Here is a 245,688-nt window from a genome sequence, read left to right as displayed (position 1 = left end):
AGGAGCAGCCGGGTCTCAAAACGGTGCCCAAATGGGATGCCAGCGCTTCAGGCCAGAGTGTTAACCAGCTGTGCCTCAGTGCCGGCCCCAGTGTTGATTATTTATTATAAGTTGTTAAAAAATAACACTTTGGCTAAGGATTGCAGAGTCTACAGCTTTGTTTTCTGGTAGGAAGCCACTAACCATGTAGGCTTATTGAGCACTTCTTGAAATACAACTATTGCAAATTGATATGTGCTATAAGTGTAAAATTCACAGTAGGAACAAAAGAATGTAAAATAGCTCAATAAATTATATATTTATTGTGAAAATGACAATAGTTGAATGTTATGCTACATAAAAATATTAGTACAATTAATTTCATTGGCTGGCTTTTATTTTATTTTTCAAATTTATTTTATTTTATTTTATTTTTTTGACAGGCAGAGTGGACAGTGAGAGAGAGAGACAGAGAGAAAGGTCTTCCTTTTCCATTGGTTCACCCCCCAATGGCCTCTACAGCCAGCGCGCTGTGGCTGGTGCACTGCGCTGATCCGAAGCCAGGAGCCAGGTGCTTCTCCTGGTCCCCCATGGGGTGCAGGGCACAAGCACTTGGGCCATCCTTCACTGCACTCCCAGGCCACAGCAGAGAGCTGTACTGGAAGAGGAGCAACCAGGACAGAATCTGGCGCCCCGACTGGGACTAGAACCCAGGGTGCCGGGGCCACAGGCGAAGGATTAGCCTAGTGAGTCACGGCGCTGGCCGGTTTTTATTTTTAAAATGAGAAAACTAGGGGCTGGCATTGTGGCATAGTGGGTAAAGCCGTTGCCTGTGACATCAGCGTCCCATATTGGCATGGGTTTGAGTCCTGGCTGCTCCACTTCCAATGCAGCTCTCTGCTATGGCCTGGGAAAGCAGTAGAAGATGGCCCAAGTGGTTGGACACCCATGCACTTACGTGGGAGATCCAGAAGAAACTGCAGGCTCCTGACTTTGGATCAGCTCAGCTCTGGCTGTTGTAGCCATTTGGGGAGTGAACCAGTGGACAAAAGACCTCTTTCTGTCTCTCTTTCTCTCTGTCTGTAACTCTGCCTCTTAAATGAATAAATAAACAAATCTTTAAAAAATGAGAAAACTTTAAATAGCATACATGGTTCACATCATGTTTCTGTTGACAGCACAGCTTTTGCAGGATTGTACACGGTAACACACGTGTAATTATTTGAAGGGCAGAGAGAGATAGAGAGAGAGACAGAGAGAGACAGAGAGAGAGAGAGAGAGAGAGAGAGAGAGGTTGGTATATTCTATCTGCTTGTTCACTCCCCAAATAGCTTCAATGACTGGGGCTGGGTCAGGCCATACCCCAGCACTTGGGCCATCTTCCACTACTATCCCAGGCACATTAGCAGGAGCATTGTAAGTAAGGATTGTAGGCGGAGCAGCTGGGACTCCAATCGGCAACACGGCAGTGGCTTAATCCACTGCGACACAGTGTCAAGACTGGCCAAGACTTTTTAAGGAATTAAATGTACTCAACATGAGACCTATAGGACAATGTTTATAAAGAAAGTCGTAGGGAAACTGCCTTGGCTTCTGTTTACCAGCTGTAGCATTAGGTTTAATTACAAAGTGGGCAAAGTTCACCTTCAAGTCCCCTCCCCTAATTTTCCTTGTGGCACCCTTCCCTTGCAGGTCTCCCCCTGTTGGAAATCTCAGTGCTTTGCTTAGCCCTTTTTCTTACCTGTCTCTACACAAGGAAAGTAATCTGACAATGCAGGGTGGAGTGGAAGCGTGGACTGACAAGAACATGCAATTAGTGGAGATTTCCCAGGTGATTTGGTATTGTTGCACTCCAGGACTTGCCTGGAGTCTACAGATGACTGTGGCAAATATTCAGGAATATTTGCATTGTAAACCAGGGTCATAAGAGGGCACAGAGCCTAATGGAGGGTTAATCATGGAAATTCTAGGCATCATGTGCTGAGATTGGAATGGAGAGGAAGGAAGAGCCCTCATCCTTCCTTGCAGTGGCAGTGGGGTTATGAATGGGGCCAGCTCTAGGGGTACGGAGAAGACTATCCCAGAGCTTTAGCTGATTGTCTAGTGCCTGAAATACCACAGCTAATTTCTATTGGGCCTGGTCTGCTGATGCATACCTTTGGGCTGTTGTGTTATCTTTTTCAAGGAGTACAACTACATTCCTACATACTTGCTGAAGATCTGATGCCTTAATCCAGAGAATAAGTCTAGTGGGAGTTTCAACAGTGTTGTAGACTGACAGGAGTCATATTTTTGGCTTGATCATCCTTTGGGATGTACTTTGAGTTGTAACAAAATAGGTCATAGTGTTTGTCTAGGTAAGGACGGGTCTCCATTTACTAACTAGCTGCCCAGTGTGCCTTACTATGTGTGATAAAGGTTTTACTGCTTTTGGGAAATCATGATGCAGTGTAGTCAGGCTATATTAAAAATGTGGAAGGGGCAATGGAGGTGTGATTAGGGCTGTTCATACTAACTATATGCATTCCTAGAAGGGGCCATCAAAGAAGGAGGTACCTTTCTCTGAAGGGAGGAGAGACCCTCCAGTTTGCTTATGGCCCTGTCTAAACACTGACGGAGTTTGTGGACTCAAAAGGCTCCCATAGCCTTGGCAGCTCATGACAAGAGCCTCGGGTGATCACTGACGTCATAAATAAGAGTGACAATTGTTAAATCAACAACAGGAATCACTGTGTACTTATTCCCCATGTAGGATCTCTGTCCTTAATGAGTTATACTATGAGAATTAACAGTAAAACTAGTCTTCAAACAGTGCTTTATACTTTTGTCTGTGTGGGTGCAAACTGTTGAAATTATTACTTAATATAGAGTTGATCTTCCGTATATAAAGATAATTAAAAATGAATCTTAATAAAGAATGTGATGGGAGAGGGAGTAGGAGGTGGGATGGTTTGGGGGTGGGAAGGTGGGTATAGGAAGAATTGCTATATTTCAAAAGCTGTCCCTATGAAATTTATATTTATTAAATAAAAGCTTTCAAAAAAAAAAAGTGTAAGGAGAAGAAAAGCCTAAAAAATGAAACTAGATTTAGATTATTAAAAAAAAACTGCATGCATTCCTGATGCCTTCCAACTTCCTAAAACTCCTCTAACCTCAGGTTTAGATCCTACAAAAAAAAAAAAAAAAAAAAAAAAAAAAGCAAGAAAGAAAGAAAAAAAAAAAAGAAAAAGAAAGAAAGAGAAAAATAGAAGCAAAAAACCCAGATAACCCAAAAATGAATGATGAATAATGGTTATCCCCCACATAAAAAATTTGTGTCCTCATCCTCAGAACTTTTGAATATGATAGTTTCCATGGTAAAATGCATTAAGGTTGCAGAGTGAAATAAGGTTGCTGCAATTGGTGTTGTGGCACACGCCATTAAGCTGCTGCTTGCAACACCAGCATCCCATGGGAACACTGGTCTAAGTTTCAGCTGTTCCACTTCCAATTCAGCTCCCTGCTAATGTGCCTGGGAGATCAGTGGAAAATGGTCTGAATCCTTGGGCTCCTGTTAACCATGTAGGGAACCCAGATGGAGTTCCAGGCTCCCAGTTTTTGCCTGGTCCAGCACTTGCCATATGGCCTTTTGGGGAGTGAACCAGCAGATGGCTCACTATCTCCCTTTCTCTCTATAACTCTGCTTTTCAAATAATGCATAAATAAACAAATCTTTTTTTTTTAAGAAATAAGGCTGATAATTGTCTGATCTTACATGAGAGATATTAGCGTGGATTATCCAGGTGGGCCCAGTATTATTACAAAAGTCTTAAAAGTGGATAAGGGAGGGAAAGGAGAACGAGAGAAAGCGATACGATGCTCGAAGCAGGGTCAGAGAGGTGCTATGGTGCTGGCTTTGAAGCTGGATGGAGACATGAGCCAAGGAATGTGGGCAGCCTCTAGAAACTAGAAATGGCAAGCAAATGGGTCCTCCCACAGGGTCTCCAGAAAGGACCACAGCCCTGCAGAGACCTTGATTTCAGCTCAGGGAGATGTGTGTCAGACTTCTGAATTACTGAACTGTAGGACAATTTGTGCTGTGTCACACCACTCACTTTGTGGTCATTTGTTCTAGCAGCAGTAGAAATAATACATGTGAGGGCTGGATTTGTGATTCTTCATAATCACAGATAATTCTTCTAATCAAGTCTTTCTAAGATGAGCATTTTTATATGTTCCCACATAAGCTCTGTTTCTCAGAGTGTAAAGCATTCACAACTGAGCTTTGGATGGTCAGGTCCATATATACTACATCCAATCACATTGCTCCTGACAAACTACAATGGGATTGTTTTTAAATCCAGAAACCTAGTAGTTTTGTTTAAATATCAGTGTTAGACAATAGTGCTTTAAATGAAGGTTTGTGTCACTATTATTATTTTTTCTTTTTTTTTTGACAGGCAGAGTTAGACTGTGAGAGAGAGAGAGAGAGAGAGAGACAGAGAGAAAGGTCTTCCTTTTCCATTGCTTCACCCCCCAAATGGCCGCCACGGCTAGCACGATGCACTGATCCAAAGCCAGGAGCCAGGTGCTTCCTTCCCTCCAGTCTCCCATGTGGGTGCAGGGCCCAAGCAGATACTTTCATTGAGTGTGTGAATTGTTTAAGAATGATGTGCTCTATCTCGTGTGTGGCAGTGAGTCCTGAGATGGCTAAAGGTGTTGCATCAGCTCTGTGAGCAGAGAGCGGACTGGAACGGAGCAACCAGCTCAGAATCCAGCACCCCGATCGAGACTAGAACCTGGGATGCTGGCGCCGCAGGGTGAGGATTAGCCAAGTGAGCCGTGGCGCTGGCTGTCACTATTTTCTGTAAATCCACTTGCCATTGTATAAAAGCAAACCCTTTTATGAGAAGCAATGTCTCATTGATGCTTTAAAATTTTTTTTTCTATCTGGCCTAATGGTAACTCCCTGCTATCCTCCACTGTAAATCTCTTTTGAATGCTGTCTCCTTTCTGGCCCAAGCTTTCCTTGGGTTCAATTCTGTAGTGTTGGCGGACTGAATGAACACTATGTATTCTGGGGCCAGTGCTGTGGCATAGTGGGTAAAGCTACCACCTGCAGTGCCAGCATCCTATATGGGTGCCGGTTCGAGTCCAGGCTGCTTCACTTCTGATCCAGCTCTCTGCTGTGGCCTGGGAAAGCAGTAGAAGACGGCCCAAGTCCTTGGGCCCCTACACCCACATGGGAGACCCAGAAGAAGCTCCTACTCCTGGCTTCAGATTGGTGCAGCTCTGACTGTTGCTGCCAGCTGGGGAGTGAACCAGCAGATGGAAGAGCCCCCCCCCCCCCGCCCCCGCCTCTCCTCTCTCTGTGTAACTCTGACTTTCAAATAAATAAATAAATCTTAAAAAAAATATGTATTCTGGGTTTCACCACTGTCACTCATGACACACCATTGTCTAACAGGGTTCATGCTGAAACGGGCAAAACTGCTCACAGAGCTGATGCAACACCTTTAGCCATCTCAGGACTCACTGCCACACACGAGATAGAGCACATCATTCTTAAACAATTCACACACTCAATGAAAGTATCTGCTGGGTGCCTGCTGGGATAAGAACAGTGAAAAACTCATGCAAGAAGTCTGGCCCTCCTTCTGCTTTTCTTTTGAACTTTTCTTTTCTTTTTAAAAAAAAAAAAAACGATTTATTTATTTCAAAGATGGAGTTACAGAGAGAGAGAGAGAGAGAGAGAGAGGAGACATAGAAAGAGATCTTCCATCTACTGATTCACTTCCCAAATGGGCCCAATAGCCTGGGCTGCAGCAGGCCTAAGCCAGGAGCTAGGCTAGGCACTTCTTCTATGTCTTCCATATGTGTGGCAGGGGCCCAGGGACTTGGGACATCTTTCCCTGCTTTCCCAACTGCATTAGTATCGAACTGGATTGGAAATGGAGCAGCAGGGACTCCAACCAGTGCCCATATGGGATACAGGCACTGCAGATGGCAAGATGGCAGGTAACCCCACTGTGCCACAGTGTCAACCCCTTAAACTTTCCTGTGTTCTGTGTTTGGAGGTTTGAGAATTGAAGAGGGCAAAGAAAGAAAGATAGCAACCATCAAAGAGTTATAATTTTTTTCTAGATCTCTCTGGCCGGGCAAGATTTTTGTTGCTGTTAACAGTGATATAAAGTAGGGAAATTCCTGAGATGGTTTTAAAAAGGGGTCGGAAAGAACTCACAGCAGATTTAAATCAAATGTGTAAGATGGGTAGAAGCCTTGTGTCTATTCAATGGCAGCATCTCAGTGGATTACAGTAACTCAGGTCTAGTGATCATGGAGGGGACTTTAGCAGCATCGTCTGGGGAAACCTCCTGAAAGCCCAACGAATCGGGCTCAGCACCCACAGGCTCCCTGGCTGCAGATGACGGCATCTTTTACCATCTTACCATCTTTCCCACCTCCATGATAGTAGTTTGTGTGTCAGCATTACTTTTGCTTCCATTGATAAATACCCTATTGCAATCCATAGCGCACTTCACGTGTCTTCATCACTGAAAAAAGATTTTCTCTGGAACAAATCTGGAGTAACGAAATACACCATACCAGGGGAGACGGGCCCGCAGCAGGGATGGTGATACCAGAAGCCAAAGCAGAAAAGCGAAGAAGCCCGTTCTCCAGCTCCTGGAGGGGCCCGCACGCCGGCGATCGGCGTGGTGAGCGGCACAGCCCGCGCATCCCGCGGCGGCCGACCCAGCGCCGCCCCCGCGGGAGGTGCAGGCGGCAGACGTCCACCTGTTGCTGTCCCCCTCGCGGCCCTGCGACCCCGTCTCCTTCCAAAAGTTCAGGTTCGACAACGCGAAGCAACGGGATGCTCAGTCACAGGTTGGATTACTATGTGCGTCCCCCCCCCCCCCCCCCAGCTTCTGCTGCCCCTTAAACAGCGTCTCCAAATCTCAAAGCGGTGGAATTTAGCAAAGACCCAACAGGGAATGCCAGAAAAAAAAAAAAAAAAAAAAAAAGACCTGTGGCTCACTCAGAGTATCCGGGCCAGAGTTATCTGGGAAGGAGCGAAGTAGTTAATAACACCAATTTTGCTAACATAGCACAACATCGGGGCGGGACGTCAGCGTTTTAAAAACCGCCCAACCTTTACCCAAAAAGTTAGGGATACAGAACCGCAACCACTGTTCTCCGCAGAGGCTGACTGGGTACCGACAGCGGCCCATCACACACTCGGCCCCCGCGGCGACGTGCTTCTGCGGCTGCGCGCGCGCTCACCGGGCGGGGCGGAGGAGGGGCCTGCGCGTGCGCGCGGACGGGGCGGGGCCCCGGGGAGCCCAGCGGGCGGACGAGCGCGCGCAGGGCCATGCGGTCGGCAGGGGGCGCTGCGCACCCACGCCGCGCTCTGCCTGCCCCCGGGTGCTGTCCGCGGCGGTTCGATTGGAGCAGCCTCCGAAGAGCGCTTGGCGCCATTTTGAAGCGGAGAGGAGGAGGAACGGCCGGGCTGGCTGCGGAAGGGGAGGGGGGGGAGGAGGCGATTGGATGCGGCGGCGGCGGCGGATCCCGGAGAGCAGCGGAGTGAGAGGAGTAGCGAGTCGGGCACCCGGAGGTAGGCAACAATTCAGTTAACGGAAAGAAAAATGTCCCTCCTCTGTGCTCGCCGCGCTCCATTTTTCAGCGGCCGCCACCACGGCTGTGTGTGTGGGGTGGTGTGCGGCGGGGCTGGAGCGGCGCCCGCCCGCCTGCCAGCCGAGCCGAGCCTCCGGGGCGTCGGGGGCTGCAGCGGCCGGCTGCCTGGCGGCGGCCGGGGGTCTGGGGGGCGCGGGCCCGGCTGCGGGTGGGGGCGGGGAGGGCCGGCGGTCGGCGCGCGCTCCTGCACGCCGCGGGCTCTAGCCGCAGCCGCTGGAAATTAAACTTGCCGCCGTGGTCCGAGCCGGGGCGCCCGCGGTGGCGGCGGGCAGTGACCTTGCGCGCGGGGCGGGGGTCCCGGGGCAGCCCCCGCGGCGCGCCCGCCGCCCCTCCCCCCGCGCCCCGGCGGCCCGCGGCTGTTTCCCGGGCGGCAGGCGGGCGGCGCGGTGCTCCTGTTGAATCCTCCCGCGGGCGGGTTTTTCCCCCTTCCGGGCGGCGCGGGGCCCCGGGGGGCGCCCTCGGAGCTCTCGGCGGGTCCCCGCGCGCCGCCCGGCCTGGCCGCGGGGCCGGGGCGGCGGGCTCGGGAGAGTGACATTTTCGCACGGTGGGACCCGGCCGCCGCCGGCGGAGAAAGCGCGCTTCCCCGCGCCGCTCGGAGCTGGTGCTGGGCAGCCCGAGGACCCAATTGAGGAAGAGCGGAGCGCGGGCGTGAAGTGACTCCTCCCCGGCGGCGGCTTTGGCTTCGGCAGGACCGGCCGCCCAGTGGGTGTGCGGTCGTGAACAGCTACCCCCCCCCCCCCCCCCGTTTTTTTTTTTGCACTGTTATTTTGTCGACACTTGAAAAGTTTTGGGTCCGGAGAGAAAGCCGCTGCTGTGGGTTTCCAGGCTGCTCTCGGCGGCTCGACTGTTAACCCGCGGGAGCGAGTTTGCACGCCGAAGCGCGGCCCCTGCCCTGGTCCGCGGCCCCTCGGGCTGCCGCTGGCCGCGGGCGCTGTGGGCTCGGGCTCCGGGGGCCTCCGGCGCCCCACTCTGCCAGGACCGCTGGGCTCACGCCCTTCTTAGGAAGGGATGGATGGGCGCTAGTGTCCCCGTTGGTTGAACAGTTTTCGGAAACTTTTGCTTGTAGCCTGGGATTCGGGAGGTTGGTCTGGGGTCTTGAGAGAGGTGGGGAGTCCCGTACTGCCTTCCCAATAAGCACTAGAAACGCGTGTGTTTATGTGCAGGGGGCGAGCTGTTCAGTCAGTCCTAAGTATTTAAAACCTGAATGGCAGTGAAATCATTGTTCTGGGTTGCCCGTGGATAAGGCTTCAAGACAAAACAGTTTTCTCTGTTAACTGGTGGTGGTCAAGTGAAATAGGAACGCAAGTGTGGGCTTGAAAGAACACTTACCTATGCAGTGCGCATAATCAGCTGTTAGCATTTTTAGGGACAATGAATCGAGTTATTCCTGTGGTGTGTACAGTTCAGTTTGTGGAACAGTTAATCTTGCTTCTCATGTTGATAGCAAAAAACTCAATTAAAATTTATGGTGATGGCTGTGTGGGTGAAACTTACAGCGTGGGACCTCTTGTATTGATTGATCTGTTCTCAAAACCTTAACTATAAAAATACATCTTGAACCAGAACATTCTGCTTACAAATACATAGAAAAGATGCACTTCAGACAGAACGGAAATAGCTTTTTCCCCTTTTTCTGATGGTTTGAAAAATTTTTTCTCAGCTAGGGTGTTTTTTGAAGGTGTCTTTTAAATGGGACAGTAGTGCTTCTTCCCCCTCCTCGGTTTGTAAGAACTTTGTTATTTCTCTTTTGATTTAAGCTGATTCTTCCTGTGTTAAGTTTGCTTTTGCAGTGGTTTTTGTTACTCTTCCTGTCACCTTACTCTTCCTTGGTTCCTCTCCCCACTTCCTAGAGAATTCACGGAGTTAGGTGGTGATAGTCATTCTTGTCATAGGTAGTTTTGTGCTCAGGTTATTTGTACTAAGAGTCTACGGGTTGGCTGTCCTAATGTTTAAGTTAAAATTGTTCTGTAGTTCTGTTTAACAGTTACAGAGGGTAATATTTTGAGGACTAGTCTTTATCAGTAACTTGCTAAGCCTAAAATAAAGTGATGCCCTGTAAGAGGGCTGTCCTTGGGTAGCATATACCCAAAGCTTTGCGAGGAAGGGAATATTTTGGGTGGTCATGTTCTTTTTGCTTATTCCTCTTGGGAAACACAGAAGCTGTCCTTTGACTTCTGAGTGCTACTCCTTTGATCATGTTTGTTTAGAACAGACAGTTGAGCTTACTCTGATTTGGTTTGGGAACTCTTGGGTGACAAGTATTGTATACAGCTTATGTTAGAAAAGAGTGATTTTGTGTTCCTTTCATTAATGTTAGAGAGCTAATAGGAAACTCAGGATCTCCACTTAAGCTATTTTAGATGTGAGAAAATAGTTTCAGATTATAATTTGATTAACTTATCCAAGGTCACAGTCATATTCATGTAGTGGAATTGGGGTAGCCCGTAGGTCTCCCTGAAGCTTAGAAACTTCCCGTGGTCTGTATGTTTAATTTCAAGAATTAGCAGTATTATTTTCCATTTCCTTCTCACTTTTCTTCAACCAGAAACTAAAATTTCAGGGATAATGGTTTCAGATGCGGCTTTTAATCATTTCTATCCAGGAATCAGTCCACTTCTGTTGTCTCAAAAGATAACTGCTTGCATGTCTGTCTCCTGGTGCTGCTTGCTCTTTCAGGCTGTAACATTACTTGACATAGCATTTATTCCTTGTGAAACTTGTAAGCCAGAGTAATTTGGAAGTTAGTACTGAACTGTGTTATTAAGAGTGTGTGTGTGTGTGTGTGTGTGTGTGTGTGTGTGTGTATGGGGAGGGAGAGACTGACTGACTGTATGTGTTCTTTTTTTTCCCTAACTTTCAAAATCAGATTGTTACACAGGTCATTTGTTCCCTCCAGTTACAATAGGCATTTTATTTGGGTTGAGTATTCCTGTTTAGAAATGTTAAAAATTCTATAAATGTGTAGTTTAAAAGTGAGCTCAGTAATTTCTCTGAGAAGGTATTTACTTTTAAGCTTACTCAAGAAGGAACCAAATGGTTTGCAGTTCTGACTTCTTGGAGAGTAGAGTTCAGCTCTTTACGCACACTGTTGTGTACCACCTGATCATAATCATTTCTCCCAGTGCTTGAAAAAAGTTTTATGATCCTTTCTTACTAATTAGTTCAGAATTAAAAATAAGTTTGCGCATTGAGACTGTAATTGTTTTAGCAGCCACAAGTGATTATGTAATGAGAAGAAAATCATGATAAAACTCAAGTGAATAAAATTTAGTTGTTTAAATCGTAAAGCCATTAATCTGAGACATTAAAATATCCATAATTATTATACTCTAATGATGAAACATTAGTAGTAAGCAGTAATTAGAAATTTTTGGTTTGTTACTGTAAAACTTGGTAGTTAAAGGCTGTGGAGGAAAGACTGATTAAAGCAGGGAACTCTTCTGAGGCATCTTTGGGCTCTAGAAGGACTTCACTAGCCTGGTGCTCTCTTTGAAAGAGAATGCTCTGAATCGGTTCAGTTACAGTGGGACAAATATTGAGCTTCTGGACAAGCAGGAGATGAGGACTGAGGCATTCTGCCCTGTGGAAGGAGTCACTGGCCTCCACTCCCAGGTGAGGAGAGCTCAGACCAAGGGAGTGGTTCCCAGCTGATGCTTCATTCTGAAAGGAGCACGTGGTCCCTCTTCAGTGACCATGACAGTTGTGCTTCTGTGTGTGTAAGAGTGAGGTTAGCCAAGACTAGAAATACAGTTGATAGGGAGATGGAGGGGGTGTCTCTCCCTAGGAGAGAATGGTTAGGGACCTGAAAGGAATGAAAATCAATGGCTCCTTAGGCAGTGAAGGGATTTCCTTACTCTTTTTTCCTGTTGGAAGTGATCTTGGGGAAGGAAGAAACGATTTTGAAGGAAAATTCCATATCCCAAAATGTATCCCTTACTAACTGAAATACTACTGGGCAGTTTCAGTTAGCTTTCAGATGTGGGCTAATGTGGTTGTTGAGTGAATTGGTGGTAAGTCGTGTATTTTAAGTTGAAAAGTTGTATATGTTTTTTAAAAAAAGCCTAATGGTACAGGAACATAAAAAATTACTTTTTTCCTCTTCCTCCCAGAAGGTAAACCACTGTTTACAGTTCCAGAAAGTTTAATTCATAAAAATATTTGTATAAATAGCAGTGTGTTATACTATTATGTTGTACTGCTGTTTACTTTTTTTGAACTGTGGCTTTTTTCTCCTTGGTTAATGTCACAGAACTCTTAATATTGGCATGATCAATGTAACTAAAAATAATTAGGGCGCTTTATTATAAGTATATTCCATAATTTATTTTTTCTTACTCCTGTTGAATGACAGTAGGTTGTAGAAGTTTATGCTAACCAGCAACATATGAGTATGCCTGTTACATGCTCACCAGTATTGAACTTGCTGAAACTTTATGGCTTTTGCCAAATTGGTATGCAAAGTATGTTTTTGTTTTTTGAGTTTACATTTCTTTGATTATGAGTGAGGATGAACATTTATATCTTGTTTTGGGGGGAGGTTACTTGCAGCATATACTGTAGTTCAAGTACTTTAATTTACTTGATGCAACACCCTCCCACTCTTTCCAGCACCAGTCCTTTTCTGAGAGCTACAGTGTGCTGAGAGAGGTCATGGAGGAATAAGATTTTGGAACCTACAGCACTTTGGGAGGTAGTGGTGCTCTGAATGGAGTGGCTGTGGTGTTAGGCCTTGAGTAACTAGGTGTCAGTACCAGAGTATTGAAAGCCCTTGGCTTGTCATAGAAGAGAGACAGAAGCAACCTGAAGGGAGATTTTAGAGTCTGGATAAATAAGCTATATGTATAGTCAGCTCAGCCTTGGTGCTGTCTGCTTGTCACGTCTTGTCACTTCCCATCCCCTTCAATTGTCATTTCATGTTTAAATTTTATTTTTATGAGAGAGAGACCCTCATCCTCTGATTTCACTCCTCAAATGCCCACAATAGCTCAGGGCTGGGCCAGGCAAAGCCAGGTGCCTGGCACTCCAACTGGTGTGGGTTACTGGAACTTGAGTACTTGAACAATCACCTGCTGCCTCTCAGGTATGTATTAGCAGGAAGCTGGATCCAAAATGGAGTGGGGACTCAAACCAGGCACTTCAATATGGGATGTGGGCACTCCAGCATTGGCTTACCTGCTCTGCCAAATGCCTACCCGGTGTCATTTTATTTCTACTCATACTGTCATTTGATGTGTTCTTCTTCCCTGGAAGGGGTTGCAACCTGGATCTTGGGATTTCAGTTCCTCCAGAGATGAGGGCTTAGTTTTTCTTAGAAGGGAAACTGATTTTTCCCTTGAACCAGTCAAAGGAAGCAGTTTATTTCTAGAATCCTTTAGATCTATTTCCTCATCTTTAGTAGTGTCTCTCTGTAGCTGATATGCTGCTAGAGCAGATGTGGAGAACCTTTTTTCTGCCAAGAGCCATTGCTTATATATACCTTAATTTGTGGCCATTACATATTAACAACTGAAAAAGTAGCCTGCAATAGATTTACTGAGTTTCAAGTTCACTTGTGGTTGCCTTGAAGGGTCAGTCCAATGACTGACCACAGGCCCAGTGTTCATCTCCCCTGTGCTAGAGTGTCTGCGGTCTTACATACTGAACTGTACAGAAATCTTATGCTGGTAAGACTACATGAAGTTTGGTCCCATGTAATCCTTGTGTACTGTTCTCTCAATACATCCATCTTCACGTTTTTTATGCATTGAGGTTTTTCTTGGTAGGTTTGGGTGATTTGAAAGACTTACATGTCTTCAGTTATAATGTATACTTGTTAGTAAATGCCTGGCCCTTTGGTCATCTTTACTCCTAGTATAGCCATGGGTTCTTTTTTTTTTTTGGACAGGCAGAGTGGACAGTGAGAGAGAGAAAGAGAAAGGTCTTCCTTTACCGTTGGTTCACCCCCCAGTGGCCTCTGCGGCCGGCGCACCGCGCTGATCCAAATCTGAAGCCAGGAGCCAGGTGCTTCCTCCTGGTCTCCCATGCGGGTGCAGGGCCCAAGCACTTGGGCCATCCTCCACTGCCTTCCCAGGCCACAGCAGAGAGCTGGACTGGAAGAGGGGCAACCGAGACAGAATCCGGTGCCCCAATTGGGACTAGAACCCAGTGTGGCGGCGCCACAGGCGGAGGATTAGCCTATTTAGCTGTGGTGCCGGCGCCATGGGTTCTTAAACTGAGGTGATTTTTAATCCCTCCACCCTGTCCTACCCCTTCTTTTTTTTTTTTTTTTTTTTTTTTTTTTGACAGGCAGAGTGGACAGTGAGAGAGAGACAGAGAGAGAAAGGTCTTCCTTTGCCGTTGGTTCACCCTCCAATGGCCGCCGCTGCAGCCAGCGCACCGCGCTGATCCGATGGCAGGAGCCAGGATCCAGGTGCTTTTCCTGGTCTCCCATGGGGTGCAGGGCCCAAGCACCTGGGCCATCCTCCACTGCACTCCCTGGCCATAGCAGAGGGCTGGCCTGGAAGAGGGGCAACCGGGACAGAATCCGGCGCCCCGACCGGGACTAGAACCCGGTGTGCCGGCGCCGCAAGGTGGAGGATTAGCCTATTGAGCCATGGCGCCGGCCTCCTGTCCTACCCCTTCTATTGCTAGGAAATCTGGCAATGTCCAGACTTTTCAGTGGTCACAAACAGGGAAAGTGGGCTGCCACTGGCATCTAGCAGGTGGAGCTCAGGAATGGGGGCTGTTAAAACATCCTACACGTGTTTGAGGGTACCTCAGAAAGTTCATGGAGAACTGGGTTTGAAATTTAAGTTTATTTTGGTGCAAAAAATGTTAGAAAATGCATGCATAGCTTTTTCATAAATTTGATTTTCCATGAACTTTTTGAAGATTCCTGTATGGCACAGCCTTCCATAACAAAAAATTATCAGACACAGGAAGAACTGGTTCAAGAAGCCTCCATTTACCTCTATCTCAGCTGAATTAATCCTACCCACTGCCTTTGATTACAGCAATCAAGTAATAGTAATGTTTCATGTGGTCTTAAGGTATATCTCTTAAGCATTTCCCCCAACCTTCCACCCCCCATTGGTACCTTTCTTTTCTTTTTCTTTTTCTCTTTCTCTTTCTCTTTCTCTTTCTCTTTCTCTTTCTCTTTCTCTTTCTCTTTCTCTTTCTCTTTCTCTTTCTCTTTCTCTTTCTCTTTCTCTTTCTCTTTCTCTTTCTCTTTCTCCCTCCCTCCCTCCCTCTCTCTCTCTCTCTCTCTCTCCCTTTCTTTCTTTCTTTCTTTCTTTCTTTCTTTCTTTCTTTCTTTCTTTCTTTCTTTCTTTCTTTCTTTCTTTCTTTCTCTTTAATATTTATTTATTTGAAAGGTGGAGTTACAGAGGCAGAAGTGCAGAGAGAGAGAGAGGCGGTAGCACCTAGAGCTGGGCTGATCTGAAGCCAGGAGCCTGGAGCTTCTTCCAGGTCTCCCATGTGGGTGCAGAGGCCCAAGGACTTTGGCCATCTTCTACTGCTTTCCCAGGCCATAGCAGAGAGCTGGATTGGAAGTGGAGCAGCTGGGTCTTGAACCAGCACCCATAAGGGAAGTCAGCACTGCAGGTGGTGGCTTAACCCAATATGCCACAGCTCTGGCTCTTAGTACCTTTCTTTTCAGCCTTGACTTTCCTTCTCCTTTAGCATTATGATATAATTAGGGCAGATTTTTATAGTCTTAGTTGGAGTTTGGCATTTAAGACTTGAACATTGATGGAGCATATCTAGGCTTTTGATTTGATGCTTGATGAGTGGAATTCCTTTATCTAACTTTTTTCCCGTTTTAGAGCAGAAAGAGATTGATTGATTCCATCTGCTGGCTCATGTCCTCAGTGCACAAAATGGCCAAAACTGGGCCGGGCTGAAGCTGGGAGTTGGGAACTCGGTACAGGTCTCCCATGTGCCTGGCAGGGACCCAATACTTGAGGGGTCACCTGCTTCTTCCTGGGGGCTGCTTTTTGGTGGGAACCCAGGCATCTGATGTGGTGACACTAATTCCATCCTTCTTTTTAAAAAAATATTTATTTATTTGAAAGACAATCTTAGAAAGTGATTGTCCATCTGCTAGTTCACTCTCAAAATGGCTGCAATGGTCAAGGCTCCACCAGGCTGAGGCCAGGAGCCTGGAACTCCATCCGGGTCTCCCATTTAGGTGCAGGGTCCCAAGCATTTGAGTCATCTTTCACTGCTTTCCCAAGCACGTTAGCCAGGAGCTAGATTGGAATTGGAGCATCTAGGACTCGAACTGGCACCAGTGTGGGAATTTGGCATCTCAGGTAGCAGCTTTACTTGCTACACCATAATGTCACAATGCCAGCCCTCGTGAAATTCTTTTCTAAGGAAGGCAGAAGAACATGGCAGTTAAGTTTAGGGACTTGGAAGTAAGAGTTGAGACTGCTTTTTTTTTTTTAAAGATTTATATATTTATTTGAAAGAGTTACACAGAGAGGAGAGGCAGAGAGAGAGAGGTCTTCCATCCGATGGTTCACTCTCCAATTGGCCACAATGGTTGGAGCTGTGCCGATCTGAAGCCAAGACCCAGGAGCTTCTTCCTGGTCTCCCATGCCGGTGCAGGGGCCCAGGGACTTGGGTCATCATCCACTGCTTTCCCAGGCCACAGCAGAGAGCTGGATTGGAAGTGGAGCAGCTGGGTCTCGAACATGCCTCCGTATGGGATGCCAGTGCTTAAGGCCAGGGTGATAACCTGCTGCGCCACAGCGCCAGCCCCTGCTTGGGTTTTTATACGTCTCCGTCATCAGCTTGTTCTGTCATGATAAGCAAATTACCTAATCTTGGCAAGACTCAATTTCTTCATCTGTAAAATACAGACTTTTAAAAATAACTTTATTGACATAATTCACGTACCATATAGTTAATCTCTTGAAAATGTACAGTTGTTTTACAGCATATTAATAGATTTGTGTAACCATCACCACAGTCAGGTCTTGGAACATTTTTCTCGCCTATAGAAGAAACTCCAAATCCATTAGTGGTAACTTCTTAGTCACTTGTATCACATTAGTTTTTGGGGTAAGCTAGCCAGATGTTTAGCATGGTGCCAAATATGTAAGTTAAAATGATTGTAATCTTTTTCAGGGATACTCTCTGCAAAGGCCACTTATAACACTTTTTTTTTTTTTTAAGATTTTTATTTATTTATTTGTGAGGTAGAGTAACAGAGAGGGAGAGACAGAAAGATCTTCCATCCACTGGTTCATTCCCCAAATGGCTGCAATGGCTGGACCTGGGCAGATCTGAAGCCAGGAGCCAGGAGCCAGGAGCCAGGAGCTTCTCCTGGGTCTCCTATATGGGTGCAGGGGCTCAGGCATTTGGGCCAACTTCTGTTTTCCCAGACCATAAGCAGAGAGCTGGATCAGAAGTAGAACAGCCGGGACTCAAACCAGCCTCCATATTGGATGCCGGTGCTGCAGACAGAGGGTTAGCCTACTATGCCATAGTGCTGGCCCCACTTATATCACTTTAGAGAAGGCAAAAATAGGATAATTTTGGAATGGGTGTTTTGCATGCTATACTGTGTAAAGAAATTGTGCTCAGTACTTGCTAGAGATAACAAAGATGAAGGATATTCCTTCACTCAAGAGATGATTCAAGTAGAAAAAGGATGACATAATAATTATTAAATAAGGCAGTATATAATTAATGCTTTCAGGAAGGCATAAACAAAATATTTGAAATCAAATTTGATAAAAGATTAATTATGTTACTCAGAGTAGAGACCATGAAAAACTTTATTTTTTATTTTTATTTATTTATTTATTTATTTATTTATTTTTTGACAGGCAGAGTGGACAGTGAGAGAGAGACAGAGAGAAAGGTCTTCCTTTGCCGTTGGTTCACCCTCCATTGGCCGCCGGCGCATCGCGCTGATCCGAAGCCAGGAGCCAGGTGCCTCTCCTGGTCTCCCATACCGGTGCAGGGCCCAAGCACTTGGGCCATCCTCCACTGCCTTCCCAGGCCATAGCAGAGAGCTGGCCTGGAAGAGGAGCAACCGGGACAGAATCCGGCGCCCCGACCGGGACTAGAACCTGGGGTGCCGGCGCTGCAGGCGGAGGATTAGTCTGTTGAGCCGCAGCGCTGGCCTAAAAACTTTATTTTTTAAGACCAATTTATTTATTTGAAAGAGAGGTCTTCCATCTGCTGGTTCTCTCCCCAAATAGCTGCAGCAGCTACCGCTGGGCTGAACCGGAACCAGGAACTTATCTGAGTCTCCCGAGTGGGTGGCAGGTGCCCGAAGTAGTTGGACCATCCTCTTCTGCTTTCTCAGGAACATTAGCAGGGAGCAGGATTGGAAGTGAAAAAACCAGGACTTGAACTGTCACCCATGTGGGATTCCAGTACTGCAGGCTGTGGCTTAACCTGTTATGCCACAGTGCCAGTCCCTGAAAACTTGCTGAAGGAGGGACCGATTTGGCCAAATCTTAGATGATGGAAAGATGAGGCTTTGGCTCCAATGAAGAGTGCTTGAAGACTATTCTGTGGTCTTATATTTTTGTTTGTTTCCACATGCTGCTGCCACTTGATTTCTCTGGTAGCTACACCCACTTTTCTTTTTTATGTTTCTAATCTGTAGTGGACTTGGGGGAACTAAATGTACTAAATAAGCTTTTAGTGAGAGTTTGATGTCTGTAAGAAAAGGCTATTAAAATGTGGCCTTATGTGTCACTTTGAATTAGTTACCTTTTTATTTTATTCTCTGGGTCTTGGTTTTATTCCAGTTAATTGGCTTTGTAGACTAAGTAATTCCTACATAAATTTAGCTTATATACATGTCTCCATGTCTCCCCCCCCCCCCTTTAAGGTAGGATTCTTTTTCTTTTTTCTTTTTTTTTTTTTTTTTTTTTTACAGGCAGTGTTATAGACAGTGAGAGAGAGACAGAGAGAAAGGTCTTCCTTCCCTTGGTTCACTCCCCTAATGGCTGCTATGGCCGGCACGCTCTGTTGATCCAAAGCCAGGAGCCAGGTGCTTCCTCCTGGTCTCCCATGCGGGTGCAGGGCCCAAGCACTTGGGCCATCCTCCACTGCCTTCCCGGGCCACAGCAGTGAGCTGGACTGGAAGAGGAGCAACTGGGACAGAATCCAGCACCTCAACTGGCACTAGAACCCGGGATGCCGGTGCTGCAGGCACAGGTTTAGCCTAATGAGCCATGTCGCTGGCCTAGGATTCTTTTTTTTTTTAATATTTATTAATTTGAAAGGCAGAGTTACAGAGAGGCAGAGGCAGAGAGACAGAGAAGTCTTCCATTCGTCAGTTCATTCCCCAAACAGCCGCAATAGCTGGAACTGGGCCGATTCAAAGCCAGGAGCTTTGTCCGGGTCTGCCATGCAGGTGCAGGGGCCCAAGGACTTGAGCCATTTTCTAGTTTCCCCAGGCCATAGTAGAGCTGCATTGAGCAGCTGTGTCTCAAACTGGCACCTATATGGGATGCTGGCACTGCAGGTGGCAGCTTTACCCACTGTGCCCTCCTTTGGTTTTCTTTCCTACTGCTCTTAACAATGATATTCCTTGATTGCTTCCATTTCCTGTCGTCTTTTGTAGTGCACCATTGAACACAGCACCTCAAGTACATGTCCAGAATTCAATTGTTTTCTCCTACCCTTTAACATTTTTCCAACTTTGCCATGGTTAATAGCGCCAGTTCCTTCCTCTCTCCCTTCCCTCCTGGTTGTAAAGAATGGTAGATTTATCATTTTTTCAGAAACGTGGGAGTCTTCTTAACGCCTTTACCTCCTCAGCCTCTCATATGAAATGTTACCAAATCCTGTTGATTTCGATGCAGTTTTTGTACAATTTTTTTCTAGCTACACATCCATACTTTAAAAGTAAGAGTCCAAAATGAGAATAAAATGTGCAGTAGACTCTCATCCATACCCTTTCCTGTTTGCTTCTTTTCCAGACTTCTGCAGTAGTTTTTAAATTCCTAGAAGTATTGCTAGGCTAAAGAATGTAGCAGGTACAATTTTGAATAGATGTTAAATTGCTGTTTATGGAGTTTGTAACAGTAATGTATATGTGAGAATACTTGTTTCCCAATAGCCTTGCCAACACGGTGTATGATCAGACTTTCTTGAGTTTTGCCAATCTGATGGGTGAAAGTGTAGTTTTTAAAAATTTTTTTAAAGATTTTATTTATTCACTTGAGAGGTAGAGTTTGTGAGAGGGAGAGATAGAAAGGTATTCTGTCTGTTGGTTCACTCCCCAAATAGCCACAATGGCTGGAGCTCCGCCGATCCAAAGCCAGGAACCAGGTGCTTCCTCCCGGTCTCCCACATGGGTGCAGGGACCCAAGGACTTGGGCCATCTTCCACTGCTTCCCTAGGCCATAGCAGAGAGCTGGATTGAAAGAGGCGCAGCCGGTACTCGAACTGGTGCCCATATGGTATGCCGGTGCCGTAGGCAGAAGAGAACCTACTGCACCATGGCGCCGGCCCCAAATTTTTTGTTTTTCTAAGATTCATTTGTTTATTTGAAAGTGAGAGTTAGAGAATTTGCATCAACTGGTTAACTGCCCAAATGGACATGATGGTCAAGGCTTTGCTGGCTGAAACCAGATTTCATCCAGGTCTTCCATGTGGGTGGCAGGGGCCCAAACACTAGGGCCATCTGCTGCTGCTTTTCCCAGGCTGTTAGCAGGGAGTTGGATTGGAAGTGGAGCAGCTGGGACACAGACTGGTGCCCATATGGGATGGCAGCATAGCAGGCATTGGCTTTACCCAGCAAGCCATGATACTAGTCCCTCAGTGTAGGTTTTTTTTTTTTTTTTTTTGACAGGCAGAGTGGACAGTGAGAGAGAGAGAGACAGAGAGAAAGGTCTTCCTTTGCCGTTGGTTCACCCTCCAGTGGCCGCTGCGCCCGGCGCGCTGCAGCAAGCACACCGCGCTGATCCAATGGCAGGAGCCAGGTACTTCTCCTGGTCTCCCATGGGGTGCAGGGCCCAAGCACTTGGGTCATCCTCCACTGCACTCCCTGGCCACAGCAGAGAGCTGGCCTGGAAGAGGGGCAACTGGGACAGAATCCGGCGCCCCGACCGGGACTAGAACCTGGTGTGCCGGCGCCGCAGGCAGAGGATTAGCCTACTGAGCCGTGGTGCCGACCCCTCAGTGTAGTTTTAATTTGCATTTCTCTTGTGTGTGAAGCTGAGCATTACTTTGGTGTGTTTGAGTCATTTTTCTTTAACTGTCCTTAATCTTTTTTCCATTTTCCTCCTCCTTTTGGGGTATTCTTAAATTTCTCTTCAATCTCTGTGACATAAGTTGAGTTTGCTAAAAGTAAAATATTACTTGTGTTCCTGCAGTTGTATTCTTGTCTTTCTGTCTCCACTTTTTTTCTTTTCCAGTCTCTCCCACATTGGCAACAGATATTTCTTTCTTTCTTTTTTTTGACAGGCAGAGTGGACAGTGAGAGAGGGAGACAGAGAGAAAGGTCTTCCTTTGCTGTTGGTTTACCCTCCAGTGGCCACTGTTTATTGCCTCTCAGGAGCACATTGACAGGAAGATGTAATTAGAAATGGAGCTGGAATTTGAACCAAGGCACCAGTGTGGGATGTGGGCATCCCTGCCAGTGTCTTAACTCCTGCACCAAACACTTTCCCTAGAGATTTATATCTTAACTTCTATGTAGAGTGCTGTGATCTAGAATTTTTGTGCATGGTGTGAGGTAAGAGTTGACACTCATTTTACAAAACATACCAAGTTTCAGGAACATTGTTTTTGACAACGGCAAAAACATAAAGTACCTGTCCTGCCTTGAATTGCCTTTGTGCTTTTCTCCAGAAAAAAATTTTTTTTTTTTAATTTGACAGGTAGAGTTATAGACAGTGTAAGGGAAACAGAGAGAAAGATCTTCCTTTTGCTGGTTCACTCCCCTAATGGCCTCCACGGCCGGCTCTGCGCCAATCCGAAGCCAGGAGCCAGGTGCTTCCTCCCTGTTTCCCATGCGGGTGCAGGGCCCAAGGACCTGGGCCATCCTCCACTACCCTCACAGGCCACAGCAGAGAGCTGGCCTGGAAGAGGAGCAACTGGGACTAGTACCCGGCACCCCAACTGGGACTAGAACCCAGGGTGCTGGTGCCGCAGGCGGAGGATTAGCCAAGTGAGCCATGGCGCTGGCCTCCAGAGCTGTTTTAATCTTGTATCTGTAGATCTATTTCTGAACTCAGTATTGTTTCCTTGATCTACTTGTTTCTATGCAAGTGTCCATATGTTTCTATTGCTGTGGCAGTATATTGAGTCTTAAAATTAGAAAATGTGATTCCTGTAATATTTTTTGGTCAGTCTATTTTCTGTATACTTTTTCTTTTTAACCTATCAGTTTGTTTTCATATTCTTGAAAGACAGAAGAATATCTTTCATGTGCTGGTTCACTTCCTAAATGCCCCACAACAACCAGGAGCCCATAACTGTATACAGACTTCTCATGTGGGTGCCTGGGAACCAAGTGCTTGAGGTATCATATACTGCTCTCAAGGATGCATTAGTAGGAAGCTGGGTTGGAAGTAGTCAGAACTTGAACCAACACTCCATTGTGGGATGCAGGCACCCTAAGCAGTGGTTTAGTCTGCTGTGTCATCATGCCTGCCTCACTGTAGACATTTTTGTCAATTTAGTAATTTCTATCAAAAACCTTTTGGCATTGCATTGATCTATATAGCAGATTTAAGGAGAACTGACTACATAACAATGTTTAACCTCTAATGTGGTCCCCAGTGATTTAACATGGTTGCTCCTTGTATATCACCCTTTTGTGGTCACCTTGCACATTGTTTCAGGGTTGGTTGGTTTGGCAAAGTGATGGTATGCTGCATTTGAGAATAGGTTATAAAAAACACTGTGGCTTAAGTGTTGGTCTCTTTCTTTCTCTCATCCCTCCCTCTGGGGAAAACCAGATGCCATTTTGTGGTGAGACCTGCTTTCAAAGTGTTGAAGCATCTGAGATGTTACCTTGCTTGCAGACCAGCAAGCTGAACTGCTACAGTTAGATATGAGTGTATTTCAGAAAACTTGGAAAAAATTGAATTAAATGATAGGTTTCTTTTGGTACAGAGAAACTTTAAGATCCATTCACAGTATTTTCATAATATACACCTTCCATGAAATTTTTCATTACCTGTTTATGATCTTTTGTACCAAAATAAACTTTTAATTTGATTTTCTTTGAATTTTTGAAGTACCCTAGTAGAAGACATGGGTCACAGTAGAAGGACAGTTTATTGTCAAGCAGTAGTAGTAGCCTGATTATCAGCATTTTTGTGCCAATGCCTTATTTTCCAGTTCACACTGGATACTGTGCAGAGGCTCTCAGGACACCTCTGCATGCAGCAGGTTATGTTACAAGACAGGAACCCTGAACATAGAGAACCTGAATATTTTTAAGGGTCAGTAAGTACACTTTGCTGTGAAAGAGACTTTATCTTCCAGATCTGTTCCCTTTTTAGTCATCCTTGAAAAAGTACTCTAGAACAAAGGGCAGTTAGAGCCTCGCTTGTAAGAAGTGCAAAAGACTTGTGGAATGTTGCCTCTTAACATCCACACCGCAGAGCCCTCTGAACTTGGAAGCAGGTCCTCTAATCTTCAGTTGACTGCAGACCCAGCTACAGTTTGTAGCCTCACGAGAGACTCTTAGCCAGACCCACCAGCTAAGCTACTCCTAGATTCTTGAACCTGTAGAAACTGTGATACAATATATGCTGCTTTGGAGTTTATTATTGTACGTCAACAGATTACAAATACAGTTGTAAACTTCTTTTATTTAGACTTTAACAATGTGTAACATAAATATATATGGATATAAATATACTTGTAATGTATAATGTGATAATGTATTAAGATAGCAATGTAGATATATACATGTAGTATAAAACTTGTTTTCTTTGTAGAAATCCTGTTAAATTTGTTTAAGATTTTGCTTTTTCATTTAAATTATTTGAGAGATGGAAGATGAGGAGGAATTGGAGGAGGAGAAGGGAGAGAGAGGGAGGGAGAGGAGAGAGAAACATGGGCTGGTTCATTCACCAGATGCCTGCAGTTGAAGGGGCTAGGCCTGGGCTAAGGCCAAGAGCCAGGAAATCAATCCAGGTCTCCCACATGAGTGGCAGGGAACTAATTTCTTGAGCTAATGTTTCCTGTTGTCTTTTTTTTTTTTTTTAATTTTTTTTTATTTGACAGGTAGAGTTATAGACAGTGAGAGAGACAGAGAGAAAGGTCTTCCTTCCCTTGGTTTACTCCCCTAATGGCCGTTACGGCCGGCGTGCTGTGTTGATCCGAAGCCAGGAGCCAGGTGCTTCCTCCTGGTCTCCCATGCGGGTGCAGGGCCCAAGCAGTTGAGCCATCCTCCACTGCCTTCCCGGGCCACAGCAGAGAGCTGGACTGGAAGAGGAGCAACTGGGACTAGAACCCAGCACTGCAAGGCGGAGGATTAACCTAGTGAGCCATGGCATGGACCCCTCCTGTTGTGTTTTAGGATCTGCATTAGCAGAAAGGTGGAATTGGGAGCTAGAGCTAGCAAGTACACTAATGTGGAATGTGGGTATCTTTTTTTTTTTTTTTTAAAGATTTATTTATTTATTTGAAAGTCAGAGTTACACGGGCGTGGTGGGGGGCCCGGTAGGTCTTCCATCTGGTGGTTCACTCCCCAGATGGTCGCAACGGCAGGAGCTGTGCCAATCCGGAGCCAGGAGCCTCTTCCGGGTCTCCCTCATGGGTACAGGTGGTCCAAGGACTTGGGCCATCCTCTACTGCTTTCCCAGGCCATAGCAGAGAGCTGGACTGGAAGTGGAGCAGCCGGGACCCTAACTGGTGCCCATATGGGATGCTGGCACTGTGGTTGGCGGCTTAACCCATTATGCCACCGCACTGGACCCTTGAAGAACTTTTTTTTATTTTAAAGATTTTTATTTATTTATTTGACAGGTAGAGTTACAGACAGTGAGAGAGAGGGGGGGGGGGGTCTTCCTTCTGTTGGTTCACTCCCCAAATGGCCGCAACGGCTGGAGCTGTGCTGATCCGAAGCCAGGAGCCAGGAGTGGGTGCAGGGGTCCAAGCATTTGGCCATCTTCTACTGCTTTCCCATGCCACAGCAGAGAGCTGGACTGGAAGAGGAGCAGCCGGGATTAAAACCGGCGCCCATATGGGATGCTGGCACCGCAGGCGGAGGATTAACCTCGTGCGCTACAGCGCCGTCCCCTTGAAGAACTTTTAATGTTGTTTAATGCTTAGGTCTCTCCTGATGGTTTTTCAGCTTTAATATATTTGAATATGTCTGTCTTTTCAAGATATTTTTACTGGATACAGAATTCTGGATTGGCAGTCTTTTTTTTTGGGGGGGGGAATAATCTACTTATGAAATATTTAATTGAAAGGCAGAGAGAGATAAAGAAATACAAGGAAAGTAATAAATAAGATCAAAAGGGAGATATTGAGATCTCTCACCTGATGAGTCACTTCCCAAATGCCTGCAATAGCCAGGGCTGGTCCAGGCTGAAGGCAGAAATTTTTCCAGGTCTCCCACATTGGTGGCAGGGGCCCAAACACTTGGGACATTCTCCACTGCTTTACTTGTGCATTAACAGTGATTTAGATCAGAAGTGGAGCAGCTGTAACATGAACCTGTGCCTGTATGGGAGGCCAGCTTTGCAGATGGCTGTTTCACCTGCTATGCCACAGTGCCAGCTTTGAGAATATGAGGAATTTTAAATGCATTTTAAGAAAAACCTATGTGTGAACTTCAAATTTTTTTATACTAGAATGAACATTTTAATTCCATTTTCCCACAATTTTTGAAATCCCTTCTATATTTAAATTACTGGTTGATCATCTTGAATTTATGGAAACTTGGTCTCTCTTCAAGTTGGATCGACAGAAAGCCTGAGTCATTTCCTAAGCCTTTCGCACTTGACCGGATTCAAGCTCCATGCTTCTGTCTTCTCTGCAGTGGGCAGCAGCTGAAACTGCTGCTGAGTGCTTTCAGCTTTTCACTTGTTTTCTGTTGGCTCCTTGTAATCTTCCTTAGTCATATGAAGTTTAGTGATTAGTGAAGAATTTGGAGGGCTGTATGTTAGTTTTTGAGGTTTTCCTTGCTGTGGCCCTTCCTAAATTTCCCTCTGAATTTGCAGCCGCTTTGTAGCCGTGAGCTCTAATAAAATGGAGCTTTGTGCTTGAGTTGTAGCTGTCCTATGTTGCTGCACACTGGGAGTTTTTCCCTCTGAAAAACCTGTATACATTTGAATTTCCCCCACTGTACCTCTCTTCTTTAACTAGTCAAGTTTCCAATTTCTAGCTGCTCTTTATTGCTTTCATTTGCCTTCGGATTATTCTTAAAAATATTTTTCCCCAAAATTGTTATTTGTAGAGGGGTTAATGAGTTGGATGAATGCTGTTCCACTGTCACCAGAACTGTCATATATTTTCATTCATTTTAAAGTAGACACCTTAAACACAGTTGCTCACTTCACACATACTTTGTTTTACTTTACCTGTTTTTAGAATAGGATAGAAATTCACAGTTGCTTCATTTACATTTACCTGATATAAATAGGTAATTATTTAGTAGAAAGCTAGGGGCTGAAAAGTGTTTAATAAGGCTGGTGGAGAGTAAGTAGCAGCAGCCTGATAGACAGCAGTGGGACACATGTTATGATATGATTTTGGAACAAAACATCACTTTTCAACTGTCTGTTACTGCTTTGGCTAGTTTTATTCAGAGAAAAAAGTATACTGTAGAACTGTTTCTGTCTCAAAATAGATGAGGGCTGTTGGACATCTGTCTTTAAATGATTAGCTATGACCAGCTGAGTCTAGAGGACTGTGGGATCTTTTCAAAAATTTTTTTATGGCTTTGACTTTAGCAAAGTAGATTAAAAAATGTATATTCAAGAAGGAACTTAGATGCTAGGTTTATTGTTTTAGGCTACTAGCAGAAGTCCAAGGTTAAGATTAATATGTGCATTTATTAAGATTTGTTGATTTTTAATGGTTCCCTTGAATTTGGACAATGCTCACTTTATTCTTTTAATGTATATGTAACAAAGTAGACTTTAAAATTTGAACTTACTCTTTTAGGAAGTAATTGCATTTGAACTTCACTTTTTGTTGTTGTTGTTGTTGAGTCCTGAAATATCTTTGCTGATGGAAGGAAAGTGAGGTCCATGATGACGATAATATATGATATTTTACTTTTTCATTGGGGTTATATGAGCTAGAGAATAGACAGGTAGATGTATTTCAGTTCTTAGGTGGTAGAACCAACCCTAAATTATATTCCCATCTGTGTCAATTAGGATTTGATTAGAGAAGTGACTTTAATGAGTGTGTGAGGACTTTATTGTTGTGATTGATTTTTTTTTACCAAATGTAGGAATTGGGTATGTGCTTCTGAGTCTGGTCCTAGGCTTAAAGTTGTAGGGCTGGATGTCAGGAAGGGGAGATGGACGTAACAGTAGGAGAGAAAGTAATCAAATGGGAACCTGTGAAGATCTAAAGTTAAGATAAAGAGCTGACTTGTGTTCCCAAACTTGTACCTGCATTGCTCTCTCACTGCATCCCAAGGCCTGCAAGTTTGATGATGTGGGTAACCTACAGTGGACATGGCATACTTTACTGTGGAGCTGAAAACAAACCTGTCCCAGGATATTGTGAGCTAAAGAAGGAGAACTAACAGGAATGGGAGGAACTGTAGGCTCAGTTGCTGACCCATGATGCAGTGAAGGTGAGGAAAAGAGCTGTGAGAAGGTGTGAGAACTCTGACAATGTCTGACTTTATGTTGACTTTCTGTACATAACTGTGGCTGCTACTTCGCTTTTGTCTTCTGAATTTTGTGGAAATTACTTTTGAGGCCAACCCTAACCTACAACTATACAGGCACAAGAATTTGGAGAAGTATAATTGCAACACAGCTAAATTGATATATTTCAAGACCATCAGAGTCCACCTTTTGTCATAGGGCATCTTTACATCTTTTAATCATATTTAACTTATAAATATACTTTTGCTATGCATAATGTAACTGTCCTTTGTTCAAACATATATAAAACCTCTCTAAAATGGGGATACAGGGTCCAGCATTGTAGCCACCCACATGGGCACTGGTTCATGTCCTGGCTGCTCCACTTCTGATCCAGCTCCATACTAATGCACCTGGGAAAGCAGAGCGTACGTGGGCCCCTGCCACTTGTGTGAGAGACCTGGAAGACGCTCCTGGCTTCAGCAGGACCCTGTTGTGTCCACTTGGGGAGTAAACCAGTGGATGGAAGATTCTCTTTGTCTGTCTCTCTCTCTCTCTTTGTGTCTCTTTGTCTCTCCCTCTCTCTGTAACTGCCTTTCAAATAAATAAATCCTAAAAAAAAAAAAAAAGAAGCTTGCTAAGCTGCTTAAGAAGCTGAAAAGTTTAGTTTTGTAGTTTCAAAGCACAGATCAACATCCTGACTAGAAGCCATTAAAACATCATTCTCCTGTTTTGCTTATTCCTTTTTCATTTTTATTTGTTAGTACATATTTTTACTTGGCAGTAATTGTACATATTTATGGGATACAGAATGACATTTCAAAGCATGTATGTATTCAGTGTGTAATGATCACATCAGGGTAATTAGCATATCTATTGCCCAAAATGTGTGTCATTTCTTTGTTGGGAAGAACTGACTTTAACTAGTGCCAGGGTGACTAGAGACAGCGACAATTTCTTGTAATGGGAAGACAGCAGAGTATATTGGCAAAGATGTACGTGTGTTATAGGAAAATAAAAGTGAATTAAAAAGCAGTCATCAGTCAGGAATGTGAATAGTATAGTTTAACACAGATATATTCCATAATATTTGGTAAGTTAATAAGGATATTCAGTAGACAATATTTACTTAAAAGAAGTTAAATATATTTAGAAAATTGCTGGGTGGCTGTTAGCGACTGATTTATTTTTTTGGATTTATTTATTTTTTTAGAAGTAGAAGTACAGACAGAGAAAGGTCTTCTATCTGCTGGTTCACTCCCCAAATGGCCAGAGCTGGACCAGTCTGAAGCCAGGAGTCATGAGCTTCTTCCAGGTCTTCAACATGGATAGAAGGGCCCAAGGACTTAGGCCTTGTTTTGCTGCTTTCCCAGGTGGATTAGTAGGGAGCTGGATTGGAAGTGGAGCAGCAGGGTCTGGAACCCACACCCACATGCTGGCACTGTAGGTGGCGCCTTTACCCACTAGGCCATACCACCAGTCCCGAAAAGTTATAATTTCAGTCTGTGAGAATCTTGCTCTAGTTTTAGTATTAGCAGTTACAATGATGATCTCAGTATCCATTATTCCTAATTAAAATGAAATTTCAAATTGCCACACTTGACAGGAAAACAAACACAACTCTACTGGAAAAGTGACCATATAGCAACAAGCAGTAAGGCTGGTTATCAAGTACCAATGTCTGTGCCTTGGTCTTTCATACTATAAGGATTTCCACTTGCTGTAGAGATATAGATCTCTGAAACAGATGATTGCATTTTGTACTGAAGCCTCGCGCCACAGGCAGAGGCTTAGCCTACTATCTTAGCGCCAGTCCTGCAACTGAGTTAAATTCTAGATTTGATACCCATTTAAGAGTTTTTTTTTTGTTTGCCCAAAGGAGGAAACAATTATACTACATCCAGCTTCTAAAAAATAATTTTAAATAGTACAAAAGAATGAAGATAAACACTCAGTTTCCAAAAGGAAAATACTACAGCAACATTACAAGTCATGTCTATCTGAATTTGGACATTACATAAAGTAGTGATTGACACGGTGAGCTTGGAGTCAGACTGCCTTTACATCCTAGCTCTTTCATTGTGTGTTTAGTTAGTTATTGCCCTGAAAAACATTCTCCCAACAAGATTTCAGTGACTGAAAACAATGAGTGGTTCTAAAGTCTGAGCTAGATCTCATCTGAGCTTTTTTCACCTAGGACTGCTTGTATATGTGTGGTTACCTGGTAGGTTGGCTGGGAGCTGGCTGGTCTAGGGTAGACTTTTCACATTTATGGTAGTTGGCTGGCTCTATTCTGGAAGATGGAGAATGACTGAGTCACATGTACTCATATCTCATCCATCAGGCTAGCTTGGGTACATTTCACATGGTGGTGTCAGGATTCCAAGGAAGGGAATGGAAATGTGTGGTGTCACTTCTGCTTGGCCAGGGCTAGTCTTTGCACCAAACAGAATTCAGGCTGTGGAGAAAATGACTCTGCATGTAAAAGGAGGGACTGCATTGTCACATAGTAAGGGGTGAAAGTAAATAAAAGGAAAGGTATAGGCCGGCGCCGTGGCTCAATAGGCTAATCCTCCGCCTTGCGGCGCCAGCACACCAGGTTCTAGTCCCGGTCAGGGCGTCGGATTCTTTTTTTTTTTTTTTTTTTTTTTTTTTTTTTTTTTGACAGGCAGAGTGGACAGTGAGAGAGAGAGACAGGGAGAGAAAGGTCTTCCTTTGCCGTTGGTTCACCCTCCAATGGCCGCCGCTGCAGCCGGCGCACCGCGCTGATCCTGGCAGGAGCCAGGAGCCAGGTGCTTTTCCTGGTCTCCCATGGGGTGCAGGGCCCAAGCACCTGGGCCATCCTCCACTGCACTCCCTGGCCATAGCAGAGAGCTGGCCTGGAAGAGGGGCAACCGGGACAGAATCCGGCGCCCCAACCGGGACTAGAACCCGGTGTGCCGGCGCCGCAAGGTGGAGGATTAGCCTATTGAGCCACGGCGCCGGCTGAGGGCGTCGGATTCTGTCCCGGTTGCCCCTCTTCCAGGCCAGCTCTCTGCTATGGCCCGGGAGTGCAGTGGAGGATGGGCCAAGTCCTTGGGCCCTACACCTGCATGGGAGACCAGGAAAAGCACCTGGCTCCTGGCTTCGGATCAGTGTGATGTGCCGGCCGCAGGAGGGTGGCCATTGGAGGGTGAACCAACGGCAAAGGAAGACCTTTTTCTCTGTCTCTCTCTCTCACTGTCCACTCTGCCTGTCAAAAAGAAAAAAAAAAAAAAGGAAAGGTATAAAGTTGGGGCCATTTTTATGATCATTCCACCAGGCACAAATTTTTTCATCTCTCATAATCTTGTTTCCTAAGTGTTAAAAATGGTTGGGAGAATAATGAGACTTCTGAAGGGTGATTGTGAAAATTAGATAAAATAGCCTATGAAAAGTGCTGATGGGATACAGTAGTTTCCACATCTGTGGTTTTGCCTTCTGAGATTTCAGTTACCTGTGGTTAGCTGCCATCCAGATATATTAAGGGGAAGTCTCAGAAATAGCCAGTTCCTAAGTTTTATATTGTGTGCTATTCTGCGTAGTGATGAAATCTGGCACTATCCTGCTTCATCCTAACTGGGAGATGAACCATCCCTTTATACAGAGCATGTACACTGTGTACCTTACCTGCTCTTGAGTCACTGAGCAGACGTCTTGGTTGTCAGATCAACTATGTGTGTTCAGGTAACCCTTATTTCACTTAAGAATGGCCTCAAAGTACAATAGTGATCCTAGCAATTTGAATATACCAAAGAAAAGCTATAAGGTGTTTCTGTTAAGTGGAAAGGTGAAAGTTTTCAACTTAATCAGAAAGAAAAATGTGCATTTTGAGATTCTGAGATGTTACTCCCTTACTGTTTCTAATTTATAAATTAAACTATCACAGGTGTTATGTTTAGGAGGTAATGTGGTATGTATAGGGTTTGATAATGTCTGTGGTTTCATCCTCTGGTAGTCTTGGAATGTATTCCCTGTGGATAAGAGGGATAAATGTAAGGTGTTGATGTTGCCAGTAAGTGCTCAATAAATGTTAAATATGATTATTATTCAGTCATAATTACTCAGATGTTTTATGTTCCTGACTAAATCCCCATGCTAATCCTGTAGTGCTATCATTATCTCCCTATAGTTGAGGAGAGAGATAGAGTTGTCAAGGTTGGTAGTATACCCAACATTTGAATCAAGTTTTTTATATAATTTTTTCCTTTACAAATATAATTCTTTCCTTTGAAAGCCTATATGATATTTAATAAAAATGTGGACTATCGAATATTAATGTGTTTGAGTCCTGGCCCTAACCCTTATTATTATTTATAATTACTTAGCTTTGTGTTTCTCTCTAGAATTGATATTGCTTATCTCACAGAGTTGTTGAGAATGAAATGAATTAATACATAGTAAGTGTTTAGAACTGTGAGCATGGGCTAGGTGCTCATTACGTTATTTTTCTTTAAATTAGTATACCATGCTATCCTTTTTATTCCTCTCTTTTTTTAAATGATTTATTTCTTTATTTGAAAGGTATGTTTAGAGAGAGGGAGAAGCAGAGATCGTCATCTGTTTGTTCACCCCCCAAATTTTTGTAATGGCCAGAGCTGGGATGGACTGAAGCCAGGAGCCTCATCTGGGTTTCCCATGTGGGTGGCAAGGACCCAAGTACCTGGATGTCATCCACTGCTGTCCCAGGTATATTAGCAGAAAGCTCAATTGGGAATGGAATAGCCTGGACACGAACTGGTGTTCACGTTGGATGCTGTTGTCTCAGGTGACTACTTACCTCACTGTGCCACCACGCTGGCTCCTACCATGCTATCTTCAATCCAGACCTTTAAAAACCTTTCTTGGTGAAGTTAAATGAGCCTGAAATTAACATCCTTTTTTAGAACCAACTAATTTTTATCATTAAATCGTTTTGGGGGCTGACATTGAGGCATAGTGGGAAAAGCCACTGCCTGTAACAGTGATATCTCATATGTGCACTGGTTTGAGGAACAGCTGCTCCACTTCTAACCCAGCTCCCTGCTAATGTGCCTGGGAAAGCAGTGGAGGATGGTGCAAGTACTTGGGACCCTGCACACAAGCTGGAGACCTGGAAGATGCTTTTGGCTCCTGGCTTTGGCCTGGTCCAGCCTGGCTATTGTAGCCTTTTGGGAAGTATACCAGCAGATGGAAGACCTCGCTCGCTCTCTCTTTCTCTCAGTAACTTTGCCTTTCAAGTAAATAAATAAGTCTTTAAAAAATAGTGTTAGGCCGGTGATGCGGCTTACTAGGCTAATCCTCCGCCTTGCGGCACCGGCACACCGGGTTCTAGTCCCGGTCGGGGCGCCAGATTCTGTCCCGGTTGCCCCTCTTCCAGGCCAGCTCTCTGCTATGGCCCGGGAGTGCAGTGGAGGATGGCCCAAGTGCTTGGGCCCTGCACCCCATGGGAGACCAGGAGAAGCACCTGGCTCCTGCCTTCAGATCAGCACGGTGCGCCGGCCGCAGCGGCCATTGGAGGGTGAACCAACGGCAAAGGAAGACCTTTCTCTTTGTCTCTCTCTCTCACTGTTGTCCACACTGCCTGTCAAAAAAAAAAAAAAAAAAGTATTAAAGTTTATGGGTAAGCTAATACAATAATTGTGGATTTTACTAATGTGAGTTGATTAAATAGGGTCATTTCAATTTGGAGAAAAATTATTTCACAGTGCTTTGTCTATTCTCCCTTCCTTTCTATACTTTCACTGCATGATAGCCTCATTTTTCCTGGTTTCCATTCTCAGTTGGTTACTCTCAAATCCTTGTGTCAAGTTTGACCTCATTCTTGATTTTTATTCATTAATGGATTTATCTTCAATTAGTCATCACATTACTTTTTTTTTTTTTTTTAAGGATTTGTTTATTTATTTGAAAGGCAGAGTTACACAGAGAGAGGGAGAGACAGAGAGAAAGGTCTTCCATCTGCTTGTTACTCTACAGCTGGCCACAGCAGCCAGTGCTGGGTGGGTCAGGAGCCAGGAGCCAGGAGCTTCTTCCAGGTCTTTCATGTGGGTGCAGGGGCCCAAGGAGTTGGGCCATCTTCCACTGCTTTCCCAGGCCAAAGCAGAGAGTTGGATCGGAAATGGAGCAGCTGGGTCTTGAACTGGCACCCCTATGGGATACCGGCACTGCAGGTGACAGCTTTACCGACTACACCACAGTGCTTGCCTCCAAAGTACTTTTTCTGTTAACTCAAGCCCTTCTCTTGGTTCTTGCAAACTTTTGATCTAATCAGTGCCTTTAGATTCCCACCCCCCTCCTTAAATTAATTTAAAGCCTCCTGACTCCAATCTTATGTTCTTCTCCTTTCTCCAACAACTGTCAAAACAGTCAAAACCCCCCACCCCACTCTTTTTTTTTTTTTTTAAACGTCATATTGCCTTTAAGAAAAAATAACTTTCAAGGTCCTTGGCAATTTGTCTCTCCTCCCCTCTCAGAATTTTCAGTTCTCAATAAATTTCTCAATTGTGGCTATATGAAATTTTTGAAGACTGTTATATTCTCTTGCATTTCCTTATTTATTTATTTATTTATTTATTTTAAATTTATTTGAAAGATGGAGTTATAGATAGAGGTAGAGACAGAGCGAGGTCTTCCATCTACTAGTTGACTCCCCAGTTGGCCGCAATGGCCAGAGCTGTACTGATAGGAAGCCAGGAGCTTCTTCTGGATCTTCCACATGTGTGCAGGGGCCCAAGGATTTGGGCCATCTTTACTGCTTTCCCAGGCCATAGCAGAGAACTGGATCGGAAGAGGAGCAGCCGGGACTAGAACCGGCGCCCATGTGGGATGCTGGCACTTCAGGCCAGAGCTTTAACCAGCTGTTCCACAGCACCGGCACCCATTCTCTTGCATTTCTGTATATTTGCATATCCTTCAAATTTCATGTGAAATCACCTGCCTAGGTTTTGGTGGCACGTTTTCAGAGTGCATCTTTTTAAAGATTTCACTCCTATGATTTCCTTGGATGTTTTCCTTATCCCTTTCCTCCCCAGGGTGCACATTAGCAGGAAGCTGAATAAGAAGTGGAGCCAGGATTCTAACCCAGGGCCTCTGATATGGGATACAAGCGTCCCAAGTGGTGTCTTGATGGCTAGACCAAATGGCTCCCAGTCCTCCCCTCTCCAGTGCCCCTTTTCTTCTTTCTTGTCCATGTGTTGCCTTTTGCCAGGTTATGAAGCAGCAAGAAGGCCCTCATTAGATCCTGGCTCCTCATTCTTTGCCTTCCTAGCCTCTTTAGTAATTGTAAACCAAATATATTTCTGTTGATATGAAATTATCCAGCTTGTGGTATTCTGTTACAGCAGAACAAAGCAAAGATACAGCCTTACCCCCTACTTTCCCACTGCCAACCCCAAGCAACCATTAATCTACTTTCTGTCTATAGGTTTTGCTTATTCTGAAAATTTCCTATTAATGAGTCTTACAGCATTTGGCCTTAGTGTCTTTCATTTAGCATAATATTGCAGAAGTCATCCTTTATTTAGCATATATCCATACTTCATTTCATTTTATTACCAAATAACATTCTATTGAATTGATACTCCACATTTTGTTTATTATTTTTTTTTTATTTTTTATTATTTTTTGACAGAGTGGACAGTGAGAGAGACAGAGAGAAAGGTCTTCCTTTGCCGTTGGTTCGCCCTCCAATGGCCGCCGCGGCCGGCGCGCTGCAGCTGGCGCATCACGCTGATCCTAAGCCAGGAGCCAGGTGCTTCTCCTGGTATCCCATGGGGGTGCAGGGCCCAAGCACCTGGGCCATCCTCCACTGCACTCCCGGGCCACAGCAGAGAGCTGGCCTGGAAGAGGGGCAACCGGGACAGAATCCGGCGCCCCGACCGGGACTAGAACCCGGTGTGCCGGTGCCGCAAGGCGGAGGATTAGCCTAGTGAGCCACGGCACCGGCCCGATACTCCACATTTTGTTGAGCTGTACATCAGTTGGTGGGCATTTGAATTATTTCTACTTTTTAGTTTTTGTGAATGATGCTATTATGAATATTTGTGTAAAAGTTTATGTGTGAATATGCTTTATTTCTCTTGCATATGTACTTTGGAATGAAATTACTGAATCAAATGGCAACTTCATGGTTAACCATTTGAGGAAATGCCAGACTGATTTACAAGCCTCCTGTATCATCTTAAATTCCTGCCAGCAATACATGATTGTTTTGGTTTCTTCACGTCTGTATTAACTTTACTTTTTTTTTTTTTTTAAGGTTTATTTATTTATTTGAAAGGTAGAGTTACAGAGAGGCAGAGGGTGAGGGAGGGAGGGAGGGAGAGGGAGAGAGAGAAAGAAAGAGAGAGGAAGAGAGGTCCTTCATCTGCTGGTTCACTCCCCAGTTGGCCACATGGCAGGAGCTGTGCTGATGTGAAGCTAGGAGCCAGGAGCTTCTTCTGGGTCTCCCACACAGGTGGAGGGGCTCAAGGACTTGGGCCATTCTCTACTGCTTTCTCAGGCCATAGCAGAGAGCTGGATCAGAAGTGGAGCAGCCAAGAATTGAACCGGTGCCCATATGGGATGCTGGTGCTGCAGACTGGGGCTTTAACCTGCTGTGCCACAGTGCCAGCTCTGGAACCATACTTTATATAAGTCCCTTATCAGATAAATAATTTGCACAAATTTTCTCCTATTTTGTGGATTGTCTTTGTATTTTCTTGATGATAACCTTTGGAACACAAAAATTTTAAAATTTTAACCATGTCCATTTTATCTACTTTTGCCGTTTGTTTTTGGTGTCATATCTAAGAAAGCACTGCCTGATCCAAGGTCATAAAATTGAAATCTGTTTTTCTTCAAGAGTTTTATAGTTTTCGTTTTTATAATTGATCCATTTTGAATAAATATTTGTATATGATTTGAAGTAGGCATGCACATTCATTTTTTATTTTAAACAGATTTATTTGAAAGAGTGACAGAGAAGGAGAGCCAGAGGCAGAGAGAGAGAGAGAGAGAGAGAGAGAATGAGTCAATCTTCCATCCACTGGTTCACTCTCCAAATGGCTGCAAAGGCCGGGGCTGGGCTGATCTGAAGCCAGGAGCCAAGAGCTTTTTCCTGGTCTTCCACATGGGTGTAGGGGACCAAGGACTTGGGCCATCTTCTACTGCTTTCCCAGGTGCATTAGCAGGGAGCTGGATTCGAAATAGGGCAGCTGGGAACACATATGGGATGCTGGCATGGCAGGGAGAGGCTTAACCTGCTAATGTTGCAGTGCCAGCCCCACTGCTAGTACTTTTAAAAAACTGAGTTAATATTAATTAAATATTATAGGTTGTTTTCATTTATTCATCAGATAATCTTGAGTTAATTGTCAAATGATATTGTCCAAAGCAAGAATAAGCTTATCTGTGTGAATTAAAATTTTGGTAGAGTTAGGGAGATTCCAGGTTTACAAGGTGAAATGGATACCTTGAAAGTCTGTGTGTTCTATCAGTAGACAACCACTGTCAGGACTGATTGCACTTTATTTTTTATGCCCTTTCTATAAGTTTCAGTCTTTGAGACATGTTTTTGTGAGGTGTGATGAGAAAAATATATAATCACTGTAGTGATGAAGAGAGCATGGGCTTTGGAATTAACTCCTGCCTTTTCATTTTAAGTGTGTGACCCTGTAAGTTCTGGTTAGTTGCTTCTCCTAATCTATAAGCATGCATATATTATATTTTAAGGTTACTGGAAAGATGAATAATACTGAGTACATAAAATTAACTTAGGTAGTTCCTGAAAGTAGGTGTTCAGTGAATAATAGTTTTATTCCTTATTATGTGGTTATTGCAGTAATTTGTCAGTATAAAAGTATTTTGTTTTCAAAATATTATAAATTTTTTATAATGTACTTGCCTAAATCCCCCAAATTTTTTGATACTATGAACTGTAGTTGTATCTGGGTCCAGCATTGTGGCATAGTGAGTTAGACCATCCTCTGTGATGCTGGCATCCCCTGTCAGCTGCTCCACTTGTGATCCAGCTCCAAGCTGATTTGCTTGGGAAGGTGGGGGAAGATGGCCCAAATGCTTGGGCTCTTGCCACACATATGGAAGACCTGGATGAAGTTCCTGGTTTTTGTTTGGCTCAGCCTGGCTGATGTGGCCATTCAGGAGAATGAACCAGCAGATGGAAGATAGCTCTCCCCCTGTCTCTCCCTTTCTTTCTGTTACTTTGCCTTTCAAAAAAAAAATCTTTATATAGATGTGTATGTGTTTAATAGAAATATAGTTGTGACTTGAATTCTACAAATATGTCAAGATGCCAAGCTAGAAGCAGTAATTACTTTTTCCTTCTCTTTTAATTTGAAGATTTTTTTTTTTGTATACAAGCAACTATGTATGTGTGAGAGTTCATAGAGAGGCCTAGCTGTGGTGTAGTAGCTTTAGCATCTACCTAGGGCACAGGCATCCCATATGGGTGCCACTTCGAGTCCCAGTTCCTCTACTTCTGATCCAGCCTCCCTCCTGATTGTCTGGTAAAGCAGTAGAAGATGGCCCAAGTGCTTGGGCCATGCACCTGTGTGGGAGACCCAGAGGAGGCTCCTGGCTTCTGGCTTCAGATAGGCCCAGTTGCAGCTGTCGCAGCCATTTGGGCAGAGAACCAGTGGAAGGAAGACCTCTCTCTGTGTCTCTTCCTCTCTCTGTGACTCTGCCTCTTAAGTATAAAAATTCATCTTTTTTTTTTTTTTGGACAGTCAGAGTGGACAGTGAGAGAGAGAGACAGAGAGAAAGGTCTTCCTTTGCCGTTGGTTCACTCTCCAGTGGCCGCCGCGGCCAGCGCGCTGCGGCCGGCGCACCGTGCTGATCCAATGGCAGGAGCCAGGAGCCAGGTGCTTTTCCTGGTCTCCCATGGGGTGCAGGGCCCAAGCACCTGGGCCATCCTCCACTGCACTCCCGGGCCACAGCAGAGAGCTGGCCTGGAAGAGGGGCAACCGGGACAGAATCCGGCACCCTGACCGGGACTAGAACCCGGTGTGCCGGCGCCGCTAGGCGGAGGATTAGCCCAGTGAGCCGCGGCGCCGGCCAAAAATTCATCTTTAAAAAAAAAAAAAAAGTTCAGGGAAAGTAGAATCAAAAGGTGCTTATATTGGTGCAGAAATTTTTGGAATGCATGCATAGTTTGTTATAGGCATTTTATACGGACTTTTTGAAGACCCCTTTGTATGCATGTATTTCAGGGTTTTTTTGCACCAAAATAAACTTAACCTTTAGTTCCATTTTGATTGAACTTTTGTTGGTTCACTCCACAAATGGCCACAGCCTCCCAGGCTGGGCTGATCCAAAGCCAGGAGCTTCTTCTGGGTCTCCCACATGGATGCAGGGGTCCAAGCACTTGGGCTGTCTTCTGCTGCACATTGGCAGGGGCTGAATCTGGAGTGGAGTAGCCACTTCTAGAACTGGCATCCATATGGTATGCCAGCACCACAGGTGTCAGCTTTACCTATGCCTCAGTGCTAGCTCACGGCAGGTTCTCTTGAGTCCTTCATATGCAGCCTATATGCTGTTGAAAGTGGTTTTTCCCTGAAAAAGATGCAGCAGAGAAAGAGAACTACAGACCAATTTCCCTTATGAACATAGACACAAAAATCCTCAATAAAATTCTGGCCAATAGAATGAAACAACACATCAGAAAAATCATCCACCCAGACCAAGTGGGATTTATCCCTGTGCTGAAATATTTCCTTTCCAGAAGACAATCTTTGTATCTTAAACTTGGTTTCTGATTGGCACAGCTTTTAAAATTATAGATTGTTTCCTGTGGATTTTTAAGGGAAGAAAACCATTTTTTTAAAAGATTTGTGAGGGAGTTGAAATCTTCAATGTGGAAGATAGCAGTGCCATTTTCTGTGTTGCAGTTCTTTCTGTTGCTAGTTTGTATTCATGGAACGCTGTAGGTAAAAAATTAAAAATTCAATTGCAAAAGAGTAATTATACTAAATGAGTGATTGCATTAATTGATCTGTAAAGAACATATCATATTTAACTGATACTGTTAGATAGGTAAATGGTGAAAATTGTGGCTAACAGGAAGTACCAGATAAAGTAAGATAATAGAATTGTAGTTTTAGAGCTGGAAGGTGAGATGAGGATGGAAATTAGGACTGGGCATTTAACCGAGTTATTTGTGCCGTTTAGTATTTTAAAGTGGGAAATGGAGGGGGAAGGATAGAGGGAGAGAAAAAGAGGGAAGAGGGGGTACAATAAATAAGAGGGAGGGAGTAAAGACCATATTGTGTAATTGCGGTTTTGTAAAGGCAGAGGTGTTTTTAAGTTGCGAAAATTTGCACTTTTGTCTCTGGCTAGAGCATGTAACATAGAGCATACCTGTTGGCCTGTTCTCAGTTTAGTTCAGTTTCAATTTTTTTTAGGTTTATTTATTTAAAGGTAGAATTACTGAGAAGGACAGACAGATCTTCCATCCATTGGCTCACTTCCCAAATGGCCAAAATATCTAGGGTTGGGCCAGGTTGAAGCCAGGAGCCTCTTGAACGCCTCCCATGTGGATACAGGGGCCCGGGGTCTTGGGTCATTCTCCGCTGCTTTCCCAGGTGCATTAGCAGAGAGCTGGATTGGAAGTGGAGCAGCTGGAACTCAAACCATTGCAGATGGTGCTTAACCCACTTACAGCACCACCCCCTACAGTTCAGTTTTAAGAAAAAATGTTAGAGAAAAGTCTGGAAGTTTATTAGTTTTAGGGATGCTTTTTAAAAATACATTACTAGAAACACTTAGAATTGAAACATCTATAAGAAAACTATCATCTTAAGCTTGAGTCATGTCTTGTATTCTATTTTTACATATTTACAGTAATATAAATAATTGTATATTCTTTATTTCTCATGGAGTCTGTATATGTGTTTCCATCTCCTAGAGGTGCTTTGTGTTTTTTGGGTTTGTGTTACAGTGCTTGTTTTTACAAAAAAGTCACCATTCTATGTATAACCACATGTGTGTACACATACTCACTTGAACAGTAATGCTTTTCTCACTCTTAGTACATTAGTTTAGGTTGGTTGGTACTGATAAGACTTGTTCTTTAGAATGACTGTGTAATATTCTATACTAAAGATTTATCACTCTTCATGTAACTGTTCCTTGTTGATGTCCGATTTTTTTCGTGTCTTTTCAATATAAACTGCTGAGATAAATATTGTACATTTATATTGACAGTTTTATTTGAGAGAAAGTTGGAAGAGAATTACAGGGTTGAAGATGAAGTGTAGTAAAAGTTTATGGATATTATTAGCCTGCTTCTTTTCAGAAAAGCTATAATAATTCACATTGATTTCATCTGACAAGTCAATGATTTTCAAATTTTTCCATTGAGACTTTTCTTGACAAGAGGGGCGAAAGTATTGGAGTAGCCATCACTAAGTTCAGCCAGAGCAGTTCTCTTTTAATATGTTCAATATATTGGATATTGTTTTAACATTCCAGATAAAAGAGTACGTTTCATGTTTAAAATGAGTTTGAAGAATCACTGCTGTGTGTAGATTTTCCTTTTATGTCAAAGCAGACTTGTGATCTCTAGCTTTGTCAATGGCTTGTATTGGTTCTGCATTCCAATAGAATTGTTTTTACTAATCACACATAAGTACTTCATACTTTGGCTTGCATTGAGGGTAAAAAAGGGTAGTGAAAACTTTATGCTTATTCTAGGTTTGTTGCAAGGTTATTTTCCTTTTTTTTTTTTTTAACTTTTATTTAGCAAATATAAATTTCCAAAGTACAGCTTATGGATTACAATGGCTCCCCCCTCCATAACTTCCTTTGTATCACTTACTGATGCATGATGGTTCAATGAAGACTCAGTTATCAGAAAAAAACTTTATGCTCCCTGGCAACTCTTGTTTTTAATTTAGTTGATATTAATCTTATGGTATATTTTTGTTTATCTTACTCACTTTGTCTTTTGAAGACAATGATTTATTACTTATGTACTGTAATTCAGTGCTTTACTTTAAAAAAAAAAAATAAAACCAAGAAGTTGTGTGTTCTTTTATTGTATCCGCAGTCAAAAGCATTTGGGTATAATAGATGCTAAATAAATATTTGTCAATGAAAGAATGAATGGTGTGAATCTGTATTGTGGCAAGTTTGATTCTCTTTACTTTGGCAGAGCTTTATGTTTTAGAGATCAAATACATAGATAGAAAATTCAGCCCTCTTTTGTGAAGATTAAGGGCTTTTATCCAAGTTCTCAACTGGGTGTAACATAGGCTATGAGTAGTCCTGAGAGTTAAGCAAGGCTTGGAGAAAACAAAAACAAAAACGCTTTGGCTGCTCTAGAATATGAAATTGTATACCTGAAGTTGTGTTACTTACTTTTTTCTAAATTTGTTTGACTATGAGAATTGTCTGATACATTCCTTTGAAATTCAGAATCTGAAGAGCTTCCTCAAACCTAGTGAATCAAAATTTTTAGAGGAGAGACCAGTCCATCTTTATGAAAAGTATATAAACAAAAAAATTAGTTTTCATCAGATGATACTGGGACACTTGGATTTTCACAAGCAAAAATGAAATTGTATCCCTATCTCACACTGCAGATTAAAAATTAGCTCAGGGTAGATTAGGTGCCTGAATATAATAACTTTGTAAATTCTCAGAAGAAAATATTAGAACTTCATGACCTTGGATTTAGCGGTGGATTCCTAGATACGATACAAGCAGCATGAGCAATAAAAGAAAAAATAAAAAAAGACTTCATAAAAATTAAAAACTTGCGTTATCAATAGACATTATCAAAAAAAGAATCCAGCCTATCAGTGGGGGGGAGGGGAATTGTAAATTGTGTGTCTAATAAGGATTTAATATATAGAATAGAGAAAGCACTCCTATAACCCAATAACAAAAAGATAGCTAGAAAATGACCAAAGATTTTCAATAGACAGATGATCCATAAGCATATGATAAATGCTCAGTTCCATTAGTTGTTAGGAAAGTGCAAATGAAAACCGCAGTGAGATTATACTTAACATCTCCTGGGGTGGCTGTGATAAAGAAAACCCAGAAAGTAACAGTATCTGAAGATATATAGGAATATCTGAACTTTGATTTGCTGGTGTAGCCAACTGCTACTCTCGCAAAGAGTTTGGTAGTTCTTTAAAAAGCTGAACAAAAAATTTTCATGAGACTTAACAATTCTAATTATATATTGAACAAAATTGAACACAGACTTGAACAGGTATTTGTTCAACGGTGTTCATTGCAGCATTTTTCACAATAGCCAAAGTGCAAACAACACACATGTTCATCAACAGATAGATATAAACAAAATGAGGTATAACACATATGTAGTCATAAAAAGGCATGCAGTTCTGAAACATGTTATAACTTGGATGAACATTAAAACATTATGCTAAATAAAATTAATATATAAAATGACAAATCCTTTATGATTCTGCTTATATGAGGCAGTTAGATTAGGCAAATTCAGAGAGATTGAAAATAGATTAGAGATTTCTAGGCCTAGGAAGAAGAGGGATGGGAATATATTCCTTAATATTTAGCAAATGTCTTTCTGTTTTGGATGATGAAAACTTTTGGGAAATACATGGTGATGATGGTTGCATAACATTGTAAATATAATTAATGCTACTGAATTGTTTATTTAAAAATGATTAAAATGGAGCTGGCATTGTTGTATAACAGGGAATGCTGTCCCCTACAATGCCAGCATCCCATAGGGATGCTGTTTAGAGTCCCAGCTATTCCGCTTCCAGTCTGGTTTCCTGCTAATGGCCTGGGAAAAGCAGTGGAAAATGGACCAGTGCTTGGGCCCCTGCACTCATGTGGGAGACCCAGATGAAGCAACTGGTGGCATTAGCCTGTTTCAGCCCTGGCCATTGGGGCCATCTGGGTAGTGAACCAGTGGATGGGCAATCTCTTTTCTCTGTCTCTCTCTTAGTAACTTTAAATAAATAAATAAATAAGTCTTTAAAAATGATTAAAATGGCAAACTTTTGTTACATATTTGTATATTTTACATAATAAAAGTTGACAATGTGTTACACCAAAAGTTATTGAATTGTGCATTTTAAATAATTGTTTTGTATGTGAACTATAGCTCAGTGAAAGTGTGTAAGAAGCAAATAAACATATGGATTGTATGTTGGTACAGCACTTAGGGTACTCCTTGGATGCCTGCATCCAGTATTGGAATGCCTGGGTTGGAGCCTTGACTCCACTTCCATCCAATTCCAGCTTCCTGCTTATGTGCATCTGGGAGGCAGCAGGCAGTGGTTCAAATAGCTAGGTCCCTGCCATCCACATAGGAGAACTGGATTGAGTTCCAGGCTGTTGGTTTGGCGTGGCCCAGCCCTGGCTTTGCTGGACTTGTGGAAAGAGAACCTGGATTTATTCCGCCCTCCCTCCCTCCCACGCTTTCTCTTATTGTCTGTCTGTCTCTGCCAGCCTTTGAAAACAGCAATCCAAATAAATTCAGAAAACAGGTATCCATGTTTGGGTAACACTACCATAGAACAAAGTTGTTGATTTTAATCCGGAAGAATAAAAGATAAATGTAGGCAGTTACCTTTTATAATCATATATGGTTATATATGGACTGGTCAGTTTCCCAGTCAGGATGATATAGTTGTAAAATATCCCTAAGTTGGTGAAAAAAAAAAATCCCTAAATTCCTTAGGTTTGCAATTATTGGATGTAATCCAATTAAGAATAATGGGTGGAGGGTGTTGGGAATGTTTTGTGCGGTGGTAAAGTAGATTCTTAGGACATCTGAATCCCACATTGGAGTATCTGAGTTCAATTGTTGGTTCAACTTCTGATTTTAGCTTCCTGGGAATGTGCATTTTGGGAGGCAGCATATGATGGCTCAAATAGATGGACCCTACCAACCATCAGGGACGTCAGAATTGAGTTCCTGGTTCCTGGCTTTGACTTGGCGTAGCCTTAACTGTTGTAGGCGTTTGGAGAGCAGCAGATATGAGGTCTCTGTCTGTTTCTCTGCTTGACAAATAAAATGAAAAGTTAAAAAACTGAAAAAAGTAATATTAATGGGTCTTGGTTAAAATGTTTGTGTATTCCCTTAGAATTAAAATCTTCAGGAATATATTCAGATTTTTATATCTGTTATGATTTTGGTATATCTCTCCCATTATAGAGAAATTCATTGAGAAGTTTATCAAAATAAACTTTTTGGTGAACTTGACATCTAAAAGTTTTTTTTTTTTTTAACCTTCCCTGAATCTACGAAGTATACTTGTAAAACCTTTAAAGCAAATTAACTAATTAAATGTTTATCATTATGGCTACTCTGTTAATTTAAAGCATTGTTTCAGAGTGAGTGAGATTGAGAGCAAGCTCCTATTTCCTGATTGTCTCCCTAACTACCTCCACTGTCTGGGGCTAGCCCCACTTTGAAAACTGTTTTCATTCTGGATTCCCCAGGTGGCAGAAGAGTTAGGGAAAGTAATAGGGCACCTGAGCGTGTACTGGTTTTGGTCTGAGATGGATTGAGTGTCCGTTCTAGTAGTGTTAGCAAGACTGAACTCCTTTCTAGATTCTAGATCCTAGAGCATTAAATCAACTGGTCCAATTTCTTTTACATTCACTCTCACTGATTTGTGCATGTGTATACACACATACATGTACACAGAATCTAGCTAAATCACTCATTATTGCTATGGTGTGTATTTTTGTAATATCAGTTAACACTTGTGATTACTAAGTAGGGAATGAAATTTGTATTATGTATATTTGTATAATGCAAAAGTCTCACTGGTAATGAGTGTCCCCCAATACATTAACATTTGAGAGCATGCAGGGACACTCTTATTTTTTTTTTGACAGGCAGAGTGGATAGTGAGAGAGAGAGACAGAGAGAAAGGTCTTCCTTTTGCCGTTGGTTCACCCTCCAATGGCCGCCACGGCAGGCGCGCTGCGGCTGGCGCACCGCTCTGATCCGAAGGCAGGAGCCAGGTGCTTCTCCTGGTTTCCCATGCGGTGCAGGACCCAAGCACTTGGGCCGTCCTCCACTGCACTCCCGGGCCACAGCAGAGAGCTGGCCTGGAAGAGGGGCAACCGGGACAGAATCTGGGCGCCCCGACTGGGACTAGAACCCGGTGTGCTGGCTCCGCTAGGTGGAGGATTAGCCTATTGAGTCGCGGCGCCGGCCAACTCTGTCTTCTAAAGAACATTTCCACAGTGTATGATGATATACAGAAATAGCTGAAAATACTTTTGCTAAACTGCCTTTTTTTAGAGGCAGAGGGTTTAATAGTGTAAAAATAAAAATACCTAGTCTTTCTAAGTAAGTTGTTTGGTAAAGCTCCGTGTAGCCATGAAATAAATATCTGTGAGATAGTTTCCAGATATTTAACAAAAGAATTGGAGAACTCTGTTGCTAGATTTAGAAATTTTTTTTTAAGATTCATTTATTTGAAAGAGTTACAGAGAGAGGTAGAGACAGAGACAGAGGTCTTCCACCTGCTGGGTCACTCCCCAGACCTGCTGGTTCACTCCCAACAGCTGTAGCTAAGTTGATCTGAAGCTAGGAGCCTCTCCCAGGTCTTGGGTGCAGGGGCCCAAGGACTTGGCGCTGCTTTTCCAGGTAATTAGCAGAGCTGGATCAAAAATGGAGCAGCTGGAACCTGAACCGGTGCTCATATGGGATGCCTGTACTGCAGGTGGAGGCTTAACCTACTGTGCCACAGTGCTGGCTCCTCAAAATATCATGTGCTTTTATCTTTCTCCTTAAAGGAAGCTCCTTATGCCTTTTTGGGGGGTGTGGGTGGGTGTGGGTAAATGAATTGCCATTATCACTACTCTTGTACTTTGTGGCCATTGTTAAGTAAAATAGAGGTTACTTGAATGCAATGACTGCCATACCATGACAGTTGATCTGATAACTGAGATGATTGCTAAGGGACTAACAGACTGATAGTATACTACAGTATGGATACTCTGAAGGGAAGATGTACTTGTGGAATAGGGCAATGCAAGATTTCATCACACCATGTATTATGGTGTACAGCTGAAAGCTGATGGATTATTTCTGAAGTTTGTTTAATATTTTTGGATCTCAGGTCAATGAGACCATGTATAGTGAAACTATGTATAGTGAAACTATGTAATTATTTTGTGTCCATAGACAAAGGTTTTTGGATGTTTGGAAGGATTTAATCATATAATTTGTTGTCTTTAGTATTTTACTTAGGTAATGTTTTCAGGGCCCATTTATGATGTATCAGATATCATTTTTTTATCTTTTTAATTGCTGATTGGTATCCATTGTATGGACACACCATATTATACATTCATCAGCTAATAGAAATTTGGATTGTTTATACTTTTTGTATTAACAATACTGCTATGAACATTATTGTAGAAAGTCTCTGTGTGGATATAAGTTTTCATTTTTCTTGGGTAGATACCTAGAAGTGGAATTACTGGGTCATAAAGTAAGTTTATGTCTTAACTTTTTTTTTTTTTTTAAGATTTTATTTATTTGAAAGGCAGAGAGGATTTGTTTCTCTACAACTTCACTAGCACTTACTGTATAGTCCTTTTAGTTAGTCATCTTAATAGTCTAGTGGTATTTAAGAAGATATTTGTGTCTTGAGCCCATGGGTGATACATTTTTATTTCTGTTCAGTTTTCTCTGATTTTCCAATATTCTTTATTTTTTCTCACTTTTTAGTTATTTTCACTTTATTTGAAAGGCAGAGAGACAGACACACATACACACAGATGTTCCTTCTAGTTCACTGGAGAAATACCTGCAACAGCCAGGGCTGGACCAGGCCACAGCCAGGATCCCAGTACTCAGTCTGGGTCTCCCATGTGGTTGGCAGGGGCCCAAGTTGTTGAGGCCTACTCACTGCCACCGTGAGTGAAATTTATGGAAACTGGATCAGAAGTCGAGGAACTGGGACTCAAACCAGGCACTCCAATATCTGATGTGGTTGTCTCAGGTGGCATCTTAGTCACTGTGCCAAATGCTGGCCCCAGATTTTGCCCTGTTCTGATTCTTAATTTCTAATCCTTAAAGAGCTTGCAGTAGAAACCAGACAACTTGACCTCTTGTCCTGGCTGTGCCATGTGACCTATGACTGTAGGCAGGTTTGTAAACTCGCTGAACTTCATTTACTTTATCTGTAAAATATAGGGGTAATTCCTGCTTTTAGTTTATAGAATTGTGAGGAACATATTATGTGTATGAAAGAGCTTTGAAAATCACTGTGAAATATTTCTATTATAGCTGCTGTGCTTGCATATAAATAAGAAATGCTTACATGGATGATGGGCAGAATTGGCAGTATATCTTTATGTTATGGTGGTTTTACTCTATCTACTTGGCAAGTAAAATCCTCATGGAAGTTTTTCCAAAGCTGTTTGGGATCTGGGTCTTAGGAGATTCAAGTATGCTTCAGAGCTTGGAAACTCTTAGGTTAAGAGCATAGGCTTTGGAATTCAGATACAGATCAATTTCAGTTTAGTTGGTGAATAATTTTAACATAGTTGTTTAGGCTCTGTGAATCTCAGTTTCTTCATTTATACAATGGGCATAATTATATAATTCCTTAAGAAAATTTATGGAGTTCTTGCTTTTTAAATAGCACTGTTTTATACATTAGTCATGCAGTTGTGAACAAATCAGTATCACTATTCTTGTAGTTTAATGTTCAGAGAGAGGAGTAGGTATTAGAGAATTAATATATACAAAATTAATATATACATTATAAGTTCTTTGAAGGAAAAGTACAGGGTGGCATGAGAGCATGTATTAGACATTTCATTTAGATTGAGTAAATTTTGGACAGCTTCCCTGATTGACAGATGACACTTGAAAAATCAGTATTAGTTGAGTATGCAGACTATAGGGTGAGAAAAATTTTTGAAGCGTAAGAAATAACATGCTTGTGAGACAGGGATTTTGGTATGATGTTCTTAAGGAACAGAGATGCGATTGGAGTATAATGAGAAAGTGGTCAGATTGGTGTATTTAGAAGCTCACTTGGCTACTCCTCCGCCTGCGGTGCCGGCACACTGGGTTCTAGTCCCGGTGGGGGTGCCGGATTCTGTCCTGGTTGCTCCTCTTCCAGTCCAGCTCTCTGCTGTGGCCTGGGAGTGCAGTGGAGGATGGCCCAAGTGCTTGGGCCCTGCACCCGCATGGGAGACCAGGAGAAGCACTTGGCTCTTGGCTTCGGATCAGCGCAGTGCGCCGGCTGTAGCTGCCTTTTCCGGGGTGAACCAATGGAAAAGGAAGACCCTTCTCTCTATCTCTGCCTATCAAAAAAAAAAGGTTTTTCTTTCTTTCTTTCTTTTTTTTTTTTTTTTTTTTTTTTAATTCGACAGGTAGAGTTATAGACAGAGACACAGAGAAAGGTCTTCCTTCCATTGGTTCACCCCCAAATGGCTGCTTCAGCTGGCGTGCTGTTCCGATCTGGAGCCAGGTGCCTCCTCCTGGTCTCCCATGTGGGTGCAGGGCCCAAGCACCTGGGCCATCCTCCACTGATTCCCGGGCCACAGCAGAGAGCTGGACTGGAAGAGGAGCAACCGGGACAGAATCCAGTGCCCCAACTGGGACTAGAACCCGGGGTGCAAGCACTGCAGGCGGAGCATTACCAAGTGAGCCGCGGCGCAAGCCCAGAAGTTACTTTCATGGCTTTGGGAACCTATTTAGGAATATTAAGCAAGGCAGTGATAAGAAAAGATAAGCATGTGAAGATTCTGGCTGCTATTTGACAGATGAATTGGAGATAATTTAGATTGTAGTAGAGTGCTAACAAAAATACAAGTGGATTTCATTTAGATTTTACAGATAGCTTTTACAAGACTTGCTTGATTTTTTTTTTTAATGTTGAAAGGAAATTTCTGAGAATAATTCCTACGTTTGTGAGGAAGAAGTAGAAGCATGAAGGTATCACATACTAAAATAGAGTAGACTGAAGAATGAGAATTTTTTTCTTTTTGGAGGGGGAAGAAGTTGAGAGACTGTTATATAGCTTTGTTTGTCTTAAGTTCATGCTGTCTTTGAGAATATCAGAGTGGAAATGTTAAGCTGAAAGTTGTATGTGTGTCTTGGAGTTCAAAGGAGACATCAGGTGGGGTACGTATTTATTATTTTAAGGTCTTTGAAAGAAAATCTGGGGCAGAAAGCTTAGGAGAAAAATGTAGACCATCTCAGGGCCGGCGCTGTGGTGCAGTAGGTTAATCCTCCTCGTGCAGCACCGGCACCCCTTGTGGGCACTGGTTCTAGTCCCAGCTGCCTCTCTTCCAGTCCAGATCTCTGCTATGGCCTGGGAAAGCAGTGGAAGATGGCCCAGGTACTTGGGCTCCTGCATCCGCTTGGGAGACTGGGAGGAAGCTCCTGGCTCCTGGCTTCAGATTGGCGCTGCTCTGGCCATTGTGGCCATTTGGGGAGTGAACCAATGGAAGGAAGGCCTTTCTCTCTCCCTCTCACTGTCTGTAAATCTACCTTTCAAATAAATAAATAAATAAAATCTTTAATAAAAATGTAGACCATCTCAGATTCAAGGACTAGCAAACATGTACTTCTTTCTTTTTCAAAGAATGTCTCTGTGTATGTGTGTATTAGAGAGAGCACATGTAAGTGAGCAAGTGAGCAGGCATACACACAGGTGAGCACTGGAGCATTCCCATGTGCTGGTTTACTTCCAGATGCCCCCAGCTAAGCTGGGAACTCTATGCAGGTCTCTCATATGGGTGGCAGGGACCCAAATAACAGCCATCTGAATCCCACCGTGTGTATTAGCAGAAGGCTGGAACTGGGAGCCTGAGACAAGGATCAAACCTGTGTAAGGGCATCCTAACTGGAGTCTTAACAGCTAGGCCAAATGCCTGCCCTCACTTTCTTGTTCATGGTTGATGTAACATAGCCAAATTACAAAGGGGTATATAGGAAAGAAAGGTTTTATTGGTATTTTCTGTAGTCTGTCACAGTGACCATGACAAAAGCATTATTACTAATGATGATGGGGGAGGAGGGGTGAAAGTGAGGAATTGTTTCAAAGCCAGATTGTATTATAAAAGGTGAATGAAAATTGAAGATGAGAAATATAGATTATTTTTTGAGAAGCTTTATGGTGAAAGGTAATTTGAGAGAGAAGACATCAGATGGGGAAGGTATTTGTAGTCTAAGCAGATGTGTTGTATTTTCTTTCCCCTCCTGCCTGACTGCCTGCTTTCTGTCCAAGAACAGAATGTATTTGAATGCCCAGAGCAAGGAGTTAGTGGACATAGAGGATGTTGATGCAAACAAAATGAGCGATTACTAGTGGAGTGAAAATCTGAGAGACCCCTACAGGGTGGGATTTTGTGAGCCTGTTGGAGGGCTGTTTTTGATTTGAGAAGTACTTTTTCCTTTATTGTCATAGGAAGATCCTGTTTGACAGAACTTTGATTTTCTCAGTGAAGTAGAGTCGACGAGTATGGGAGAATGGGTACTTGATATTTGATTTAAATAGAGAAAGTACTTAATTTGATTTTTTTAAAAAAAATTTATTTATTTATTTGAAAGTCCAAGTTAGAGAGAGGAGGAGAGGCGGGGCGGGGGGGGCGCGGGTCTTCCATCCGATGGTTCACTCCCCAGTTGGCCACAACGGGCCAGAGCTGTGCCGATCTGAGGCCAAGAGCCAGGAGTTTCTTCCGGGTCTCCCACGTGGGTGCAGGGGCCCAAGAACTTGGGCTATCTTCCTCTGCTTTCCCAGGCCACAGCAGAGAGCTGGATTGGAAGTGGAACAGCCGAGTCTTGAACCGGCGCCCATATGGGATGTTGGCACTGCAGGCAGCGGCTTTACCCGCTACACCACAGCACCAGCCCCTTAATTTACTTTTTAAAAAATATTTATTTATTTGTTTGAAAGTCAGAGCTAAGGAGAGACACAGAAAGATCTTCCATCCTCTGGTTCACTCCCCAGAAGGCCATAACTGCTGGGGCTGAGCCAGAAGCCCCAGCCGTGTCTCCCACCTTGGTGGCAGGGGCCCAAATACTCGGGTCGTTGTCTCCTGTGTTTTCCAGGCATTAGCAGGTAGCTGGATTGGAGGTGGAGCAACTGGGACACAAACTGCTGCCTAATGGGATGCCAGTGTCATAAGCAGTGGCTTTACCAGCTGTACCACAATGCTGGCTCCTGAACGTACTTAATTTTATCCTCCACAAGGTGGGACATTGAAATAACTGACTATAGAAATACAAATCATTAGGGGGTCTGATGTTGTTGCCTACTGGGTAAAGCTCTCAACTGCAGGCTGGCATCCCATATGGACACCAGTTCCAGAGTTGGCTATTCTGCTCTGAACCAGCTCCCTGCTAATGGCCTGGGAAAAGCAGTGGAATGTGGCCTGAGTGATTGGGCCCCTGTTTGTACCTATGTGGGAGACCTGGAAGAAACTCCTGTTTTCTGGCTTTTTAGCCTGGCACAGCCCTGGCCCATTGCGGCCATCTGGGTGAGTGAACCAGTGGATGAAAGATCTCTGTCTTGCCCTCTCTGTAATCTGACTTTCAAATAAATAAAAAAATCTTAAAAAAGAATTCAAATCACTCAATGAATAGAGACAGTAAATTTTTTAAAAATTTATTTATTTATTTATGAAAGAGTAACACAGAGAGAGAAGAAGAGGCAGAGAGACAGAGAGAGGTCTTCCATCCCCTGGTTCACTCTCCAGTTGGCCTCAATGGCTGGAGCTGTGCCAATCTGAAGCCAGGAGCCAGGAGCTTTTTCTGGGTCTCTCATGTGGGTGGAGGGACCCAGTGACGGGGGCCATCTTCTACTTTCCCAGTCCATAGCAGAGAGCTGGATCAGAAGTGGAGCAGCTGGGATTTGAACTGGCGCCCACATAGGATGCTAGCACTGCAGGTGGTGGCTTTACCCGCTATGCCACAGCACCAGCCCTGATAGTATTACTATTAATATAAAAAATTTAAGTAGATTTAAAAAAACATTTTCAGTGCTGTTAGAACTGTGCTAGTTGAGATATTCCAGGACCCCAGACATTTTTTCCTGTTTGAACCAGTTAAACTTTTACTCTTAGGACATTGGTGGTCCTAAAAAAGGACATATGCAAGAGTGACCATGTTTGCTCTTTTGTAAAAACAGTAACAAAAATATGAACTCAGTAAATTCACTCTTGAAAAGAACTTCCTAAAGCATTTAAAATTATAGTTGTCCCTTGATTTTTGAAGGATATTTGTTCCAGGTATCCCCTCGGATATAAAAATCTCTGATGTTCAAGACTTTATATAAAATATCATAGAATTTACATATAACCTAAATTTAAATACTTTCTGGATTCTTATAATGCCCAGTACAATGTGAATGTTATGTCAATAATTGTTATGCTATATCCTTTAGGGAATAATGGAATGAAAAAAATCTGTATAGCTAATTTTTTGTGTGTGAATATTTTCCATCTGAGGTAGGTTGAATTTGCTAATGCAGAATCCATGTATACAGAGGGCGCACTGTACTACTTTATCAGAACACATGTAAGGAATAACTATTAGATACACTTATTTGAGTTAATAAAGATTAATTCAAACTGTGTGTTGGGTTAGGGTAACATTGTATATGGAATAAAACATCTTTGTTTAAATACTTAGAAGATATGTCAGTGCAGCCCTAAGGTATTCATTCAGGGGAAAATAATATAATTTATTTTATCTTTCATCTCTTGGGAAAATTTTTCATTAGATTTTTAGTTGTCCCTTGGCAAGAATAAGCCTCACTTCTTGCACTGCTTAATTACTATGTACTAGAAGGATTGTCTTTATAGAGGGCACCATCTGCTGGTTGTAAGAGGTACCAGTTGTGGGGAAGATTACCTTCTGCAGTTTATCAGACTCTTCACAAAATCTTAATGTTTTCCTTCTAATTCCATCTCAAACCTGGAATGAGTCTTAGGAGGAATAGCTTTTAATAAACAGTGAAGTTAGGGATGCTAGTAGTGGTTTGTTTTGATTTTTGTCACTATGAACTTAATGTCATATTGTTAATTTTCAAGAAAAATGATAATGAAAATGGCAGTTGCCAATCTATTTCTTCCTAAACCAATGAAAAATTTGCTTGCTATTGCTGTTATTGCACTTGTCCTTGCTCTTCAGTATAATCAGTGCTTTATTTTTCTTTTCTGCTCAGTGATGAGTTCATGCATGTTTTCTGCAGTCTTATTTAGTTTTATTTCTGAATAGTTATTTATATATGTTAATATCAGATTGAAGAACGAGGATTTCATTGAATTTTTTTCTTAGGACTGTTTAGTGTGATTTTAAAATAGTGATATTTCTTGTCACAACCATTTTATTTGAACTTATTTAGAGCTCATTAACATTAGAATATTTTCTTGTGTATTACTTTTTTCATACTGGATATTAAAATATTATTTTTGAATTTAACCATTTTCTGAAAATGTTTCAGTTTATTCTTTTAAAGTAGAGTAAATTTAAGTTATAATTTTACTATAAATTGGTAACTTAAAAGTTTGTAATCTTTAGGTGGAGAAAGAAATTAATAAATCAGCACCTTGTTTAGTAAAGATAGTATATAATATAGATTCTCATGCAAAGAAGTTTTATATAAAACTATTTTTTTTTTTTTTGACAGGCAGAGTGGACAGAGAGAGAGACAGAGAGAAAGGTCTTCCTTTGCCGTTGGTTCACCCTCCAATGGCCGCCGCGGCCGGCGCGCTACGGCCGGCGCACCGCGCTGATCTAATGGCAGGAGCCAGGTACTTCTCCTGGTCTCCCATGGGGTGCAGGGCCCAAGCACTTCGGCCATCCTCCACTGCACTCCTTGGCCACAGCAGAGAGCTGGCCTGGAAGAGGGGCAACCGGGATAGTATCCAGCGCCCCAACCGGGACTAGAACCCGGTGTGCCGGCACCGCAAGGCGGAGGATTAGCCTAGTGAGTCGCGGCGCTGGCCTATATAAAACTATTTTTAAGTGTAGGTACTATTTTTCATTTCTCCCCCAAGTCAAAAGGAGTTTTGTTGGGTCATTTCTTTGACATTCTGTTTCATCTCAGAGGAGCTGCTCTTTATCAATACATTTTCTACAAGTGAAGATTCTATTTATTTTTCTATCTCCTTTGTTTCTCAGCAATACTTCTTTTCTGCTTCCTTTTCCCCCTTACCTTGTAACTAAAAAACTAGTGTCTATTTGAGAGAGAAAGAGTGAGCGAGTGAGCATGCGGAGTGGGAGCAGGTGTTCCTGTCTACCTGTTCACTCCTCAAATGCTGGAAAGGGCTGAAGCTGGAAGCAGGGGATTCTGTCCAGGCTGCTCAGGCAGATGGTAGAGACCCAGCTACTTGAACCATCACTGCTACCTTTCCTTGGTTCACATTAGCAGAAAGCTGGAATCAGGAGTTGGGAATGGGCTGCAGTCCCAGTCACTGATATGGGATGCTGCTGTCCTGGCTGTGTCTCAACCACCAGGCAGAATACCTGCCTCCCTTACCTTGTAAAATTTTATGTTCATCCCCAATTTCATTCCCCTGTAAACTTTTCTTGAAGATCAGCCTACCAAGTTCAAGGTAATATTTGCTGAGGTCACTTTTAAATATTTTCACTGAAATAATTATCAGTCTATACTGCCCTTTCATTATCTCAGTTTTTCTTTAGCTTTTCTGACAACTATCCTTATTTCATACTTTTCTGAACTTAGTTCTATTTTTTTTTTTTTTTGGACAGGCAGAGTGGATAGTGAGAGAAAGGTCTTCCTTTGCCGTTGGTTCACCCTCCAATGGCCGCCATGGCTGGCGCACCGCGCTGATCCAAAGGCAGGAGCCAGGTGCTTCTCCTGGTCTCCCATGGGGTGCATCCCATCCTCCACTGCACTTCCTGGCCACAGCAGAGAGCTGGCCTGGAAGAGGGGCAACAGGACAGAATTCGGTGCCCCGACCGGGACTAGAACCCGGTGTGCTGGTGCTGCAGGCGGAGGATTAGCCTATTGAGCCGTGGCGCCAGCCTTTAGTTCTATTTTCCTTCCTACTCTCCTGTTGTCCATCAATTTTAGGTATTTCCTCAAGGTTCAGTCTTGCTATCTCAGCTCACCCTACACATTTTCTTTGTTGATCTTGTAAATCCACAAAGAATGAGCACTAGACAGTATTTGAGTATTTTCTTTGACTTTTCTCTAGAACTTTAGATCTGTAATCTATAGTTGCTTTCCCAAGATTTGAGCTTTCTCAGATTTTTTTCCCCTTCTTCTCTGTTGTTATGAGGGCAGAGATTGTGTATATTTGCTTATTGCATCTCTAGCACCTGGCATAGTGTAATATTCTCAATAAATATTTAAATATAAAAATTTCCAGGAACAAAGAATTTGACCTAAAATTTTTTTACTTTGATTGTTAATCATTGAATCAGCTTTCTGGTTTTGTAGTCATTGTCTGCTGTCAACTCCTTATCACTTTTTTATCTAGAATTTTCCAGCAGTTTTTTTTTTTTTTTCTAAGATTTATTTGAAAGAGTTACAGAGAGGAAGAGGCAGAGAGAGACCTTTCATCTGCTGGTTCACTCTCCAAATGACTGCAGTGGCTGGAGCTGAGCTGATCCGAACCCAGGAGCCATGAGCTTCTGGGTCTTTTACATGGGTGCAGGGGCCTAAGGATTTGGGCCATCTTCTACTGCTTTCCCAGGCCACAGCAGAGAGTTTGATAGGAAGTGGACTCTAACCAGCACCCATATGGGACGCCTGCACTGCAGGCACTGGCTTTACCCTCTGGCTTTACCTTTACCACAGTGTTGGCCCCCTGCAGTTTCTTAACTATTTTTGTTGTATTTGATTTCTAACCTGTGTGGTCTGTACTGCCTATTGAAACCATAATTTTCACCAAAATAATTGTTTAATTCTAGTATCCTCTTATTTATTGATTTTCATGATGCACAGCTTTTTTATTCTGCTGAGGCAAGCAGAGAGACATTGTTCCACATCAGGGTTTGTGGAAAAGTTGGAAGCCTGTTACATTTATCCACCTTTCTCTGTAATGATTTGTCCTAGATCTTTGCTGAATGTATTGTTTGGTTGAAAGAATACAGCTATGACCTTGGTTCTTGCTCAGTAGTGTGTGTGTTAATCTGAGTTCATGAAATTATTCCTCTATATCATTTTCAAAAAGCTGTTGCGGGGGCCAGCGCTATGGCGCAGCGGGTTGAAGCCCTGGCCTGAAGTGCCGGCATCCCATATGGGCTCCTGTTTGAGTCCCAGCTGCTCTTCTTCCGATCCAGCTCTCTGCTGTGGCCTGGGTTGGCAGTGGAGGATGCCCCAGGCCCTTGGGCCCCTGCACCAGCATGGGAGACTCCGAGGAGGCTCCTGGCTCCTGGCTTCGGATTAGCACAGCTCTGGCCGTTGCAGCATCTGGGGAGTGAACCATCGGATGGAAGACCTCTCTCTGTCTCTGCCTCTCTATGTAATTCTGACTTTCAAATAAATGAAAATAAATTTAAAAAAAGCTATTGATTTTTGACTATATTTTTTAAAATTATAACTCTTTAAAGATTTATTTATTTATTTGAAAGTCGGAGTTACAAAGAGAGAGAAGGAGAGGCAGAGAGAGAGAGAGAGAGGTCCTTTATCCACTGGTTCACAACCCAGATGGCCACAATGGCTGGAGCTGTGCCGATCTGAAGCCATGAGTCAGGAGCTTCCCCTGGGTCTCCCACATGGGTGCAGGGGCTCAAGGACCTGGGCCATCTTCTACTGCTTTCCCAGGCCATAGCAGAGAGCTGGATGGCAAGTGGAGCAGCCAGGACTCGAACGGGCGCCCATATGGGATGCCGGTGCTTCAGGCACCCACTGTGCCACAGCGCCAGCCCCTAGGTTATAACTCTTAACAAGGAACTCTTTTTGTTTATGGTGTGAGGCATGGGTACACTGTCAGTTTTACCCCATCCTTTCCTTACTGATCTCCTCTGCCACTGTTTTCCTTAAGTAAGTCTCTTGTTTATGTGGGTCTGTTATTTTTAGGCTGTCTTTGGTGTTTGAGCTTTTTGTGCACCAGTATCACACTGTCTGAATTTCATCAGTTTTATATTGTGTGTGTGTGTGTGTGTTTCTTTTTAAGATTTATTTATTTTGGAAGTCAGAGTTGGGAGAGAGAAAACTTCCGTTTGCTGGTTCACTCTCCAGATGGCTACAACAGCCAGCGTGCTAGTGCTTGGCCAGGCCCATGTCAGGAGCTAGGAGCTCCATCCAGATCTGAATTAGAAGTGGAGCAGCCTGGACTTGAACTGTTGCTCATATGGGATACTGGTCCCATGCCATGGCTTTACCTGCTATGCCACAATGCTGGTCTCTATATTGGGTTTTTAATATCTGATAGAATTAAGTTTATTCATTGTGTTTTTTTTTTCTTTAAGTGTCTTCCTTTTTTTGGGTCTTTTTTATTTACTTACAGATTTTTAAATTTGTCAGATTTCTTAAAAGATAAAGGTGTGATTGGGATTGTACAGAATCCAGAGACAATATGGTTTTCTTTGTAAAACTGCATCTTATTGTTAGATGAATTCCTAGGTTGATTATGTTTTTAACCTGAATTGGATTTTTAAACTGTGATGTTTATATGAACAAAATTGACTTTGATTTTAAAACTTTTTTCTTTTGAAATACAGATAGAAAATTGCAAAAAATAGTACAGAGTTTTTGAACCCTTCCCCAACTGATGACACCTTATGTGCTTGCAGTATAATACCAAAACCAAAAATTTGATATTGGTACATTACTGTTAACTGGATTACATGCTTTATTCAGTTTTCTTTAGTTTTTACATGACATTTTATGTGTGTGTGTCTCTGGGTGTATGTAGTTCTGTGTAGCTTGATGCCATATATAGGTAGGTATATCTATCATTACAGTCCAGCAGGAATTACGTCATCCTACTTCTCATTCCCATCTCTGTTCATTTGCAGCTGCTAATCTGTTTTCCAGTGCTAGGTGTTTTTAAAAAATCATTTAGAAATTCTTAAATGAAACCATATAGTTTATGACTTTTTGAAATTGGCTGTTTTCACCAAGCATAATGACTAGAAGTTATTACAGGGGCCGGCATTGTGGTTTACTGGGTTAAGCCACTGCCTGTGACTCCAGCATCCCATATAGATGATGGTTTGAGTCCCAGCAGCTCCACTTCTGATCCAGTTCCCTGTTCATGTGCCTTAGAAAGCAGTGGAAGATAGCCCAAGTTCTTGGGCCCCTGCACCCACATAAGAGACTTGGGTGAAGCTCCTGGCTTCAGCCTGGCCTAGCCCTGGCTCTTGCAGCATTTGGGGAGTGAACCAGCAGATGGGAGATCTGTCTGTCTGCCTCTTCTCTCTATAACTCTGACTTTCAAATAAATACATAAATAAAATTTTTAAAGTTATTACATACATCAGTAAATTATTTGATATCCAGGTAGTGTTCTGTTGTATGGATATATCACATTTTAACCATTCACTTGTTGAAAAACACTTGGATAGCTTTCTGTTTTTTGGTAATGTGAATAAAGCTATTGTAAACACTTGTGTCCAGATTTTTATATGAAAATGTTTTCATTCCTTTGGGATAAATACCTATGAATGTGGTTGCTGATCTGTATGGTAAATGCATATTTGTAAGAAACTACCAGTCTGTTTCACTAGGATATACCATTTTACATTTTTTTTTACCAGCAGTATTTGATAAATCCAGTTTCCTTATATTCTTTCCTGCATTTGATTATCAGTATTTTTTATTTCAGCCATTTAAATAGTATTTAATTGTATTTCTTTGTGTTTTAATAGCTAATGATGTTGAACATCTCTTGGTGCGCTTCTTTGCCACCTGTATATCCTCTTCAGTCAAATGTCTCTTGAAGTTTTGCACCCATCATTGGATTTTTAAAAGTGATGTCTTTTTCAGAGTTCTTTTTAGATTACAGGTGTAAGTCCTTTGTCAGATATATGTCTTTGTAGATTTTTTTTCTCAATTTTTAGTTTGTCTTGTCATCATCTTAACAGTTTCTCACAGAAAAGTTTTATTTTGAAATCCAGTTTATCGATTTTTCTTTTTATTGATCATACTTTTGGTTTCATTTCCAAAAATTTTTTCTATTCCTAATGTTCTAAAAGTTTGGTAGTTTTGCATTTTAGAATAAAGTATGAAGTGTTGAGTTCGGGTTTTATTTTCTCTTTGCCTATGGACGATCCAGTTGCTTTAGTACTATTTGTGGAAAAGACTTGCTGCTGTATTACATTGCTTTTGCACCGTTTAAAAAAATTGTTTTTGGTATATTTGAGGTCATTTTCTGTATTGACTGTTCTGTTTATCTATGTATGTATCCCTCTGCAAATATCCCATTATCTTATTGTGGCTACTATATATAGAAATTTGTAAAATATTTTCTTTATTCTTTTCCATAGTTGTTTCAGCTATCCTATTTCCTTTGCCTTTATGTTTACATTTAAAAATAAACATTTTTATTCACGAAATGTTTTGCTGGGTTTTGGTAGAATCCTGAAACTTAAAATCAATTTGGGGAGCATTGACATCTTCACTATATAGAGTCTTCCTGTTGATGAATGTGATATGTATCTTGATCATTGAGGACTGTCTGTGATTTCCTTCAGTGTTTTGTAATTTTCAACATGTGTGTCCTTTATGTATTTTTCTAGCTTTATAATAATTAGTAGAGATGGAGAAGAAATTTTAAGTAGTATTGTATTTTAAAGCTTAGGTTTCTGTTTGTTCTTTGCTAGTAGATAGAAACACAAAGAGAGGGAGATGGAGAAATAGATAGATAAATAGATATAGAGATATTAATTCCCCCCATCCACTGATTGATTCCCTATGTGCCTGTAATGGCCCAGGCAGAAGCCTGGAACGCAATCTAGGTCTCACATGGGGGTGGCAGAGATCTTGTCATTACCTGCTGCTTCCCAAGGTACACAGTAGCAAGAAACTGGAATCAGGAGCACAGAGCTGCGACTTAAAGCCAGGTACTTCAAAATAATGGGATGCTGGCATCGCCAGTAGTATCTTCACAACTGTGCCAAATGCCCTTGACCTTTTCAGAAAGAAATATTGCTGCATTTGGTTTTCTAATTTTGTGTTTAAGAGTTTTGCTTGTGTATTTTTTTAAGTTATCATTGGATTTTGGTGTCATAGTTATGCTACCTGTTGGATAAAGTTAGTTGACGAGTTTGACCTAGTGGTTAAGATACCACCTGGGGACACCTGCCATCTCCCGCAAAAGATAACTCACTGTCCTGGCTTTTAGCATCATAGAAAGGATCTCTGTTTTTAAACTCTTTATGAAAGTAATCACAAACACATTTTGATATAAATGTAGTCATATACTTAGTGTTTTCTGTTTGACTTCTTTAATCTTTTTGTAATATGAATCCATATTTGAGTTAAAAACTAAGTTTATTTTGGTGTAGAAAAATTTACAACCTGTGCAAGATTTGATCCCAGTAAATTTTCCATGAATTTTTTGTAGACCCATGTATACATATCAAAATTGTTGTGCACCCATATCAAAATTGTTGTGCACCCAATAATTGCTTTTGTTTCCAAACACATATTATTGTGTAAAACCATAGTTAATTCACTTGCATAGCTGTATTGCTTTTCATTATGTGAGTATGCTAGTTTATTCATTTTACTGTTGATGGGCATTTGTGTATTCTATTTTGACTACTATGAATAGCATTGCTGTGAATATTTTTTGTATGTTTTATCAAAGAACTCTGTACTAATGTATTTCTGTTAATAACAAGGAGTGGGTCCTAAGGTCATTTACTTTTACAAAACTTGGTATTTATTGTTAGTGTTTGCATGGTATATTTTCTTACATTTTTACTTCAAACACTTCCTACATTTTAAAATTATGTTTTTTAAGCTCTCTCTACTAAATTTTGAAATCTTAACACTTTTGACCTGTTCATGTATATGAGGTTACTTCTGAAAGTTCGTGAAAAAAAAAAAAAAATGCATTATTTGATGTTCTGACTTACATTGTTACTTTGAGAAGTCATCTCCTGTTAGTTTAAATTTTGTTCCTTTTATGGTAATATGTTTGCTTTAAGATTTTGTTTGATTTCTGGAATAACATTATTATTTTGAATTTGATCCTGTTTGACTTCTTGAATTCAAGGAATGATGTTCTACGATATTCTCTATAGGTATTTGGCCTCTGCCTCATTCTTCTTTATATTTCCACAAATCATAGGTTACAGTTAGACCTTTCTAAGCTTTTTTTTTTGTGTGTGTATTCATTCCAGCTTTATGATTCTGTCTGTTGCACTCTGGATAATTTCTTCTGACCTCTTTTTCCAGTTCACCAATTAAAATAGTTTTCACTATCTGCCAATGCACTAATCCGTTGAGTTTTAAATTTAAGTTACTGTATTTTTTTTCTATTTTTAGTTTTACAATTTTTCTAGCTTACTCTAACATTTTTTTACTTCCTTAAATTTCAGATTTTCTTTTTAATTTGTTTAAGGTTATATGTATGGTAGTTTTATGTTCTGTTTAATTCTTATGTCTGTTTTTGGTGTCTTGCATATTTGCAGGTTCTTGGTCATGTCTCAGTTCCTTAGGTGCATGATTATTTTTTCTTGACTTGATACTGCTCATTGTCCTAGAAACATCGGAGTAGGAATTCTGAGTGCTTTGGATAGAATTCGCCCTTCTCTGGGTAGGACTAGGATTTTATTACGTTAGGTGCTTGGGAAAACTTCCACTTAGGCATTCCACTGAGTACATGTTTTGAGATTCTTTCAACCACTTAGGTTATGTGAAACTCAGTAAATATATAGTCTCATATCCAAAATCTAATTTGCTTTTTGTGCCCTGAATCTGTTATTACCTTGCTCTGTTTTACACCAGAGCAGCCTTCTCTGCTGATCTGGTAAGGGTAGAAGTGAAGAAAAGGACACATGTTAATTTCTGGTGTACCCCTCTCCTTTGCAGGTGTATCTGTTTGGGTTGAGATACTGTTTTACGTTAATGGCAGGGAGTTTGTCTTTCTGGCTGGACAGATACAACTTTATCTCTGACTGTTTTGCCCTGCGAAATAATCAAAACTTAATCTTATATTGTTAATATTGAGAATTGCCCCTAGAGTATAAATAGATACAATGCATCCCTGTTTTTTCTGGATTTTGGTGTCAGTAATTTGTAGTGCTTTGAAAAACATGCTTATTTTGGAATTTTCCCCTAGTATTTATAGTTTTGTTGTTGTTGGAGTGTTAAATAGCATTTCTTGCCACTAATACAAATGAAAGTAAAAAGAAAAAGCTTCGTTTTTTGAGAAAACAATTTTGGAAAATATTCAACAGAGTGATTTTCATTAGTTAAAGTGATGAGTTACAATAAATTAGAAAGTAGTTATAAATTTTAGGGGGTGGGACAGGTTAAGTTTTAGGAATGTTATTTATACCTTTTTTGTTTTTTAAACATCTAATAGTTTTCTTGTTTTAGGGGTAAAAACATTTCCACCATGGCTCATTCAAAGACAAGGACTAATGATGGAAAAATCACTTATCCTCCTGGTGTCAAGGAAATCTCAGACAAAATATCTAAAGAGGAGATGGTGAGACGGTTAAAAGTGAGTATAATTGAGTATTTTTATAATATATCTGCTTAGAGTATGAGTCTCCTGTGGAAACCGCATAGGACTGTATCTTGTTAGGGCAAGTTGAAAAGCAAATCAAAGCAGAAAACAGCAGATAAAGGATTGAAGAGGCTAGAATGGATAAAGAACTGTAGGGATTCCTTGGCTCTTGCAGTTAGAAAGGTGAAGCTTGGATTTTTCTAGGGCCTTTTATACTTGGGTATAAAGAAAAGTCCACCATATATACTCTACATTCCTTTTTGTTTATACAGCGTTGGTCTCTTTTCTCCTATATCTTCTAAAAATAATAGTTTTAATCTGAGAAAGTAAGTTTTAGGTCTCATACTGAGTACTCAAGCTATATTTTACTTGTAAGTTTTTTGATAGTAGGTTAAAGAGCTTGACTGTTAGCTTCTCCTTTTGCTTCTGACAGCATGCAGCAATGAATGAGATTGATGGTGAACACCTGTAGATGGCAGCAGTCACTGTATGGCTTAAGTCTCTGTATTTGAATAATGTTTTACCTTTTCCTCAGGACAGTGATAGTCCATGTGATAGTTAAAATGATAGAAGAAGCATAGTGGCCAAGGAGAATGTTAAACTGATTTATCAGTAAGTTTAGATGGTCTTTAGTTTTGAACATTTTTTTCTCTTTCAGGTTGTATCTACTTAGACATTTATGTTATTTCGTATCATTACTTTCCTGCATGCTGGGGCTGAAGTATTTTCCTTAATTAATCACTGAAGGCACAGGATCCTTAAAATGAACTATTTTATATTGCTACATTGTCTATTTTTATAAGGAGAAAAGGATGTTAAATACCCTATAATTCCTCTTAAAGTGTTAATATTATACATTTGTACTTTATAAGGTATTAAAATGTTAGATATCAGATGTTTAGTCAAAGGATAAGACTTGATTAAATTTACCATTATGTGTGTGTGTTTTATCTGGTTAAGATAAAAAGGGTATGTGTATATATAGGGTATGTATATGCATATATATGTATTTTAAAGATTTATGTATTTTGAAAGTCAGAGTTGGAGGGAGGGAGAGAGATGTTTTCCATCCACTGCTTCACTCCCCAGATGGCCACAATGGCCAATGATGGGCCAGGCTGAAACCAGGAGCTCCTTCTGGGTCTCCTACAGGGGTGGCAGGAACCTAGGCACCCACGTCATCCTCCACTGCTTATCCTAGGCCATTAGCGTGGAGCTGGATTTGACATAGAACAGCTGGGACACAAACTTGCCTGATGACATGCTTCCTTTTCTGTGTATTTACATTTCTTTGGCCTATTGAAATGTTATTAGAGAAGCTAATACATTTATTTCCTTAGATTTATTTATATTGCAGGAATGACATGACATCTCTACTGTATGCTAGGAAATAGATCTTGAATGCAGAAACAATCTACACTTATAAGATGATTAACATTTTGTGTCTTTTAGAGATAGTAGTTTCTCAGACATCTTCAGAGGACTCCTAAGGATTATTAGTGAGTTTAAAATACCATTTGTGCTGCTGACAGTAATGGGGAATTCCAATTACCTGGACCCTGAGAAACTTTACTGTTAGTCTTGGTGGAACAGCATCTACTATACCCACATTTATTATTTGAAGTGTGCTGCATTATTTTGTAGACATTTACGCCTGGCAATAATCTGTAAATTTATATATTTTTTTCCTGATTTGTTTTCCTGATTTACACATCTGCTATTTTTTATGCACTCCTTCCCAGAGAAATATGAAAAAGATTTTATGGGATGATAGTAATTTTTGATATGTGCAAGTATCAGTGTAAAATTTAAAAACTAACAATTAAATGTATAAGATGTATAAGGTAACTTTATATAATTTTTATGTTTTTGTACCATTTTATTAGAGCTACATTTAATCTCCAACTCTTGTGAAGAGATTCTAGAGAAAGAAATAGTTTGTACAACTAGCTTTTTCCCCTTTGTAAAGTCTTTTCGTAAACATGTGAGCCATCAAAACATATATTTTATTATTTATTTTATTTATTTGAAAGGCAAAGAAAGACAAGATCTCCAATCTACTGGTTCATTCCTCAAATACTCAAAAATAGCTGGGGCTGGGTTAGGCTAAAGCTGGGCACAGAAAACTCAGTCCAGGATTCCCATGTGGGTGACAGGGAACAGGGAACTAAGTACTTGAACCATTCCCTGCTGCTTCATGGAATCCACTAGCAGGAGCCTGAAATTGCCAGCAGAGCTGGTATTCAAACTCAGGCACTTCAACATGGGATATAGGCATTCAAAGTGACATCTTACCTGCCAGGCCAGACAACCTGCTCCAAAACATAAATCTTTTTTTTTTTTTTTTTTTTTGACAGGCAGAGTGGACAGAGAGAGAGAGAGAGAGAAAGGTCTTCTTTTGCCGTTGGTTCACCCCCAATGGCCGCTGTTGCCAGCGCGCTGCTGTCAGCGCACCGCGCTGATTCGAAGCCAGGAGCCAGGTGCTTCTCCTGGTCTCCCATGCGGGTGCAGGGCCCAAGCAGTTGGGCCATCCTCCACTGCCTTCCCGGGCCACAGCAGAGAGCTGAACTGGAAGAGGGGCATCCAGGACAGAATCCAGCGCCCCGACCGGGACTAGAACCTGGGGGACCAGCGCCACTAGGCGGAGGATTAGCCTACTGAGCCGCGGCGCCGGCCAAAACATAAATCTTAATAAGTAATAATACTAAAGAATTAGCAGAATAGCTCTGGATATCATACCCAAATTTGGCACTAATGGCACTAATGGTAGTGCCAAATTGGAGGGATTAGCCTACTGTTGGTTCTGAGATCATCTTTGATATAATAAAACTTGAGGGTTGCTCTGTGAGGATGTTTTCCTCGGTTGTTACTATAATTTAGTACAAAATGGAATCATTCATTACTTAGAGATCTAACTCCACAGCAAGTGAAAATCCTTGCAATATGAGACCAAGGCATAGACATTGGTACTTGATAACCAGCCTTACTTGCTGCTTAGTATTTGCAGCACCACCTAGTGGTTGCTATATGGTCACTTTTCCAGTAGAGTTGTGTTTGTTTTCCTATAAAGTGAGGCAATTTTAAATCTCATTTTATGTAGGAATAGTGGATGCTGAGATCATCATTGTAACTACTAATACTAAAATTAGAGCAAGATCCTCACAGTTTGAAATTATACCTTTTCGGGGCCAGCTCTGTGGCCTAGTGGTTAAAGATGCTGCCTGCAGTGCTGGCATCCCATGTGGGTGCGGGTTCCAGTCCTGGCTGCTCCACTTCCAATTCAGCTCCCTGCTAATGTACACGGGAAAGCAGTAGAAGATGATCCAAGTCCCTGGGCCCCTGCACCCATGTGGAACACCTGGAAGAAGGTCCTGGCTCCTAGCTTAGAATTGGCTCAGCTTTGGCTGTTGTGGCCATTTAGGGAGTGAGCCAGTGGATGGAAGATCTCCCTCTATGCCTCTGCTCCTGCCTCTTATAACTCTGCCTTTTAAAGTAAATAAAATAAATCTTTTTAAAAAAATTTTTTAATTTAACAAGTAGAATTATAGACAGTGAGAGGGAGAGACAGAGAGAAAGGTACATCTTTCTTGGATCTGTGTATATATTCTCTATTAGCTAAATATGCAAAATCTCCTAATAAAAAGATTAGGAATTTATTAAAAAGCTGATGCTTTTTTTAAAGAAGGATGTACTCCTTTTATTTCAGTTGTACAACCGAGACCAGAAGTTTCAACAAAATACTTCTTAGAATTCTTCCATTAATGAACACTGTGTAAGGCTAATTTTAAACTTATGGTTAGCACATACAAGTAAATGAAAAACATTTTAGTCTTTTTTAAAGTTTTTAAATTTATTTATAGGAGAGGTAGAGTTATAGACAGTGAGAGAGAGAGAAACAGAGAGAAAGGTCTTCCTTCTCTTGGTTCACTCCCCAAATGGCCACAACAGCTGGAGCTAGCCAGTCCAAAGCCAGGAGCTTCTTCCTGGTCTCCCATGTGGGTGCAGGGGCCCAAGGACTTTGGCCATCTTCCACTGCTTTCCCAAGCTATAGCAGAGAGCTGGATTGGAAGAGGAGCAGCCGGGACTAGAACCTGGGCCCATATGGGATGCTGGTGCCCCAGATGGAGGATTAACCTACTATGCCAAGGCACTGGCCCCATATGTTTTAGTCTTTTATAGAAAAGTTTATATGGTGGTTTTAGCAGGATCTTGTGTGGAAAAAATGAAAATATATTTATTTGAAGTTAACCTTTGCAATTAATATGGCCTGTATTTGGGGCTGGTGCTGTGACATAGCACTGCCTGCTGTGCTGGTGTCCCATATGGGTGCAGTTTGAATCCTGGCTGCTCCAATTCTCTCTATTGGCATGGGAAAGCAGTTGAAGATGGCCAGAGTCCTTAGGTCCCTGCACCCACATGGGAGACTCAGAAGAAGCTCCTGGTTCTTGGCTTTGGGTCGGCTCAGCTCCTGCCATTGTGGCCATCTAGGGAGTGAACCAGTGGATGGAAGACCTTTCTGTCTCTCTCTGCCTCTGCCTCTCTGTAGGTCTGCCTTTCAAATAAATAAATAAATCTTTAAAAAAAATATGGCCTATATTTCAAATGCCTGTACTTGAAATTTTTAAAAAATCTATATGAGAAGAGAAGAAGATCGTGAGTCCCATCTCATCTATTGATTCATTCCCCAAATGCCCATGATGTGCAGGCCTGGGAGAGGGTTGTTGCTAAAAGCTGGGAATGCAATTCATGTCTCCCATGAGGGAACCTGTTACTTGAGCCATCACCTCTGCTCCCAGAATCTGCATTAGTAGGAAGCTAGAGTCATGAGCTGGCCTGGGAATTCAGCCCAGGAACTCCAGTGTGGAATGTGGGCCTTTTAATTGCTAGGCTAAACATCTTCTCTAAGTGACTGTGTCTTTATGTGAAAAATTTCACTATTTAATTATTTTATTTTATTTTTTGTATAGATGGTTGTGAAAACTTTCATGGATATGGACCAGGACTCTGAAGAAGAAAAGGAGCTTTATCTAAACCTAGCTTTACATCTTGCTTCAGATTTTTTCCTCAAGCACCCTGATAAAGATGTTCGTTTACTGGTAGCCTGCTGCCTTGCAGATATTTTCAGAATTTATGCTCCAGAAGCTCCTTACACATCCCCTGATAAACTAAAGGCAAGTATTGACTTAAAGAACTGCCAAGGTTGACTGAAGTTGATTTATGTGTCTATCTAAAATGAGAGTTAACTTATTTAGATAATTTCTTTGGATTCTTTGTTAGCTTTAGCAATCTTTTGTGAATCAGTTTTTTTTAGAAGTTTTGAGAACAATTTCTGATTTTTAGGATAATAACTTAATATAGCATATACTATTTATATTATGTCATCATTAACTGTTTTTTTTTTTTTAATTTTTTAAAAGTTTTTAAAAATTTTTTTGACAGGCAGAGTGTACAGTGAGAGAGAGAAAGGTCTTCCTTTTGCCGTTGGTTCACCCTCCAATGGCCGCCGCGGCTGGCGCGCTGTGGCCGGAGCACCGCGCTGATCTGATGGCAGGAGCCAGGTGCTTTTCCTGGTCTCCCATGGGGTGCAGGGCCCAAGTGCTTGGGTCATCCTCCACTGCACTCCCTGGCCACAGCAGAGAGCTGGCCTGGAAGAGGGGCAACTGGGACAGAATCCGGCGCCCCGACCAGTACTAGAACCCGGTGTGCCGGCACCGCAAGGCGGAGGATTAGCCTAGTGAGCTGCGGTGCCAGCTAACTCTGTTTCTTTTAATGTCATTTGGGAGCAATTCTTCCTCTTCCCACGTTTTAGATTTATTTTTTATTTGAAAGGCAGAGTGACAGGGAGATAGATAAAGAGATCTAGTATCCACTGGCTCACTCCCCAAATGGCTACACCTGGGTTTCCACCAGGCTGAAGCCATGGGCCTGGAACTTATGTACCTAGGCCATTGTCCAGTGTCCTTCCCAAGTGCATTAGCAGAAAGCTGGATGGGAAGAGGAGCAGCTGGGAATCAAACTGGCTTTCTAATATGGAATCCTGGTGTCACAAGTGGCAGCTTAACCTGCTGCACCACACTGCCCCCGTTCCTTTTCCCTTTGAAAAATCCATACTGAACACCATGGTCATTATTACCATTTTTGCAAAGGTTTATTTATTTGACAGGCAGAGAGAGAGAGAGAGAGAATCAATCGTTCTTCCATATTGGATCAGCCACCCAAATGACTGCAACAGCTGGGTGTGTCTGGGCCAGACTGATTCCAGGATGTAGGAACTGCACCGCAGTCTCACTCTTGGGTGGCAGGGACTGAAGTGAAGTACTTAGGCCATCTTGCTGTTTGCCCAGGCACATTAGGAGGATGCTAGATCAGAAGTGGAGTAGCTGGGACTTGATACAGCACTCCTGTATGCGATGCTGGTGTAACCCTAACCCTAACCCTAACTGTGCCTCTTGGGCCCCATGAAAGCATCGTCTCTAGAAGATTGGAAATAAAAGGGAATAGCATGATTAATCTGTTTAGAAAATTGCTAGTAGAAGGCATGAACTCTTCAAATGTTTTGGAATGATGGTAAGGCAAGTCAGTCAGAAATTAAAAAAACTGTAAAAGATAGTTGTAGAAACTGGATTATTTTGTGTGTGTGTAGAAAGAAGGTTACTCAACAGTGAAAAAATGGCAATTTATTTCATTCAACAAATATTGATATTAATTGTGTATCAGTGGGATTACAGTAGTAGGGGAAAAGTTGCTTCTTGATAATTGGGGTGAGGAAATCAGTATAGTTGATTAAGTCTGTCAAAATTGAAGTACAGAGTGTCTGAACTGGTTTAGGTATGCTTGTGTTTTATATTTTGATTGAAGAAGGAATATTTTTCATTAAAAGTGGGATTGAATTGTAAGATTAGAGATTTAAAGTAGATAATGTGAGCTGATCCAGGTAGTTTTGTTTCCAGGTGTATAGTTTGATTTCTAATTGTAGGCCTCTGATTTTGAGATACTTAATTGGTTTAAGGGATGGTAAAAATAGACTGACAAATAGTAAACGAAAAGCAGGTGATACAATGATTAATTAGAGTGCTTGACTAGGTGACTTCTAATTACGTTCTAAATTTCTCAGCTTCTTTGTGTGTGGAATCTATTTTCTTGTCATTTGGCAATTTTAGTTTGGAAATTGAAGCTTCCTAAACTGTATTCTTGCTATCTGATTTTTACATATTATGCCTTTCTAACAAACCTGATCATCTTTCAGTATTACAGTATTTTTAATTCTAATAATGGCATTAATAATAGTTAACTAAATTTTCATGGTCTATTTGTCTTACTTCCTGTGAGTTGAAGTTTTTCTTTCTCTACATTGAGATCATGGTGAATGATACACTATTTCTCTATAAAGGATAATAAAAAATTAAAAAATTTCAGCCAACTACAATATTTCTTGGTTATTTATAATTTATCATGCTGTGTGTGTGTGTTTGTGTGTAGGCACACAAAAGATCTGAACTAGTTTTATTTTAGTGGATATTTTCTTGTAGCATTCATAATCTAAACCATACTTTTTTGTTTTTTTAAAGGATATATTCATGTTTATAACAAGGCAGTTGAAGGGGCTAGAGGATACAAAGAGCCCACAGTTCAATAGGTATTTTTATTTACTTGAGGTAAGCAGTATATCTTAAAGTGACATTTTAAAATTGTGTGTTCTTGTATATTTTTGTCAATTGAAGCATTTACTTTTCACCTTTTTTTATTTCCTATTTTAGAACATTGCTTGGGTCAAGTCATATAACATATGCTTTGAATTAGAAGATAGCAATGAGATTTTCACCCAGCTATATAGAACGTTATTTTCAGTGATAAAGTAAGTTTATTTTACCATGTACATAATGTTTTTGAACTGTAAAAGTAAAGAATTTCTGAGAGGTGAATCTGCATGAACTATGTTATGAAGAATATTAGAGGGCTAAGAGTTGTAATGTAAGAGTTCATTTAAGTTTACTTTTATAGATGTTTTTAAAATAAATCAAGTGTAAGCAGTTTTACACTGTAAAGACTAGAATTAACTTAAAAGCAAATTGACTTTCTGAATCCAAGGCAAAACTGAAACTGTTTGATTTAATCATTTTGATTGCAAGGCTGGTCAAGATTGGGGGAAGAAATCTAAGAAATGTAATTTAAAAATATATTTTGGATAATGTAGAATTTGAGAGAGGGAAGGTTTAAATGAATAGTGTTTTATTTAATATTTTAGTATCATTTTTATAAAATGTGTTGGTATCATAATTATATTATGATTAAAATCTGTACATATATCTGTTTTATGCTTTATACATCTGTTTGAATTTCAGCAATGGCCATAATCAAAAAGTTCATATGCACATGGTAGATCTCATGAGCTCTATAATTTGTGAAGGTGATACAGTATCTCAGGAGCTTTTGGATACAGTTTTAGTAAATTTGGTACCTGCCCATAAGGTAAGAGCAATATATAACGCTTTTGAAGCCCATTAATATCAAAGTCCAGAATTAATGCTTAAGTTCTAAATATAATTTACCCTGTTTTAACTTTAATTTTGGAGAATACTGATTTTTTTTTATTTCACTGAATAGAAAGTTTAATAAGTAAAAAAGCATAAAGACCCTAGTTTAGTGGGAATACAGAAAACAGCTATAAATAATAATTGAATAAATGATCTCTTCATTCATATACAGTGAATTTTAAAGTAATCACAGATAATTAAAAGTATAGTAGTACAACATTTTTAACCATTGGTTTGACAAAATTATAAAAGTGTTACAAAACTACATTTGCAGTATTGTTGATTCACACAGACATTTCTTTTTTTTAAAGTTCAGCTCCCACATATAAAAGAGAACATGCAGTATTCGTCTAAGTCTGGCTTATTTTACTCAACATAATGTCCTCCAGTTGTGTCCATTTTGCTACAAATGGTAGACTTTCATTATTTTTTTTTAATAGTTGAATAATATTCCATTGGGTATATAGGCCACATTTCTTTATCCATTCATCTGATGACGGATACCTTGATTGATTCCAAATTTTGGCTATTGAGAACAGTGCTGTTATAAACATGGTTCAGGTATATCGTTTATACATTGTGTTCTAGTGTTTTGGTTATATACCCAGTAGTGGGATTGCTGGATCATATGGCAAGTCTATTTCTAGTTTTGTTTTTTTAACTTTTATTTAATAAATAAAAAATTTCCAAAGTACAGCTTATGGATTACAATGGCTTTTTTCCCCCCATAACTTCCCTCCCACCCACAACCCTTCCCTCTCCCACTGTGCCACAGTGCTGGTCCCTTGGTTATTCCATCTAGTTAAGATTCTTGTTGCCCTTTTATTAAACTGTAAAAACTGGCCTGGGGCCCAGCTAAAAGCTTCTTTAGGACCAGTTAGCAAGGGTACCTGGCCTATGTGCTCAGTGGGGTCAGGAAATAAACCACAAAGTATTCTAGGGAGGAAGGATGAGATTCCAAGAGGAAGTCCTATGCCCCTGAAGAGGCTGTACCTGACTTGTATCCTGGCTTAGCTCTCACTGTGAGACAAGCTCTCCTGGACGCACATATTCTAAAAAAGATACTCAGCTTGTCTGTGCACTCAGCAGTTAACTACCAGAGATGTAAACTGCCAATAACTAACTACAGGCCTGACTTGTCCAGTCTCTTGTAAAGAAAAAAAGGCTTTGTTGGGGAAAATAAATAAGTGCTTCCTGGATGTACATTTTCTCCTTGGTCATGCTATAGCAGAGCAGAGGGTCTATAAGCACTCTGAACACTAGAATCCTAGGATCTTAATTCCTTGTCTTAGTTACAGGAGTGGGAATCTTCTACCAGCTACTTATACTTTGTTTCTGAGCTTATTCTATTTAGCTTAGCCTGGAAATTTCCCAAGGCTGTTTTTTTTATTTTGCATAATTTTAGCTCTGTGTGGCTTTGTGAATCTTTATGGTAGTGAATAACACATTCTAAGTTAAAGAAATGATTAAAACTTTAATAGGATTAATGATAAAATATGCTTACAGGGATTAAGTTTGTAAAAATTAGAGTTAAAAACAATAGTTTCACATAAGAAAGAAGATGGGGGCCATTGTGTGCAATGGCTTAAACTACTTATGATACTAGTTAGCATCCCATAGTGAGGTGGTGAGTCCCCCCCCCCCCCCCCCCCCAGTCTACTTCTGATCTAGCCTCCTGCTAGTGTGCCTGGGAAAGCAGCAGATGTGAACCCAAGTTCTTGGGCCCCTGCCACCCATGTGGAAGATCCTAAATGGCCTCCTGGCTTTCAGGTTGGCTGTGTCTAGGCTGTTGCAGCAATTTGGGGAGTAAACCACCAGATGGAAGATCTTATTCTCTGTCTTCCTCTCTCTGTTGTTCTGCTTTCAAATAAGTAAGTAAATAAATCTTTAAGAAATGTTATGGAAAAACTTGCTGGAAGTGAGAAAAGATCATTGAAATGTAAATATGTATTTCTTAAAGAGTTATTTATTTGAAAGTCAGAATTTGAGAGAGAGAGAGGAGAAGCTGAGAGAAAGAAGTCTTAAATCCCTTAGTTAGCTCCCCAGGTGGATGCAGCTGTCAGTGCTGAGCCTGGCTGAAGCCAGGAGCCTCATCTGGATCTCCCACATGGGTGGCAAGAGTCCAAGAACTTGGGCCATGTCCACTGCTTTTCCCAAGCCATTAGCAGGGAACTGGTTGAAAGAGGAGCAGCTCATAGCTGGGACTTGAACTGGCACCCTTAAGGGATGGTGGTTTTTCAGGTCGTAGCTTTACCCGCTGTGCCATGACACTGGCCCTGAAATTTAAACCTTGGTTGAATTATATATAAGAATTATTTGGCGCGTTAGGAGATAGATCTGAGGAATAATTGTCTGTCAATGGTTGTATATCCATTTTGAGTTAAATGAAGTTGTTACATATTTACACATTAATAAGTTGTTCCTGAAAGAATTACTGTGTGGGTACATTAGGCTGAACAAAATTAAATTTGGAAGAGGTGAGATACAGGAATTATGGTGAGCAAAACATGCTCTATAAATAAAGACTGAGATATGAAACAAAAACAGCAATAACAGATTAATTTAAAAAGTATTAAAATTTATCCTATTCAAGAAATACTGTGTAAGATTGAGTAGTGTAATGGATTTAAAAATGAGTGATAGGATTCTGGTGATGATCATGATTGATTATGTAGATCTGTTGATCAACTCTGAACTTTAACTGACTTATTCATGTTAAAATTTTAAGAATTTTTAAGGAAAGGGAGAATTACAATAAATATAAATAGCCTAACTTTACCAGAATAGATGTGTTGTCAGATTGATCCAGCAGTGATCCAGCAGGTTCTCACTAATAAGAAATAGAACTAAAATATGACCTCAAGATGATTGAATGTAAAAGGATGAAAAAATCTTTCTAGTCAAATATAAACCAGAAGAAAACTGAGGTAGTTTATATTATCAGACATATTAGTTTTTACTGAATAAAGGAGGCCTTTACAAATTAATAAAAAGTTAACTTCTCAGGAAGGTATTTAAACTTGTATGCAGATAAACTCAAAATAAATAATGTATAAAGCTAAATTGAAAAAAATTATGAAGGAGAGGAAACAAATTACCAATTATTGGGGAAAGTTAACATGTTTTCCAGAGATTTTTAAGCTAAGAGTTAGGAATATTGAGGACTTAGAATAGAAAACTATAAGCCAAAGAGTAAATCATCAAATGATAAAGCAGTAAATCATAATGGCAATTATTTAATAATAGTTAAAATGATACATATTAAAATTTCTGAGTTTAAATTATGTTTCTAAATATAATTGCCTGATTCAAGAATGTTTTTATACAGTATATATGTTTTATACAGTATTAGTATAAACAAAATATAAAAAAATTGAAGATCAGAATTAATGAACTATAATATATAGTGACATTCCCTCAAAACCCAAAGTTGATCATTTGAAAAGTGTATTTAAGAAGTAAACGGTTGGCATATTGAATCAAAAAAGGGAGTTGGAGTGGCTCTTGACTTTGGCTTGGCTCTGCACTGGCTGTTTGAGATCATCTTGGGGAATGAACTAGCGGATAGAAGATACTTCTCTCTGTGGCTCTGAAACTTCAAATAAATAAATCTTTTTTTTATTTTTTATTTTTTTATTTTTATTTTTTGACAGGCAGAGTGGACAGTGAGAGAGACAGACAGAGAGAAAGGTCTTCCTTTGCCGTTGGTTCACCCTCCAATGGCCGCCGCGGCCGGCGCACCGTGCTGATCCGATGGCAGGAGCCAGGTACTTCTCCTGGTCTCCCATGGGGTGCAGGGCCCAAGCACTTGGGCCATCCTCCATTGCACTCCCTGGCCACAGCAGAGGGCTGGCCTGGAAGAGGGGCAACTGGGACAGAATCCGGTGCCCCAACCGGGACTAGAACCCGGTGTGCTGGTGCCGCAAGGCAGAGGATTAGCCTAGTGAGCCGCAGCGCCGGCCATTAAATAAATAAATCTTAAAAAAGGGGGAGGGAGGAGTTGGTTTCAGTAAGCTTAGAATGAAAGAGGAACAACAGACATGAAAAAAATAAAGACAATTCCATGAACAATATTTTCTGTTCACATATTTGAAATTAGGTGAAATAGCTTGCCAGATTTGTCTCAAAAGTGAAAAATTAAAATATTCTGTGGCTAGTAAAGTTCATTGGGTTTTATGACTCTGCATAGAAAGTAGAACCCAGGGCCAGCGCTGTGGCGTAGCAGGTAAAGCCACTGCCTTGCAGTGCCGGCATCCCATATGGGTGCTGGTTCAAGTCCTGGATACTCTACTTCTGATCCAACTTTCTGCTGTGGCCTGGGAAAGCAGTGGAAGATGGCACAAGTTCTTGGGCCCCTGTGCCCACGTGAGAGACCTGGAAGAGGCTCCTGGCTCCAGGCTTTGGATCAGCCCAGCTCCATTAGTTGTGGCCATTTGGGGAGTGAACCAGCAGATGGAAGACCTCTCTCTCTCTCTCTCTCTGCCTCTGCCTCTGCCTCTCTGTAACTCTGCCTTTCAAATAAATAAATTAATTAAAAAAGAAAAGAAAACAGAACGTGACACCAGCATCAGAAATCAGCACAACAACGAAAAAAGATCTAAAGACATCAAAAGTGGGCTTTTTTTTTTTTTTTTTTAAATTACTGAAGTGGCAGATAGTCCTAATCTTCAGCAGGCTTTCAGATTTTAGAAGGAGAGGTACTCTACAATTCATTTTATGAACAGATTATGGTATTTTTTAAAAAGATTTATTTATTTATTTGAAAGGCCGAGTTATAGGGACAGAGAGAGAGATCGATCGATCAATCGATCTTTCTCTGCTGGTTCACTCCCCATTTGGCCATAATGGCAAAAGTTGTGCCAATCTGGAGCCAGGAGCTTCTTCCTGGTCTCCCATGTGGGTGCAGGGGCCCCAGGACTTGGGCCATCTTCTGCTGTTTTCCTGTGCCATAGCAGAGAGCTGGATCAGAAATGGGGCAGCTGGGGTATTAATCGATGCCCATATAGGATGCAGGCAATGCAGGCAGCAGCTTTACCCAGTAGGCCACAGTGCCGGCTCCCAATTATTATATTTCTAGAAAAAACATGAACTAAGTAAGAAAAGAGAGTCTAGGTTAATTTAATTTATGAATATAGTTAAATAATACCAATAAGAAATAATCATTGACTACTTCCAGAATGGTATAAAAGTAATTTTGATAATGACTAAATTGGTTTTGTTTTAGGAATATAAAGGATGGATTAATATTATAAAATGTCATTGATAGGATAAGACATTTGATGAACAGGGCACAAAATCTTTTAACAGAAATACTTAGATTACATTTTAGCATAAGTCATGATGGGAAGCTGTTAGCAAATTGTTTGATTCTTCCTCAATTTTTTCTTTTATTTATTGAAAGGCAGAGAGAGGAGGAGACAGACAGCCAGACAAGTTCAGAGATCTCCCATCCATTGCTTCACTTCGCAAGTGCCTGACACATTTGGGGCTTTGTGCTGGGCCAGGCCAAAGCCAGGAGCCAGGGGAAGATCTGTTCTCTTCTTGTAATTAGAGACCTAATTACAAATGACATCATTTGTTGCAACTGAGGGTGACATGAAGTAGTAGGAGGCTGGAATCAGGATGGGAGCTAGGAGTTGAACCCAGGTACTCTGTATATAGGATGCAGTCGTCCTAAGCAACATCTTTACCAGTGTGCCAAATGCCTGCCTCATTAAGTTTGAAAGGGAAAGAAACTTAAACCAGGATAATGTATGATATAACACTTAGTGATGTAATGTTGAAGCATTCCTTTGCAGTTAGGTAAATTGTAATATTGTTGCTTCTACTCAGGAAAAAGACAAGTTCAGTATTTCTAGTTAGCAGTATACTAAAGATGTTAGTAGAATAAAACAAGACAAAAAATATAAAAGGATTAGAAGGAGGAAACAAAGCTAAAATTGTAGATATACAGAGAATACAAAACAAAGTAAATTTGTTAGCACAATTTCAAATAATTTTCATTATTATCTTTACTAGAGATATAAAATATTTAGAAATTTAACTGAAGTGTGGGTGACCATTATGTGAAAAATCATTGTTGTCTGAAAAGCATAATAGAAGACTTAATATGTTGAGAGAATTGTTTATGAAATGAGAGACTTGGTATCATAATGGTGTCAATTTTCTGCACTTTAATTGATAATCTTATCAGAATGTAGCAAATTGTGTAGTAAACTGTCACATGGAGGATTAAATGGCTAATAATAGCAAGCAGTTTCGAAGAATAAGTGGGGAACTGGTGCTAAAAATTTATTTTCATCTGTTTCTTTATATGTCTGTAATCAGCACTAATGTAGAAAGGGACATGGGGAAGTAATGGAGAATTTATAAATGTTGCATGGTTATATAGCAGGTGAGAGTGTGGGTCATTAGAGGGGATAATGGATTGTTTGGGGGCAGTAGACTACCCATATGCAAAATAAGTTCTTATTTCATAACATATAAAAGCAAATTACAGGTGAAATAAAGATCTAAGTATGAAAGGCAAATCTGTAACATTTTATTTGAAAATAGAAAAAAATCCTTACAGCCTCAGTATTGAAATGATTTTCTTAAGAAAGATAGAGTATAGTATAGCCATAATAGAAAAGATTAGTATATTTGACTACATTTAAATTGAGACTTTTGTATGCTTTAAGATACCGTAAACATTGTGAAAAGATAAATATAGACTAAGATGTGTTACATGTGTAACTGACAGAGGTTAAGTCCATAGAATTTATACAGAAATTCTACAAATAAGAGCAAGACAAAATAACTCCTTGAAAAATGACCGAGATATATGGCTAGCATTGCGGCATAGCCGATTACACTGCTGCCTGCAGTGTCAGCATCCTGTTTCCCATCCAGCTTCCTGCTAAAGTGCATGGGAAGGCAGCAAATCATGGCACAAGTACTTGGACCCCTGCCACCCGTGTAGCAGACCTAGATGGAGTTCCAGGCTCCTGGCCAAGTCCAATTTGTTGCAGCCTTTTGGGAGTTAATCAGTGGATGGGTGATCTCTTTCTATCTCTTGTCTCTCCCTCTCTGTAACTCTGCCTTTCAAGCAAATAAATAAATAATTAAACCTTGAAAAAGAATGGCAGAGTAGAATTTACAAACAAATTATTCCTCATGTGTAATTTGGAGTTTTTTTTTGTTTTGTTTTGTTTTGTTTGTTTTAGAGATTTATTTTGGGGGCTGGTGCCATGGCTCACTTGGCTAATCCTCCGCCTGTGGTGCCGGCATCCCATATGGGCGCCAGGTTCTAGTCCCGGTTGCTCCTCTTCCAGTCCAGCTCTCTGCTGTGGCCTGGGAGGGCAGTGGAGGATTGCTCAAGTGCTTGGGCCCCTGCACCCACATGAGAGACCAGGAAGAAGCACCTGGCTCCTGACTTCGGATTGGCGCAGCGCCAGCCGTAGCAGCCATTTGGGGAGTGAACCAACGGAGGGAAGACCTTTCTCTCTGTCTCTCTCTCTCACTGTCTATAACTCTACCTGTGGGGGGGGGGGAGAGAAGATTTATTTTAAAAGCAGTGTTCCAGAAGTTCCAGAGAGAGAGAGAGATTGGTAATCCATTTCCCAAATGGCTGCAACTGCCAGGACTGGGGCAGGCCAAAGCCAAGAGCCAGTACCTCCATTTGGGTCTCCTGTGTAGAAAGCATGGCCACAAGCACTTGTACCAACTTCCCCTGGTTTCCCAGGTGAATTAGCAGAGAGCTGGATCAGAAGTGGAGCAGCTGGGACTCTACCTGGTGCTCATATGGGATGCAGGCATTGCAGGCATTGGCTTAACCTATTGTGCCACAATTCTTGCCTCCCCCCAACCCCAAGGGTCTTGTTCAAGAAATATATAATTTAATGTCTATTAAGAGGAGAATGAGTAAAGTAATTGTAGCATTTTGTATAGTAAAGTGTCAAACAGCAGTTACAAATGAGTGAAATAATACATAAGCTTCAAGGCTAGTGAATCTAAAAATATTAAGAATGTGAGTTTAAGGATATGTATATACCTCTTTTTTTTTTTTTTTTTTTTGACAGGCAGAGCTAGACAGAGAGAGAGAGAGAGAGAAAGGTCTTCCTTTTATGTTGGTTCACCCCCCAAATGGCCGCTACGGCTGTTGGGCTGCGCCTATCCGAAGCCAGGAGCCACGTGCGTCCTCCTGGTCTCCCATGCCGGGTGCAGGGCCCAAGCACTTGGGCCATCCTCTACTGCCTTCCCGGGCCACAGCAGAGAGCTGGACTGGAAAAGGATCAACTGGGACTAGAACTCGGGGTGCCGGCGCCACAGGTGGACGATTAGCCAAGTGTGCTGCGGTGCCGGCCAGGATATGTATATAACTCTTAAAAATAAAAGAATATATAGTTTTCTTGTTCCCTGGAATATGGTTAAACCAGAGTAGTGATTCCATTTTAGATTTCGGGTTCCATCCATGATCATCAGAGTCACTTAGAAATATACTTTCTTAAGATTTTGGGGGGGGGGGCAGCATTGTGGCATAGTGGATAAAGCCCCCACTGCAATGGTGGCATCCTATATGGGCACTGGATCAGTCCCAGGTGCTCCCCTTACAATCTAGCTCTCTTCTAATGTGCCTGGGAAAGCAGCGGAAGATGTCCCAACTACTTGGGTCTCTATACTCATGTGGGAGACCTGGAAGAAGCTCCTGGCTCCTGGCTTCAGTCTGGCCCATCCCTGACTGTTGCGGCCATTTAGGGAGTGAACCAGCAGATGGAAGATCTCTCTCTGTAACTCTGCCTTTCAGATAAACAAAATAAATCTTTAAAAAAAAAAAAAAAAAGACACCTTTTTCTTGTGTCTCTTTTTGTTCTTTGACCTAAGCCATTGTTCTGAGATGTCCTTGAGTAAATCTGCTTTCCCATAGGCGTCCTCAAATTCTTTGTCTTTCTTGGGGGGGTCTCCAAGGGTCTCCTGTTGCTAACCACACTGGAATCCAGTTCATCTTCCTATGATGATTTGATATTTCTGGACATGAAATAGAATAGCTTGTATTTCTACTCAGCTGAACTGATTTGACTTTTTAATGAGATTTAGAATGACTTAAGTAGCTCCCCCCCTTTTTTCTTAAATGGGGATATCATTACAAACAACATCCACATTCTTGTTTGTTTATTTAATAAATATAAATTTTCAAAGTACAGATTATGGATTACAATGGTTTTATTCCCCCCATAAACTCCCTCCCACCTGCAACCCTCCCATCTCCCACTCCCTCTCCCATTCCATTCGCATCAAGATTCATTTTCAATTATCTTTATATACAGAAGATCAATTTAGTATAAATTAAGTAAAGATTTCAACAGTTTGCACCCACACCGAAACACAAAGTGTAAAATACTGTTTGAGTACTAGTTATAGCATTAATTTACATTGTACAACAATACATTAAGGACAGAGATCCTACATGAGGAGTAAGTGCACAGTGACTCCTGTTGTTGAATTAACAAATTGACATTCTTGTTTATGGTGTCAGTAATCCCCCTAGGCTCTTGTCATGAGTTGCCAAGGCTATGGAAGCATTTTGAGTTCGCTGACTCTGATCTTATTTAAACGAGGTCATAGTCAAAGTGGAAGTTCTTTCCTCCCTTCAGAGAAAGGTACCTCCTCCTTTGATGGCCCGTTCTTTCCACTGGGATCTCACTCGCAGAGATCTTTCACTTAGGTGGTGTTTTTTTTTTTTTCCAGAGTGTCTTGGCTTTCCATGCCTAAAATACTCTCATGGGCTCTTCAGCCAGATCCGAATGCCTTAAGGGCTAATTCGGAGGCCAGAGTGCTGTTTAGGACATCTGCCATTCTATGAGTCTGCTGTGTATCTGGCTTCCCGTGTTGGATCGTTCTCTCCTTCTTAATTCTATCAGATAGTATTAGCAGACACTAATTTGTTCATGTGATCTCTTTGACTCTTAGACCTATCAGTGTGATTGTGAACTGAAATTGATCACTTTGACCAGTGAGATGGCATAGGTACATGCCACCTTGATGGGATTGAATTGGAATCCCCTGGTGCATTTCTAACTCTACCGTTTGGGGCAAGTCAGATTGAGCATGTCCCAAAGATTTTATTTATTTGTTTGAGAGGTAGAGTTACAGACAGAGAGGAAGCGACAGAGAGAAAGGTCTTCCTTCCAATGGTTCCCTCCCCAATGGCTGCAATGGTCAGAGCTGCGCCGATCCTAAGCCAGGAGCAAGGTGCTTCTTCCTGGTCTCCCATGTGGGTGTAGGGGCCCAAGGACTTGAGCCATCTTCCACTGCTTTCCCAGGCCACAGTAGAGAGCTGGATTGGAAGAGGAGCAACTGGGAGTAGAACCAGCACCCATATGAGATGCCGGCATTGCAGGTGGAAGATTAACCTACTGTACCATGGCACCAGCTCCTCCTCCTTTTATCTAATAAACATTAACCATTTCCATGTGATTTATGTAATGTTATGAATGAGACATGAAGAGAGTTAATTATCTTTGCTTTGAAGGGGAAGGGGTCACATGTTCCTTTTAGTCATAAGGAAAGAGAAGTCTCGTTCATTTACTTAACTGAAGCCTTTTGATTACAGATAATGCTTTACTTTTCATAGTTAAGATATATGTAATATAAATATATTGTTTGTTTTTTCAGAATTTAAACAAGCAAGCGTATGATTTGGCAAAGGCTTTACTGAAGAGAACTGCTCAAGCTATTGAACCCTATATTACCAATGTAAGTCTTTCCTGTGGTTGGTTAGCAGAAGGTTTAAGCCAACATTTTAATGACTACTAAGTAGGAACATTTTGGCAAGTTTTATATACTTTTTTATTTTGTCTTGTTTTATCGAGTAAATAATTTTCTTTCTCTTTCTGACTTAAAATTGTTCTTGGTCAGTATTTTCTGTACAGTTAGTTCTCATCTGTTTCTTCATCCATTTGCTTCTTTCAAATGGTCTAGGAACAAAAACACCTTTTGTTTCGATTAGCAAGTTAGACGTTTTGCTTGTAATGTCAGAAAAAAAATTAGGTAAAACACGGAACTTCCCATTATCAGAGAATTTGTGTACAGTTTACAGCTTTTTGGAGATTAAATTGATTTGTTTGAGAGGATATGAACTAATATCAAAAGCTAAAAGTTGGGGGAAAGTGTGACCAACACTAGTTACTTGGTGAAGGTTGCTTATCAATTGCCATACCCTGAATAGATTTCCCTATAAATCTTCCTTTTCTAAGAAGAATTGAACCCTTTCAGTGTCACGCAAGATCTACTAATTTATTTACAGAGGTCTTTTTCACCTGTCAGGTTCACTAATGGAAGCTTATAGTAAGTTGTATTTTCTCTCCACATTTCCATTGAATTGTCACCACTCTGGCTGGCTCCATTCATTTACTATGTGAATAGTGCCCCCTAGAATGCAGATCTAGAGTACAGTGTTATTGGTAGCTCTTGGAATTGTGTAACAGTTCTGTCTCCACCTGTTTTTCTCTTTGATCCAGTTCCAAAAAGATATATAAATTTTTGGAAAAAATGAGGAAAAAAGCCTTTTATAATTACTTATGTATTTAACTTTTCCTAAAGTTTTCAAAAAGGTATTTAAGACTTATTTATTTGAAAGGCAGAATTACAGAGAGAGAGAGAGAGAGAGAGAGATAGGTCTCCTATCTGCTGGTTCACTCCCCAGATGGCCACAAGGGCTGGAGCTGAGCCGATCTGAAGCCAGGAGCTTCTTCCAGGTTTCCCACATGGGTGCAGGGGCCCAATACTTGGGACCATCTTCCACTGTTTTCCCAGGTCACAACCACAACAGAGTGCTGGATCAGAAGTGGAGCATCCGGGACTTGAACTGGTGACCACATGGAATGCTAGCACTTCAGGAAGCAGCTTTACCTGCTATGCCACAACGCCCCCCCCCCCCAATTTTTTTTTTAAAGATTTATTTTATTTTTTTGAAAGTTAGAGAGGTAGAGACACACAGAGAGAGGTCTTCCATCCGCTGGTTCACTCCCCAGATGGCTGCAATGGCTGGAACTGTGCTGATCTGAAGCCAGGAGCCTCTTCCGGGTCTCCCACGTGGTGCAGGGGCCTAAGGACTTGGGCCATCCTCCATTGCTTTCCTGGGCCATAGCAGAGAGCTGGACAGGACGTGGAGCAGCAGGGACCAGAACTGGCACCCATATGGAATGCCGGCACTTCAGGCCAGGGCCTTAACCTACTGCGCCCCCCACAAATATTTTTATATACATCAAAATTAGAAGTCAGTCTGTGAAATAGGTCATGAAAAGATGTATACTTTGAGGAGTTAGGTATGTCATAAAACAGTCTCTTGGTAGATCCCAGCTTTTGTTGCTAGCTTATGACCTTAAAGAATCCTAAGCATATGATGATTTGGAAAAATAAATTTTATTTGTAAGGAAATTGTTTTGAAGGCTGAACTTTCAGAAGCTGTAGAATACAGCTTATTTTAATAGCTCCAAGATTGGCAAGAAACTCCAAGTACTAGTTTCCACAGTTTTGTGAGTCTTGTGTATTAGATGAGATAAATTGATAGGTTTTTAAAATCTCCTCCAATACCCAAGAGTCACAAAACTGTAGACACTAGTATTTGGATTTTCTTGTGATTTTGTGATTAATTACACTTTCCCTTTCCCTTGCTTCAAATGCCTCTGAATGATTTTTCATGGCACACAGGTGAGCTCCTCCTGGTGGTCATTTATTTAAACAGATATCGCCAACCCAGGTATTTTTTAGGGGCATACTTACCTTATTTTGATGCCTTTTTCGGCATAACACCAAGAAAACACCTTTTTCGGCATAACATGTTGCTATTTCTTCTGATACTAAGGAAAATGAATGTTTGGGGGCAATTAAAGGGAAAAATTTCCATAGAATGATATTTGTTAGAGCTTGGTCATTAGGTTTATTATTTCTATTCTGTCAACTTTTGTGTGTGTTTTCAAAGTATTTGTATTAAAAGTTCAAGAAAAAAATTATAATTCTCTTAATTCTTTTTCTCATTAAACCTGTGTAGTTACATGTAAAAGTCACTTTCTGGGTAAGATTAGTGTTATTAAAAATATTCTCAGCCGTTTTGGACTTGTAGATGAAATAGCCTTTGCTCATTTATCTTCCCAGTAGACAATTAGCAAACAAGGAGTAAAATACCTGATAATAATAACCCCACCACCTTTTCTTTTTTCCTTGTTTCTTTTTCAGTCCTATATATACACACATATTCAGGTTTGTCTTTATAGGTAGTGATTCTTTTATATGTGAAAACTCAAATGCAGAAACTCAGAATCACTGTGTTGTTGTAGATTGTTTTTAAAATAGAATTCGTTGTAAGTTGGCAACCCAGGAGACTAAAAAGTACATGTGCTTTTTAAGAAAAGTAAAGCAGTATCAAAACTGAAAAGTACATAGTGACAGTTCAAAAGGTTTCCTTAGTGATACTATATTTTGCTAAGTCTTTTGAATCACAAGTTTTGACATTATGGCACAAAATTATTTTGTTGGACTGAAACAGTGTTATTAAACCCTTGTTCAAATAGGTAAATTGGGATTCTTAATAGTTGGGGTGGTAGTAGAGAGTGTTATTTTTGTGAATGCACTTTTGTATAAATCTAAAGTAACATTATTGAATTGAGACTTTTATTAGAGACGATGTTATAAAAATAGTTTGTAGTGAATGCATTTGTTATCTGCTTATAAATTGAAGTAGTGATTTTTGAAAGAAAATGTTTTAATCAAATGTAAATGTTGCTACTAAATTTTAAGACCTTTTGAACAAGGCCTTAGATTATATTATTCATGTTAAATGTAATTTCTATTGTATATTATTCACTCATTTACCAAATATGTATTTGTTGCCTACTCTGTGTCAGAAGCCGTGCTAGGTCTTGTTTTATACAGTGCAGAAGACCAACTTGGTTGTTGCGTTTTTGGAGATTATAAGTGTACAGTATATTTTGTTTTTTAAAATTTTTTGAAAAGCAGAGAGAGAGAGAGAGAGACGGAGATTTCCCATATGCTGATTCACTTTCCAGGGGCTTGAAGCCAGTAGCTGGGAACTCAGACCATGTCTCCAATGTGGGTGGCTGGGACCCAGATACGTGAGTCATCTCCCACTGCCTCCAAGGGTGTGCATTAACAGAAAACTGGAATGTGGCAAAGAGCCATTGGAGCTGGGACTCTAATCCAGGCACTTCTGTATAGAATATGGATGTCTTAAGCAGTGTCTGAACCACTGGATCAAATGCCCACCCCCAGTAAATGTTTTAATGGAATTTGTAAGAAGTTAAATTGGAATGATTTAAAAATTATTTATTATCATTTTATTTGAAAGATATATTCTGTCATCTGGTTCACTTCCCCAAAGCCCTACAACAGCCATGGCTGGGCCATGCTGAAGCTAGCAGCCCAGCACTCAGTGCATGTCTTTCATGTGGGTGGCAGGAGCCCAAGTACTTGAGCCCATCATCTGCTGCCTCCCAGGGTATGCATTAGCAAGAAATTGGAATAGAGTGGAGGAGCCAGAAATGGAACCAGGCACCCTGTCCACTGTGGGGTGTGTGCTGCTCTCCTAAGCTGTATGGTAACCACAGCACCAAACGCTTGCCTTTCCTTTTACTTTTTTCCCTTTAAAATTTTCAAGTAAGTTTTTCTCCAACTGATGATGGTAGTTTAACCACCATGGTGGCCAGATTGAAAAGGTTTATTGTTCTTTATTATGAAAAGGTAAATTGGGGGTATTTTACTTTACTGATTTTTAGATAGGAGAGAATTTGTGAATAGAAACAAATACGTCACTTTATTTTCAACCAGAATAGCGATTTAACTTTTGATGTCATGAAATTCTTTTCTCAAAAAATGGGTAAATAAAAAGAAATAGCAGGCCGGCACTGTGGCTCACTAGGCTGATCATCTGCCTGCGGCGCTGGCAGCCCAGGTTCTAGTCCCTGTCAGGGTGTCGGTTCTGTCCTGGTTGTTCCTCTTCCAGTCCAGCCCTCTGCTGTGCCCCGGGAGTGCAGTGGAGGATGGCCCAGGTGCTTGGGCCCTGCACCCACATGGGAGACCAGGAGAAGCACCTGGCTCCTGGCTTCGGATGGGCGGGCGCAGTGCGCCAGCTGCTACACGCTACTACGGCCACTTGGGGGGTGAACCAACGGAAAAAGGAAGACCTCTCTCTGTCTCTCTCTCTCTCACTGTCTAACTCTACCTGTCTTAAAAAAGAATAGCAAGTTATTTTTACAACTAATAGAGAAAGAAAAGCAAAATAGAATTTGTTCTTTGCTCTCCTTTGTGGCTAGATTGTTTATACTAGTGTACAGACCTAGAACACTTCACTTAAATAACACAGGAACTAAAATTATGCAGAAAAGATGTAGCTTACTGTCATAAACCTTATAGATGTTTACATATTGTTATAATGTTAAAAACAATAAAATTTGCATTAAAATTTAAAGCTATGTATTTAAAAAAACAGGATGGGTTCCCACTATTAAGTGTAAGTAGGCTTTGTTTTATTTGGTGTTATCTTCCATATATGCTAAGGTGTACAAGGTGTGGTCCCTTGCCCTTAAGGATTTTATTGAGTGAGGAGATTAAGGTGCTGTATTAGTCATAGTCGACATTGAGGGTGGCGGTCCACATTGAGGGTAGGTCTTCCCCGCTCAGTCTGTTGAGTAAATCTCCTTCAGAAGCTCTTTTGAAGACACACCTGGAAATAATGGCTTTAGCAGGTCTATAGATATCCCTTCATTCAGTAAATTTGACATTAAAATTAACTATCACAGACATACACAGATAATATAATACAGGATAAAATATAGGAAATAACATTAATGGGGAGCAAAGTGTATTTGGAAGTTGTTTATTGATACGTTAATTGATGAATCAGTGAAAGTTACCTCTTTTATTGTGTATATTATGTGTGCCTCCTTTTATCTTTTTTTAATGGAATGTAGTGGTTTCCTACCTGCTGTTGGAAATTTTTTGCTATGCCATGTTTGACTTAAGATTTTTGGAAATGCATTTTATACATGATATTTCTACTAACCGTACATTTCTTTTCTTGTCAAAAGTTTTTTAATCAGGTTCTCATGCTTGGGAAGACATCTATCAGCGATTTGTCAGAGCATGTGTTTGACTTAATTTTGGAGCTCTACAATATTGATAGTCATTTGCTGCTATCTGTTTTACCCCAACTTGAATTTAAATTAAAGGTAACTATTGTAAAGATAACATGATTTTGTCAACTGGGTTAGCAAGGAGCTGGCTTTTAAATTCTTACAGTAATTTTACCTGAATGTAACAGATGAGGGATTGTGTTACCATTAGTTATGTTCATGTTTGTGCCTTACCTGTTTCTGTTTCTCCAGTGCCTAGCATGGTGCCTTGTTCAGATAGTACCTGCATAATAAGTGTTGGGAAGATGGTATTTCCCAGATAAATTCTAGTATTTAATTAAGTTTTGAGGTCCTAGAGATACATCAAATTTATGTTTTCAGGGTACAGTTCAGAGCAGTTTCCTTGACCTTTTGACTGGGCCATAAAAGGGTTCATCATTTGCATAGTATAAAATGCTTTTTTTTAAGTTATCTGTGTTGAAAGTTTGCTTTTGCGTAGTTCTGTGGAGTCTGTTGGTAACATGTCCCTTGTTTCCTTGACATTAAATTATGCTGTAAAATTGAGCTTCATCTACAACATGGGGTAATAATACATTTTCTCTTTCATAGCATTACAGGAAGATTAAGTAAAGCTGGTTTACAATTACTAATCTTGGGCAGATCTCAGAATATCACCTGCAGAAAAATTTTTATGATTTTCATCCAGTATTTATTATTGCTAAAAAGTTTGATTTATCTCTTTCAAAAACAAAGCAAATCACACTTGCAATGTGAATATCCCAAATAACCAGTAGATAATTATTTTATCCTGGAGTATATTTTTGGTGTCTCTCAAGTGAATCATTCATTTAACTGGCCTCCCTGTCCCCTTTTAAATGTGGTTAGTGATTTTGATGAGGCAGGAAGTAGTTACACCTCTAATTATTTGTTGACTTATTTGCTTTTCTCTAGTAAAAATGTTGAATAAATGCTATGTGCATTTTCCTATATACTCTGAGAAATATAAAAATAAGGAAATTATCATCCCTGCTTTCAGCAAACTTAACATCTAGTATGAGAGGAAGAGGAAAAAAAAATCCAGATCTAATAAGAGGCCAGATATTATAATTGTCATAAGAGATACAAACAGCATACACTTGAAGCAAAGGAAACAGCATGCAGAAGCATATGGAGGTAGGAAGGTGCTGGGTGAATTTGTTGAACACAAAGAATTAGGAGGTAGTAGTAAGTAAGTTTATATCACTCCTGGCTGCATATTAGAATCTTTGTAGAGCCTTTATTAACAAGTAGATGTCTAGACAGTAAACTAGACCACATGAATCAGAATTTCTGAAAGCAGAGTGTAGGAGTCTTGTTTCATTTTTTTGTTTTTTTCTGAGTTTTAGGAATGAATCTATGTACAGTGTGGCCTGAGAAGGATCTTTTAGAGGAATAAAGAAAGGAATAATAGAGATGAATTAAATTATATTGTAGGGGCTTTTCAATGGTAGGTCGAGGCATTGGCTTAAAATTTAAAAAAAAGTTTTGTATAGTGCTTTAAATAGCACCTTGAATATTAGTGCTGTTTGATAGACTTGATTGCCATTACTTCAGTTTAGTTTTGTGGCTGGCTCATTCAGTTAACCATTATGTCATTTACTAGTAGTACCAGAAACAACAGTGTAATTGAGTTTTCATCCCCAGGGTGCCCGCAATATAGTATATAAAATAAATTTAGTTTTCGCAGAGTGAAGAAGGCTTCATTCATTGTTAGGTTGTTAAACTTCCTTTAGGAATGTGGTGTGTATAGATGAACTAACCTTTCTATTGGGAAACTTTAACTTTTATGTATTTCTAAAAAGAGCTAAAAAAAAAAAAAAAAAGAATTCCCTGTTTACTGTTGTCTTAACCTCTATCAGTGTCTCATCTTAAAAACCAGTTTTTTAAAGTTCCTGAATAAGTTTTATAAGAATTTGTTACTGAATTTGATACTGAATGGAAATAAACCTTAATTGTAGAAGAGAATTCTAACATTTAATCAAACTTTGAGATATATATTTTCACTTAGGGGGTACTACTTAATGTAATTTGAGATGATGAGAGCATTTATGGTGATACTTAATTTTTTGAACAGTATATTGAGCATTTTTAGGTAATTTTTTGTCTGAAGTTCATGAAATGTTTTCTGTGGAAGTGGAGGATAAAAGAAATCATAGGAAAAATATGTAATCATACTGTGAATATCTACGTCATTTAAAACTATGGTTATGTTTTGTTTTAGAGTAATGATAATGAGGAACGCCTACAAGTTGTTAAACTACTGGCAAAAATGTTTGGGGCAAAGGATTCAGAATTGGCTTCTCAAAACAAACCCCTTTGGCAGTGCTACTTGGGCAGGTACATGATTTTGCTTTACTGTTTGAAACTATTATATGTTTATATCTACCTATGTTGCTTTTTAAAACACTATCCATATTTAAGCTATGACCTCTGAAATAATAAAAATGAAGGATTTTATATATTGAAAATTTTCTGTTCTGATGATTATCAGCTATATTTATGATTTTTTTTCCCCATCTTATTTTGTCCTCAGTAATTTTTATTTTTTGTTTCTTTGAAGATTTAATTATTTGAGAGAGTTACAGGGGGATGGAGTGAGAGAGAGAGAGAGAAAGAAATCTTCTGTCTGTTGGTCATCTCCAAGTGATCACATTGGACAGGGCTGAGCCAGTCCAAAGCCAAGGAGCCAGAAGCTTCATCTGGGTCTCCCATATGGGTGGTAGAGGCCCAAAGACTTTGACCATCTTCTGCTGCTTTCTCCAGGCCATTATCTGGGAGCTGGATCAGAATTGGAGCAGCCAGACATGAACTGCTGGTGCCTGTATGGGGTACTAGATTCACAGGCTGTGGCTTTACGTGCTTTGCCACAACACTGGCCCTTGTCAGTAATTTTTTTTTTAAAGATTTATTTCTTCATTTGAAAGGCGGAGTTGGGGCTGGCGTTGTGGCTCACTTGGTTAATCCTCACCTGTGGCGCCAGCATCCCATATGGTTGCCGGTTCTAGTCCCGGTTGCTCTTCTTCTAGCCCAGCTCTCTGTTGTGGCCCGGGAAGGCAGTGGAGGATAGCCCAAGTGCTTGGGCCCCTGCACCCACGTGGGAGACCCAGAAGAAGCACCTGGCTCCTGGCTTTGGATTGGCACGGTTCCGGCGGTAGCGGCCATTTGGGGGGTGAACCAATGAAAGGAAGACCTTTCTCACTGTCTCTCTCTCACTGTCTAACTCTGTCTGTCAAATGAATGAATGAATGAATGAATGAATGAAAGGCGGAGTTACAGAGAGGCAGAGAGAGAGAGAGAGAGAGAGAGAGAGAAGGAGGTCCTCCATTCACTGGTTCACTCCCCACATGGCAGCAATGGCCAAAGCTAGGCAGATATGAAGCCAGGAGCCTGGAGCTTCCTCCGGGTCTACCACATGGGCACAGGAGCCTAAGGACTTGGGCCATATTCCACTGCTTTCCCAGGCCACCAGTAGGGAGTTGGATTGGAAGTGGATCAACTGGGACTTGAACTGGTAATCATTTGTGATGCTGCACCACAGGCAGCAGCTTCACCTGCTATGCCACAGCACCAGCTCCCTTATCAGTTATTTTTTAAAGGTGATACTTTGTAAATGCTATCTCACATGTTTTTATAACTGTGAAATTAAAATTTAAAATTTCAAAACAGTGATTAATTCCAATTGAAAATATCCTTTTGGGAGATAAAGTTCCTGTACAAAAAAGTTGTATTTAAATTATTTAGAGATACTGAAAGGAAAGGTTATTTACAGAATGTATGAATAAAAGACTTTTTCTATATTTTTCAGTTAAAAGAAATGATATCCTGGGTTCCATATATACTTTTAAATAATACACAAAAGTTCTGAATATGATTGCAGAACTTTTAGTGTGGTTGTTTATATATTACTTTTATGTGAGAAGAGTTTATTTTATTACCTTTTCTACAAAGATCCCTGATTTTGAAAATATTTAAAGCACTGTAGGTGCTTTGTCTGAAACCTACTCTGAGACAGGGAGGATTTTTCCCCCTTCAAATTATCCTCATAAAAAAATAATGTAGTTGAACCATAAATAATTAGCATTTAAAAACTTTCCTTTTTTTTTTTTTAAAGATTTATTTATTTATTTGAAAGGCACAGTTACAGAGACGCAGAGGCAGAGAGAGAGAGAGAGAGAGAGAGATGTCTTCCATCAAGTGGCCCACTCCCCAACTGGCTGCAACGGCCGGAGCTGTGCTGATTCGAAGCCAGGAGCTTCTTCTGGGTCTCCCATGTGGGACTTGGGTCATCTTATACTGCTTTCCCAGGCCATAGCAGAGAGCTGGATCAGAAGCGGAACAGCTGGGTCTGGCACCACCGCCCACATGGGATGCTGGTGCCCCAGGCCAGGGCGTCAACCCACTGCGCCACTGCGCCACAGCGTTGGCCCCTCTATTTCCGTTCCTTTTGAAATTTATTTCTTAGAAAGTCAGAGTTAGAGGTAGGGGCAGAAACATCTTCTTCCGTCCTCTGGTTCATGCCTCACATAGCCACAACAGCTAGTGCTGGGTCATGCTAAAGCCACAAGGCAGGAACCAGGAGCTTCATCCAGGTTTCCTACGTGGGTGGCAGGGGCCCAAGAACTTAGGGCATATTCTGTTTTGGCCTTTAGTAGGGAGCTGGATCAGAAGTGGAGCAGCCAGGAAGCTACCTGGTGCCCATATGGTATGCTGGGCATTGTAGGCAGTAGCTTTACCCCCTGTGCTGCAACACTGGCTCCATTCCCTTTTTTTCTTTTAAAGATTTTATTTATTTATTTGAAAGATAGAGTTATAGACAGAGAGAGGGAGAGACAGAGAGAAAGGTCTTCCATCCTCTGATTTGCTCCCCAAATGGCCGCAGCTACCAGAACTTGGCTGATCTGAAGCCAGTTGTCAGGAGCTTCCTCCAGGTCTCACATGCAGGTGCAAGTATTTGGGCCATTTTCTACTTCCTTCCCAGACCATAGCAGAGAGCTGGATTGGCAGAGGAGCAGCTGGGACATGAACCAGCACCCATATGGGATGCTAGTGCCAGACGGAGGCTTGGTCTACTATGCCACAGTGTCAGGCCCCCCAACCCCTTTTTAATAGCATCTTTTGTCCACTGGATGTAAGTTTTATTTTATTATTTACTTACTTCTTTGAAAGGCAAAACGGGGGTGTGGGGTGTGGAGAGAATCTTCTCTGTCCTCTGGTTCACGCTCTGAATGGCTGCAACAGGCAGTGCTGGACCAGGTAGAAGCAAGGAGTCAGGAGCTATGTCCTGGTCTCCTACATGGAGGGCAGGGTCTGAAGTATATGGGCCATCTTCTGTGGCCTTCCCAGGTTCATTGGCAAAAAGCTGTATTGGAAGCAGAGCAACCAGTACTTGAACCAGCACACTGATAAGGGATGCCATCCTGGAAGTGACACCTTAACCCATTGTGCCATAAACTGGGCTTGTGATTGTGTTTTCTTTGTGTTGAAATATTCATTTCAGTTTCACTACTTTTCTTCCCATTTTTTATAATAAAATTGCCAGAGATTAATAAATTTTTGAGTTTTCTGGCTTGTTTTTCTAATCTGTTAAGTGAGGGTCTAATCCTTTGTTAAATGCTTGTTAAATATAAGCTAGATTCTTAGTATTTTTTTAGTTCTTATTTAGCTTAGCAATAATGTTTTTTATAGAAAGCTTTTATTTAATATAAATTTCATAAGTACAACTTTTGGATTATAGTGGTTCTTCCCTCTATATCTGCCCTCCCACCCCCAAACTGTCCCACCACCTACTCCCTCTCCCATCTCATTCTTCATTAAGATTCATTTTTAATTATCTATATACAGAAGATCAACTCTATACTAAGTAAAGATTTCAGCAGCTTGCACCCACGCAGACACATAAAGTATAAAGTGCTGTTTGAAGACTAGTTTTACCATTAACTCTCATAGTACAATTCATTAAGGACAGAGGTCCTGCATGGGGAGCAAGTGCACAGTGACTCCTGTTGTTGATTTAACAACTGACACTCTTATTTATGATGTCAGTGATCACCCGAGGCTCTTGTGATGAGCTGCCAAGGCTGTGGAAGCCTTTTAAGTCCACAAACTCCATCAGTGTTTAGACAGGGCCATAATCAAAGTGGAAGTTCTCTCCTCTCTTCAGAGAAAGATACCTCTTTGTTTGATGGCCCTTTCTTTCCACTTGGATCTCACTCACAGAGATCTTTCATTTAGGTCATTTTTTCCCACAGTGTCTTGGCTTTCCATGCCTGAAATTCAGCAATAATATTTAATGAGGCAAGTTAATATTAGTCCATTGTCATTTTGAGTTTGATTTCTAGATATTTTCCTTTAAATACAATGGAAAATTCCTGGGTAGTAGAACAAAATATTCTATCAGTTTAAATCAATTGTTCACTCTAATTTTAAGTCTATTTTTTTTTACTTAATGTTTTGAAAGAAAAATACATATTTAACTTATTTTCATGTATTGCTTAACAATGGGCTTATGTTCTGAGAAATATAATTTTTTTTACGTTTTTATTTAGTTTTTTTATTTGACAGGTAAAGATGTAGACAGTGAGAGAGAGAGAGAGACAGAGAGAAAGGTCTTCCTTCCATTGGTTCACCCCCCAAATGGCTGCTGTGGCCGGAACTGCGCCAATCCAAAGCCAGGAGCCAGGTGCTTCTTCCTGGTCTCCCACGTGGGTGCAGGGGCCCAAGCACTTGGGCCATCCTCCACTGCCTTCCCGGGCCACAACAGAGAGCTGGACTGGAAGAGGAGTAACTGGGACTAGAACCTGGTGCCCACATGGGATGCTGGTGCCGCAGGCAGAGGATTAACCAAGTGAGCCACAGCACCGCCCCATTAGATAACTGTTTTTTTATGTGATCATCATTGAGTATATTAATACAAACTAAAACAGTTATGACATCACTAGATGATAGGAATTTTTCAGCCTATATTATAATCTCTGGGCCCACTATTGGGTGGTCCTACATTGACCAAAATGTTATGTGGCACATGACTGTACAGATAGACATTAATATATATAAAAATTACATCTTGGTTTAAACAGAATTTTATAGTTTTTTTTTTTTTTTTAGGAGGAAAAAGGAATCCTAATTTCAACATTGAAAAATTTCCATTGTACTTTTTCCTTTTAATATTAATGATAAACTCATGTGGTATTAATGTCTCCAGTTCTAAGAACTACATATTTTATAACATATTACTATATCTGTTTATGATTATACTTCTTTAGTTGAGAAATGGTGAGTGCAGAAGATTCAGTGCCTGGATTCAAAACACTCTGGAAACTTCATATAGGAACATTGGCCAGGTTTTATAGCTCTCAGTGTGGGAGGGTGTTCTAATCATAGAATATTTATTCTAAGAATCTTTTTTAGTAATTTGGTACTGATTTTGAGCTTTTTTTCTCCTTTATAATTAGCTCAATTTTGTTTTTTTCTGAGTTGAGTAATATGAGATTTGGGAGCCTTTTTGAATTCATAGAATTAAGATATGGAAATATTAGATGGAAAATCTTGGCTTAATATTGTTGATACTTAAAGATAATAATCCTACTCTGTTGTATTACTTGATAAACTCATGTATGTAGACTTTGAACATCAGTGTTTGAGAGACAACTGGATATCATGTGCTTTCTTTTGCTGATATAAACTTATTATTTTATTTTATTTATTTGAAAGGCAGGGAAAGAGGCGAAGAGATAAAGAGTTGTTTTAGCTATTGGTATATTTCCCAAATGTCTGCAAATACTGGAATAGGCCGCCTAACCCATAGCACTACAATGCAGGACTCTATCATTGTTTCCTGATGAAGGAATATAATACCATCTACAAAATTGTCTTGCTAAAGAAAATTGAATCCCAAAATGATCACATCTCTAGATCTGTTTACCAATTTGTAGGATTCAGAAAAAGAGATGGAAGGCCGGCGCCGCGGCTCACTAGGCTAATCCTCTGCCTAGCGGCGCCGGCACACCGGGTTCTAGTCCTGGTCGGGGCGCCAGATTCTGTCCCGGTTGCCCCTCTTCCAGGCCAGCTCTCTGCTGTGGCCCGGGAGTGCAGTGGAGGATGGCTCAAGTGCTTGGGCCCTGCACCCCATGGGAGACCAGGAAAAGCACCTGGCTCCTGGCTCCTGCCTTCGGATCAGCGTGGTGCGCCGGCCGCAGCGCTGGTATAGAATTGATATATTATTTCTTGAGCTATATATGGACAGACTTACATAAATGAATATTATTTGAAGCATAATTCTACAGGAATTTTTTTGTTATTCTCACTCTTATATTTGAGCCTATTGTTTGTTTAAACAGACTCCTTAAAGTTACATAGTTCTCATAGGATATTGCCCTAGCTTAATATGGAGGTTCTGGATCATTTATAGAAATACATGGTATGTGATAAAGCTTTGTTAAAATGGACAACATTTTGGATTTTCCTATGTAAAGTTTATTTTTTTTAATTTGAGAAGTTATTATAAATTGTATGTTAAAAATTGTCTTTTTTTCTTATTTTAAAGATCACTCTGTGCCTTTGTATTTTGTCAGGTTTAATGATATCCATGTACCAATCCGCCTGGAATGTGTGAAATTTGCTAGCCATTGTCTCATGAATCATCCTGATTTAGCAAAGGATTTGACAGGTACTATATGCTTGTAACAGCAAATATTCCTGAAGATGCTCTTCAGTGGAGAAAATAAGTTAGTTTTATGGGGGAAATCTTTTTGTTGGTGAGATAGGTGAAGTTACTCTCTGATGTTAGAATTTTTACAGCCTGGTTCCTATTTAAGCTGAAAGCATCCATAAAATGCTGGTGTCTTCAGGAGTAGTTTCTTTGTTTAACAACAATTCTAAAAATATTTCGGTCATTTTGATTTTAAGGATCTTGACCCTGAATAGGTTATAAGACTAATGCTCTTTCGTATTTTAAGAAATTAAGTGAAAGTCATCGATTTGTTAATTAATGTAACCATGCTAAATGAAGGTAGCAAAAAATCTGTATAAGCATAAGAGAACAGAACTTTGCATTTTTGTAGTAAAAGAGTATCATGTATCATAGTATTCTGTTTAACTTTTAAAAGATTTTAAATAGTTCAGAAAATTTAGACTGAAAGCCACTTATGTGTTTGTCACAAGTGTTAGCATTTGCTGTTTTTAAAAGATTAAAAAAAGGTTCCCTCACAGACTACTATTTACTTCCTACTTTTACAGAGGGCAACCACTCTGAATGAAGTCTGAGTTAATCATACTTTAGCTTTTTGGGCAGAGCAATGAAGGACCCTTGATGGCTTTAACTTACTACTCTCCCATCTCACATCTCACATTTTTGTTTAATACTTAATCATTTACTTTTTTTTTTTTTTTTTTTTTTGACAGGCAGAGTTAGACAGTGAGAGAAAGAGAGAGACAGAGAGAAAGGTCTTTCTTCCGTTGGTTCACCCCCCAAATGGCCGCTGTGGCCGGTCGCCAATCCTAAGCCAGGAGCCAGGTGCTTCCTCCTGGTCTCCCATGCGGGTGCAGGACCCAAGCACTTGGGCCATCCTCCACTGCCTTCCTGGGCCACAGCAGAGAGCTGGACTGGAAGAGGAGTAACTGGGACAGAACCGATGCCCCAACCGGGACTAGAACCCGGAGTGCTGGTGCCGCAGGTGGAGGATTAGCCTAGTGAGCCACGGTGCTGGCCAATCATTTACTTTTTTTTTTGACAGGCAGAGTGGACAGTGAGAGAGAGAGACAGAGAGAAAGGTCTTCCTTTTGCCGTTGGTTCACCCTCCAATGGGTGCTGCGGCCGGTGCGCTGCGGCCGGCGCACCGCGCTGATCCGATGGCAGGAGCCAGGAGCCAGGTGCTTTTCCTGGTCTCCCATGGGGTGCAGGGCCCAAGCACCTGGGCCATCCTCCACTGCACTCCCTGGCCACAGCAGAGGGCTGGCCTGGAAGAGGGGCAACCGGGACAGAATCCGGCGCCCCGACCAGGACTAGAACCTGGTGTGCCGGCGCCGCTAGGCAGAGGATTAGCCTAGTGAGCCGCGGCGCCGGCCCTCATTTACTTTTTTTTAAACCTTCCCCATTTATAGTACCATTTTAGCTGCTTTTAACACGAAATCTACTCTTAAGCTTACCATTGCTTCTTAATCTTTATACTACTGAGTTAGTTCTGATAAAGTCACCTAAGTTAATTCTTTTGTAAAGTTTTTAATGGTAATTTGTCAAGTGATACTTTCAGGTATGTTGAGTTCCTATTAACTGATCTAAAACAGCAGGTACTTTCACTAGTTCAGAATTTTCGGGGGGAAACATCCCACTGGGAGCCCTCTGTTAACTTAAATCTGAACCACCCACACTGCTTATTCTGTAAGCTGCTTTTGTATAGTATTGGTGCTAGGCCCATCCATTCTTCTTCCTCTTTTGTCTCCCCTCTTTCCTTCCCAGTTTTCCATCTTCTCTATGTGTGGGTGTGTTTGTCCTGTTCCCTCCTTTCCTTTTCCTTTGTAGGTTTTTTTTTTTTTTCTGTAGCATCCTTTTCCTGTGTAAATAACATTTTCACTGAGACTGTTAACAGTTTTTTTTGTTTGTTTTTTGTGGTGAGGGAAGGAGGAGATTGTTTTCTCCACAAAATGTCCTTCTGTGATTTTTCTCACCTTTTCTTTGCTCTTGTGTCTATTTTCTGTGTTAGAAGCTTTCCACGAATGTGTGGCAGTCTATAGCTGTTTATGATTAACGTAGAGGACTAAACAAAAAGCTATTTAGAAAGCCCTGAGTATTTGGATGGATCTGTTGTTTCTGAACTGTATTTTAGAATGATCAGGGTGGGTTATTTGTGGGGAGGACCCTTAATTTTTATTTTTTTCAATTTATTTTTTAAACATTTATTTTTGGGGCTGGCGCTGTGGCACAGTGGATTAAAACTACAGCCTGCAGTGCTGAATCCCGTATGGGTGTCAGTTGGAGTCCCAGCTGCTCCGCTTCTAATCCAGCTCCCTGCTAATGCACCTGGGAATTCAGAAGAGGATGGATAGCCAAGTCCTGGGCCCCTTCACCCATGTGGGAGACTCGGAAGAAGCTCTTGGCTACTGGCTCTGGCCTTGCCCAGCCCAGTCATTGTGGCCATTTTGGGAGTGAATCAGCAGATGGAAGATCTGTGTCTCTCCTTTTCTCTCTGTAAATCTGCCTTTCAAATAAATAGATCTTTAAAAAATTTATTTTTTTATTTATTGAAAGAGTTAACAGAGAGAAAGGGAGAGACACCATGACAGAGAGGAGAGATTTTCATCTGCTGATTTACTCCCCAAATGCCTGTTACCGCCAGGACCGCACCCACATGGGTGACAGAGACCTTATTACTTGGGCCATCCTCTGCTGCTTTTTCTAGGCATGTTCTGGACTGGAAGTGGAGGAGCCAGGACACAAACAGGCACCCATATGGATGCTGGTGTCATAGGTAGCTGCTTTACCTGCTACACCACAATGCCAGCCCCTTATTTTTTTTTTTACACTTATTCTTCAACGAATAAAATTCCCCAGAGAAGAGTATTCTGTGTGGAAGTTAAAAGTTTTAGTTGCTGTGTCTGTGGGGAAAGGACAGTGGATTTCTACATTCACACTTCAGTTGTTACCATGGGATCCCCTTTCGGAGTATGACCCATACTGTCCACTGTGTGTTCCGTGTCCTTTAGTTTAAAGGTTCTCTGTTGTACATGTTTCATAGAGTTAACTTCCAGATTTCTTTCAGGGTAGAAGAGGGTAATCTAGATGGGTGGTTGTGTTTTTTCAGTCTTCACACAGTCATCTTTCATCTCCTTTGCCTTAAGATCAAGAAGGACTTGGTACCAATCCTGTGCATTTTGAAGAATATGTGGTATATGTTGGATTGGTTCTCCAATTTCTTTGCTGTTGGTTTTGGGATTTTTTTTTTACTTGGGATCTGGTCAGTTATACTTGTTGATCTGCTTTCCAGGGTCTGTCTGTCTTTCCCTCTCTGTTTCTCACTTGTGTGTATCATTCTTAGGTTTGTTCTTGAAGGTATTTAAGCGTGGTGTATCTGAAAGATATTTTTAGTCTAACTTGTCTCTGAGGAACTTAAAAAATTTGAAATTTTTTTATTTTTTAAAGATTTACTTACTTATTTGAACGTGTTACACAGAGGGAGAAGGAGAGAGAGGGATAGAGAGAGAGGTCTTCCACCTGCTGGTTCACTCCCCAAATGGCTGCAACTGCTGGAGCTGGGCTGATCCAAAGCCAGGAGCTTCTTTTGGGTCTCCCATGTGGGTGCAGGGGCCCAGGGACTTGGGCCATCTTCCACTGCTTTTCCAGGCCATAGTAGAGAGCTGGATCAGGAGTGGAGCAGCTGGGACTCAGACCTGCGCCCATATGGGATGCCGGCGCCTTGGGCCTGGTCTTTAACCCGCTGCGCCACAGCACCAGCCCCATTATTATATATTTTATATATATCTTTTTTTAAAACATGTAGTAGTTTGTAGCAAGTTAATTCCTATATGGTTTAAATAGAGCTCGCTCTTTGAACTGGCTTTCATGTTAGGTCACCGGTCATAAAGGATTTCCTGCTGGTGTATACCTTTCATTCTAGGCTCTTGTTGGCTTTTCTTTCCCCACTGTTCATAAACAGTCTCTTCTTATTCTTTAACTGCTCCCCTTGTTACTACAGATGAACTTTCCTGCTTATGTTATTCTGTAAAAAATTCTCTCTTCTTCTTGCTTGCCTGCCTGCCTGCCTGCTTTCTTTCATTTATGAAATGTCTATTTAAATCTTATACTTTTTTTTTAAAAAAAGATTTATTTATTTATTTCAAAGGCAGAGTTACATGGAGGGGTGGGGGAGAGGTCTTCCATCCACTGTTCACTCCCCAAATGGCCGCAAAAGCCAAGCTGTGCCAATCCAAAGCCAAGAACAACTTCTGGGTCTCCCACATGGGGACAGGGGCCCAAGGAGTTGGGCCATCTTCTACTTCTTTCCCAGGCCATAATAGAGAGCTGGATTGGAAGTGGAGAAGCCGGGCCTCCAATCGGCACCGATATGGGATGCTGACACTGTTGACCAGGGCTTGAACCCGCTGCACCACCGCGCTGGCCCCAATTATACCCATTTTTAATATTAGTCTTGTTTTTAAAAATTGATGTGTGGTAATTCAATATTATTCTAGATCTTTTCTCTTTCAAAGTATAAAAAATTTAAGTATTTTCCTCTTTAGTGAGGCGTTAATGTAGCATTTACTATTAATATTAAATAAAATGTAAATAATAGATCAGTGTTTTGATTTTTCTGATCATAGCCATCTGAAATTACTTTAGATGTGATTCTTTTACCAGTAACATGTTAATCTTTACTATTGCTTTGAATGTTTAACTTTACATAGTGATAGTATATGGTTTCATTTTTTTATGGAACACTTGCTGTGTTGTAAGATTTCCTCGTCTTCATTTTCAGCCTCTTTGTTATTGGCTAAGAGGTGGCTATGTAAAATCTACAGATCTTACTACTCCTTATGCAAATTTTTGGCCACTGCTGATGTCTCCAGCTGTAGACATCATCCCTTCTCCTGTTGTTTGGAAGTTCTAAACATTTTGAGAATTCTACTCTAAAACTGAACTTGTTTATTGCTTGCTTTCTTGTCTGGGTTTCATCCTTTTTCATTTTGTAGGGCATTTACCTGTCATCTTCCTTCCAAAATTATGGTAAATCTCTTCTGCTATGATTTCTTATTGTCTGTCCCTTACAAAAAATTCTTAAAGAGTACAGGAGTGATCAGAGATAAATATATGTTATATAAACAGATGTTATCTTGTGTCTTTAGTCCAGTTGTAAGAGACATAGCAGTATGGTGAAGAGTATTAGTAGATGCTTTGTCATGCTGTTGAGAATTTCTTTCTTTCCCTTTACCTTGTGCTCCTCACAGGCAGTATCTGAGTTAATAGTTCTTTTATATATATATATTTAATATAATATATGTATGTATTTATATACCTTTTAACATGAATGACTGGTTTTAGGGAAATTAGGATGCATCTTAAACTTGATGGTGTGTTACCGTTTTTTTATTTCATAGTGACACATAAAATAACATATTACTGCATTTGTAACAAGTAATTGTATAAAGCTGTATTTATCGTGGTGAAGAAATGAGCTTGAGAACATTCCATTTTTAATCATAATACTAAAAATGTTATTTATCAGCATAGGTTAAGATAATAGGTGCTTTTTAAAAAGAAATTGTTTTAGCAGTATGTAATCTTTCTGATTTTTAGAATGGTTCTTATTAGTAGAGAATGCTCAAAGTGGTGGGGCTTGCAGTTGTTTTATCAGTGTTCGCATTATAATTATTCATTAAACTGTTAGTTTATATTGAAGGAAATAAAAAAAATTTTTTTTTTTTTTTGACAGGCAGAGTGGACAGTGAGAGAGAGAGACAGAGAGAAAGGTCTTCCTTTGCCGTTGGTTCACCCTCCAATGGCCGCCTCAGAGGCGCGCTGCGGCCGGTGGCAGGAGCCAGGAGCCAGGTGCTTTTTTCCTGGTCTCCCATGGGGTGCAGGGCCCAAGCACCTGGGCCATCCTCCACTGCACTCCCTGGCCACAGCAAAGAGCTGGCCTGGAAGAGGGGCAACCGGGACAGAATCTGGTGCCCCGACCGGGACTAGAACCCGGTGTGCCGGCGCCGCTAGGCGGAGGATTAGGAAATAAAAAATTTTAATTATTGTTTGTTTACAGGCACAGATATTTTTAGTAATCCAGATCTAAACAACCAAATTTTATCTTAATGGGCTTGTAAAAAAGATGAATAATATTTTATTTGTTCAATTCTCTGTTTTCTTCTTTTAATTTAAGATGTATTAGTTGCTGCTGAAGTTTGTTAAAAATTGTTTTCCTTTAGCTTTCTCACTGCCAAGTGTGAACTCTATGTTTTTGACTTTAAGAAACTCTTCCAGTAAAAGTCCATTTCATTTCTTCCTTCTTTCCTTTGGCCTTTCTCAGTTAAGAGGGATTGCCTTATGATAGTCCTTGTCCTGTTTGTTGGCAGCTAATAGTTTATTCTTTCAGTAACTTTATTCAGGGCTTTCCTAGTTAAGGAACAGGAAATGGAGTACTCTAGGTTTTTCCCCCAAAGTGGTGCGTGACTTGAATATTTTATCCATGGAAATGAAAAACAAAGAATGAAATGTTTAATTTGATATATACTTAAATTAGTTCATTTATGTTTTTAACTGCTGAAGTTAAGAACTATTTAATCAACTTGCCTGCCTACCAAATGGGGAGGAGGATTTTACTAGTCAGCACTTAAATGTAACTATGGTATTTTGAATTTTTCCTCATTCATTTCATATCTCCTTTTCTTGGCTTTTAATTTTCTTGAAATGTTAAACCTTATACTTAGGTTTTGTTTTTGCTATTGTTTATTTAAAAAGATCTTATGCACTTTTTAAAAAACATTGTTAAGGTTTCAGTTTTGATTAAGGAAAATCTTATCTTTCAGAGTATCTTAAAGTTCGGTCGCATGACCCTGAGGAAGCTATTAGACATGATGTTATTGTGTCCATAGTTACAGCTGCGAAAAAGGACATTCTTCTGGTCAATGATCACTTACTTAATTTTGTGAGAGAGAGGACATTAGACAAACGGGTAAGTAAGACTAAATAATGAGTGGGTTTTCTTTTTTAACCCCTGATGTTTAATAATATTTCATTTAAAAATTCTGAAATTCCAAGTCCATTTCAGGGAAGACAGTTTAATATTTAAAGTTACATTTTGAGGAGGTTTTACTTTTTTTGTTGTATTAAATTTTGTTAGTTTTTCCTTTTGTTCTCATTCTAAACGTAACAGTTCTTCATAGTAATCACATGTCTAGCTTGTACAACTGTTTTTGCAAAGGCCTTAGTCACAGCTTCTCATATTGTTGGTTCTTTTCTCATTCAGGCTGGTGTTCTGTAGGTGTGATGTGGTAGTCCTTTAGCTAATTGTATTATATAATTGACATAGAATAGAAAGTGAAAGATGTTTTCAACTTGGTAAAGCTAAGCTGCAGCAGCCTGCTTCTGGTCTATGTTCTGTGAACTCCAAACCAACCGTGAATAAACACCCATTAGCAGCTCCACTCATTAATCAGTGAGCTGCTGAAGAGAGAACTGTGTCTTGTTATGCTTATGTTCCATGTTGTCTGGAATACATTAAGCACTCAGTAAATGCCTAAGTGAATATTCACCCCCCACCCCCACATTGTCCTTCCATCATGGCATTGGCCCTGTTGACTAAGATTTAACAGTACTTTTGGTGAAAGTATGGCATTCTTTGATGTATTTAGGGGTTAGCCAAGAAACTTGGAAGGGGTGCTGTTGGTAGCTGTGTGAATAGCTTTGATTAGTTAAACATTAAAACATTTTAACAATCTTTTAAAGTTGATTGTGCCATTCTATTTAATTTTTCTCTTTAATAATTTAAAATTTTTATTTTACTTATTTAGAAGGCACAATTAGAGAGAGGGACAGATGTGTGTCTATATATATAGAGAGAGACAGACGTGTGTATGTGTGTGCATGTATATGTTTGTATATATACACACACACATATATATATGTACACACATATATATATATATATATGTACACATACACACACACACACACACAGAAATCTCTTCCATCTGCTGGTTTATTTCCCAGGTGGTTACAATGGCTGGGTCTTGGCCTGGCCAAAGCCAGGAGCCAGGAGTTTCTTCCGGGTCTCCCATGGGGGTATAGGTGCCCAAGAACTTGGGCCATCCTCTGCTGCCTTCCCAGGTGCACAGGTGAGGAGCTGGATCAAAAGTGGAGTCGCCGGAACTCAAAAAACGACTTCGTATATTAGATGTTGGCTTTGCAGGCGGAGGCTTAACCTGCTATGTCATAACGCCAGCCCCTCTTTGATAATTCTGATTGTGGAAAGAGGATAACTGGACAGGAATTTCTTCCCCAAGTATAATACTGATTGTGGTTAGAAGATAATGGGACAGGAATTTCTTCCTTAAATCTGTATGATCCTGAAGAATTTATTTACTTTTTAAGAAGATTTGCTTATTTGAAGGTGGGCAGGGGCAGGCAGAGAGAGGAAAGAGTGAGAGGTAGTTTCCATCTGTTGGTTCAATCCTCATGTGCCCAGCCAGGGCTGGGTCAAGTTGAAGTCAGCAGCTCCATCCTTGTGCCCTTTATGGGGTAAAGTGACCCAAGTACATAGTGTATCTTCCACTGTCTTCCCAGGTACATTAGTAGAAAACTGGGTTATGTGTGGTGTAGGCAGGACTTGAACCAGTGTTCTGATGTGGGATGCAAGTTCCTTATTGAATATTTCATGGGAGTATTAATCAGTAAAAAGGTCCAAAATATACTTGAACTTGATTCCTAGAGATAAATTACAGTTTACTCAGTTATTGTTTTGTCTTTTTAAAATTTGATACCTTGCTTTTCCTTCTTATTTCTAAGTGATGATATGTAGGTTCTGATTTATTTTTGTTTTGGGGGTAGTTGATGGGTTGAAGATATTAAAGCTGTATATACATGTTTCTATATCTCTTATACTTTATGTAGTAGGTATATTAACATAATAGCTTTTTCCATAAGTAATTACAAATCAATTACCAGGATTTGAAACTTGAAGAAAATATGTTGCATTAAGTGAAAGAAAATGAAAACCTAGAAAACTAGACTTTGCTGAATTTATATAATGGAAACATTTTTATACTATAAAGAGAACTTTTTTTGTTCTAATTTTAAGTGGAGAGTACGCAAAGAAGCCATGATGGGACTTGCCCAAATTTATAAGAAATATGCTTTACAGTCAGCAGCAGGCAAAGATGCTGCAAAACAAATCTCATGGATCAAGGACAAATTGCTGCATATATATTATCAAAACAGTATTGATGACCGGTAAGTTAGGGACACTATATATTTGGTGATTTGGGGTAGTACATAACTTGTTGGTATTTTTGTAAACTATTTTCTTTATGACTTTAAGCTCCCTCCTCAGTTTTTCATAGTAAAGGTAGTAAATGACTAGTTTCCTTCCCACCAAAGCCACAAGTGAAACATACTGCACAAATAACTTCAGGGGTGGGTACAGCTTTTGCATTCATTTTCATTCACTAGTTTTGAACAGAGTAATATCTAAAAGTTTGAATGCATATAGTTATTTTAATTTTTCTTTATTTTTTAATAGAATTAAAAAGCCATTTGGATTTATCTTAGATATTTTAAATAAAAACAATTCCTATTTAAAGCTAAGACTAGTTTATACATTTACACAAAAACATATTGTCTGAATATCATCTTAACGTGTTTCCACTGCAGGCTAAGGTTAAATCTTGGGTGGATTTCAGCCACGTAAAAGTATTGTAAATCCTTTTTACAGTCTGAATTTATTGATGGATTATTAGGGGGGGTTCAGCTTAGGGTTCTTGAAGCAAAAAAAAAAAAAAATGAAAAGAGTAAGAAGCAATGGGTCATATTAACATTTTAAGAGGTATAGAACCTAGAAAACTGAGTGCCTTAAGTTACTATTATATAAAAAAATTGATAGTAATTTTTGTAAAATTGAAATGTTCAGATTTGAGTATGTAATATCAGCACACAAACATTGGTATTATAGTTAGGACTTCTTTTGGTGTGTGTTTTAACTAAGTGTTTTTCATGATGATCACTTCAAAAACTCAAAAGAATCTTAAAAATTAATTTGTAGCCTTTACTTAAGTTTAGAATTAAGCACTGTGGAGGACCTGGTATAGTTTCATATATCCTTTTTTTGACAGATAAATTAATGAAGTCCCTGATAGCTTACTTGCCCAAGGACATGAAGCAGAATTTATCTTAGCTGGGTATGGGGCTGTTTCTGGTACAACCAGCTAAAACCTTTTTTGGACCCTCTTTCTATAGAAAGAAAGCTTTGATGTGGAAATCTCATTTCCATTCATGAAAACAGGAACTTCTTTAATATGTGTTCCTTATGTGTTCTGGTATTTTATATGCAACTTCAGCACATTAAAAACTAAAATAGAGCTTTCTCTGTTCTTTTGTAGATTACTTGTCGAACGGATCTTTGCTCAATATATGGTTCCCCACAATTTGGAAACCACAGAACGGATGAAGTGCTTATATTACTTGTATGCCACACTGGATTTAAATGCTGTGAAGTACGTTTCAAATGTCAAGTTGTGTTGTTTACATCTTTTGCAGTATATTGGATTTTATGGAGAAGAACCAACAAAAATTGTATTTTGAAATGTAAACTACGTCATGTGTACGTTGTTTAACCGATGAAGACGTTATAAAATACTTGGCTATTTTTTCAGAAAGTACTACTTGTTAACATGAGATGAAGCAATTGTAAGCAGTTAAAACAATAGATAGAGTTGCTTGACCTGGAATCTTTTAGAATATGATATTTTTCTCTCCACTTTTCATATTGTTGGTGTCTCAAGAAATGTTGATGTACCTATTCTTTCTGTTTTTGTTTTCCTTAAGGTGTTAGAAAGGTCCATATTATGAAAATACTACCTTCTTATTCTCACCTGGTACTGATTTAAACTATGATGTAGGGCACAGATTTTTGTGTTGCATAGCCTGAATACAGTGTTATCATTTGGCATAAGGGTAAGCACAAATATATTTTTATTACCATGCTTCATTCAAAAAGTGCTTTTGGGTGTATGGGTTAGGGAATTGGCATTTTAGACATGGGAGAGATGTTACTAATTTAATGGAATCGTATTAAGGTTTAGGAAATTGAGGCCTAGAGATTTGCTGCAGATATTGGGGAAAATGTAGGCTCTTAGTTTACAACTATTGAAGATTAAATGTTCAGAAATTGGAGATCTAAGGAGTTGTGTATAATTTTTGTTAAACTGCTGCTTAATGGGACAGTTAGCTCCCTCCACTTAAATAATTAAATTTGCTGTTTATGTATTACTTAGAATTAATGAGGAAAAGGTAACAGAGGGGAGCAATGTATATTTCTTAATACCTTTATATTTCAGCTGCTAGAATAGCTGTTAATCATGGCTGCTTTTATGCTAAAAAGAAAATTAATTGCAAAAGATATCCAGTAGTCCACAAAACTTAAAATACTATCTGGCCTTTTACAGAAAAAGCTTGCCAACTTACTTAAATATCACTTTTGCTTGTGCACGTGATGAATCAGATCACATAGAGGTTAATTAACTTGCACAGAGCCACACAGGTAATAAGCGAGAACACTAGAATCTGAACCCAATTCTGCTTCGTTCAAAAGCTCATTGCTTTCCTTCTATGTAGAGTAAAATGTTTACTATCGTATTTAACATTATTACTTGTATTATACATTTTTCTCTGAATTGTATCCTGAAATTGTTGATTTGCCAGAGTTTGTTGATTTTTTTTTTCCCTCATGGTACTGTTGATGGCCTCTTGTATGAAATGATATATTATATACTTATACCCTATTTGAATTGAACTACTGCTACTGGAAAATCACAGATGACTCAGTTCAGTTGTCCTTCTGGAGTAAAAATGAAGTAAAATACTTTCAAGCAAAAATTCTGTTTGATAAAGTTACTAAAGGTGTTTTTTTGTTTTTTGAGAGAGAGGAAATTAAATCCCAAAAAAAAAAAAAAAGGAATAGGAATAAGAAGCAATAGAAATTCAGACTCTTTGGCAAAACTAAATAATCAAGGACTGTAAAAGTAACAAGAAAAATAAAGTTTTCATTGCAAGGGATAGGGAATGTGGATTAAAAAGTAGGTAGCATTTAGGCTGGTATTTGACCAGCATACTCACTACAATAGTAGTGAACTCCCTTGAGGACTTGTGGATCCCTTCCTCTACTGGTCCTCCACCACGTATCCCACCAGGCCTGGGTATATCAGGAGAGTTTCCGTGACCTTCTTCCACTGGCCACTATTCTGATTGGTTGGACCCTACTTTGTGATAAATATTAGGTTGATCCTATCAGATAGCATGTAAGATAACAGGGACGTAATGAATATTAATATATTATAAGGCTCTTATAAGAGAGAAGACATATTGATTAATTAGACTATGAGTCAGGTTTTTTTTTTTTTAACTTTTATTTAATGAATATAGATTTCCAAAGTACAGCTTATGGACTACATTGGCTCCTCCCAACCCCCCATGACTTCCCTCCCACCCGCAACCCTCCCCTTTCCCGCTCTCTCTCCCCTTCCATTCATATCAAGATTCATTTTCAATTTTCTATATATACAGAAGATCAGTTTAGTATACATTAAGTAAAGATTTCAACAGTTTGCACCCACATAGAAACACAAAGTGAAAAATACTGTTTGAGTACTCGTTATAGCATTAAATCTCAATGTACAGCACATTTTGCTCCTTCCAAAACCCAGGGGAGCAAAAAAAAAAAAAAAAAAAAAGAATTTAATGAAACTTGAAATCAGAACTTTGAGTCAGTGGAGAGAATGGACATTTGAATTGTTTCTGTTCACTATTTCAAATAGTGCTACTATGGGCATTTTCTATTTAGTTTACACATGGTGGAAAGATTTCTTGAGGCAGGATTATGAGTGGTTCTTGAATTTGACTACTTACCATAATCACCATGGGAGGCTTAAACAATGCCAACACCTAAGTCATTCCTTCAGATTCTTCTCATTTAATTTGTCTAGTGTGTAGTCTGAGCTTTGGGATTTTTAGAACATTTCAGGAGATTTTTTTTTTTGACAGGCAGAGTGGACAGTGAGAGAGAGAGAGACAGAGAGAAAGGTCTTCCTTTGCCGTTGGTTCACCCTCCAGTGGCCACTGCGGCTGGCACGCTGTGGCTGGCGCACCACACTGATCCGATGGCAGGAGCCAGGTACTTCTCCTGGTCTCCCATGGGGTGCAGGGCCCAAGCACTTGGGCCATCCTCCACTGCCTTCCCGGGCCACAGGCAGAGAGCTGGCCTGGAAGAGGAGCAACCGGGATAGAATCCGGCGCCCTGACCGGGACTAGAACCCGGGTGCCAGCGCCGCAGGTGGAGGATTAGCCTATTGAGCCATGCTGCCGGCCTGTATTTCAGGAGATTCTAATAGACAACAACCAAGGTTTGAAATCACTGGTATATAGGTGGGAGTGGAATCGCTGAACATGTGCCTTTTTTTTTTTTTTTTTTTTTTTTTGACAGGCAGAGTGGACAGTGAGAGAGAGAGACAGAAAGGTCTTCCTTTTGCCATTGGTTCACCCTCCAATGGCCGGCGCATTGCACTGGTCTGAAGCCAGGAGCCAGGTGCTTCTCCTGGTCTCCCATGCAGGTGCAGGGCCCAAGGACTTGGGCCATCCTCCACTGCACTCCCTGGCCACAGCAGAGAGCTGGCCTGGAAGAGGGGCAACCGGGACTAGAACCTGGTGTGCCGGCGCCGCAAGGTGGAAGATTAGCCTAGTGAGCTGTGGCGCCGGCCATGTGCATTTTTATTATTACAAACTACCTTCAAATTTTCTTTAACATAATTATACTAGTTTATATTCCTCCCAGTGGTTTATGAGTTGATTTAGCCTGTATATAAGGAGTCTTCAAAAGGTTTGTAGAAAATGTGTATTAGGGAAAAATTGAATGGGTTTCAAAAATATTTTGCTGTAAAATAAACTTGTACTAACTTGTTACGTCAGGATTGGACAGGATCCTATGTGAGGTATTAAAAAGGATAAGACTGTTTATTATAAAGGCCCCTATCAGAACACTATGAATTCTGATAAAATTAAAGCAAGATCGAATTTCAAGTTTATGGTGAAGCTTGTGTGGTAGAAAGGTGAAACCATGGAGGCTTCACAAAAGTTATATGAGGAAAATGTCCCCAAAGAAATTAGCAGTTTACAAATGGTTCATTTTAAAAAGGGCTGAGATAATATCTTGAAGACGAAACCCAGTGTCACACCATCAGCGTCAGTTTATGAGGAAAGAATTAATCTTGTTGATGCTCTAGTTGAAGAGGACTGATAATACAGAAATAATGGCATCATAGACATCTCATTTGGTTCAGCTGACAGGATTTTGACTGAAAAATAGAAGTTGAACCAACTTTCTACTGTCTGGGTGCCAAAACGTGTGTGGCCCGATCAGCTGCAGACAAAAGCCAAATGTTCAATGGAAGTTTTAACACAAGGGAGAGCAAGATCTTGAAGCGTTTTATCAGGCATCGTTACAGGTGATGAAACTTGGCTTTACCTGTATGATCCTAAAGACGAAACACAATTGCAGAATGGCTACCAAGAGGCGGAAGGGTTCAGTCAAAGCAAAAGCAGACCGTTTCAACATCACGCGTCATGAGAATAGTTTTTATTGTGATGCATTTCGATTATTGACTTTCTGTCGGGCCAAGGAATGATAATGTCTCTTATTAGACTGTTTTTTGAGAAATTAGCCAAGGCTTTAGCATAAAAATGCCCAGAAAAATTTTACCAGTGAGCCCTTCTCTACCATGACTGTGTTCTTACTCATTCTTCTCACCATGCAAGGGTTGTTTTCAGGGAGAATTTCGATGGAAAATCATGAGGCATTTACCTTAGAGCTGCTGACAAGGTTCCTTCTAAAATCTTTTTTATAAAAAAATTGTATATTTTCATGGCAGAGAGAGGGAGAGGTATCTGCCATCTGCTGGTTGTGACTTCTCAAATGCCCACAACAACCAGGGCTGGGCTAGGTCAAAGCCAGTGGGCCAGAACTCAGTCTGGATCTCTCATGTGGGTGGTAGGAACCCAAGTTTGAGTCATTAGAAGGAATCAAAACTAGTCCTCAAACCCTGGCACTTGGATGTGTAGTGTCCCAAGCATCATCTTAACTGCTTTGCCAAATGCCTGTCCCTGTAATGTGTTTTTGCTTTCTGATCCTAAAAAGATCTTTAAAGGTTACTTATTTTCTTCGGTTAATAATCCTGGCTTCTTTGGGATGGACTAAATGGCTGGCATCACTGCTTACAAAAGTGTCGTGCACGTGATGGTGCTTATGTTGAGAAACAGTTTATATTTTTGATTACTGAATTAAATCTTCATTTTATTTGAACGGCAGAGAGACAAGAGGGACAAAGACAGATGCTCTGTTATGTAGTTCACTTCCCAGAGTGCCCAAAAAAACTGACTATGCTAGGCTGAAGCCATGTGCTTGGAATTCAATCCAGTGCTCCTATAAGGCTGACAGTCCCAAATACCATCTGCATCTTCCTGTGGTGTGTATTAGCTGGAATCTGAAATTGAAAGTGGAGCCAGAACTCAAACCAGGCATTCTAATATGGGATGCAGGCATCCCAAGCAGCATCTTAACTATTTCAGCAGATCCCCTAATTTTCCCATGAACTTATTAAGATACACTCATTTTATCAGACATCTTAATTTTTGCTAATCCTTTGAGTATTACAATTTATCATTCATTTTCCTGAATACTGATGATACTGATATTTTCATAGCTTTATGACCTATTAATGTCCTTTCACTGTAGCCTTCACCACTCTTGTATTGTAACACCTGTCCTACTTTATTCATTTAAATTACCATTCTAGCGCATAAGTTGTTAGAATGTGTGACCTCTACTTAGTTTAAAAGGGGCCTGAGAACTGAAAAATAGCTGCTTGGTAGGAAGGTTCTTGGTGATAAGTTGTTTGGTGAGAATTCTTTCTTTTTGTTGACTGAGCCATTTCCCCTATTTTAAATGTTCTGATATGGACCAGTCTGTAGATGAGTTAACTAATTAAATGTCTTGGTTGTTGAAAAAAGAATAGGAGTAAGTCTGCGTCCTTGTGCTGCTGGTATCTATTTCCTTCAATTTCTCTAGAGTTCCTTTTTAGGTCGAGAGTAGAAGGTATGTCAGATGTCTTAGTTGTGCCTTTCTCTTTCTTTGAGCAAATTGTTATTTAGACAGTTCTGTACTTCAGAGGCTTATGGGTGATTTGCCCAACTGGGAGCAGATTGGAAGAGAGGTTCCTTCAGCATTTGGACAGGTCCCTGACTGAAACCCTGGTAGATGTCTTTCTCTTTGAGTTGGTGTGGTAACTTTCAGTGCTCTTGGAAAGAATTGGTTGTCTGCAAAATGTCAGCTAACAAATATTCAGTCTTTCAACCAGAGTTCTCACATTTATTGGTGACAGAACTGGAATTTAAACTAAATTATAGAAGTGGCTGTTTGTATTGCTCTGGTAATACTGCTTCTGCTGGTATAACTTTTTTAAGAAGGACTATTTAGAAAGGCAACGAATAAGGACAGATTATATCTTTTAAGAGGTTTATTTTATTTGAAAGTCAGAGTGATGGTGAGGGGTAAGATATCAGTCTGTCCGCTAGTTCACACCCCAAAAGGTTATAAAAGCCAGGACTGCACCAGGCTGAAGCCAGAAGCCGAGAACTCCATCCAGGTCTTCCACTGTGGATAGCCAGGCTCCAAGTACTTGGGACATCTAAGACAGATTATATTGTTGTTTAATACTAAAATATTAAAACATTTGAGGACAGTGCCCTTAAATATGTTATAATATACATTCTTAATAATGACCACTTTTTGGCTTAAGCTATAGCCATAATAGTTTATAATGGCCTTTAAAATTTCTTGAGATTTTATCTTTAAATAAGTAATACAGTAGGTAGAATAATTTCTGCTTTAAGTGAAGGCAAATTTCAAAGTCCAGGCCTTTCAGAAGTTTTAAGAATTAAATGTATAGGAGAGAAAATACATTGACTTTTTATATTGAAATGTGATTTCATGATTAATTCTTTCTTTGAAAATTAATTATGTAATTCATTTAAATTTTAGATTTTTTACAGCCTTCTAGAGAGGTCATTTTGCTTTCAGTGTTTACAGTCTTCAACTATGCCAGTGAAACTTCATGGCATTCAAGTAACTTGCAAGTAATAAAGTACAGCTATTTAAAATTCAGCTTCTATTTAATACTCTTGCTTTTCTGCTACCATTTTGGAGTGATTACTACAGAAGAACTGAAATTTCCAGATTTAAACTGTTTTACCTTTTTTAAACCCAAAGACATTTAAAAAACATATTAAATGGAAGAATTAAAATATTAGACAATTGTCTTGCTTGGCAAGGAAAAATGGGGTTTATATGTGCTTCTGTATTGTATTACTGTTTTCTGACAGTGCCACATAATGTATTTTAATAGAATCTAATATAAATTGTAGATAACTGAAATAAACTGATAGAGAATATTTGTTTTTGTAAAAAATCCTTTTAAAATTTTAAGCTGTAATTCTGATATTCTGTAACTTAATACTATTCTCTGATTTATAAATATTTTCTCGAGTACCTGTATACATGTTAAATATATAATTAGATTAAAATTTTTGCCTGAGAATAATAGTAGAAGTATATCAGCATTTTTGCCACATAAAAATAATATTCACTTATAGCGTGAATAATTCTAGACAGGTTAAAATTTAAGTATGATAAAATTTTTGTTTCAGTAAGAAGTGTCCCCATTCTCTTCTGGCTAACTCTTGTCTCTTTGTGTCATTGGTTCTATACTATGGGACCTGACTGATCAGATACTCTTTTATTCCTCAAGTTTATCATCTTTTCCAATTAATGATTAGATAGTCCCTGTTTTTATATAAAGCAAAACACAACTACCATTCATCTTTTCTTTTGCTCTTAGTGTCTCCTTAAATGGTAATATCTGTCATATTTAGTTCCTTTCTTTACTTTCATGTATCAATTACTTGGTTTTGTGAATTTGACCTTATGTCTGTCATTTTGTGAGTTTTATTTCTTTAAAATGTACATAGTTAATGTTCTGAGAGGATTTTCATTGTGTTTTGTTATTTAAGTTTGTCTGTGTTTTTCAGAGCATTGAATGAAATGTGGAAGTGTCAAAATCTGCTTCGACATCAAGTAAAGGATTTACTTGACTTAATTAAGCAACCTAAAGTAAGTTGAATTTTAAAGAAAATGTTTCCTTTGATGTTCAGATTCGTAAAGCACATGTGTCTTAGTTACTGTTTACCATTGCTATTGTGTGTTAACTTTTTATATATGGAAAATTTCTGACTATAAGACTATCTAGAAAAGTAATTTTTAAGAATGTTATTATATAGAAAGATTTTAAATATTTGCTGTTATCTGCTGATACCCAGTAGGAAAGAGAATGTACTTCACTGTAGTCAAAATTCAGGTTTTTTGTAGCTTTAAAATACATAAACCATAACTCAGCAATATTGAAGGCATAGAAAATACAAGAAAGCTGCAGTTTATCTTGCCACAGTAAGATGGTCTCAAGATGTATATTCTTGTGATTTCAGAAAGTTTTAATAATGGTATTATGTCTCTCTAATATATGTATGTTCATGGGACAGAAAACAATAGCAGTGTTTGTGTTTTTCTAGGGGAAAAAATTTCTAGTTTCCTGAGTGTAAATTGGCCAGTTGCCCTAAAATCAGTAAAGTAACACTAATTGCTTAAATAGTTTATAGTGACTTATCTTTTTTTAAGATTTATTTATTTGAAAGGCTGATTTAAAAAGAAAAGCTGTAGGGTTTTGGTGTGGGTTGAGGTGGGGGGGGTGAGGAATATCTTCCATCCACTGGTTTATTACCCAGTTGGCCACAACAGCCAGGACTGGGCTAGGCTGAAACCAGCAGCCTGGAAATCCATCCCAGTCTCCCATGTGGATGGAAGAGGCCCAAGCACTTGGACCATTTTTGCTGCCTTCTTGGGTGCATTAGCAGGGTGCTGGATCAGAAGCAAAACAGCTGAGACTTGAAGCGGCCCTCTGATATGGGATGCTGGTGTAAGTGGCTTAACCTGCTGTGCCATAGTGCCAGTCCTTGTGACTTCAAATTACATTTGAAGGTTAAGAAAAAAAAGTTATAACACTTGTTTGCCTAGTTGATGCTTATGTCTCTGAGTAGTAGTTTTGTTTTATAGGCTAACAGTAACCTCTCTATTTTATTGAACATAATTTCACCTTTTTCCCTAGAATTATTGAATATATTTATATTGAACCTGTTAGAATGTTTTCACTTTTTAAAAATGACTTGAAACTGATATAGAGATTCTATTGTTTCTGTTGTCAGTGTGTTTCAGTCAATAAATGTGTTTCAGTCATGTTAGAATGTAGTTAGTGTGTTTTATCAGTAATCTCTGGATAAAGTGCCTCTTTTTCCTACCTAAACCTATATTAATTGACATCAATCTAGCCAAGATCAAGTGTTAATTAAAAATGTGAGACTTTTTCCTATGTATTTTATAAGATTATTTTTATATTTTAGATCTTACTAATGTCAAAATAGCAGCCAGTATGTTAAATGTATAGATTATATGTTGAGCAAGCATGATTTGTGAACTTGTAATTGAATATAACTGGTTTTTACTCTCACTGTTGAGAATGAATTTATTTAGCAGAAGCTGCTTTCTCTTGCCTGTTGATAGAAACTTGAGAGAAGCTCATGACTGTCTCGTTCAGTCATTCATGGAATCACAAAATACACTCTCAATTTAGTTAGACTATCTAGTTTCCTTTTTCTTCATGGAATCTTCTTTTTGCTTGTTTAAGATAATTATTGAACTAACCACATTAAAGAGGAAAATCTAATCATGCGTGGTAAGGTGGAAGAGAAAGCAGAATGGAGGAAGATAGTATCCCAAATTGGAATTCTAGTGAGAAGATTTAATAGTTTCCCTGTGATTATTTACTGTTCACTTTATACAGAGAATTTTAATAGACATGATAAAGTAGAAAAAAATGAGAAGTCATAAAAAGTTCATATGAAATGTGTGTATTATGAAGCAAACTACTCATTGATTTCAGAATTTTTTGTACCATTTTTTTAAACCAAAATTGAGTTATTTGAAAAGCAAAGAGAGAGATATTTATATTGAATGATTGAGCTCTTTCATCTGCTGATCGTAAGTCTCCTGATTCAATAATAGCAATAGCCAGGTCTGGGCCAGTCCAAAGCCAGGAGCCAGAAACTGCATCCTGGTCTTGCATTTGAGTGGTAGGAGCCCAGGTGCTTGGGCCATCCTCTGGGTTGGAAGTAGAGCAGCTGAGACTCAAATACTCTGATGTGGGATGCCATCTTTCCAAGCAGCAACTTAGCCAACACTGTACCACAGTGCTGACCCTGAACTTAAGTGTTCTCTTATAAAGGATATTTATATTTCCTATTTTTTTTTTTTTACCAGAAAGACTTAGATACTTAATAATCAGTATTGTTTTACTGCCCCCCCCCCTTTTTTTTTGGACAGGCAGAGTGGATAGTTAGAGAGACAGAGAGAAAGGTCTTCCTTTTTTCCATTGGTTCACCCTCCAATGGCTGCCGCGGCTGGCGCACTGCACTGATCCGATGGCAGGAGCCAGGTACTTCTCCTGGTCTCCCATGGGGTGCAGGGCCCAAGCACTTGGGCCATCCTCCACTGCACTCCTGGGCCACAGCAGAGAGCTGGCTTGGAAGAGGGGCAACCAGGACAGAATCCGGCGCCCCGACCGGGACTAGAACCCGGTGTGCCGGCGCCGCAGGCAGAGGATTAGCCTAGTAAGCCGCGGCACCGGCCTTTACTGCTTTCTTCATTGTATAGTTTTTAATTTTTAACAATATAAGCCTTATTCTTTTATTAAACTAAATTGAATTGTGCAGTATCATTTAGAAGTGTTTTTGTAATTTGCTGTATTACTTTTGTTAGTGCTTTTTTTTTTTTAACGTGGATCAACTCTTGAAAGTTGACAGCAGTACGCCTGTCCTTCCAAATAAAACCACAACAGAAATATTACATGTTTCTAGACAGAGCTGTTTCATCCTTTAAATCTTAAATACTTAGGGATCATTTCATATGTATGAGCAAATGGTTTCTTACTCGAGATGGTATGTTTATCGTTTATATGTGATTTGTTGTTTCCCTATCAATGTTTATTTAGCTCAGTATTTTAAATAGTTGCTCAGTGACATTTATGTTTTTTTAAGTTAACACTATCCTGAAACAGCAAATAGTACTCTAAGAGACAATTTATTTTATTTTTTAAAAAATATTTATTTTTGTTTTTATTTGAAAGAGAGAGAGAGAGAGAGAGAGAAAGGTCTTCCTTCCACTGGTTCATTCCCCAAATGTGCAACAGCTGGAGCTGAGGCAGTCTGAAGCCAGGAACCAGGAACTTCTTCCTGGTCTCCCATGCGGGTGCAGGGCCCAAGCACTCGGGCCATCCTCAGTTTCTTTCCCAGGCGCATTAGCAGGGAACTGGATCAGAAGTTGAGCAGCCAGGACTCAAACTGGTTCCTATATGGGATACTTGGTGCTACAAGCTGGGGCTTTAACTCACTGTGCCACAGTGCCAGCCCTGAGACATTTTCTATACCTGTGACTTTTTGTGCAGTAGTATATGAATGTATTACATACAGTACAATGTGGTGAGCACATTTACTCACTGAAAAAACTGCTGATTTTTAGAATCATCTAAAAAAATTAACACTTTCAGAATCATCTTTTACATGTCAGGGGCATTTTTCTGGGTATTTTATTCCTTTCCTAAACTTAGTTACCTTGTTCTGTTAGTGCTCAAAACAACTGAAAATATCTAGTTGTCCCAAGATGTGGTGAAGCAGTTTTTTTTTGTTTGTTTTGGGGCTGATGAAAGTGAGGTAAGAATGGCAGTGAAGGATGAGTTCATTTCCACCTCTGTCCAGGTCATTTAGGTTTTCAAACTGGCTAAAGAACGATACAGTAGCAACAAAGACATCAGTCTGGAACATTTATAGGTTATACTTACCTGATTTTTTGGAGAGTGTAAGATTTTTGTCAGGGAATTTTAATTTTTCATTTTTTGTGTGATTCACAGACAGATGCCAGTGTCAAGGCCATATTTTCAAAAGTGATGGTTATTACAAGTAAGTAACTTTATATCTATGCAAATTTTGAGACTTAATTGAAACATCTCTTACAATTTACAGTGTTTAATGTAGTTTCATTTTAGATTATGGTAATATAGCAAAAGATTATAAAGTATTTTATTTTTCATCTGCTAGCTTTTCTTCCTCTATTTTCAGTTCATTTGCATACTATACAGAACTTTAAAAATTCTTTAATATCTTATATAAGCAAGATCTGGAAAAATAATTTATTACATGAATGTATTTTTTGTAATTCACTTAAATCATTATTATGTAAGCTTACCTGTGAAAGCTTAATCTATGCTTTGATGTTGCTTGTTGTGGTGTGAAATTTGTCTGAAACTAATTGCACTCCAAGCCAAAATTTAGTGAAAAAAATACCAATTAAGTACCTAATAGCTTCTTTGAAAAATATTAATTAGCTTTTTGCCTTAAATGATGTTCATATAAAAGGTTATTTACTTGCACTTAACAGTAAATACAAGAGGATTGTGTGGACATCTTTGTACAATGCAAGAATAAGAAACAGAAGCTGTTTTTTGCAGGTCTTTTTCTTTTCTAGGAATACCTGGAAAAAATTTACTGGACTTAAGGATAATGAGGTTTTTTTTTAAAGATTTATTTATTTGAATAAATAAACAGAGTTACACAGAAAGAGGGAGAGGGAGATCTTCCTTCCACTGGTTCACCTCTCAAGTGACCACAACAGCCAGGACTGGACCAGGCTGAAGCCAGGAACCAATAACTTTTTCTGCATGTCCCATATGGGCTTCTTCCACTGCTTTCCAAGGAGCATTAGAAGGGATCTGGAATGGAATTATTTTATTTTTATTTTTATTTTATTTATTTTTATTTTATTTTTTTGACAGGCAGAGTGGACAGTGAGAGAGAGAGACAGAGAGAAAGGTCTTCCTTTTGCCGTTGGTTCATCCTCCAATGGCCGCCGCGGCCGGCGCGCTGCGGCCAGCGCACCGCGCTGATCCGATGGCAGGAGCCAGGAGCCAGGTGCTTTTCCTGGTCTCCCATGGGGTGCAGGGCCCAAGCACCTGGGCCATCCTCCACTGCACTCCCTGGCCACAGCAGAGAGCTGGCCTGGAAGAGGGGCAACCGGGACAGAATCCGACGCCCCAACCGGGACTAGAACCTGGTGTGCCGGTGCCGCAAGGCAGAGGATTAGCCTAGTGAGCCGTGGCGCCGGCCTGGAATGGAATTAGAGTAGCCAGGACATGAACCAATGCCCATATGGAATGCCAGCATTGCAGGCTGTGGCTTTACCCACTACAGCACAATGCAGGCCCTAGTAATGAGATTTTTTTTTTTAAAGATGTATTTATTTGAAAGAGTTATACAGAGAAGGAGAGGCAGAGAGAGAGAGGTCTTCCATCTGCTAGTTCACTCCCCAAATGGCCGCAACAGCTGGAGCTGGGCCGATCAGGAGCCAGGAGTGGGTGCAGGGACCCAAGGACTTGGGCCATCTTCTACTGCTTTCCCAGGCCATAGCAGAGAGCTGGATCAGAAGTGGAGCAGCCAGACTGGAACTGGCGACCCTATGAGATGCCCGCATCGCAGGCAGCAGCTTTACCCGCTACACCACAGTACAAACCCCTCCCAGTAATGAGATATTAAGCTGACTCTGAGATGCTAAATAATCTAAGATGTTTGTAGAAGTAGTGCTTAGGCATGGAAGAGATCAGAAGCCTTGGTCTCTGGGTTTTTAATTAAGTCATAAGAGTTTTAGCCTTGGACAGAGTTTTAAGACCAGAATATATTTCAGTCCTGAGTGTTTCAGTGCAGTTGAATAACTTGCTGCAGGAAGTGGTTTTGTGTGTGTGTGTGTGTGTGTGTGTTTTAATAACCAGCTCCTTAGTATTTTGGTTGTGGATATGGGAGATCATCCCCTGTATTCCATTTTTTTCCTCCTCTATTAATTTTGTTTCAGTAATACAGTATATCTGTTTTCTTCTGAATGCTAGTATCTTACAAATACAAAATCTTACAAATACAAAAAGTATTATTAAAAAAAAAAGGGGGTTCCACATACATATATGTTTGTGGAAGCTGAATTAAAGGATTTTTCTTTCTTTTTTCTCCCAATCTCCCTTTGCTTTATTTTCTTAAATAATAGGCTTCATTGTAGCTTTTAATATTATGTCTGTTCATTATGAAAGGGCTATAAAATGACGTTTTCCCAATAAATTTGAAAAGAGTAGCTTTCCCTGAACACGACTAAACTGTAGTGAACTGCCAGTGATCTTTGGATTGTAATTGTCAAAAGTGCTGCACCAGCAGTTTTCCATCTTTTCCTCTGATGCTTACTGTGTAAATGTGTCTTGTAAAGGTTTAGTTTAACTGGTAATGTGTATCTTTTTTTGCATTTTTTTTTTATTGTAGAAACAGGAAAAGGTCATACAGAAAGTATTTAGGAAGGCCCATACATTCTTACTACATTCAGTGGTTTAATCATTCTCACTAGAACTTTCAGTGAAACTAGAGTTGTAAATGATCTTGAAGACTAATTTATGTATTTGTATTTACAGATTGAATTGATTTTCTACTACCGTTTTATAGATTCTAAAATTATTAGTTACACTCATCTGGTTCTCTGTAATAGTTGAATAGCCAGAAAAAAAAGATACTAGGATCTACCTTTTATTAGCTCCTATAAGTGGATGCAAAGACACATTAGGAGAGTAATATAAAAGTCATTTTTGATTCCATATAATCTTATCCAATAATGACATACCCAGCAATAACATCTGTAACAGGTTGATCACTATATGTCAGAGCCAGATAGCCTGTATGTACATGTGAATTATTTCTGGATTGTTTTAACAATAATTGAGAAAATAGAGGAAAATAATTTCCTAAAGGTAAAACTTACTGTTTGAGCTCTTACTTTAATTATAAACAAACAATATATGGCACAAGTTTTGCGGGGGCAAAATTGGTATTATTGAGATCAACATTTACTGCCTTTAAATACTGAGTTATTTAGAAGTACTTTAATTTTTTTCCCTTAGTAGATATCTCTTTATAGTGATTGTTTTATAGAAAACACATTTTATTTGTGAAAATTAATGACTGAAAGTGCTTCTAAACTTATTTTATTAAACTAAGGTAAATTTGTAGGCGATTATTAACCAAAGTAATAAAAGTAGTGAAAAATATTGATTTTTTTTTTTTAGAAAAGTTTCAAATTGTATTTTAATTAAATTTTAATTTATTTTAAGGAAATTTGCCAGATCCTGGTAAGGCTCAGGATTTCATGAAGAAATTCACACAGGTGTTAGAAGATGATGAGAAAATAAGAAAACAGTTAGAAGTACTTGTTAGTCCAACATGCTCCTGCAAGCAGGCTGAAGGTTGTGTGGTAAGGACAGAAATTAAAAGAGCTACTGTTTGAAAAAGACCCCATATCTTTTCTTGTCAATCTCCTTTTTATGAGTTTATATTCACTATGTAATATTTAGAAAATGTCACAGAAATAACAATGTAAACTATTATAATCCCTTTATAGAGACAATTGCTTGTACTATTGTGTTTGTCCTTCCAAAGGAGATCCATTTTTACCAGTTTTATTACCTAGTCATTTATAGTATTATATATTTTTTAAACTTTTATTTAATAAATATAAATTGCAAAAGTATAGCTTTTGGATTATAGCCGTTTTCCCCCCATAACCACCCTCCCACCCACAAACCATCCCATCTCCTACTCCCTCTCCCATCCCATTCTTCATTAAGATTCTATAGTATTATATTTAATAGCTATATAGCATAGCATTGACTGTGTAGCATAATTTATTGAATAATCCATGGATTTACATATTTAAATTTTTCTGTTTTTAATTAGTGTAAAAATGATATAATTAATGTCCTTATAACTAGATAGGTATTAGATAGTCTTGAAGTTTTAGGATGAATTTATAGAACTACTATTTTATTGCTTGAAGATTGGTTTTTTAAACCCTCTGATATGTAATGGCAAATTGTTCTCTAAAACTGAATGATTTTATACTGATACTGGTGATGGCAGTGACCATTTTCTCACACATAACACTGGCCTGTGTAAATGCTGGAAACCAAACCCAAATAGCAGGGGCAAGAATCATAGTTTTTGTGACAGGATTTGTATTTGTTAGCTGCTAGTTATCAGATCTTACATTTTTGGGTATATTAGCTATTCATATTTTTTTGTAAATTTTATATTTATAATCTTTGCCTATTTTTATATAATGCTATTTGTCTTTATATTATGATTTATTAGTTTGTATTATTGTGGTATTTGTTAAGTTGCAAGTAATTTTCTGTCAGTTGTAATTTACCCTTTCATCGTTTGTGATGTTCTTTATATATCATAGTGTCTGTTTTTAATCTAGATGAATCTATCATTATTCTAGTTCTTGTTTTTGCCTTTGGTTTCCTACTTTCAAAATCTTAATCTGTTATTAAGTCAGTCACAGTATTTACTAATGTCAGTATTTCTCATTTACCATCGGGATCTCCTGAGATGCTTTTTAGAGTTAGATGATTCTTGACTCCACCAGAGATAGACGAAATGAGAATCTTCATAGTGAGTTCCAGGAACCTGTAATTTGCTGTTGTCTTTATGTTCATCTATAACCTTATTCATAATACAAAAACAAAAATAACTTCAATGTTAAGCAATAATGTAATTCAGACTTGTAATACAGATAACAGATGTTTTAGTTTTAAATAGGACCTATCTTTATAGTTTGCTTCTTATCTGAATGAATAGAATCATCCAAAGCCCAAGGCAGAAAACCTGGGATTCATTCTTAGTTTCTCTTCTTACCTGTACTCTGGAATGTGTAGTTTTAACAAGTTCCTCTGAATTTTGTTTGCTATAGTTTGTGTATTCCCTGTTCCTTGTATTCTTTCTTTCTTTTTTTTTTTTTTTTAAGATTTTGTTTATTTAAGAGGTAGAGAATGAGAGAGGGGGAGAGAGAGAGAAAGAGCTTCCATCTGCTGGTTTACCCCCAAAATAGCCACAATAGCCAGAGCTGGGCTGATCCAAAGTCAGGAGCCAGGGGCTTTTTCCAGGTCTCCCACATGGGTGCAGGGGCGCAAGCACGTGCGCCATCCCCCAATGCTTTCCCAAGCACATTAGCAGGGAGCTGAATCTGGAGTGGGGCTACCAGGACTCGAACTGGTGCTCATATGGGATGCCAGTGCTGCAGGGCTGGGCTTAATCTGCTGCACTAGAGTGCTACTCCCCTCCCCCCCGCCCCCGTATTCTTATTTTGTGTTTTACCCTTCTGGAATATTTTTGGTATGAATTATGAAATAAGGACTTAAAATTTCAAATATGTGTCTAATTATTTCAACAGAATATATTGAATAATATACCTTTTCCTTATTTACTTGAAATACTACCTTTCTCTTATATCAAATTCTTCATCTACTCTTTGTCAACTTGGTCAATTCCTATTGTTTTGTTTATTCTATTACTAATACTACAGTTTCAATTATTGTAGGTTCTTAACATTTTAATGTAATGATTTGTTTAAATGTACTTTGTAATATTTTAAAACTCTGCATTGCAGCGTGAAATAACTAAGAAGTTGGGCAATCCCAAACAGCCTACAAATCCTTTCTTGGAAATGATAAAGTTTCTCTTGGAGAGGATAGCACCTGTACACATAGATACTGAATCTATCAGGTATTTGCATATAATATTAAATTCTTATTTCTGTTCATTTATTTATACATTCAGGAGGTCAGTACTCTCCTCAGTAATGAGTACCTTCTGTATACAAAGCACAAACTAGCTACTTGTCTGTATATTTGTATTTATAAATATATCCCATCTGTTTATATTTGTATAAATTTAATTTTTCTTGTTAATTACTTAAAATTTAAATGTTGGTTTAAATTGTGTGAGAAATTTTCAGTCTATGTTTTATAAATTAACAAAGTACCAGGAACTCCTTTTTTTTTTTTTTAGCCCCTTGTTGTTGTGCATAGGTTATGTAATATAAATGATTTTAGTGACATCTTCAGGAAAAGAAAGTGAAGCAAATCTGCTGCAAAGTAACATATGTATTGTCAGTTATTTCAGAACTGAAAATGTTGTTTTTTAAAAGAACCCTCATTTAAATTCAGTTTTGATATCACCTGAATGTGTCATCTTGGAAAAATATTTCCTTTTTTGTCTGCATTCCCTTGTGAAATATGGAAAGATCTTGCTTTAAAAAAAAAACAAAAAACAACTTTTTCCCTAAAATGTATTGAACAAGATGTAAGAGATAAAGTACTTACAAAATAAAAAATACATATAGCATACTGATTTACTAATCAGCAGTAATGTCCTTTATGGAGTATATTAGAATTTGAAATGAATAAACATAGTAATAATTTTTTCTGCATTTAGTGCAGCCTCTTTGGGGATTTTTGTTGGAGAAGGTATTGAATATAACTAAATTCTTGAGCCTCCAAAGATAGATCTTACTTTAGTTACCCATTAGTCACTTTGAACTCTTCATGCATCAGTTTTCATTTAAAGAATTAGTTCTGAGGTTTAAAAAACAAAAACTAGAATCCTATAATAAGAATCTGAATCAGATAGGCATTCCAAAATTCAATAAATAATCTTATTCCCTTTGTATTCAGAGTTAATGCTAGTCAGTTACTGGTGAAGCATACTCTGTACTGTTCATCTACCTCCTGCCTATAAGGAAATGAAAATTTTTACTCTGGAGATTTTATTATAGTTCTGTAAGATTGGTGCAAATAGACTTCAGAGAACTCAAAGAACTCTCTGATGGGTGATGTTTTACCCAAGAGAGAAGAATAGGTTGGATTTTGTCTCTACAGAGATAGGAGAAAGTATTCTGGGTACTGAGATTAATATTAGTCTAGGTAACTGGGTAGGAAATTGTGGGATATTCGGAAAATGATTACAATGTATTTAAACTATTAAGCGGTATGAAAGTGTTAGGTGATGACACTTAAAAAGTAGATTTGGATCAGATTGTGGAAGGCCTTTAAGATCAAGCTTTTTACTTTCTCTTTGATCATTGAGAACACAGATGTTTGAGATACAATGGATTGGAGGAGGAATGTGGAAGAAAATGCTTTGGTGTTACTGTAATTGAAGGTAGTAGGATGGGAGGGATATGGGGAAAAAGTCAGAAATATAAAGATTAAATGATGAAGATAATAGTAATACATTGAAAAAAAGGTATAGGGAAAATAAAGGTGAGAAAGAGTGAGAAATGTAAGTTTTTTTTTAAAGATTTATTTATTTACTTGAAAATCAGACTTACGGAGAGACCAAGGGACAGACAGAGATCTTCCATCTGCTCGTTCACTCCCCCAAATGGCTGCAATGGCTGGAGTGGGGCCAAGCTGAAACCAGGAACTAGGAGCTTCTTCCAGGTCTCTCATGTGGGTGCTGGGGCCCAAGCACTTGGGCCTTCCTTTGCTGCTTTCCCAGGTGCGTTAGCAAGGAGTTGGATCTGTTAGCTGGGACGTGAACTGGCTCTTACATGGGATGCTGGTGTCTCAGGTGGCAGCTTTACTGGCTATGCCACAATGCTGGCCCTCATGAAATACAAGGTTTTAAGCCCACATGATGAAAATAATAGTAATATCTTGAAAAGAATGAAGGGGGACTGTTTTTGAAGTGAGAAAGAAGGTGCTTGACTGAATATGAGAAATGATTGTTTCAAGTAAAGAAATACTGAGTTTAATGTGAGAATGGAGCCATCTATTAAGAATTTTTAGAAATAAGTAAAAAGATCATGGTCAGAACCTTATAAATTATTTTTGTTAGAGAAATTATAAAAATATAGCATAAGAATAGATTATTGCAATATTTTGGAAGTTAGGATGGAAATGATTTCAGAAGAAGGTATGTGTAGATAGACAAAGGGACTGAGAAGAAGCCAGGAGGTCATGGTGATCTAGAAGATATATCAAAGTATAAGAATAATGGGGAAAAAGAAATAATGGGTAGCAGTTCATGTTTATAATGTGTCTGGGATGACTCTAAAAGTGACTCATTGATTTCATCAGAAAGGTTGAGTATCCCTTATCTAAAATGCTTGGAATCAGATGTGTTTAGGTGTCAGAATTTTTTCAATTTTGAAATATTTACATATGCATAATGAGATATTAAGTGCCTGTTTTGATTGTTACCTGTCACATGATGCATGGAATTATTTTATTATGACACCATGTCAGTTCAGATTTTGAATTTTCAAATTAGATGCTCAGCTGTGTATCATTTTTCCCATTTCACAGAAAAGGAGCAGTGAGTTAAACAGATGTTAAATAACTCTCTTATTTAAGCACAGGAAGTCTGGCTCCAGAGCCCACTTGGTTAACCACCACACTTTTCAGTAAGCCTCCAGGAAGATTCCATTTTAAGTCTTCTTTAGTAATCATTGGTTGTCCATTACATCTTACTGTTCTGGAGAATGACTATCATTTTTTTCAGTTTCTGCCATTTGATAGGTTAATAAGTGATAGTACTGCTTAAGTATGATTTTTGTGTTATAAATAAAGTTGAATATTTATGAATAAGGTTGAAATTTAAAAAAAACTATTTCTTGGCTAATTGCATCTCTTGTTTAATTACATCTCTTTGGGGGAATACCTATTATTTTCCTGTGAAGGACTTAGAAAAATTGTCTTTTTCTTTCTTTTTTTTTTTTTTAAGATGTTATTTATTTGAGCAGTAGAGTTCCAGACAATGAGAGGGAGAGACAGAGAGAGAGGTCTTCCATCCGCTGGTTCGCTCCACAAATGGCTGCAACAGCCGAGGCTGGGTCGATCCAAAGCCAGGAGCCAGGAGCTTCTTCCTGTCTCCCATGTGGGTGCAGGGGCACAAGGACTTGGGCCATCTTCTACTGTTTCCCAGGCCACAGCAGAGAGCTGGATTGGAAGAGGAGCAGCTGGGACTCGAACTGGCGCCCATATGGGATGCTGGAGCCGCAGGCGAAGGAATAACCTCTTGTGCCACAGCACCCGCCCCTATCTTTTTCTTACTGATTCTAAGAATGTTTCATAATGTAAGGCTGTCAACCCAGTTTACTTGCCTTTTATGGCTGTACTTGACAAACAAATATTGTTACATAATTAAGTATGTCATTTATTTTCTTTATGGTTTCTTTCTGCCCTTTGGTATCATGTTAGGTAGTTGTCTTTTTACGTTAAAATCTGCAATTGGCCTGGAATTTTTTTTTATTGTAAAATAGACATAAAGATCCACCCTTTTATAAGTTGTACTATAACTAGTTGTATCAATTTATTGAAAAACTTGATTCCTTCCCATTTGGTTTGAACTGTTCCCCGATTATGGTATAGGTTCTTACATGATTTGACCCCTTACTGGGTTTCTTTCTGATTTCTTGGTTTTCTGATGTTTTTATGTAAATTTTTATCTCAAAACTGGTACTTTCATCCTTCCTCTCTTAAAATTTATTGGCTGTTCCCAAACAATTAATTCTTTCAGTTGAATCTCAGGATACATCTGTTAAAGCATATATACATGTATAACCACATAGGTTTGTTAAATGTCCTACACCAAATTATATACGAGTTTTTTGCTACTTTTTGTTATTTGTTATTTTCTATGTTCGTTGTGAATAGATTTCTCTATTCTTTTTCTTAGGTGGCTTTTGCTGATATGAAAATCACCATTGATCTTTTTACTATTTTGTTGGTGTTACTTACCTTCACTGAATTCTTAGTATTTAAAAAAAAAATTTATTAGAGAGATACCTCCCGTTCACTGATTACCCTCCTTAGATGTCTGCAGTGCAGGTCTGGGGCAGGTTTAAGCAGGAGGCCAGGAGTTCCATCCAGTTCTCCAACATGAATGGCAAGGACTTTTCTACTTGAGCCATCATTTGTTGTCTTCCAGGGTGCACATCAGCGTGAAGCTAGAATCAGGAACAGAGCTGAAACTTGAACCCAAGCATTCTGATATGGGATGTGGATGTCCCAGATTCTACTTACCTGCTAGGCCAAAGCCCACCTTAAGTTTTAGCTTTTTTTTTTTTTTTTTTTTTTGGACAGGCAGAGTAGACAGGGAGACAGAGAGAAAGGTCTTCCTTTCTGTTGGTTCACCCCCCAAAAAGGCCCCTACGTCCGGCATGCTGTGCTGATCCAAAGCCAGGAGCCAGGTGCTTCTCCTGGTCTTCCATGCAGGTGCAGGGCTCAACCACTAGGGCCATCCTCCACTGCCTTCCCGGGCCATAGCAGAGAGCTGGACTGGAAGAGGAGCAACTGGGACAGAATCAAGTTTTAGCATTTTTCATAATATTTCAGTTGAGTTTGTTTTTTCAGGTTGATTCTTTTTCCCCACAGTGGTGTTTTTTTTTTTTTTTTTTTTTTTTTTTAATAATGTGAATGACTCTTGTTCTTTGGTTATTACTCAATTCTACTTGTTCATAAATTCCTGTTTTAATTACCCTGGCTAAAGAACTTCACTTTTTGTCATGACCTGGTAGTTTTACTTTTTTTTTATTTTTGCCTTTTTAATGTATTTGTTAACTTGTTTCTGGCCTTTCTTTGGGAGACCAAGAGCTTCATACTGTGTCATGGAAGAAAATAATGAGTTTGCTTTTGAAATGTGGAATTTTTTATTCTTGTGGTATATTGAGCACATAATATTTTTGTAGAAACATATGAGACATTTTAAGGAGCATTGAATAATTGAACTTTCTTGATTTGGGTGCAAAACTTTTTCTGAAAGCATATACAATTTTTTCATAATACACATTTGACATGAACTCTTCAAAAATCATTTATAAGCAAGCAGTGATTTCAGTATTTTGGACAGCAAAATAAGCTTTTTGTTTAATTCCATTTTTCTATTTTCTGTGACTTTTTTTTTTTTTTTTAAAGATTTAGTTGAAAAGCAGTAACAGGGAGAGGAGGAGAAAGAGATAAAGATCTTCCATCTGCTGGTTCACTCCCAGATGGCCACAATGTCCGGGGTTGGGGCCAAGCTGAAGCCAGAAGCCAGGAGCTCATCCACTACTGCTTTTCCAGGCTCATAAGCAGGCAGCAGGATCAGAAGTGGAGCAGCTGGGACTGGAACCAGCACTCATATGGGATGCTGGTGTTGGAGGTGGTAGCTTAACATGCTGTACCACAATACCGGCTCCTACTATAAATTTTTGAAATACACTCAGACGTGTTAAATGGTTTTACAGCACTTAATATTGCCCATTATCCTTTATTTCAGAATATATTGTTGTACTTACTGGACTAATAACAATGACTTTCAGATAATTTATTATTCGCATCTTTAGACTTAGGCCTTTTGTGTAAAAGAGAATAATGAACATCTAGATGGCACTAACAAGCAAATCATGATCAAGGAAAAATAACTGTTTTTGAAAAGAAGCATCTCAAATTATTTTGTTATAGTTGTTTTGTATTAATGTTTGGGGAACAGCTATATAAAATTTGGATGTGGTTTGGATGTGATACATAATATATATGAAATATTTTGTATTACTGCTACCAAATGACAGTTGAACAAAATGACATGTTTACTTTCTGTCATACTTTAGTGCTCTTATTAAGCAAGTGAACAAATCAATAGATGGCACAGCTGATGATGAAGATGAGGGTGTTCCAACTGATCAAGCCATCAGAGCAGGTCTTGAACTGCTTAAGGTAAATCTCTATGAAATTAAGTGCCTGTTTGGACTGTTAAGCAGACAGTTTAGTTTGCTCCTGAGGTTTTTCCATTTTTATAATCTAAAGTTTTCTATATTGTTTTAGATCATTTGGGAATTGTCTGTTTATTCAGACATGTAAGCTGTCTTCAGGATTAAAGTCTGTAAGCTAGCTTAATATTAATTAAAAGTTTTGGAGTTTAACTTAAGGTGTCATTTGTGAAATGAAGGTACTAACCCTACACATAATAAGCCAAATTCTTAAATCTATTTTTTTTGTTAAGTAAAGTATACTACTGCCTTTTGCTGATTATAAAACTTACCAGTTCTGCATTAACAACCTAGTAAATAAAAAAATTATAAAGTAAGCATTTGTGAACTCATCGTATATAAACATAAAGTTTTATGTTTGTTTTTATTTCTTTCCAAAAAGTAGTTTTGTATAGTTGGGGTCAAACAGAATATACAATTTTGTACTCGTATTAATATAAAACATGTTCTCATCAGTATATATAATCTAACTTTTCATACATGCGAGAATCTGTTTATTGCTTTACTTACTCTGTTTCATGATTCTTGTAATTTTTATTGTGTACTAAGTGTTTCTCCACATCCTAGCTTATGTCTTGGCTAGTCTCTTCTAATGACCTTTCTTAGAAGAATAGAGATTTTTGTTAAATTCTCTTTTCATGTCCCTTTCTCCTACCCTTACCCCCTGACACCCCCAAAAAAGCCCAAACAGTAATCAAAACCCAAATTATTTTCATTAGAATTATGTTAAAATGGAAGTTAATTTTGAAATAGATTGATTCTGTATATCGTGATCTCCTACACAGTAACATATATGAGATATATTTGAATAGGTTTTATTTATAGTGCTTTCAGCTTTTTAGCATAATTATTTTTATGTTGACTGATTTTCCAATTTGTAATGTTTTCAGAGTTTGTATTATAATGATGAATAGGTTTTGCAGATCATTTTTTTGACTCATTTTGTAGGTACTCTCATTCACACATCCCATCTCATTTCATTCTGCTGAAACATTTGAATCACTCCTGGCTTGCCTGAAAATGGATGATGAGAAAGTAGCAGAAGCTGCACTTCAAATTTTCAAAAATACAGGAAGCAAAATTGAAGAAGATTTCCCACACATCAGATCGTGAGTTGAGTTTATCCTAACAAAAAAATATTTTTCTGTTTCTTGATTTATGTAATAGTTTGAATCTTTGAAGTTTTGTGGAAAAACTGCCTGTATTATCTTAAGTGTATCCTGTTCAATTTAGATTCATCTTTCCTAGGTGAAAGCACTGATCGGTATTTTAGAAGGTCAGTGAGAGCCGGCGCCGTGGCTCAATAGGCTAATCCTCCACCTTGCGGCGCCGGCACACCGGGTTCTAGTCCCGGTTGGGGCGCCGGATTCTGTCCCGGTTGCCCCTCTTCCAGGCCAGCTCTCTGCTATGGCCAGGGAGTGCAGTGGAGGATGGCCCAGGTGCTTGGGCCCTGCACCCCATGGGAGACCAGGAAAAGCACCTGGCTCCTGGCTCCTGCCAGGATCAGCGCGGTGCGCCGGCTGCAGCGGCGGCCATTGGAGGGTGAACCAGCGGCAAAAGGAAGACCTTTCTCTCTCTGTCTCTCTCTCTCACTGTCCACTCTGCCTGTAAAAAAAAAAAAAAAAAAAAAAAAAAAAAAAAGAAGGTCAGTGAAAATGGGAGATAAACATGGATCTGAAGCCAGGAGCCAGGTGCTTCCTCCTGGTTTCCCATGTAGTTGCAGGGGCCCAAGCACTTGGGCCATCTGCTTTCCCAGGCCACAGCAGAGAGCTAGATTGGAAGAGGAGCAGCCAGGGATAGAACTAGCGCCTATATGGGATGCCGGTGCCACAGGCAGGGGATTAACCCACTGTGCCACAGCGCTGGCCCCTCTTCATTTTTTAAGATTTCTTTTATTTATTTGAAAGGCAGAGAGAGAGAGAGAGAGAGGGCGCTCTCCATCCTTGGTTTACTTTCCAAATGGCTACAACTGCCTTGGTCCAGAGCTGGGTCAGGCTGAAGCCAAGAACCCAGAAACTGGTGCTCACTGAGAACTCCAGTGTTCTTAGCAGTGGTATAAGCACTAGGGCCATCTTTCATTGCTTTCCTAGGTGCATTAATAGGGAGCTGGCTGGGAAGTGGAGCTACCAGGACTCAACTGATGTTCCTATGGGATGCTGGCATTGCAGGAGGTGGCTTAACCCGTGTGCCACAATGCTGGCTCCTTAATTATAGTTATGAACAAGTTTTAGTATGACTTTTTCACTACAGGTTTATATTATTTTCATTATTAGATTGCCTTTTCTAGTATTCTTTAATACTTTAAAGAAGAATTGTTTGATACTTTTGTAGAACAAGGTTGAAAAGTGGATATTTTAGATTATATAAGGGCATTTTAACACATGCAATGCTTTAATATGGAAATGAAAACTTAAAATTATTTGCATTATGTTGAGTATGTTTCAGCTGTCTCTTGAGGGAGTTACCTTAATTGATACTGAATATCTGATTTGTGCATACACTCTCATTTTTTGAAGTTAAATTTTTTAGTTTGCTTTATCTTTATTTGAAAGGTAGACAGAGATAGGAAAAGAGACATCTTCCATCTGCTTGTTTCCTCCTCAAATGCCTGCAGTAAAGCCCTTCATAGCGAAGGGCTGGGAGCTTAATCCAAGTCTCCCACATGGGTGATGGAGACCCAAATACTGGCTGCAGTACTTGCTGCCTTCCAGGATACACATTAGCAGGAAGTTGGAATTGGGAGCAGAGCTGCAACTTGAACCCGGGCTCTCTGTTATGGGATGTAGGCATCCCAAGTGAAGTCTTAACCACCGTGCCAATTGTGCTGCCTCTTCCCTCCATGAATTAACTCGTTGTGTACGTCTTTCAGGAGATAAAATATGCATGTAGATTTTGTGCTATAAAATTACTAAATTGCATGAGTTAGTTTTAAAGCATAAATGATGACTCGTTTGAATTTTATTGAATTACCTTGCCTTGAATTCATCAGAATAAAAAGAGCCAATGAGATATGTATCTAAAAAGAAGCTACGACATACTGGATAGAATTGGCAGCAGATACACCATTTAGACTGAGTGAAATGGGAGAATGTCGACAGTTGAAACAACTCAGGTGTACAAGGCTATATATATTAAGTGTGCTGTCCTTTGCTAATTTAGAAGAAATGGAGGTATGAACAGATTTTGAGAGAAGGAAGGAAAACCTGATTTCATCTATAAGAGGACTAAACGAGAGGCTGACCTCATAGGAGTTTTCTTTAGGCCAGCCTATTTTCTTTACCAAGCAGAGCAATGCTTACAGGTGAGGTAGGGCTAAAGAGAATCATCAAAGAAAGACCTTACTAACTAAAAATGATGGTGAGTTAATGGAGTTCTGTTTTGACTCAGCCTCTTATAGCATATCACCTACCCATAGCTAGGTGGACCTGGGTCTTATCCTTGTAAGGATTTTTTACAAACTTGAGAGAGAAATTACACGGATATAAAGGACTCATTAACTTTAGTCCTATTGTCCTCCTTTATGCTACTTAGTCCAAATGACAAAGCAATTGTAGCCTGATTTTGGAGCTTCACTATTAATATTTAAAGATAAATGTTCAGTGTCTAGTCATCTAGTATACTACCCATACTTTGGCTTAAATGGCAGAGACAGTTTTTTGTATTCACAGATGAATTAATACAGATATGCAAAGTAACAACTAAACTATGTGAATATTTTAGTATTTACAAGGTAGCTGATAAGCATTATAGAAGAATTGAATTTTCTAGGAAACAAAAAAAGGAGGTCTTAGACAGTAGCTCTAAACTGCCACAAAAGTTAAATAGCAATTGACATCTGGACCAAAAAAATGAGGAGAGGAGATAAGAACCCAGGAATAAGGTCACTTATCAAAAGGAACTAAGGATAAAGAAGAGCAGAAATATATATGTATATACATTTTTGTTAGTAGTAAGGGGCAGAATAAACTATTGAAGAAGAAATCAGTATGCTAGAGATTGGGCTTGAAGAAATTGGATAGAATGGAGAGAATTGGCAAAAGTTGAAGGCACTTAAAGAGGATGAATTGCATATAGTTAACAACCACAGTTGGTTTCTTTGGAGAAGCCTAGAGAATAATGGTAATTGGGATGTATTCAAGAAAATGTTAAGTTTTTTAAGAATAAATGAAAAGCCGGCACTGTGGCTCACTAGGCTTATCCTCCGCCTTACGGCGCCGGCACAACGGGTTCTAGTCCTGGTCAGGGCGCCGGATTCTGTCCCAGTTGCCCCTCTTCCAGGCCAGCTCTCTGCTATGGCCCGGGAGTGCAGTGGAGGATGGCCCAAGTGCTTGGGCCCTGCACCCCATGGGAGACCAGGATAAGTACCTGGCTCCTGCCATCGGATCAGCGCGGTGCGCCGGCAGCAGCACGGCGGCCATTGGAGGGTGAACCAACGGCAAAGGAAGACCTTTCTCTCTGTCTGTCTCTCTCACTGTGCACTCTGCCTGTCAAAAATAAATAAATAAATAAATAAAATAAATGAAAACATGAATTTGGAGATGAAGAAGATTGATATTTTGGAACTATCCAGGTGTAATTTGCTGAAATTTTCAGAGATAATAGAAATAATTTCTTAAGTATCAAGAACAGTAGTTCATATATAATTGAAAATAATGAAGCTATAACTTTATTCTTTCAACCAAATAAGATTTCTAAAGTTAATGATTTTACAGCTGGAGAGTTTCGATGGAAAATAAAATTCCCAAGCCAGAAGAAGTTGTGTGTGTGTGTGTGTGTTTTAATATTTATTTTATTTATTTGAAAAAGTTAGAGAGCTAGAGACATAGAGAGATCTTCTATCTGGTGGTTCAATCCCCAAATGGCCACAACTGAGCCAATCCAAAGCTAGGAGCTTCTCCTGGGTCTCCCATGTAGGTGCAGGGGCCCAAATTGGGCCTTCCTCCGCTGCTTTCCCAGGCACATTAGCAGGGAACTGGATCAGAAGTGAAGCAGCTGAGACTTGAATGGGCGCCCATATGGGATGCTGGCACTATAGGCCAGGGCTTTAACCCGCTGCACCACAGCAGTGGCCACAAAGTTGTGTTTTAAGTAAGGGTAATTGAAGGGTATTCTTAAATATAAAAGGACTCAGGAACTGGATGATCCTTTTTATATTGTTAGGTTACTCTGTCTTCTCCATGGTAATCTTTCCCCTTTGATTTAGTCTTCCTTATGCCCCTAAATCTTTTTATTGTCTTCTTGATTGCATGTCCCTGATTTATCTTTATTATTTTACTCCTAGTATTTAACATTTATTAGATATAAAAATACCAAATATATTTGATTCCTGAATTTTTTCAAGCATGATGTAAATAAATACATCAATTTGGCTCAAGAAGAGGGGAAAAAAGAACTTAGTAGATTCTAATTCTAAAAGAAATTGTGAAAGTTACCCTCTATTAAAAAGCAGTAAAATTTATATCTTGAGGGAGATATTTCAGATCCTTGAGAAATCAGAAATTCTAGGCTTTTTTTTTAACTGTTCAAAATATGAGGTAGAAAACACAGATACTCTTTAATATCAGAGCACTAAAATATGAATACATTGGCCAGAGTTGTAGCATAGCAGGTTAAATTGCTATTTCCAATGCAGACATTCCATATCAGAGTGCCATTTCAAGTCTGGCTTCTCCATTTGCAATCTAGCTTCCTGCTAATGCACCTGAGAAGATGCCAAAGGATAACCCAAGTACTGGGCCCCTGCCATCCATGTTGGAAATCTAGATGGAGATCCTGGCCCATTAAGGCTGCTAAGGCCTTTTGGGTAGTGAATCAGCAGATAGAAGGGATATCCACCCCCTTTCCACCCCGCTGTTCTGCCTCTGAAATAAATATCCTAAATTTTACTAATACGTAGTTCTCATAAAATATTAACAAAAAGTTTAATTCAGTACAATAAAACTGTATCATGTCCGGCTATGGTTAATGCAAAGAATGTTAGTATGCACAATAACTCGTCTTTTTTAAAGATGTATGTATGTACTTATATTTGAGAGGCAGATAGAGAGAAAGGTATTCCATCCACTGGTTCACTTCCCAATTGGCTGCGATGGCTGGGGCTGGGCCAATCTGAAGCCAGGAGCCAGGAGCTCCTTCTGGGTCTTCCCTGTGGGTGGGTGCAGGGGCCTAAGCACTTGGGCCATCTTCCACCTCTTTCCCAGGCCATAAGCAGAGAGCTGGATCAGAAGAGGAGCAGCTGGGATGCAAACTGGCACCCATATGGAATGCTGGCACTGCAGGTGGAGGCTTAACCTACTATGCCACAGTGCTGACCACAATAACTCAAGTTTATAATTTATTATACAAGTCGCTGAAAGGGAACGGGCACACAGTAGATTATTTTGATAGATGCTATGAAAGGACTTCTGGTTTAAAAAAATCATTCTATTTCTAATTAAGTCCAATAAAATAGAAAAAAATGTACCCATAACGTAGTAACTATGTTTCCAATCAAAAGGCAATGTCATGTAATAAAAGACTAGAAGCATTTCTCATAAAATCAGGGACAAGATGAGAAAACACACATTTTCTACTATTATTTAACACTGTTTTGGAAGCATTAGCCAATGTAATTGCATATAAAGTGAAAGGTTCAAGTATATATTTTTCTGGGAAAATTCAGAAGCATCAACTGAAAAACTACTAGAAGCAGGGTAGGCAAAATAGGTATGCAAAAGTCCAACTTGTGTACCACTAACAACCACTTAGCAAATACTATGGGAAGAAAAATCAGAAGACCTAGAAGTAAGGTACACAAGAAATTTATAGTCTTGTAAGTAGAGTACAGTATATTAACAAGTTGTCAGGAAAAGCTAGGTTACCTGATAAATAAGTAGCAAGCTGTTTTGCAAAGAAAAAAGAAAATATACTGCTTACCTTGGTTTTATACATTGTTCAGGTGAATCAAAAGATAAATTCTTGATCTAAGATTTTAAATATGTATAAAAGATCAATAAAACTATTAATGGCCACTGTGTTTTCCCTCCTTTGTGGAGGGAAACAAATACCAATTCATAAGTGAAATAATGATGAATTGTATTATGTTTAAAAATCCTTTTGTTAGAAAAAAATTAAATCCCCATTGTGTATATGTGCTGTTGTAGAAAAAGTATGTTATAATGGTCAAGATAGGCTAACTTTCTCTCCTTATTTTAAAGTGGAAATGAACAACAGTTTAGACAAAAGCCCAAATCATGAAATAAATTGTAAACACAAATTATGTGCTAGGAAACTATTTTCAAAATATGACTTATGAAATATTAATATCCAAAATGTATAAAGACTTCATAAAGGAACAACGAACACAAGTGTTATGATAGCATGCTAGCATCACAAATGAACAGGAAATTCAGAAACTGGAAATCCTTTCAGCTACCCAGTCATGAAAAGATGTTTATGTAATCAAGGAACTACAAATAGACACATGTGCATTTATAAGTAGTGTTAGCATTTTTATGATGTTCTCTTTGGGGGAGTATGTCTTGATGCAGCCTTTCTGACTAGTGAATGTGGTAATACATACAAGCTTAAAGTTTGTATAGTCTTTAACTCTGCTGTTTTACTTTTTAGAATTTATCTGAGACAATTAGAAAATAGATCTAATTATGTAGATCAGGGTCCAGTCAGACAAACTATACTAGATTATTTTGAACTGAAGTAAATTAATGCAGATACTTAAAGAATGGAAAGCAGAAATGTCACATTGCCAACCGGCAGCTATCATCCCAGGTGCAGCAGCCGCCCACCCCAGAGCTAGTGGGACAGCTGGGAAGAAGTGGTGTTGAAAGTGGGAGTTCAGGATCACCAGACTGGCTGCTACAGTATAATGTGAACCGGTTGTGGCTGGAGGTCAGGGAAGCTGGGTTAGAATGCCTAAGGAAACTTCAGTGTCTCTAACTGGAGGAAACTGATCAGAAGCCAGCCCTCAACAAAGTCTGGGAAATACGATTTGCAGATTTACAGTTCAAGCATCTCAGAGCAGATTATAAAAGGATATGTTTAAAACTCAGAAGCAGAACAGATTAAACCATTGTTTATGACACCGGCATCCCATACTGAAGTGTCACCTTGAGTCCCAGCAGCTTCGCTTCTGATCCAGCTCCCTTCTAATGGGTCTGGGAAAGCAGTGGAGGATGGCCCACATGCTTGGGTCCCTGCATCCATGCAAATTCCTTAATAGTATCCAGTTGTTTTTCTAAAAAAATGAAGTAATCTTTTTTTAACTGTTTATTTCTTTGAGTCAGACTTGAAATTAAGATTTACGCATGGTGACCTAGTAGACTTCTCTCCAACCTAGACACTCTTTGCTTGCAGTGTGCTTAATAAAGAAACCATGTTGTTTCTCTTGACAAGTTTCCAGACTGATTTTTTGCTAATTGTATCCCTTAGGCATAATTTAATGGGTTCTTTGACTTTCTAGAAAGTGGTGTTTGAATTCAAAAGCCTGATTGCATTCTGGTTCAATGTTTTTGTTACAGACCCACATTAGGATTTGTGTGCTCTCCTGTCTGGTGGCTGTCTCATTTTTTATGATGTTTGGAGCTGCTGATACTGAGAAAGATAATAGTGATTTCTCTATTCGTTTTTCTCTTGTTAGTTGAATACTTCTATAAAGAGGGACTTGTCATCCATTTTTTGGTTCTCCAGTCTACTGCATTTCTTTAGGAAAGGGAGGATAAATGTTTGATGCTTTTATGTTGTTTAACAGTGTTTCAGGGCCGGCGCCGCGGCTCACTAGGCTAATCCTCCACCTTGCGGCGCCGGCACACCGGGTTCTAGTCCTGGTCGGGGCGCCAGATTCTGTCCCGGTTGCCCCTCTTCCAGGCCAGCTCTCTGCTGTGGCCAGGGAGTGCAGTGGAGGATGGCCCAAGTGCTTGGGCCCTGCACCCCATGGGAGACCAGGAGAAGCACCTGGCTCCTGCCTTCGGATCAGCGCGGTGCGCCAGCCGCGGCGGCCATTGGAGGGTGAACCAATGGCAAAGGAAGACCTTTCTCTCTGTCTCTCTCTCTCTCATTGTCCATTCTGCCTGTCAAAAAACAAACAAACAAAAAAAAAAAAAACAAAAAAAAAAACACCAAAAAAACCACAAAACAGTGTTTCAGATGAATAGTAGCTTTGCTCATTCCTCCAAAGGTGGTTTCTTAATAGTACTATTGTAAACTGATAGCTTTTTATGTATTGTGGTATAGCAGTTGCAGTGATCACACTTACTGATGGGCAGATAGACTCATTTATAGACCTTAGGAGACTGTTCAGGCATCTGCATCCTTTGAACACCCCTTTTGGGTTTCTACCTTTGTGATTTTTTTGCTGTATGATATGACAGTGTGTTCCAGGCCTATCTTGTTTGTGACCTGCCTCAAACCTGGAATTGGCTTTCTCCAAGGAACTCTGTTATTAGGCGTGTCATTAAGAAACTAGAAAGTGAAAGGAGTTTTTGGCCTAGACATTAAGACACCTACTTCTCACATTGGTGTCCCTGGCTCCAGCTCCTGGCTTTTACTTCCCACCAGTCTGGACTCCGAGAAGCAGCAGTGATGGCTCAAGTAACTGGGTTCCTGCTATTGACAGATTGTGATGTTCTGGCTTCTTGTTGCAGCCTCAGCTGTGAGGGGGCTTGGAAGAGTAAACCAGTGTATGGATCTCTGTTTCTTTCTGACTCTCAAAGTAATAAAGAAATTGGAATGTGAATTCTGTGCATTTTGATTGCTAATATGTGAGTTAGAATTCGAGAACAGTTCAGTAGACACAGGTAAAAAATTGTTTTTTGAAAGATAAAATGAGAAGATAGGCATTGTGGCGGAGTGGGTGAAGCTTCTGCTTTGAGGGCCAGTGTGTGTCCTGGCTGCTCTGCTTCCAATCCAGCTTTCTGCTAATGTATCTGGAAAAGTAGTGGAAGATGGCTCAAGTGCTAGGGCCTCTGTCACCCATGTAGGGGACTCGGATGGAGTTTTTGGCTCCTGGCTTTGGCCTAGCCTAGTTTTTTTCTGTTGTGGTGTGAACCATTAGATAGAAGAACATGCTCTCTCTCTATCTCTCTCTGTCTGCCTTTCAAGTGAATATCTTTAAAAAATGGAAATAAAATTTTATGTGTTTATACACTTTTTTTTGTTTGTTTTTTGGACAGGTAGAGTTATAGACAGTGAGAGAGAGACAGAGAGAAAGGTCTTCTTTCCACTGGTTCACCCCCCAAATGGCCGCTCTGGCCGGCGCTGCGCCAATCTGAAGCCAGGAGCCAGGTGCTTTTTCCTGGTCTCCCATGTGGGTACAGGGGCCATCTTCCACTGCCCTCCAGGGCCACAGCAGAGAGCTGGACCGGAAGAGGAGCAACAGGGACTAGAACCCGGGATGCTGGCGCCGCAGGCGGAGGATTAACCAAGTGAGCCATGGCGCCGACCCCTATACACATTTTTCTATTTCAGATTCTGGACTAGAGGATTCTGATTGTACTTCTTCAGTTCTACATTTGTATCACTCTTCTCTCTATGCTGAGATGACATAAATGGCAACACTTTAACTTTACAATAAGAACACATTTACTTTGTCCCAAATACATCCATAACAGTTTGAGAACAGCAAGAATACCACCAATGGGATTCCTAAAAACAGTGTTTGCTTGCTTTTTTTGGTATTTCTCTTTTGCTTTTAGAACTACAATCAAATTTCAGTGTTTGAAGTTACTTGAAATCTTAAATTTTTTGAATAGTTATGCTAACAAGTGAATACGTAGATTTGTTCACTTGCTTTATCTTTCAGGAAAATGTTCTTTTAAAATTTATCTTTTAAAATGCTTATGAAATATTCAGTGGTTATAGAAATAGCTAAAAGAAGCATGATGTATTCCAGAATTCTAACTTATAACCCTAAATCCTCTACCCTGTTTCCTTCTTCCCCACAGATAATTTTTTTTGCACATGTCTGTTTTCATGTGTCCACTTTGAAAAATTATAAAATGTACTACATATATTTTTCCCATCTTAATTCTACCAGCTGTTATTATATATTTATATTTATTCTACTGGCAGTTATTATATATTTATATTATATTTATTATATATTTAAGTATATAGAGATGTTTGTGCAATCATCATCATTACTCATTTTCTTATGTGTGGACATTTGAGTTGTTTCTGCTGTTACAAATAGTGCTGTATCCTTGGATATGCATCTTTTGAGGTTTCGACAGTTACTTTTAGAAGTGATTACTAGAAGACTAAATGCATATATGACTTTACTAGGTGTTAATACATTCCCATTTATAATGGTTGTAACATTTTACATTCCTTTCTTAAAAAAAATTTACTTACTTATTCTAAAGGCAGAGCAACCAAGTGAGAGTTAGAGAATCAAGATTGAGATAAAGATCTCATATCTGCTGGTCTATTCCCAGATGATCATACAGCCAGGGCTGGGCCAGGCTAAGCCAGGGCCTGAGAACTCCATGGTCTCCTACTAGGTGGCAGAGACCCAAGTACTTGGGCCATCCTCTGTTGTTTTCCTGGGTATATTAGCCAGAAGGTTATTAGAAGTGGAGCAGTCAGGACTTTAACAGGCATGCTGATATAGGAAGCTGGCATTGCAAGTGGTAGCTTAATCCACTATACCAGAAGGCTGGGCCCTCATTTTACATTCTCACTGGTGGTTTACAAGAGTGCCTGATTTTCCACAGCCTTGTTCACAGACCCTGTTGCTTTGAAATGTCTCTCTTTTTAACCTTGATAATCTTTATTCTGAGGTCGTCTTTTTCTGAGAATGGCATAGATTTGATTATTTTTAATCCAGGTAGATAAACTGTGTCTTGGAGGGTTTAACTTATTTATGCTTAAAGTAATTATTGATATGTTTGGACTTAAATTTACCATCTTGATATTTTCACCTTTTCTGTACTCCTCTTTCCCTCTATTTCTGCATCTCGGGATTAATTTGTACGATTTTATTTTATTATCTCCACTACTGGCTTATCTGCAATCAAATGAAATTATACTATTTAATTGTATTGTAAAATCCTTGTAACAGGATACTTCGTGTGTTCCTCCTCTAGGCTGTTATGCCTTTGCTATCATATACAGATGGCTTTGTGTATCATATCATCATTTTTGCATTCATGGATTCAGCCAATCTTGGATTGAAAATATTGAGAAAAATTTTATTTCACTAAACATGTGGACTTTTTTCTTAAAATTATTCCTCAGATTTTACAGTAAAATAGTCATTTACATAGTATTTATGTTGCATTAAGTATTTTAAGTAAGTAGATATTATGTAAAGTATAGGAGAGTGGAGTAGCATTTGTCATAAGGATTCTGAAGCTGCTTGGGATAATCAGATTCCATATCTGGGAAGTGTCTGGATTCACATTCTAGCTGTGCTTTGGGTTTCAGCTTCCTGCTAATGCATACCCTGCGAGTGAGGCAACAATTTACGACTCAAGTGATTGGGTCCTTGCTACCCATGTAGGAGACCCAGATTGAATTTGGCACTTTTGACTTCGGTCTGGTACAACCCTCCCTGGCTGTTGTATGCATTTGAGGAATGGACCAGTGTCTCTGTGTCTCTCTGCCTTTCAAATAAATAAGTGGGGGAAAAAAAAAGAATTGCGTAGCTTATATGCAGATGGTACAACATTTTATGTAAGGATTTGAACATCCTTGGATTTTGGTAACCATGGGGGTCCTGGAAGTAATTTCTCATAGGTACTGACTGAATTCAGGGACTATATTCTATTTGTGTTTATCTTGTAATCTGTACAATATGTTTTTGATTTTTTTCTAGACAGTATAGTGTAACAGATTAATAATGATAAATTTCTTCTACACATATAATTTCTGTTTCTGTCAGTCTTCATTTTTTGGATGTTTATATTTTCATCTGGTATCACTTTCTTCGTGAAGAACTATTTTTAGTATTTTCTGAAGTGTAGTTTGCTTACATGAAATTTCAGCTTTCTTTTGGTGTGAAAAAGTTTTAATTTTCCTCCTCATTCTTAAAAGGCATTAATGCGTGGAGTAGAATTCCAGGTTGACAGTTGTTTTCACTTAGTACCTAAAAGATGTCACTCTGTTATCTTCCATCTTGCAGTTTCAGATGAAAAGTATTTTGTCAAAACGTTGTTACTTTGCATGCAGTCTTTTAAAAAAAGATTTATTTATTTGAAAGTCAGAGTTACACAGAGAGAGGAGAGGCAGAGAGAGAGAGAGAGAGAACTCTTCATCTGCTGGTTCACTCCCCATATGGCCGCAACGGTTGGAGCTGTGCCGATCTGAAGCCAGGAGCCAGTAGCCTCTTCCAGGTCTCCCATGTGGGTGCAGGGGCCCAAGGACTTGGGCCATCTTCTACTACATTCCCAGGCCATAGCAGAGAGCTGGGTCAGAAGTGGAGCAGCTGGGACTTGAACCGGTGCCCATATGTGTTGCCACCACTGCAGATAGTAGGTTTACCTGCTACACCATAGGGCTGGCCCACATGTAATCTTTGATCCTCTGTTTTTAATATTTTCTATTTAGCACTGCCTTTTACCATGAGGATAATGATGTGCCATTGAATGATTTTCTGCCTGTTTTATTCAGCTTGAGATTTATTGGTATTTTTGATCTGTGAATTTAATACCATCAAATTTAGAAAATTTCCAGCTGTTAGTTATTTTTTATTTTTTAAATTTTATTTAAGGAATGCAAACTTCATGTATTTCATTACAAATTTAGAAACATAGTGATTCTTCCCACTCTCCTGTCCCTCCCAACCACATTACCACTCTTCTTCCTCCTTCTCCTATTCCCATTCTTATTTTTTCCAAGGATCTATTTTCAGTTAACTTTAAATTCATAAGATTAATCCTACACTAAGAGTTCAGCAAATAGTATGAAGATTAAAAAAAAGAAGAGCAAAACACTGTTCCTCAACAGTCAAGTCAAGGACTGTTGAAAATCATCGCATCTCAAAGTGTCAATTTCACTTCTATAGATTATCTTGTAGGTACCATAGATCAGTGATAATGTATGGTGTTCGTCTTTTGTTGACTAGCTTATTTCACTAAAGTATAATGGTTTCCTGTAGGGTCCATTTTGTTGCAATGACAAGACTTCATTATTTTTTACTACTGTGTAGTTTTCCATAGTGTACGTACACTATAGTTTCTTTTTCCAGTCTTTAGTTGACAGACATCTGGGTTGATTCCATAACTTAGCTATTCTGAATTGAGGTGCAGTACACATGGCTGTAGAAATCACTCTTTCATATGCTGATTTCTTTACCTTTGGGTAAATTCCCAGGAGTGGGATGGTTGGATTTCGGAAGTATTTCCATACTGTCCTCCATAGTGGCCGGACCAGTTTGCATTCACACTAACAATAGATTAGAGTACCTTTTTTCCCACATTCTTGCCAGCATTTAGTGTGTGTGTGTGTGTGTGTGTGTGTGTGTGTTTGTGTGTGTTTATTTCTTTATGTGAGTCATTCTAACTGCCGTAGCAGAGAGCTGGATCTGAAGAGATGCAGCTGAGACTTCAACCGGCACCCATGTGGGATGTTGGCACTGCAGGCAGCAGCTTTACCCACTGCGCCACAGCATCAGTCCCTGTATTGAACAGCAGTGGTGAGAGTGGGCATCCTTGTCTGGTTCCAGATCTTAGAATGCTTCCAGTTTTTCCCCTACTCAGTAAGATGCTGGTTGTATGTTTGTCATAAATTGCTTTGATTGTGTTGAGGAATGTTTCTTCTATACCCAATTTGCTTAAGGTTTTCATCATGATAGGATGTTGCTTTATCAAATGCTTTCTCTGCATCTATCAAAATAATCATATGGTTTTTGTTCTTCAGTTTGTTAATGTCATGTATCACATTTATTGATTTGTAAGTGTTGAAGCATCCCTGCATAGCAGAAGTAATTCCCATTTGTTCTGGGTGGATGATATTTGGATTCAATTAGCTAGTACTTTGTGGAGGATTTTTAGATCTATATTCATCAGGTATATTGTTCTATAGTTCTCTTTGTTGTATCTTTTTCAGGTTTAGGAATTAAGCTGATGCTAGCTTCATAGAAGGAGCTTGGGAGGATTCCCTCTTTTCAGTTGATTTGATTGACTTGAGAAGAATTGGAATTAGTTTTTTAAATGTCTAGTATAATATAGCAGTGAGGCTCTCCCATCCTGATTTTTCTTTGTTGGGAGGGTCTTTATTACTGATTCAATTTCCGTCTTGGTTATGGTTCTGATTTCTATGTCTTCATGACTCAGTGTTGGTAGATTATATGTGTCTAGGAATCTGTCCACAAGTTTCCCAATTTATTGGCATACAGCTGTTTGAAGTAATTTCTGATGATTCTTTTCATTTCTCTGTTATCTATTGTTACATTTCCTTTTTCATCTCAGATTTTACTGATGTAGGTCTTCTCCCTCTTTGTTTTGGGCCAATAGTGTGTCAGTTTTATTTTTTTTTAAAGCTCTTCTTTACTGATTTTTTTATTTCAATTTTGTTTATTGCCTAATTTTAATAATTTCTTTCCTCCTGCTAATTTTGTTTGGTTTGTTGGGTTTTTTTAGGTCCTTGAGAAGCATTGCTAGCTCATTTATTGGGTGCCTTTTCAATTTGTTGATATAGGCACCAATTGCTGTAAATTGTCCTCTTACTCTGCTTTTTCTGTATCCCATAAGTTTTAATGTGTTATATTGTCATCTTCATTCGTTTCCAGAAATGTTTTGATTTCTCTTTTGATTTCTTCTAAAGACCTACTGTTCATCCACGAGCGTGTTGTTCAGTCTCACATGTTGTAGAGATTCTTGAATTGTTGATTGCCAGCTTCATTCCACTATGCTCAGAGAAAACGCATGGTATGATTTTGATTTTTTTGTTTGTTTGTTTTGAATTTGCTGAGACTGCTTTATGGCCTAGCCTGTGGTCCAGTCTAGAGAAAGTTCCATGGCATTGATAGGAAGAATGTGTATTCTGTGGCTGTAGGAGGAAAAGTTTTGCAGATATCAGGTCCTTTTGATCCATAGTGTTGATTGGCTTTGTTGCTTTTTTGATGATTTTCTGTCTGGTTAATCAGTCCATTGCTGAAAGGGGAGTGTTGAAGTCCCCCATTACTATTGTATTGGAGTCTGTATCTCCCTTTAGATCTATTAGCATTTCTTTTAAATAATCATGCATCCTGTGATTAGGTATGTATACATTTACTATTGTCACATCTTCCCATTGAATTGATTCCTTAATCATGCCGATCTATGTCTTTTAATAGTTTTAAAAGACAGCTGCATTTAGTGAGAGGGCTGCTCTCCCTTCTTTCCTCTCTCCCTCTCTTCCTCCCTTCCTCCTCTCCTCCTCTCCTTCCCTTCCTTCCTTTTGAAAAAGTTGCAGAGAGAGAGAGAGAGAGAGAGAAAGAGAGGTGTCTTCCATCAGCTCATTCACTCCCCAGATGGCCACAGTGGCTGGTGCTGCGCTGATCTGGAGCCAGTAGCTTCTTCCGGGACTCCCACTTGGGTGCAGGGAGAGAGAGGCGGTAGCGACTTGAGCTGGGCTGATCTGAAGCCAGGAGCCAGGAGCTTCTTCCAGGTCTTCCATGTGGGTGCAGGGGCCCAAGTGTCTGGGTCATCTTCTACTGCTTTCCCAGGCCATAGCAGAGAGCTGGATCGGAAGTGGAGCAGCTGGGACTCAAACCAGCATCCACTTAAGATACAGGCACTGCAGGTGGTGGCCTTACCAGCTACGCCACAGCACTGTCCCCCCCCCCCCCCCTTTTTTTTTTTTAACAGTTTTTGTTGTAAAGTTATTTTGTCTGATACTAGGATGGTTACATTGACTCTTTTTCGCTTGGGTTATCTTTTTCCATCCTGGCACTTTCAGTCTGCATGTATCTATCCGAGTTGTGTTTGTTGTTGGCTAATATTTCTTTAGACATCTTTTTCTGTTCTCCCCCTCCTTGCCTCTTTGTTTTCAGGGTCTCTAGTTACCTGTAGTTTTGACTACTTGGTAATGTCTTTTTTTTTTTTAATATTTATTTATTTTATTTGAAAGTCAGAGTTACAGAGAGAGAGAAGCGGAGAGAGAGAGAGAGGTCTTCCATCCCATGGTTCACTCCCCAAATGGCCGCAGTGTCCGGAGCTGTGCCGATCTGAAGCCAGGAGCCAGGTGTTTCTTCCGGGTCTCCCACGTGGATGCAGGGGCCCAAGCGCTTGGGCCATCTTCCACTGCTTTCCCAAGCCATAGCAGAGAGCTGGACAGGAAGTGGAGCAGCCGGGTCTCAAACCAGTGCCCATATGGGATGCCAGTACTTCAGGCCAGGGTGTTAACCTGCTACGCCACAGCACTGGCCCCAGTAATGTCTTAAAGACTTTCTTTTCTCCTGTACTTTTGACTCTTTATATTTTTTTCATAAGTGAGATTTTTATTGGTGTTGAGAACCAGCACACATTTCAATTTGTACATAATTCTTAACATAAGTACTAAAAATTTTAAAAGTCATGTGTTGATTATTTTCAAAGTTATTCTATTGACTTTCCAACTTCAAATTTGGAGACATATTTTCCTTAAGAGGATATCAAGTACCAGCATCTTCAGATGTTGAAACTTGTTACATAAATCTAACTCACTCACAGTTTAGTATCATATTCACTAAATACTCCAATTTTCCATCTTTCACAGCATATTAACAAAATTATTAGGAAAACTGGGCAGCCACAACCAGAGATGTTACAAAGTGTACATAGCTGCTACAGGATAGAGATGTGGAGTCATTTCATTAGGAAGCAGTTCTACTAAACAGCAGTGAGGTCCAAGATATATTAAATGCACAAATGTGGCTCCAAATTGCCATATGAAATATGAAATGTTGAGCTTACCCTAAGACAGTTAAATCCTTCCATAATTTAATTACCCACTATTTTTTTCTGGTTGAACCCAAAAATAACCATTAGCAAATGATTTCACTTTCTTAAAAATCATTTGCATTTAAAAATTAGGATGAGATGGAATTCTTTCCTTAAATTTTTTTTCTGAAGCTACTGAAAAACTTGAATTTACAAAATGCTTGATAAAAATAATTCTCTGGATTATACAATTTAGGAGATAGGGACCACTAATAAGACGTGGTGCAGGATAGTAATTAGATTTGTCTGCTTTGCTGCCTCATTACAGTTGGGCTTTTTTTTTTTTTTTTTTTTTAACAGAGTGGACAGTGAGAGAGAGACAGAGAGAAAGGTCTTCCTTTTGTCTTTGGTTCACCCTCCAATGGCGCATCGTGCTGAACTGAAGCCAGGAGTCAGGTGCTTCTCCTGGTCTCCCATGGGGTGCAGGGCCCAAAGACTTGGGCCATCCTCCACTGCACTCCTGGGCCACAGCAGAGAGCTGGCCTGGAAGAGGGGCAACCGGGACAGAATCTGATGCCCCGACGAGGACTAGAACCCTGTGTGCTGGCGCCACAGGTGGAGGATTAGCCTAGTTAGCCGCGATGCTGGCCAGGGATTTCATTTTTAGTTCTCTGTTTCTTCCAGGAAAAGTCTTTAGTTTTTGGTTAACCACTTTGGCCTGTTTTCTCTTGATTTACCTTTCGTTTGCACTTAATTTTGGGTAATGACTTATTGTTCCCTGCTGCCTTTTTTGGCATGATTTTTACTTTTGCTGGAGCAGTTTTAGCTGACAGTCTTAGCTATCTCCTCTTGGGATCTTCCTTCACCTGTGGGGAAGGGAAGGCGCATGCTTAGTGCTTGAGGAGTACAAGGGGCCTTCAGCACATTGGGTAGCCTGGCTCTACTGTGCCCTGTCACTTTATTTTTATAGTTGTTATTGCTGTCTGCAATCACTGGTGTTCATTATAGATGTTTTCACCTTTAATAATTCCATGTAGGAATTTTTGTTTATATGTTTCATTTCTCTCTCCCGTGTTCATGTTTTCCTTTACACCTTCTCAGGCATGTGATTTTTTTTTCTTTGTAGAATATTTGTAACAACTGTTTTACTGTCTTTGCAAAGCTTATCACCTGTGCCATTTCTGAATCTGTTTTATTAGTTTTTCTCCTGGTTTTATTATAAGGTGTTTCTACTCTGTGTGTGATAGAAATATGAATTATTACTAGCCTGTGTCTTGGAATTTTCTGACTGCTTTCCAATGGCCTCTCCCTGGTTTGAGGTATTTTTTTCCCCCTTGGGAATGGCACAGATCATTTTCTTTTCTTGCTTTTTATATTTTTAACATTTATTTATTTATTAGAAATTCAGGAGTTGCATAGGCAGAGAGAGAGAGAGAGAGAGAGAGAGAGAGAGAGATTTTCCATCTGCTGGTTCACTCCCCAAATGGCTGCAGTGGCCAGAGCTGGGTGGATCTGAAGCCAGGAGTTTCCTCCTGGTCTCCCATGTAGGTGGGGACCCCATGACCTGGACTATCTTCTGCCACTTTCTCAGGCACACTATCAGGGAGCTTGATGGAAAGTGGAGCAGCTGGGACTCAAACCTGCAACCATTTGGGATGCTGGCACTGGAGGCAGTGATTTCACCTGCTATGCCACAGCACCAGCCTCACAGATCATTTTCTATCCAAATTTGGGTATAATCTCTTTATGGATCACCAGATTTGTGTTCTCTTCCTCTCTTTATAGCTCTACCCTCTTTTGTATTCTTCCCTAGAAATCAGAGTTGCCTTGGTGTTGGGCACTCCTATCCCTGTCTCCTTCAACTTGGGCTCAATTAGAGTGTACTTTTTGTATTACGTTTGGAAACTGCCTTTGTGCTGTAAGCCAGGGAAGTATATGTCTCACCGAATCTGTTCCTCATAGTTCAGGAGTCATAGTATTGTGCTGCCTGTTGCCTAGTATCTGAAACCTTTAGTGTCTTCATCTCATTTTCTGATTGATTAAATCCAGTTTGCAGTCGGAAGCAGACGTTGTCTTGTAGTTTTTGTTTATTCAGTGAGTAAACATTTTTTCACATATTTCAGGGCAGTTTGTCTTCTCGGTGCTTTCTGCCTTTTTGCATACAACCATTTTTTATTGTTCTTTTTATTCATTCAATTTTTAGAAGATTTGTTATATGTTAGAGATATTAACCTTTTGTCTACATTATGTAATGTAAAAGTTTCCCATCAGTTTGTCATTTGTCTTTATTATACTTTGCTGTTGGTATCTTCTGAGAGTCTATTTTTAAATACATACATAATCTTATTATGAATGTTTTAAAAAATGCAGAATTCTCATTGTGATGATGAGTTATTACGTCTCTAAATTCTTAGTACTGGAACACTGGATTGGAATTGAGTGATGAAAAAGACTGCTTTTGTTATGAGATGTTTGAATAATAGTTGAACTAACACCTGTTGCTTTATTCCATACTGATTTTCAGTTTTTGAGCAATGTAGTGATAAGCATGTCTGTTCTTCAGGCTGTCAGGACTCGCTCTCCAGCGCTCTCAGGGATCCGCTCATCTTACTTTATCAGAGAGGTTTTCAGTTTAAAATAGTACCACTCTACATATCCATTTCTACTTTCCAGCAGTTACTGCAACTTGATATCACAGATATTTTTGTTAATCAACTGTTATCATTTGTCTTGTCCTTAAAATGCTGATATGATAAAGAGCAGGGATTTAGGGCCTTTAATATAAGAATGCTTCATACGTATTAGTTAAGGATTTCCCTTAATGTAATTTATTTTGTCACTGAGTGAAAGATGAATAGCAAGAGGTAGAAACTTGAAAAATAAGAACTGTTTGGGTGCCCTCACAGGGGTCTATGTGTAAAGTGTCAGAAGCTTAACTGGAATGATAGCAGTGAGGCCTTATAGAAATGTTATTGAGGAGAGGTAGTGGGTCACCTGCTTTGATTGTGTTTGTAATTGAATAAAAAGTATGTTTGGATTGTATTTTTAATGCAGATATTAATGAAGCAAAATTAAAAACTTGAAAATCAGTAGATACTGATGACTTTTGGGTTTTCTAAAACATTACTTTAAAAATGGGGTCAACAAGTTATCTAGTAGAAATGTTGGTTTTTCTGGCTTATTAATTTTTAATTCTGTATTTTTTTAGAGCCTTGCTTCCTGTTTTGCATCATAAATCTAAAAAAGGACCCCCCCGTCAAGCCAAATATGCCATTCATTGTATCCATGCAATATTTTCTAGTAAGGAGACCCAGTTTGCACAGATATTTGAGGTAAAAAGAAAAAATAATTTGTTTCATATGTTATAGTTTAAAAACAAATACTGTTGATTTTACAGAATGTTCACATTTGGTGTTGCATCAATTTGTGTATTTTTAGAGTTTGGATCAGTAAATTTAACACTGATAAGTGGTTATAATATAAAAATATCTGATTATTAAGACATTTAATGTTAACTCAAATTCAGAAATTAAAACTTATTTTTTGACACAGCTTCATTTATGTATATTTGCATGTTTGGAGACTATTTTTAATTAATAGGTAATTACATATAAAAATCATAGTTTTTGATAGGTTCAAAAAATTTAAAACCTGACTGAAATACTGTTTGATTTTACTAAGTCAGTACTAGTAATTTAAACAAGTTTATGCTTTTTTATCTAAGATTTATATATTTATTTGAGAGGCAGAGTTGCAGAGAGAAGGAGAGACAGAGAGAGCTTCCATTTGCTGGTTCACTTCCCAAATGGCCCAACAGTCAGAGTGAGGCTGATCCAAAGCCAGGAGGCAGGAGCTTCTTCTGGGTCTCCCACGTGGGTGCAGGGGCCCAAGGATGTGGGCCATCTTCCACTGCCATTAGCAGAGAGTCTGATCAGAAGAGGAGCATCTGGGACATGAACTGGCACCCATATGGGATGTGATGCCGCAGGTAGAGGCTTAACCTACTGCCACAGCGCTGGCAGTAACTTTTTGTAACTGAACTAATTATGTGTCAGATATGAAGTGTGTCTTTTCGTTATAAATTTTATATTATTTTCTGTAGTCTTGGATATAACTTAACCAAGCACTAGAATTTTATTGCAACCTAATAAAATTAGGGACTATATCAAGCTTTATTACTGCACATAAAAATAAACAAAAAGTCTATAAAATCCTAATTTATAGTTTTAGTTCAGGAGCCTTAAAGCAAAACAATTTGGCAGTTATGCTGAAGCTACTTATCATTAATACTTTGACTTCTTATCACTATTTTAGAAGCTAAGGCTAATTTGTAATATACTTGATCTTGGCCAAAAGGCCAAGAAATGATAATTTTTTGTAATATTCTCATGTATTATGTTGAAGACCTAAAGAAGCAAGAAACATGTTTTTATCTTCCACACATTCTTTACTATAGGTAGCAAATAATTTATTTTAATTTTCAAGAATCTGTTTCTGTGTATGAGAATGGCTTCAATAAATTCATGTTTATAGGAAACTTATAGTTTTCTTCATAATATCCTTTTTTCCCCTTGAGAGGTGACAGTGATAAGAATAATACTGATATAACTTACATTTGTAATGCATTTTTATTTTCATTTTGATATTATGTCTGCTATTTTATTTCATCTTTACAAGAACCTAACCTATAGTCCTACTCCCATAACATACTTGTTTTATTGACTTTCTGAGAATGATTTCTCAGAAATATCCGGCCTTTCTGATTTTGTCACCAATCCAGGATCTTGCCACTAATTTTGATTTTTTCATAAATGATTTTATTATTGTGGAGAGTTACCAAACTAATAACAAACTGATTTTATTTTATTTATTTTAAAGATTTTTTTTTTTATTTGAAAGGCAGGGTTACACAGAGAGAGAGAGAGAGAGAGAGATATCTTTCATCTGCTGGTTCACTCCCCAGATGGCTGCAATGGCTGGAGCCGAGCTGATCCGGAGCCAGGAGCTTCTTCCTGGTCTCCCACACAGCGGGTTTAGGGGCCCAAGGACTTGGGCCATCTTCTACTGCTCTCCCAGGCTATAGTAGAGAGCTGGATCGGAAGTGGAGTAGCCAGGACTCCAACCTGCTCGCATATGGGATGCCGGCACTGCCGTTAGCAGCTTTACCTACTATGCCACAGTGCTGACCCCCAAACTGATTTTAAACAGTCTGCACTATTTGTTTAGTGTGAACAACAAGCTTACACTTAACTAGGTGCATAATGGAAGTATTAAGGGAAATTGTCAAGAGTATCACTATATAAACTTAAATATATTTGTGACTAAATGGAATTTCATATTGTCCTAATTTGTTAGAAAAGAATAATTTTGTATTGCTTTTCAAGCCTAGAAACCTTAATGTTTAATGTGGGAGAATGGAATACCAATTTTTCATTAAAATACAGAATTAACATTTCCGAAATACTCACTTCAAAATCATAAGATGCAATTTTGTGAGTGTATGAAATACTTCTTCATTCTTTTGTCATGACAGAGTGCATATTAACAATTGAATTTCCTATCAGAATAACAAAAATCACTGGGTATGATATTTAATATTCACTATAACAAAGACCTCAAAAATTCACGTGACAGACAGTACAAGCTTATTTCTTGCTCCAGAAAAGTCCACTTGGATGTTGGAATGACATCCTAATCAGTGGCTTTAGGCACAGACTTTTTCTGAGTGATGACAGCTCTGTTATTTGCACTGTATTCTTGGTGTTAATACGGCCAGTGAATAAACAGATCCTGTGGAGAAGCTCTACTGTCTCACACCTGCCTCAGTGCAGGCATGGTGTACCTAACTTTCAGTCCTACTACTTGACCAAAGCTGATTGACATATTCTCACCAAACTGCAAAGAAAGCTGCAAGTAGAAGAGAAGTGGTTATTGGTGAGCCCTAGCAGTCTCTAACATATTCACTTATAACTCATATGGTTGTAAAATGCATGCTACCTAAGCCATGCTGAAATATTTCATCTAGTTCTAAAATGTGATATGGGAAAAATTGAAAAATATTCAAACCTATTGTCTTCTAAACATTGATAACCTATACAGGTCTAAATGTAAACTTCAGTTACTATGTGGACCTTGTATACATACTATAACTTTTGTAGTTTTTGTCATTTATAATGATATATGTGAACCGTTTATTTGTAAGTGTATGGAGTTAAATATTTATAACCTATACAGGTCTAAATGTAAACTTCAGTTACTATGTGGACCTTGTATATGTATTATAACTTTTGTAGTTTTTGTAATTTATAATGATATATGTGAACTGTTTATTTGTAAGTGTATGGAGTTAAATATTTATTTTCACCTCATTTTCAGCCTCTGCATAAGAGCCTAGATCCAAGCAACCTAGAACATCTTATTACACCATTGGTTACTATTGGTCATATCGCCCTCCTTGCACCTGATCAGTTTGCTGCTCCTTTGAAGTCTTTGGTAGCTACTTTCATTGTGAAAGATCTTCTCATGAATGATCGGGTAATTTATGCTTTTTAGATATTTGAACTTCATAATGCTATCTTCTAAAATGTTGTATAACACAAGTTAAATGATGTTAATAACTCTTCCATTTGGCTATTTTATATTTTCCAATTTTTAGAAATGTGCTGTTCTCCATTTAAAGTAGAATAACTTTGAGACATCTCTTTAAACACTGACATGACCTTAAATACATCCGTTGTTAAATAAAAAATTTCATCTGATTCTATCATCTTTACAGGTACTTAATTTTTATAAGGACAGCTATTTTTTTAAAATATTTATTTTATTTATTTGAAAGAGTTACAGAGAGAGGTAGAGACAGAGAGGTTTTCATCCGCTGGTTCACTTCTCAGTTTGCTGCAACGGCCGGAGCTGTGCCGATCCAAAGCCAGGAACCAGCAGTCTCCTCCTAGTCTCCCACATGGATGCAGGGGCGCAAGCACTTGGGCCATTTTCAACTGCTTTCCCAGGCCACAGCAGAGAGCTGGATCGAAAGTGGAGCAGCTGGGACTCGAACTGGCGCCTATATGGGCTGCCAGCACTGTAGGCTGTGGCTTTACATGCTAAGCCACAGTGCTAGCCCCAAGGACAGCTATTTTTAAATATAGTTATGACTATAGTTGTTCCTTTCCCTACATACATTGGAGAATGCAAAGAGCCATGTGTGAAAACATTGAGGGGGAATGATTTTTGTTCTCCTGCTTGTGTGTAAGTGGAGCCAAGTGTGTTTGGGTCTGGAAGACTTGACCCACATACAGTCAATTTGGAGTTTTATGAATGTGCATATTTATGTACCTAAATATAGATCCATTTATAATAATCAGTTTTGTGTCTGTTGTGTCTTTGGCACTGTTCTAGGTTCTTTGGAGAATTTAAAGAACTATAATACAAAATTCTCTAACAACATAGTTAAAATTCTTAGGTTGTACAACTGTATTGACAAATGTGTCATCTCCATCATTCTTTCCATGCCATTAGTAAGGTTTAATACTTTAATACTTTTAAGCTATGAGATTATGGAAAATTAGCTGTGGCAATTTCATAGTCAAAATGATTGTATATAATTGGATCTCTAAAGATTTTTGTCTTTGGAGAACAGGGACCTATGTTAATTTCCATTGTTTGCCAGTTGTTTTATCTGTGCTCATCCATGTCTCAGTTTTTCTTCCCCTAACTGTAGTATTTTTCATATGTCCTTTAGGTTGTATTTCACTATTCATATATTTAAAATTTTCTATGTTTTTACTGTTTGTCTTTAATGAAAACATTTTATTGTGACAACATACCTGTAAAGTACATACCATTTAACAGTACAGCTCATTAAGTTATCACAATGTTAGCATTTTCAAGTAATCAGTCATTTAGGTAAAGAAATAGAATATTACCAGTATCTTCAAAGCTCCTATGTATCCTTACCCCTTGAAGATCCCATTATTTTGACCCTCACATGCCGTTTTGCCTGTTTTTTGAAATTTTGTAAATAGAATCATTCAGAGTAAGTTATTTATGTCTGACCTCTTCTACTCAATTTTATAGCAATGCTTGCATGTAGTGACTTATTTATTTTCATTGCTGTGTAGTACTACATTTTTTTAATATACCACAATATGTCTGTTCTAATTATAGGCATTTAGGTGTTATTTCTATTGTTAAATGAATACTGTTATAAATTTTTTACATATCCTCTTGTACACTTATACATGTATTTCTGTAATTACTATGTTATGGAGTGTAAATAGGTTCAGTTTTAGTGAACTTTGCCAAATTATTTTTCAAGTGATTGTACACAGCAACATTTCTATCCTTACTGAATGAGATTTCTAGTTGTAACATTTATGATGGCATGGTGTTAAGTTCTTTTTCATGTATTTTTTGACGTTTTGGATGCCTTCTTTGTGAAGTGCCTGCTCAAGTCTTTTTCCATATTTTTCTGTTGTCTGTCCGTCTCTTTCAAGAGAACTTCAAAAAGTTCATGGAAAGTGAAATGAAAAGCTTATTTTGGTCCAAAAGGTCTTTGAAATTCATGCACAGCTTTCATAATATGCATTTTCCATGAGCATTTCAGAAACTGTGCATGTTTTATAAATTTTTCCTACTTTGTAACTTGGCTTTTCACTTTCTTAATGATTTCTTTTGTTTAACAGAATTTCTTAGTAATCATTTTTTCATTATTGTATTTACCTGGTTCAAACTATTTTTGCTTACCCCAAAGTTGTGAACATATTCTTTATATTATTTTCTAGTCATGCTCTGATATAGTACTTAACAGTCATATGTGTCTATTTAAATTTAACTTGAATATTATCAAAGATCCAGTTCTGTAGTCAGACATTCCAAATGCCCAGTAACCACATAGAACTAGTTTTATTGTTTTAACTTTAAATTTAGCTCTGTAGTCTCCTTGGAGTTGATTTTCTATCATCCATTGATAAACATTTGGGTTGTGTCCCCCTTTGCAGTATATGAATAGTATGAATATTTAAGTCTTGAGTATTTGAGTACTCGTTCTTTTGGGTATGATCCTAGGAGTACATACACTGGATGAAATAATTCTCTGATTCACTTTCTGAAGAGTTGCTCAGCTATTTTTTAAAAAAGATTTCATTTATTTATTTGAGAGGTAGAGTTACAGACAGTGAGAGGGAGAGACGGAGAGAAAGGTCTTCCATCCGCTGTTCACTCCCCAGATGTCCACAACAACCAGAGTTGGGCCAATTGGAAGCCAGGAGCCAGGGGCTTCTTTGGGTCTCCCATGTGGGTGCAGGGCCCAACCTCTTGGGCCATCTTCCACTGCATCCCAGACCATTAGCAGAGAGCCAAGAGGAGCAGCCATGATATGAACTGGTACCCATATGAGATGCTGGTGACACAGGTGGAGGCTTATCCTATGCTGCAGTGCCAGCCCCCATCACTCGAGCTTTCTTTCGGGAACATCTTGTAACAGCACTAATTGAAGCACAACAACACAACATGCTGCCACTTCACCAAAATGTTTTTTTCCCTCTGCCCCTTCTTGATGGATCATTAGTAGATGCCCATGGAATGCTTTTAAAAAGGCAAGCCTGGCTGTTTTTTTTAAATAGGGACTTTTTTTTTTTTTTTTTAAACCTTCTAATCAACAGTTGTATGGGAGGGGCCAGTGCTCTGGCATATTCCAATTTGGCTCTCTGCTATGTCATGGGAAAGAAGCAGAAGATGGCCCACATGCTTGGGCCCCTGCACCCATGTGGGAGACCCAGAAAAGCTTCTGGCTCCTGGCTTTGGATGGGCCCAGCTCCTGCCCTTGCGGCCATTTGAGGAGTGAACCAGCAGATGGAAGACCTTTTCTCTGTCTCTCCCTCTTTGTAACTTTACCTATCAAATAAATAAATAAAATCTTTTAAAAAAGAAAAACCACAGTGTGTGGGAATTTGAGTTTCTCTACATCCTTGCCAACTTACTTTCCATTTATTATTTCTTGTTTTCCTCTCTCTCTCTTTGTTATAGCTATCTGAATGTAAGCTGTTTCCTTGCAGGTTTGTCTTACCTAATGATGTTGGACATCTTTTCATGTGCCTAATTAACCATTTTCGCAACTTCCTTGGAGCAAGTATTTATATTGTTCACCCATTTTAGAAATTAGCTTATTCGCCTTTTATCAGATATTTGCAGAATATTTCTCCCACCTGTTGGCTGTTTTCACTTTCTTGATAATGTCCTTTCATATAGTGTTCCAATTTACAATTTAATTTGTTGAAGTCTAGTTTATCTGATGGTTCTTTGTGGTTTGTGCTTTATTTTTTTTTTAAGTTTTTCTTTGTTTATTTGAAACCAGAGAGAGAGAAGGAGAGACAGAAAGAGGCCTTCCACCCACTGACTCTCCAAATGGCCGCAACAGCTCGGTCTAGGTTAGACTGAAGCTGGGAGCCTGCAAGTTCATCTGTGACTCCCGTGTGCAAGGGTGCAGTTACTCAGGCCATTTTCTGATGCTTCTCCAGGCACTTTGGCAGGGCACTGAATCAGAAGCACAGAGCTGTGGCTCAAACCAGCGCTCCTATTTGGGATGCTGGCATTGCAAGTAGCAGCCTAACCAGATGTACCACAACATCAACTCCTCCTTGTGCTTTTACTAACAGCTCCAGCCATGAAGATGTCCCACCTATTTTTACTGTTTTGTTATAAATCATGGTTTCTTATTTTTGATGAAATAATTTTGTTTCGTTTTTCTCTTTATGGCCTGTTTTATATTTCTCTATTATTTTAGTAGTTGCCTAGATAATAAAACATGCACTTTTGAGTTATTATAAAGGCCAGTGTCAATTAGTCTGTTTTGAACTCTTGAGTATAAGACAGGGAACCTTAGAATATTCTAATTTTCTTTTTTACCTGATATTTTTGGTACTTTTGTTCTCAGGCACCTTTCCTATTGTTACTTTTTTAAAAAAAGATTTATTTATTTATTTATTTGAAAGGCAGAGTTACAGAGAGGCTGAGTAAGAGAGAGAGAGGGAGAGGGAGAGGGAGAGGAGGTCTTCATCCACTGGTTCATTCCCCAGATGGCCACAGTGGCCAGAGCTGTGCTGATCTGAAGCCAGGAGCCAGGAGTTTGTTCCAGGCCTCCCACACAGGTGCAGGGGCCGAAGGACTTGGGCCATCTTCTACTGCTTTCCCAGGCCATAGCAGAGAACTGCATCAGAAGAGGAGCAGCTGGGACTAGAACCGGCGCACATCTATGATGCCAGCGCTTCAGGCCAGGGCATTAACCCACTGTGCCACAGAGCTGGCCCCAGGATATTTTTTGTGGGTTTAGAATTCTAGCTTGATATGTTTTTTCTCCATCTGTGTTTCCAAAATTGTTTTCAATTTTACTATCTTTTTTCTTGACATCTACTGACAGTCTTGTTCCCCTTTAAGCATTTGTGTCATTTTGCACTGAATGCTTTTGATCATTTCGGTTTTGTATTAATTTCTAGTTTTGCAGTGATGTTTCTGAGTGTGCTTTTCTTCATAGTTATAATTGATACTTACGGCTCTAAAATCTATGGTTTGGTATCTTTCATAAATTTTGAGTAACTTTTTTTTTTTTTAAAGATTTTTTGAGTTTGCCAACTCCGATCTTATTTAGATAAGGCCATAGTCAAAGTGGAAGTTCTGTCCTCCCTTCAGAAAAAGGTACCTCCTTTTATGGCCCGTTCTTTCTGCTGGGATCACACTCACAGAGATCTTTCATTTAAGCTTTTTTTTTTTTTTTTTTGGGCCAGAATGTCTTGGCTTTCCATTTTTGAAATACTCTCATGGGCTTTTTAGCTGGATCTGAATTCCTTAAGGGCTGATTCTGAAGCCAGAGTGCTGTTTAGGGCTTCTGCCATTCTATGAGCCTGCTGTGTATCCCGCTTCCCATGTTGGATCATTCTCTCCTTTTTAATTCTTTCAGTTAGTATTAGCAGACACTAGTCTTGTTTGTGTGATCCCTTTGACACTTAATCCTATCACTATGATTAATTATGAACTGAAACTGATCCACTTTGACCAGTGAGATGGCATAGGTACATGCCACCTTGATGGGATTGAATTGGAATCCCCTGGTGCGTTTCTAACTCTACCCTTGGGGTAGGTCCGAGTGAGCATTTGCTGAACTGTGCATCTCCCTCTCTTATTCTCACTCTTATATTTAACAGGGATCACTTTTCAGTTAAATCTAAACGCCTAAGAATAATTGTGTGTTAATTAAAGAGTTCAACCAATGGTATTAAGTAGAACAAAAAAATACTAAAGGAATAAAATAGTAAGTTGTTCCTCGACAGTCAGGACAAGGGCTGAGCAAGTCATTGTTTCTCATAGTGTCCATTTCACTTCAACAGGTTTCCTTTTAGATGCTCAGTTAGTTGTCACCAATCAGGGAGAACATATGATATTTACTGGCTTATTTCACTCAGCATGATGTTTTCCAGATTTCTCCATTTTGTTGCAAATATCCGGATTTTACTTTTTTTTTTTTTAAACTGCTGTATAGTCTTCTATAGAGTACATATCCCGTAATTTCTTTATCCTGTCTTCTGTTGATGGACATTTAGGTTGATTCTGTGTCTTAGCTATTGTGAATTGAGCTGCAATAAACATTGAGGTGCAGACAACTCTTTATTTGCCAATTTAATTTCCTTTGGGTAAATTCCAAGGAGTGGGATGGCTGGGTTGTATGGTAGGGCTATATTCTCCAAACTGACTTCCATAGTGGCTTTACCTGTTTGCATTCCCACCAACAGTGGATTAGTGTCCCTTTTTCCCCACATCCTCTCCAGCATCTGTTGTTGTTTGATTTCTATATGTAAGCCATTCTAACCGGGGTGAGGTAAAACCTCACTGTGGTTTTGATTTGCATTTCCCTGATGGCTAATGATCCTGAACATTTTTTCATGTGTCTTTTGGCCTTTTGGATTACCTCCTGTATGTTTTTCTTCTGGAAGGCAGTTGGGCGGTTATCAAAGTGCCTCTGTTCCAGTTGGAAGCTGGACTTCAATTTTTAACTATCTGGTTCTTTCTCTAGTCATCTTTATGCCTAGGGTGTATTTGTTGGGGATCTACCCCCAAACCTATGGTGTTACCAAGGCCTCTACTCCTTGCTGGGCCTAGAATTCCAAATGTTGTCTTCTTGCCTCTGTGATAGTTAGGAAAGTTTTGCTCAGATTCTTAGCCCTGCCTTTCACTTTAAGAACCAACAGTCTAAAATCTGTACGAGAAAACTAAGCTCAGTGCCAGATCCAAATGTCTCCATTTCCCTCCTCTTTTAAAACATTGCCCTGCAATTCTCACTGCTTTGATAGTGCTCTGTTGCCTTCTTACTGATATTAATAAAAATATTTGTCCAGCCTTTCCACTTGTTCCAATAGGAAGATTGATTCATAACAGCTTTTGTAGAAATAGAACTCTTTTTCACCACTTTGAACTGATTAATTTGTGTTTCTTGTGTTACATTTGATATATATAAAAGAACATATGCAATATTTGTATAACTTACGTAATATAGTCAACATCTTTGAACTAATAGCTCCTGACTTTATTACTCTTCAGTTTTATCTTTCTACATATTTCCTTCCTGCTCCTGGTATGCACTCTCCTAAATTTTGAGTTCAGTTTTCCCTAACTTAAAAACACACATTCACATTTTACCACATATATGTATCTCTAAACAACATACTTAGTTTTGCTTGTTTTTGAGGCTTACAAAATTACATTTCACTATCTGTAATCTTGAATGACTGGCTTTTATCACTTCACATTTGCTTCTAATATATCTTTTTTATTAAACCTAGTTGTGTTTCTTTCTTTCATTACTCTTTATTATTCCACTGTGGGAAATATACATGTATTTATTCATAGTGCATTTTGAAATATTTCCATTTCTTTCGGAACAGTTGTTATAGCGGCCTCCTGATGCAAATTAGCAAGAATTTCTTTCAGTTATATTCCTAGTGAAATTGGTGAATCACACTATATACACATATGTAACTTCTGAGTTTATTTGCAAACTATTTTTCAAAATGGTGGTTAAAAAACTTTTTTAGCGATTTGTTTATTTGAAAGGCAGTGATGGGGAAAGAAAGGGAAAGATGGATCAATTGATCAATCAATCCATCTTCCATCTAATAGTTCACTGCAGAAATGACACAACACCTAGGCCTGTGCTAGACTGAAGCCAGGAGCCTGGAACTCTATCTGGGTCTTCTATATGGGTGGCTAGGGCCGAAGCTTTTGGACCATCTTCCACTGTCTTCCCAGGCACATTAGTAGTAATGGAGCTGGATCAGAAATGGGAACTGTGGCCGGTGGTGCCGGCACCCTGGGTTCTAGTTCTGGTTGGGGCACCGGATTCTGTCCCGGTTGTTCCTCTTCCAGTCCAGCTCTCTGCTGTGGCTGGGAAGGCAGTGGAGGATGGCCCAAGGGCTTGGGCCCTGCACCCAGCTGTGGCTGCCATTTGGGGGGTGAACCAGCTGAAAAAGGAAGACCTTTCTCTCTCTCACTAATTCTGCCTGTCCAAAAAAAAAAAAGAAAGTGGGAACTGGTTCTCATAACGGGATGCCAGCATTGCAGGAAGTGGTTTAACCCGCTTTGCCACAACAGTGGCCCCTAAAACTTATTTTCTACTAGCATTGTTTATATTGCACACCTTATTGTCTTTTTCCTTAATTTTTACTCATATAATAGATATAATATCTCTTTATAATATTAATTTTCATTTCCTTGGTTACTAATTAATTTCATAGTGATAATTAGTGTACATCCTTTCTGAAATCACTTTTGATGTCTTTTACCCTATTTTTTTCTGTGTTGTTGGTCATTTTTCCTATAGTTAATCTTTATATATATTAATCCTCTACCCTACCGAAGTATCTTTATACTAAAACCTCACTTATGGTGTGTCTTTTCACTTCCTTTATAATGTGCTTTGAGCAAAAGTTGATAATTTTAATATAGCTGTATTTACCATTCCTTTGTAGTTAATGCTTTTCACGTCTTGTTTAAGAAATTTTTCCATACTCCAGTGTCATAAATAGTCTCTCATTTAATAACAGGAAACAAAGATTTAGGTTTTCCTTTTATAAATATGGAAATTTAATACATTAGGAATCAATTCCTTGAGTTTTTTTGTATGCTATGACATAAGGATTCTATTTCTTTTTATTTCCCAGCACAATTTGGTGAATTATCTTACCTTCTTCTAATCCTTTGCAGTGCTAACACTCAGATATCTTATTTTTTATGATTTTAAATGTTTATTTACTTGAAAGGCAAAGTGAGAGAGTGGGTATCTTCCACTATAACTCACTATGCCAGTGCCCATGATAACCAGGGCAGGGCCAGGCAAAAGTTGGCAGCCCAGAACTCAATCCTGGTCTCCTACATGGGTGGGAGGGGCCCAAATGTTTGAGCTTTCATCTGTTACCTTTCATGGGTGTGCATGAGCAGGAAGCTGGATTGGAGTCAGAGAAGCCAGGACTCAGATCAGCACTGCCATATGTGATGCAAATGTCCAAATGTACTGCACCATAGTGCTCATCCAGTTTTGGGCTTTCTCAGTTTATCTGACAGTCCCTATTGGTCTTTCTTAAAACTGTTTTCTTTTTACCTGGTTGTAATAATTTATACAAATTGAATTTTTCTTTTGAATTTGGTGTTTTAATGCAGTAAATGTTTGAGTGATTGTTTAAAATGAAATGTAATTTGAAAAGCTTTTGTTTTTATTGGCTGCTGAAGATTCAGAAGATTTTTTTTATCTTCAGGTTTATGATTGAGAAATCTGAAGTTGATGTGATTCTTGCTCTTTTTTTTTTTTTTTTTGTAGCTTCCCACTTGGGAAATTTTCACATCTTCTTAACATTCTTAGATCAGAAATTTCACCTGGATGTGCCTCTTCTGATTATTTTCTCATTATTTCCACTTCATACTTTGAAGGCATGTCTCAGTTGAAGAACTAAGTGTTAATTTGTGTGACTGTTTAGCCTATGAATTTGGGAACTTTGCCTTTCTATGCTGAGGCTACCTGTTGTGCTGCCAGAGGATTACCTGAGGTGTTTACTATTTCCCTGTTTCCTAACTTGGAGGTAAAAATAGGAACTTGGCTGTTCCTTCATTGGGTTCAGCTCTTTTGCCATCTTGCTGTCGTTGTATAAATTCACACCTCCCAGTGCCTGCAGTTTATCTCTGGATTGTCTTGTGGTTGTGCTAAAGGCACTCTTTTTTTTTTCCCCCAGAGTATTCCCTTCTGTGCATCTGTGGCAATGGAAGCCCTCTAGTTCTGTTAATTTTTTTACTGTGCTTTTTTTTCTTACGACTCTAGCCCTGCTAACTGGCTTATGCATATGTGTGTATATTTTGTGGTTTGGTGAATTTGGCTTGAAGATATTAATACATGTTTTCTGTTAATTATGTTGAACTGGAAACCTTTCTAGTATTTCACCTACTCAAGATTTTTAAAACTATCTTTCCTCTTATTTAAAAAGCTACTCTTCTTGGCTCCTTTGAGTTTTATCCTAGTCTATCTGACTGCCTTAAATAAGAAATTAAGAGGTTAAAGTTAGTTTTACAGCACACCTAGATAGAACCAATTAGTGGTGTCCCCCTTCTTTTATAAGATAGATTTGTGAGTACTGTGTTTTGGTGCTACTGAGGACAAATGGTTCATCCTTTGTTAATAAATAGAGTTAAATGGGGTATTTCTGTCATATGTAATGACATTCACTGTGGAAGGTAAAGATTTCATTCATTCATGTTTTATATTCTTAATTCTTGTTTAGCTTCCTGGAAAAAAGACAACTAAACTTTGGGTTCCAGATGAAGAAGTTTCTCCTGAGACAATGGTCAAAGTGAGTAATATTTATGGATCTATTGATTTTAATATATTTAATATTATGAAAAGCATAAAAGTTTCTATTTTTGTCACAAAGGTGGAATTATAAAAATCACACAACTATTATATTTATACTTATCTCATGTATTGTGGGACTATAGGGCAATAACGAGAAATGGGCTTTGGGCAGCTATATGTAATTTGAGTGATTAAAAAATTGTTTTTAAAATTTATTTATTTGAAAGGCAAAGGTACAGAGAGGGTGGTTGGGGAGAGAGAGATCTTCCATCCACTGGTTCACTCCCCAAATGGTTGCAACAGCTGGGGCTGGGGCCGGGGCTGGACCAGGCCGAAGCCAGGAGCCAGGAGCTTCTTCCTGGTGTCCCACATGGGTGCAGGGGCCCAAGTGCTTGGGTCGTTTGCTGCTGCTTTCTCAGGCACATTAGCAGGAAGCTGGATAGGAAGTAGAGAAGCTGGGACTTGAATTGGCACCCATATGGGTTGCTGGCACTGCAGGCGGGCACTATTCCTTTTATGCCACAGTACCACCCTGATAAAAAGATTTTAAAGCTGCTTCTTAGGTGTCAGCCTTTTATTGGCAAAGGCATTGCTACTTTTCTTATGGACCTTCAACTATTGAGTAAATTTGGTAATCAGATTTTAAGACTACTCATCTTTTGCATGACATTTAATATAGCTATTTAAAAATTTTTTTTAAAAAATTCAGGGGCAGGTATTTGGCCTAGAGGTTAAGATGTTGGGTAAGACACCTCTGTACAATATTGAAGTTCCTAATTTAAATGCTTACCTTTGAATTCTGACTCCAGCTTCCTGCTAATGCAGGTCCTGGGAGGCAGCAATGACGACTCAAATAATTGGTTCCTGCTACTCACATGGCAGACCTTGATTGATTTCCAGGTTTCTTGCTTCAGCGTGGGGCATTTGGGAAGTGAACCAGTGGATGGCAGCTCTGTCTGTCCCTCTGTCCTTTCTCTACCTCTCAAATAAATAAAAATAAAATTTAAAAATATAGACTGTAATTGCTTGAATTAGGAATTAAACAAAATTTTACTCATGGACAGTTTTGATTTTTTAAAGCCATCTACTGTCTGTAGTGTAGACTTCATCTCAGACAAATGTGAAGGCCGGGAACAAATATAAATATTGTAATCTTTTTCTAGTTGTAATTTCTCATAAGCCATTTTGGACTGTGTGCGTGTTTATTTTTCATAGTAAGAACTACTTTTTCATGTTATTCCAGCTTTAAATTCTAATACTGTTTTTGCAGATCTCAGGAGCAGCCCTTCCTTTAAACATCATTGAATGTTGCTTAATACTTTTGAGTCTTAGGGTAAATCTGCATTCTCAGTATTGATCTCAAATACTGATTTTGTGTAGCTGAGAGCAGCACTAGATGAGAAGGCAGGCCACCTGCCCTTATATTCATGCTTAACAAATACCAGTCCCCCAAAAAAGCATTTTTTTGAGTTTCTGCCACCCACCAGATACTAATCAAGACTCATTTAGCTCCTAAGCCTTATGTGGAAAAGATTTTTCATTCTAATTTTTTAAAAAATTATTTACTTATGAGGCAGAGAGAGAAGAGAGCATGCTCCCATCATCTGCTAGGAATTCAATCCAGGTCTCCTATGTGGGTGGCAGGAATCCAACTATTTGAGCCATCACTGCTGCCTCCTCTGGCCCACATTAGCATGAAGCTACAATCAGGAGCTGGAGCCAGGAATTGAACCCCAGGCATTTCAGTATGGGGTGCACGTCCTTACTAGCATTTTAATGGATAGGCCAAATGCTTACGTACATTATTTTTTAAAGAGGCACTCTATATCTTTTCAAAACAGGCTGTTGTAACATTAGGTATACAATGTAGAACAAATGTGGAATGTTTCTGGGTAGAATAAATTAAACATGGATTGCAGTTTGGAGTTATTTTGATAGGGAGGATAGCATAATTTTATTCTAGGTTCTAAAGGGTAGAATATTAAAAAAAAGCAACAAAAATAAATCTTTAGTCAAATAATTTGTCACTCCTTTGGGGGCTGAAACTGCTTTAATATAAAACATTCAACATTGTCTTCATATATAGAAGAGAATAATTATTTTTTCTTAAGGCATTTATTAAAATAATTTGTTTTTTTGATGTAGATGTGGAGATTGAGAACGTCTCAATGTTTTATTTGTTAACTTTTAAATAGATTCAGGCTATTAAAATGATGGTTCGATGGCTACTTGGAATGAAAAACAATCACAGTAAATCAGGAACTTCTACCTTGAGATTGTTAACAACAATATTGCATAGTGATGGAGACTTGACAGAACAAGGGAAAATTAGGTATGCAATTACTGTTTCAGAGTTCTTTGAATTGCACAATATTTCAACTCCTGGTGAAACTATTGAAAGGTAACTTTAAAGAAATTAACACAGCTTTGTGGGCATAACTATACATTATACATATTTTAGTATGTAGATGCTTACTTTTTGGGCTATCTATATGAAAGTGTTAATATACCATTAAGTAACAGGCATTCTACATTTACCTTAATGTCTGAAGGGAAAAGCCTAGACTGATGAGAGGGCATCTTAATGAATCTGTTTCCAGAAGTATGAGTAAACTGCAAATTTTAAAAAATGTACTTGATGTAAGTGATTTAAAATACACAGACTTTTTGTTTCAGTTTTGTTTTATTTGAAAGATGTATATAGTATAATGATTGAAAACTTGGACTCTGGAATCACAATTCAAATCTTGGCTCTACTGAGCAATTAAATGGCCTTCAGCAAGTTACTTCATTCTCTTTAGTTTCCTCACCTATGAAATAGAAATAATTATTTTACCTATGTTATTTATCTATTATTTTATAATGAAGTTAGCTCATCTAAGAAATTTTACTTTTATAAGCATGTTTTAATTTACTTGAAGGACTGAGTGACATAAAGAGAGGGAGAGACAAAGAAAAAGATGGTCCATCTGCTGGTTCACTCTCCAAATGTCTGGATGAGCTGAAGTTGGGCCAGGCTGAAGCCAGGAGCTAGGAACTCCACCTGGGTTTCCCATGTATGTGACAAGACCCAAGCATTTGGGCTATCATTTGCTGCCTTCCTGGCACATTAGGAGAGAACAGGATCAGAAGCTGAGGAGCTGGGACTTGAACCAGTACTCCAGTATGGGATACAGACATCTCAACAGCAGTGTAACTATCCTACTGCACCATACACCTGCCCCTGGTAAAGTATTTTAAACACTGATGGAGGGTAGTGATTATTATGTCAGTGTTGAAATTTAGAGGTTTTCCTTTATGGAAATACAGTGCTTTTTAGTGCCCATTCTACTGTAAAATAGGAAAGTAATTCTCTTCCCGTTAATATATCTCAAAGACTTTAATGAGGAAACATAAAAATGTGCCTCCCAGGTGCTTTCTACATTGCTGTCGTCGTTTCTGTTCTTCTTGTGTGTTTTATTCATGATGTACTCCTTGAATTAAATGTTAACAAAACTATACTTCTCAAAAAAAACTTAATATTTACTCTGTTTATATTACTCATTATGCTTTTTTGCAATCTAATTAGTTGTGTATACTTCTCCCATAATTTACATGAGAATACTTAAAAATCATGGAAAATAAAATTAAAAGATAATTTTTATATTGTGTATTCATTTTTGAAATTATATGAAGAGTCTTTAAAATTTTCATGGGATGGGGTTGGTGTTCTGGCACAGTAGGTTAAATTGCCACTTGCATCTGGCGTCCCATATCAGAGCAGCCATTCAAGTCTCAGCTGCTCTGCTTGTGATCCACCTTCCTGCCAATGTGCCTAGGAAGGCAGCAGAAGATGATGATAGTGCTTGGGCCCCTACCACCCACATAAGAGATCTGGAGATATTACTCCTAGGTTTGACCTGGTCCAGCCCTGACTGTTACACCCATCTGGGGAGTGAACCAATGGATGGCAAATCTCTCGCTGAGTATTTCAGATAAATGACTGAATGAATTATAGCATCTTGGGGAGTATCAGTGGATGAAAGATCTCTTCCATTCTGTGTTTCGAATAAATGAAACATACTATGTGTGCAAACATACAATAAATTCTCTTTAAAAAGTTCATGGAAAATGTATATTATGAAAAACTGTACATGAATTTTGGAGTTTTTGCACCAGCTAAACTTATTTAATTCCATTTTACATGAACTTTTGGAAGTACTCTGTGTGTGTCAGTGTTTAAGTATATTTTAATTTAAAATTTATATTGACTTTGAGATACTTTCACATGGGTTGGCTCAGCCTGGTAAAGGAAAAGTTTTCCCCAGGACTGATATGCTTTGTTTTCTAAATTAATTTTATATTAATAAGTATATTACTGTATACTACTTGTATTCCCAATTATAATTATACTCAGCTACATTAACTTCTTTTAGAGGGACATTACACATAGGTGATCAGGTTATATGAGGCATGGTGAAGGCAGACTCCACCCATTCAAGTTCAGGTTCCACCATTTATCAGCTGCCATTATTTATCAGTTTATTTGATTTATGCATGTCTCAGGTTTCTCTTTAAAATGAAGAATATAAGAGTATCTTAAGTGTTTATGTAAGGATTATATGTATTAAAGATGTATTTAAAAATAAAATGTGTCATAAGCTCAGTTCCAAGGAGCCCATATAACATTGGGTAACATCTTAGGGGCTGCCTGAAGTAGGAGAAAGAATTTCTGGTAGAAAACAAAGCATGTAGAGCTCTGGGTAAGGAATGGGAGGTTTTGTCTCTTGCTTTAATAGGAAACTTACTTTTTGGGTTTAAATATCCATATAAGATTTCATTTGAAGGGACATTTTCTCTGCTTATTAAAGCTAAAAAAGTAAAACCTTAAATAGAAAACACTGGTCTTGATAGAAAATTTTAAGGACGCATATGTAAGGAGCATGTGTTATCTCTCCCTGTGGAGAAAGCATAATTGCTGGCTGATACTCTCTAAACTACGATTTACCTATTAATAGCTACTTGGAATATTGCTATTGCTGAGCAAAGAGCACCTTTGGGACACTTCCTGCAACTTCAGAACCTTATTAACTGTTATATGCATTCAGTCAATTGTTTTGCATACTCCTTGGAAAGATAGGGAAGGATCTTAAGCCATCTTGATCATTAGATCTTAGAAAGCTAAGACTATCTTTTCTGTTAAATCTTTCTCAGTACTGTAAATATGATAGATGACATTTGTTGTATGAATGTAGAATAATTTTTACTATAGAACTACAAATAGATCCTAATTAAGAAGTTAGTTTTTTTCCTAACACTAGTCCATTATTACTACATTAGGGATTATTTAGATGTTTGCTGGTTAGAATTCTTTTTTTTTTTTTTTTAAACATTTAGTTATTTATTTGAAAGTCAGAGTTACATAGAGAGAGGAGAGGCAGAGAGAGAAGTCTTTCCCATCCGATGGTTCACTTCCCAACTGGCCCCAATGGCTGGAGCCGATCCGAAGCCAGGAGCCAGGAGCTTCTTCCGGGGCTCCCACATGGGTGCAGGGGCCCAAGGATTTGGGCCATCTTCTACTGCTTTCCTGGGCCATAGCAGAGAGCTGGATCGAAAGTAGAGCAGCCGGGTCTTGAACTGGTGCCCATATGAGATGCCAGCGCTTCAGGCAAGGGCGTTAACCTGCTGCACCAGCCCCTGCTGGTTATAATTCTATGAAGTATGCCCCGTTTTAGCACTTTTCATTCATTAAACTTTAAAGGACCCTTTCATTAACATTTGAAAAGTTGATTTCCAGCTAAGAATTTTGATGTTTTATCTACCATAATTGCTTTCATTCTTCTTGTTTGTGCTTAGCTTAGTACTTGTGGTAGACATATTAGCAAGTTAAGACTTTTTTTAAAGATTTATTTATTTATTTATTTGAAAGCCAGAGAAGGAGAGAGAGATAGCTTCCATCTGCTGGTTTACTCCACAAATGGCTGCAATGGCCAGGACTGGGCCAAGCCAAAACAAGGAGCCAAGAGCCAGGATCTTTTTCTGGGTCTCCCCTGTGGGTGCAGGAGCCCAAGGACTTGGGCCATCTTCCCCTGCTTTCCCAGACACATTAGCAGGAAACTGAATTGGAAGTGGAGCAGCTGGGGACCCTGTGCCCATATGGGATGCCAGCACTTCAGGCAGAGGCCCACGCCGCAGTTCTGGCTGAAGTTAGGACATTTTTATTTAAACAATTATTCTTAGGTGTTTAAATTTAACTGAGAAGTGATCCCTGTTAAATATAAGAGTGGGAATAAGAGAGGGAGGAGATGTACAATTTGGGACATGCTCAATCGGACTTGCCCCAAATGGTGGAGTTAGAATCATGCCAGGGGATCCCAGTACAATCCCATCAAGGTGGCATGTACCAATGCCATCTCACTAGTCCAAGTGATCAATTTCAGTTCACAATTGATCACACTGATAGGTCTAAGAGGCAAAGGGATCACACAAACAAGTCTAGTGTCTGCTAATACTAGCTGATAGAATCAAAAAGGGAGAGAATGATCCATCATGGGAAGCGGGATACACAGCAGACTCATAGAATGGCAGATGTCCTAAATAGCACTCTGGCCTCAGAATCAGCCCTTAAGGCATTTGGATATGGCTAAAGAGCCCATGAGAGTACTTTAGGCATGGAAAGCCAAGACACCCTGGAAAAAAAAAAAGAAGACCTAAATGGAAGATCTCTGCAAGTGAGATCCCAGTGGAAAGAATGGGGCCATCAAAGAAGGAGGTACCTTTCTCTGAAGGGAGGAGAGAACTTCCACTTTGACTATGACCCTGTTGGAATAAGATCGAAGTCGGTGAACTCAAAAGGCTTCCATTCCATAGCCTTGGCAATTCATGACTAGAGCCTAGGGAGATTACTGATGCCATAAACGAGAGTGTCAAATTGTTAAGTCAACAACAGGAGTCACTGTGTACTTACTTCTCATGTGGGATCTGTCCTTAGTGTGTTGTCCAATGTGAAGTAATGCTATAACTAGTACTGAAACAGTATTTTACACTTTGTGTTTCTGTGTGGGTGCAAACTGATGAAATCTTTACTTAATATATACTGAATTGATCTTCTATATATAAAGATAATTGAAAGTGAATCTTGATGTGAATGGGATGGGAGGGGTGTGAGTGGGAGGGAAATTATGGGGGGGGGAAGCCATTGTAATCCATTAACTGTACTTTGAAAATTTATATTTACTAAATAAAAAATAAAAAAAAAATAAACAGTACCTATAGGTTAACATAACACTAAAATCCTTAGTGGCATATCTACAACTTAGCAACTATACAGTTTTTTCTTCTAGGCTTGACTAAGATACTGTATGTAGCATGAGAAAATTATATGACTTTCATGACACTGGCATTTGGTGGTACTAAACATCAACTTCCCAAGTGAACATAACTAGTGCTCAGTATTATGAAATTATTATCTCTCTTAATTGGATCAGGTTGCTATAACAAAGTACTGTAGGCTGAGTTTCTTATAAGTAAGAGAAATTCATTTCTTACATTGTGAGAAGTTAAAAGTTCAGGGTGCCACTGTGTTTGGGTTCTGGTGAGGATTGTGTCAAGAGCTGCAGACTGCTGAACGTTGTGCTGTATTCTCACATGCCAAAGGGAGAGACTAATTTTATCAGACCTCTTAAGTGGGCACTAATCTTATCCATAAGTATACTGTCCTCGTGACGTAATCAGCCTGAAAGCCCCCTATGCTAATACCATCACCTTGGCATTTGGGATTCCAACACAGATTTTTTGAACTGGGCAGGGGGGTAGGGCACAAACATTTAGACAAAGCATTTTGTACTTTTTTTATTGGCTAGAAGAATTTTCACAGAAGTAGATATATAACATAAGAATGCTTTTGTAAAGAATGAAATAATTTACATTGTTTCTTGCATATTTTTCAGTAAACCAGATATGTCACGCCTGAGACTTGCTGCTGGGAGTGCTATTGTGAAGCTGGCACAAGAACCCTGTTACCATGAAATCATCACATTGGAGCAATATCAACTATGTGCATTAGCTATTAATGTAAGGAAAATGGTGAAAAAACTTTCTGGAAGAAAAAAAACCCCGTGTCATACATAAGTTAAAATCTTGAATGAATCTTTTCAAAAATTATACATGAAAAAGGTTTTAGAGTTCTAAAACGGTCATTTGAGTTTTGGATTGTTAACATAGTAAAGTGGGCTGTTTGTTCTCTAAAGTTATCACACACACTGAATTAGCCCATATTAAACCATTTCTGCTAGAAGAAATACAAGGTTATATTCCTTCAAGCCTCTAATCAGATTTTCATCAATCAATCAATATACATATGTTGTATGTATAGTTCTGTTTAAAGACATTTATTTTATTGTTTTATTAACACTGAACTCAAAGCTAACAGCATTATAACTCATGCCTAAAATTTATCTAGCACATATGCTTTTTCTGTAAGGCACATCACACCTTGTTCTTGTGCTTAGGAACACTAGATAGCTCTTCAGCATTATGTCTGAGAATCATTTTAAGCAAAATCACTAAGGACAAAATATGTGAAAAATACAGTACTAAATACACTGCAGAAGGGACCACCATTTACAGTATGAGAGTGGAAACAGGGCAGAGTACCTCCTTGTTGACTTTGGATGGTGATGTAAACATGAAGCTCCTCCTGTTTTCTGTTGCTCTGGACATTCACGCATAAGTAACCATAACATTACTTGGGAGTATTGGTTTTGGGCTTACCAATAACCTTTATTGACTAGGCAAATTCCTAAATAACAGAATATGTAAATAATGAGGATTGATTTTATTTAGTTCCTAAAATGAAGAAAAAACAGCAATTTGTAGTTCTATAAAGATAACAGTAAAGACTTAGTTTTAGACTAGAAGTTTTCTTTATTACTTAGTTAAAACTTAAGATTGTAAAAGCTTCAAATTGTGAACCATGATAGTTATACATTCATATTCCTAGTTTATGGATTTCTGAGAGTGGTTTTATCCTTTAACTATATTACTTTAGAAATTTCTAGCATCTTGAGAGAATTAAAGAAAAAGGCTGATGCTCTGCTGTCAAGAACCGTGTTTCCACTGGCTCAATTGAAGACAACAATTGACTTGTTTATTTTTTAAAATGTATTTATTTGAGGAGGTAGAGAGAAACAGCAAGCATGCTTAAATGCATCCATCTGCTAGTACTGTACCTAAATGCCAGCATCAGCTCCAGAGGGAGCCAGTGGCTTAATCCAGGTCTCCCATGTGGGTGACAGGAACCTAATTGAGCTTTACTGTGTGTCTCCTGGGGTCTTCACCAGCAAGAAGCCAGAATCAGGAGACTGAGCCAGGAGTTGAACGCAGGCGTTCTTGTGTAAAATGCAGATGTCTTAACTGCAAGGCTAAATGCCTGCCCCCACAATTCGTTTTTTTAAAAAAAAAGCTTAGTTATTTGAAAGGCAGAGTGGAAGAGAGAGGGAGAGAAAATAAGAAAGACAGAGAGGAAGTGAGATCCTCTATCCAGTGATTCGCTCCCCAAAGGGCTGGCACCACTAGGCTAATCCTCCATCTGTGGCGCCGGCACCCCAGGTGCTTGTCCCAGTTGTGGCACCGGATTCTGTCCCAGTTGCTCCTCTTCTGATCCAGCTCTCTGCTGTGGCCCAGGAAGGCAGTGGAGGATGGCCCAAGTGTTTGGGCCTTGCACCCACATGGGAGACCAGGAAAGAAGCACCTGGTTCCTGGCTTTGGATCGGCGCAACATGCCGGCCGTAGCAACCATTTGGGGAGTGAACCAACGGAAGGAAGACCTTTCTTTCTGTCTGTTTCCCTCTCACTAACTCTGCCTGCAAAAACAAAACAAAACAAAAACCCTAGGATCCAGAAACTGTCCATGAGAGTAACAAAGACTGTAGCACTTGGGCCATCATCCTGTTGTCCCAGGAGACTACAGTTCATTTTAGAACTATAGTTACATTCAAGACAATAAATAAAACTTAAAAAAAATTTTGGAGGCCAGTGCCGTGGCATAGCTGGTAAAGCCACCACCTGCAGTGTCGGCATCCCATATGGGCGCTGGTTCTAGTCCCGGCTGCTCCTCTTCTGATCCAGCTCTCTGCTATGGCCTGGGAGAGCAGTAGAAGATGGCCCAAGTCCTTGGGTCCCTGCACCCATATGGGAGACCCAGAAGAATCTCCTGGCTCCTGCCTTCGGGTTGACACAGCTCTGGCTATTATAGCCATCTAGGGAATGAACCAGTGGATGGAAGACTTCTCTCTCTCTCTCTCTCTCTCTCTCTCTGCCTCTGCCTCTGCCTCTCTGTAACTCTGCCTTTCAAATAAATAAATAAATCTTTAAAAAAAAGAAATGAGCCATCTGCTTTAAAAAAATTTTTTTTGAAAATAAAACATACTTTCATAATAGTGCATATGGGACCAATATGAGGTTTTCCATCAAAATTTGGTTGTTTTATACTTTTTTTTGACATTTAACTCGGGTCATTATGTTTTTTTCTCTCCACCTCCTCCTAGGTCTTTGTATTGCTTGTTTTATTTTTTTATTTTATTTTTTTGACAGAGTTAGAGAGAGAGAAAGGTCTTCCTTTTCCATTGGTTCACCCACCAAATGGCCACTGTGGCCTGCGCGTTGCGCTGATCGGAAGCCAGGAGCCAGGTGCTTCCTCCTGGTCTCCCATGAGGGTGCAGGGCCCAAGCACTTGGGCTATCCTCTACTGCCTTCCCGGCCACAGCAGAGAGCTAGACTGGAAGAGGAGCAACTGAGACAGAATCCAGCGCCCTGACCGGGGCTAGAACCCGGGGTGCTGGCACCATAGGCGGAGGATTAGCCTAGTGAGCCGCGGCACCGGCTGCTTGTTTTATTTTTATAATGAGAACACTTTATTAAAAAGTTGTTTATTTTCATCTTTATTGTAAAGACACAGAAATAGAGAGATCTTCATCTGCTGTTTAATCCCCAAATGCCCACAATAGTCAGGGCTGGGCCAGAGCGTGGAACTCAGTCCAACTCTCCCACGGGGTCGAAGGGACCCAAGTACTTGATCCTTCATTTACTGCCTCTCAGGGCACATATTAGCAGGTAGCTGAATTGGAAAGTGGAATTGCTGGAGATCAAAGCAGGCACTAATAGAGGATGCAGGCATCCCAAGCAAAGTCTTAACTTCTGTACCAAATGTCAAAAAAAACTGCTGCTTGTGTATAACCCCTAGACAATAGTCATCTGTTTTAAGTTACCATTTTACTAATTACTTATGCTTCATTTTTTAAAGTTACTCTAGCCGGTGCTGTGGCGTAGTGGGTAAAATCACCACCTGCAGTGCCAGCATCTCATATAGGTGCTGGTTTGAGTCCTGGCTGCTCCTCTTCCAATTCAGCTCTCTGCTATGGCCTGGGAAAACAGTAGAAGATGGCCCATATGGGAAATGGGAGACCTGGAAGAGGCTCCTGGCTCTTGGCTTCGGATGGCTGCAGCTCTGGCCGTAGCAGCCAATTAGGTAGTGAACCAGCGGATGGATGAAAAGACCCCTCTCTCTCTCTCTGCCTCTCCTCTCTCTGTGTAACTCTGACTTTCAAATAAATCTTAAAAAAAAAAAAAAAAAAAGAAGTTATCCTAAACCCTTTTTAAAATTTTGTTTTAGTTTAGTTGCTATTGTTCAGATATTAAACAAAGCCATTCTAGAAATAAGATTTCAGGGAGCTAATAGCTTCCTGATTCAGTTCCCAGTTTAATTTTGGAGATAATGTTGCTTTGTAAGAAACTGAAAATTGTTTTAAAAGTATATACTATTTCTAAGGAAAAAAGGTAATTTTTTTCACTTGGTAAGCCATGCAGTCTGTTGATTTATCAGATTTTTGGTCTGGTATTTCTCTAGGGGATGGGTTCTCTCATTGAAGTGGAAAATTAAAAGAAAAAAGTCTGGAAATATACTGGGCTTTGTTTGAAACTTACCAGGCAAACTAAGCTTGTATGAACTGTTAATTATATACCATTTACAAAAACATTCACACTAACTTTTAGAGATTCCCTTTTCTAACATAGTGCTTGTTACACATTTCTGCCTCAACTACCAAATTCCCACAGTGAGGATTCAGATTGCTTAAGTTTTCTGATTGCTTTGGAAATCTGTTTACTGTTGATCATGTGATAATCGATAAAAGTTAATTAGTAGAATCTTCTTCCAACTCGCAAATTTGTCGGGTTACTCCATCATAAACAAAATTTTAAAATTTAGTTCTGTTACTCCTTTAACCATATGCCTGTCTCCTCTTTTTAAAATCTCCGAACTTAAAGAAAGTGTAATCCGTGTTTTTTCTCTACTGCCTCCCTACTCATATTTTGATGTTTGCCTTCATTGTTTTCCTTAAATCTAATGATCTTAGTTCGCATTTTCTTCATTTGTGTCATTTGACACAGCTCAGTGTTCTTTCGTTATTGTTACTTTTTAAATCTGAGAGACATAAAGACAGCAAGCTTGCATGTGATGCAGTTTGAGGCATTTCCACTCACTGGTTCACTCCCCAAATGCCTGCAATGGTCGTGACTGTGGCAGGGCTGAAGCTGGGAGCCCAAACTTTTATTTTCTGTGAATAGACTCAGATATGCATTTGAAGATCTTATGTACTTAAGACTCTCTATTTACCCTTGTTTCCATGAAGCTGAACAATTTTTTTCTTTTTCTTTTTCTTTTTTGTGCTTTGCACTGTGCTGCTTCTAAATTTCTTTTCATCCTCCCAAGTCCACACATTAATCCAGCCCTTTCTGCAAACCAAGGTTCAGATACAACCTTTTAATAAAATGTGACCTTTTATTTTGTTTTAAGATGTGTTTTATTTGAAAGGCAGATTTCTAGAGAGGGACAGACAGACAAACACACACACTCACACACACACACACAAAGAGAGAGAGAGATTGATCTTCCATCCTCTGGTTTGCTCCCTAAAATGGCCAGGGCTGGGCCAGACTGAAGCAAGGAACCAGGAAATTCTCCCATCGCAGGCAGCAGCTTTACCTGCTATTCCCCAAACCTGTTCTCTTTAAACTGCTAATCAATCTCTTTTCTTCTTTTAATTCTGTACAGATTTTTGTCTGCAATCCTTTGATACATATAAAGGTTTGCCTTTATTTATGTCTGTGTCGTTTATTTCTGTTACTTGAGTTGGAGTTCTTTAAAAGTCAGTATTGTTTCTGAAAGGCTTGTGTCATGTAGTTAAACAGAAAGTGACTCTAAAGGAATAGAGACTTAATAATATGAATCTTGATATGATTTAATAATTAGATATTTTAGAATTTGGTATTTCATAAAAAGTTGACCCTGTAGTGCACATTTCTTGTATGTTCTGGAAATACAAGGATGAGAAAATCATTGCTATACCTCTCAAGATAGTGACAGCCTCTTAGGAGAATAGAAACATACACATGCACACGTACACACACCCACACGTTGATAATATGATGAGAGACACAAAGTAATTGAACTATTTATAAGGTAATAAAAGAAGTTCTGAGGAGAATTGGTACTAGAACAGACTACATAAAGGAATTTACTTAAGATGTAGACCAAAATTAATTTCATAGTAGTGAATGCAAGCTTTAAGAAGAATTTTATCTGTCGGAGGGAAGAGGGAATAACTTTGTAGTATTAGACACTGTCTTATTTTCTTTTATTTCCAATTATTTGTTATTACCATAGCCATGTACATATCAAGTGTTTGCTTTTTTGGAGAGTACATGTTTCTGACAAAATTATATTACATGATGGTTCACTTTGCATTTGACTTTTATAACTTAATCCAAATTATATTTACGTTTGCAAGAAAAATCTAAACACTTTCCTCACTTTCCAGTAACATCTGTTTTGATTTCTTTATGCAGACAATAATCTTCAAGTATCTTGGTGTCATCATTCTTGTCAGTTTTCCCATCTTCAGTTGTTAATTTTTTGTGTTGCCTTTCCTGTGATTTGATAGTTCTCTAACATCACTAACACCTTTTTGGGAATTTATTTTGTGATGATTCACAAATTGACTTTGTAATAAATTTGTCTTATTTTGTTGGATCATGAATGATGCTTTAGAAAGGGACAAAAGTGAAGTTTTGCTGGGGATGTATCTTAAGTAGCAGTGAGGTATGTTTGAATAGAAATTAATTTATTGATTATTAGTCTATTCATTTGTGACTTGTTAATTTGACCTTAACGCAGTTTTTGTTTTAAAGATTTATTTATTTATTTGAAAGTCAGAGTTACACAGAGAGAGGAGAGGCAGAGAGAGAGAGACAGAGAGAGGTCTTCCATCCGATGGTTCACTCCCCAGATGGCTGCAATGGCTGGAACCTGCACCATTCTGGAGTCAGGAGCTTCTTCCGGGTCTCCCACACGGGTGCAGGGGCCCAAAGACTTGGACCATCTTCTACTGCTATCCCAGTTCATAGCAAAGAGCTGGATCGGAAGTGGAACAGCCAGGTCTTGAATCGGCGCCCATATGGGATGCTGGCGCTTCAGGCCAGGGCATTAACCTGCTGTTCCATAGCACCGGCCCAAAAATTATGCAGTTTTTAATTGAGTATTTTCCATTGGATATTGAAAACTGGAAAACGAAGACTCCTCTCCCATGGCAATAATACTGAAGAAAGAGTATGTTAAGTTCATTTTATTGCATGTGAGGGTAGATAGAGGGATATTTCTGTGATACACTACTTTTTAAAAAGTAAATAGTTGGCAGTGTAATAAACTGAGGATCAAATTAAAGAAGATACACAAAGTAAATAAAATCGAGATGTTATGACTGAGGTTTTGAAGAAAAACTAAATGATCATTATAGATAGAAGAATATGCATAAAATTGCAATGCTATGCAATACCATACTTTCTGTTAATTGGCGAAGGATAAGATACAATCATGAAGATTTTATATGTCATATAGAAGAGGTTAAGTTTTTCCCATTGTTTAGGAAAAATTTTAATCATCTGTGTGCTAGGTATTGTGCTGGACTTAGAGACACAAAAATGAATAAAGACCCAGTTCTCATCTTCAAGGAACTAAGACTGATGGGTTAATGGGTATGTGTGTGTATACACACACACACACACACACCAATTACTTAAATATATACTTCATACTTTGCTGGAGCTGTGCACAGAGTGCTTAGAGAGCACTGAGATAGCTTCAAGATGCAGATTATATGCTGTTTTCTTGCAGTTACATGAGCTATTTGCAAGGAGTAAAGGAGTTAGCTAGGAGACTAGGGTTGAGTAGTTTAGGGGAGGCGAGTGGTATGAGGTAAGCAGACACAAGGGCAATAAACCAATTATTTATATAAGTAAAAGTAATTCAATATTTCTGACATAGATTGACAACTCTGAACTAAAAAAGTATGAATTGGGTAGAGTTTTATCTTGATCAATAAGTGAAAGAGCAATATATGAGATAGTGTTTAAACTTATTTTTTTTAAAAAATCTCAGGATGGACTTGGTAGTTTTATCTGTTTTAGAAATATCTTTGAAATTTTCTAACACATGTAACAGATAGTTATTAGAGTCTAGATGACTAGCCTAGCCTTGAAATTTACTCAAGTCTTAATATATCAGTCTTGTGAGCTATGAAGCAATGGTTATATATATAAATTTGCTGCATTTTACTCTTTTCTTTACTTGCTATACCATAGTTCATGTTTGAAGCTATTACTCTTTGCTGCCATATGTATAATATTGATATGATTGTGTCTTTACAGGACGAATGCTATCAAGTAAGACAAGTTTTTGCGCAGAAACTTCACAAAGGCCTTTCCCGATTACGGCTTCCACTTGAGTATATGGCAATCTGTGCCCTTTGTGCAAAAGATCCTGTGAAAGAGAGACGAGCTCATGCTAGACAGTGTTTGGTAAAAAATATAAATGTAAGACGAGAATATCTGAAACAGCATGCAGCTGTTAGTGGTAAGCATATAGCAAAATCACTTTCCCAGCCAATAAATTTTAGTTTGTTAGACTACAAAATGATTCTTACTGTTATTTATTATTCTGGTTGGCATTCACTAAACAAAAATGTAACCATTTTTCAATAAGTGCTTTTCATAAAATAGAAAAATTTAAAAATAGAACTGAATGAGTATATCTCTTTATATAAATGAATAAGTAGCCAGAGAAAATCATCAGTGACATTGGAGGTACTTTTATTGGAAGGATAAAATGTGTTCATTTATATAGATTGTCTAAGCACTTTCTTTTGTGGGAAAAAGTACAAGTCTTTTATACTTTGTTTGTTCTCATCTTTAGTTGACATTAACATCAGGTGCTTATATGCATACTTTTTTTTTAAGATTTATGTATTTGAAAGAGTTACAGAGTGAGAGAGATTGAGGAGAGGCAGAGAGAGAGAGATGTTCCATCTACTGGTTCACATCCCAGTTGGCTGCAATGGCCAAGGCTGAGCCAGACTGAAGCCAGGAACTTCATCCTGGTCTCCCTCATGGGTGCAGGGGCCCAAGTACTTGAGCCATCTTCTGGTGCTTTCCCAGGTTCATTAGTGGGGAGCTGGATCAGAGCAGCTGGGACTCAAACCGGTGCCCAAATGGAATGCCAGTGCCACAGGCAGCGGCTTTAACCACTATGCCACAGCACCAACTCCCATGCCTACTTTTCATCTGTTTATGTTACCACATCATGGTTAGTTGGTCTGCCTCTTGACTTCTGTAGATTATTTAACAAATCTTATTAAGATGTATATAGTTATCCAAGTCAGAAATCAGAGGCATTCTTTATCTGCTCCCTCCTCACCCGATCAGTTACCAAATTCTGTTAATTCTTCCTCCAGATGTCTTGAATCTCTATCCTCTACTTTCCTACATTGCTGTTTCACTTGGATTAGTCTGGATTAGTCTGTAATACTCCTGACTGCCTCCTTGTTGTAAAAGTTCCCCTGCCTCTGGCCCACCACCCTATAATGTGCCAAGTTGCTATCGAAATGAACCTTCTAAAGGAGGTCACAGGACTGCCTTGTGAAAATCCATGTTGAGTCTCCATTCCTCATAGGATAAAGTTGAAATGCCTCAGCATGGCCCTTTTCGGTTACGCTCAGCCTGAGTGACACCTTCTTGGTGTCAGTTTTTTGCTGTGAACTTTGTAGTTTGTAGGTGTTTTTTTTTTTCCCTCTTTCTCTCTGTTAGTTCTTTCTGGAAATTGCCTCTCCCTTTCAGTCTTATAAATAGATAAACAAAACCAAGGAGTGTGGCGTGTGCTTTTCAAATGCTTTAAAATATAGTTTTGGTATAAGCACATTACTGTGATCCTCTTTATTTTCCTTCCTAATCTTAAAAAAAGTGAGGGCTCAGCAGTTACATCCCACTTCTGCCATTTACAGGTTGTGTTTGCCTAGATGACTTAATCTGTGCTTTAGTTTCCTGTTGATAAAATTGGTATAATTATGCTCATTTCTTATGGTTGTTGTGAAGGTTAAAAAAATTATGTATAAAAAGTTCCTGGCATAATGCATGGCCCAAAGACAGTATGTGATACTTACTCTTATTTTGGGGTCCCTTCCACATGAAAGTATAATTTCTGTTTCTGCTGTACTATGAACTCTTTACCTAGTCTTACTTATAATTTTAGAATCTAAAATAGACCTGAAACATAGGAAGAACTCCATAAATATTTCATGGGATATAATCTGAGTTTTGAAATTCGTTACTTTTTTTCCTTCTGTATCTGCCTCCAAATAATTAGTATTAAACACTAATTTCAAAATCAGCAATAGAAAGAAAATTTGGAGCTTTGTATCTGTTCTTAACAAATAGTATCAGTTACTACTTCCTGCTTTTATACCATAATAACTAGATTTACGAGAAGTTTTAATTTTGCTCAGTAGCTCAAAAGAATGTTAAACATAGGATTGCTTATAGTATCAGAAAGAATGAATAAATGTCTGTTGATCTTGAATGTGGTTTGTTTAGGTTTTCTTCCACATGCATTTTAAAACTGAAATATTTTTCTGTAACTTAAGCACATAGTAGATTTAATAGGCATGTGATGGATGAATGAATAAACTGTTTAATTCATCACGGACCTCACTATGGAGTATTTCAATGTGGTTTCTTATTTCCCCTGGCCATATTGTGATAAACTCTTGGGATACAGGATATATTGTATGAGAGAAGATATGTTAAGATTTGATTTTCTAACTTGGATGTTTTTGTTGTTTTTTTCTCTTTCTTTCCACAATCCTCTCTGCTCCAACCAGAAAAACTGTTGTCTCTTCTACCAGAGTATGTTGTTCCGTATACAATTCACCTTTTGGCACATGACCCAGATTATGTCAAAGTCCAAGATATTGAACAACTTAAAGATGTTAAAGAGTAAGACTTTTTCCATCCCCTTCTCTTACTTTCTGAAAGTTGATTTTTTTTCTTTAATGATGATAATGGTATCTTAAATTTGATTTGCTTATTGAAGTATTTCATTTCTTTTTTCATGCCAACTCTTCATGTTATATTTGTTATGCAATTTCCCAAAACTTAATTTTGCATAATTATTATACTTTAGTGTGTTTCTCTGAGTCAGGCATTTTTCTTTTCTATTAAAAATTTCAGGTCTTTTATTTCCCTATTTTCTTCTGAAAGTTTGTGTTAGATTTTCATGTGAGGTGAATTATTAACTCCCTCACTCTTATAGTTAACATGTCTTTACAGTAATCATTTTCTTCCATAGGAATAATGGCCAAGTTTGTAACCAAGGAACTGCTCCAACTTAATTCTTTATTATGGATTCCGTGTAGTTTATGACATTTGTAATTCTTTCAGAGATTATAGGGGAATATAGTGGTATATAGAAAAGTCCACTCCTCTTAAGGCCAGCCTGGTTCTCTAAATAAGCTGGAAATCCTGATCCTCTTTCTATTATAATAGTAAGATGACTTACTATTTTTTCTTTTTAAGAGTTTATTTAGAATACTTTTAAATTTACAAAACAAAACTTGTAAAGTAGTAATCTCAAGAGTTCCCAAATGCCCCTCCCCTCATTTCCTCTACTAATATCTCATGGTAGTATTTTTGTCACAACTAATGAACCATACCCAGCTCCCAATATATTTTTTTATTCAAACTCCTTTTATTTCTCCCATCCCTCTCATGGCTTATACTTTTAAATGAATTATTGTGTTATGCCTTTAGCTTTCTATTAAAGAAGAATAAGTCTGGGTTTCTTAATTCATGGAAATATTTTATAGTTAAATATTTGAAATACCTCAGGAGAGTAAAATAAAATTATTGATAACTTTTTATGGCAAGGGAAGAAATTCACTATCTTTTTCTTTTTGGCCACAATTTTCATTTTTAAGAAAATAAATAGTTCTCTCAAAAAGAATTCTGTTTTAGGGTGATTATAACTAATGAAAACGTTAGCCATCTGTCTTTATCACAAACATTGCTTTTTTAAAAACGTAAATTACCTTTTGGCTGTTTTTTTAAATTGCCACAGGATAGCTGTGAATAGTCTGCATTCCATTGAAGAGCCACTTCAGAGGAACATATATACATACTGAGATCAGGGTATTTTTTCTCTTCTAGAATAATATCTTGCCTCACATTTCTGTCTCTGTCATCTTCCATTACTTTTCTCCTTTGTGTTAACTATAACTCTGTCTCTTTCTGTCTGTATAATATAGAGGCAAAACACTTTTTATGTAATTCACTTTTTAAAATTTTTTTTCTTTTTGAGAGGAAGAGAGTTAGAGAGAGCCCACATGTGCAAGAGTGTTCCCTGATAAGCTTGTTCATATTCCAGTGCCTACAAAGACCAGGGCTAGGCTGGGCCTGAGCCAGGAGCTTGGAATTCAATCCAGGTCTGGCATGTGGGTGGCAGAATCCTGATGACTTGAGCCATCACCATTAATTCCCAGCTGGAGTCAAGAGCCCAAGCCAACAGTTGAACCCAGGCACGTCCATATGCGCTGCTGGTATCTTAGCCCTAGGCTGAACACCCTCTCATTTAAGTCATTAACTTCTTTTTAAGTTGGACTGCTGAAACTTAACTTTTCTCTCATTAAAGCAGATATTATATATGTATTTGTCAGTCATGAGTTTTTCCTGTTTAATTTATTGAAGATTGTTACTGTTTAATAAAGTAGTTATACAAGCATTCAGTTGAAGACTTCCCATCAGGACTAACTACAGTTAGTCTTGGGTATCAGAGGTTTCACTTAATTGATGGCCCAACTATTTCTTTTTCTTTTTCTTCTCTCTCTTTTTTTTTTTTTTTTTTTTTTTTTGCCAGGCAGAGTTAGACAGTGAGAGAGAAAGACAGAGAGTTATAGAGAGTGAGAGGGACAGAGAGAAAGGTCTTCCTTCCGTTGGTTCACTCCCCTAATGGCCACCATGGCTGGTACTGCACCAATCCGAAGCCAGGAGCCAGGTGCTTCCTCCTGGTCTCCCATGTGGGTGCAGGGACCCAAGCACTTGGGCTATCCTCCGCTGCCCTCCGGGGCCACAGCAGAGAGCTGGACTGGACGAGGAGCAACCGGGACAGAATCTGGCGCCCCAACCGGGACTAGAACCCGGGGTGCTGGCGCCGCAGGCGGAGAATTAGCCAAGTGAGCCACGGCGCCGGCTGGTCCAACTGTTTCTTTAGGCAGCCTTCCCTCCCTGTCATTGCTGAGGGTTAAGATCACTTCATTTTTCCATCATTTATGTTTTCTTAGATCTACTATTCTGGGAAATCTAGTGAGACCTTGAGAGGGGGTCTTATGAGCTCAGATCTACATTACAGACTGGCTAGGATATGTTTGTATAGTGAAATCCTTTTCCCTCATGACTAATTTGTAGGTGTTTCTTTTTTAACTTTTTTTTTTTTACCTGCCTGTGTTATCATCTAGTTCCAATATAAAATTATTGTAGTTATCCAATAATTTCTTCTTTTATATTTCTTTTTTATTGTTCTTAGATGTCTTTGGTTTGTTTTGGAGATATTAATGGCTAAAAATGAAAACAACAGTCATGCATTTATCAGAAAGATGGTAGAAAATATTAAGCAAACAAAAGATGCCCAAGGACCAGATGATGCAAAAATGAATGAGGTTTGTAGTTCTTTATAAATAATTGTGGTTCCATATTAATTTAAATATGTGGTTGTCAGGCTTGAAACTTCTGTTGTGGATAGTTTTTGGTTTTTCTGTTTTAGTAGTAATTAGATTTAGAAATGAAAATCTAAAAGGAGTTATTTAAAAAAAATACTTATTTTATTTATTTGAAAGGCAGAGTTACAGAAAGAGAGTGGGACAGACAGGAAATCTTCCATCTGCTGGCTCCCTCCTCAAACGGCCACAGCTGCCAGGAGCCAGGAGCTTGATCTGGGTTTCCCACATGGGTATAGGGGCCCAAACTCTTGGACCTTCCTCCACTGTTCTTCCAGGCTCATTAGCAGTGAGCTGGATGGGAAGTGAAGCATTGGGACTTGAACCAGTGCCCATAAGGGATTCTGGCACTGTAGGAGGCAGCTTTAACTGCTAGGCCACAACACTAGCCCCGTTATTCTGTTATTAGTAGAAACAATGATATAAGCCAAAGTGCTTACACTGACCATTGGTTTAGTTTACTGTTTATACTGATGCATGCTCTAGAATTAATCTTAATTCAGAGTCTACGATGTCAACTCAAGTACCTAATTTTTGTCTTCATACTGTTGCAGAAACTGTACACTGTGTGTGATGTTGCTATGAATATCATTATGTCAAAGAGTACCACGTACAGTTTGGAGTCTCCTAAAGACCCGGTACTACCAGCTCGTTTTTTCACCCAACCTGACAAGGTAGTTATTTTTGATTTTGTTTGTATAGGTTGAAATGCAATGTATTGTCAGTATTACATTATGGAAAGACCAGGAAAAATTAGTATCAAGAGTTGACCCAATACTAATGGTGTAGAAATGTTGCCATGAGTTTTAAAAATATGGTTTAAGATATGAATATGGGCCAAACAGAAGGATACAGATAAAGTTCAGAGATTATTCACGATGATGTAAAATTTGTGTTCAGAGTTTTAAGCCAGTCTAAGAAGATGTGATCAAAATGGATTTTTGAGTTAATGTCCATTGATTAAAAAATGGAGAAGAGACTGCTGATAGAGATGTGGTCTGAAGTGACAAATCCTTGACTGGGATTTATAACTGGATGAGGAACAGACAGAGAAGAGACACTGGAATAGGACCAAAACTTGGGAGTATAAGAGAGTTTCCCAAACCTCTCTAAAAAATTCAAGTGTTGTATGAGATGTGAAAGGTTTTCTAAAATTTTTCTTTAAGCATATTGAAAAACTTTGAGTCTGGCAACCACCATGCTCATTTTTTTTGTTTTTAAAGCGAAATATGAATTAAGGTCTCAACAATATATAGAAATGTAGAACAGCCATGTAAATTGTCCAGTGGGTCAAAGAGCTATCTACTTCAGGTATTTATTTTGGTCTGAGCAAGGTACTAGAGTATCCATGGTGTCTTCACTGGAAAGTTATGCAAGAAACAGGGGCTTTCCAATGAACTTCGGGGTCTGTAGTGAGTTCAACTATGTTTTGTTAATATTTTAGTTGCTAAAAGCCCAGGTTAAACTTACTATAATAGTAAAATGAATGGCTGAAATTTTGTTTTAATTGATTTAAGTATAACAAAAAAACTGATTTATGCTTTTTGGTTTTTGAACCACTTCATTAGATATGACATTCTTGTATTCACTTACTGCTTCTTTTTTTCTCTTGCTTCTAGAATTTCAGTAACACCAAAAATTACCTGCCTCCAGAAATGAAATCGTTTTTTACTCCTGGAAAAGTATGTTTTGAAAATCATTTTATTTTTGTGTGGTTTATTTTATTATGCTTATTAGCATAATTGTGTTACCTTGTATTTCTTTAAAAATTTGTGTCTAAAGGAAGAAAATATAATCCTTAATTATCTTCAGTTTACTATGTAGATGCAAGCTAGTATGCATTCACTTACATTTTAGCTTGTCATAAAGCCTAAGAGACTTCATCCTTAGACTTGTTACGTTTGTATCAGGATAAAAATAAATAAAATTCTCTGTCCTTCTGTAGCAAGAGTCTAATTATTAGTTTCTTTGTTGCAGGCCTTTTCCTGCAAGTAACCAAGAATCTCAACTGTTAGGCTCTCATTCAAGGGACAAAGCATAATCCTGATTTTTGCTTAAAAATATGCATATTTTTAATGATTGCATGTAAATATTTTGGCAGAGATATTTACAGTTTTTTTACATGTACTTTTTAAAAATTTTTACCCAAATAGAGACCTGTTTTTCTCATTTCAGCCTAAAACAACCAATGTTCTAGGAGCTGTTAATAAGCCGCTTTCATCAGCAGGCAAACAATCTCAGACCAAATCGTCACGAATGGAAACTGTAAGCAATGCAAGCAGTAGCTCAAATCCAAGCTCTCCTGGAAGAATAAAAGGGAGGTAAGTGCATAAAAAATATCATACTTTACATTGAAGGATCCCAGCAAGGCTATCAGAGCTAAAATGATGGAACCCAAATTTTCAGTATCAGTAAATTAAAATTATAACTTTTCTATTTAATATTGGTAGTCACAAGTTCATATTTATTTGCTTGCTCATTTTCAATAGGTATGCCATTTTAGTGTTTTTATGTTTTAGCATGTTGAGGTAATCTGTGTTAATATGGTTAAACTCAGTATCTAGCACTTGTAAAACTGTTACAGTATGGTACATCTATACAGTGGAATATGCAGTCATTAAAAATGATGAAGTTTGAACTAGTGTAGGAGAGTTTCTACAATATATTTGTATTGAGTGAAAAAGACAGTATGAAATAAAAAGGTTTATATTCACATTTCTTGAAGTGTGCTTAGAAAGTTGTTGAAGAATACACACAAATCTAACAGTGTTCATGATAAGCTAACAGGAAGGAAAGCATGTTATACTCTGGTATATTTTGAGTTTTGCTTAAAAATACAATTTTAAAGTGACTTTTCATTTTAAGAAAAAGTAATAGTAACTCACTGTTTTATTGATTTTAGTATAAGGATTCAGGACACTATCCGTTAGCAACATAACATTGTACAGTACTAAAATTTATTTAAACTACACTATCTTTTGTGTTGTACATAACCATTTGATAAAGGGTGAAGTCACTGTGTTATGTCTTACCAATTTCTTGTAATGAATATGTTGTTGAATGGTATTTAGTACAGAAGAAAAATTGTGCCTGTAGCTTTTATTTATTTTAGATCCTTGTATTAATGTCTAGATATTAGTGGCTAATATTTAAATAACCCTTCAGCTATACTCTTTCAAAATTTTCCAGTGGATAGTTTCATACATAACCTCACCAAAAACTTTCCATCAGCATATTTCCTAAATTAGTGATTTTTCTCCTAGACTTCCTGATTGTAGTCAGATGATGTTATTTGCCCAGTTATATAGGTTGAGAGCCTTAAAATTATTTTTGACCCCTTCCTGTACTTATAATTTGTTCAGTTATTTTGTCAAAATTTTTTTACAAAATTTTCTACTTTTCTGTTATCATTTAGTTAATTCCCTTTTTAAAAGTGTTGTAGTGTTTCACTATTTCCCTTCCTTAGTCCTCTTACTCTCTCACTATGTATGTTATATCACCACTAAATCATTTATTTTAAATGCTGCTGTTTTCGTGTTATTCCATTGCCCAGAAATCTTAATTGGCTCCCTTTGTTTGTGTTCAAGACAGAGTTTCACCCTGTCCTCTTTGCCTGTTGTTACTTGGTACAAATGTATACTAATTTTCCTAATGTACCTTTTTTATGTACTTTTCTTTAAACTTTCTTTCATCCTTTGGCAAATCTATCTTGTTACTTTTTTCCCTCCATATCCTGTCACTCTTTCCAAGGGAGTGATCTTGTTGTGTATGAGAGACCAATTGGGCTAGAGAGTAGAAATGAGGGGAAAATGATTAGAGATGAAGTTTATCGGTAGCCAAAATATGTTTGAACCCTGTGAACTGTGGTTTGTAATGTGGATTTTTTTTAAAATTGCGATTAGAAATGTTGGTGGAGTCTTGAGGTCTAATTTTTGCTTTTAAAAATATTTCCCTGGTGATTTGTGGAAATTATACATAAAGGAGCTAGAATTGAGATAGAAAAACCAGTTTGGAGTCAACTAACAGTAATATCTAGGGAAGAGATAAAGAGAGAGGAATTGATAAATAGTCAAATTTGGGATTTATTTTGATGTTAGACCCAGATGGTCTTGGTGATGTATTGATTATATGTGAACAGTTATGGAAAGGAAGGATGTACAGATGCATTCTGGGCTTTTTGCTTGAATAAGTACCATTCCCTGAGATACAGAAGCCTGGAAGAAGAACAGGGTGTGTGTGTATGTTTGTGTGTTGGGGAAGTGAGGAATGTCTAAATAACTTTTTAGGCTGTGTTAAAGTTCAGGTACCTGTTAGAAGTTCATGTTTTGAGTGAACAATAGAATATGTGACTTGAGAATTCAGGGTAGCTGGATTAGAGTTTGAGGTTTAGGATTCAACAATGTATAAATGGTTAAAAGCCAGATAAAGATGATACCTCTCAAGACAAAAGGCTTAGACCTTTATACCAATTCTTGAGATTGTGCGTGTGAATTTCATTTGACAAGTATTTATGGAAGGCCTATTCTATGCCAGGTACTGCTTCAAGTGAAAGTGTTTTTAGAGAGTGTTAAATGCCATGGAGAGAAAAGTGGAATGGAAATAGGGAGGAGCAGGAGACAGGGCAGGTTTCAATTGGCCAGTCCAACCAACTAAAGTTTTAATTTGGTTTATATTCCTACCCTAAAATAGAATGTAGGTTTTAAAAAATTAGGAAAAATATTAAATTTGTAAGTTTTTCATTTCCCTACTGTATTAAATGAACTTCATTGCTTGTGGATTTGGTGCTACATATGATAGAGTATAACTGAATCCCTAGGGAACAGAAAAAGCTTTTAAACTTATTTGATTATAATAACAATTACAAATGTTTATATTAAAAGGCTTGATAGTTCTGAAATGGATCACAGTGAAAATGAAGATTACACAATGTCTTCACCTTTGCCAGGAAAAAAAAGTGACAAAAGGGACGACTCTGACCTTGTAAGGGTGAGATATTTGGTTTAATTTTATAATAATTAAAATAAATAATATCACCATATAAGTAATAATTTTTACACTGAAACCAGTTGACATCATATTTAACTTTTTTTATGGCCTTGGTTACAAATTTGGCTTTATAATTATTTTCTACTGTGTAATGGAACTGTATGGATTTATGTGTTTCTTGTTATTCTGATAAATAACCCTATTTCCTCAGGTCTCTAGAATCAAACATGCCAATTCCATTCTTAGAACTACTGTTCTCCCCTCCCCCCCATTTGATTGTTTTGGGAATTTGTTTTTGTCATTGTTTGCTTGTTTTGCTTTTTTAGTGTGTTTAGACTTAGCCTTGGAAAAGGGGAATGAAATGAAGGTCCTTAAAGTCTCCTCCATTTAATTGATTTCTTGGACATTTTTACCATAGCTTCTAGTAAAAGGTAGGAAATCTAACAATTTTCATAGTCTTTTTTTCAGTTTACAAATTTTTTTTTATTTGAAAGGCAGGATTACAGAGAATAAGGGAGTGCTAGATCACTCCCCAAATGACTGCAACAGCTATGGGCTGGGTCAGACCAAAGCCAGGAGGACTTGAACTCTGTCCAGGTCTCCCATGTAGGTGGTAGGGCCCCAAGTACTTGGTCAGTCCTCCACAGCTGTCCCAGATACATTTGCAGGGGGCTGAATTTGAAGTGAACAGCCTGGACTCAAACCAGAGCTCATATGGGATGCTTAACATGCTGTACCACCACACTTGCTTCAGTTGTTTTGTTTTTAAAGACCTATTTACTTATTTGAAAGAGTTAGAGAAAGAGACAGAGAGAGATGTTTCATTTGCTGATTAACTCCCCAGATGGCCGCTGGGGCTGGGCCAGACCGAAGCCAGGAGCCAAGAGCTTCTTCCAGGTCTCTCACATGGGTTGCAGGTGTCCAAGCACTTGGATCATCCTCTGATGCCTTTTTCAGGCCATTAGCAGAGAGCTGGATTGGAAGTGGAGTAGCCAGGAGATGAACTGGCGCCCTCGTAGAATGCCACCATTACAGGTGGCAGCTTTACCTGTTATGCTGTAACACTGGTCCCATTGGCCCCAGTTTTTAATTCTTAATAGAAATGATAACTTGTATGATAGTTACAGTTTGTCATTTGAAGACAAATTTGTTAGAATTTTAGTACAGATAGAGGTATCTTTGTCAATAACTTCTCGATGGACTTAATAATTTGACTTGTTTTGACTTTCCAGTTAGCTCTAAATATTTTCTAAATAACAGATTAGGATCTCTGTGGACACTTATTTCATTAGCTTTGATAGAGTAAATGATCTTGCCCAAATGAATTGTTGCTGCTGTTTTATTGTTATTATGATTAAGGTATTTTTTTAAAATATTCATTTTGATTTATTTGAAAGTCAAGGGTTACAGAAGAGAGAAAGAGAGATTTCATTCCCTGGTTTCTTCCCCAAATGGCACAATAGCCAGGGATGATCCAGACCAGAGCCAGGAGCTAGGAGCATCTTCCAGGTCTCCTGCATGAGTGCAGTGGCCCAAGCACTTGGACCATGAAACTGCTTTCCCAGGTGTATTAACAAGGAACTGGATCAGAAGTGGAGCAGCTCGGACTCTGAACTGGCACCAATATGTGATGCTGACATCGCAAGTGGTGGCTTCACCTACTGTACCACAATGCTGGCTCCCTTAATGTATGATTTTAAGATTTATTTATTAGAACTGGTGCTGTGACACAATAGGTTAAAGCCAGGGCCTGCAGCTTCAGCATCCCATCAACATCATTTTGAGTCCCTGCTGCTCCACTTCCAATCTAACTCCCTGCTAATGTGCCTGGGAAAGCAGCAGAGAGTGGCCTAAGTCCTTGGGCCCATGCACCTACATGAAAGACCTGGAAGAAGCTCCTGGCTTTGGCCTGGCCCAGCCCTGGGCTCTTGAGGCCTTCTGGGGAGTAAACCAGCAGATGAAAAAAAAGATTTATTCTAAAGGACTGAGTATCAGAGCTATTTGAAAGAAATTCGTTGAGTTTCAGGAAAACACAGAGAAATGATTAATATGCTGACAGAGAAGTCAAAGTAATTTTTAACAATCAGGGGTAGACATTTGGCCTAGCCGTTAAGGTGCCTGCATCCCATATCATTGTACCTGGATTTATGTCTTACCTCTGCTCCTGATTCCAATTTTTTGCCTATTGTGCATCCTGGGATACAGCAAATAATGACACAAGTAGTTTAGTCCTTGCAAGCTGTGTGGGAGACCCAGATTGAGCTCCTGCTTCCTGGTCTTGGGCTGGCCCTAGTTGGCCATTGTGAACATTCCGAGTGAAAGAGTGGATGAGAGCCCTCGCTCTCTTTGCTTCTCAAGTAAAAAATAAATAAAAAGTACACAAATCCTTGAGATGAGAAGTACATTAAGCAAAATTAACATGATAGAAGGCATCAGTAGCAAAATGGATCCAACAAAGGAAAGAATTAATTTGAAGACAGGCTACTTGAAAATACACAGGAGAAAAAAAAATAGAAGGAATGAAGAAAGTTTTGGGGACAGCATTTAAAGAACAAATAACTGAGTTACTGGAGCTCAAGAGGGACTTGAGAAGTTCAATGGAGTACAAAGCATATTCAGAGACACAGTAAGAGAAAACTTCCCAAACTGAAAGGAAAGCACAACTATCCAGATACAGGAAGGTTGGAAGTCACCAATGAGATTCAGTTCAACCAGGTTTATCTCAAGACATACTATGATCAAGCTCTCCAAGGTTAAAGATAGAAGGTAAAGAGAGAGGTGGGCATTTGGCACCATGGTAATGACGCTGACACTTGCATCTCATATCTGAATGCTTGTTTCAGTCCCAGCTCTGCTTCAAATTCTGACTTCATCCCAGTGTGCCTTCTGGTCCTTGGCCACCAATGTTAGAGACCTGGTTTGAGTTTCTGACTCCTGGCTTTGGCCTGGTTCTGGCCTGGCTCAACCCTGGCTTGGCTACTGGGGACATTTGAGGAGTAAACCAGAAGACTGGAAATACCACTTTCTCTCTCTCTCTTTCTGCCTTCCAAATAAAATAAATAAGTAAAAAAAAAAATTTTGAAAAGGAAATAAACTTCTTAAAAAAAAAAAAAAAGACAAGGAGAATATTCTCCAAGCTTGCAAGAATAAAGAAACAAGTAACACATAACATAAGAGTGTCTCAGTTTGCCTGACAGCAGACCTCTTGGCAGAAACATTACAGATCATGAGAGAGTGAGTGGGATGAGACTTTTGTAGTACTGAAGGAGAGAATTGCCAGCCACGTACACTGTACCCATTAACGCTATCCCTTCAGTGTGAAGAAGGAATAAACACATTTTCAGACAAACAGAAGTTGGAATTTCTTGTCATCAGACCTGTTCTACAAGATGTATCAAACAGTTTTTTGAACTAAAAGTACTTACTAATAAGTAAAAATAATATCAGAAGATGGACCATTCATTAAAAAAGAGCCTAGATATAATTCCACATATTTACAACCTACTGATTTTCAGCAAAGACTCCAAGAGCATGCATTGGAGAAAGGACAGTCTTCTCTTACTAAAGAGTCTTGGGGAAGTTGGATATTCATATGCAGAAGAATTTAAGTAGACCCCTATCTTTCACCAAATACAAAATGGATTAAAGACCTAAATGTAAGGCTTAAACTATTCAAAGAAAATGTAGGGGAAAACATTTCTGCATATTGGACTGGACAAAAGTTTCATGGACAAGATCCCAAAAGCACAGGAAACAAAACAAAATTAGGGTTAGGGGATTTCATCAAACTAAACAACTGCCCAGCAAAGGAAACATTAACAGAATCGAGAGACAGCTTATGGAATAGGAGAAAATAGTTGCAAACCAAATATATGGCAAGGGGTTAATAACTAGTGTGTATAAAGAACTCAGCTGAATAGGACAGGAACAGATAATCTAGTTATATAAAGGACAATAGACATGAATGGGCATTTTGCAAAGGAAAACATGCAGATGGTCAGGTATATGCAAAAATGCTTAATATCGCTAATTATAAAGGAAATGCAAATCAAAACCACAATGTGATACCACCTCATTCCAGTTAGATTGGCTGTTTCAAAAAGAACAAGAGCTGGTTAGTGTATTAAGAAAAGGGAATGTTTGAACACTGTATCTGGAAATGTAAATAGTACGGCTGTTACAGAAAGCAGTATGGCAGTTTTTAAAAATAGTATTAAAAAAGAACCACTGTATGATACAACAATCTCATTACTAGGTATATAACCAAAGAAAATGGACTCAGTCTGTTGAAGAGACATCTGCACTCCCACGTTCATTGCAACACTATTTACAACAGCCAAGAAGTGGAAACAGCTTAAACATTCATCAAATGATGAATGGATAAAGAAAATGTGATACATAACAAATAATGGAATACTACTCATCCACAAAAAGATGAAATCTTGTCATTATGTTAAGTGGAATCAACCAGGCAATGAAAGACAAGTACTGCATGGTCTCACTCATATGTGGAACCTAAAAAAATTGATTTTGTAGAACTTGAGAGTGGAGTGGTGGTTACCAGAGGCTGGGTAAAGGTAGGAAATGGGAAAGGTTGATTAACTGGTATTAAGTTAAACTTAAGTAGGAGAAAGAAGTTCTGGTGTTCTCTTACACAGTAAGGTAACTATAGATGATCCTAATGCACTGTATATATAATTTTTTTAAAACTGAAAAGGATTTTTAATGTTTTTACCAAAAAGGAGATGATAAATATTTGAGGATCAAAATGAGCAACCTGCTGTCTATTTAATATTATTTTAAAATATTTGATCAATTGAAAAGAGAGAATTTGTCAGAGGTATAACAGTGAAAAAGAAGACACTAAACCATTGCTTTTGCAGTCTTAGAAAAATAAGAAAAGCAATTGGAAAACTAATAATACTACATGCTATCCATCTATATATATACATATATACACACACATCTAACCAATTGTGATAATTTTACTATACAGATATGAACTTGGGGAAAAGGGGATTTTCTTCATCGTAGTAATCACTGCAACAATAAAAGAGATCTTTCTATACATAAGCTTAAAAAGGCAAACTAGCTTCCTGCTAATGCATAATCTGGGAGGCATAAGTAATGCTGACTCAAGTAATTGGTTCTTGTCATCTGTGTGGGAGACCTTGCTCGAGTTTCCAGTTCTATTGTGGCCCAGCCCTGGCTGTTGCGGGCATTTGAGGAATGGATTGATGGATGACATATATGTCATCTTTCTCAGTTTCTCTACTTCTCGGGTAAACAAACAAACAAAAATAGGTGAGACTTAGGTGGAGAAAAATCTTGAAACTGAAATACTTAGAAGTCTTTTTTTTTTCCTTAAAATTTTTAACACATTCAATATAGTTCATGAATACAATTCTAAGAATATGATTTTCCCTCTCTCCTCCCCACCCTTCCTTCCTCTCCTTTTCTAAGTTTTTGAGATAACATTTTAAATTTGCATTACATTAAAAAGTCTTAATGCTTTACCTAATAAGTTTCACAAGTAAAAGCAAAAAGACCCTAGCATAGTGGGGATATAGAAAATGGCTGTTAATAATAATTGAATGGAAAAATAATCATTTCACCTCTATAGGGTAAATTTTAAGCTAATCACAGATCATTAAAACTATAGTATTATAGCATTCTTAACCATTGGTTTCACAAAGGTATAAAACAAAGTTTTACAAAACCACATTTGCACGATACTGATACACAAGGCCTTTTTTTTTTTTTTTTTTAAAGATTTATTTGAAAGTCAGAGTTACACGGAGAGAGAGGTCTTCCATGCGCTGGTTCACTCCCCAATTGGCCACAATGGCTGGAGCTGTGCGATCTGAAGCCAGGAGCCAGGAGCTTCTTCCAGGTCTCCCATATGGGTGCAGGGACCCAAGGACTTGGGCCATCTTCTACTGCTTTCCCAGGCCATGGCAGAGAGCTAGATCAGAATTGGAGCAGCCAGGTCTTGAACCGGCACCCATATGGGATGCTGGCTCTTCAGGCCAGGGCGTTAACCTGCTGTGCCACAGCGACACCCCCCCCCCCTTTTTTTTTTTAAGTTTTAGCTCTCACATAGAGAACATGCAGTATTTGTCTTCTTGTGTCTGACTATTTCACTCAGCATCATGACCTCCAGTTGCAACCATTTTGAGGCATTTGGTAGAATTTATTTTTTATAGCTGAGTACATTTTCTTTATCCATTCATCTGATGATGGATACCTTGGTTGTTTCCATACTTTGGTGAATGTGAACAGTGCTGCTATAAACATGGTGATATAATGTGTTTGTATATACCCAAGAGTGGGATTGCTGGATTACATGGCAGGTCTATTTCTAGTTTTATAAGAAATTGCGTACTGTTTTCCACAGTGGCTGCACTAATTTACATTCCCACCAACAGTGTCTAAGTGTTCCCCCTTGTCCACATCCTCATCAGCATTTGTTATTTGCTGTCTTTGGATTTTAGCCTTTCTGACAGGGCCCACTTGGTCATGGTATATGATCTTTTTGATGTGGTTTTGATTTTGGTTTGGTTCGTTAGTATTTTGTTGAGAATCTTCACATGTGTGTTCCTTAAGGATGTAGGTTTTTAGTTTGCATGTCATGTCTTTGGTTTTGGTATCAAAGTGATGAGAGTTCCATCCTGTTCAATATTTTGGAATCGTTCGAAAAGTATTTGAGTTATTTCCTCTTTGGATGTTTTATAGAAATCAGTAGTAAAGCCATCAGTTTGAGGGGTATCATCATCTTCTTCTTCTTCTTCTTCTTCTTCTTCTTTTTTTTTTTTTTTTTTTTTTTTTTTTAAGATTTATTTTATTTATTTGAAAGAGTTACAGAGAGAGGTAGAGACAGAGAGGTCTTCCATCCTCTGGTTCACTCCCCAGATGGCCGCAATGGCCAGAGCTGCGCCGATCCAGAGCCAGGAGCTTCCTCCAGGTTTCCCACGTTGGTGCAAGGGCCCAAGGACTTGGGCCATCTTCTACTGCTTTTTCAGGCCATAGCAGAGAGCTGGATCAGAAGAGGAGCAGCTGAGACTAGAACCGGCACCCATACGGGATGCTGGCACTTCAGGCCAAGGCTTTAACCCACTGCACCACAGCCCCAGCCCCAGAGGCATCTTTTAATGCTTTCCCAGGCCATAGCAGAGAGCTGGATCACAAGATGAGCAGCCAGGACTTGAACGGATGCCCATATGGAATGGCAGCACAATAGGCTGAGGCTTAGCCTGTTACTCCACAGCAGCAGCCCCTGATTGGGTTATTTTAAAAGTCTTGTCCTTTAGGTCAGAAATTCTTTCCTCCACTGGTACTCTGCTGTTAAAGCTCTAAATCATATTTTTTATTTCACTGATTGAAGGTTTGATCTCTAAAATTTCTTCTCAGTGATTTATATTTCCTTAGTTATATTTTCATTCATGTCACTCACTAATTTTCTCATTTCTTTCATCTGTCTCTATATTCTCTTGAATCTCATAGAGTTGCCGTACAATCATTGTTTGAATTTTGTATCTGTCATTTCATATATTTCCTTCAGTTCAGGATCTAATTCTGGAGGACTTTACTGGTCTTTTTAGAAATGTTGTGCTTCTTGCTTCTTTGTGTCTCCTGTGTCCTTACAGTGATATCTGTTTATAGGTTTTATTGGGAAGGAGTTGATAATTTAGCTGGAATTCAGGGTATCACTTGGCTTCTTGCTTTCACTTTATTTCTAGGTAAGCTCAGTAGTATAGTCTTTGAGTGATTTCTTTTGTCTTAATTCAGTTGTGTTTATAAGTCACACAGTGTTCTAGTTTGCTGCAGTTTGTAGGTATAGAAGTATGGCTTTGAGATGAATATGGGTTTCCTAGCGTGTGTATCTTTGGTCCACAGTGAGTTTGGTGTCAGTCTCCCTAGGGACTGATAGCCAGGGCCTTGTTCTTGGTGCTGAGGAAGAGAAAAGTGGCTATACCCCTTGTCCTGTTGGCAAGTACAAGTACATCAATTGCTGTGGCTCTAGGACTGTGCGATGTGGATGAGCTGTTCCGTAGGTCTTACTAAGAGAGTCCAACTGGTGTTGGCTTATATTACTAGCAGCCCTAGTCCTGGGGCTAGAGGATGTGAACTGCACCCTGTTCCAGTGCTACAGGGTGACTACAGGGTATACAGGGGGTTTTGCTCTGAAGGGTATGAGTCCAGATAGGTAGAGTGAAGGGAGGTTCTTCTGTAGGTCCACTGGGTAGATTGCAGTAGGATTGAGTGATTTAGGACTAATTGCTACAGTTCTGGTGTTAGAGTGCACACTGGGGTCCTTACCCAGAGCTCCCATGGTGAGGTGGATTATTTAGGGGCTGCTGCTAGTGCAAGTCTCAGGAAGCTATAGGGAAACCCGCTGGCTCATGCAGAGTGTGTGAACATAGCTCTGGGGCTAATGCCCAAAACGCCCACAGTTGCAGAATACAGGGAATCTGTGTTTTGCCCCACAAGTTGCCCTGACTCAGAGTGTGACTTTTGTAGGAAAGAGCAGAGACCTGCTCTATGGCTTTTTGCTGTAGAGTCTGGAGTTCTGTGGGGGTAGGAGAGGAGAGGGAAGCATTGCGGCTTCCCCTCTGCAAGCCCAGCAGTTGCTGAGACCCCAGTCAGCTCCCCACACTGAGGCAGAACTCAGTGAGTGGTGGGGCAATTTCTTCCTACCTTTCTTAGGAAAGATGGCAGCTCATAGCCAGCAGCACTGTGTGGTAGGTTGCAGCAGTGTCTCTTGTCTTCTTTCCTCTTGTCCCATGGACTCTCAGGTGTTTTCTCAATTCTCCAGGCCCCTGGGACTGCAGTTTCCTTTGTTGCTGAAATTAGCATGGCTGGACCCTAGTCAGCCATCTTGGATCTCCCATGTCTGGAGACAGAAAAAAATAGAACATGGACCAGCTCTGTGATGTTTCTTCTTTCAAAAGCACCAGACATTCTGAGGGCACTACCTCTCATCCAAATTACTTATCCAAATTACTTCCCAAGGGCCCATTTCTCAGTATCACATTATTTGGGATTAGGATTTCAGAATAAGAATTGGGAGATTGCACAGTTGAGTCCATAGTGAATAGGAAATAAAATGTAGACATATAAAAAATATAGAAAAATATAAGTAAAAACACTAATAAGCCTTTAATAATCAGAGTAGGAAAAGTACACATGATTTCGCAGTTCACAGACAGGAAATACAATGACTAGTTAAAAATGCAGAGTTAACGGATACTCTCATTGGTTTTGTTTTCATTGAATTTCAAGAGTAAACTGGTAGGCACTTTTGGAAATTAAGTTTGTATTATAGGTCTTCATGCATATACTTTCATTCCTGGGTCCTTGGGAAAATTTTTCAGTCTTCTGCTAAATCATGCATAAATTTACTAAATAGATGAGAATTTTATTTTCAGTTTGGAAGATAGTGGGGTTTTTTAAATTGTTTTTGTTGTTAATTGGTTGTATGTACAGAGAAGCAATGTCTCTTGATTCAGAAATATTTCCAGAATTTTAATAGATGATGAATATATTACATTTTATAGCCTCCATTTATAAAATAATAGTTCCTTTTTAATCATGATGGTATGTCTGATTGTGTCCTATGTAGTAGTAGCATTAGAATTCCCTAAATCATTTATCAAAACAGATACTTGAGTATATTTATCCAAGCATTGAATTTAGAATGTTCATTTTCGGTAAACAGCTCCTCAGTGAAAATAATGTAATAAAATGCTGATCTTAGAGGCTTCCTTTTGCAACTCTTCTAACTTAAAAAGTATGAATGCAATTATATTCTTTTAACCCAGAGAACCTATTTTTAAAATGAGAAACTCAGTAAAAGCAATAAGTGGTACAGCAGTTAGCTGTGGTTCCTAATGTCTGTAGGAACTGTATGGCTGGGTGCATGTTTGTGACAGAAATAGCTAACTTTTTTTTTTTTTTGCTTCATTCTTCAAAATATGCATACTAACAATTTTATATTCAAAATTTTGATTCCCCCTTCTCAGTCTGAATTGGAAAAACCTAGAAGTCGGAAAAAAACACCTGTCACAGAAACAGAGGAGAAATTAGGTATGGATGACCTAACCAAGTTGGTACAGGAACAGAAACCCAAAGGACCTCAGCGGGGTCGGAAAAGAGGCCATACAGCTTCAGAATCAGATGAACAGCAGTGGCCTGAGGACAAGAGACTCAAAGAAGATATGTTAGAAAATGAAGATGAACAGAACAGTCCACCAAAAAAAGGGAAAAGAGGCCGCCCTCCGAAACCTCTTGGTGGAGGTACACCAAAAGAAGAGCCAACAATGAAAACTTCTAAAAAAGGAAGCAAAAAAAAATCAGGACCTCCAACAGCAGAGGAAGAAGAAGAAGAAGAAAGACAGAGTGTTAATGCTGAACAGAAGTCGAAAAGCAAACAGCACCGAGCATCAAGGAGAGCACAGCAAAGGTAAATATTTGCAACTCTAGACTGTATCTGTTTAGTTGCAGTGTTATCAATCATAATTTGATGCTGTTCACATTTGGGTCTTCCCCAAAGCAGAGCAGAATCTCCTGAAACTAGTGCAGTTGAATCCACACAGTCCACACCACAGAAAGGACGAGGAAGACCATCAAAAACGCCATCACCATCACAACCCAAAAAAAATGTGTAAGTTGTAAATATTCCATTTGAAACCAATTTCAAATTATTTTGCAAAGGTTCGTAAATTTATAAACACACATATTCCTGTATTTTAATTCCATATCTTTTGCCCTGTTATGCTAGGTAAGATAACATTTATATAAACTTACCTAGGTGATTGACATTCCAGTTAGCCCTCTGGTAGCATTTATACATTCTTACAGGTCAAGATAAATCTTTGTTAACTGATAGCAGATAATTTTGTATTTTCTAAACAATTTTATGGTATCTAAAGAAATAATAAGGTACTTTTACTTTAAAACTATTTTTTATCCAAAAGTATTATTTACTTAAAAGTAAAAATAGTTTACTTTTAATAAACACCACACATTGACCCATTTGCCTCATCACTGCAAGCTACAGTTTTTCTTCATGTTTCCCCTCAGCCGTTTTCTTTGAAATAAAGTAAAGTAGGTCTTACACTTCTGCTTTTATTCTCTGAACTTGTAGTAGCAATTAACAGGCATAATTTTTTCTATTCCATTCATTCAAATGTGCTGTCTTTTGGTATCTTTTTTTTTTCTGATCTAATATATCTGCATACAGTTTTGGACATTCACCAAAGCACATTTACAAAAGTGTGGTAACAAGTCTTTACCCAAGATTATTAATGTGACAGTATCATCGACACAGTAATTTATAGGGGTGGCAGTATTCTTCTCAGTTTAAAGTAGAAATAGAATAGCATGTTTTCTATTAGAAATTGTGCACACTTTTTCTGAGAGAAATTCATCACATAATTACATCAGTAGCTTGACTTTTCAAAGTTGCCAACACCTCTTGGCTGAATACTTGGGATATTGTATGGTCTTTCCTATTCCTATTTATGAGTATTTCACAGAAAGAGTTAAAGATGCCTGGGTGTGGAGCTGGTACTTCATACTTTCTTCCATGTAATTTTTCTCTCAGGTTAAAAGTGAAGGTAAGTATATTTTTGTGGAAGCTTCGTAATTGTGTTTGGATTCTATCAAGGAAAATCACTATTTCTAAGCAGAGGATTATTGAAGAATCTTAAACACCTATGATTAATTCTGTAACAAGGAAATAATGGAGTAAATATCTTTCAGCCTTATTACTTGAGTTTGTTTGTATTTGGTCATAAAAATAAAGACTTAAATGATTAATCATTATCTCCTCGAATCATACAAGTCCTCCCATGAATGTTCTAAACCCAACAAGTAAGTTTTCTTTAAAAAAAAAAAAAAAGGCAGTACAGGAGAATTTATGTCCTGTCTTGGCTGTGTATCTTCCTTTCTCTGGAAGGAACTTTAAAAATTTTTTAAATAACATCTGTTTGCAAGAGAGCAAGCTCCCATCTGTTGGTTGACTCCTCAGATGCCTGCAGCTGTGAGTCCTGCTGGGACTGAAACCAGGAGACTAGAATTGTAGTCATATCTTCCATGTGAGTGGTAGGAACATAGTCACCTGGGCCATCACCACTGCCTCCCAGTCTATTAGCAGGAAGCTGGGAATCAAATCCAGTACTCCAGTGTGAGATGGGGCATTTTAAACATTGGGCCAAACACTGCCTTCAAGCACCTTGTTTAGAGTCAGAATAATAACATATGTTATGATGTGTCTGTTATTGGGGTTCTGACTTTCATAGAATTGAAAAAGATCGTTGCTATTTTTTCATGGAATTCCAGTATTCTCCTATGTTACAAAACTGAACCAAGTAAAAAGTTACTCTATTTGAGCATGAATATATGTTGTAGATTGTTCAGAGAAGTGATAAGCTATGTACTGTACTTAAAAAAAATGTTTATCAAGAGAAATCTATTTGATTAAATGATGCCATACTGTCGCTCCCCGTCTTCGTGGAGGAACGACACAGGACCCTGCGCTGTTCTTTTGTCTGCTCGGCCCTCCCCGGGTTTGCTGCTGGTTCTTCCCGGGTTGGCTACTGACCCTTCCACCTCCGTGGAAGGGCGGTTCCCCCTGGCCACTTTCCCCACTTCCGCGGGGGAGCGGCACACCGCCGGCTGGCTCTCTCGGGGGCTGCACAGGTGTTCCTTCAGATAGATGTTCCTGGTGCATGTTGTCTCTCTCCTCCTTTATAGTCCTCTTCCACCAATCCCAACTCTGCTACCCACACGCCGAGTACGCTGCTCTCCTCCAATCAGGAGCAGGTCCTACAGTTTATTGGTTGAACTGGAGGCAGCTGTGTAGAAGCTGTTTTCTCCTCTCCCAGCACCATATTGTGGGAGAGCAGATGCATAGAATAAGTCTTAATTCCAGTAACTTAGTCTAGTCCGAGTTGCTCCCAGTTGCTCCCAGTTGTTCCCCACACCATACCATATTATTTATTGCCCCCTTTGTGTTAGTACTAGGTGCTGAGGGGTATAGTAGCTTATAACAGACATAGGTCTTAACTTCATGGAACCTGTGAGGATGCAGTCCTTAAGTAATCAACATAAATATGGGAGTATCACTTGGGTTATATGCCCTGCAGGAAAAATCTAGGCTGCTGTAAAGAATGTAATGGGAAGATTGATTACTTGAGAATAGAAGTTAGGCAAATAATAGGGCAAGGACTATTCCACATGGTAAGAACACTGTATTTGAAGTTCCAAAGTGAGAAAAAGCTTGGCAAATTTACGGAGCCAAAGGAAGGCAAGGGTTTGCTGGCAGTGTAGTTGTTGGGGGTTGGGGAATAGAAAGGGATGAGAACAGGTATAGTCAGGCAGGATTTGCAGAGCCCTCTTTATTGTGTTAAAGAGATTTACAAAATCATTCTCAGGTGAGTGTGGACCTTTGCATAGTGGGGAGTGACATGAGCCATTCTTAAACTTTTCAAAGATTAGTTTGTAAAGAGAAAAGAAGTGAGAATAGTTTGAATTAGATGGTAGTAACAGAGATGTTGAGAAATAAATGGGTTTAGGGTCTCTAAGGAAAACCTAAAAGGTAAGTTAAAGATTAGTATACTGTGTTCTGCTCTGAGTATTTCTGTTTGAGCATATAGTACATATAGATGTCTTTTATCGAATTGGAAAAGATGAAAGAAAGGTTAGACTTGGGGTTTATGTTTTGAGGTCCTTTATGGTATTGTCTCAGTCACACTGTTTGGTAGATTTTTTTATGTATGGTTGTCATTCAACACCAATGTAGGCATGTTGTTTCTTGAAGTAGTGGAGGGTAAAAATGAAAATTCATAAAAAATTTAATAAATTTCCTCTAACAAGGTATTCTGCTTCAAGATTAGAGTGTTTATTTTATTTTACATGTGTTTTACTCTAGCCGTGTAGGACGCTCCAAACAAGCAGCTACTAAAGAAAATGATTCAAGTGAAGAAGTAGAGGTGTTTCAGGGTAACTCTCCTGTCAATGATGATGTTCCACAGGAAGAAACAGAGGAAGAGGAAGTGTCTACAGTCAATGTATGTGTTTATCCAACTGTGGTGGTGGTGGTGGTGGTGGTGGTGGTGGTATAGAATGTAGAGTTTAAAGATTTGGGTAGTCCATTTAGCTTTTGTTGTTTCCTACAATTCTAAGTAATTAAACATTTTCATTAGTTTATAATGTCATTTCATCTGCCAAAATAAATAATGGAGAAGACACCTTTTATAGGAACCTGAAGCTGAGAGAAGTATCCAACCAAGCGCACCCTAGTGAGAGTGTCAGTGTCAGGCTGGAATGAACGTAGAGAGCTTGTGAAGTAAGCAGTCTCACATGGATGCTTCGAGCCTTTCAGTGTTTCTGGATTTTAGGGCACTGGTAGTCATTAAGCATATTGTGATTTATAGTTCATAACTCCCTTTGACACTTCTTTTTTGGCTTTCACAGTAGAAATGAAAAGTTAAGTGTTTTTCAGCTGTTGAAATTGAAGTAGAAACTGAATGGAGTTCTTAAAAATTTGTAATAGATGTTTTTTGGTTTTTTTTCAAAAGTAGGGATGTAAGCCTTCTGGAGACATTTTTTTCTATTTGCTTATTGATCAAAGATTTATTTATTTGAAAGGCAGAGATACTGAGAGAATCTTCCACCCACTGGTTCACTTCCCAGTTGGCCGCAATAGCCAGGGCTGGGCCAGGCCAGAGTCAGGAGCTTCTTCCAGGTCTCCAGTGTGGGTGCAGGGCCCCAAGTAGTTGGACTATCATCCACTGGGCTTTTCCCGAGCCATTAGCAGGGAGCTGATTTCAAAATGGAGCAGCCATGACTCGAACTTATGCCCATATAGGCTACTGGCGTTGCAGGTCGTGATTTCACCTGCTATACCACAACACTGGCCCTCTTTTTGTATTTTAAAAGTAAGGAGTGGCTTCGCTAGGTAACACATCCCAGATATTTCTGTTTGGAAAAATAAAATTTAACATATTTAAATAAGAGTTATTCTTCTAATACACTAATGCTGAGTTTTGGATCAGCTCAGCCAGCCATCTCTTAGACAAACCTTAGTTGTGATTGGGTCTTGGGATTAGTTTCTGCTGCTTTGTCCCATCTGCTTTAATCAGCATTAGATTTCTGTTTGCACCAGGACTCCTTATGGGGCGCAGAGGGGTGGTGCATCCAGACCATGTGCCATCTAAGGCCTTTGAAATGCCTGCTAAGGCAACCAGAGGCAGGACTCAAAATTCAATAAATCTATAGCAGGCTAGTTTTTAGGTTGATAATTTTGTGTGGCCTGCAAATGGTGTTACGGATATTCAGACGGTCCTTAACAGGAAAGAGTTTCCCACCCTGAGTGAAGTGAAGGCCATTTAAAAAAAAAAAAAAAAAAAAAAAAAGATGAATTGTGGTCTCAAACTTAGCCTGGCTTATTCCTTAGAGTTTTTTTGAGATATAAAAGTAAGGCTGTAGAGTCTGTAGTGATTAAAATCATTAGAGAAAAAGTGTCTAGTAAATTAAACAAAACCCTGTTCTTTTCCTATTCCTGTTAATACTGACCAACTTTAAACTGAAATTTTAAACTTTCACAGTACTTGAGAGGAAATGGTAATGTGCTTGAATTTCAGTTTATTTATAGGTAGTTGATTAGGTGTTAGGATCCAAATTCAGTAACTACTTTGCCAAGAAAGACAGCTGTAATGTACGGTTATAAGTATCAAATGTTTTCTTTTACCTCAACAACTAAGTAGAAAGGAAATCTGTGTGCAGTCACTTTTTGATGTTGCCTTTTGTTCATTTTTCTTTAAATTTGCTGAATAGAAAAGTAAAATAATTTTCTGTCTTGCTGTTCTGGGAAAGGCTATTTGTGGGCAAGTAAGGATTCCAAAAACACATGGACTTAAATATGTGATGACAAGGTAAAAAGATTGAAGGAGAAAGCTTTCAGGGAAAGGAAATCAAAGCAAATCAGTAATAAGTGTGAATAAAGCTAGGTTAAAAAAAAGTATAATTATTGTAATATCCTGTAAATATGTGTACTCATTTTAATTAAGCATCTGATGACTTTTCCCTTAAGGTACGGCGACGAAGTTCTAAAAGAGAAAGACGATGAACAAATGTAATTAAATAACTTTCTGTGTGAGAGCTTTGGAAAAATCGTTTTTTGTCAAGCTTGAGGTTGAATAAAGCCTTTGATGCACAAAATGGGACTGCTGAAGAATGGACAGTTGGACCTAACTTTGGTGACCTCGTGCATCTGTGGTCACATGTATTAGCCATACGCATGGTGATGACATTGACTATGGAGTCTTGTGAAGGTGTAATGTGCGATGGCTTATGTAGAATGAATCAACTAAAGAAGAAACTTGTAAATATCTTTTTTCTTTCTATTTTTTTTTAATGTTTCTGACTTCTAAAGTGCTTGTATAGCTTTTATCTGCGGCTTTAAACTGACAGTACCCAACTGTTTATTGGATCTATTGATTTGGAAAGAGTTTGTTAGGATAGATCTTAAGCAGCAATCTGTCAGTGTTTGTATTTGTATTCTCTGCAATTTTACTGTGAATAACTTTTTTTCAACAATTGGTGTCATTTTCTTGATGTCACTATTTGTTGGAGAATTAAATAGTCTCTTTCCCTTGTTGTATCTTACCTAGTGTTTACTCCTGGGCACCCTTAATCTTCAGAGGTGCTAAATTGTCTGCCATTATGCCAGAACCATGTCTCTCTTGAGAGGACACCATGCAAATTGTGGAATAGTCCTAAAGTTCTTTGATTACTTCACACCTCAGTATTGGTCCCAGAATTTTCTGGCTTTTCATGGCAATGAAAATTTTAAGAAAGAGATTTAAAATATTTTAATTTTAAAGAGTGTGTTATAAAATAATGTACTGAATTCTTTATTCCATTTTATCATCCCTTTTCAGTTTTTATTAATCTGCTGTATCAATAAAATTCTGTAATTTGAATAAGTTTTTAATAGTCTAGAATGTTATTGTGTATAGCTATTTCCTTTTGAACATTATGTTCAGAAAATCAAATTATTACACTATAATATAAAATCTGATATATACACATTAGAAAAGTTCCAGTTCTCCGTATCAGTGTAAAGTTAATCAGAAAGAAAAAATTTTATTGATGCAGTGTGTCTTTATAAAGCTGTTCTTGAAAGCCAAGTGTTTTGTATTTTATAGTGAGTTGCATGTTTATGAAAAAAAAAAGTGCTGAAAATGGGATGTGCTCTTTTCTGTAAATTCATATTTAGCCATAGTATATGATAGATTGCCCCATAACATAGTTTTTCATCAAGAGTTTATTGTACTTTATTTTGGAGCCAAAAAGTTATTTTAGGGGGGAGGGACAGGGTGGAAGTTATATATCCAACTATATCAACTACTGTGTGTATTACAGTCTTATATAAACTTTGAATGAAATTCTCTTTTATGCATATTGGGAGAAGCGGAAATTTGGGTTTAGAGCAAAATTTTTTTTCTTCATTGTAATCTGCAAAATATAGAAACTTAATACTTAAGACAGTATCCTTTATACAGTTGTATAAACTGTTTTGAACCAAAACATATAGATTACTACTTAATGGATATCTAAATTCATTTTAGTATTTCAGGTGCTGTTCTTTTTTTTTTTTTTTTCTCATGATTGTTAACACCAGAAAAGAAAATCATATTATAACTTATTAAATTTATCACACTGAGTAATGGAACATTTTCATATAGTGCACCATTATGTTTAAGGTATATTTCCAAGATTGGTTATAATAGATGGGGAATATAATAAAGAAGCTACTATTTTGGAAAATGACATTTTAATATTTTCCAGTGTATATCACAACTGATGTGATTGTTTTTCTTTTCAAAATTTCTTCATATTGATGAAACATCCTTTTGTTTTTTAAAACATGTTTTGAATTGTGTCTTAATCTCTCAATATTTAAATACTATTCTTCATTTACAACCATACTGACACCAGTGATTATGGGTGGCTGCTGTCTATCAAGGCAACTAATGTTGGTTCAAGATATATTGGGTTTTAAATGTTTCATTGGCTGGATTCTGTGAAACACTATTCTATTTCAGCAGTATGAAGGCATGTTTTAAAATCTAACAAAGAGTAAAGGGATAGCTTTGTATTTTTGTTGTTGACTAAATTGCACCAGAAATATTTATGGAAATATATCTTTAAAGCCATTTTATAAAACATGAAAAAATAATTGTGAAGGATTTTTGTTTGCATGATCACAGTTAACCAAATTTCATTGCACATTAATAATGTATATCAGTTCACAAAAAATGTTCATTGTAGATTTTATGTTCAATGCCAATAAGTCTGTAATTTTACAGCCTGTCCAGTTTTGGGAGGATTATGATGTAAAGTTTTCATTTTTCTGTAGAAATATAGGTGCAATAATGATCAAAGTTTTGATGTTCTGAGTCTCCATCTTAGGAGATTATCTTATGTTTAAACCTAACATTTCATGTACTAACATTTGGGGAGCCACATACTTTAACTACAGTAAAATTAAGTATGTATAAAACATTAATTGCTAACAGTTGTTAGCAAACTCTTCAGTGAAAATGTTCATTTAGAAAATATGTATTGTATAACATTAAGAAAATATTTAACTCACTGTAACAAGCTCCATTATGAAAATCTTACGATTCCTCAGTGAGGTTATCTTGCTGCACTCAGTAGCACATCCGTGTAATCTACATTGTAATAAAATTTCTTGCTGCGGTGCAACAGGAAGCTTTTTCAGTGATCTCCACTGTATATGTAAATTACCAATGTGGCTGTAAAACTTGTTCCAGGTATTAAAGGTTAAATTGCTTTCTATATCTTCTTACAATTTGTAAGTTTGATTTTTAAGATTTCCTTTTGCCCACTTGGAAGAATGTCAGGAATTTAATAATCTGTTTAATTTAGGCATATCTCTGCTACCACATAGTATTACGTCACCATAATAAACAGTTGGTATTTAGGTAGATAACCAGTTTTCAGATACATTTTTGGATTTTCTGTGAAGCCGAATAAATATGAAAACTAATATAATTGTACTATATTATTTATGTGAGTCAATTTATGTTTAAATAGTGATGGATAAAGATACATTGTAATAACTTTTAATTTTGGAGTCTTGGTTTCATGAAGAAAACATTTCCCAAAAACATTTTTCAAACTTGCTGCTTAAATTTCTCATGCAAAATTTTGCCTGACATTTTCTGAGTACTTGTTTAAGTTGAACAATTGTATAATTGAAGAAAATAAATGTATAATATAAATTTTTAAAATAAGTACCAAGAAGATATGTTGATAGTGGCAGTTTTAGTATTCAGCTAACAATTGTTGTGTGCCTACTACTCAAAAGTTTCATTCATTTTTACAGAATAAGTCTCCCTGCTCTTGTGGGATGAACAAACAAACAAAACATCGGAAATATCAGATAGTGAGAAATGTTATGAATAAAAAAGTAAAAGCTGTAGAGAGTAGAAGTGCCTGGAGGAGAAAGCTATTTTATATACTTTGAAACTGTGTTATTTAGGAATGTTATATCTTCATGATGAAGTGATACGTCTAATAATTACCAAATGGTCCTTTGGTATATGTGTAAGTACTTATGTCTTCTTTGCTTGAGATTAATATAGTATACCAGTTTTATTTTAACTAACAGTGTGATAAAAATTTGTTTTATCTTTTTAGCTTCGATCTATTTGTGTCCTTAGGTTTGAAGTATATATCATGAAAACATTACACTTGGGTCTTTTTCCTTTATCTAAATCTGAGGATCTTTGTCCTTTAATAATGTTTATATTATTTATTTTTAGTGTACTTACTGAGATAGTTGGTTATAAATGTGCTATCCTGTTTTTTTCCCCAATCTGTCCTTTCTTCCATTATTTTTGGCTTAGTAAAGTATTTCTTACTCTATCTCTTCCATTAGCTTTTTAGTTATACCCAATCATATTACTCTTTTAGTAGTTGCCTGAAGATTGCAGTATCTGTGTTTGACTTATCATGCTATCTTGTGTTAATACTTTTACTACCTTCAGAGAATACAAGAAGTTTAAAACAATTCAGCTGTATTTGCTCTCTATAGGTTGTGCTATTTTGTGTGTGTTTTGTAGTTACAAATGCTATAGTAGTCTGTCTGTCCTTCCTTCCTTCCTTTTCTCTTTTTCTCTTTTCTCTTTTTTCTTTGAAAGGCAGAGCCACAGAGAATGGGGAGGGAGATATAATTTTGTCTGCTTATTCTGTCCCTCCGAATTCCTGCAACAGCTGGGGCTGGGCCAGGCTGAGAACCCAAGATCCTAGAGCTGCATCTGGGTGTACCATGTGGGTGGCAGAGCCCCACGGGTGTGGGACATTGTCTCCTGCCTTTTCAGATGCATTAACGGGAAACTTGATTGGAAGTGGAGGAGTCAGGACTGGTATAGGATGCAGATATCCCAAGTGTTGGCCAGTTCACTCTACCATGATGCTTGCTTCTGAAAAATATCATTTAATCTGTCATATTGATCTGCTGGCACTTAACTTGGTGGGGTGTGTGTGTTTTGAGAGGTCTAAAGTCACATTCATTTTGAAGGATATTACCATTGGATACAGAATTCTAGATTGTCAGTTTTTTTTTTAATTTTTATTATGGTTTTTTTTTTTTTTTTTTTTTTTTTTTTTTGACAGGCAGAGTTAGAGACAGAGTGAAAGGTCTTCCTTCTGTTGGTTCAACTACCCTAATGGCTGCTATGGCTGGCGCGCTGTGCCGATCCGAAGGCAGGAGCCAGGTGCTTCCTCCTGGTCTCCCATGCAGGTGCAGGGCCCAAGCACTTGGGCCATCCTCCACTGCCTTCCCAGGCCACAGCAGAGAGCTGGACTGGAAGAGGAGCAACCGGGACAGAATCTGGCACCCCGACCGGGACTAGAACCCGGTGTGCCAGCGCCGCAAGGCAGAGGATTAGCTAAGTGAGCCGTGGTGCCGGCCTAAGATTTATTTATTTTTATTTTTATTTATTTTTTTAATTTTTATTTGACAGGTAGAGTTATAGACAGAGAGAAAGGTCTTCCTTCCGCTGGGTCACTCCCCAAATGGCCACCATGGCCGGCACTGCGCTGATCCGAAGCCAGGAGCCAGGTGCTTCTTTCCTGGTCTCCCATGTGGGTGCAAGGGCCCAAGCACTTGGGCCATCCTCCACTGCCCTCCCGGGCCACAGCATAGAGCTGGACTGGAAAAGGAACAACCAGGACTAGAACCCGGTGCCCATATGGGATGCCGGCGCCGCAGGCAGAGGATTAACAAAGTAAGCCACGGCGCCAGCCCCAAGATTTATTAATTTGAAAGGTGGAATTACAGAGAGAGAGATATCGATCTCCCATCTGCTGGTTCAATCCCTAAGTGACCACAACAGCTTGGAGCTGGGCCGATCCAAAGCCGGGAGCCAGGAGCTTCTTCGGGTCTCTCTCATGGGTTGCAAGTACTTAGCCATCACATTTTACTTCTGTTATATTATCTCTATTTGATATCTGTTTCCAATTATAAGCATGTGTCACATGTCATTTAATATCTTTTCCTTCTACTCTTTCTCTCTGTGCTTAATTTTGGATGTTTTCTTTTTTTTAAAAAAAAGCTTTATTTATTTGAAAGGGAGAGATAGATGTTGATCTTCCATTTGTGGATTCACTCCCTGGATACCTACAATAGCCAGGGCTGGGCCAGAAACTCCACCTGTGTCTCTTAGGTGGGTGGCAGTGACCCAAGTACTTGAGCCATCTTTCTGCTGTTTCCCTGCACGTGCATTTGCAGGAAGCTAGATTGGAAGTGGAGGTAGGACTTGACAGACACCAGGCACTCCATTATAGATTATCCCAAGTGGCGGCTTAACCCAGTGCACCACAAGGCCTGCCCCTGAAAATTTTCTGTTATTTCTCTATAGATTTACCAATTCTTTTCTTTTGACATGTCTTCTATTGAGTCCATCCAAGTTATTAATTCCAAACATGGTTTTATTTCCATTATTTGTTGAAAGTCTCTTAGGAGTTAAGTATGTTTTTCAAATTTTTGCATCAAAATAAACATCCTTTAATTTTATTTTTGATTAATGTTTTGAAGTACCTTTTGTATCTCTTCATTCATCCTTGTCTCTCTTTTTTATAATGTAGGTACACAGTTCTTTATCAGCTGACTACCATCTGACTCCCCTGTGTTTCTGATTCTTCTAATTTCTCTTGAATATATTAGCCACAGTTTTCCTGGTCACTTTTTTTTTTTCCTTCCTCTTTCAAAGTCTTAAAACTTCTTTCCTCAATGTAGGACATTGTGTAGAAATGGAATTAAAGGATCGAGGTTGATGTGGTTTTTTCATTAAGAGAAGATTTACCCTTTTTTTGGTTAGGTATTATAGTGAATCGTGGAATTGGGCATGGGTTGTAGTAGCAGTCAGACTCATCTACTTACTTCAGTTGTCATGAGGGTAAGGTGTGCGTTATATGGCAGGCCACCCCCATTAGCACAACAAGGTTTCTAGGGATTTCATTGAAACTTTCCAGCCTAGCATTTCTGATGCAAGGCTATTTTATTTTATTTTTACTTTTTTATTTGACAGAGTTATAGACAGAGAAAGGTCTTCCTTCCGCTGGTTCACTCCCCAAATGGCCGCAACGGCTGGCGCTGCACTGATCCGAAGCCAGGAGCCAGGTGCTTCTCCTGGTCTCCCATGCGGGTGCAGGGCCCAAGCACCTGGGCCATCCTCCGCTGCCTTCCCAGGCCACAGCAGAGAGCTGGACTGGAAGAGGAGCAATCGGGACTAGAACCGCTATCCATGTGGGATGCCAGCACTGCAGGCAGAGGATTAACCAAGTGAGCCAGGGCACCGGCCCCAGGAAGGCTATTCTATTTAGGACACTAAGAGAAGACTTATTTGAGAAGGTGACATGAACATGGGCCTCAAGTACGGACCAAGCAATATGAATACTTGAGGGGGAAAAATCAGCTGGGCAGAGGGAACAGCAAATAGACACCCTTAGGCAAGAAGGAAGGAAGTTCAGGAGATAACAAGCAGATCACACTGGTACTCAATGTCTTTTGAGAACTTTGTTCATAAGTTGATGGTAATCCATTGTAAGGCTTTGCATAGGAGAATGGCATAGTCTTTTATTAGTTTTGTTTTGATTTTAAATATTACTCTGGCTGTTGTATTGAGAATGGATGGCAGAGTATGAAAATAGAAGCTCAAAATGTAAGAAGTGGATGGCATTTGTCTAGACAATTTGGTCAGTTTGCAGTGGAAGTATGAGATGTAGTTGGATAAACTATATATTTTGAAGTGATAGCCAACAGCACTTGTTGGTGAATTGGATATGGAAGTGTGAGGAAGAAGAATCAGAGATGACCCCTCAGTTTTGAGCCTGAGAAACTGAGTAGCGGTGCCATTTAATGAGTGGGATATAGTCTTCAGGATAAAGCACTTGATGTCAGTTGTTACCAATCTCAGGATGTGACTTATTCAATAGTGTTTTCATAATCCTTAGGAAACGTTGGCTATGTAAATTACAGTTCTTTATCTTTCTATATGAAGATCGAGACAGCTTCCAAAATACAAATTCACACAGCTCACATTATCTAGCATTTCTTTTTTTTTTTTTTTTAATTTTTATTTTTTTCACAGGCAGAGTGGACATTGAGAGAGAGACAGAGAGAAAGGTCTTCCTTTGCCGTTGGTTCACCCTCCAATGGCCGCCGCGGCCAGTGTGCTGCAGCCGGCGCACCGTGCTGATCTGATGGCAGGAGCCAGGTGCTTCTCCTGGTCTCCCGTGGGGTGCAGGGCCCAAGCACCTGGGCCATCCTCCACTGCACTCCCGGGCCACAGCAGAGAGCTGGCTTGGAAGAGGGGCAACTGGGACAGAATCCGGCGCCCCGACCAGGACTAGAACCCTGTGTGCCGGCGCCGCAAGGCGGAGGATTAGCCTAGTAAGCCACAGCGCCGGCCTAGCATTTCTAAAATCTGAAAACATGAGACTATTTAAGAATTTGTTTTTAGAGAAACTCAAACTTAGTAATTTGTGGATATGGAGTGGTGGGTTTTTCAGGAGAATTAAATGATTACATTCAACTTTTCCATTTAAATTCTCTTGGGATAAGGACATCTACATAAGATTCAGGGTTATGCCTCTCATACTCTTTCAGGTATATTGCAGTAGAGAATAATTATATAGTATAACAGTTCACTAATTAAACTTGATAAGCATCATAACAGTAAGCTTGATTATACTCACTGGTAAATTCAAGAAGAGACTTTATAACTAGTTAATTAGTCATTGCTTATCTGTGATGACTTTAGCTATAAGTAGGTTAGTTGGGGCAAACCTCTAGCTCCTAAATGGGTAAATATGTGTCTATACCCAGTCTCCTTGCATATTCTAGACCCAAAATTCTGGCTGCCTGTGTGCTGTCTTATATTAGATAATTCAAAAATACCTCACATGTTTTGTGTTCAAAATGGAACGATCTTTCCCAAAATTTGATCATCTCCTGTATCTGAAAATGGAATGAGTGTCTGGCTGGTAATGAAAATCAGATATCTAGAAATTGCCTTTGCGTCCTCTCCCTCCCCCCATATCCAGTCTTTCATCAAGTTCTGTTGAATTTGCCTCCTGATTATCCTTTTGAGTTTTTCTACTTGATTCACCAATCTAGTCACCCTTATTTTAAGTTCTCATCATTTTTTTGCCTTCAGATTGTTCTCACAAGACTTTTTATTTAAAATTTTAAGCAAATTTTATTTTCATTGTATTTGAAAGGCAGAGAGAGAGAGAGGTCTTTTCATCTATTAGCTCACTTCCAAATGCTTGGAACAGCCAAAGCTCAACCAGGACAAAGCTGGGAGCCTGAAACTATCCACATCTTCCTACATGGATAGCAGGAACTCAGATAATTGAGCCGTCATCTGCTGACTCCCAGGCTGCACACTTGCAGACAGCTGAATCCAAGTGGAGAATCTGGGACTCTAACCAGGCACTCTCATGAGACGCAGGCATTCCAGCCGGGGTCAACTGTTGCACCAAACATCTGCTCTTACTCTGCTACACCTCGTTTGTTTTCATGGTGTAAGAGTGTTGTGAAATACCGTAATTCCATCTATTGGCAGTAGCAGCAACAACAATAAACAGTATAAGACACTATTAGGATACTGTACTTATAAAGTTCTGCATCATTGATTACTCCTATCCACCCGGTGTTTCCTTCATATTTGGTGCCAGCTACACAATTCTTTCAGTCCCTTATGTCTAGTTACCAGAGTGCATGCTGTTAGGATGGAGTTAAAAATATACAGAAATTCAGAAGCTAAACACATTTCTATTCTCTCTGCCTGAAGCACTCTTCTTTCTTACACTATGCCTAGTTATTTCCTGCTCCAGTCTGTAAGAATTCTCCCTGAGGAAACCTATCTCGTTTTCTGCGATTGGACAAGTTTTACTGCTCTTTTTCCTCAAAGCTTTTCTCCAAAGCATTTGGCACACTTGATACTTTTATGCCTATCTTACTGCCTCCATTATGGTAAACTGCATGAAGACAAAGGGTTACTTACTAGTTATCTTTTGCACTCAGCACAGTGCCTTGTGCCCATAAGTACTCAAGAAGTTTATTGAATGAATATAACTTTATTTTTTAAAATATTTATTTACTTGAAAGGCAGAGTTACAGAGAGGCAGAGGCAGAGAGAGAGAGAGGTCTCCATCCTCTGATTCACTCCCAGATGGCTATAACGGCTGGAGCTACACGGATCCAAAGCCAGGAGCCAGGAGCTTCTTCCAGGTCTCCCATGCGGGTGTGAGTGAGGGCCCAAGGACTTGGACCATCTTCTGCTTTCCCAGGCAATAGCAGAGAGCTGGATCAGAGGTGGAGCAGCAAGACTTGAACCAGCACCCATATGGGATGCCAGCACTGCAGGCAGTAGCTTTACCTGGTACTTCCTAGTGCCGGCCTCCTAAATACAACTTTAAATCACTGGAATGTAGCCAGATGAAGGAACCTGATGTTTATTTAAAGTATATTAAAAGCTTTGCATAGGGGTGGGCATTTTTTCTAGCGTGTAAGATGCTACTTGGGATGCCCATATCTTACATGGAAGTGCCTAAGTTCGAGTTCTGGCTTCACTGTCTTTGTCTTGATAAAAATTTTAAAGATGCTTTACTTAGGTTATCACATCACAGACTCCTCAACTGACTGTGTGGAAGTTGAAACACCGTTTAACTGAGGAGGAAACTGAGGATCACACATTGTGGTTTACCCAAGATTCCTGATTTTACAAGTAGTGAAGACTGGTGTGATCATACGTTTTATTCCAAAGCCATGTTCTTTCTGTACTGCTGCAGTATTCATCCTCATCAACACTGATTGAATACAAGAGAATGAATGGAATGTTGATCACATCTTAGGGATACTCTGCTACCTGTGTTCCTGTGTTCTCGCCCGTAATCTTTTAACCACTTGAGACAAACATCTTTTGTTAACATTTTACAAATAAACTGGCACTTCAGATAACTTGCCCAAAGATCATACAGTGGAAACCATTCTAAGTTCTTGATTTTAACCAATACTTAATTTGGGTTAGAAGTCAAACAGTTTGCTTAAGTCTCTTTGTTGACAACATACAAGATGCTTCACAACTGAGGTCTTAGTGAATGATAAGAATACAAATCTCGTTTAGCATGATTTACATTCTTGAACTTACTTTCTGCATTGGGCCCCCTGGATGCCCATAGTTGTTATATATAAAGATCATTGGAGTGTTAGAAATAGTGTTAGCACCTTATAGATGATATCTGAATGTTTAGGCATTGTTTGCTTACCGGATATGTTTTGGGAACTGAAAAGAGCAGCTTGGCTGAAGCAAAGAACTTTTTAGTTGTTGTGGGACAGTTTCCTTGCAAAAGAAGTTTTGAGCATTGGGCCTTGACTTTTGAAGCCAGATAGAGAAGCTGCTGAAACCTTTTTTAGAATAAAAGAATGAATATATGAAACTCTTACGATAGGTTTGGAAGGATATGTGATACCATTAAGGAACCATAAGTAGGAAGTAGTTAGGTGACTGTAATATAAACATATCAGCTTGACTTGGTAGATTGCTCTGAAGTAAGCGGTTACTTGAGTTCAAGACTCAAACTTTTTAACTAGAAATTGTTAGAAATGAGTTCTGTAGTTCTGTTACTCAGTCACATTAGGTACCAGTCAAACTTGTATTATTTTTGCTTAAAAATGTACACAGGTGTGGCTGGCCTTGTGGTATAGTAGGTTAAGCCTCCGTCTGCGATGCCCATCCCATATAGGTGCCGGTTTTAGACCCAGCTGCTCCACTTCTGATCCAGCTTCCTACTAATGTGCCTGGGAAAGCAGCAGAAGATGGCCAAAGTGCTTGGGCCCTACACCCACGTGGGAGACCCAGAGGAAGCGCCAGACTCCTGGTTTCAGCCTGACTCAGCCCTGGCCTTTGCAGCCACTTGGGGACAGAAACAGCAGATGGAACATTCATTCTCTTTCTCTCCCACCTCTTTCTCCTTATCTCCTCTCAAACTCTGTGCCTTTCAGATAAAAAAAAAAATCACACAGGTGCATTTCAAATACTTTCTCATATGAAAGGATATACTAACAACAGACATTTCAGATTAAAATATGCAAATCATCCTTTTCAATCTATTTCACTTTCTTATGTACAAGGGTACTTGAAAAAGTTCTCAGAAAATGAAATTACAGTCCTGAAATCCATGAATATGAGGGGTTTTCAAACAGAAATGTATATTATGAAAAAGTTGTACATAGGTTTACATTTTTCAGTACTCAAACTTGCATTTTTAAGTTCCATTTTCCATTAACTTTTTGAAGTGTCCTTATAACTGTGTCATGTTTTTAAGTGTGATCATTCTTTTTTTTCTGCAACGTTTTACTATACCTAATGTTTAAAAAAATTGTCTCTATCAGCACATATGGTTTATCTCACCCTATAGTGATCTGTTTAATCACTGTTCTGTTGATAGACATTTGAATATGTATGTTTTTCACTCTTAGAACAATGAAGCAGATCATCATCACCGTATACTTTTTTTTGTGTTCAAGTGCTAGTTGTCCTGCAAGAAATAGAAGGTGTGGAGTGTTTAAATTGTTACGTTTTTTGCTGCAGTGCTTTCCAGAAAGTCCATCAATTAATACTCCTATTTTTTTGTTTTAATTTTTGTTAGTTCAGTGGTTTAAAAATTATTTTGTTTTTATTTGCATGTCTACAGTTACAAATGAAGCAGCATTGTTGCATCTGTTTTTATTTTGATTGCTCTTTATGAATTGTTCATGTTTTTTGCCCATTTTTCTGTGTAATTTATTTTTTAAAAATTTTTTAAAGACTTAATTGTTTATTTGAAAGGAGTTATAGAGAGGCAGAGGCAGAGACAAAAGTCTTCCATGCGCTGGTTCACTCCCCCAGATGGCCGCCATGGCCGGAGCTGCACGGATCCAAAGCCAGGAGACGGAGCTTCTTCCGGGTCTCCCACGGGGGTTGCAGGAGCCCAAGGACTTGAGTCATCTTCACTGCTTTCCCAAGCCATAGTAGAGAGCTGGATTGGAAGTGGAGCAGCTGGGACTTGAACCAGTGCCCATATGGGATGCTGGCACTGCTGGTGACAGCTTTACCCGCTGTGCCACAGCACTGGCCCTGTAATTGCTTTTAATCATTGTTATCTTGATGGAAGAGAAAGAGATGGGTTCTAGACTTTAGCTACACTTGTAACATTTAATTTCTTAAGATAGTATACTTTTTGGCCAGTGTATATGCTAAAACTGAGCTTAATATCTTTCTGCAGACTCTACATATTCATGTATTAATCTGTTGTTTGTGGATATGTGGAAAATACTATCCTTCCAGTGAGTTTGTTACTATTATTAAGCTTTAAAAAAAGAAAAAAATTTATTTGAGAGGTAGAGTTGACAGACAGGTCTTTCATCCGCTAGTTCACTACCCAAAATGGCCATAATGGCCATAGCTGGGCCAGACTGAAGCCAGGAACCAGGAGCTTCCCCTGGTCTCTTATGCTGGTGCAAGGGCCCAAGCACTTAGGCCATCCTCCACTGCTTTCGCAGGCCATCAGCAGGGAGCTGGATTGGAAGTGGAGCAGCTGGGACTCAATCTGATGCCTGTATGGGATGCTGGCACCGCAGGCAGAGGCTTAACTTACTATACCACAGCACCTGCTCCTATTAAGCTTTTTTAAAATAGTATCTTCTGTTGTATAATACAGATGAGCTTGAACCTGTCAGTATTTTTCATTACAGTTTTTGGGTTTTGTGCTTACAACAAGATATTGAAAACATTTTCCTGTTTTTTTAATACTTTAACTCTTTTATTACACTAAATTCTTCAGTCCTTCTGCAGTCTATTTTTTGTTTATTCTGTGTGGTTGCAGTTTGAAAGCCACAATCACAAACTAACCATTAGTATACACCTGGATCTGGTTTTGGGACTTTTACTGTATTGCTGCCTTTGTGCCTGTACAATATCTAATTTACTATACTTGTATATGTGTTTTTATATTTGTTCCAAAAATTTTCCCTTATTCTTAGTCTCTAAAATATTTTGGTTATTCTTGGCTATCCTTGCTATTTTCTCCTAGAGAAATCTGCTTACTTAAATCCATTTTAAATACCCCCATTAGTAGCTTGATAGTAAATGCCACTGAATTTATAGACTAATTTACAGAGTCAACATTTTCACGATATTGAGATTTTATGAAGATTTTTGAAGGCTTAACTTTCAGTACATTTCTGTTCTTAAGAATAGACTTTGGTCCCCAAAGGACAAACACCATATGTTCTCCCTCCCTGATCTGTGATAACTAATAGAGCACCTATAAGGTAATCTATAGAAGTGAAATTAATTAACACTTCCAGATGCAATGACTTTGAACAGCCTTTGTCTCAACTGTTGGACAGTTTTTTTTTTTTAATACAATTTATGGAGGTCTTTAGTTAGTATGGAGTTAATCATATATATATAAAATTAATTGAAAATAGATCTCAGTAAAATAGTAAGAATGGAAATAGGAGAGGGAGGAGGAAGAGGGGTTGGAGGGTAGGTTTGATAGGAAGAATCACTGTATTCCTAAAGTTATATTTATGAAAAAAATCATAAAAAATATGTACATTTTAAAAATAGCTTATGGGTGCTGGCATTGTCATGCATTTGGGGAGGAGAAGCTCACCCCTCTCATACCTTTCAAATAAATTTTAAAAATAGGGGTTTCATTATTCTTGCTAATGTTATTGCTATCTTTTTTTTCTCCTATTTTCTAATGGCTGCTAGGCTGTCTTGTTTTGGCTGCATTAACTTTTATTCTAATAGCTTTATAGTTAACTCTCTTGGATTTATTGGGTCATAGTATCTAGAGAGAGTTACTTCACTATTGGAGTTGTTCTGACATTTACACAGCTTTTTTTTTGCCTAATTACATAGGTTGGATATTCCAGAACATTGCTGAGTAATAATAAGCATTCTATTCCAATCTAAGAAAGTTTCCATTTCTAATCAGTTATTAAAAAAAAATCTGAAGTGTATATTCCATGTTTGCAGGGCAGCCTGTGTTTTTAAAAACATGTAATGATGGGGCCAGCGCCATGGCACAGTAGGTTAATCTTCCGCCTGCGGTGCCGGCATCCCATATATGCGCCAGTTCTAGTCCCGGTTGCTCAACTTCCAATCCAGCTCTCTGCTATGGCCTGGGAGAGCAGTAGAAGATGGCCCAAGTCCTTGGGCCCCAGCACCTGTGTGGAAGACCTGGAAGAAGCGCCTGGCTCCTGGCTTTGGATCGGTGCAGTTCTGGCTGTTGCAGCCATTTGGGGAGTGAACCAACGGAAGGAAGACCTTTCTCTTTGTCTCTCCCTCTCACTGTCTGTAACTCTACCTTTCAAATAAAATAATATCTTTTTAAAAAATGTAATGAATTAAATTAATAGATTTCATATAGAGAATCATCCCAGCTTGGTCATGCTACTATTGAATGTGCTAATATTTTACTTAGTATTCTTCATTTTGGGTAGAGAAGTTGCTTTATAATTTTCTTTGCTATGCTACCCTTATTCCAGAGTTGGTCTAAGGGGTTTTGCCAGCCTTCTAAAATTAATTGGAAAGCTGTCCATGTTTTTCTGTGTAACAGGTCATATAGTGTTGGAGTTACTTCCTGAAACTTTGGTAGAATTCATCCTTAAAATTATACTTCGTGCTTTTAAGCATTTTGTTTTTAAATTTTTCTGTGAAGGAATATTTCAGACTCATGGGAAATAATATAATATTTATGATATCATTCCCCACGTTAGAAAAGTGTTAACACTAGGCCATGTTTGCTTTGAGTTCACAGGGATTCATTCTTCCAGCTCAACCCCAACACACACAGTTCTCCCTCTCCAGTCCCTGGGAGTAAACACTACAATCCTTCAGGAATGTTTAATGGATGATTTTTAAAAAACTGAAAAATAAACATTTCATAATTGTGTGTGTCACAGAGGATGTGGGAAGATTGATTTGGCATTGTCCCTTAGGAGGGAGGATAAACTCACTTTCGGCATGTAACAAAGATTTGCAAAACCTGAGGTCCCTCTTTTGTTTTTAATGAGAAATAAATGTTAAGAGGTATAGCTGCACTGTGGCAACCATCTGGGTAGTGAACCAGCAGGTGGAAGATAGATTGATCAGTCTCTCTCTGCCTTTTTGAATAAGTTCAGTATTTGTTTTTACAAAATAAAAAGTGAAATTAATTTAAAATAACAATAGCCTCTTTCCAGTCTTCCTCTTTTTTTTTTTACTGAGATAACCTGATATTTATATGCATTTTTCATCATTTTAGCTGTATATATTTTAATACTTCAGACTATTGTGTGTGCTTTACATTTTTATGAAAAAAGACATTGCACTTTTTTTTTTTTTTTTTTTTTGACAGTGGACAGTGAGAGACACAGAGAGAAAGGTCTTCCTTTGCTGTTGGTTCACCCTCCAATGGCCACCGCAGCCGGCGCGCTGTGGCCGGTGCACCACGCTGATCCAAAGCCAGGAGCCAGGTGCTTCTGGTCTCCCATGGGGTGCAGGGCCCAAGGACTTCGGCCATCCTCCACTGCCTTCCCGGGCCACAGCAGAGAGCTGGCCTGGAAGAAGGGCAACCGGGACAGGATCCGGCACCCTGACCAGGACTAGAACCTGGTGTGCCAGCGCCGCAGGCGGAGGATTAGCCTAGTGAGCCGCAGCGCTGGCCACATCTATCATTCTTAAACTTGTGTATGTTTTAAGATTTATTTATTTATTTGAAAGGTAGAGTTAGGGAGAAGGAGAGACAGAGGGATCTGTCATCTCCTGGTTCACTCAGATGGCCATAATGCTCATGGCCGTGCCAGGTGGAAACCAGAAGCTTCATTTGTGTCTCCCACATGGGCAGCAGGAGCCCAAGCACTTGGGCCATCTTAGGCTGCTTTTCCAGGCCATTAGTGGGGAGCTGGATCGGAGGTAGAGCAGCTGAAACTGGAACCAGCACCCAAACAGAATGCTGTCATTGCAAGTGGCGGCTTTACCCACAACACCACAGTGCCAGCCTCAAACCTGGTTTTCAATGAGCACTGTATTTTTGAGATATATCTATATTGATTTTTTTTTTTTTTTTTGACAGGCAAAGTTAGAGACAGAGAGAAAGGTCTTTCTTTTTCCGCTGGTTCACCCACCAAATGGCCGCCACGGCTGGTGCGCTGCACCGATCTGAAGCCAGGAGCCAGGTAATTCCTCCTGGTCTACTATGCGGGCGTGGGGCCCAAGCACTTTGGCCATCCTCTGCTGCCCTCCCGGCCACAGCAGAGAGCTGGACAGGAAGAGGAGCAACCGGGACTAGAACCTGGGGTGCCGGCGCTGCAGGTGGAGGATTAGCCTAGTGAGCCACGGGGCTGGCCATATATTGATGTATCTTGATCGCCATCCCCGCGCCACACACACACACACAATCTAGCATTTCTGTAGTTGGGATGCTCAAATCATTGGTTTTGAACAGCATTTCCTTTGTTAATGACAAAACAGTGGTGTACTTTGTAATTGATGCCATCTTAGAGTTGATTAAATCCTGTACTTATTTCCTCTTAATTGCTGTAAGGTATTTTATAGTTTCAATATTCCACAGTTAACCCATTTCTATACCACAGTTAATTGTGTTTCTTATTGGTGGATAATCCAATTGCATGTAAATTCAAACAAAAGCAAAGTGCTGAACAACATCCTTCATGTCTTTTATTTACTCTGAATGGAATTACTGAAGTTAGTAGATATGGGTATGCTTTCTAGGTATTGCCAAGTTGTTTTCCCAAGTAGCATTACTTCATACTGCCACCTATTTGAAATTGTGTGTTGTTAGCTAAGGATCTTATTTTATCTTTTTCAAATATATAGCAAATTTACCTCTGTGCTATTGCTTACTTAAAATTATATAGAGTTTTAAAGAGTCTGTTTATTTGAGTGAGAGAGCAGAGACAGAAACCCCACTGCTGGTTGGCTCCAGTGCCCCCGTGGCCAGGTCTGGACCAGTCCAAAGCTAGGATCCAGTAACTCAGTCCACGTCTCCTATGTGGCTGGCAGGAACCAACCACTTGAGCCTGTTAGTTGTTACTTCCTGGTATGCATTAGCTGGGAGCTGGAATCAGGAGTGGAGCCAGGCCTTGAACCTGTATCCAGTATGGGGAGGCAGGCATCTCAGCCAGCATCTTACATTCTTAGACCAAAATCTTGCCCCAGTTTTATTACTTACTGGATCGTTTGTTCTTTCAACTTTGGTTTATAATGCCCTGTCACAAACCAAGTGTCTTGCTGTACTGAGATCTATTTCCTGGTTCCCTTTTCTGGTCTGCTCATTTATGTACGTCCTCCAGGAGACTGGAGTCAGTCCTCAAGTATGGGAAGCGGGATTGGAAATGCCAGGCTAACTGCTCGTGCTTGGGGGGTTTCTTCCTCTGAAAGGACTTTGCATTTTCCTTCCATAGGTTCACAGGTAAAAGGGGGGAGCTATTTTTGGTGTCCTTTTGTGATTAACTTCTAATGTAACCAAATTGTGGACTAAAAATGTCATTTGTGTATTTTGGTTTTTGCTTGGTTTATTTTGAGAGATGATTCTGTTTCCACATGTGGCTGAAAAGGTTTAGTTACAGCATCTTGAGTAATGATTTCTATGTATGTGTCTGTTTCAGATTGAACTTGTTTGTTGAAATGTTCAAATTTTTATCTGTTGTGTGTCAAATGTATTGGTTTATGGGAGATAGTTCTGTTAATATCTCCCGTAAAGATATTTCTATTTTGATCAGTGTTTGCTTTCTGTATTTCAGAATTGTGATTTTGTTCTGTGACTGATACGTATTTTCGATGGATTGTGCCATTTCAGCAGTGTAAAATATTTCAGCTTTTTTCCATTGAGTGTTTTTTGCTGTGTGTTTGATCTTCATCTTATGACACTACTGGTGTTCGATGTCCCCCTTCCCCGTATTTCCTGTGTCATTCCTCATCTCTTTTTAACATTTCTCTCTTACTGTCTGTCTTGTCCTCCATGTTCTCTGTTCTGCTTCCAGAACGCTCAGATCTGTACAGCTTGTAGCGCCGCTGTCTTCCACATCTCAGCTGCGCCTCAGCAACCTCTTCTCCAGCATGTGTTTTGGGCAATGACTCTCTCTAAAGATACGCTTTTCTCTACAGAATTTGTCAAGGTTTCTACCTTTTTTATTCCTTATCAGTGTGGACTTGAGTGTGTTTTTCTCTGTGTGTGTATGTATGTATTTACATTATATTTCTTCTGTTATGAGGAAGCCTTCTGTCTGGATCAACCCTTCCTGGTTCCAGCACTTACATTGTTTTCTTACCCATTTTGTTGGGGGGAGAAAAGTTGTGTAAATCTATACTAAAGGAAGAATTGGATTTAGTCATTAACAGTCTCCAATACCAGTTCCATTAAAGGAGTTCTGTGTTGGGCTGGAACTGTATAGAGATTCCTCAACAACTAAATCCTTTCTTTTCCTCTGAGTCTACTTCTTGACTTATATGTATCACTTGCTGGCTTAAAAAAATAAAGATTTATTTACTTATTTGAAAGAGATAGTTATAGAGCATGTGCAGTATCGTCCATCTGCTGGGTCCCTGCCCAAATGGCTGCAGTGGCCACAGCTGGGCCGGGCTGGAGCCAGGAGCCTGAGCTTCATCCAGGTCTCCCACGTGGGTGCAGGAACTTGGGCCATCTTCTGCTGCTTTTCCAGGCCCATTAGCAGGGACCTGGATTGAAAGTGGAGTAGTGGAACCCACACCAGTGGCCGTTTGGGCTGCTGACATAGCAGGCAGCGGCTTAACCTGCTATGCCACAACTCCAGCCCCATCCCTTGCTTTTTTTACTGGCCCCTATTACACTATTCTAATAGGTTTTTCCCTGCTTTTCTGAATGTATTCTTTTCAGTGGTGATTTTTCTTCACCCGCTCCTTAATTGGCACTATAATTTAATGTAAGGATTACCAACTTGTCCTTCTTCTAAAGGCCAAAGCCAATTTTACTGACTTGTACTTTTAGTGTTTCTTAAAAATTTGTATCTTTGCATATAAATGTAAAACTTCACCACAACCACACCATTAATATACACTGATTTTAAAAATTCTCTTTGGGGGCCTGTGCTGTGACATAGTGGGTAAAGCTGCTGCCCTCAGTGGTGGCATCCCATACGGGCACTGGTTTGAGTCCCAGCTGCTCCACTTCTGATCCCGCTCTCTGCTGTGGCCTGAGAAAGCAGTGGAAGATGGCCCAAGTCCTTGGGCCCCTGCACCTGCATGGAAGACCCAGAAGAAGCTCCTAGCTTCTGGCTTCCAATCAGCGCAGCTCTAGCCATTGCGGCCATCTAGGGAGTGAACCAGTGGATGGAAGACTAATCTCTCTGCCTCTGCCTCTCTGTAACTCTGCCTTTCAAATAAATAAATAAATAAATCTTTAAAAAACAGGGAAGTTGCTAATGAAACCATTCTAAAGGGTCTGCAAATGTAATACATCTGTGACCTTAGGTAAGTCATTTAGCTGCTCTCTGATTTTCTCATGTGAAAATGAGAATAAATAACTTTAAACTCAAAGTATAGTCAATCAAATAAAATATGTAAACAAAAATTCTTGTAAATGGTAGAGTGGACTGCAAATGATAGTTATAATTGTTAGCCTTTATCAGAGCCTGTCTCATAAATTTATTTGTCATTGCCCACTTTTGGTCAAGAGGGTAATAGTTGATCCTTAAACTATTTAACTGATAGGTACTTTCCTTGGACTTTTTTTTAAGCAGTAAGCATACGTATTATGAGGTGCCTGTCCCTAGACCCTACCGAGTCTCCTGACCTTGCTCTCCCTCTGACTCTTCCTGATAGAAAAGGTGACTTGTTTACCAGTGACCTGTGTGCTGTCTGATGTCTGGAAAGATGAGCCAAGCCCATTTGAATGCTCCTCTAGGAATCTGAATTAAACGATGTAGAAAGCAGTTTCCATTGCATAGTGGACAGTACATACCAAACCCATGGGCCTCTGTGGGCCATGTGGGGAAGCCACTGGTGAGAGAAAGGTGGAAGCAGAGACCCTTAAGGCAGGACTCGGATGAGAGGGAGCCTGGTGTCTGGGACTGAATTAGCCTCTGCACTTTTGAGCTCTGTGGCCTTGCAATAACTCAGTTACCAAATTGGGTTGAAGAATTTTAGTTTCCCTCAGATGAAAGGACTCTGACTGGAGCAATCTTCCTTGGGTTTCATCTTTGGCCTGCCTCGGCTCAGATGCACGTACAGGTAACCAGAGTGAATGTGAGAAAGCAGCGTGTGATTGTTCACTTCACAGCTTCCACAGACCCACCAGGCCATATTCAGTGCAGTAGAAAAACAAGAACCCAGTCTCCCAGAAGAAAGCCTCACCCAACTTTCCTGTATTATTTTGTAGGGTAACTTCTTCCCAGTCCTTCTGACTGCTTATCATCCCAATATTCGTCTGCAGTCTCATGCCTACTTCACATCATTCTACTTGCCTGGGCTCTGAGTCCTTTCTATTCAGAGTGTGGGCCAAGCAGCTTGGACGGCACCTGGGAACTCCAGTTAGAGATGCAGTCTCTGCCCCCTCCCAGGAAATTCGCCCAGAATTTGCATTTGAATAGATTCCCTGGCTAGGAGACTCCAATTAAGGTTTGGTAAGCATTGATCTGTGCTGCCTGTGGGCCGGGTCTCCTGCTTGAAGTCCCAGCCGAGCAATTGTCTGCCTCGCTGTGTGTTCCCTGACCACCTGCTGGTGGCTCACCTCAGCCAGAATCTCTATAGCACTATTAGAAACTAATAGCAATAGCCAGTAGCGTACTTGCTGGAGACTGATCTCTGGAGTAGGCACTCCATACAGCATCTAATTATTCCTCACATGAGGTATTCTTATTACCACTTTATAAGGGGGCCAAGATTCACTTATTTGCCACAGCTAGTGTCGAGGCAGAATTTGTAAATTTTTGTTGTTGTTAGGATTCATTTATTTTAAAGGCAGAATGATAGAGATCTCCCATCTGCCGGGTCTCTCTTCAAAATGCCCACAAAGTCCAGGTCTGCGCCAGTCCAAACCCAGAAGTTCAGAACTGCATATGAGTGTCCCACATGGGTGGCAGGGACCCGAGAACGTAGACCATCATTTGTTGCTTTCCCAGGTGCATTAGTAAGAAGCTGGATGGGAAGCGGAGAAACTGGGACCAACTGGCACTCAGATATGGGATGAGGGGTCCCACGTAGATCTTTCAGATCTGTTAGCTCACAAAGCATTTACATATGTCCTGGTATATCTTTATGGTAATAAAACTGACTACAGCCAGGCACACTAGACTGCATGAATCCAAATGAATATTTTAGAGTATTAACTATAATGACTTGTCATTACCATTTTACAAATTACAACTATGAAATTATAGAGGAAATTAACAATCTAGTAATGAAGCTCTAATTACTTCACAGATAAACTGTGCATAGCCTATTCCACTTCTTAATTTTTATATTTTCACCATTTTGAAGTTGAACATTTTTGGGGTGCAATTTGTAGTTTATTACTTTCTTTTCAAGTAAATAAATCTTTTTAAAAAACAATTACCTCTGTAAAGACTTTATCACCCCAAAAATGTCACATTTGAAAGTACCAGGGAGGGGCTGGTGCTGTGGCGCGGTGGGTTAACGCCCTGGCCTAAAGCGCTGGCATCCCATATGGGCACTGACTCAAGACTCGGCTGCTCCACTTCCGATCCAGCTCTCTGCTATGGCCTGGAAAAGCAGTAGAAGATGGCCCAAGTGCTTGGGCCCCTGCACCCACGTGGAAGACCTGGAAGAAGCTCCTGGCTCCTGGCTTCAGATCAGCGCAGCTCTGGCCGTTGCAGCCAACTTGGGGGTGAACCAGCGAATGGCAGACTCCTTCCCAACCCCGTCTCTTCATTCTCTGTGTAACTCTGATTTCCAAATAAAATGAATGAATCTTTTTTGAAAAAGAAGGTACCAGGGGTTAGGCCTTTTAATGGAGAAATGGGGGGGGGGGGCAGGATCCAATCTTTGACACCTGGATTATTGAAGAAGTTTCTTTCTTCGTCTCAGTTTGCTTTTTTTTTTTTTTTAAGAATTTTTTTTCACTTTTTTTTTTTTTTTTTGACAGGCAGAGTGGACAGTGAGAGAGAGAGACAGAGAGAAAGGTCTTCCTTTGCCGTTGGTTCACCCTCCAATGGCCGCCACGTCCTGCGCGCTGCGGCCGGCGCACCGTGCTGATCCGATGGCAGGAGCCAGGTACTTCTCCTGGTCTCCCATGGGGTGCTTGGGCCCTGCACTCCCTGGCCACAGCAGAGAGCTGGCCTGGAAGAGGGGCAACCGGGACAGAATCTGGCGCCCCGACCGGGACTAGAACCTGGTGTGCCGGTGCCGCAAGGCGGAGGATTAGCCTAGTGAGCCAGGGCGCCGGCCTCAGTTTGCTTTTAAAACAGAGGTCAGAGCCTATCTCTTCTTAAAATCTCCCAGATCATTACCACTGCAGTAAAACCAAAACCCTTAGCATGGCCTGCTAGGCTCTGTGATCTGGCCTCACCCTCAGGCACACTGCTTCAGTCCAGGGGCCTTTTCCGCTGTTTCTCCCACATACCAAACAAGTTTCCAGTAGCAGAGTATTTGTATTCCTCCCACCTGAATCATTCTTCTCCCAGCTGTCGGCAGTCTTGTTTTCACCTCCTTCAAGATGCGCCAGGTGTCTCCGACTCAGTGCGCCTCCGCCACGTCCTTATTTGGAGCTGCATCTGAGGCTCCAGCACTCCTCACTGCCCTTTTCTGCACCCCCCACCCCCACCAAGACTCACCCCCTCTGGTATCCTATATGATGCACATTTTGCTTTTTGTCTGTTCCTCCTTATTAGAATGTGACTGAGTGAGATTTGCTGTCCGCTGTGTCCCCAGGGTCTGGAACACTGAATAAAAGACTTCCGAGGGCAGGCGTCTGGCCTGGTGGTTAAAATGCTCGCTAGGACGCCTGCATCTCTTGTTGGAGTGCCTGGATTCGTCTGGGTTCTCTCCGGACTCCGGCTTCCTGGCCATGTGTACCCTAGGAAGCAGTGGTGACCACTCAAGCACTTAGGTCCCCTAGTGGAGGAGAGCGGGATTGAGTTTCCAGCTTCCAGCTTCTGCTCCACCCCGCCCCACTCCCCCAACCAATGCAGGCATTTGGAAAGTGAACCCCCAGAGGGGAGCTCTATCAGTTTCTGTCTCTATACCTCTCTCTCTCAAAAAAAAAAACAAACCACAAACATTTTATACATGTTAAAACTGCAGAAGAGACGGGCTTTTTTCTGGGTTACACAGTTGAGTTAGTGACAGTTTAGATAGGAGCCGGGCAGCCTCCTAGTTCAAAGCTCTTTGTGTTATAACCAGACCATAAATCTGTTCTTTGTTATACTGACATCAATATTTATGTTAATTATATCTTAAAATACAGATTTTAATTTTCATTTTAGAGCCTAGTTTCTGTTTGGTAAGGTTATTTCTATCTTAATAGCCAATTTGGATCATTGCATTGTCAGTTTAATTAGTCTAACCCAGACCTGTATAGCAAGTACCTGCTGTTAACAAGACCTCCAGGCAAACCATTTGTTCCAGGCCCCAGGCACAGCTCTCTCCTTCGTCCTGTTGGCTAGGGTCTACCATTTCCTAGACCCCATGTCCTTCTCTTTCTTAGGCGAGGGTTATGGGAAGAAAATTCTGTGAGTACTGAATGTTTGAAAACGTATTTTATTCTGGATTCACACTTGACTGTTATTCAGCCAGGGATGCGGGCCTGGCCCTTGGATGAAGGAGTCTGGTGTTGCGGTGGGCCACAGCGAGTGAGCAGTAGGTGCACAGGTCTCCCTGACTTCCCCCTGACTTCCTCCCTTACTGACTCCTCCTTCCTTGCCTGGCCTCTGATCCCTAACTCCAGGATTCCTCCATCGCTTTTGGAAATGTTGGCCTTTCTGACCCCTGACCCCTGACCTCTGGCCCATCTCATTGTCCGCTTTCTTCCCCTGCCTTTTTTCTCCCTCTCCACCGCTACCCTCAGTTCATGTGTCATTGGCACTTTAATCTGTCTGCAAATCTTAGGAAGCATTGCGTGAGATTATAGCGATTCAATCAACAAGGCAAGTACCATATATGTAACCAGTCCCTTCGCCTGTCAAGTTTTCTCTTTCCCCTTCCCCCTACTCCTGCTTCAAGAAAACCTAAAGCTGGAGAATTCAAACTCAGTGAATAATTGAGAGGGAATGGTTTGCATTTGCAGATGTTTTGTTTACTGAGCCAAAAGATTACTTCAAATACCAAACTTCCTTTGTAGACCTTGGAGATCAGTGAATGGATGCAGGGCCACTTAACGCTCAGGAACTCGGAGCCACAGCCGCTAGAAGACTAAATGAAAGAGCACTCAAATTGGGATTCCTGCGAGGGGAAAGCATGGCTAGTAAGGCAAGGCAGAGAGTATTTCTTAGAAAAGCTGTGCTGGGAATCCCCCCTCCCCACCCTGACACGGTCAGGGGCTTGCTCAGCATCCTGGCCTGGTGTCTGGCCTAGGCTAGAGAGCTGAGGTGTCCCTAGGCAGCTAGGGACAGATGGCACCCAGGTAGCACCAAGGAAGCGATTCCCTCTTCTGTGTGTTCCTGGGCACCACATGTGCAACCTGGCAGAGAGGAAGACTTGGGGTGATTGAAAGGAGGTTTCGTGTGAGAGGGTGGCCTGCCAGGGTGAACACTGCCAAGCAGTAAGATTTAGGGGGACCCCTAAGGCCAACATTGAGGGGTAGGCTCTGCAGGGGCTGGATGTAGGGCAGGTATCCTCAAGGGGTGCTCAGCAGATGGAATGAAGCCCCCATGAGAAAACAATCTCCTAGAAGCTTTGGCCAAGAACAGGGAGCTTACCTACCACCTTGTCACGGGTCGGGGCTGCTTGTCTCTTGTCTTTCCTTGCTTGCCGCACTCGTGGGGACTGGACTCAGAACCGTCAGAAATGGCAGTCAGCAGGCAGTAGACATGGCAGGACAAGAGAGCAAACTGTGTGCATCCCCATCTCAAAGCAGGCTGTCACCAGCCTTAGTGTGCCAGAGAAGGACGGAGAGAAGGGGATGTGTGCATAAAAGTAACGCATTGCACTCTGGCACCGTGGTGTAGCAGGTAAAGCTGGTGCTTGCTGCACTGCCATCCCATATGGGCGCCAGTTCAAGTCCCAGCTGCTCCACTTCCGGTCCAGCTCTCTGCTATGGCCTGGGAAGGCAGGGGAAGATGGCCCAAGTCCTTGGGCACCCGTACCCACATGGGAGACCTGGAAGAGGCTTCTGGCTCCTGGCTTCAGAACTACCCTGCTCAGGCAGTTGCAGCCACCTAGAAGAGTCCCTCTCCCCACTCTCCTTCTGCCTCTCTCTAACTCTGCCTTTCAAATAAATAAATTTTTTTTGAAAGGAATGCATTGGTCAAGTGTGAATTTAAGGTATGTGACTTAGAACACCATAGGATTTGTACCAGGTGTCTAACAGTGATCAGAAAGGCTGTGGGTTTACCCTAATTTTCATCCTAGGGCAAAGGTGATTAGGCCCCTACTGTGTGAGCTATGAGGAACAGTGGGAGGGAGAATCACACTAATGTTGCATTTTGACTGCAAAGCACCTCCCAAATCATACAGGATCAACATTACTCCTTGTTTATATCCAGGGTACCAGATTCCTCCACCTCTGCTGTCCACAGTTCTTAATAAAGACCTAAAAATGAAGCTGCAAGAAGGCAGAGGGAAGAACCAATCCATTGATCTGTTTAGCGGTGCACTGGGGCAGAAAAGGGGAGAGGGACTTGGGTGACAGTAGATTAATCAGAGGCTGTGTGAGTTAAAAAGAAAGTATTGGGGCCAGCATTGTGGTGTAGCAGGTAAAGCTGTCGCCTGCAGTGCCTGCCTCCCATAAGGTTGCCAGTTCGAGTCTGGCTGCTCCACTTCTGACACAGCTCTCTGCTATGGCCTGGGAAAACAGTGGAAGATGGCCCAAGTCCTTGGGCCCCTGTACCCACATGGGAGACCTGGAAAAAGCTCCTGGCTCCTGGCTTCAGATTGGCGCAGTCTCTGGATTTTGCGGCCATCTAGTGAACCAACGGTTGGAAGACCTCTCTCTCTCTGCCTCTCTGTAAATCTGCCTTTTAAATAAATAAATAATCTTTAAAAAAAGAAAGTATTGGTATCTGTGAGAAATGTTATGATGCACAAAGCATTATCACAATACATTATTTTAAACCTCACCAATAAATTTTTAAAAGACATTCTAGTTAGAAGCCAATACGAAACAAAAAAAATTTAGAAACAGCCTGAATATATTAGAATAGGGATTGGAACTGAATAAATCAGTTTTTCATGTGATGGAATAATTTTCAGTCATTAAAATCATTCAGCCAGCGCTGGGCCAGGCTGAAGCCAGGAGCTTCTTCTGGGTCTCCCACATGGGTGGCAGGGACCCAAACACTTGGGCTATCTTCTGTTGCTTTTCCCAGACTTTTATCAGGGAGCTGGACTGGGAGTAGAGCAGCCGGGACACAAACTGGTACCCAAATGGGATGACAGCACTGCAGTTGATGGCTTTACCTGCCTGTGCCACAATGCTGGCCCCAAAAACTGTTATCCAAAAATACTTGATAATATGAAAACTGTGGGGCCAGTGTTGTGGTGTGGCAGGTAAAGCGTCTGCCTGTGATGCCAGCATCTCCTAGGGGGCACCGGTTTGAGTCCCGGCTGCCCCACTTCCTATTCAGCTCCCTATTAATGGCCTAGGAAAGCAGTGGAAGATGGCCTAACTCCCTGGGCCCCTGCACCCACGTGGGAGACCCAGAAGAAACTCCTGGTTCCTGGCTTTGGTCTGACCCAGCCCTGGCTGTTGTGACCATTTGGGGCATGAACTAGCAAATGGAAGATTCTCCCCCCCTTTTTCTTTAACTCTGCCTTTCAGATAAATAAAACTTTTTAAAAATACATGAACAATGCACCTGATATGTGGAAACAAGAAATTACTGTTTCTTAGATGACAAAATAGTTGAACATCAGCTGTTTCATATGGTTTAATCCAATAATCAATGGAAGAAAACCATTAAAATAGGATATAAATTATTTATACAATATCCAAATCTGGGGGCAAAGAAACAACACTTAGGGGAGTTTTCTGTGTGCTCATTACATTACTGTTCTCTCTCACTCCTCCTTGTGCAGAGAATGGCTTCCAGGAAATGGTGACAGGAAAGGGCTGCTGGCCTGGCGGTGCACTAGTGGGGCTATGGAGAGGAAGTCCTTAGGGGAAGGCCAGAAGGAAGCCCAGAGGGAGCATGTGCAGAATGGGGCCATCGGTTCAGCAACACATGGAAGAAGATACTGAGGCAACTGGAAGGTGCAGAGTGCTTAGGAACTAAGGTGGACTGGAGCAAAGTGAAATCGGAGGTTATCAAACTGTAGGCAGCTGCTAGCCTGAATACGAGCTGCTGCAGGGCCTCGCCACTGCAGTGTTAGAGGTAGGGCCTATGTACCAGGGGTTGCCCTAATGAGTGTGTTCATGCTTTTTCCCAGTGGGATAAGGAAGTGGTTAGCTGTCACAGGAGCTCGGCCTCGCTTTTTCTCTTTGCACGTGCCTGTCTGCCCTCCTGCTTCTCTGCCACGTGAGGAGCAGCACAGTGTCCCCACCAGAAGCTGAGCAGGTGAATCCCCTCCAAGTTGCACTTCCAGCCTCCAGAACTGCGAGCCCAAAGAAACCTTTGCTCTTTGGAAATCCTTTGATAAAGATGATGTGATTTTTGTGGTCAACCAGTTGGAAGAAGAGAACTTCAACTTCCAAATGATGCATCCAACCTGACTGGGTTTTTGAATGGAAAAAAAAAATACTAGCAAATTAATGGGAACACACTGCTGAGAGCGCTTCTGCTTTCTTGAACTAAAGAAAGAAGAAATAAATCAGAGACAGATTAGACAAGAACAGTGGGCATCTGTGAATAAGGAAGATGGAGACGAAGACAAGCGCAACCAGGGAGTGGTCTCAAAGCCCAAGAAGTTGCAAATGCACTCTGCCCCTGCCAGGGGCGCGAGCAGCCTCCTTCATTCCCCAGCTCCACATCAGAACCAAGAGTTGGGGTCCTTTTCCTTCTCCTGAAATGACGGCAAAGCTCCAGAACTCCACGATCTCCCAGTGAAAGTGAAAGGACCTGCAGTGCACGAAGTGTGCTGGCCACCTTCTGAAAGTGCTCAAGCCCAAGCCTGTGTCAGAGCCTCAAGCACCTTCTCCGGGGGCCGGCGCCGTGGCTCACTTGGTTAATCCTCCACCTGCAGCACCGGCATCCCATATGGGCACCGGGTTCTAGTCCCGGTTGCTCCTCTTCCAGGCCAGCTCTCTGCTGCGGCCCGGGAGTGCAGTGGAGGATGGCCCAGGTGCTTGGGCCCTGCACCCGCATGGGAGACCAGGAGAGGCACCTGGCTCCTGGCTTCGGATCGGTGTAGCGGCCATTTGGGGGGTGAACCAACAGAAGGAAGACCTTTCTCTCTCTCTCTCTCTCACTTTCTAACTCTGTCAAAATTAAAAAAAAGAAAAAGCACACCCCGCCCTGCTCCCCGTTGTGAAGTCCCTGCCACCAGAGGGTTCTGCAGAGGAGAGATACTCCCCTCCTCCATCGGCATAGGAAGCTTCTCGCCTTGCTTCTCCGAAGCGAGGGGCTGCCCCTTGTCCACCAGCAAAGCACGGGGCCTCCCGTTCGCTCCCCTTCACTGAAAGGATGTCACCTTCAGTATTGTCCAACCTTAGGAAGCGCGGTTTCTTAAGCAGGTCTCTCGGGAGGCACTCCCGAGAATGGAAAAAAAAAAATGGAAACCTTGGGTTTCTCAGGTTTCTCAAGTCCACAACCCATTTGAAGAAGAGCAGTGACATCCCGCCAAGAGCAGTTCCCACCTCCCATCCAGGCCCAGGAAGATAATCTCCAAGACTCTAAGAACCCAAAAGAGGCTGCCTCATCAAGCCCTCCGTGCGTAAGGACGGCCTCATCCGCCCCATCTGTCGCCGAGATCTGAGGCGGAGCGACCCTCACCCCTCTTGCACTGTCCAGCTCCCCCCAACAAACTGGTCACACTAAGACCATCACTGCAAGGGATTTGGGCCAAGGAGGAGAAAAGAAAAAAGGGGGCAAGAAACACAAAAAAGACAAGATGGGAACGGCTGTGGCTTAGGGAGGCTCTGTAGCTGCTGCTGCTCCACAGCCACACGTGGGAGCTGGGACAGCGGACTCGGAGAAGCTGCTCTGTGAAGAGGCCCTGAGATGGGGGGGGGGGGGCTCTAGTGTCCCTGCCCTGAGGCGGACATATTGGTGATGGTGTGTTACTTGATTTGGATACCACTCGGTTTCAAAATTGCTAAAATGTGAGCTTTGGATTCCAACATTAGTTGTGTAAGTGAAGTTGACCATGATAAAGAAGGGGAGAGCATGGGTTTACATTTGATATAAATTCAGAACATCAATTCATACATGAATATTTTAAAAATATTTTAAGACAAGAAAAGTTCTTTTTTAATGAAAAGAGTACTTAAGTATTATTGGCGCTCATGCCCTGGCTCCACCTCCAGAAGTTTTCTTTGTATTTGTTTTCTTCTTCACTATTTTTCACTTCAGTCTCAGCACCCTTTTAAGTTAGGATGCTTCTCACCTTGAATGGGTTTGTAAGCTTGCCCAGAAATAAGACCACTGCCGCACTCCCACAAAAGCATAAGTTAAGTTTTTAAGGCCACATGCAGAAGCTCCCGGAATGAATCAGGATTGGAGCTGTAAAAGGAGACAGAGGTGTTGTTTGCCAGAACACTGCGGGTTTATTTTGGCATCTAACACGTTGATTTGAAATGCTGGAATTGCATTCTATTCTGCTTTTTTTTTTTCTTTTGTAAAGATAGTTCCTAGTCCCAGGAAAGATCCTTCAGTTATATAAACTTTTGTTTTATGAAATGTCACAGCTCCATTCTACTTTGTCTTGTTTTCACTGTTCTTTTTTTTTTTTTTATCTTAAACTATACAAAGCTTTTGGATGAAATAGAATGAGTTTCTAAATAGGAAAAGAAATTCTGTTTCCTGAACAGTTGTGTTCAAGGATAGGTTGAAAATTAAAGGATACAATCTGTTCCCGACAAATAATAGCACAATTAAAGTTGAGAATGGGATGTGAGAAGCAGGTGCTTTAGGACAGAAAGCTTTATCACTAGATAAAGATGAAGGACTCATTCCACCAGAAATATATAATCACTAAATTTGTGCATGAGCGAGATATCTTCAAACTGTATGAAAAAATGTGTAGACTAAGAGTAATAGACAAATTCCTAATGTGTGAGTTCATTCCCTCTGTCAGTTATCAAGTTAAACTGGTAAAGATACAGCATACTTGAACAAAACACTTAACAATTAATATGACTGGCAACAGGGCTGGCGCTGTGGCGCAGTGGGTTAACACCCTGGCCTGAAGTGGTGCCGGCATCCCATATGGGCAATGGTTCTAGTCCCGGCTGCTCCACTTCCGATCCAGCTCTCTGCTGTGGCCTGGGAAAGCAGTAGAAGATGGCCCAAGTCCTTGGGACCCTGCACCCGCATGGGAGACCCAGAAGAAGCTCCTGGCTCCTGGATTCAGATTGGCGCAGCTTCGGCTGTTGTGGCCAATTGGGAAGTGAACCAGTGGATGGAAGACCTCTCTCTCTCTCTCTGCCTTTCCTCTCTCTGTGTAACTCTGCCTTTCAAATAAATAAATAAATCTTTAAAAAAATGATTGGCAACAAACTTAGATAATACATCTATGGAACCTGAACAAAAATTGACATATATGGCCTCACAAAACAATTTTATTTTATTTATTTTTAAATGATTTTATTTATTTATTTGAAAGGCAGAGTTACAGAGTGGGGGAGAGAGAGAAAGAGAGGTCTTCCCTCCATTGGCTCACTCCTCAGATGGCCACAATGGCCAGAGCTACGCCAGTCCAAAGCTAGGAGTCAGGAGCTTCTTCTAAGTCCCCCATGTGGGTGAAGAGGCCCAAGGACTTGGACCATCTTCCACTGCTTTCCCAGGCCTTAGCAGAGAGCTGGATCAGAAGTGGAGCAGCTGGGATTCAAACCAGCGCCCATATGGGATGCTGGCACTGTAGGCGGCAGCTTTACCTGCTACACCACAGCGCCAGCCCCCCCCCCCACAACAGAATTTTAAACAAAGTACAATGAACGTTTTGTTTTCTGACAGCAATCCCCTAAGAAGGTAAGTTAAACATTTTTGAACATTTGAAGAGTAAGAGAATGTATCACAGGCGGAAGTTTTTTTTTTTTTTTTTTTTTTTTTTTTTTTTTTTTTGACAGGCAGAGTGGACAGTGAGAGAGAGAGAGACAGAGAGAAAGGTCTTCCATTGCCGTTGGTTCACCCTCCAATGGCCGCCGCGGCCGGCGCGCTGCGGCCAGCGCACCGCGCTGATCCGATGGCAGGAGCCAGGAGCCAGGTGCTTTTCCTGGTCTCCCATGGGGTGCAGGGCCCAAGCACCTGGGCCATCCTCCACTGCACTCCCTGGCCACAGCAGAGGGCTGGCCTGGAAGAGGGGCAACCGGGACAGAATCCGGCGCCCCGACCGGGACTAGAACCCGGTGTGCCGGCGCCGCTAGGCGGAGGATTAGCCTAGTGAGCCGCGGCGCCGGCCTCAGGCGGAAGTTTTTGTGTATATTTATGGTGTGCTATGTGATGTCATATGTATATATTGTGTGATGTCTGATCAGCACAAATCTATTTATCTGTTCAAGCTTTTCATATTTCTATGTAGTGAAAACATCCAAAAATCTCATCTTGTAGTTTTTAGAGAAATATAAAATAAATTAATACCACCTGTCTTCACCCTACTGTGCAATAGAACCCCAGAACCTCTTACTACTTTCTAGCTTTTGCCTAGTACCTGTCAATCAGCCTTACCCAATCCCTCCCTCCATATTTCCACCCTTCCCCCAGCCTCTGGTAACCATAGTTCTATCGTTAGCTTCTGTGAGCTCACCAGTGCTTTGTTTTTTAGACTCTGCACGTGAGTAAGATCGCATGATACTCTTTCTGTTGGCTTCTTTTGGTTAGTGACCTCTAGTTCTGTGAATGATGTGGCCTTGTCATTTTCTATGGCTGAGTAGGGAGCTGGATCGGAAGTGGAGCAGCTGGGACTTGAACCCGGGGTTATATTGTGGATACATGCCACATTTTCCTTCTGCACTCACCAGGGGATCCGGTTGCTTCCATTGCTTGGCTCTTGTGAACAGTGCTGCAGTAGACACATTGGTGCAGATGTCTCTTGGACAGATGGGTCCCATTTCTCGTGGGGACCTGTCCAGAAGTGAGATTGCTGAATCATATGGTAGTCTGATTTTTAGTCTTTGGAGGAAACTGCATAATGTTTTCATTCCATAAGGGACATTTTTGAATACAGGAATTGAGACGTGACAAAAATACATATCAGCTGTTACGGAATGGAGCAAAAATGGTCCTTGGAGGGAGATTCATAGCGTTAAATCTTTATATGGGAAAAGAAACAAGGCTGAAAATGGGCTGAGCACATAACCTAACATGCTAGAAAATAATAGAATAATTTTTTAGGAAGTAGAAAGAAGGCAAATAGAAAACAAAGATAAGACACTTGTAAGACCACAATCTGTTCCTTAAACAGAATCTGTTGGCTTTATTAGAACAGCCATAGAAAGAATACGGGAGAACAAAGTGAAGAGAAGGCGCAGATACTGTTAGGAATAATAAGGGGGCATGTACAGAAGACATATGTATAGAAGTACATTAAAAAGATAGTGTACAGAGGCCGGCGCCGCAGCTCACTAGGCTGATCCTCCGCCTGCGGCGCCAGCACCCCGGGTTCTAGTCCCGGTTGGGGTGCCGGATTCTGTCGCTGTTGCTCCTCTTCCAGTCTAGCTCTCTGCTGTGGCCCGGGAGTGCAGTGGAGGATGGCCCAAGTGTTTGGGCCCTGCACCTGCATGGGGGACCAGGAGGAAGCACCTGGCTCCTGGCTTTGGATTGACCAGCGCACTGGCCATAGCAACCATTTGGGGGGTGAACCAACGGAAGGAAGACCTTTCTCTCCATCTCTCTCTCTGTCTAACTTTGCCTGTCCAAAAAAAAAAAAAAAAAAAAAATCAATAAAAAAAATAATGTACAGAAAACATTAAGAGGATAATAAGAAAATACTATGAAAAGCTTTGTGCCATTTGATTGGAAAATTTAGATGATAAATTGCCTTAAAAATACTTATCAAAACTGAGGGGAGGGACCAGCACTGTGGTTTAGTGGGTAAAGCCACCACCGGCAGTGCAGGCATCCTGTATGGGCACCGGTTCGAGTCCTGGCTGCTCCACTTCCAATGCAGCTCTCTGCTATGGCCTGGGAAAGCACTAGATGAGGGCCCAAATCATTGAGTCCCTGCACCCGCATGGGAGACCCAGAAGAAGCTTCTAGCTCCTGGCTTCAGACCAGCGCAGCTCCGGCCGTTGTGGCCATCTGGTGTGAACTAGCGGATGGAAGACCTCTCTCTCTCTCTCTCTCTCTCTCTCTCTCTCTGCCTCTCCTTCTCTCTGTGTAACCTTGACTTTCAAATAAATAAATAAGTCTTAAAAAAAAACTGAGGGGAAAAAATAAAGTTTGGATTGTCTTAACTCAATATCATATTTAAGATATTCTTAGAAAGAAGCAACCAGGCCTAAATTATGTTATGGCAAATTCTAGCAAACTTTTAGAAGATTTTGTAAAGTAGAGAAAAAGAGAATACTTCTCTGAATCATGACAAGTCTATGATACCACTATAATTTTGGAATCAAATGATATGTAGCATGAAAATATTTCAAGCCATTTATATTTATGAACATGGATGGACAACTCTAAACAAATATTAAGTAAATCTATAATTTATTTTGTAAAAATAAGAAAAAATGAGTTATGACTATATTGAATTTATTTGAGAAATACAAGTTGGGTAAATGCTACCACTTTTATTAATTAAAACAAAACAAGGAAGCCATGCTAATCTCAATAGTTGTAGAAGATGCCTTTGGTAAAGTTCATTTCCTTAAAGATTTGTTTATTTGAAAGACAGAGTTGCAGAGAGGCAGAGAGAGAGAGAGAGAGAAAGAGATTTTCTATCTCCTGGTTCACTCCCCAAATGGCTGCAATGGCTAGAGCTGGGCTGATCAGAAGCCAGGAGCTTCTTCCAGGTCTCCCACTTGGGTTCAGGCTTCCAGGGACTTGGGCCATCTTCTGCTGCTTTCCTAGGCAGATTAGCAGGGAGCTGGCTAGGAAGTGGAGCAGCTGGGACTTGAACCAGGGAATATATTTGAGATGCTGGCACCTCAGCCAGCTTTTTTACCTGCTGTGCCATAGCACCAGCCTGGTAAAGTTCATTATGCAATCTAAATTTAAAATTATGGTGAAATAGAAATAGAAGAAAATCACTTTAAACTGATAAAGTATCTCTACCTATAGCAAGCATGATTTTCTACAGAGAATTTCTAAAAGTGTATCCTTTAAGATTAGGAAGAATACAGATACTGACTAATACTGCTTTATTTGACATTGTTTTGATGATCCAAGCTAGTGAGCTAAGATGATAAGATGAAAATGGAATATAAAATTTGAGGGGGCAAGCATCCGACGTCGTGGTTGAGATGCCACTTTGGATGCTAGCATCCCATATCCCAGTGCCTAGGTTTGAGTCCCGGCTCCGCTTCTGACTCCAGCTCCCCCTAATGTGCACCCTGGGAAGCAGCAGGACCCTGGCTAAAGCAGTTGTCTCTGCCATCCAGGTTGGAGACCCTGAACTGGGTTCTGAGTTCCTGGCCTCGGCTTGGCCAATTCCTGGAGGCATCGGGGGGAGTGAACCAGCAGATGCAAGATCTCTGTTGGTAGCTATGTCTTTGTGTGTATCAACACACACACACACACACACACACTCACATATATATGATATGAAATGGAGGAAAAAAATCATTAATTGTTGGTGGCATGATTGTTTACATAGAAAACCTGAAAGAATATAGTTAGATTAGTTAGGTGACTCGTTAAAGATCAATGTAATGGGACTGGCATTTTGGGAGTGAACTAGCTAATGGAAGGCAGCTCCCTCTATCTCTGTTGCTCTGCCTTTCAAATAAATAACTAAATCTTATTTAGAAAATCAATGTGAGGAAAATACTACGTTTTTGTACATCAGCAGCAAGTGGTTAGGAAATACAATCATAAAAATGAATATACACTATCAAGAAAGTAAATAAATAGCTCTCAGAATGGAAGAAAATTCTTGTAAATCATTTATTTGATAAGGTCTTGTATCTGGAATATATAAAGAGCTGTTAAAACTCAATGAAAGCCATCTATTTCTACTTTAGAAAGTGAGGTTTATAAAATGCTGTGTTTTTGTTTATTGGATCACACAGTGTCAGCATTAGTCATCTCTCTCTGTCTTTCTAACTCTGCTTCCCTCCAGTGCCATCTCCGAGCGTCTTTCTAATAGGAAGATTGTGCTGGCCTTGGTTTCAACATACTCTCTTCGGTGGCTCCCTCATTCTCCCTTGTTCTGCCTGAGCACGAATCACTTCTTAGGGGCTATGCTCTGCTGAAGAGCTTTTGTTCCTGGGGCTGCTATGTGAATAAGACTACATTATCTTCTCATTTTGCCCTTTCTGGGGTATTGTGCTGCTTAACTTGACACATCCTAAACAAATCTCTTAAGAATCTTTACATAATTATCAATGTTTTATGTGGAAATGCCAAGGTTGACAAAGTACTCTTAGAAATTTAATTAAAAACTGAATAAGCTGATTTGAAAATTGAGAAGTGGCATTTTATTTGCTCTAAATGTATTTACACATAAAAAGAACATAATATGATGCCAGAACTCAAGAGATACGCAGCGTATATTAATTGATTCTAATGGTAAAAGTTTAAGGGTCTCGTTCCATTCAAATTATGCAGATTCAATCTAACTCAAGTGTACAGACTTTCTGTGTTGTCGAGGGTTGCCAAGCCCTTGCAATAGTCACCCATGTTAAGCCATAGTCTAAGTGTGAGGCTCGGGGAACATTTCTTAAAGACTGTTGCAATGAGTTTTCCCATAATTTAAGGATTCATTACTATCTCCAAAGGCAACATGGCTGAGTTCTCAGAGTTAAGTTCTTAGATAAATGAGATTGCTAGATAAATACTTGAAATGTTGAAATGGCAGTCTCATCTCTCAAACATATACCTGCGTGTATAAAGCTTGCTTTTTGTAAGGTCAGGTTTTCCCATGGGAAGTCTGTAGATGTCCTTAGATTTGAGCAGAAAGCAACAGCTTCATTAATTACAGGAGCTCTGTTGGGTTACATATTAGAATATGATTAAGTGTGTGTCTACATTGCATAAACATTGATTGCTGTCTAATCTCTGTGGAGCTAGAGAATTAATGTTCTGATCATAAATAATACATGTGTGGTAAGGATGACTCTGATGTTAATTGGAATAATTGCTATGAATATTTTTAATATTAAAACTGCTTTTGAGCTCTCTAAAATTTGTTTTTAAGACCCTGGCATTATGAGAAGACAGAATACAGAATACACATTTCATTATAATTATACATTTTGTTAGGTTTAGCTCCTTTGTGGTTACTTGTCTGGTTATTTGTGTTTATTCTTAGTTCCACCATTGAGCCCAGAAAAAAAGGCGGGGAGGGGGGGCGATCTGGAAACCAAATCAATTCCCAGCAGCTTAGAAGTGGAATTATTAATATACTAGAATATAAAATTCAAGTTCAGGATAACATCCACAGATGAACAAGTTAAATTATGCTTATTGGGAACAAGAGTATATTGTGGGTGGAAAGTTTAAGGTAATCGGAAAGAGCACTGGATTAGGAGTGGGAAGATCTGGGTTCTATCGGTGCCCCGAGGTCTGAAAAGGTCACACGATATTTCATGGCCTCAGTTTTTGTACATGTGCGATGGATGATAGCATGATAATCTCTACTGTATCTTCCTAGTAGGAAAAAATAATTTCTCAGGAACAAAAATGAGAACAGATTCATTATATACAAATAGGAAAGAATCGCTAGGATTCTTAGTGATCCTCACAATGGCTATATCATATAAAACAAGATCATTTTTGTGTTGAAGTGTAGCCCTAGGTAAGCTCTTTTATCATCATCATTCTTTGAGAGACAGACAGACAGATCTTCCATCCAAATGCCCCCAACAGCTGGGGCTAGACTCGGGTGAAGTTGGCAGCCATGAACTCAATCCAGATCTCCCATGTAAGTGGCAAGTAACTAGTTACTTGAGCCATCACCACTGCCCCACCAGGGTCTACACTGGCAGGAAGCTGGAATTGGGAACCAGATAATTCAATGTGGTATGTGGGTGTCTTAACTAGTGCATTAACTGCTAGGCCGAACACCTGCTCCAAGTTCTTTAAATTAATTGTGATGGGGCTGGTGCTGTGGCATAGCGGGTAAAACCTCCGCCTACAATGCTGTCATCCCATATGGGCACTAATTCAAGTCCCAGCTGCTCCACTTCCAATCCAGCTCTCTGCCATGGCCTGGAAAGCAGTAGAAGATGGCCCAAGAACTTGAGCCTCTGCAACCACGTGGGAGACCCAGAAGAAGCTCCTGGCTCCTGGCTTCAGATGGGCTCGCTCTGGCTGTTAGGCCATTTGGGAGACCTCTCTCTCTCTCTCTCTCTCTCTCTCTCTCTCTCTCTCTTTCTCTCCCCCTGCTTCTGCCTCTGCCTCTCTGTAACTCTGACTTTCAAATAAATAAAGAAATCTTAGAAAAAAATTAATTGTGCTTACTCTTGTCCCTCTACGTGCTTCTATATTTCAACTCACTATAACAAACTATGTGGCTATATATCTCCAGCTGTTGTTGTGCGCATCTAGAATTTATGTTCCTGCCCTTGGGCACCAGTGTGCAGAGGGA

At 39.6% G+C, this 245,688-nt stretch overlaps 1 protein-coding gene and 1 pseudogene across 8 annotated transcripts; one reads left to right on the top strand and one right to left on the bottom strand.

The window, feature by feature from the left end:
• Positions 1-7,368: 7,368 nt before the first annotated feature.
• Positions 7,369-210,176, top strand: PDS5B (PDS5 cohesin associated factor B). Of its 8 annotated transcripts, none has more exons than XM_089304244.1 (35): positions 7,369-7,570; positions 62,858-62,984; positions 67,958-68,161; positions 70,559-70,645; positions 70,748-70,845; positions 71,333-71,459; positions 82,178-82,258; positions 87,607-87,747; positions 89,912-90,027; positions 96,261-96,355; positions 103,198-103,343; positions 105,468-105,619; positions 106,765-106,878; positions 114,518-114,599; positions 118,501-118,549; positions 121,783-121,922; positions 124,119-124,234; positions 130,104-130,209; positions 131,211-131,371; positions 151,308-151,431; positions 154,475-154,633; positions 164,908-164,976; positions 167,174-167,310; positions 172,907-173,030; positions 180,720-180,924; positions 183,224-183,338; positions 185,920-186,052; positions 186,664-186,783; positions 187,729-187,791; positions 188,285-188,430; positions 190,990-191,089; positions 201,118-201,557; positions 201,651-201,758; positions 205,029-205,167; positions 207,192-210,176. In XM_089304244.1, the coding sequence occupies exons 2-35, from the start codon at positions 62,877-62,879 to the stop codon at positions 207,225-207,227; spliced, it is 4,341 nt and encodes a 1,446-aa protein (XP_089160370.1). In that variant the 5' UTR covers positions 7,369-7,570; positions 62,858-62,876; the 3' UTR covers positions 207,228-210,176. The 8 variants fall into 8 exon arrangements, with proteins under 8 accessions (XP_089160370.1, XP_089160368.1, XP_051687781.1 ...); XM_089304242.1 differs by having other exon boundaries at positions 201,648-201,758; XM_051831821.3 differs by having other exon boundaries at positions 190,990-191,095.
• On the bottom strand, positions 157,570-157,694 carry LOC127487195 (small nucleolar RNA SNORA21; annotated as a pseudogene).
• Positions 210,177-245,688: the final 35,512 nt, after the last annotated feature.

The sequence above is a fragment of the Oryctolagus cuniculus genome, chromosome 9, assembly GCF_051225735.1.
Source record: "Oryctolagus cuniculus isolate XC-2025 breed Fujian yellow rabbit chromosome 9, ASM5122573v1, whole genome shotgun sequence".
NCBI classification, from domain to species: Eukaryota; Metazoa; Chordata; class Mammalia; order Lagomorpha; family Leporidae; genus Oryctolagus; species Oryctolagus cuniculus.
This window is presented reverse-complemented; position numbering and strand designations above follow the sequence as displayed.

Excerpts from the sequence above, each read along its gene's own strand:
- PDS5B (XM_051831820.3), top strand. The coding sequence starts at position 62,877 with ATGGCTCATTCAAAGACAAGGACTAATGATGGAAAAATCACTTATCCT. Across the intron at positions 71,460-82,177 it reads ATTTGGTACCTGCCCATAAG|AATTTAAACAAGCAAGCGTA; the intron begins GTAAGAGCAATA and ends TTGTTTTTTCAG. Across the intron at positions 186,784-187,728 it reads TTTTCACCCAACCTGACAAG|AATTTCAGTAACACCAAAAA; the intron begins GTAGTTATTTTT and ends TCTTGCTTCTAG.